Source organism: Dicentrarchus labrax, unplaced genomic scaffold, assembly GCF_905237075.1.
Source record: "Dicentrarchus labrax unplaced genomic scaffold, dlabrax2021, whole genome shotgun sequence".
Lineage (NCBI taxonomy): Eukaryota > Metazoa > Chordata > Actinopteri > Moronidae > Dicentrarchus > Dicentrarchus labrax.
Window position 1 is genome coordinate 2,213,317 of NW_026136702.1, and position 239,334 is coordinate 2,452,650.

The 239,334-nt window shown below is 41.3% G+C and overlaps 10 protein-coding genes and 2 long non-coding RNA genes across 16 annotated transcripts; 7 read left to right on the forward strand and 5 right to left on the reverse strand.

Moving 5' to 3' along the window:
* Window positions 1-6,271: 6,271 nt before the first annotated feature.
* socs5b (suppressor of cytokine signaling 5b) lies at window positions 6,272-20,289 on the reverse strand. Its single transcript, XM_051427891.1, has 2 exons — window positions 19,931-20,289; window positions 6,272-13,883 (listed from the first exon to the last, which is right to left on the reverse strand). Exon 2 carries the CDS (start codon window positions 13,861-13,863, stop codon window positions 12,169-12,171), a length of 1,695 nt encoding a protein of 564 aa, XP_051283851.1. The 5' UTR covers window positions 13,864-13,883; window positions 19,931-20,289; the 3' UTR covers window positions 6,272-12,168.
* Window positions 20,290-22,581: 2,292 nt separating this feature from the next.
* LOC127378803 (uncharacterized) lies at window positions 22,582-24,982 on the forward strand. The gene is made up of 3 exons (XR_007888172.1): window positions 22,582-22,914; window positions 23,387-23,455; window positions 24,078-24,982. It is a non-coding gene; the product is annotated as an uncharacterized LOC127378803 (long non-coding RNA).
* A 6,708-nt stretch (window positions 24,983-31,690) lies between these two features.
* On the forward strand, window positions 31,691-34,325 carry LOC127378720 (GTP cyclohydrolase 1-like). Its single transcript, XM_051427935.1, has 6 exons — window positions 31,691-32,240; window positions 32,450-32,559; window positions 32,657-32,712; window positions 32,794-32,825; window positions 32,908-32,992; window positions 33,758-34,325. Exons 1-6 carry the CDS (start codon window positions 31,805-31,807, stop codon window positions 33,885-33,887), a joined length of 849 nt encoding a protein of 282 aa, XP_051283895.1. The 5' UTR covers window positions 31,691-31,804; the 3' UTR covers window positions 33,888-34,325.
* Window positions 34,326-36,077: 1,752 nt separating this feature from the next.
* On the reverse strand, window positions 36,078-53,503 carry LOC127378769 (rho-related GTP-binding protein RhoQ). The gene is made up of 5 exons (XM_051428032.1): window positions 52,945-53,503; window positions 52,565-52,623; window positions 43,749-43,913; window positions 41,653-41,748; window positions 36,078-39,196 (listed from the first exon to the last, which is right to left on the reverse strand). Exons 1-5 carry the CDS (start codon window positions 53,084-53,086, stop codon window positions 39,035-39,037), a joined length of 624 nt encoding a protein of 207 aa, XP_051283992.1. The 5' UTR covers window positions 53,087-53,503; the 3' UTR covers window positions 36,078-39,034.
* Window positions 53,504-53,605: 102 nt separating this feature from the next.
* Window positions 53,606-56,805, forward strand: LOC127378809 (uncharacterized). Its single transcript, XR_007888176.1, has 2 exons — window positions 53,606-54,528; window positions 55,423-56,805. It is a non-coding gene; the product is annotated as an uncharacterized LOC127378809 (long non-coding RNA).
* Window positions 56,806-63,147: 6,342 nt separating this feature from the next.
* On the reverse strand, window positions 63,148-65,590 carry mxtx1 (mix-type homeobox gene 1). The gene is made up of 3 exons (XM_051427945.1): window positions 65,451-65,590; window positions 64,655-64,839; window positions 63,148-64,157 (listed from the first exon to the last, which is right to left on the reverse strand). The coding sequence occupies exons 1-3, from the start codon at window positions 65,470-65,472 to the stop codon at window positions 63,405-63,407; spliced, it is 960 nt and encodes a 319-aa protein (XP_051283905.1). The 5' UTR covers window positions 65,473-65,590; the 3' UTR covers window positions 63,148-63,404.
* Window positions 65,591-69,472: 3,882 nt separating this feature from the next.
* Window positions 69,473-73,555, forward strand: tmem254 (transmembrane protein 254). The gene is made up of 4 exons (XM_051428054.1): window positions 69,473-69,627; window positions 71,362-71,465; window positions 72,516-72,575; window positions 72,857-73,555. Exons 1-4 carry the CDS (start codon window positions 69,541-69,543, stop codon window positions 72,975-72,977), a joined length of 372 nt encoding a protein of 123 aa, XP_051284014.1. The 5' UTR covers window positions 69,473-69,540; the 3' UTR covers window positions 72,978-73,555.
* Window positions 73,556-74,113: 558 nt separating this feature from the next.
* On the reverse strand, window positions 74,114-87,447 carry LOC127378712 (L-threonine ammonia-lyase). The gene is made up of 11 exons (XM_051427907.1): window positions 87,215-87,447; window positions 83,298-83,619; window positions 81,507-81,623; window positions 80,403-80,644; window positions 79,334-79,499; window positions 77,885-77,984; window positions 77,659-77,734; window positions 77,313-77,438; window positions 76,729-76,896; window positions 76,547-76,604; window positions 74,114-74,698 (listed from the first exon to the last, which is right to left on the reverse strand). The coding sequence occupies exons 1-11, from the start codon at window positions 87,328-87,330 to the stop codon at window positions 74,600-74,602; spliced, it is 1,590 nt and encodes a 529-aa protein (XP_051283867.1). The 5' UTR covers window positions 87,331-87,447; the 3' UTR covers window positions 74,114-74,599.
* A 5,654-nt stretch (window positions 87,448-93,101) lies between these two features.
* On the forward strand, window positions 93,102-99,396 carry LOC127378795 (placenta-specific protein 9-like). The gene is made up of 3 exons (XM_051428060.1): window positions 93,102-93,428; window positions 98,569-98,648; window positions 99,091-99,396. The coding sequence occupies exons 1-3, from the start codon at window positions 93,365-93,367 to the stop codon at window positions 99,238-99,240; spliced, it is 294 nt and encodes a 97-aa protein (XP_051284020.1). The 5' UTR covers window positions 93,102-93,364; the 3' UTR covers window positions 99,241-99,396.
* A 246-nt stretch (window positions 99,397-99,642) lies between these two features.
* Window positions 99,643-179,429, reverse strand: LOC127378714 (serine/threonine-protein kinase 32C-like). Its single transcript, XM_051427922.1, has 12 exons — window positions 178,929-179,429; window positions 153,157-153,212; window positions 132,327-132,478; window positions 121,884-122,057; window positions 116,734-116,771; window positions 115,281-115,370; window positions 114,206-114,309; window positions 113,974-114,090; window positions 110,698-110,823; window positions 110,167-110,295; window positions 106,435-106,502; window positions 99,643-103,816 (listed from the first exon to the last, which is right to left on the reverse strand). The coding sequence occupies exons 1-12, from the start codon at window positions 179,008-179,010 to the stop codon at window positions 103,621-103,623; spliced, it is 1,332 nt and encodes a 443-aa protein (XP_051283882.1). The 5' UTR covers window positions 179,011-179,429; the 3' UTR covers window positions 99,643-103,620.
* A 1,133-nt stretch (window positions 179,430-180,562) lies between these two features.
* Window positions 180,563-188,625, forward strand: LOC127351251 (leucine-rich repeat-containing protein 27-like). Of its 4 annotated transcripts, none has more exons than XM_051378607.1 (11): window positions 180,563-180,885; window positions 182,298-182,597; window positions 182,797-182,927; window positions 183,196-183,254; window positions 183,692-183,844; window positions 184,674-184,875; window positions 185,918-186,058; window positions 186,398-186,503; window positions 187,113-187,210; window positions 188,163-188,283; window positions 188,384-188,625. In XM_051378607.1, the coding sequence occupies exons 2-11, from the start codon at window positions 182,370-182,372 to the stop codon at window positions 188,489-188,491; spliced, it is 1,347 nt and encodes a 448-aa protein (XP_051234567.1). In that variant the 5' UTR covers window positions 180,563-180,885; window positions 182,298-182,369; the 3' UTR covers window positions 188,492-188,625. The 4 variants fall into 4 exon arrangements, with proteins under 4 accessions (XP_051234567.1, XP_051234573.1, XP_051234560.1 ...); XM_051378600.1 differs by having other exon boundaries at window positions 180,564-181,004; window positions 182,289-182,597; XM_051378591.1 differs by having other exon boundaries at window positions 180,564-181,004.
* A 1,341-nt stretch (window positions 188,626-189,966) lies between these two features.
* On the forward strand, window positions 189,967-198,895 carry pwwp2b (PWWP domain containing 2B). Of its 2 annotated transcripts, none has more exons than XM_051416444.1 (3): window positions 189,967-190,481; window positions 192,797-194,521; window positions 196,906-198,895. In XM_051416444.1, exons 1-3 carry the CDS (start codon window positions 190,342-190,344, stop codon window positions 196,922-196,924), a joined length of 1,884 nt encoding a protein of 627 aa, XP_051272404.1. In that variant the 5' UTR covers window positions 189,967-190,341; the 3' UTR covers window positions 196,925-198,895. The 2 variants fall into 2 exon arrangements, with proteins under 2 accessions (XP_051272404.1, XP_051272413.1); XM_051416453.1 differs by having other exon boundaries at window positions 189,970-190,481; window positions 192,797-194,525.
* Window positions 198,896-239,334: the final 40,439 nt, after the last annotated feature.

A 239,334-nucleotide genomic window follows, 5' to 3' on the forward strand; every position in this document is an offset into this window, starting at 1 on the left:
ACAGCAAGTCTGAGTCTCTGCTGCAGCTGCATTTCCTTTTCTTTGTGGTAGTTTCCAGCATATTTGTCAAACTCTGCATAGTTGGTGACTGTGGTGACTCACAATTTTCCCTGTTGGGCGTGACGTAGCAATGACGGTGACCGGTTAACCTGCACTTGACTCGTGTGTACACAGCTTTCACTGCCATTAAATAAAAGCCAGATTTCTGAAGTGTCTGCATTGAGAATGTGGGACATTGTCTCAATATGTGGGACGAGGGATAAAAATGCTGTGCAGTCCCACACAGTGGTCTACAGAGCTCTTAGCGTCTCAGCTCATTGTTTTAGTTTTACTAGTTTTGTTCACTCTCACCGCTCTCATCAGCACCCTAAACAAGAGGCAGGAGACAAAGTTAGCAACTAGCTAGAGGACATAGTGGAGCATTTAGCAGCTAAAGATTCAGCTAACTTGAATGGAGAAAATGACTCGTGTGCCTCTCTCTTCTAGACTTTCCAAATGTTATCGGACCGAATGGATCAAATTCCGCCATTTCGCTGGGGTAGTGATCAAAAAATGGATCGACTGTTTTACAGCTGCAGTCACAGTTTGGTCACTACGTCAAATTGGCTTTAAAGCCTGGCAGTCTATTTGCTGCTAGCATTCATATACTTAAAGCAAATTAGGTTGCACAGCGTTATTGCACCATGTCGAAAGGCTAAAGTATGTTCACTATCAGACAGTCTCTCCTTAGCGATGTTGGTCTTACACATGTAAAGTGATGGAAGTGAGGAATTAAAAAAGGGGAAGTGCAAACCTCTCCACACCTGGTCAATCGTTCCTTAAGTGAGCAAGCTTGTTGGAAAGTTACACTTCCGACGCGGCTCCGCCGATTCAGCCATCGGAAGTGGGGTTTCAGACGCTGTTATATGATCCAGCAAGCACTTTGTTTGAAGCATACCGAGGCCCATAGTCTTCTTTCAAACTCTGTGGTGCACCAGATAAGTGGGGTGTAGCTGATGTCCAGAGAGGTTTAATTGACATTTAAAAGTCAATTGAATTTATTTTGTTGCATCTCTGAATAAACCCAACGGGGTAAACTACCGATGTAGTGTATCTTTGCAACTGCAATTTGACCCCAGGCTGGAGGCAAAGCTGTCTACTAACAGGGTTGTTATGGGACTGATTTATACTTATAGAAGCATATGTGGTATACCATTATGTGTGGTAACTTTACTATGCATTTTTATGTTTTACTTTAGCCGTAATGTGGCTTTGGTGAAACTGGGTCTAGTTAACACAAAAGCAGGCAGAGCCCCAGTTGTTTTTTCAATATCCACCAGAGAACCTTATACTCAGTGGATTGGAGCAGCTTATTCATAATTCAATTAATTAAAGAGTGACCAGCATTCCCAGTGCCAATGACCCAGGCAGTACCCTGCCATAAGAAAATACAGCTCCACCACATATCCCATAGCTCTACCACAAGGCCTATCTGAGCCCATCGCTCGCCTGTCCTACTGCCTCCATAATGGTGCACCAGCCACCGCAGAGGCCATAGCTCCAGCTCCAGGCCCCATAGCTCCTCCACCACACTGCCTCTGCCTGCACGGGGAATGAGGGATTAAATATAATGCTTGCATGTCAAGTCTGCAACGCAACAGAGAGAGCGAGGAGGAAGGAATTTGTCAGAACTCCATAAACACATACATGGATTCGGCTCCCGATGCCAGCGCTCCGAGCAAGGAGAACTTTCCGGAGGCTCGCTGAGCGACGGGGAGGCCGACGGTGAGAGTAAGCAGGGCTGCTGAACGAGCCCAGGGTTTACGCAGAGGCCAGCCAAGCAGCAATGATACACTGCGCTGGAGGAGAAGGACACCGGGGGAATGGGAGAGAAGAAAAGTGGTAGAAATGAGAGCAGAACAAAGGAGAAAGAAGAGGATAGATAGGACATACTAAACCCCTGCAACCCCTATATGCCCCCAAACCCCTATATGTACATATAGAAAGAGACTGAGATAGGATCAGGGAGGGAGAGAGTAATAGAGAACGAGAAGGAGTGAAAGAGGGGGGAAAGACAGAGGAATTAACAGGACATGCCCACTGAAATTTTCCAGCGTCTCTGCCAGAGAACAACAAAAAAAGAGGTCAGTCCAGATGCCGTTCACTGACTGTTCACATGTGGTCCAACTTCCCTGCAGCGGAGGGGTGGAGAGATTGCCGAAGAAAAGGGGTGTCGAAGAAGGAGTTTAATCGTGGTTTGGAGGGGAGGAGGGAGGTGTGGGGGATATAAATGGCTTTAATCATATTATGTGAAGAAGAACCTGGACTTCATTTTACCAGCAGATGTTGAACAGGTGGGGAATCAACCTTCCAGGAGGTCTGTCAGGGGGCAGAGGTCATGAGATGAAGCCACCACTAACTGTAATCTGTGCAGACGCTTTTCATGAATCCGATCCAGGAAGAGTTATAGATCAATAAATTTGACATGCAGCAAGGGCAAGACAAAGTTTAAAAATGGACTGATGGATCTTCCTCTTTGAGCCCCAGTATAGCTGCCTCCACTCGACGATCGGCCCTGTTGCTCTTGGCTCGGTTGGTGGAAGAGGAGCAGCCTCCAGGGCCCGGCCCTCCTCGGCCCTCTCAGCCACTGGGAGGTGAGCTCCGCAGTGGGTGTAAAATACTGTCGGGCGGATATATTTCTGCAATGAAATATGGATGTAAGCCTTGTGTGAGCGCGCGCCTGTCTGTTTCCGTGCGCCCGCGCAAGGTTAACTGGAGGTCAATGCTCACTTTGCCGCCACAGACTTGGCGGCGCTCCAACGTTGGAAAAGCAGCAGCAGTGTCTCTTACTCCCTCTCTGTCCTCTCTCTGTGCTCTTCCTCCTCGTCCTCTTCTTCCTGCCAGCGTTGCTGTAGTTTGCGTGCAGATAACACGCAGGGAGCCATGTGGTGTGTATCTGTGTTGAGCTCTGGGCTTAGCACTGTGGGAGTGGGGAGAAATGTGGGCTCAGAGCACGAGAAGTGAAGGAAATGAAAAGCCTAACTAGTTCACAAGTGAGACAGGAGTCAGATGAGCCCAAGGAAATATGACAGGAGCAAACTTTTCCCCACACACGCTGCTGATGATTTCAGAAGACGGGGCTGTAAAACTGTCCGTGCAGATAGTAAATACTAAAAATATCAAATAATAACTGACCTCAGTGCCAAATATGTTGCAATCTTTTGGGATTATTTGCTTTCTTGCTGAGGATGAAATGAGAAAAAAATCAAGGACCACCATCGTGTATGTACACTGAGCCAGCAGCCGATTAGCTTAGCTTAGCATTAAGGCTGGAAACAGATAGCCTGGCTCTGCCCAAAAGATAAGAAAATGAGCCTACAAGCACTTTTAAACTCCAACTTACTTATCAACTTAATCTGTTCAAAACAAACAAGATTAAACATGTTAATCAGTGAGCTTCAGAGATGCTGGTAGGTGGTCTGACAGAGCAGACTAGCTGTTGCCCTTGTTTTTTTTACAGTCTTTGTGCTAAGCTAAGCTAACCAGCTACTGGTTCCAGCGCTGATGCTTTACCCATGATGGTCTAGGACTTATTGGTGTTCATTAAAGGCAGCTAAACAACAATATTAGATTGTTTTTTAAAGGTTACCATCCTTTTTCTATACTTCTGCAGTGAGCCACACAACAGAAGGTTTTGTTCCAAGGTTGGATTCCTGGTTATTTACTGTTTTTGTGGGGTTTGAATGAGGTTTTCTTACTTCTGGAACACAACCTGGAAGTTCCCGTTTAACTTTGGCTCTCTGTAAAGTTCTAGTGAGCTGCAGAGGTGCTGCTGGGCAGATTATGTTACCTTTGTACACTGCCAAGCTATGTAGAACTGGGCTATTTAAGTGTGTTGAATAAGTGCTTCTTACCCAAAAAGCACTGCGTTTCTGTGTGAACCCTCATTATCAAATGACATAAAAACACAAAATAAGGTTCTTGGCAAGAAGAAAAGTTTTATCTTGAAAACAGTGCAATAGTTCTCACCCTTGACATCGTCTTTTGATGCTGCTGCCAGCAACAACTGCTTATTGCAGCTCAATGTGCCAACCAGAGATAGACAGAGTGTACAGCGGAGGCCAGCACGCCGGGCCGATAAGGAGGCGTCTCAGACAGCTGACTGGGCCACACTCAAGATGAAATCTGGAGGGTTTGGCTTGCTGATGTACTGACAAGACCTTCATCATCTGCACTCCTCCTCCTCTCGCCAGTGACCCACATCCAACTCCAGATTCCACAACTTATTGCTGGAGAGTTATTGCTTTGGTTTCTATTCTGGTTGTGCCAGAGGGTTTAACAGGAGACGGTGTTTTGAGAGCGCGGGTACGAGCACACTGTAGTAAATTTCTGAGTTTGTTACTCAGTTTTGATGGTTTTCTCGTCCTCTCTTTGAGCCCACAGAAAGTTTGCTGCCCTGCATGGTAGCTTACCCTCACCCTCACCCTCCTCCTGGGTGAGCGTCAATTATTCATAAGCCTTGGGTAGCTAACTTGAAACCGATAACCCACATGCTATTTATACTTCATTTCAAATGAACAAATACTTAACTGTGAAGTTCCAGGCAGCTTGGTCGTGTCTGTCTGCATAGCTGCTGCTGGGCTCGCTGAGGGGGTTAGGCTGAAGGTATGGCAGGAAGGAGGAGGAGGAGGAGTGTGGGGGATCTGAACCAGCAGCTGCACACTATAGGTGAGACTACAAGGCAGTAACCTGTAACTGGAGACATTCTCATTCTCCTCAGTGCCCATTTTTGTATGAATTAGTTGCTCTTAATGAAAGCTGTATTTACTTTACACCGCTCCATTTGCTTTATTCCCATATTTGTTTTCTGTATCCTGTTAGTTGCTGATGCAAAGACTCAGTTTGTCGATCAGATTCATCCAGATCGATTCAAATGTGGAACTAAAATAAACCTCATTTGTAGACGGAAATAAATCAAAGAACAGGGAAGAATAAATCAGTTTTTAAATATGATTTATTTTAGTATTTACTCATTTCTCTATAAATTGAAGTGGTGTAACGTTTTCTTTGGGCAGGCGGGAGGCACAGTGTTATCCCATCATCCTCTGCGTCTTACAGGCTGGTTGTGAGGGCTTTATGCAATTTACAGCTAGAAGAAACCCACTGGTGAAGCTGTTTTTGCCCTCTCGGGGTCCACAGGTCGAGTCCAGGGGAATCTCCATCAACGTATAACACCAGGGTTCCCACTTTCCAGGACATTTTCAAGGAGTTTTCTTGCCCACAAACAGTCATTTAATTTACCTGGAGGCCTGTTACTGACACATTTAACCCCAGTTTTTATCCTCCTTCATGAAGGTTGATCACAGGTAGGTGTTCGCGTTCGTGGCGCTCTTGGCTGTTCTCACCGCAGCAGATTTTTCCACTGCGGTCTCCAACAAACTGACTATAGTTTACGACAGCTTTCCTCTAACTTACATTGATGACTCGACGTCAAAATAGATCACCACAAGTGAAGTATCATCCTGAGAGTCGAGTTTCAAACTAAATAAGCACCCAGGTTTACAGGTGATCTGAGCGAGGGATTCTCCAGGATGTTTGGTCATTTTAATACATTTTCCAGGTTTTCCAGGTGTGTGGGAACCCTGAACAATCACTGAACATGGATATTTCTGTAGCTTGCATTAGTTAAGCAGCTTCATTGCCTGTAAGCCACAACTCAGAGCTGCAGCAGTGTTTTTATTTTAGCTGTTGAATGAGTGCGTGTGTGTGTGTGTGCACTCATTGTTAAATGCCTGGAATTTGCTCGTTAAGGTCTTAATGGACTGTGTATGAAATTGAGGTTATTTTTATATCCATATGGCATTTAAATTGACAATATGTGGGAATATATGCGGTGATATTGAGATTCTCATGTCAAATTTAGATTTTAAAAAGTGGTGAAAGTAAATTATATGACTTTTAGGTTTCACTACATTCAAAGTATGTTGTCACATTTGATTTTATAAAGTTATATCGCTCTTTATATAAACAGTCACAGGGATTAAAAGTGTGTTATTATTCAATCAGTGCTGCCACGAGAGAATGAAATGATTCGAGTGTGATGTTATCAACATGTTAGTGGGAAACTTGACTACACTGCTGAAGTACAGTTTATTTGGAATATGTACTGGAAGTGGAGCCTTTGCCTTCAGTGATTCACCACCACACGTCCCCAAATCACAGCCTGACTCACTGCTAGATCACAAGGAGTGTACTGCGGCATGATAAAGAAAAAACCATACACAACAGTATATCATGGGCCAGTGTGGATTACACTTAACAGTTTTATTTGGAATATTAAGACAATGAAGCATAAGCCAAGCACCAAGAGTGACAGCTACAAGTGTCGCATCATACGGCTCTTAAAAATGAAACAGGTTATACTGGAAAACGACTGGGTTTTTTCTCTCTCTTTGAATGGTGAAGCAGATACACAGAACAGACAGTGAAATGTGAACATGATTATGCCATTTACACGCTCCAAATCCTACCTGACAGCAAGAAGGGAAGGGGGGAAAGCAAAAGGAAAGAAAAAAGCAGAAGAAAATGGAAACAGCGATATTCGCCTGACGACAGCTCGGTCAGCCTGTGGCGGTGGCTGCGGCCCCCCGGGATTTAAAGGGCTCTTTGTGATTGGTCAGAACGAATAAGGCGGTCCGGGAACACGGCGGCGGCGCTGCAGAGTGACAACCATTAGTTCCCATCATTGTCAAGTCCTGTTGCCTCGGCACCCACATCCACACAGCAACCGATGTGCACATACAGCATTAAAGTGACAGAGGATTGCAACCATTGTTACACTACACTCCATTGCATATTAGGGAGAAGTAATAATGAAAAATAATAATTCTTTCATACATCTTTTTTTCTGTTTGCATATAGCACTTAACCCAGCTTTCTAAAATATATATGGGAACATGAAACAATGTTTAAAATATCTTTTTTTTTTTTTGTTTGTTTGTCCTCTAAGAGCTAAAACCATGAGTCGTACCGAGGTGGGGCGGGGTAGGAGTCCTTTATCCGGGGGCTGTTGCTGTAGTTTAATGGGGACAGCTAGCGACGCGACCAGCCTGTCTCTCATCCAGACCAGACCCAGTGGTTTCTTGTCACAAACGAGGCTCTCATAGTGCAGCTAAATAGTGTCATAGTAATGACAATATAAGGTCAAAATAGTTCAATTCACGGCATTTTGTTAATTTTTTTTATTTTTATTAAGAACATAGAATATACACATAAACACCCATCTTTGCTTTCCCTTTCATGGGTAACACAGAAAGGGTGGTGCTGGCTAAATGTGGTCCATGTTTACACATCCCTGGCATAGGGGGCGGGGGCGGGGGCGGTGGGAGGGTGCGGATGTGTGTCAATACCTCGGGGTAGTGCAGGTGTCCGAAGAAATGTGATAGCAAGTGTGTGCAAGTGTGACAGTTAATGCACCACAGAAGAATAAAACTTCTTTTTCATCAGGCTCCTATTATAGAACTCCATCATCCATCATACATACAATGTTTTTTTGTTTCTTTTCCTCTCTCTCTCTCTCTCTCTCTCTCCTAAATCTACGGGTTATATGGCAAACATGTGCTACGGTTAATGTCAGATATTTCCCATGGGGAAAACTGGGTTGAGAGGGTCCTGGGACTCTCCTTGCAATGGGGCCTGCCTGAGAATAAGGAGGGGGTGGGACAGAGGGTGTGTGTGGGGGGTGGGTGGGGGGTTTAAAGAGGCATTGTTCATAGGAGTCACTGTCATCACCCCTCACGGTCGACTCTAGCTTCCCCTCCACTGGAACCCTCCGTGTGGCTCTGTCCATACACTAATATAGTCCCACACGACGCACACGCGATGCACCGGGTCTGCAGCGCGGTGGAGGACGCGACTCCATCGACACGGCTTACGACGCCTGAACAGAAGTGAAATATTTCAGGACCACCGGCTTTTTTTTTTTTTTTTTTTCCCCTCCTTTTCTTCCTTCTCGTAACACTCACACAAGTCTCGCCATCTTGAGTTAAAACACAAACAGTGCTGTCTGGAAATATTTGGACGGTAGAAGGTTCTTCAGTTGTTTCGGCTCCGTAGTCGGCAGCGTATTGGTGACAAAACAGTGGCTATAAACAGGTTAAAGTGCCAACTCTCTGCTTTTAGTACGTTTAAGAGTGTTGATACTGGATGTACAGAGCGGGAAATGTAGCTGTTTTCATATGCAATGCCCCAATTTTAGGTCAAAGCAGCGGGATGTTTGACATGTTTTTTATACCAGACTGAAGGCATAAAAATGACCAAAACAAGCAAGAATAAAGATGACTGCAGTTTCAGCCTTTGCAAGACATCACCATAGACAGTGTCTGCTCACATACATGAGCATGTTATAGAATTCAGCAGTGGCTGATTGCAAAAGATCTTTAACTAAATGCTTAATATGATGACTTAAGTTTGTACAAGAAGCAGCACAATTCCTACCATGTTCACCCAATATTTATGCATTCTTTAAAGTTAAAGCTTTGAGTTGTCACTAAGCCCACCTGTCGTTTCAAATCCAATATACTGCAGAGCAAACACAACAGGAAAAAAAAAGCCCACTTTCCTAATACTTGCAGACTGTACTGTATAACACAAATACACAATTAAAGTGCTATTTACTTCAACAAATCCCTAGCCCACTCTGTGAGCACGCTGTTGCCACAACAGGGCTCTCAGTGAGCCTGCTCCATCTCTCCTCCTCCTCCTCCTCCTGCTCCTTAACTTCAGCCTAACATCGCCCTGACAGGGTTGGATAGAGAGTAGAGGGCAGGACAAACAGGCCTTAGTTCGCTCTGCACCACCCACAGTCACCTCCACATCAGCACAGGGATGTTAGGGATGTGGCCAGATGGGAGAGAGAGCGCAGTTGGATATAATAACAAAAAAAAAGGCCTCCTTCAGCCACACAGCAGCCATAAGGCAACACAGAGTGGCCCTTTTAGTACCCAGTAAATTTATATCCCAACATGGTAAAATTAGCCTGTGATTAGTGCCTGCAAGGGGGGGGCACTGTAAGGGAGTTGTATGCTATTGCTAGGAAGTAGCATGATAAGACAGGTGACAGTGAGCGAGATAGTACGATGTGCGCTTTCATATAGATATACATTTCTTCTCTTTGACAGTGTGGATGCTAAAAAAAAAAAAAAAATCCTGAAAAGTGCACGGACGAGCAACTCAAAATGTCGACCTTATTCCCCTTCGGCTTAACACTCACTCACTCACTCCTGCCACTCGGACACATACGGGTATTCAAGCTTTCTGAGAACAAAGTGCGGGGCAGTGGAACATTTCTGGGACTTTTATGAGGAAATGTTCTGATCACAATACAGTGAATGAAAGGTTAAAACTGGCTAGAGACCGTCACCAATTAGCTTTTACCACCTGCATAAAAAAGGTCTACTGTCGTATGGAGCCGACTTCCACTCCGTTTGTAAATCTGAAAAATAATTTTCGCTTTATTTCAACACCACTGAGCACATTAATAAGCTTCAGCCTACTAGTTATTACAGATAGCTGTGTTCGAGAGCTTTGGTCACAGACTCAGATATTCATGGGTAAAGAAACGACATTTGTTCATGATTCATCCTCACAGACGAGAACTACACTAACCTTTTTAACACGTGTGCGGGCTGATAGAAACACGACTGAGCGAACACATAAAACTAAAATATGAACTAGTTTGAAAACGTAGATTAACCTTTCTAGTGATCAGGATCTCATGCTTTAATATTTTAGTTTTACACATTACCTGCAGGGTTTTTTATCTACATAGTGTCCAATTAATGATATTTATGTTGCCTTAAAGGAACCACGTCTTCTTGTAGTTTGAAAAAGCCAGGTAATGTGTATCTCCTATTAATCAAGAGTAAAGACAAACAGTGTTGCTGATGGCGAACTTGGGCATCAGAAGCTGGATAATTCAGATAAAAATGCTCACAGTGAAGAGTTAACCTTCATGCCCACTCGTTCAGATCTATATGTCAAGTTGCGGACAAGAACCACATGTGAGGGATATCTTGCACTGAAATATGCTACAATAGGGCTGGCATTGGACCCACTAACAAACCTAATACTACCATACAGGCCATAATGTGGCAAGAGACTAATGCATGCATTAGTGAGTGACAACAGATGTTAACTAATGTACAACTTATCATTTCAGTAATCTGTCATAGCTTAATCAACGTAGCACCACTACAATTGGATCCGTTAGAAAAACTTACTAAGCACCATTTAGTAAGTGAGCTTAGAGCATCGTTATTATTCTCTTCAGTCTCATTTGATGGCATCCGAAGCACCTCCTGCTCCAAGTCGGGACTAAAGAGCAAATTATTATGGAACAAGATCAATGGTTCTCTAAAAAAAAAAAGGCACATAGGTTACACTTAATTTCTCTTCACAATGAGAACACAACGGAAATGACCGGCTAGCCAGCAGTGTCTTTATCCCAAAGTCACACAACTGAAATCATTCAGATTCCTTAACTAAAGCTCTCAACAGATACCTCTCGAGAGTTGAGCGTTGTCTGCACTCGATGCTATAACTGGGACTATAAACGCAACGGGGCTACGGGGGGATTTATCGGAGTTGAGAGCTTTGATAGTCGTAAGTTGCAACTCCCAAGAAAAGGAGTAGATCAGCTCTTTCCTGCTGGTGACACAGTGTGCTTCATAAGAATAGCTCAAAAGAAATATTAATTAGTAAGGAAAAAGGGAATATGGGAGTTGTAGTTCACAATTTTAACAAGCAGATTCTTGTTGAGTGTCACGTGATGTTAAATGTCCTCCCCCATGATCTGTGACCATATGGGGGCCTATCGTGTTTTAGAAGGGACATTTTGAACTTTCATAGTTTTCACCGACTACACATGTTCCCTCAATTCATCTGCAAAGACTTATTAGCATTCCTTACTGTAACCAAAGTGCAAAGCCATCTGCACCAATGTTTCAAGTGTCTTGTGAAGAAAGAAATACAAAATGGGATATGGGGGGGGGTTGAAGCTGTCCGTATGCCAGATGCCACCAAAAGATACAAACTGAAGTGAGCAGGTGAGTAAAACTAAAATTATAAAACACAATTCAATAAAGACTGCTCAAACGTTAGCATGGGAGCTAACTTTCATTCAGGAAGAAGTACATGCACAGTAAAATGTGCACAGACCTGAAGTGCCTGTGGCCAGTGACTGCTTTGACAACTGTAACAATGGCAAGAGTTGTCAAATTATTTCCTTAGAATATGTTCTGAAAAGCAATGCCGCTCCGTGGGAATAAAGTTTAAGCTTGCTCACAAAATAGGACACAGCAGACTGATTTATTATTCATCACTCACTGTTACTGCTTAAAGAAGAGCTAGTGTTTTTTAAGGACTAATCTATAGTCCTCAGAAAGCACGTCGTTTCCCTGATGTGCTTGTCCTGAACTCTATGGACCCTCCCAGAATCTGTCCCTGTCTCTGGCTGATTCTCATGCGTGCAAAAGGGATGGCAAAGAATGTGCCTTATGTAGCTCTATCCATGGGACGAGCTCTGACTGCAATATACCAATAGCACCTCCAGTTGCCCTCTCAACCCACCCACACACACACACACACACACACACACACACACACACACACACACCCTTAAAACCCTTTTGGGAAGGTGCTCCACTAGGTGCTTTGACAAGCTAAGGAAGCAAAAAATAAAAATAAAAATAGAGAAAGCACAAAGTGAACTGTACAATGTCGCCATGTGGGCCTAAATAGCAATTTGGGATGAACAAGGGAGGCATGCAGGCAGGTCTACAGGCAGGGTGATGTTGTGGGATCAGGCAGACATTTAGCACAAAGCAGGAGAGAAAAGACACAAAGCACTGATATTTGTGCCTTCCCTCCCTGTCGAAAACAACCTGTCCAACACAAAAAACGTGTGCTCGCCAGGCAGCGTTATACTGAATATAATCATATGTATTTTCTGTGATGTAAATAATAACTAAAACAAAGATTAGAATGAATCTTGTATAGCTTGTTACATTTAAATTCCATCCTTCACCAGAAAGAGAGCCATGTCAGTATAGCCTCTAATTGGCTAACAAGGAATTTCTCAAGTTCTGTAATCCTCCTGCAGTGTGTGTACAGGCGTTGGAGAAAGCCACCCTATTTGACCTTGAGTGGCGGTTCCCTCTCCAGCCAGCGAACTCGTACTTTCTGTTTATAGTGATACTCCTTGAGGAAGTCCTGCAGGGCAGGGGGCAACGGCAGAGAGCCTATACCATCGTAAGTGGTCCAGCGGCAGATGGCGGCTCGTGCCAGGTGCTGCAGGCCGAAGGGAAAGGTCCGATGGAGAGGCGCCGTGAGCAGCGGTTCGAAAAACATGCAGGCGCTGGGGTCCTTGTAGTGCTCCAGCAGCCCCGTGACGGTGGAAGAGTGGAAAACACAAGGGTCGTGGGCGTCAAAGCTGAAGTTGTGGTTCCACTGCTCGATGCGGGCGTGCAGAGAGCGGTTGTAACGGCGGAAGCTAACGGAGAAGAGGTAGTCCTCCTGGGCTGAGTCACGCAGCAGGAAGGTGCCCTCTGGCCGTCCGTCCAGCAGCGCCTCAGCCTCGTAGCGGTCCATCACGCCCCAGTAGCAGGGCAGAGCTGTGATCTGCAATAGGTCCGGCACCAGGCAGTGGATGTAGTCTATCTGGGTGTGAACCTTCCAGGGCCCTGGCTGCTGCCGGCTAAGGTGACCGTCCCCTGAAGCGTGCCTCTGCTTGGGCCTCCTGGCCTGCAGACAGAGGGTGGTCGAATCCTCCTCAGAGTCACAGTCCTGGGCTGACGCTGCAGCCGCCAGCACCTGCCCACAGGCCCCTGATGATCCAGCACCCACAGAGCTGCCAGCCCCCGAGGCCCGGCCTTCCCCAGAGGCCTCTCCCATGCCAGGAGCCATCTTTGGTCCCAGTTTGTAGAGAGAGGAGCCCGGCACTGAGGCCTCCAGGGTGTGGATCTGTGCATTAGGTGGTGGGTCCACACCTTCTTCGATGCTAAGTCTGCGGCGCTCGCGCAGACGTTCCTCCTCGTCCTCAGGAGAGGGGTGAGCTGGGTCAAAGGCATCCAGCAGGGCAGTGGAGGAATGCGGGCTGACCGGTGCTGTGTGTTGCTTGATCAAGTGCCACTTGTGTGCAAGGTCTGAGCCTGGTGGGAAGGGGCAGGTCTCCAGCATGAGCTCTGTCAGGTGAATCTTCCGTTTGGAGGTGACAGGGTTCTTAGAAGAGCGGGAGCATCTGCGAGCGGGAAGGGGTAAGCACAGCCCTACTGTATCACTCAGCCTCTGTCGCAAAGACCGAGCATTCAGACTGCGTCCTCCAGATACGGAGTCGCTCATCTCCTGGATGGAGCCGACTCCATAACGCCTGTCCCTACGGTTACCACTCCCCCGTATGCGCCCAGACCGCCTGTCAGCCTCCAGGGAGCTCTGGGTTTTGGTGGAACATGAGTGTTTTTTCTTGCCCCCCCATGGAGCGTGACGGGAGTAGGAGTCTCTCCGGGCCAGGGGAACACCCCCTGATCCCCCCCGCACATCCTCAGTGTCCTTGTCGATGGTGATCTCTACTATCTGAGGGATGTCGGACACACAGTTATGATGATGGCGGCGTCCTGTTGTCACCATTGGCACCGGCAGGAGGCTGCGTGATGGGCTGGAGGCTCCTGATGCCTGAGCCTCACCTGAGCTGCCTCCTTGGCCAAGATCCAACACACAGTGGACGGCATCGGCCTCAACCCTGCTTTCACTGGGTCCTGAACTGTTGTTGTGAAACAGTGTCTGGCATTTGCTCTTCAGGTTGCTCCACATGTTGCCCACTTTCTTCATCAATAGGAGCCCCCTGGGACCTGGAGAGATAACGGGAGACAAAACTGATTAAATCACAGGTGGAGAAATCTCGCAACAGCGACGGCGCCCACATTTAACACTGAGGTACCAGCTACATAAAGAATGTCCTACATTTAAATTCCCCAGACTACTGTGTATCTAGTAATTAGACATGGTGAGAGTATAACGGGGCCAAAGTGTCTGAGAGGTGGGTGAGCTTGAGTAGTTGGAACAGCAGAGTTAGGAGTTGCCAGGCAGACGTGCAGGGACACAAGGCCACAGCTATAAATGAACCCAGGATCTGCTCACAGCTGATCTGCTGGTATGTACTGTATTACAGAGCCAGTCTAGACCTGACCAAAAACTTTCCCTGTAACAGCAGCAGACAGGGGCACATGTACATGCACATACACACACACTCACATATGGCGTTGATTTATCACTCTACTAGAAATCTGACAGGGATTTGGAAGTCGTAGCACCAAACTGCGTTCAGATGATGCAAACTTTACACAGAGCAAAGTCACCACAGGTAGGTGGCCTGCCAAACACAAAAACCTCGAAGGACTCCATAATGCAGTATTTCCTTCCCTGTTTCAGACACTGTTTCTGGACTTCACGGTTGCATTAGGGTACATATTTTAGTGTTGCCGGTAAATCCAAATTACTGCAGCAAACAGCCAAAATATAAAATGTCCAGAACCAAAAAGGCTTTTGCAACTCCTTGTTCCTAAAAGTGAATTACAACACCGTGTGTGCACATTTATTACTTCTTGTTTCTTTCTGAAGGAAACTGAAGTGTACTGTGACTGCTAACATTACCCAACACTGACTTTATCCACGAGGAAGCTGCAAGCAGCACGTCATACAGTGCTTGTAGGAGCTATTATTGAAAATGTAAATCTCTAACCCTGTCAGCATTAATTGCATGTGCCATTTAAAAAGCTACAGGGACACAACAAAGTCTCCATCACTCCCTCCCTCCCTCTTCTTTTCTTTTCTAAAAGCTGCTCTCCAGGCATCATGTCGACCTGCGTGCAGAGTGAAGTTTGCCTCTTAACACTGATAAAGACGTCAGCTGTGATAGACAAGGCCTCTGTTATGCAGAGGAAACCGGACTGGTCTGCAGCACATGACTGATTAAGTTGATTTGCTGAGGGCAGATCCAAGGCCATCACTAACAAACTCATGACGTCAGCGTCCCCCACCCCACATTGACTTGCTTTGTACTCACAAAAGATGACAATGTCTCTCCACTTTACAGTCATTAGATGTGATACAAAAACAGCCTTTGTTAAAGTTGTTGCTATGAAAGAATATTTTTATTCACACAGCTAAGCTACATCAGCCAATGTGCCGTGGATGGTCCAAAAAAGCCCGAGTTAGTGTTGTGACGTCTTCCTTTCCTTCTCTCGGGGGGGGTCCTACCAGTGCAAAAAAAAAAAAAATCCATCCTCCCGATGTGATCGCCGCTGGCTTGAGACGGAGCTCCACTGATAAACTAGATATTTCTTACAAACAATATGCAAAGCCAAAGCACCCACATGCTTTTCACCAAATGCCAACTCAGCCGAGTGTTAATAATTTCCCTGGTGGATTTCAATGTAGTAACACCTCTCTGCTGCGATTCAGAGTTAATTACAATCACTGAAGTTATTGCTTCAAAGCTGTGTTTAAAACTCCTCCTGTTATAAACAATGAAGCCTATGTTAACACACACAGACACACTAATCCTCAGCAAGTCGTGCAGTGCTGCCAGCTGTGGCCAGGACTTATTTTGCAACTAGATTTGATTACAAAATTATCATTTTTTTTCTCCATGCATCTGAATTTAATTTTCAAACTTTTTCCTACAATATGGCCATGTTCATGAGAGCATGATCACTAATGTCAAGCATGAAAAATGACATTTAGAATATAAGTAAATGTATCTGACATTTTTAGCATTTTTTACTGCGTTGCGATGACAGTATGTTGAATCTAATCTCCGAGGTCTGCAGCACTTGGCATAAAAAGTGTTGGCAATGAAGGCGTGCTGTTGCAGAACTTAGTAGGGCTGCACAATTAATCTAAATATTATCAAAAATCACAATACGGCCAAGTGTAATATGCACTTTTTGTGCAAAAGGTAGAATGTGTGAGAAGAGATGCATAATAAAAAGTACCATTGCCTACAAATCTCGTTCAAATTCAAATCGTGCTATTTTTGTGACATGCAATCACATCATTTAATTTACAACTTTAATCCCAAAACACAACGTAAAAACTTGAAGGACATAATGCTGTCACTCAAGATTGATTTTCCTATTCTGCACATGTGATCATTATCAACTCATCAGTGCTGCACTGAAAAACGACGTTCGCCTTAAAAACCAACGGCGTTCCTCAATCTCCTGACAACAGCACTTCTTCCAATTATTTTACATGTAAGTATGTGAGTATATTTACGCTGTCAAATGTAAATAGTTGGACACTGTGACCTCTAGGTGACAAAAAAATTGTGCGATACTGAGCGATAGTAAAAGCAGCAGCCACTGTGAACTGGTTAGATACAGTGCTGCAGGTAAGAGGAGCCGACACCAATTTAGGTGAACTCAAACCGACAACACGTCATCAAGGTAAGCAACACCTTTTATTGTGCCATTCCTGTTGTATGGAAAACCAGTGGCACTGTGCCCAGAGCACGGGCTCTGATCACAGTTTCTCATGTTATGGCAGGTATCCACACTGTATGGAACCGCCGCTGTCCCAGGGACGCACAAATAATGCCGTGCCACATTAACTAGAGCTGCAACCATTAGCCCATTATTAATCGATTAGTCAGTCAAAAGAAATTGAATCGCCAACTGTTCTGATAATGGAAAAAAAAATTAAAATGTGAAATTTACTGTTTTCATTATGGTGAGCTGAATGTTTTGTGGTTTTGGACTGTGGTCACACACACACACACACACACACACACACACACACACACACACACCAAGACACTGAGCTATAAAACTAACACAGCCCCGTTCACACCCTTGCTGTCCTCCCTCCAAGATGAACTGGAATTGTGAGGCTAACGTTATATCAGCTTCATCTCGAGAGGCTGGACTTTCCATCCGGGTTGGTGTGTTGTATCCCTCACCTCGCTAATCGCTTCAAAAACTACAAAACAAACACAAAAAGTTCCAGTGACCACGGCACCTTAAAGGGAGCAGGATCTGCAAAACGGTGTTAATTGTGCCCAAAGCATGATTAAAACACACCTATACTCTTGTAAGTGCTGCCACAGTTTAAACAACAACCCCATTACACATAACTAACATACCCATATCCACCACATGCTGGATCAGACTAGAATAACACACAAATAATAAAAAATGCAATTGTTAGTCTGTTTATTTTTAACCAAGTCCACTTTGATACATTGGATGTCAACTGATAATAATTAGCAAAAGACTAACCTGACAGGCAAAGAGACAAAATGCTGCAAGTTGTACCATGAAAAAAAGCCTAAATAAAATTACTTAAAATGTAATAGACTAACCTCTGACAACCTCATTAGCTCCATTCTTAATAGACAACCAAAAAAAACCAGACAATTATAACAGTACTGATCTGATACTTTGCGGCAAACAACTTAAAAAGAAACCATATAGTGTAATAGAGTATACATTATAACTTTACATCCACCGCTGCAGATGTCTGCCTCGAATTAACTCTGCTCAGCTGATTCAAGATTGATTATCTTAACTGCAGCCTAATAGTCTGATACAATCATCTGTGACTGTGGCCATTGATAACAACGGCCACAACCAATGGTGCAATCCAGTCCACAAACCCTGCAACAGAACTAGGCTACTCCTGCTCTCCGGCAGCCCAACACACCCATTCTCCTGGGATCATACTGATCTAAGAGAGGGCTGGAGAGAGAAGACAAGATTAAGGGAGGACGCCTTCTCTGCTCAGACCAGACCAGAGTTAATGCGATATCTGCAGCGTCTTTCATTCTGAAAGATATGTGGGATGGCAGAGAGCCACACAGGGTCTGTAAATGACTGATAAATCACCACCGTTTCTTCATATCTTTTAAAATCTCAACAAACGCTGAACTTTTAACAGAAATGTTGATATGGCGGATTATTAAATCGTATATATCTGGGCCCACAAAAAGAGTGCAGGTTGCGGTTTTTGGCTGAGAATAAACATTTAAAATAGAAGCAGAATATGTACGTTAAAACATATTCCTGCAACTCACTGTTTGCATTGAGATAAAAAAACTAACTGTAGTGAGCAGTAATAGTTGGTGTTCATTGAAGGCCAGAATAATGTGTCACATGCTCTATATTTTAATGTTAGACATCTGTAAGCTATGTATAACTCGGTTATACACTTTATATGTCCCAGGTCGGATAAATATCCTTTCTCTTCCTTTTATTTAACACAAATTGTACCCTGGGATTTGATAAAATACAAGCCTCATAAATACAATAATCAAACGATTAGCAATGTAATAATCAAGTCTGCCCTTGAGTAGCTTTGTTAGGAGTTTGCCCTCATTAATTAATCAATAAACATTCAAGTCAGACAGAAAAATAAGTAACTTCTGTCCAAGTTGACTGAAAGAAAATATATTAACTCTCATTTTAAGACAAACGCTCTTTAGAGTTAATGTTAACTATCCTAACTTACGCTTACAATACCAAAAAACGGTCATCGTTTAGAGTACGTGGTCACTGTTCGCCTGGTGAAGTTGAATTAAAGTCTGTAATCCCAGATTTACACAATCTGAATGACCACTCGAAATGAATCCAAATAATCCCAGGAGACGGAGAATATCTCGCTGCTTAATATGTGTTAACGTGCTACAACCTGAGGGGACAGTGAGTGACCTACACACACACACTTTAAAAAAAAACTACAAGACGACTTCTCTTTTTTTATATAATCAAACGATGAGCAACTCAGTATTTCCCAGCAGTGCAGAAACAAAGATTGTGTAATAACGATTCTGTCCTTGTGTAGCTTTGTTAGTAGTTTCTCCTCATTAATTAATCAATAAACATTCAAATCAGACAGAAAAATATACCACTAATATCAAAATATACCTTTACTTGCATTTTAAGCCTCTTTAAATAGTGTAAATGTTAACTACATTAACTTATACCTATGTTATTTAAACCTTTTAAAATGTGTTTCCACTTTAAGTTATCATTTGTTTCTTGTTAACCTGTATAAACATACATTTTACACTTGCTTTGGTTTCCCACTGTACAGTAACAAAGCCCCAGTCTTACTGTTTGTCGTGTTTACTTTCTACTAAACTTAATATTAGTATTTATTATTATATATTTAGGAGTATGCACCATTAAAGCAAAATAACAACTGACATGATAAAAGTCTTTACATGGGCCCTGTCAATGTGTCAAAACCCAGTTTCGTGCTTCAGCGTATCATATACCTAAATGAATCATTTTAATCCACTTTATATAAAATAAACACGCACATACTTTAATTAAACAAACCCACGTTTCCCCACACCAAATAAAAACCCCCTTTTTTTTAAAAAACACAAATAAATAACATGAACTTCTTTAAAAACAGAGATTACAAGCACACCTTCAGCTTTAACGTTATCACAGCTGGTGTATAGAAATGGTTGGAGGGCCTTTAGATTTATGGAGGCCAAGTTAGAGCACTTGCTAACACGTTAACCACACAGCGCGCAACACCTAACAGCCGTAAGACAACGCCAGCTAACACTCACATTTAACCAAGTTGTCCTGGCCTCAGTTTACACACACACGGGTAATATTGTTATTAACATATGTTGGCACACGTATAGCTATCTAACATGCAGGGTTAGGGTTAACTAGCTGCTCCGGAGGCTTTACGAGCTGTCAAACTTAGCTTCTAGCTAACTAGCACTGCTAGCGCGGGTTAGCTTCGGGGGAAAAAAATCGACACTTCAAAAAAAAAAAAAACGACAGAAATAAAGAAAGTGGCGCCGCGTTGCTTCAAGAAGCCGATCACACACACATGTTGGGCAGTAATGTGTTGTTCTGTCGGGTTGGTTTCTTACCGTGTGCCCTGTTTCTGTGTTTATTCAAAAGCTCTCTTTGTCTGAGGAAAATGGCTCTTAAGAGAAGTCAGGCTTACATCCCCGTCAGGGAGCGATCCTCGGTTACTGGACGGTAACATCCCGATTATTCACAGGACTAACTGAACCACCGGGGAAATAAACAACCAGTTAAATAGTTAAAATGATTTTCCTTTTTTTTTTTTTTAAATAAAAAATAAAAATAAAAATAAAAGAAGACGCTAAATCATTCTTTTGAGCGCCGCGTTGTTCATCGTGGTGGGGGTCTTTCGGTTTCCGTGCTGCCGTGGTCGCCGCCGCTGCTAGCAGCCAGTGTGACGGCGGGGTCCGCACGCAGAGAGCCGGAGAGGCGGACGGGTGAGTGACAGCGGATCCGGCCAATCAGAGAGCGGGCAGGAGGGGGGGAAGGGGGCGGGGCCGGGGAGAGCGGGGCATTTCCGACGTAGCACGCGGATAGGGAATGCGCCCGGCGCGTGATGGGCGTCTCGTGTCGCCAATGGATGAGGAGGAGGAGGAGGAGGAGGAAGGAGGAGGAGGAAGGAGCTGGAAACGTGGAGCGGTGAGGTGATGCTGGTTGGGGTTGTAAGTGGCAGCAGGTAGTGATGGAGGTTCCGATCACTTTTTATTGATTGTTATGATCCGGATTAATGTCTGGATTAGACTAAAAGGTGGCAATGCATAAGAATTAGCCTACAGTATGAATATCAGTCAATTACTGTGTCTTAATTTAAAGATAATCTGTAATTCACTTAATTAAAACTAAAAGCAATGAGCCTGTTTTTGGAAACTGTAAGGAGCAGAAAGTAGAAAAAAATGTGTGTAAAAAGGTGGTAAAAGTAAACAAATGTTAGAAAAATAAGTTTACTTTCTACTAATTTATTAGAAACATGTTTTTGGGAGGATGTCTATGCCCTTCAGATGGGGGCAACTACCTTAATATTAAAGTAACTTGATCACTTTCTGTTACTTTTGGACCGAATAGGGAAATAAAGAGAAACTGAATATCAATAAGAAGCAGGCTCAGGGAGTAACAGATTACATGTAATTGAGTTAAGTAATAAAGACCCGGTAATCCATTACAGTTACAGAAAATAAAATGTAATCAGATTACTGTAATATTTAGTAAAAATGAGGATTATTTAGCAGGATTACAATTTTTAAAATACTTGTTTTTCTTCATTTCTATTTTCTTCTTAAAGGTCACATTATGTTGTCTTATAGAATACACCTGGGTCAATACTTCGGATTGTGGAGGTAATCCAAAAGTAATCAGTAATAACAATAATCACATTACTTTCACTAAACGCCCACCACGCAGTCTATATAATGACATCATGCTAAATACTAAATGCATGTTGCATAGTTTTTGCATTGATATGAATGGGCAAAATAATGAATTGTCTATTTAATAGTTATTTATAACATGTTACACAAGTTTTTAGTGAATAAAATGAATTAAAAAACTATGTAAAACCACATTCCTGCCATAAATATCAGTGTACACACCCAGTAAAACAGGAGAAAGTCGTTTAGTTTGGTTTTCATTATGCCAGATTTTAGTGGGTTCTGCAGCCCCCTCAGCACTGCTGCTTCCAGCACTCGTACATCCTCCAAAACCCATTTTATCTCCAAGGCTGGATTACCAATTGTTCAAGACAGGAAACTGTTCTGAGGCTCTGAAACTCTCGGGGCCCCTGAGAGCATGAGGTGGCAACAAAAGTACACACATTCTTCATTCTGAGCAGTACAGACTGAACTTCTTTACTCAAGTAAAACGGAGAAGGCTCTGAAATGGACTGAAATAGAAATGTAAAGATATATTGGGAGAAAAATGTGAGATGAATAATAAGAAAAAAAGTTGGTGGTTAAAAGTTAAAGGTTGTCAAAAAACTAAATACTCAAGCACAGATACCTGAAAAAGCTACGTAAGTACAGTAAGTATCTGTAGTTTGTTAGTTCCCACCTCTGCTGAAAGCCCCATCTTACTGTTTACTTTCTACTAATTTAATCAACATGTATTTGGGAGTGTATGAACCACTAAAGCACCATGTTTGTGCCCTTCAGATGGGCCTTTGATGTGTCAAAATCTAGTGTTAAAATCCTCATTATCTCAGTTTTATACTCCAGTGTTTCATATTCCTAAATTAGTTTGTAATCAATCAAATTACCACACAGCAAACCTGAGCCCAGGAGATATTCCTGCACACATACTGGGACCCAGTAGCAAGTCTTTGCCCCTATAACAGGTTAATCTGATCGTGATCGTACCTGTAAACTTTCCCAGCACAGAACAAAATGTGCACAAAGTAAAAAAAATGCATTTATTTGTGGAAATGGATGGTTTAAAAGCCCCTAAATGAAATAAAGTCAACAACTCTTAAGGCAGCCACCCTCTTAAGGCCTCAAGTGCTGGAGAATGAGATGTGGCATCATGCAGCACAGACCAGTGAATATGTGTCATAGCTTGTACCAAAGTAAATCTTAGAACAATCAGAACGTCTCAAAGGAGCATTCATAGTCGCTCGCACCCACACATGAGGTCATCTCCTGGAGTCAGATCATTCACGAGCACGTGACACGAGGCGTAATGGGAAGTGGAAGTGGTGTGAGTAATGTAGTAGTTAGCTGGAGCTGGAGGTTGAGTTCAGGGGGAAATCACCAGCAGTCCGAACACATTAGCTTTTACATCTCCGAGACGCTGATCTAATTTGCGCTTACGAAAGGAAATGAAGGAGAATTGCATTAGCACCGATTCTTCTGCCAGGAGTGATTCACGCTGTTTTAGTCAACGTGGACGTCTTCTGGCGGGTCTATGCTGTGTCATCCGCGAGCAGTCCACAGTGAGGATGTGATAAGTTACTAATGAGCAGCGTGAACGAGTGGGATTGACAATGGTATTGATAATGAAATAGTAGATAACAGTAATGAAGAGCAAAATAAAAAAAAACACATTCCAGGATAAACAGGTGAGTTTTTAACGGTTTCTTAAAGCAGGGGTTCCCAACCTGAGGGTCGGGACCCCCACTAGGGGTCGCCAAAGCTTCACAGAGGGTCGCAGGGCCTTGTTGATTTTAAGAAAACTTAGATCTCAGTATTTGGTTCAAGTAAATTGTCTTAAATAACAACCACTAGAGACAAGAAGATGCTGAATTTGTAAAATAAAGAATCCTATTAAGTCTGTTTGATAGTTTAAAATGATAAAAAAATCCATAAAACCGACAGATGATTGTGTAAAAAGTTCCTCAAACAGGAAATAATCTGCTCAAAATTCATCCAAATCACTCATTTTAGTTCACTGTTTGAGTTCATTGTGCAGTTTTTTAATATAATATGAAATATGTCAGTTTTCTAAATGATAGAAAAGAGGTCCCTTGAGGAAACAGGCTGGGAACCGCTGTCTTAAAACTATCAACTGACTCTGTGTTTGTTTATAATTAGAGGAAGGCGTTTCCAGCGGGTGGGAAGCCACAACTGCAAAGACTCGGTCACCTTTGGTGCCAGAAGGAGGTCAGTAGATCTCACTGAGGTCAGAGGACACAGTGAAATATAAGGTGGAGCCAGACCATGAAAGAACTTCTACATTTGAGGGGTAACCAGTGTAGATCGACCGGTACCGGAGTGCATTATGTAATATAGTCTCACATCAGTTCTATTATAAATGAGAAACACCTGCCTGTTTATAATAAGGCTTTGTGCACAGTGAGATTACTTACACTCACTATTTGTGCGCGAGTGGAGCAGCAGGTGCAGTTTATACAACCGGGATCATTCTGAAAGTTTCAGCTGAGGCGTCAATCTCAAGAATATGATTAAGTTGTATAGTAAACTCTAATTTATTGCAGCGAGCTGCTCGTGTGACATCCAGATAAACTCAAACAAATCATAAGTGCTGACAGATAATGCTTGGGCATGGGCAGTCGCTCAGTACAGAAATAGATTTGGATACAGATCAGTTGTGATAGACGCAGACGCTTGATAGGATGTTAGTGTCTAAGAAAGGTGCATGAGGATGATTTTGTGCTCTGTGCAGGTCGTATTGCATCTTATTTTTCCTTTTTGAGTTGAATCTTCACATATTTTTATTGCCATTTAACTGTCTCACCATGTATATCTTTTTATATTCCTACAGTAAATGTTTTGGTGGTCTGGTGTCAAAAGAAATGATGAGACATAAACAGTTAATCACATTATGTTGGACTACAGTTGGATGAAGATATCGTTTGGTCTCTCTTTACAGTCCGCTGAAACTGAGGGTATAAAATAACTAAATAACTGACGGCTTATTTAACCATTTTAACTTTTCTTTTTCATTCCAATGACTGTAGGACTGGCTCATATTAAGTTTTATCCTGCACTCAACAAAAAAGAAATGAACACAACAGTCTGCATCAATCTTTTGAGGTTAGGGGAATTAGCTTTTCCTCTACAATCAAAGGTATTTTTAATTACCCCTTACTTAATAATTGGTAGCACAATCAAACAGTTTTGAGTTAAGCTTCTATAAAACTTACCACATTTCCACATTGTGTCAACATAACTTCTTGACCTGAATCAGTAAATTACAAGTTTTATCTTACAACCATGCATTAATTTAAGTGACAATAGGTTTTATAGCTTTTATCTTGTGTTGTAACTCATTTTATTGCTCTGTTTGGATATTAAATTACTACTAAATTAAGGATAAATCTTATGGCAATAATATTGGTGATATTATTCAAGTTACAGTAAAAAAAACAATATCTTACAGACTATAAAGAAAGACTGTTTAAAATAGAAAATGCACACAGACTGTTAAAAAATCTGAGTTTCAAAATGAGTTCTGTTTTGAATATATTGTATGAATCTGGATGTACAGTATCTAGAAGTTGTTCATGTTGTGACAATGCAAGGGCGCCATCTTGTGGCAGCAAGGCAGAGATGTTAAAATGTTTACTGATTGCTGGTTGTGCAGAACTTCAAGGTGATGTTTAGGACTCAGTTTAAGGCTTTATCCAAAATTATTGTTTGTGAAATAAAGAATACCATAATACAATCCACAGGTGATTTCATTATTTGTTAATAAGTTAATTAACTGTATTTCCCTGGTTGGATCTATTTGTATTTTTGTTTGCTGCAACACAATCAACCTTTATCTCTACATAGTGTAATGTAAAATAAATAAAAAACACTATTACTATAAGGTACATAGGCTCTTATTATATTTCTATTTCCATTTTTATTTATTTATTTACTTTTACTTGTATGTATATACCTACATATACAGGTCTATTCTATATATTGTGTTAGATATTGTAATATAAGTACTATTTCTATTATTTAACATTCTGCAAGCACCTTGAACAGGTGTAGCAAACAAAATTCCCTCCAGGGATCAGTAAAGTCTTTCTGATTCTGATACGTGGGGTGAAATTGTGGAATGAGCAAAGCACAAATATGACTCAGTTCAAGAAGTTATATAAAATAAATTATTTTCCAGAGGTATAAGATAGAGGAAGGGCTGTGATCATGGTTCATTTGTAATTGACACACATAATTTAATTGACAAGAAGCAGAGAAGTTGTAGGAATAAATGAGTGTGTATATTTCCTCTAAGTCCTTTTTGAACATGTAATATTTAATTGTGTTGTTTATGAGGATTTATTCATTGTTAATTTCATTTTAATGTTATTTTGTCCTTTTTTGTTTAAAATAAATGAACAAACAAGATCTAAACATTGGTTGATTGCACCAGTAATATATGTTGCCACCTATAGAAATATGTTATATGTTGTATGTTTATAACAGTCATGAAAACATAATAGGTTTTTACTTTAATTTCATTTTTACATTATTTAAACTTTTCTTTTTGGTTGATTCTGTTGTTTTTTAGTCATACTGGTGCTTATACAGAGTATTGTTGTTCAATATATAATTGAGTTGGTTGTTGTTGTTGTGTGTGTTGCTATCTGGAAAAAAATGAGGGCCTTTTGCAAGTATATCTGTGCTTTTAAAAGTGTGTGAAAAACTAGTCATGAAGTCCAAGGAAGTGTTTGTAGAATTGGCAAACACAATTCCATGATGGAAGCAGACCGAGGAAGAGGGGAAATTTAGTAAGTATAAGAACGTGTTAGCTTCCAACATTAACAAAAGAGAAACAAAATGTGGAATTAACTCTCTTCCAACTGAAGTGATCAGCTGGATATATCAGTAGACCGAAAAACCGCAGAGCTCCGTGACTGCGGTGGGAAATCACAGCCCGTACAGCAACTCGTGAGTTTGTGTAGCGGGCCAGAGGGAAGTCACTGGAGGAAAGGTGCATGTAAACAACCTGGAGCTCGGAAAAAAATAATTTAATTTGTCTTGAGGGCAGTCACAGTTAATAACATGCAAACAATATGCCATAATGACAGCATCAATGCATTGAACACTCTCTCCCACTAGAAGTTCCTTTCAATAAGCAAGTACATGCATGGAGACTTTATTGAGTTTACTGCATCATTAGTCATGGCAGCATTGTGACAGTCAGCACATCAGTCCATAATGCTGTCCACACAGTCTCAGTGCAGCATCCCTGGATTTGAGGAAGTGCTTTTAAAACAGCGAACTCATTGAGATTGGTTTACTTTTTACAGTCAAGTACGTGTTGAGAAGTTCTCTGTGATGAAAGTACTGTAAGTGAACCCCCGACGTGATGTGGGTAGATACCAGCTTCTCTTTGAAGCACAAGACCGTCAGCAGGGTGAGGTTTGATCTCGTGTTGAATGGGATGCATAATTTAAATTTGATGCACTGACTTTAACTACCTGAGGGTGAAGAATGAAAAAACAAGTAGCATCCAGTGACATTAAAGGTTCAGTGTGCAGGATTTAGTGGCGTCTAGCTGTGTGGTTGCAGATCAGTTCCTTTATTCAGGTGATTATAATGTTCACAGAGGGGGTTGGAGTCTGCTTGGAGGTCGCCAGGTGGTACAAGGAGAAGATAAAAGGGAAAATACAAGAAAAAAAGAATTATAACCCAATTATATATTGTGTATAATTATGTATTATAATAAAATATATGCAAATATATTGCGATTATTTTGATTTACGTTTTCATTTGTTGTGGTCTGTGGCTCAGGAGGTAGAGCGGGTCGTCCACTAATCGGTTGGTGGTTCGATTATTTAAAAAACACATGTACACATATTAAAAATCAACACACATTTTAATGACCTCTTATGGCCAAGTGATTTAAGTTCAGTGAGTAAATGAAAAAAAAGTCTAACAATTTGGAAATAAAACAATTTTTTGATTTCTGATGCCACTTTTAGATATTTATATTGACAATTCACATTCATATAATATTCTTTTAGTGAAAATATCTTTAAATCAGTATATATTTCTGCCACCCATTAAAGTCTGCATGCCACCCTCTGGCCACCCCAATGCTAAAAGCTCTGACATTTGACATTTATCAAACAATTGCAGCTTCTGCAATTTGGTTATTGCATTTAGCTTTACTGCAATTTTGGTAATACTTTGATTAATTGTGCAACCCTAATTGATATTAAAAAAATCGAATTCATGACATTCTGACATGAAGTCACAGACTTATAGGGTTATAGTGTGTGCTTGAATGGTAGAGGTAAGCATCGAATACTTTTTGCAGCCTTAATCAGTTAAAAGGGTGATAAATGAGGATTATACAATTCTTGGAGGCCTCATTAAAGTGTCTGTGGACACACTTAATTCACTCATAGTTGCTGAGAAGTCAGAGGCATCAACTTTCAAAGAAAAAAATACGTAACTGATGCACAAATAAGAAACTTCTTTGAAAATGAGTAAATTAATCTTATCCTCAACACGCGAATAAAGTGTAACAAAGAGTGTGACCTGGTGTGTGGACAATGGAGTAATGGATTACAGTTGACTGACAGGAAGGTCTTTGTTCAGCTCCGCATCATAGAAACTGCGTGTGAGTGTTTCACCACATTTTCCAGTGTGGTGCGTGTTACTTACGTGCTTCATTCTAATTGCTAACACATAAAATGTTGAGCTGACATATTAAAATATTCTCTGCCACGACTTAGAGAAAACTCAGGTGACAGAAAAGAGAGAAAACTCATGAACTCAGTGGTGAACTCGGTTAGCATTCCTATGAAAAGCCCTTTGAAAGCACTGTCATGTATATAATATCCCCAATGCATCTAGTGAGGATTCCCTTTCACTTTAAAGCAGCTATAATCCTTATTCTTATATCAACACTGTATCAAACACCAATGTGAAAACAATATGAAAGGGCTCACCGGTTACAGTGATGAACTTACAGAGAATTATCACCAGAATCTGCAGCTCCCCTCTTCTTTACGGAGCTTTATAGTGAGATTTAGATTCAGCTGTCTGGCCCCCAAATTTACTGTACTGCACTCTCACTGCTCTCAGAGTCCTTCTCAGTCCCAGCTGGCAGCTGCTTAGCACCAAACAGCAGACAGACACCGTTAGAGACTAGCTGTGGAGCATTTGGCAGCTACGGAGACAGATATTTCCCTCAAGTTATCCACACATGATCAGAGCTGGCTGTGCCATTGTTTTCCTATGTTGAGAGCAGTGGTGCCCAACTAGTTCAAATTATTACTATTATAAGTGACACATGCAAGCAGGGTGCCAACACAGAAAAGCCAGGGGGAAGCTCCCCTATAGTTGGTACAACTTAATAAGAGATGAGCTCCCCTGAACATATGATTTGTGAAATGTTGGGGGGTTCTCTAATATATTGACAACATGCTATTTTTGCCAGGCATTTCTATTTTTCTGTATCTAAATCATCATGGATCAGGTGTAAAACCAGGCTATTAAACAGTGACTGATCACTAATTCACTTTAATAAAGATACCAGCATGCATGCTAACCTTGCTATCACCGAGCATGGTGGCAAAAATGTCATAAACTCACTTTAACTCCAGAAAAAAAACTAACTTTGTTAGTCCCACTCAACCTGTGCTCTGTTATTTATTTCTCTAGGTTTATTTTAAATTTGATTTAATCTTACCTTTATTTTTTACCAAGAATTCCCACTGAAATCAAACATCTCTTTTACAAGAAAGATAGAAGCCGTAAAAAATCATATTAACGTAAAATACAACATACACAATATAAAAGAAAATTGATCGTACATCAATCATCAGTCTGCCTGCAACTGTTGTTACCTGGAAACATGGTAAACCGCTCCCTTGCTCACTTTCTGATGGCGAATAAATGCACTGCAACTGTCTGCACTACGCTCTGTGCCCCACCTCACGATGAGAGGAGAGCACATTTATTATCACCAGTTGGCGGCTTCAGGAGCTGGTGGAGAGCACAGAGCATACAGAGAGTAAATATTGAGCTTACACTCACCGGTGGAGCTGCTCAGTGACAACAGATTAGACTGAGGTCACACTGGGCGGCTTCCAGGTATGAATGTGTGTGTAACTGTGTGAGTGGAAACATTTCTTGCACAGCTAAAAGACAATCCTATAGAGTTTATTTTCTGAAGAACAAGCTGTATGTCACCCAGAAATGTTCTCTTAAATCAGCAGTTCCCAACCTTTTTCCTTAGGGGCCCCCTTTTCTATCATTTAGTAAACTAAGTGACATATTCTGTGGATATTTCATTTTATTTTAAATGCATAACAATAACAGCACAGAACAACTGATAAACTGTAAACAGTGATCACAATAACTGCAGGAAGTTTGTGTAAAAGAAGCAATTTGGATGAATTTTGAGCAGAGTTTTCCTGAGTTTAAATAACTTTTTACACAATTCTTTGTCTGTATTTGTTTTCTCCACAGAAAAGCTAAGATATAGGCCTCCTATGTATATTTTTAAGAAGCCCTTTAGCGAGGGGGGGGTCTAAAACATTAAAACTCTGAGATGGGGTGTGTGTGTGTGTGTGTGTGTGTGTGTGTGTGTGTGTGTGTGTGTCTGTGTGTGTCTGTGTGTGCTTTTATATCAAATGATTTAGGACCATGTCTCACAACACAACACCAGCTCATCTAAGAAGCAATGAAGGATACAGAGCACAATAAAGAACCCAACAGACACATATTATTGAGACAAGGCGAGAGATGCTATCACCACATATGGAAATAAGAAACCAGAAGAAGAAGATGAAGCTGGGGCTGCAGAGGAGTCTGAAACTTGACTGTCTTTATTGGATGTTATTGATAATGATTGGTCACACAAAGGCTTTGAATGTGTGTGTGTGTGTGTGTGTGTGTGTGTGTGTGTGTGTGTGTGTGTGTGTGTGTGTGTGTGTGTGTGTGTGTCATCTTGTCAAAATGTGACACTTGTGAAAAAGGTCAGGTCAGCGTATTTCCAGTGCCTACGGTCTGGTCATATGGGATGTTAGCAGATTCTTCTCGAGTCACATGTGTCGTCATCTGGTTCAGTGTGACGCGCTGACAGACAATGCTGTAACGAGGCGATGACGTTAACGGTTTAATTGAGACTAATGTAAATTATGTTATATATATATATATATATATGTATATATATATATATATATACACCTCTCAATATAATGTGATACAGAAGCATAAATTACATGCTTTATAAAGTCAATAATAGCAATTATAACCTTGATTATTAAGTTTAAAATAGTGTTCATGGGCCTATTCCTGGGCTACTGCAGTAGAGTTTTTGTACCATGGTTGGCAGTGGGTGGATCTAGAGAAATATTCATGAGGTGGCATGTAAATATTTGCTTGGAAAAGCTCCTAAATGAAGATATTTTAACTAAAAAACATTCAATTATTGCTGCACATCAGTAAAGCATTGAATATAAATATCTAAAGGACATTAGAAATCGATAAATTGTTTTATATCCAAATCTTTTCTCCAGACATTTTCTCCACGTACATGTGTTTCTTCATTGAACTTAAGCCTCACTTAGTCTAAAATGCCATAACAGGTATATTGTACATTACTGACAGGATTCATGTTCTTCAGCTTGTGTGCAAAAACTGTGAAACAGTTCTGAGTAAATGAGCAATTAGCAGCTGAACAGTCAGTGAGATCACGCGGAATTAGAAGTGTGTTTTCAAGGTGACACATGCTCCAAGCTGACATGTGATTTGACGAAGATGAACTTTTATTCACTTCTACCAATCCCTAATGGGGAAATTAATATCACACACACATATTTACACACACACACACACACACACACACACACACACACACACACACACACACACACACACACACACACACAGGGCTTTTAGACATGTAAATGTGGAGAGATGGCGGAGTAGCGGCTCCTCAGGAGCAGTTAGGGGTTCATTGCTCAAGGGCACCTCGGCAGTGACCAGGAGCAGGAGTGGATGGCAGAGTTTGAGTTTTTGCTCTAAGGTTGTGGAAGGCTGCAGAGGGAAGAGAGAGTTTTTCCACCCTCAAATTTGAATCTCCAGTCATGGTCCTTCCTTGGCGACCTTAGCTCGGATCATAGGACCCTTGATTATTCACCCTGATGTCACAGGGCCAGTTGGTGCTTGGCATCAGTTGTGAGATCATTCGAAATTGATTTGCATGTTGATCAGATGCCTCTGTTGGGAAATTGTAGGGTTACTGTAATCATCCCAGATCTGTGTCTGAGGTTAACTACAGTGTTATAAAACAAATATAACTTACAACAAGCTGAATTCATGCAACCGTCACAAGTGAGCACAAGATGAATGAGGGATGCTTTTGTAATCTTCACACATGACCTTAAGAGAAAAGTGCGCAATGAGGCTGGGCAGGGCTGGGTACGAGCACCGGTTCGGCCCTCACTCACTCTCTCCATATTACCCGGAATCCTGCTTTCGGCAACTGGAAATCGAGGAATTATCCACAGGTCATTTAATCATGTAAACTCGTGCATGCTTGACGAGGCACGGCATCGCCCGAGGGCCTCTCATCGGCTTTTAAAAACCAACAGGATTCCCCCTGCAGAGACCACTGACCGAACTGCTCACCACGGGGGCCAAACTCAAGTGTATCCTGCAGCTTCTTTCATCCAAAGCAAACCAAGAGCCAGAATGGAGTTTCACTACGCCAAAGAGATGAACGGAACCGTGCCCACGGTCACTAAGCTGAGCAAGTGCATTGAGTCTAAACACAGCGATTCGTGCAAAGAGGAGAAAGACTTAAAGGAAGCCGCAGATTCGACCAAGTTGTTTTGCATAGAGAAAGCTTATAGTACCATCCTGAGCGAGCTTGGAGAGAACACCGAACGAGAGGGGCTTTTACGCACACCGTTACGCGCAGCCAAAGCCATGCAGTTCTTCACAAAAGGCTACAAGGAGACGACCCAAGGTGAGTACGCACCCAGGATGAACATTTTACACGAAAAATGCAGTAGTGGCAAACAGTTTTACCAGTGTTAATTCTGTAAATCTTTACATTTATTGAGGGCTTAGTGTCCTTGTTTATTGCTTTCCAAGAGGACTCATTTGTCACTTTTGATTCTGATCATCATTTCCGACAGTAAGAAGGAATGTGTAACTGGTATTTCATCTCCACAGCGATCTTGAACGATGCAATCTTTAATGAAAACCACGATGAGATGGTGATTGTCAAGGACATCGATTTGTTCTCTCTTTGTGAACATCATCTGGTGCCATTCTTTGGAAAGGTAACTTACATACAGAGATATTCAGAGTCCTGAAAGAGTAATTATTCTTTATGCTATTCTCTTTTTTCTTACTGTATGCTTTGTTTCATTGTGTCAGGCTCACATTGCATACCTTCCAAACAAGAAAGTGGTTGGTCTGAGCAAGCTTGCCAGGTAACTAATTGGAAATAGACACACACACATACACACCAGAAAAAACAAAACCCTTCACTTTATTGTTTTCTGCTCTTCCAGAATTGTTGAGATCTTCAGCAGGAGGCTCCAAGGTAAAATATGTCTGATTGGAATCTTTAATTTCCTCAGTATTTTCCTGTGTTACACTCAGTGTGTTTATTTTTCCCTCCACAGTTCAGGAGCGTCTAACCAAACAGATAGCGACAGCCATCAGCGAGGCGTTGGAGCCCGCAGGAGTGGCAGTGGTGATTGAAGCTGTGTGAGTGTTTGCTCTGTTTGTAATGTATTTGCAACATATTTATAAAATGCACAGTTAAAAAATGCCTCACAAACAAACATATATATGCATAGACATGCACAAAAACACATAAATACTAACTTATGGATGAATAAAACAAGAGGAAAAGGATTTAAGAAAGGGAAGGAGAACTAGCTGCAGAAAACAGTCCAAAGATTCAGCAAATCTGGTTGCTTGGGGAAGATGTTTCCAGAGGACACTTTAGTTTTACAGTTGGAGCATGGGATGGATAAAAGGCCAAGATTTGAGGAGAGGAGCAGTCGAGGAATAGAATGAGGAACAAGGAGATCTGAGAAACTGAAGTCATGAAGTGTTTTATATGTAATCAGCAGGGTGTTGTAGTTGATTCGGAATTTTACAGGAAGCCAATGGAGGGATGTGAGAACAGGGGCTAATGTGGGACTAACTGTAAATGATTTAAGGAAGCTTGACTGAGGCACGTGTAGAGGGAGAAGACAGTATTCTAGACGGGAGAAAATGAACGTGTGAATTAGTTGTTTGAGTTCTGTCTCATCTCACAGTTGGAGATGTGTGTGGTGGGTTTCTATAACTTTGGTTTTATGATACTGTATATGACAATTGAGATATAAACCTCCTGAATACGAGAGGAACTCTACAGTCTCTGATACACAGTTTTGCATAAATGCTGCAGCACAAAGTTCTTCCGTGGAAATCATGTGCTTTGGACCTTTTCACTCTAAGTTAAACTGTCTCTTTGAATTTCAGTCACATGTGCATGGTGATGAGAGGTGTGCAGAAGATGAACGCCAAGACTGTAACAAGTGTCATGCTGGGAACGTTCCAAAACGATCACAGGACCCGGGAGGAGTTTCTTTCTCTGACACTGGGGGAATGAGAAGTTTTGATCTCGGCAGGCAGTTCTACAGAGGGAAATGTCCACCAACACCTTTGGATCTTCCTGTGTGTATCAGTTAGTTTTTTTTTGCTGTTTCATCTGTTTTCATTTGGAGATGGTTCAGCTGATATCTATCTATCTATCTATCTATCTATCTATCTATCTATCTATCTATCTATCTATCTATCTATATATATATATATATATATATATATATATATACAAGGAATTAATCTAAAGAAGCCGTGGAGTAGTAATGCTCCAGGTACATTTCACAATGTAAATGTAAAGATTTTAAATCTTATTGATTGAAAGACATATTTATTTCAGAATGTCTTATTGGGTGCTAAAATACACTTTACAAACAACATAATCCTGTACTGTGTGCTATATGGTGCTATATGGTGCTATATGATGTTATATGGTGCTATATGATGATATATGTTATATGATGTTATATGATGTTATATGGTGCTATATGATGATATATGTTATATGATGCTATATGATGCTATATGATGTTATATGATGTTATATGGTGTTATATGATGCTATATGATGCTATTTGATGCTATATGTTATATGGTGCTATATGATGCTATATGTTATATGATGCTATATGATGCTTTATGATGCTATATGTTATATGATGTTATATGATGCTTTATGATGCTATCTGATGCTATATGTTATATGATGCTATATGATGCTATATGTTATATGATGCTATATGTTATATGATGCTATATGATGCTTTATGATGCTTTATGATGCTATATGTTATATGATGCTATATGATGCTTTATGATGCTTTATGATGCTATATGTTATATGGTACTATATGATGCTATGTCTTTTGATACAGCACTGTGAGATATTTATTTACCTGTACAGTCAAAATGTACAAATCAATAAAACTGATACTTTTGCTGCCTTTAACTTTGTTTTCTGGTAAGTCTTTTAGGGTTGGTGGGTTTAAATTACTCCACCAGAACAGTCCTACGTATTTAAGAACATAGTGCACCAAAAGGGAGTTTTTGACTCATCTGACATAATAATAATAATAATAATAATAATAATAATAATAATAATAATAATAAGCAACATGATAGACAAAAAGTAATTAAATATAAAAATAATGAATACCAAAATAAAATAATAAAAGCAGAATAGAAGCCATAAAATAAAAATTTGAGAATAAAAATAAACTAAATAAATACTCACATTCACCTGCAGTCACCAGTTAACCTATCAGTGTTTCCCAACCTGGGGGTAGGGACCCCAACTACTGGGCGCCAACGCTTCACAGGAGGTCATGATTGGTTTTAAAGGGTGTAATAAAACATAAATATTATACACTGTAGGCCTATATCTCAGCATTTCAATCATTTCTGAAAACTAAATGAAATATTAATTTGTACTCTGATAAACAGCCTCGTCCAAGTTCAAACAACCAAAGAACTAACAGCACAATGACTAATCAGGGAGAAAAAACACTGAAATTGTCAAAAAAAACAACAACTATTAAATAATTAAAAATACAAAACGAGAGAAGATTGTAAAAAAAGTTCTAAATATCCATAAAAGTCACGTAGTCAGGGGTTGTCAGTTTACACAAAGATAGAAAAAGGGTACCTGCATTGGATAACACATGAATACTAATAGTATAAGAGTGAAAATGTACTTAGAAGTGGCCTTTTAATGATGCATTGACCTTATGAATGGGCCTAAATATACATTTTTGAGATGCTTCACTGACTAAATCCCTAATAGCAACAGCGAGTGTCCAATGGCTGAAGTACCTCTCAGATGGGAAACTATACAAATGTGAAGTAGAGTAAAAGGCCATGTTAAAGTGCCCTCTAACAACCCAGTAAAAAGCAGAAAGGTGAGGGATAGTCTGTGTAAAAAAGGTGGTCAGCGAGTGGCGCTCACGCTCCAGAGATCAACACAACTCATCCGTGTACAGGCAGAAAGTGGAAATGACTCCAATGTCACCAACTTCAAGAGAAAAAGCAAACTTTCTAAACAAAGAATATCAAAGCAACCACAAACGAACATGAAGGAACTGTGCCTCAGAGTTGGATTCTGTTGTTTTTCACATCGACCCAGTGACCTATAATGAACGCCCTTCGTTCTGGGAATAAACACTTTTCCGACGCTCTCCAAGTAGAAACCCTCCAAGCCGGCTTATTAACACAGTAAACACATTTATTGAGAAGAGAGAAGCATCAATGGGAGAATGCATCGGTGGCTGCAGCACTTATAGGTCCTGGATCCTGAGGGTGGACCTTCACACACACACAAACGCAAGCAAGCAAAACTGTCCGAGAGAGAAGGCGGTTCACCCTGCAGTCCACTCAGAAAGAAAGTTTATACAATGCAGGCTGGGACAGAGAGGAGCACCGTTTACATTAAAGCTTTAATCAATCATCATATCTGATTCTGAACAGAAAAGTTAACTTAAAGTCATTTAGCAAGAGTTGGCACCTTTGATTAAAAATGGTAGAAAAAGCTGCGTAAAAACAAGAAGAGCTGATATTTTTGGATGTTTGGTTGCAAGAAAAAGCCTCAAGTTATCACCCACAGTATTAAAGACATGTAGGCCTGAAACATTTTTGCATATTGTTGTCTCGGGTGGGGCTCATAAATATTTGAACTATTCTCTAAATCCTCGTAAACTTCACATATTATCTCAATTTCTATCTTATGGGATAACCTGTTACTACAGGATTGGTACGTGGTTGTAATGTTGTTTCCATATATTATATAAAACCCTTCACAGCTGTCATGTGAGGACATCTTAACTCATATATAATATGGTGTTTATTTTAAACTACTGAAGGATTGACTTCTACAGGTTGCAGCAGCTATCCGTAAATCCATCTCTAAGTTTGTGTGTAAAGTTCTTAGTAACTGCTCGCTAGTTTAAAGCTGCAGTAGGTCATTTTTATGAAAAAACTTTCACAATATCCTGACAGTAGAACATGAGACAGATAATCTGTGAAAACATCTGGTTCCTCTGACTCTAATGGCATTTACAAGGGCTGTAACAAAACTGCCAAAAATATTTTTAGGGGGGCAAGTGATATATTAAACTTAAGTGCTGATACTTTCTAAAGGCAGGTTTTACTTTGATTTATTCATATATGCAAAAAGGGACAGAAACAGTAGTATTCATACGATTTAGAATGACTGGCAAATATATATAGGTTTATTGTTTTATTTCTGTTTAAATCTTCCCAGTTTACATAATTATTAAACATAATACTGAAGTGTCAGGTCAGATAGATACCCGTTTTACTTTAAATGAGACACATCTTTGTAAGCTAACTTTATCTTTGTGTAGTTTCTCTGGCTCAACCCATTTTAATTTAGCGATGTGTAAATTTCCACTTTACAAACAATAAACTAGGCCAAGTTTGAATTTATGAACAGCTGGTGCCAACCATCCCCAAATATAAAGATGGAAGATGACAGCTCCCCAAAAGTGAAGCCAAAACATCTGGATCGCCTCCTGGTGGCTGACTGCAGGATAGGTCATAAAACCTGCTGCCTCTATGTGAGCTAAATATACTTAAATACATTCTTCCCAAAGATGGTTTCTGTCATTTTAGGTAGTTCTTATCACGCTGATGTTTGTTCAAGTGGTTCTTTTTCTGACAAGTTTGGTTTAAATTTGTTTTTTTAAGCTACAAAAAGCGGGTTTCACATCATGATTGACAGTTGAGCCCAACCCCGATCACTACTGCACAGACTCTGGCTCCGAATAACGTCACCAGGATATTTTGGCTTCATTTTTTGTACAGAGGGAGGAAGTCTTTTATACGTCGATGGTGCCAACGGCTGCAACCCTTTCTTGTACCATTTCAATCGATCATGAAAGCTGATATTTGCAAGTATTTTTAAAGACTTAACGGACTGTGATTGTGCAGCTAAAATGATGTGCTTTGCTCATACGTGTGCCTGATGGAACAGTGTGCTTCAATCAGCCTTTTCTGGGAGAGAGACAGCGTTTAAAAGCGGAGGAATGTGCTTTGTTGTGCCGGGAAATGAAGCGGCGCTGACTGTGCTTCATGTTGTGCATTAGATGTACAGTTGTGGGTCACCTTAGCCAGCTGATTCTGATGAAAGTGTGCATTCGATTCTTTGGACGTTGGATATATGAAATTCATTTCTAAAATGAGATCCCTCCTCTTCTCTCTCAAAAACCTTCTTAAGGTGATAAAAGGATTACACGTTATTGCAGGATAACAAAATTAAAACGAAAAAAGAAAGCTATCGGTTGATAAAATGTTTGCACAGACTAGATCATCTCTATTTTAGAGATATAGAATCATAAACTCTGGATAATATATATTTTAAAAATGGATAATAGACCTCTTCAGTTCCTGATGAAGACCTCAGCCTCAGTCCTAACTTACAGTATGTTTTGGCATGCCACACTATAAAATAATGGGGTTTTCATAAGGCAAAAAACATGACCTTCAAACTTTAAAATAATACAGTTCCAGGTCCAAAATGTGTCCACTGAACAGCATTTCACTCATTTGTGTTCACCCCACACAACGCACAGCACCTTGTGTGGTTGGATTTGCAGGTCAAACAATTGGAGACAGACTTTGTGGGCCAACAGAGTCTTGAAATAAAAAACAAAACCTGTGTATCGTGGCCACTGTCACAGTGTCACTTAAGTCAGCCTCTCATTCTTAAACATCTCTCCTGATCTGCTCTTCTATCGAGAACATCACAAATCAATAATGTAGCTTCCAAAACCACAGAAATAATATGAACTTCCTAAAATGTAGCATTTCTCTTAAAACTGCAATGTCGTATTTTTTTGTATGACAGCGTACAACAATTTTGTACAGGAACAATGATTAAAAATGGTTATAAAAGAAGGTACTTTTGAGGCAAAAAGTCTTTTTGACGAAGAGACTGACTTGGGTTTTGTGCTCCTTTGGTAGTAAACTGCATCCTCAACTCGAGTTGGACAGCAGGAGAGAGTTATGGCCTGTCAAGAGCCCTGCAGCTTAAAAGTAGCTCTTATTTTGTCCTTTTCAGTCCTCTCTTTTGTGCAATTTTCTTTTGCCTTCAGTCCAGGTTTGGTTTATGGTTTGCTGCTGAATGATCCGCGGGTTTATGTATCACGTGATCAGACAGCAGTTGATGCAGCGAGGTCTCAGTCTTCTCTTCAGAGCTCCCTTTTTCTTCTTGGGAGCCAGGATTGCAATGATGGCCTCGTCGAACACCGTCTTCAGGCCCTTCTGGGTCAAAGCTGAACACTCCACATAGCAACATGCACCAATCTGACGAGAGAAAAGGAAACACACGGACCATCAGTAAAGAACTTCCAGTACAATATGATGGTGTAGTAGCAGTTACTATAGTGAGATTGTAGACATGCTCTCTTAATATCACTTTCAGAACGTCATCGAATTGGCACCGTAGTATCGGTTCTCGTGATATCCCTACTCTCAATCCATTATTTTCGGGGGTGGGAGGGACATATGCTTCTGTTTTAATAATAAAATGATTTAATAGAGCTGTAAGTCAGGAAGTCAGAACTCCCACGTCTTCTCAACTTCAGCTGTCCAGCCTGACGGCTGCAGGGCTTTCTTTGACTCGGATGCTGTAGGTTTTTCCATGTTTTATGTTGTTTTTAGTGTTAATTGTGTTGTTTAGCCTGCTGAACTTAGCTATTACTTGTCCAACCAACAGAGTCCAGAACATAAAACCCCCTGTAAAATGTGACTGAATAGTGTTTTCTTCTCTGATTTCTTCAGGATGGCATATATAACAGTCAAAATGACTTTACATTATGTATAGTTTGTTCAGATGACATTACTGGGTGACATTTTTTAAAGATCCCCTCCAGTCAAACAGTCTTCTGATGCATTTCTTTGCGCAAAAAAGTTATAATTTCCACATTAAATTACTTAAAAAGGCTTCAAGTTTTTACATCACACTTGTTATAAGTTGCATCCTGGACCAGGATTGACTCCCATTACTGCAAATCATGCTCACTGAAATCATATTTTCACGAGTGCCATGAGCACAGAGAAACGTTTCACTTTCAGCAGACTGACTGAGTCTTAATGCTATGATTGTATGTGACCAGCAGTGTAATTATATATCATTTGCTTTGGCTTTGGTTGATATTATGGGGTAACTTTAGCTGCTAATGGTGAGTAGTGAGCAGAGCTAATATGGGGAGGATCATTGTTTTTATGGAGTCGACTCAACCGCAGAAAAACAATCCGCTGTGTAACATGTTGTACAAGAAATACCTCAACACAAAAAGACCTTTCAGACATGCACCTCGTTATAGAAGTGTGATGGTAATTTTACATGTTAATCTTGTGTCTAAATTGTAAATCGTCATGTCTCTGTAAAGACATTTACAGACACCTCTGACTGACTGACATGGTCTTTGACTAACTGGCAGCTAAATATACCTTTAATGTCTGAGTAGGAGTTGGCTTTCCGAGCAGGAACGCTCTGCTGTCGGTTGTAGTTTTAACTGATTAGACTGACCAACATAGATTTTATCTGTCCTCTCTCATGTCACAGAGCTAACCACTTTAAATACCCAGCCCAGCTATCTATGAAAAATCTTTCTTGTCACTGTGTGCTACCACCACCAGCCGGATAGCTTAGCTTAGCATAGGACTGAAAACAGGGGAACGTTTTCTTGGCCTTGACTTTCTGGGTGAGAAATTGTCCAGCAGTCATTCTTACACTTCGGTTTTGGTACGGATTAAACAGATGTTCATTAGTGAGCTTTAGAGGAGCTGGTAGGCAGATTGTGTTACCTTTGGAGTCAGACCAGCTGTTTCCAGCCTTTTGCTAAGCTAAGCTAACTGGCTGCTGGCTATATAGTAGCTCATATTTAGCATCCAGATATGACAGTGGTAACGATCTTTTCATCGAAATCTCAGCAAGAAAGCGAGAAAACTGATTTCCTAAATGTTTCTATCATGCAGATGTGTTTATTGAGTTCTGTAAATACCGTCAGAACAGCGGTAACACTGGTTAAACAACCTCCTGGGGGTTTTCAATGATTGCCGGGTATGGATGCTCAGATCTGTGACTCCAGTGTAATGTAATACAAACAGAGGAGGCACATTTCATGATTCAAATCTAGCAGATTTATATTAAAAAAAACAACCTACTCTATCCAACTGAAGCAGTTTTTAAGGATTTCGAAGGTTGACAGGTCATCCACAACAACAGACTTGTAGGTAATAATGTAAATACTGCTCACATTGAAGGAAATCGCTGCAACTTGAGTGATTTATCATATACGGAACCCTGTGGCCTCAGATAGACTCCATGACTCCCACAATACATGAATACCACCTAGGATCCTATCCTTCGTTGCCAAAACTGCACAGATATCAACTTTTAAATGAGTCAAGATTGTAAATTTTGAACTGGTTGACTTTTATTCGTGGTTTCTGCCTGACACGAGCGATTAATCACAGACCACATTTGGTATCTACGTCAGACGTCCTTGAGCTCCTCTGGACATCCTTGTTGACCCAGAATGTATTCCTGGATTCATTTGGAGGCAAAGAATGTACAGAGGTCTGATTCCAGGCGTTTCTCTGAAGAAATTAAATTCCTACAGAGACATTCCTGGGTCGAATCAACACGCAGGAATCTAACTGGACCTGACAGCTACTGTCAACGCTGAAAGTGAAAATGTGAGCTTCTACTCTTTCACCGGCTACGTATTAGTTTACTTCTGCAGCATACAAACCTCCTTCGCTAGTTTCTGTCCCTGCTCAGTGGCGATGGGCTTCTCCTTCATGTCATTCAGTTTGGCAATGGTCTTGGGGTCGTCGCGAAGGTCAATCTGAAAGAGAAAAGCGACACTTCCTCTCAGCTAAATCAACAGGACTATTACCGTTATAACATGGATATTAATTAAAAATGTCCTTATTGACTTCTCTCATTTGTCAACATCAATTCAGGCATTGCTGCACTTGTCTCCAGGCCTCTAAACATAGCCATAAGAGCTGAACTGTTAAAACCGTTTTCTCATTTTGAAACACAGCCATGTTGGCCCACACTTCCTGCTCTTGTGCAAAGCGATTTCACAGCCAACCACAAGGTTCCTCACTCTTTTTTTATTCATTGCAATGCTCAGCACACACAAAACTCAGCCCCCAACCCACTCCCCATTCTCTGTAATAACCAATTATGATAAATGCATCCACCTGCACAATCTCACTGGGAGCAACCTTCATTAACCCTTTTCTTGATTGGTGTAATTTTGCGTCAGCGTGGCTCACTGTTATGAAGCTTGTGTGCACATATCAGCATCCAGCCGAGGAGCAGCGAGTGAGTTATGACAGGAACTGATAAAAGGGCAGTAAACATCAGCTGACACAAGATAAATCAGACACCCACTCCATCCTCCTCATCACTGCTGGGCCTTGGCTGCGCTGGCATTTGGTTGCCAGGGAACACGGACCAAAAATCACCCACAAGTCAGCGCTCGTTTTTTAAAAGGACATATGGCAGTGGGTTTTAAGGCTTAAGAAATACGCTAATACTTAGGATTAGTGTCATCTCTTAACATCTACGTTAGTTAAGTGATGCCTCTATTGAAGATCACAAGACATTAGCCCAGCTTTAGCATCTTTGCACAAGGTAATTGCTGGTTTAAAATCTTCTGATTTAATGATTAACTTCAAGGCAGGGAGGGCTGCAGCACAACCACAGACCCTTTATCCCCACATGAGTCAGAGCAGCCAGGTTTGTGGTCGATGTTTCAAATCTTCTGTGCCAAGACTCAAAGTTCTGCGGTATCTAAGTAATTTTTTTATCACGTCTTCTAACGAAGGATGCACTAATTTACATTTTTAAATTAACAATGGAAAACATGGCTGTGTGTAATTTGAAAAGGTAGTAAGATAGTCAGAAAATTATCACCTGATTCTGCACTTCCCATCAGCTCTGTGAAACATTTTAGCATATTTCAGAGCAGAACATGACTTTTTTGGTTCACTCTCTCTGCTCTCATCAAGCTCGTTTCCAGCTGCAGCAGGCAGCTGTTTGCAATGAAGATGTATGAAAAACCCACTGTAACCCACAACAGACCAGGAATGTCATGAGAACCTTGGTAAGTTGGTACCAAGTTGATGCCAAAGTTTCGAAACCTTAACGGTACTCAGTAGGCATTTGTGCCTACAAATATTCTAGTCTGCCGGAGGAAGAAGTGCAGCTGTACAGGTGATTTCACTCAGGTCCTATGTTAGATTTAGATTAGAGAAGTTTTGAAAAGTTTGTAAATGTTTTTCTGGCAGAATAAAACCAAACCAAATCCCAGATTGTGTGTCAGCTGTTAGGCCATTTCATCGCTGTTTCCTGTCCACTGGGTCAGTTTTAGATTTCTATTGCCACCTAAAATCAGTGGTGGTACACGGTGCTCATATTGTAGTTCTCTAGCTTGAATTTTTGCACAAATATACACTCCAGAAATGTTTGCGCTCTCCGATGTACGTCGTATTACAGAGGAGATGTGGGAACTTACAAAGTATGCAAGTGTCTTCCTCAGTGTCAGTTTTGTAGAGCACTTTATGCCATATCTCTGATTCAAACCAAAGCCAGCACAATATATTATGTGCTTTGTTAAATTCACATTACTGCTGAAAGCTTTTTCAACATTAACAAGTAGCAAAAATAGCCATCTTGTTGCAAAGGACAAACAAATTGCAGAAGTGACACATTTTCTTACTGTAACCTAGAATATCCAAGCACATATATGAATACAAATATATACATATAAGCAGCCATTAGGCGCTGAGCGTGAAGGCCTGTGGTGTGAGCACAGCATTAGAACCCACTAACCTGGGTGCCAATGAGCAGGTAGGGGACACTGGGCGCGTACTCCTGCAACTCCGGCACCCATTCTTCGCGCACATTCTGGAAACTGGCAGGGTTAACCACCGAGAAGCAGATGAGGAAGACATCGGTCATTGGGTAGGACAACGGCCTGAGGCGGTCGTAGTCCTCCTGGAAGAAGATACAGACAGTGTTGGTTAACATATGAGGATGAGAGGTCAGGAATGGCGGGGGATGAAGGAACCAATGAGTGGACGTGATTCATTTCCTTTTCTTAACATATGAGAAATTATAGTGATTAATTATTAAGGTGTGTAAAAAAGAAATGCAGGCTCCTCAGTGGAGCCAGGAGAGATAACTTTACACTGTGCTTGGCCGTTTCATACGATTGATGTTGATGATACACTTGGAAATGAGTTATTAAGAGGAAGGAACGAGAAGATGAAGATATAAGAGTTGCTTCCTTTCTGACAGAGCCAATTAAGGATTATTTTACATTTGCAGTCCTTTAATGCGAGCTGAGCACAAGGCATTGGCACAAGACGCTGAAAACCAGACACACTGCCATCTCAGATATTTGTGTGGTGTAAATGGCTAATTCACAGAGGCAAGACTGTGCTTTGTACGCCAGATCAAGTGCTCTCTTGTCCTCGCCCCAAGATAAACCCTTTTGACAGAGTGTCTGACTCACACACAAATGAATATTCATGACCCATCTCACTTCTTCTTCTGATGGCCCACATAAGGATGGGTCGAAGACACAGGCGATCAATGTATCACCAGTAATTAGATATGACTCAACCAGACCAATTCGAACCAAGAGAATCAATCTCACTCTCTTGTCTGGGGAATTTATTGTCCTCATCCCTGAAATCAACGCATATCGGATGCAACGTCCTGCTGTGCCGGAGATAGTTGCAATGGGACAACCGAGCCTGACAGTTTTTCATTCTGAAGCCTTCAGCGAGTCCCTTCCTCTGCCAAACACACACAGCACAGTCTGGTACAATCACACTGCTACGACTCCACAGACAGAGTCCTTCTCACACAAATGCATTAAGGGAAATGGTTATGCAAATGACTGTCAGAGGATTCTCCAAACAGCAGTACATCAGCCAGGCAAGTGTGTCATCTTCTGTTGCCTGTGTAATGAATTTAAGATATACTGACTTTATATCAGATTGGAGTAGATGATGAAAACTGCATACAAATCTTCACGCCTGCGCTCGTGTTGTAAATGTCTCAACTACGCTTCACTGGAGTGGGTCAAGTGGGTATAATTCAAAAAATGTAGGAGTTGTTCATCCTTGTATTTCCAAATGAGTGTGGTATTTCACAGGTTTTCACAGACCTGGATAATGCAGGAACTTTTAAATCATTCTTTGCAGATGCTTGGAACTTCTTGGAGCACCAGACGGTCGGAGATTATCACAGGAGATGATTGAGCATCATTTAAGCAACTTAACAGCTTACCTGACACTATCTCAATTTCCTGATGTGATAAATCAGTTATGAATGGAAACCATCTGGTGGTCCATCAAGTCGAGACAAACGGTAAGGATGATTCACAGACACTATGAGACAAAAGCATCTGATACACTGGATGTACATGGGATGGACAATATCACAACATATACAGTGAGACACACACAGATTTGGGTGTTCTGTTTATACCGTAGTGTGGCTTTATGGAAATATTGGACTTTTACCAGGTTTACCATAACTTATTAAGCCTTTAATTCACAGGATTAGGTCCAAACAGACAATCTTATCCAGCTATTCTATCCTTAAACTAGAAAAGGTATCACATTGTGATATACACTCTATGTTAGCACTGTGATAAAATACATGTACATATACCCTGATAGAGGGTTTTATCTATACCACCCACCCCTCAACAAAATGTTCTACCAATGGTATGTTTTCTATCATTAATATATTCTGAAATATAGCAGAACAGAGGATGTTTCCTAATGACTTTGTTGATCTTTTGACTTTTTAACATCACCATGAGGTCGACATTTTCCGTCTTAAGTCTCGGTAACTATTGGAGGGATTCCCATTCAATTTGGTACAGACATTCATGTTATCACCAACTTTGGTTATCCCTTCACTTTTCTTTTAGGTCAATAAATAAATGTGTCCAGTACTTTGGTTTATGACCAAATGCCTGAAGAGTTAAAGACGCTTTTGCTGCTTAGCAAATATTAGCATGCCAATAAGACGGTGAACATGGTAAACATTATAGGCTTCTTGTTATCAGAATGTTAGCATTGTTATTGGGAGCATGTTAGCATGCTGACATTAGGATTTAGCTTAAGTGCTGCCTCACGGAGATGCTGGAAAGCTGATTTTCTGGTTTGGTCAGACTACAGTTCCAAGAATTAAACTTTAACACTCAATTGATTAAGTTTTTATAGATAGGAATGTCTGTTTTGGGCTAAATAAACAAAGTCAACACCTGAAACATATCGAGATGTATCACATTGATGCAACAATGAATGCAATATTGCTATGAAGCAGTGTTGCTCATTGATTTGCAATACAACCAGAAATATTTAAAGTTATAATATGTAACATTTCTGAATTAAAATGTCTATAAACTCCAGAACTATGTTATATCTGCTGTTGAGTTGTGTATCTCGAATCAACAATGTTTAAACCCAGAGAAATCTGTCATTTTATTCAGGTAACTCTGCGACGCTGCGATGCTGTAGTGTGGTGTAGTGATAACTACATCAGTATAAACAGAATAGTAAAATCTATAACAGCCAAACTCCAGCTCATTTTACCCTCTTTGGAAGAACATGTAACAGCACGCACTGCTTTTGCATTCTCATACATTCTGTCCTTCCCTCTGCCCCCACAGACACACTATATCTGGCACATGGGATCAAGTACACTGTGTGTGTGTTTGTGTGTGTCTCTGTGTGCTCGTGACCTTTGCTTGCACAAGTGAATCCTCCGATCCCCCGGTGAGCCACAGACATAAAGGAACACAGTGTAAGCCACTCAGCAGTTTACTGTAAACAGGCTCCGAGCTTCTCCGAGGCCCATCTATGCCTCTCTCACACTGTTTCCTCAGTGCACCCCTGACACATTACCAAAGACAGTATGCCCACTAGCCTCTCAGAGCGCATACAGCGAGACACAGACAGTGTGTTTACTCCTACGTAGCTCCAGTGCTCAGCGCGGGTCCAGAAGTGTTTACACTCACGCTGCTGTTAAGGCGATAAAAGTTTCCAGCAGAAGTATGTCGCACAGTTTTACTGGTTCAGTTCAACAGTTCAGGAGTACATCACTGAGACGTTGCATAACTGTCTTTCCAAGGTAGCCAGGAGTGTACAGTAAATATTATGATGAGTGGAAAGGGAGGAAAGGAATGAGAGGGGGAAAAAGGGAAGCAAGAGTGTGATCTATTAACAGCAGCTTCTCTCCATACATGTCCATACATTTCTATCAGGGTGAGACTTGGCGTCTTCATTTGGTGTGAGCTTCATCGTGTGACTGTGCTCTGTTGACTCAGTGACATATGAGTGCTATGATATCGGTGAGTCACCTCCCCCCTCCTCCTTCTACCGCTCTCTCTTTTCTATCTTTCTCCTTTTCTACTCCTATCGCCTCCTCGGGGGCCGTATAAACTGACTGTGTCAACAGAGTCAGAGATGCCTGCTCTAACATGGCCGCCGGGTGGGAACGCATGCCCAGACATAGACGCTTCTGTTCTCTGAATTCTGTCTCAAATCTGCACATTTTGCAGAACTGGATTTAACCTCAGGAATTATAAAAAAGCTATTTATGCTCACTTCTGTTTTTACTGGTCCTTCAATGGTGATTAACGATCATTAATCATAAGCTCGAGCGCTGATGCACTCTGTCTATTCATGCCTGCACGGTGCTGGGAACATCCTGCCATACTCCATTCAGAAATCTGACGGTTTAATGTTGCCTTTAATGGAAGTTAATGGCAGTGGTAAAACATAAATAAAGACCTCCTATGAATCATTTGAAGGATCTCTTTATACACTGGCTAATTCTAAAATCAAGATATGCTAATTCAAAAGTGCTGAAATTATTATTTGACTAATCAGTTAAATTACAGAATCACCAGAAAGGAATTCCACTGATTTTACCTATAAAGTTTACTAACCATGGTAAGTGCTACAGTATAAAACAGCTGTATAATGTATTCTGTGACTCTGGAGGAGTCTCGGCTCTCGGCTTCAGCTTAGAGACTACAACATTTTAAAAGGATCAGGTTTAGGGCTGCCCCCTGACAGTCGGCTTAACTGTTAGTTGAGGAGAAAAGTCTTAGTCGACGCACTTTTCATTAGTCGGATAGTCGTAGAAAAACAAAAACCTTTTCTCAAATTCACTCGGGGCTGAGGGATACAAATATGTGAAGTTTCTTTAGTCTCTTTAAACAGCATAGGGTGCAATCTACCTTTGACTTTGTTTGTTCAGCATCCTACGTCACTTAGTAGCAGTTTAAACTTATAAATAAAACAGATTCTCTAATTTGTTAAAGAAAATAAAGGAGAAAATCAATTTTGTACATTTCTGTCTCAGAAATAAAGGAATCTTTTTCGGTCATAATTTGTTATAAAGACAAATAAAATAAGATAAAATCATATTGTTAACTGTATCGAACCGGGAGTATCATTACATCCCTAATAGGTACAGCTTGTGTTACAAACCGGGACATGGAGTTTGAAAAATGAATATTTACCTAGCAGGAAATATGCCATTGGTTGCATCATCAAGTGTAGGATCCGGTATCTTTACAGTCTGACCCATATTAGGGACTGAAAATCAGGACGTCTTTCTTTTGCTGCATCGATTTTAACCATTCTTTTTAAAATCTGTCTCTCATGAGTCTGCCAACTTTATGGAAGTGCAATACTAAATCAATGGAGTGATTTCTTTAGCTCCTATTGACAGTCTGGTTCCTCCCACTTCCTGTGCATTACGTATTCACCCTGTTGCCTTTATGTGCCTGCCAGGTACAGAGCACGGATCAGACAACACACAAGGCAGCTTGTTTATATTTTGTAATTAAATCTGGAAGAATACCACTTGGATCCAGGTTTGTTGTGTGTCACTTTTTGATTAAGCTCATTTTATTTGCATAATAGCAGCATAATACCATCAGAGAAATGTGCAGAAGCCAACCGAAGAACAGGTTGTACTGTGTTTTTGGTATAAATTACCAAACAAGTTTGAAATAACCTCAAAGTAACTGTGGAACATGGAGCCTTCGGGCCCCACTGAAGGTGTGGAGCCCTGGAGCATTTGCCTTCTTTGAATTACTGTTTGGTTTTTCACCTTGTGACGACATTCTTTGCTATTTTTTAGTCAGAAAAATGAATCTATTCATTGAAAAAACTCACTCCTGAATGAAAATAGTTGTAGGTAGTTCCCTCCCTACAGGGGAAAAGCGAGCAGCAGGTTTTCCTCTAACGTGTAAAATCTCGAGTTGAAAGTGTGAGCTGAGGCGAAGTATTCCTGTTGGTCTGTGTGAAGGCAGCTGAGTGGTGACAGGCTCCCAGCTGGGTACAACCATTTCCAGTTTCACCCTCCCTAACAACCCTCACCCCCATCCCCACCTGCCACCCTCCCATCCCCTCTGGGACGTCTGAGGGTCACTGGGCCAGTTTGGGTTGCTGAGTCAAAAAGGACTCATCAGACTGTACCAAAGAGTAAGCAGAGAGAGGGGGGGTCATAATGGGTGAAGTGAAGTGGTAAAAGTGATTACAGGATGTGCAGTTGAGTGTGGGAGTATTTGAAGGGCTGCAAAATGAGAACAATCCCAACAACAAAGCGTGGGTTAATAGGGCAGCAGGACACGGATCCCACAGGGTCGCAAACTCCTGAGTTCCTCTCCCTAAAGCGTTTCCATGGGTACCACAGCACTTAGTATCCACTTCCTGTTTCCTCCTGCTTCTCCTCGGGCAGCGATGCTAGACTTTCTTGAGTGCAGAACGAGCAGCATGAGAATTAATGAATAAGTAAAGACTTTCTCCTCTGTTCCCCCGTCGCATTCAGCAAAACAGACTTCACAGGCCTTCCATATGGAATAATTCAATAGGCAGCGGCTGGAGGGGGCAGCAACGTGGCAGCAGCGTGCAGACAATAGCGAGGAGGGAGTATCAACAGCAGACAGAGCACAGAGGCGCTCAGCTCAATGCCGAGCCGTGATTATGAGGCCTTGACATGTCACACCGATGTGGCAGCGTGGAATCTCATCGGATGAGGGCACGGCGGCGGCGTTTATCTGTAATGCTGCCGATGCCCTTCTGCTACAGCGAAGCATTGTGGGAGCCCCAGCCATGCCGGGAATATAAATATAACAGGGAGCCTTGAAGCCAGTTGAACATGTGTAGCGCAGGCCAGAGGTGGAGAGGATGAGGGGAGAGTTTTGAATTAAAGAGAGAAGAGAAAGGAAAATGAAACTGAGAGGAGTGAATTTATCCCCCCCTCATCTGTCTCTCTCTCTTCCTCTTTCTGTCTTCCTTTCACTCTCTTCTCTCCCTCGCTCTTTGGGGCGCCGGGTCTTTGATCAGATGCTGAAGCTATAAACATTACCAGCTGGCCTTGTGCTCCACATAAAGAGGTCAGCAGAGTCGGGGGGCGGGGGTTTTGGCAGGGTTTTCTTTTTTTTGAAGAGCGGTAACTCTACTCTCGGTGGCCGGCAGCAACAACCCACGGCAGACATCTGGGAGAACTTCTCCATTTCAGAGACACTCTGAATCAGCTAAAAACAAACCCTCCTCTGACACACACACACACACACACACACACACACACACAACCTATCAAACACACCAGAATAGACAATAAGGTTGTGTTCCTCCTTTCTACAACAGAGTAGTAACACTTCTACCATCTGTTTTCTCAGGAAGAAAGACAGCCACAGGTAGTTGTTTGGGTGGGAAGAAGGAGGGAGGGTGGCTGTGATTTGCTATTCCTGGACTCGTGCATTTAGCATTCATGAATGAGCAGAACAGGGAAATGGCCGAATTTCCCCGGGCTGACCTTTCAGTCTTGAGTTTTTGTCTTTCCGATAAACGGATCAGATTTCAGATTGTGACTCAGTCTGACTTCACGCAGTTAAATCTGGCCCAGAGGAAAGCGTTAACTATTCAACATTTGACGTGTACAGTTTTAGGTCGCTGGAGGTCAAAGGTCTCGGGGAAAAGAATGGGTTCACTACTGCTGACAAATCTCACAGTGCGGAGTCCAAACCCTTAAAGGCACCCTGTGGAGTTTCTTGTAAACAAACAAAAGTTTTGTTTATGGTCACAGTTTCTCACTTAAATGCACTGTGTGTCATCAGTGTTAAAACCGAGGCGAGCAAACGCACAATGCAAACAAAGCAGGGGCCCGCTCTTAAAAACATTGCTTCTAGTGGTCAAAAACTCCACAGGGGAGCTTTAATATTTCTATTTTTAACATTAAAATATCGGGATTAATGGGCCCTTTAAAATGTGTATAATATTGAGTATGTAATTTAGAGTATGTAATTTTCCAGGATCTTTCCAGGTGTTTTTCTTTAAAAAAACAAGACAACACTTGTTTAAAAATTGTCATAGAAGTTGCAGTTTCAGACAAATTGACTCTAGTTTACTACAATTTTCCTCTAATTGTAACATTAGTGTGGCCATAGTCTAAAAGTATCAGTACAAATCAAGTAGAATAGATTTTATTTTACAGAAAATCCATCTTCTGGAAAGTTAAAGTGAAAATAACTGTGCATGTATTTATCAACCACAGCAACAAATGTGCATTTGATCATTATTAGGCTGTATGCACGGAGATGTGAGAATTTTTCCTCGCTGCTCTGGAAAAAATAGACATGATGCCAAAAAGATCACTGCAAGTCAGTTCCACTTTGCATCTGGTAAACCTGCTTTGAAGTGTTGTACAGTTCAAAGAGTTTCAAACTAAGCACGTACACAGGTTTATGTAGGCGACCTGGGTGAGGGGCTAAAATATAATTAATAATATCCAGGACAACATAGATTATTTGCAGGATAGTTGCTAATTTCTATCAATTTCCAGGTGAAAAGTTGCCTCTAAATTTCCAGGAAAGTCTGAATTATTTGTCAGCAACAGTTAATCCATTCTTCAGATCGACTAATCGGTTACTTGAACTAATAATTTCAGCTCTAGTCTAATCGCACAGAACAAATTATGATCATTTCTGCCCTCAGACTGCAGCGCTGGTGGCTTCACATGGCGTGCTGATGCTCTCGATGAGCCTGTCTGTGTCTGTGTGTTCACGCGGTTTCCTCTGCCTTTGTGTGTTTACACCGGCTCTTCTGCTGAGTGGAAACATTATTGTGTGTGTCTGTGTGTGTGTGTGTGTGTGTGTGTGTGTGTGTGTGTGTGTGTGTGTGTGTGTGTAGGCCACTGTGTTTTGCCTGTTCAGTACAGTTTTAACTCTTGCCCACTGAATGGCACATTGTAAAGAAAAAGCCCAGGCATTAGGCAGCCCTATTAACAAACCTGTGACATCACTACTGGACATTGGAGCCCTGTTCTCCACATAATAGAACTATTGAAGCCCCTCCACTACCACCACTGTCCGTGGCACACCAGACTCTGGCAGTAAACCCATGTGCGAAAGCCGTCACCTGTTGCAGCTTAGTGTCTGGCCTGAATGTGAAGCCTGTGGGCGTGTTAGAGGCATCAGTTATTGGTCCCGGGAGGCCGAGATAGAGACAGAGTGAGAGACAGAGAGAGAGTATGTGTGTGAGAGAGAGAGAGAGTGTGTCCTTGACATGCTTGGCACCTGGCCAGAGGGAAAAAATAAACTGTACCTGACCAGCTGTGTCATATAGTCCCAGCAAGTACTGCTTTCCACCGACGTTGACACTCACTGCAAGAAGATGACAAAGAGCAGTTGAGAGGAGGAAGGAGAGAGAGTGAGGGGTGGGGGAGCTGCCAGGGAGGGAGGAAGGGAGGGGAGTCAGGGTCCCCAACCCCTCTCTGCTATGAAGAAGGCAAACAAGTGGTTTTGATTATAGCAACAGATGCAAGCCAATGCAGTTGGAGCCAGAGAGGCAGAGGGAAACAGCTCAGGAAACGTTACAATCACACTCTAATCTGAGAACTGATTACCAAACAGCAGCAGTTCAACATGTCAGGCTGTTATTAATAGCTGCTGGTGATAGACAGAAGAGAGAGATTGTGCTCCTACCTGCATAATGATCAAAGACTGTGGGCACATACTCCTCTGGAAAGGCGTCATTGGCATAGCTCATCAGAAGACACGTTTTGCCCACTGCACCGTCTCCGACCACGACGCATTTTAACATGATAGTACCGGTTCCGTTAGCCATGATCCCGACCTTACCATCATCATCACCGGCCCCCCGACGCCCTGTTGTCCTGACCTCCTCCTCCTCCTCCTGCTGCTGCCGCTGCTGATGCTGCTGGGCGGTGATCCCCGCGCGGCGGGCATCACCAGCGTCGGAGGCGGACTGCGCGGCGCTCCGAGTCGGACTGGAACTGCATCTTTCTCCCCTCCTCCCCACCACCACCGGCGACAGTACTCCCAAATTTGGCCGTGAAGGAGTTTCCTTTCAACGGCTGACAAAAATTAACTGCACCCCGCCTCCCACTCAAAAGTCCTAACAGGTCTTAAACGGGTACTCTCCGATCAGGAAACCGTGTTTTCTACGAGAAGTACCGCCGCTGCCACTCCGCTGCCGCTGCCCGCTCCGTCGCGCCCGTTCCCCGGTGAGCCCCACGCCTGTGCTCCCGCTGCCTGGCGCACTGTGCTGCTGCTGCTGCTGCTGCTGCTGGTGGACAAGGTGGGTGCGCTTGCTGGAGAGGCGGAGCTTGCGTTTGAAACCAAGGGGCTCTCGATAAAGTGCACTCCGCCTGGTGGGGGTGTGTGGACCGAGGAGTGTAAGAAATTACATCATAAATATTAGGAAGAGTTTACACAAACAGGGGTCCTTAACAGGGATATTAGAGGGGCATTATGGGTAACCACACATGAAATTACAAAACATACTGAAGTATAAAGTTGCCAATAAGTACACACACCATTCACACTTTATTTATGATGATAATTAATTATTATTATTATAATTTCTTATTGAAACACATCAATATCATCACTTAAAGCACATATATATGTGCTGTTTATACACACTGACCTCATGCACATAAAAATACCTGCACAAAGACATTTATCCCAGCATCCTTTGCACTGTTGTTTTACTGTCTACAAATGTTATTGTTGTTGTTTATGTCTATATATACATACATTTGTATATAGTAGTTTAAGTCTGTTTTGTTGAGCTTGTTGTCCTGTTTATTTATGCTTATTCTGTATATGAGAGTCAAATTCATTGTATGTTCATACCTGGCCATACAGGAAAAGTCTAGGAACGTCATATTAAAACAGGGTGTAACATCTTAAGCCCACTATCACTCAGTCCTGAAATAAAGACAATATTATATTGATTTCACTTTGTCTAGACATGCATCTGTCCTACAGTCTGTAACCTGTAAGGACACACTCAGCTGTTTGTTGACACTGAAGTGCTATAACTGACTGTAAGTCATACACATTTAGGAAAGTTAGTGTGTGTGTTGTTCACATGACTTTATGGTTAATGAGATAAAGAGATGATCCACTGATACTGTGCTACTGTGTGTGTGTGTGTGTGTGTGTGTAGGATGGGATGTGTGAGGGAGCTGCAGATGGAGACGCCACAGGAAAGAAGGAGGGGAGATACAGAGATTTGACCTCTGCGGTGCCATTGGCCAGGTGTGGGCTGTCTCCTTGAATCAGTGCACACATAACCATCTTAATAAAGCACTACGAATGGAGAGGAAGGAGCATGCACACACACACACACACACACACACACACACACACACACACACACATTGTTATTTTCCTGTTTCACTTTCTCTCTCTGCTCTCCGTGGGAGAAATGGTCTTGAAGACAGCGCCCGGAGCACCAGGGGGTCCCGAAGTCAGTTCACAAATCCTTACATTTTACAGGGATTGTAAGGAAACAGCGCCTTCACCAGTACTTTACATAAAACTACTTCATGTAAATCTCTGAGTAAATGATTCAAATTCTGTGGCAAGAAAAAGCTATGAGTCTTTATAGTGTCACTGAGACTTATTCACCAACCACCTCTTTTAGTCATAGTAAGAAAAAATTTAATGAGAAGAATCTTTCTTTAAAAAATGGTTCAGCGAGTGACGTCACATGAGAGTTTGGTTTGTCTAGATGATAAATTCGGTGTCTCAGTCACAGAATATCTCGGTAGCTTCGTCTAAGTTTGATGTTATTTGTTAGCAATGTTCGGCCCTGAATCAGTCAGCGTTTAAACATCATGTTACATATTTCACTGATGATAATCAACTGAGTCACAGCTGACAGGAAACTGGGCTTCCTCTCATTACTGACAGCTGATTCTGTGAAAATAAAGACACCAGTAACAGCAGGCAAAGGGCCAAATGACAAAGTAAAATAACAGCAACTGAACTTACACACAATAAATAAATGGAGGAATAAAAAATAAATGATTGTGAAACTAATTAATCTAATTTCACCCACTTGCTGAATGCTGTCGTATAATTAATTCTATGTTTTAACACCAATTTCAGCACAGTCACACTGTTAACACTCTGCTTCTCTTTTCTCAGCCTTTCTCTCTGTTTCCTGGTTGAAACTGAACTCTATAGGCTGATCTCTTGGTTGATGGTCCCTAGACGGCTGTGAGCCGTCCAATCAGCTGCAGGGGGTGGGACCGCGGATTCTCCTGCTATCATCACATTTGACAGCTGCTGCAGCAGCTCACATGACCAAACAACAATTACCTCATACATGTAGTACTCCTGCTGAAGGTGTTGCATTGGAGACATTGCTCCCTGCTGGCTGGGCAGCAACAAGGGGGGGTGGGGGCTGTCAGCTGAAATGACAAAACTCAGCCTGCTGGGATGATGTCTGATGGATGCACCTTGCACTGATAGATACTATAAGAACATTATTCACTGTGATATTACTCCCACAGTGGTGTGTGGATGGATCAAAAAGGTGCAGTCAGTGAGGGTCAGAAGGCAAACAGCTACCAATCTGCTGAATATCCTCACAAAAACTTTATATCTACAGTAATATTTTACTGCCCTTTATAACATCAGTACATCAGTTTAATACTAGACCATGATTGTGTTTCAGTATCAACTTCATCACTGTACTCAGGCTGGACTCAAGTTCTATAAGTTATTTAATAATTCCATACAGTGAGATTGATGTATGTATTTATATTGATAGAGGAAATCCAGATTCTGTATTCTGATGTGAGGATGCATCCATAAAAAATGTATTCAGGATTTGAATATTTCCCTCACTGTGATATATGAATGTATGAAAAAATGTCTCTGCAGCGAGGATTTAAAGATCCAGTGTGCAGGAATATAGTAGCATATAGTGGGGTCAATTTGCAGATTGCAACTAACTGAACACCACTCGCATCTGTATTTGACGATCTGTGACTGAGAACAGGCTGTGAAGTGAACTATCTACAGACAGTGTTTGGTTTGTCCATTCTGGGCTACTGTAGAAACATGGCGGTTCAAGATGGACTCCATGTAGATAAAAACAGCTCATTCTGAGGTTAAAAAAACACAACGATTCTTATCTACAGGTGATTATACACTTATGAATATTTTCCTGTACTGACACATTATGTTTTATTGCTACAAGGATTTATTGTGTATCTATGTTAGTTAGTATTATTTATTGTGTCATGCACAAACAAGACACCAAAAATACAGTTGCAGTTATCAATAACTGCAATACCAGTTTGGTGCAGACATTCATGGTCTTTGTGGACTTTAGTGATCCCCTGATTTGTCATCCTAGAGCCATTATTGGCTCAAAATTAAAGAAAGAAGCAAAGTTTTTAAAAGACAGTGGTTGAAGTGGAGGTAGAGGAGAGGAGGAAGTGCAGTTATGAAACCATGAATTGATCTATAGAATTAAAAGTTGCATTTATTAAAGTTTTTCTTTTGAATTCCTTCGTTAAATGTGCTCAGTCTTTTCCCTGTCTTTCAAAAATGTCCTACAAAGAGTGTGTCATTTTTTTATACAAACAAAAATACTTTTTTCTGCAATAAAAAGTATTAAAGAAATAAATAAAATGTGGTCCAATGCTTTGGTTTATCCATCAAACAGCTTGGTTTTATTTGTATGAGCTTTACAGATTCACAGACCAGCTCTGTACACTCTTTATGATGTTTATGATCATCCAACTAAAGGAACTCATCAAAAAATGATGCTACAAAGTGTATCCATTAAACCATTAAATAATGAGCAATAAACCATGAAATGGACTTCATCTAAATCACACAACAAACAGAGCCCTTTGTCTTATTTCTAAATCTAACTTTAATTTTGAATACTGTGGTCCTTAAAAATGTCACCTTGCCCATCCACGTGTTTTATCTCCCAGAACATTCCTATTATAATCCTGTGGGGAGTTATCCATGTAAAACTCCCATTATTTTTAAGGACTCTTTTTTTGAAGGGCACGTATTGTGTTCACGCAGTGTATCAGGTTTATTAGGTTGCTATATAGCGCAGCTTTGGCGTATACCAGAAGACGTTGCAGCCCGGGAGTTCATTAGCGAGCTGCTGACCTTATTTCCCATGTGGATGACATTTAATATCAACTGTCTATTTCTGTGTGGAGCTAAGTTTAAAGGTGGAGGCTTCAATAAAATATATTGGTCTGCGGCATTCTGCATCGGCATATTCACCTGTAAACAATAATGTAAACACAATGAATGACTGCACGCTTTGTATATTCTCAACAGAGATGCTTGAATGGAAATGAAACTGTGTTTATGTGTATTTTATTCACGTTGAATGAACATGAATGAAAATAAACATATTCAACAGTATAGTGTTACATCAGTCTATTTGCAGAGGACTGCAGTCTGGCCAGAAATTGGTTTGCTGTTCTATTTTAGGAAAGGCAAACAAATGCAAGAGCTCTTCACTCCCATGTCTCCTATCCAGTTTCCAGATACTATCTTCCAGATCGTGGAGTACGCGCCTATGAGCACGCACACACACTTCCTCCCTGTCACTGACATCAATCACAGTCTGGACGTGTGAAGCGAGAGGGTGAGGCAGTGGACGGGAGAGAGTGGCGCAGAGCAATCACAAAGCGCTCAGATGAGCTCCTAAATTAGAGCGTGTGGCCAGCGTGGACTCCCTGGGAGGGTTTGGTTAAATTACAGGCCATATTTTTAGTGAAGGCTAGGCTTCATCCCTGGAAGTGCCAGCAGCTGAGGACCATCACTCACACTCCTGTCTGCCTCCAGTTTGTTGAACACCAGAGCTGTTAACACTTGTGTATGTATGTGTGTGTATCTGGTGAGCAGAGACCATTTCTTACACACAGTTTATGGCTCTGTGTGTGTTTGTTATGTAATTACAAACAATAATTCACCTCCAGTGTCAAAGAGTATGATAATCATTCTTGTGTATGTGTGTGAGACAGACACAGGTATGTAGACCAGTGGTTCCCAACCTGTGGGTCAGGATCCCCACTAGGGGTTGCCAAAGCTTCAGCGGGGGTCGCAAGGACTTCTTCATTTAAAGGCAGTGGTTCCCAACCTTATTGCTTATATAAAATTTAATTCATAACAATAAGAATAGAGAACAACCGTTAAACAGTAAAAAGTGAACAGAATCATTGAAGGAAGTTAGTGTAACTTTGGTTGTTTTAACTGTGTACTGTGTTACTGCAGGACGATGAGATATAGGCCTACTGCGTAATTGTTTTTATGTGTTTCTACATGCCTTAAAATCAAGAAGGCCTCGCAACCCCTTAATTATATGAGAAGTAAAAAATATCAGTAAAACTCATCTCTGATGCGATATTCACAGGAAATAATCTGCTCAAAATTCATCCAAATCGATAATTTTACACAAACTTTCCTCAGTTGTTGTGTTTACTTTTTTTTTTTTTTTTTTTTTTTACAGTTCATCAGTTGTTTTCTACTGTTTGTTGTTAATTGAATATAATATGAAATATACATAGAATATGTCTTTTGGTCAGAAGTCGTCGGTTTAGTCAAGGATAGGAAAGGGGTCCCTTAAGGAAAAAGATTAAGAATCAGTGGTGTAGACGTTGTCAGACATGTTGGTCATGCCAAAATGTCACTAGACACCTCCAGCCACAGACACACACACACACACACACACACACACACACACACACAACACACACACAAGACACACACAGGCACACACACACAAACCTCATCACATGAACTACTCAGCTGATTACAAGTGGACGATGTCTGGACGTGGGCTGGTTGAAGGGGATGGACCTTTGTATTATCTAGTAACCCTGAAACACATGATAGACCGCATGATGTTACACACTAAACGTCGAATGCTGGATTTGCCGAAACTGAGCGAGGTTTTAGAGGAAATGTTTCTCTTGTGCAATCGCTGCTGACCGCAACGAGGTCAAGATGAGGAGACACAGGTTAAACCATTTACTGCAAACAGAGACGGCTGGTTAGCACCAGTCGGTTTTTATTCAAGCATGTATAATGGACTAGGTCCCATTTACACCAACGTGATAGATAATAATGTTTTTTTATGGTTGACTCATGCATTTATCAGCTGTGAAAGGATCACTTCATATTTGGCTTCGTTTTCTCGTAAAGGTAAACAAACAACGATATTTCCCACTTAGTAGGAAGCCATTACTTATCATTTCCTGTTTCACAGACAATATTATTCCAGGAGTTGTTGACAGTTTGAAGAGGAATTATGAAACAGATCATCTTCCCCTGTTGACTTTCGAGTCATCTGCTTCAGTTATAATCGTGTGTGTGTGTGTGCGTGTGTGTGTGTGTGTGTGTGTGTGTGTGTGTGTGTGTGTGTGTGTGTGTGTGTGTGTGTGTTTGTGTGTGTGTGTGTGTCCAAAGTGCCTGAAAGTGAAACCCTACCAATGTTAGAAATGATCACCTGTAGTCTGCGATGAGAAAGCTCAACAGTGACCGCCCACTTTTTTTCCCATTCCTTTACTCCACTGATGTTTCAGATAGTCTTCATATAAAGACATTTAAAGGACCAGTGTGTTGGATTTAGTGGCATCTAGTGATGAAGTTGCGGATTGCAACTAACTGACCACAGCTCGCGTCTGTATCTGACGAATGAAAACGTGCTGTAAAGTGTGTAGGGTAACTACGGTGGCTGCAAAACACGCAAAATGCCCTCTACAGCTTGGTTCTTGGTCTGGACTGCCGTACAAACATGGCAGACCTGCGGCATCTGTACTGACACATTAGGTTTAATTGCTACAATGAGTTATAGTGTATCTGTGTTAGTTGGTGTTATTTATTGTGCACAGCCAAAAAGGGGCTTATGGGACCCCAAAAATACAGTTACAGTTCAACCAAAGAACACTGCCTCCTGTCCCAAATCCTACAACTAAAATCTGCCACAACTCTCAAGTAGAAATACAACTACTGTAGAAAGCAAAGTGTTATATAACATTCTTACTTCTGCTGCTAGTAAAACTGGATTATCACAGTGGACTAAGGACTAATATTCAGTTTCTGCCAATAAATCCTGGAACCAAGCCGACCAACTACAAGATGAATCGTGACCATAAAACATTTGATTCGGGGGAAGAAAAAGACTGTGTAGCTGTTGTTACAAGGGTTTATGCTACAGCAATATAGGATATGGATAATTAACATTACGAGCACTAGCTGGTGTAGGTTGTTTATGGCAAAAGTTAGCTTCAGCAACACACACACACACACTCACACACACACACACACACACACACACACACACACACACACACAAAACACTCTGTGCTAATCACTGCACCAGCAGGCATTATCATAATAAGCATAAAGGGAAATTGGAAAAAGTGAGGCATAGATAGAAATGTGTGTTAAGAGCAAAAATAAAAGGAAAATGAAGGAGCTGATAAAAGAAATGAGCTTGGGAAAGTAAAATCAATTAAGTTTTAATTGATTTTTATCAACAATAGGAAACATTTTAAACATTAAAATGTTGCTTTTTTTACTAACTGATTAAAGGTTAAAGGAGAAGAATAAAACCATACATTTCTTTTACACTCTTGAACACTTTACTGATTATTATTAACAGTATTATGATGTAATCAGTCACATCTTTTGTGTGTGGCACTGACTTATGGAGACAGACATTCCCAATTTATGCAATTTCAACACTGTTTATGGAGAAATATTCAAATACACTAGGAGAAAACATTCATACCACATGCAAAAAACTGCATGCTTTTTGCCCAAAATTGCATGGGATTAGCATAAAGTGGGCAGAAAGGGGAGACTCGTGGGTACCCATGTTACCCATTTTATATGCACATATCTTGAGGTCAGGGTAAAGGGGATCTCTTTAGCCTGCATTTTGAGCATTATTTAGCTGCCTTCCCAACACGGTAGCATGACATGGTTACCAATGGCTGCACTAGCTCATGCAGTTTCATATGGTAGCAGTATCTTCACTCTAGCTTTAATACGAAGCCAGCTACAGCCTCTGAAAGACAGTGTGGAGTGGAGGAGGTAAGGATAATGGGGTTATAATTTATGGACAGGACCACCCTCGTTTTACTTTCCCTTTACTGAACCTCAGCCAGCCCCACATCAGGCACGAAGGGTTCAACTATCAGGTCAAGTTGAAGGAAAACTCATCTTTTTACCATCTGCCCGAAGCCCCCTGCGTGTATCAGCCCGGACCTGACGACCATGACGCACATTTCTTTATCAAATGTGAAATAGACAAAGCCTAAGACAGTACACAGGATGTTCGGCTTGAGGCTTGACAACGTTTCCCTCAACAGTGAAACATACGTAGGTTGTTTATACTGTTTTGGCCTCCTGCCTTCATCCTCAAGACGCGAGGAAGGGTGTTGTCCTTTTGTTAGTGTCAGGCGTTGGGTTCCTGTTCCCAGAAAAAACGCACAACGGGCCGCGACGCAGGAGGGACTGTTCCTGCTTCGGCCCCCTGTACTCACTAAACATAGATCAGCAGAGGAAATGTCGCAGACACGCTGACATTGGTCGGGCAGCAGCACACGATGCTCAATAAACAAGACGCAAACAGCTGAGTGAAAAGAATACTGGCAATAAAACAAAGTCATTTCTGTCTTTTCTCCCACCAAGGAGTATAGGAGTGGGACATTGGGATAGATGGGCAGCGTATTTAAAGACTGTGTACTTTAATGAGAGCTCATTATATCGTTGGATTCCAAAAAAGAAAAGAAGACGTCGCCAACAATATATGAACGTATGAATACTCAGTTAGTGATGGAATTTATTGATGTCAGAATGATGAAGTTAAGAGTTGGACTCGCACTCATCGGGTGGACACAAACACGACCCTCAATGAAAGCTACGTTATAATAGCATATTATATTATATAATTGAAGCAATAACATATCACTGTTTAATAGATGCTATGTTATAGCTATGTTATTATATGTTATATGAGCTTTTATTTGCTTCAATTATTAGACTTTATTTGGAACAGGTGACTTGTTTTAGAAAGGTAATACGTGATTGTATCAGATTACATTTTTAAAGTAATCCTCCCAACCCTGGTGATTAGTAACAAGCTAAAATGCGATGGTAACAGTAAGCGGAGGTTAAATGAATGATTAAAAACACTGCAATCGTGGCTCCAAAGGGGAATTATTGGGAGGAGAAGTGTGGACCAGAAGGACCCCGTTCCCACCAAATTAGCTCTGGTTCTTGAACCAGTTCCATTCAACAAGAATCAACAATAAATAATCTTCTTATAGACAATAAACCTGTCTCCTGCATTAATGCTAGTCGTACTGGTGGTGTTGGAGAGCCTGATATTTTCTGAGGCGGTACAGACTTTGAGAAACACTGCCCGAAAATACTTTTGTTCTGAGGGAAAAATACATTGAGATGGTTAATGCTTCATATTCTAAATATTAATTTAAGCTGTTCTCTTTATATGAAAATAGATTAAAGTAATAACTTTAATTTATGTGAGAAGGTTTTTATGGTATGCCAGAGTGTGACATAAGAGACACATCCTTTCATCGAGTGAATTTTGGGCCTTGTATTCCCACAGAGGAGGTTTAGGTCAGAAATAAATCGGTGTCCTTTTTAACCTTCTCACGGGCACCATCTGCTGGTTGCAGTGCATGGCCTACTTTCTCTCCCAGTTATATTGCTGCAAATCATCTGTCACATCTGGATACCAGAGGAATTCATGGTTCTGACATTAACAGACCAAAGTCTGATTGGTTGTAAATGAACCCCAAGTGAATTATTGGATAAAAAAAGACTCAATCATGTTTTATTACTACTGATTTATTTGTATAAAAGTGCAGAATAAATACATGTTATAAATAGTGAATAAATACATGAACCAAAAGAAGCTGTAGTCATTGTGGAATAAATATAAATCGTGCATTACAAGATTTTGAAAATATGGATCCCGTTTCCAAAGGTTCAGCAGAGTTTGTTGACTTTTTGTATGTACACACCTCAAAAGCAAAACTCAAATGACTAAAATCTAAATAATACATGTGATTTCTAATTGTCCACTGTAAATCTTTATCACAGAGTCATTAGCAGAAAGCCATTTTATCTCCAGTAGCTTGGCTGTCCAGTCCATCTCCTCCCAACCAGTCCTCATCCAGCTCCCCCAGAATCTCATGCAGGGACAGCACCGGCAGCGGGGCGTGCTGGACCAACGCTGGAAGACCGGACTCCCCGCAGCTTTCCGGAGCAGCTCCGCTCCACGAATCCTCCAGCTGCGTGTACTGACCCTCTGGTGGTGGGCTGTTCTCCAGACCGGCATCCCAGTACCCGGAGTCAGGGGTGTCTGGAGTTGAGGAGTGGGAGGTGGAGTGGGGCATGTACATCTGCTGCTCTGCTGATCCCGGATACATGAAGGCTGCCTGGTTAGAGCTGTAGTTTCTCATCTCCAGGGGAGAGTGGCTCCACAGAGGGGGGGCAGGGGAGGTTTGGCAGCCAGGCTGGGACCAGAAGCCCCTCAAGGGTGGGCTGGAGGTGCTTCCCAGTGGCCTGCCCTGCTGGAACCCATAGATAGAGCCATGGTGTTCATGCTCCTCGATGGTGGAGTAGGCTGGAGGGCGCTGTTCATAGTAGCAGGCTTCCTCCATCTCTACCTTCACCTGGGCCGGGTAGGCTGGTGGAGGGCCCTGAGGTAGCAGATGGACTGAGCCAACCTGGGGGCCCCTGCCGGCTACAGCATGATGTGGAGGTAGAGCATCGTGGACTGGGCTATCGGACTGCCACAGAGCTTTCTTGGCTCCTTTGCACTTCAGGGTGCGAGCTCTTCTGTTCTGAAACCACACCTGGACAGGAAAGGAAGAAGAAAGGAGCTTAGATTCACATCAGGACGGATAAACAACACATTCTGTTCTGTTAATCATTTTCTGGGCAAACAGGCACCAGTGGATTCGGGGGGGAGAGCAGATTTAAAAGCTGTCAGCTGTCAGAGCCTGTTGTACAGTGTATCTGTCAGCTCAAACAAGATCCTGATAAAAACAGCTTGTGTCATCTTTAAAGATAAAGAAATAAAGTGATAGAGTGATAGCGGTATCTACAGTTCTATGCAGGATGCATTTGAAAACAGAGCCTTTTTATGATAAGAAACCGGAGTGCGAAATGCCTTACAACACAGCTGTACATCTCTCTGTGTGTTTCTATCTACTGTATGTGGAAAGCATGTATGTATTTAACCTTAAACCAGTTTCTCCAGATAAAGATGATTCGTAACTCTCAACAACTCAGTTTAATTAATTTTCTAACAAGTATTCTGCTATGTGAGGTATCCTGGGCGATTATGTACCTGGATGCGTGACTCGGGCAGGCCTGTTGTCTGGGACAGGTTCTCTCTGAGGCTGATGCCAGGGTACGGGTCGGTCTCGAAGGTGGTGCGGAGGAGCTCCACGTGTTCTTTGGAGAAGCTGGTCCTCTTCCTGCGGCTGGCGCTGCGAGAGGAGCCCCCGCTGGAGGCCACGGGTCTGGCATCATCTGAGGGAAGAGGAGAGAGGACAGGTTCCATCAGTCAAGATCCATAAAGACTTTTATTATGAAGGATACAGAAGGTTGAATATGGACAATGGTACATATAAATAACTGCCTGGTCTTTTCTGTTTGCATCTAAACATTTCTACATACAGTAAAATTAAAGTTTGTGAATCAAGAAAAACAAGGATAGTGTTGTTATCCAGCCAGTTATTTGTAAAAAATAAAGTGCTCATTGGTGCAGAAGGTGCTGCATTTGACTTTACACAAAAAGTTATCACTTCTGGATATTTACTTTGTCTACAGCCACTCTTTCTTTCACTGCCAACCCTGGTTCTAATATTTGTAAATTCTTGATAAGTTGCTTTATATTTCGTGCAAGGAATGCCAAATTGTTTGCACAACCTAACAGAGGAATCTGATACTACCTGTCTGAGTCCACATGCACATGGCATCATGCAAACACTCAACCATTTCATCCAGGGCTAGATCATGTAAACAGTTTACTTCTCACTAAGACACGGCTACAGATCATTAATAAATGAGGCAAAACTGACTACACAGAGGTTGTTCTTGATGTTTTTCTTAAATTGTACAGATTATAAAGAATTTCTTACCATTGCTGGAGTCCTTCCACATAGCAGCAGTTCAGTGAATGAAGCTCTGGAAAAACAAATGGATTTCTAATGGACTTCTGTTGTGACAGAGTTCAGTACGACAGTGTGTTCCTTCGCTGAGAGACTCTGGCTGTGTCTCCTGCTTGTGTCAGGGTACCTTTTATATTGATCACCTCAGACCCCCGGAAGGCCATGGTGAAGCCAGAACAGTGTGTTGGGTGGGGGGGTCGTTTTCCTTTGAGGTTGGGTGGTTAACAGAAGCCCCCCCCCACCCCCCCAATCATTATCACCTAATCCCTATCAGAGTGGTGGCAAGGTCAATGGCAAATATGGCACATTGCAGAATGATTTGGGGAGAGACAAAAGAAAGTCTCAATATGATCGTTAGGCTCATCGATACCACTTAACTCAGAGACGACTTACATGTGATTGCTTGTGTTTTTGTGCTGTTGAATATGTGAAATATCAAATAATATACACACAGAGCAAGAAAGTCTTACTCTGTTTCTTTCTCATCCATTCTTTGTCTTTTTTACTACTATTTTAATGATGGTATGAAACATTTTAAAATGTGTTTATATGCTTTGTTATTAATGTTTATTATTACAGTGCATATAAATATATATTATTCCAGTATTCATGGTACAGATGATTTAAAATGTGAAATACTGGATAAGAAGTAAGCAAAAACTTTAATTTAAAGAAAGATTACAACCTTTATCTTTCTTAATATCTCAAGGCTGCCCTTTTATTCAAATGTGGCTCCTGGGAGTCATGTGATTAGTGTCGGGCACAAACATCGGCAGCTTTGCAAACTGTTGAACTCCTGATCAACCAACAATAGCCTTAAAGAAATATTTAACTTAGCAAAAAGCAAAAGGGCATTCTGAGTCGAAGCCTATCAGCGGCTCCTGTTCATATGCAGAGCAGCTCCGTGCTATCAGAGGAGGAAACACAAAGCTGGGTAATTATTCAGTGATGAAGTGGACGCAGCAGCCTCGCTACACTGAATCAAAGTGAGTGGCAAGCTTGTCAAATTGTTTAACATGTCCAGGCCTTTGCCCGAGCTGTATGCAGATGCTGCAACCTTTAACCTCCATATGTCAACTCTGGTCTTCAGCCGTGTGATTGCTTAAATTAAATATCATGCGTTCTATTTATTTACATTTGTTAGTTTAGTTTAGTTTTTTATGTATTTAGGCTATGGATGCTGTGGTGTGTGGCTTATGCTACATACTTCTCCCTATACAAATAAACAATAAAATAAAAGTAATAAAATGTTTCAGGCATCGTGCGTATTAATAAACATTGCTGTATATATAAAGAATTAGTCAAAAGACTCGTTATCTGTAGTCCCAGGTTTAAAGTTGGCCGCCTGAAATCAAACAATGATGTTAAAACACAATTATAATATAAAATATGTTAATTACAGTAAAAGCAGAACACAATATACACGATATATGTATATTGGCATGGCTTAGTGTTGACCTAATGCTTTTCTGAGCATCAGCTAAACGTCAAATGCACTGTAAATGTAAATGCTAGTGCTAACGCTGTAATGCTAAAGTCAAATAGTACAAAAGGGCAAAGTGCAGAGACAGATTTACAGTATTTGTTGGTGTATTAGAAAACAATGCAGCTTGAAGTCTACTAGAATTATCTAAATGCAACAAAACAAGCTAAGAGCATTTCTTTTTATCTTTATCTGGATAACTTGCAGAATCAATGTCTCCATGTGTGGAGACGGCTCCTGAAAGTCCCACCAACTCTCTCTGTGCTTTATCCAAATCCTATCAGAGGTTAATGCACAGCACTCTGCCAGCATGTGGAAGCCTCCAAACTCACTAATGTGAAACAATCATGAAGCGAATTCTGGATGTTCGTATTAAAAAAGAAACGCGTGCAACGTGTTTCATTATCTAAAATTAGTCTGATAAAATAATAAAATGGGAAAGAGTCTTATCAATAAGCCATTGCAGCAGATTAAACACTTGCTACGCTCAAGTTTACATACAATGAGTGATTAAAGATAACTGAACACTGAGCAGCATGTACTGTAGGCGATTCAGCTAATGCAAAATCACTATGGAGAGTTGTGTTTAGTTGCATCCTGCCACTGTAGAAATCTGCTTATTAGAAATCTAATTTGATCTCTTCATGTGAACTGCAGTACAGTATAGTAGTAGTGCAGTAAAGTATAATCAGGAACACTGCGCTGCTGCATTTGGTTGGGTTGTAATTTTCAAGTTAGTTTGGGATTAAGTTGGACAAACATTTAAAATAAAAAAAAGAATTTGTTTGAATTTGAAAAAAATCCTGTAAAATGACAATGTGACAGACATGTACGTCATTTTCTGACTCATTTTAGGAAGCAAAGAATTATTCTGCCATTGTGTGTGTCATATTTTAGTAATAGTTAATAATGTTTTTGGTTCTGTGTAGCAAGAGACATCACTGAAACATTATCAAATAGTAGAAAATAAATCCATATATATACTAAAGAACTCAAGTAACAGTAAAAGACACACAGATTCATTACGTTGATTAAAAGCATCCTCTCCAATTTCTGCTACCTTCTTATCCAAAATTATATTATTGTCATAATTTATCTAAAACACTAAAGGGGCTGAAAGTCTGATGTCTCATTAATCATTTTCTAATAAATAAATGAGGCATTGGACACCGGTCCAATCACAAACAGGACTTTACAGAGAGGGTCAGAGGCTAAATGCAGACACATATTAAATCTTGCAAGATAAAAATATACTCAGATGTTAGAATTTATACAAAACTTATATTTTTGAGGGGTGATGATGGACACAATTGTTCTATGTCAGAAATAGAGTTACTGCTAACAGCTGGAGGTGAGAAAGCTAAATATAAAGTAGTAACCAGCATTAGTGGGGAAACAGGAGAAAAAGTACAAAAACATTCACTCAAAACCTTTAATTTTTGAAAATAAGTAGCAGTTAAAGAATATAAAATATTTGGTAACTGAAAATATTATAATATTCTCCTCGAAACAGTATAACTAACTCTCTTTTAATATCTTAAAATCTCTTCCAAACATGTATTTTTAATCTTTTCCCCCTGTCACTGAAGGACCGGTTGCACAAACACAGCTCCACAAAGCAGCCACAAGGGGGCAGCATTACAGTGAACTCTTATTATAGTGTATGTATGCTTATTATACATTTATTAATTTATAGGAAGAACTAAACTCTACAGTGAGAATACATATTTATAAAAAAGGGTGATTTGTTGTGTATTTTTCATTCATTCAATTACATCCTAAATATTTTTTAATTAATAACATTTTCCGCTTCTTGTTTTCATTTATTTATTTTTGTTCCTCGTGGTTTTATTTTGCTTGTTGTTTATACCTGGAGCAGGGGTCAACAACCTGTGGCTCCTCTCCAGTGGCTCCCTGCGGCTTTGACCAAAACATATATATGGAAATTAATAAAATTAGTATTATAAGTATATAGTATTATATTTTCCAGGCAGATTTGTTTATTTGATAGGTAAAAGGTTGCTGACGTCTGGCCTGCAGATTAAGATTTACCTGTTTCTATATACAGATGTATGTTTCTATGTGTTTTTATTTCTACAAATCCCCCTTTTCTCCTCATGTTGATTTCATATACTCTCCACGAGTTCCTGTGTGTTTGTTTTTGTGTGTTTAACATCATTTTTAAAAAGGTACTCGAAGGTTGTTCCTCTCTTTCGCTTTAAAGACAAAATAATGGAGAGATTTCCCCCCAGTGAAAGCATTTTTTACCAGAATCATTATAATGAACAGTGAGAATAACTATGATTTCTCTCAGATTGAAGTGTTGTGTAATGTGTACGCACTGCGCATGTGCACGTCATTTGGCACTTTATCTTAAAACTGCTAATAATCCCCAACTTTAATATGATTACAGCTTTTTTGTGCAGTAACTGATTACAGCTACCTTTTTAATGTAACCTAGAGTCACGTTACATGTAATCCGTTACTCCCCCGGGCGGTGCTCGTCAGCTCGCCCTCTCGCCGTTGTTCTCACACGGTCACATTTGACAGCGGGACCCGCGCAGAGCAGCAGCAGCTATGGCTAAAAGTGATGGAGGCGATTACTTTAAAAGAACCAGCCTGTTCTGGGTCGTCAGCGTGACACTGGCGATGGGATTCTTCACTGTAAGTTCAATACATCACCAATAATCGAAGTTAAATCAATAAAAGTATTTTTTTTTTAATAATTTAACTGACTGGAACTGCCACCGTGTTGTGTTGCGTTTAATGTCCTCCGGGTCGTGTGTTATTAGTTTTATTCTAATAGAGGTTATTTTAAAACCTTTATAACACGACTGTTTCCTGTTATTTCTCTCTAAAATGACTTTTAACATTTGATTTTATGTGGAAATGTTTTTATTGGAGCAGCCTTTGAGGCCATTACCAAATCACCGTGTGTTGATATCTAATCTTATCAGGATGAACTGAGTCAAATAAACACAAACAACCTTTGTGCAAAGTCCACTGGACGAGTTTGCCCCGAATAACTGCCCCGATACCTTCTGTTGTCTCATACAAGCAAACAGGTTGATAGATTTTGGGGTTTTGTTGTAGTTAATGTACGAGGCTTTAGTCAATAAAATATTATATGTAACTTTTTAAATGGGGTTTGGTGTAATGCTCCATAGAAGTGGTCACATATCGTTGGACAGGCTCGTATATACATGTGCCACGTATACACAGTTAATGTAGACCTGTTTCTCACTGCAGTAAGGCGATAACAAATACACCAACGTGTTTTAAATTGAATTCATAATCACTAATAGTTAAAGAAATATGGTTTCAGCCTTCAGGTGAGTCTGAAATCCAGAACCGTAAATGGACTGCAGCCTCCGGGCCAGAGGGGCCCTGCCAACAATAACCCTTTGTGTTGTCGCTCCTGTGACATGTCAGGTGGTGTGTGTACCTGACACAGGTGGACAGCAGAGGACAATAACACAACGGCACAATGCTAAATATTTTAGGGCTGTAAGGCTTGAAAATGCAGGTATTTATTGTCACGCTGTTCTTTGTGTAGCCACAGAATCATTTATAATGAGACAACGAGACAATTAATGAATGTTAACACTGTGTTTTGTATTCAGAATGAATTCACTGATATAATTAGGTCAATTAGTATTGTTATTGATATTTAGGTATGGGCGGTAATCATTTTAAAATGGATATAAATGTGACAACAAGACCAAAAACACACCTATAAATGACATTTGTAATATAAAACTGTACAATCATTAAGTAAACGATGTGCAGCAGAGGTTTGAAGCCAGAAAATGCTTCTGAAGATACCTCTCGTCATAAATATAATATTTAAACTTTAAAAAGAGATAAACGGATTTAAAAAAAAGATTGTGATTTGTGGAAAATAAATAACTGTTTGAATGTTCCCTGTTCAGAGTGTAACTTCTATCTGTAGAGATGTTATCAGGTTAACTGGCTGTAAGATGGAGTCAGATTCACATGACAAAACTTAAAAACACAAACCCAAAAACTGATTCTCCTCGTGAACTGCATCAAATTGAAGTTCAGTGGCGTGAGTGGTCCATGCAGCGGTTACTGTCCTGATCCAAAGAGCCATTCATAAGCAGGAAAACCTGATATAATACAGTTATTATTGTCAGTGTAATTTATCTGTAATCTAATTGAACCAGCGGCTCGCTGCCTGAGAGCAGACTGAAGACCGTTCATGCCAACCAGCCGGAGTTTCCACTATTGAGCCGTGAACTGTACGTCGGATTCTTACAGCACAAACAGTCCTTTGACTTAAAGGTCATTTTAGGGTTGAAGAAGTTTACAGAAGGCTTTTTACTTTCTCTCAGCACATGTGTATGTGTATATGTTGACCTCCTGTGTGTTTTGCAGTGCACTGTGTTTGCACCAGAGGTGATCCCGTTTCAGCACCTTGGTCCGTTCGGCACCTTCTGCAGATACCTTGTGGACAACTATGCCGACATTATGTACAAAGGGTAAGTGTCTGTGTCTCCTGTTGCCAAAGGAAATGTTCTTCTTGATCACGTCCTGAATCTGGAGGACGCCAATTCTCTCAAACTCTGATAAACGTGTTGAGATTTTCTTTATTCGGTCGGCAAACGATGCGCGAAGCACCCTGAAATACGCTGTTTAATCAACCACAGCCTTAATGTTTTTTTTTACCGTTTACAGATCGTTACCGCCACCTCCAACCGGCAGAGCACTTTGCTAATGAGTCGTCTGCGTCACATGACCGCTGTAGCACCATTAGGATATTAAGACAGCAATCAAAAGAGGATGTTCTGTTGGTGTTTAGGTCATGTGACATAGAGGACAGTGTTTTCTAAGAAGAGGGCTAAGCTGGAGGGCGTCATTCAGTCTTTGGTGGTTAATCATCTGTTTAGGTTGTCATGTGACTGGAACTTCCCAGACTGCTCTTATGGGTAAATTATCGGTATGTGGGGTTTAAACCTGCAGTATGTAGTTTCTGCCACTAGGGGCTCTCTCACATCAAAACAATAACAAAATCTAAAGTGTGATGAGGAGGTGAAGCAGCGTGGGATCATGGGAGTTGTTGTCTTCACCACCATTGGCGTCATTGCAGTCAGCTTCTCCCGGTTAGGATTCCTTCAGTGTTCATGGTTCAGGAGGTTTCTACCGGGAGCCCAATGATCCACAGAGGTCTCCTCCTCTCCAACACAAACAGACCCGCTGATTAAAACCACTAAACACACTGAATAAAGCAGTTCCACCTTAAACACACTGAATAAAGCAGTTCCACCTTAACAATCACTGCTTCTCCCACACTGTTCAAATCTAGAGTTAAAAAGCACCAAGATCTGAACAGTGGATGGTAACAATGTGGCTTCAGACTGGATCAACAGTGTGTGACAACCACAACGCTGACGCCACTGGTTTTGACTGAGTTTGAACATTGTTGGAAACATTTGGGATAATGTAAGAACACAACTGAACTAGGTCAGATGTGTTTATAGGTATTTGAATGCAGAACTGTTTCACATTATAGCTTTCTCTCTCTGTTTCAGGTGGTGGGCGGCCTGGATCATCCATGCTTTTGAGGCCTTTGTTGCATTGAGGATGTGCACGTAAGAATGACAACAACCCGGTTGTCCACTAGATGGGGCTGCAACCAAAGTTTTTACAAATCTGTTTACCTCAACATCTAATATGAAAGTGGGCCTCCTCAAAAGTTTATTTAAGTCATTATATTTCAGTTAGAATGGTCTGTAGGAACTCAGGTTTTAGGGCTTTAGTGGGAAATGGTGCTAAGTTAAAGACAGTGAGGATGAGCGACCACTGTTTGGACACAATAAAGCAGCTGCTGACTTTGACTTGTGCTCATTGTTGCTTCTCTGTGGCCCCGCAGGGACAAAGGTATCAGCAGCGCCTCCACTCGCTGCATGTGGTTCGGCCAGACCTTTCTGTTTGGCTTCGCTTCCCTCGGCCTGCTCCTCAAGTACGACCCCGAGCGCCCCAAACAGCACTGACACCGGCAGGAGCAAGAAGCCTAACGAACAACACGGCGCGGGCCGAACCCAGGAGCTTCACTTCACACTAGTGCCTCTTCTTCTTCTTCTTCTTCCACTGTCACCTGAGCCTTTTCTGTGAACGATACACTACATATTGTCTTACATCCATTTCATTCCATAGATTTTCTATTAAGAAACCACAGTTTACCTTTTATAAATAATATTATAGAGTTTTTATTGATAATAGTATTAACAGAAAGGATTTGAGCACCAGAGTTCCCTTGTTGAATCCGCTCTGGGCCGAGTATTAACTACAATAGAGGGTGAATCTTTTCGAGTTGTGTAGGACTCTCGTGATGTTTACATCAGCCTGTGTGATGGCAGTGGGGATATTCTCTCAGCTGCTGTGAGGAACATACCGTCAGACAGGTTGGCTGCAGATGGTCCGCCGCCACCAGCCTCCAACGTCCGCCAGGATAAAAATAAAGAGCGCTGCTGTGTGCATTTTAAATTTACATTTGCCTTTCTTATACTGAAGTGCTTTAAACTACAGACTGGAAGTTCTTAATAAAGAGCGACTTACAAACTGCATGAAATGTGTCTTGCTGATTCTTCCTCTGAAGATGCTCTTTATATATAGAAGACTTTATCTTATATATTATTGAATTTTACTGAAGAATTCACTCAAAACCTGTTCAAACTCAATGCTAACGTCAACATGCAAACAATTCCAATGTTAACACTGATATATTCACCCTTTTAGTTTAGCATGTTAGCTTGTTCACATTTGCTCATTAACATTTAAAGGACCAGCGTGTAGGATTGTTGGAAATGTTTCATATTATATCTTTAAAGGACATAACGTCATCCAACTTATAAATCACATACCTGAACGTGGTTTAATCACAGACTTCCCACAGGTAAACAGTGTGAGGTGGCCCGAACGAGGCTGAACCACGGGGTCACCGTGTCCTCTGCTTATGAACTTAAGAGCATTAGCCCGTCTTAAACAGCTCCACTAGAGCCGTCTCCAGCCATTAAGCAGGGATGGATGGCACAGAAACAACTTACTTTCACATCCTGCCTCACCTTTACTCTTGAGAAATTACACCAACCATCAAAAGAGACAAGTAGAGGAACACATTTGAACCAGAAACGGTCACAGAATTTGTATTTTATTTGGAGAACACTGAAGTTGGATTGAATCTACCATCTCAGACAGTATAAATACAGAAATATATACAACAGTTTAAAAACAACATGGATGGAAAAATACATCTTTGTGCTGTTAGGGGAGCCGTGTAGTGTGTATGATTCATACTCTGGTAAACTATATAGTCTTCTTCTTAATGCAGCCTAACCACTTTACTGTAATTACAGGGTGCAATGATTAAAGAACAATAGCAGCATAAGCGGTAGAAGTAATATGAGTAGTATTTGCTCTATAATCTCAAGGCTTTTTCTGTATACACTTAGGTTTGCTTGTCTTAATGAGATTCCTATAACATATAGAGTTCATATATCATAGTATTGTATGTTACAGGATGTGTTTGCACGTCAGCTCACATTTTTATGAATATGTCATTTCCTCTTCTTCATTAGTTTTTCTATTGTAAATGTAGTTTGTGTTCAGGTAGTGATCACCGGTCCAGCCAGCATATAGAGGGGTAGCGCTCGCTCAGTGTCTTGCGTAGCTGAGCGCTCTGTGTCTTATCCCTGGTTTCCACCACACACTCCACCTGTCGACACACAGACACTCAGTTAGCCTATCTCTGACATCACACACACACACACACAAGAATTAGGGCAGCGAGCGGGTTGCAGGTTAATTGTGCAACACCTTTAACCCTTTGACATCGTTAATTCACCAGCAAGTACGGTGGCGGTTTGTCAGTGTAGAACCAGCAGATAATGAGACAATAAGACTTCTTTCTAAAAGCAATAGCAAGACACTAATCCAAACATACCTGTGAATATTATATTCAGTTTCTGCCATTAGAGCCTCCTAAATGTTACACTCTGGACCTTTAATGGGAAACAATAAGCTGAAGAAGCTTCATGACGTTTCTTTGAACTGGAATTCATCTCTCTGCATTTGATTCTTTTGTTTCAAGGAAAATAAGATTTTAAAAACAGAGACTATGTGAACGCTAACATTTAGCTGTATAGTGGCACAAGTGGAGAAAAATAGAAATGCACGATAATTATCAGGCTGAAAATGGGAAATTTAAATGATTATATATTTACTCTGAATTCTTTTGCAACAAGTTCCATAAATTTGTGTTTTATGAAAATAAAAATATGTTTGTGAAGTTTTTTGATGAACTTTACTAGAAATAAATGAACCCTTGAAGAGCTGTTAGACTTCAGTTAGATGTGGTTAGAAAATTCAACTTTTTATCTGCAACAGAAATAATGATTTATTTCTTCTTTCTAGTTACAATGAATATCATAATATGGAGCACTAACTAATGTCTTTATTAATATAATATATACTATTTTACTAATGGCATTTATATTCTCTATTTGGTAATAATGCAGTTATGAATACTGGTAATCAATTTTATCACTTTTAAATAGGCCATAAGTCTGTTGGTGTTAAAAATCCATTAATAAGAGTCGGCTCCATGAGGGGGCAACAGGGGTCACTGTGCCCGCTCATTTGTTTAAAAGCACTTCAGAGTCTTCTCAGGTGGTAAATTGGAAATCCACTGTAAAGCTAAAAATGCTGTTACGTGATGTTTCACAAGTTGAGCTGGAATTCAAGTTTTGTCTGTAAAATGAACTCATACTAAATACCAAATGCATGACATTGGCCAGGATCATTTATAGCCAATTTATCAACAAGAAAGTCACTATATGTTTAAACATTTGTTTTATTATTATTTTTCATTCTTTCAGATTTTAGGGGGTCCTCAGCACCCATAGGTGCAGGCTAGTTGAAGTTAGCTAAGCTAGCTGAATATTATCACCCTGGTTGACCGGCTGAGCCGCACTAAGTTCACAGTCGAGGGTTGATGTTGATGGAGCTTCTTTTGGAGTCAGTCACTGTCACTATTAGCCCATATTAGTTGCCACTTGCTAGTAATTTGGTGCCCCCCCTAAGCTTCGTGCCCCCTTTGAATATTTGTTCTTGCACTCATTATAGTCGTTAATATAAAGTTTTGGACCATCAAACTTCCAGTTGTAAGTAACTTCTTTACAAATGGATTTGGGTCCATATTATCTACAGCCTTTTCCACAAGCAGGCGATCCAAAAAGCTGCTCTCTTCAATGGATGATCTATGATTTGTAATGAATAATGAACCCATTATAGTTACAACTTTACGAAGGGCTCTTTATTAGAAAAGTGGTACCATTATTTCTGGCAGAGCGAGTGCAGGTTCTTCCTGCATACACAGCCTCCAAATACTGCGTAAATATCTCTATATATCGTACTTAATTTGTATTTTTGGCCCTCTTAGTCACACAGTTGTGTCCTGCCAACTTAAAGCCAGAAGTTCCATGGCAATGATGGAAAAGTAGATGAGCGGATTGAAGAGGATGAGGAAGAAGAACGAGGTGAGGAGGAGAGATTAGCCGCCTACCTTTGCCTTGAAGAGGTCCGACTTTCCACTTTGTCTCCGATGGCAGACGTCCAACAACCTGGGAGGGAAAAGACAGAGAGAATTAAAGGCAGCATCAAGGGACATTAAACATAACACAGATTGGACCTCGGCGTGAAACAACAGAGTAAAAGACCCTTGAGTGGACGGGTGTGGACCATTACCTGACGTCCTCTCTGGACAGGACGTCCAGCAGCTTGGCCATGTCTCCTGGCCATTCTCCCAGCTGCACAGAGAACTTACTGACCCGATCGTCCAGCACCAGGGCTCGGTCCACGCACTGCCTCACCAGCTCCAGCTCCATGTTAGCGCTGCTCACCACCACAGCGACCCTACAGCACACACACACACACACACACACACACACACACACACACACACACACACACACACAAACACACACACACACACACACACACAGGCATAGAGGGAGTCTTGTTTCATCTGCAGCCAAACGGATTAGCTCTGCTGACGTCGCTTTATTGCCAAAATGTCAGCTTTTCAGGCATGAAGAAAAACGTCTCAGCCCTCACAGCTAGGACTACATTTAAAATGACTATGACTTATACAGAAGTAAACTTTCTATAAACATAAAGAGCAGCCCTTTAATTATAAGATATTCACCTATTGGAAGCGATAAATGAACGCTGCTGTCTGTTTCTGACTTCTAAACCTTCATATAAGTAAGATAAGAGAATTTCCCTATAGGGCTCGGTAGGGTTCAATAATATTAACATATCTGACCCACTTTTTGCCTCTCAGTTCTGGTAGTTGTCCAGCCAAGATGGCAGCCAGTCCCATGGCTCCCTCTGTGTCCACAGTGGAGCGTTCAAACTCCTGAAACCGCAGCATCGCCACCAGAGAGTCCTCCTCACTGCGAGGCAGAGGTGAAGAAAAGCTTTGTCAATTCAATTTCTCAATTAGTAAACCCAGAGAGCATTTCCACAGAGACGATTCAGTCCAAATTAATCGATTTCAGCCGCCAGTACTTGGCCAAATGTAAAAAGGGCTCATAATAGTGAGCCTTAATCTGAATGTTAACACATAGACCACATTTCTTCACACAAAGGATTTCAGAGTAAAAGCATTCATACCTGACAGAGATGACTTTATCTACTAGTTTCTTAGCCAGCTGGAAGGTGTTAATGCCCAGCGAACGCTCCATAAGATCTGGGAACAGACAGAGGAGCGACATATGTTCAGTTACCGCAGGAGAGAAACTAAAAGGCCACATGAGCTTCTAACTGAAGAATGTGCTGACAGTGATGAAGGTTTATTCAACGCTCATGTGGCGGTTCTGTACTGGAGTAATAACTTTACCTCCATAGAGCTTCTTGTTGGGGTTGCCGTGCATGTCTTTGATTGGACCGTCAGTTTTCAGAGATTGTAGCAGCAGAGGGAAACCTTCTGGTTCAATTCCCTGTGGAAGAAAGTCCATTTGTGAAAATTGTTTAGTTTAAAGATCCCATACAGACTTGTGTTACGACATATACTGAATTTATAGTCTGTATGGAACAATAATGTCTGCCTGTTGTATTTTTTCTGCCAAAAAAATGGGTAATTCCCATATTAAAATCCTTAAAAAAAACATTTTATTAGTTTCCTGTTGGACACAAGATGTCTCCTCCTTCACTGTAAAGTCCTTTCTCAGTGTTTGTGCACTGATGGATCTCACTGTAGAAGTTGCATACTGGACCAGGATTATAGTATTTGTATATTTTCACCATGTTACCACATGTATAAACAAGAGTTAAGGGTCTACAGCCATGCAGCAGCTCTGCTAAATGCTACTCGTATTTAGCAGGTATAATGTTTTAAATGCTCGCCATTTCAGTGTCATTACTTTTCTATATTCACTCTACTCTACGACTGTTTTTCAAAATAAAACTGTTCATGCAGCATCCTGTACTGTTGTTTCATATTCTACATCTTCAATACGAACATTAATAATTATTCTGTGGAAAGCAGGACCATCTTATGGTAGTGAGGAGTTTGTTAGCAGGAAAGCAGTGAAACATGGTTTAATGAAATGTTAAGACTATTTATTCACACAAGATATTGAGTGATAAAGATGTGATATTGATGGAGAGAGCTATCCATCCTGATTTGTTTGTAATTAGTGGATGTATGTTGTTTTATTGATTACTTGTTTTGTGTTTGTCGTTAGTCTTACTGTGTGTACGGATGTCATTTGTTATGTGTCATGTGTCTTTTTCATTGAAGCATATAAATACATTATGTGGACCCCAGAGAGTGACTTCTGTTGTTGTTACAGGAGCTAATGCGACTCTAAATAAACATAGAAATACAATCTATGGGAAGATTGGAAGCATTAATCAGCCTCTTGTGTTTTATAATGATCACTACTGGGTCAAACTTGGCAGTAAATTTGATTGATTGCTTCATCATACGCAGGAATATTTATTTCTTATTGAAATCAGAAGCACGGAGCTGTCTGTTCCTCCAGTGTAAACAGCCCGAGCTGTCAGAGTTTCTGCTGTGGGCAGATACTGGAACAAGGGAAAAGACTTCAAATACATTTATCTTGTTAAGGGAATCCAAGCAGAATGAAAACACTTGGATCAGCACTAGGGAGATGTAGGAGGCAATCTCATCTATGCAGGGTTCATGGGAAATGTGGCTTCATTTTAAGAAGCAGCACTAACAAGAGAAGAGGTGAAACAGAGGCTACAAATCGACTCATCCTCCACATTACAGCTACTGTAGTTGACAGTGATACACAGATGAAGGTGAATTAACATGACTTACTATGACGAGAACCCGTGAGTTGAGGTGTTTGATGGCTGCAGCTGTACCAGCCAGGAGACCATACTGTCCAGCTGCAGGAACAACCACCGCATCCAGTTTGGGCACTTGCTCATAGATCTCCATGCCCACAGTGCCCAGTCCGGCCAGGTACGCTGCACTTTCATCTCTGGACATCAGAGAAATAGAAAGACAGAACACATAGGTGAAGGGCTCCAGAGCAGGAGCGTTTCCAGACAAGTGGGGCACCGACGTATGCAAAGGTGGCATGAAGTATGTGTCTCAGATTTACAGTCATTCCCAATTTATACAATTCCAACACTGTCTGCAGATATATATTCAAATACACACAAGAAATACCCATACCACCCGCAAAAAACTGCATTGGATTAGCATAAAGTGAGCATGTCTGCAAAAGGGAGACTTGTGGGAACCCATAGAACCCATTTTCATTCAGATATCTTGAGGTCAGAGGTCAATCCCTTTAAAAATGGCCATGCCAGTTTTTCAATTACCCACATTTAACCTAATTTTGAAACGTTATTTAACCCTCTTTCCTAACTAGCTACAGCTTCTGAAAGACAGTGTGGACTGGAGGAGTTAAGGATAATGAGGGTTGGCCAGTGCCCAGATGATCAGCAGACCTCGTAAGTTTCAGAGGGTTTCCTTCGTTACACACATTCTTATTTGCCATGCTTTCTTCCTTCCTTCTCAAAACCTGGCGCCTACATTACCCACAAAGCAACTCGACCACAGATTGTTGGGTCGAAGATTTGGGGGTGTTACGCTAGTAGTGGCTAGACTCAAGATGCTAGCTTCAAGCAGGGATGATGAGCAATGTTGTTGGACTTTTGACCCTTTAAAACTTCACTTTATCCATATAAGGAGCTGAATTGAGGCCAGAAACCCAACTCTACATTTTGTTATGTCATGACAGGAAACCACAGGGCTTTGAGCAAGTTGTAAATAAGTCACTATCCCTTTCTACACAATAGTTGTATTAAATAACTGGTTGTATTACAGACAGACGTATTGTGACCTCCGTGTTACAGTGAGTATTAGTGGGACTGACTCTTCCAGGTAGAGGTATCCGTTCTCTTTGGCCAGATGGCGGGCGTGGTTCTGGGAGTCGTGGCTGGTGCTGCCGTAGGAGATGACCATGGCGCCGTAGTCCCTGTAGATCCTGAGGCGAGGCGAGGAGCAGCACGACGGCATGATGACAAACACCGGGATCTTCAGCTCGACTGCGTGGTGAGCCACGGCCATGGAGAAGTTACAGTCAGTGGCCACGATCACACCCTTCCTCTGCTGCTCCTGGGGGGACATAAACAGTTTTTTGACAAATATTCATAAATCATAAATGTGTCAACACAACAAACATTAGTGGACGTCAATGGAAAATTTGCAATTTGCATTTTCTAATGTAAAGAAATGTGTGTGGGACTATTTCTTGCCAAATTCTCATTTATGGACGGATTATAAAAACAAGATATAAGATGTTAATTACCGAGCTCCTGTTAGGTGGATTAACGTACCTTTGAACAGGCTGTTTCCAGGCTTTACGCTAAGCTAACCATACCATATATTTAACACATATGAGCCAGTGTTTCTCAAAATTTAGACCACAGTTCCTATAATCCTTGATGCTTCCTGTCACATCAAAGTAAGATGTGTCCAGCAGCTCGCCGGGAACTTAAACTAGCTTAAACCTAAGAATTCATAAGAAACTCAAAAAGAAAAGTTAGCTTTTTTGAATGAGACTCACTTACTGACAAGCATACAGTATACACATGCAAAGGGACGTATTTCCAAGCCACTGTCCATTAACGCTGCACTCAGACTATTTTTGTCTCTACAGGTCAGTAATGGTCACTTAACACATGTGTGTCTGCACGGACACACAGATCATGTTAGCTGTGACCTGACAGACAGGAAGGGATCATCCTCTCCTTGTCTTACCCCGGCGGTAACCTCCGTGGCTGGAAAATGAAGTAAGTAACAAAAACTGCAGTTCCTCTAACAACCACTTGAGGCTGGCTCCAGAAGTGAGTCAATCTCCATAAGGCTTCATATTAAAATGCCCAACTTTACAGCAGAAATAAACATGTTTCTGCGTTGATGACAACTGTACAGGGGGTGAATTTTACTTTGATTCATATAGTCTATTTGGTTTTACCTGTGTGAGGGAGGTGAGCAGGTACAGGGCTCCTCTCTCCTTCACAGAGCCTGTGTAGTGCAGTTGCTCCTTCTTCAGGTAGATCTCCATCCCGTACTGTTTGGACAGTCTGGAGTACTGCACACAGAGAGGAAGCAGCATTTTAAGAGCAGCTCTATGTGTGAGTGACCTGAACTGTACACTACATTCATCAATCATCCTTTTCTGTAGAGATTAAAAACTTCATTCATGCTTCTCGATGTTTAAACTGATGTAATCGAGGAAACTTGAATGATCACAGCCTCGTGTTCTTATAGCAACAAATGTTAACTGCAAACTGACATAATATTTAATGAAAATAACAACTCAAGACACAGAAGATGTGACAATATATATAGAGGGGAATTAATAAAGAATAGAAAAGTGAGCTGGTGAAGTTATATTGCATTTACAGATTGTGTTTCTGGTGCTAATCTAGATAATCTGTTACTTATAGGAAGGAATCACAATGGATAAAAGAAGTCTTTCTTTATATTAATACTTTATCATCATCTGTATTTAGATAGGTGTACTTAATTGCTTCTAAATATATGTATTAAGGTAGGCTTATTTACTTAATATTATTAATTCTTAATAATTTTTTATGAGAATTATGTCTGTATTTTAATTTATGTCTCTATATTTAATCCAGTTTTCTGTGAGGGTGCCTGAATAAAACACTCTGTGGCTACTTTTTTAGGTACATCTGTAAAATGTAATGCAATCCAATACAACAGCTCAGTCGTACAATTTACCTTAATAAAGATAATAAGTTAGTTTACTATGTTTTTACTGAGGTTGTAGTTTGCAGTGACGTTTACTGGATTGTTTTATATTGAGGGTGTTTCTAATGTTTTGCCCCAGCATGTAATAACATGTAGGAAGAATATTAGAAGCACATTTCAGTATAATGCAGTCCACTAAGTACAACCTACAAGTTAAATTAACACGAATGAACATTAAGAGCTATGTAGAGGTAGAATATGTGTCAGAGCTGCTGTACTGGATTACATTAGAATTCATTTGGGCCCATTTGTCCGGTTCCTTGAAGCCCTTTTAGATCGTTTTCTATGAATTGGATTACTGAGACATTCATTTTTAGAGGTGCAGTTTCCATTTTATGTCTCTGGCTTTTTATGGAAATGAGTTTCTTCTGAGGTTCAGTAATTATTTGTGATGAATTCAGGCAGAGATCTCAAACTGCCGGCCCGCGGACCATTTTAGGTCCTCCATCCCTCTCCCTCCGACCCCGCGACACAACTTAAAAAATAAAGTACAATCCATGTTTCCATATCGTATTGCCAGATTTATGCCAATACACAGCCTTACTGTTAAAGACTGTCTGTCCAGTGACAGAGATGATGTTTGCTCTCCTAGCAGAGGTCAGAGGTTCCCGCCACATGACTTTATACAATGTAAGGTCATGCTATATCCCAGTGGTCCCCTACCCTACTAATAGGGGTTGTGAGGAGTTTAGATGATTACTCTCTGATAAACATGTAAGCAGGCAGTTAAAACAACCAAACAGTGGCCAAGTGTCAGGGAGAAGAAAACACTACATTTGTCAAAGAAGAAGTCTATTAATTGAAGTCTGTTTGATTGTATAAAAAAGAAAAATCATCCCTCAATATTCACAGAAGATAATTTGCTCAAAATTCATCCAAATCACTTGTTTTACACAAACTCCATAAAGTATGTCACTCATCAGTTTACGCAGTGAGAGAAAAGAGGTCCCTTCAGTAAAAAGGATGGGGCTGCTATATGCTAGAGTACCGTGCAGGGTGTCTTCTGTATCCCTGACTGGATCCTGAAGGCCGCGGCGCTGATGTCCTCAAAGCGGAGGTACTGGGGTCTGGCGACGATCCTGAACTCGCTGACGCGTCTGATTTTAGGGGGGTCCATGAGCATGATCTCAGGAGCCCCCACCACCTTGGTGTCATAGACCTTCACATCCCCATTGAGAAGATCCTCCTCACCAAAGTCCTTCAGCCGCTCCGGCTCAATGAGGGTGGGTCTGCGGCCCACAGTGCCATTACTGACGGGGCCGCATTTGTAAGAGCAGCCAGGCTGACTGGGGCCCAGACGCAACTCCTCCCTGGGAAAGACAGACAGATGATAATGTAAAATGACATTATTGACTGAATCCTGTGAAGCTTTTATTTTCACAGTGAGATCTGGGAACCACAAGGGATCCGTAAAGGATCGAAATGCAATTGTTGCACGTTTTAATTCGTTACTTATAGTTACAAACAGTAAAGATTGTATTACTGGTAAATACTGGTAAGAAGGTTGTATTTTTATTGTGTTTTCTAGAGTTCCTTTAATGTCATTGGTAAACTTAGATATTTGAGAGTTATCTAAGGTAGATAAAACATAATAAAGTGCCCGATAATCCTGACTGAACTGTTTCACCATGAATGCACACAACAGCGCTCTGGTGCCCTTTTTATGGTTTGTGCCACCACTGCTTGAAACTCTGAACCATTACAATAAACATTATGTGCAGTTTTATTGTGTCAGACTTGTTAGATATTGTTGTTAAGATAAGATATAGCCACCTTTAAAAAGGTTAATCTGTGTCCTTGAAGCTGAGTTTCTGGATTCATTTTGCACTAGAAATTAATCTAAGATGATAAACAATTTACAAACATGGATGGTGTGAAAAATATGGAACTTCTTCCATTTATGCAAAAATAACTACATAGACTCGATTCAGAAGAAATCACTAAAGTTTGATGATGCAGAACCTTTCTTATCATCTTTCAATCAATCTTTCTATCATTCATTTCATCATTTGTAACTTTGGTGATGAACTGAACAACTGAACTGTTGAGAATGTAAATGATATAATGATGTGAAGCATATTGACAAAAGTTTAAAGATTTATATTTGTGTAGGCAATCGAAGCAGCTTAGAACTCGCTCAAGCGGGCAACTCGGTGGGTTTTAAGAGGTTTTATACATCCAAAGATCTTCTATAAAACTAAACCAGGCCTCTAATTGAGACCTGCTTTTATTTGTCTAAACATGTAGCCACACCAGGCTAGTAAAGGAGACCTGCCTCTAATTGGGACCCTGCTTTTAATTGAAGGTTTATGGTATAAAATAACTTATTTCCTATGACTTAGTAGAGGGTCTTTTGGAACAAATCAGAACCGATAATTGAGAGACATTAAACTTCCTGTCATTTAATTCTCACTCATTCTTTTACTGTTTGATAAAACATTAGGACAAAGCTAAAGCAGACCTCAGGTGGGGCAGAGAGACAGACAAAGAGCAAAATCAAGTCTGTCAATTTACAAATGAGAGTCTGGGACGGATGTCTATGTGTGTCCTCCAGCAAATATCAGTGAAACTCTTTGCTGAGAAAAATGATACCGTCGAGTGTCATCAGTACGCAGAGTCCTGAGAAAACCATCTGTTAACGTCCCACAAACATCCCACACACACAACCTTGATTACACACCAGTCCTGTTAACATTTGAGACGTGTGTGTGGGTGACTGTATTACAATTTTTTCAGTTTGGAAGAAAATTCCTGAACTGATTAAATTAAAATTGGACCCACCTCAACCCTGGCATGAAGGCACTGTACGTGAATGCACCCTCGCCCCACACACACACACACACACACACACACACACACACACACACACACACACACACACACACACAGAATCCTTCAGTCCAAGATGAATTGATTCACCTTTCACGTCAGCCCAACTTCCACTCACTGTGACAGATTACATCTATAAGTCAACCTATGATTCATTGGGTCATTCAGCTCTTCTTTTTAGGAGACACACAAACGATTAAAGTGGTAATTTAGAGCCAAAGGAAGGTAAGTTTGATTGATAGCAGCTCAGTAAATGGGCATTGAATATAATAAAACAATACAATTCATTTAAATAGTTCAATTTCTTCCTGAATCTACGGAATCTGCTTTCATTTCGCAAATGACATCGCACAAAACTGGATTAAACATCAGACTCGATTGTGGATTTTTTTCAGTAAGCAAGTGGTTAATGAGGAGGCCCTTTACACAGTATAAACACAATAATAGGATTACACCCTTTGGAGATTAACCCTGTCACATAGCCACCAAAGCAGGTCACAAAGGGTTAATGGCAAGTTTTGCGTTTGTTTTTTTCTAACCTGACAGATCGATGGGTTTTTGCTGAGTCCAGGTAGAGCTGAGTAACTCAAGAAGAGGAAAATAAGAAAAAGAATCCAGTGATTAAGCTGCTTTAGTGAGCTTTTAGTGTGTTAAAACACCAAGAGGCCACCAGGTGGAGCAGTTCTCCCAAACAAGTGCCAGCACTCTGCAGAGAACATCCTTCTATTTTTATCGCAATGATTTGACATAAACAATGCCGTGACCTTTCACCTGGTCCCCGCGTTCCATTACTACCCTCTGCCCCACTTGTCAGTCACATCCAGTCCATTATTCAGGCACACAGTGTGCTCTCAACGCGGCTGTGAATAGAGTCCAGGGCTGCACCTGTGATTAGGGTGCTTTGGTTCAAAAGCAGAGTTCAAAAGCAACATCAAAGACGGGGAAAGAGCAACACGGCAGCCAGTATCAAGCCTCAGAAAGCCTCTTCAAAAGAGGAGATGAAGAGCTGAGATGGTAGAAATAGGCTCTTTTAATTCAAAATGGTAGGGAAAAAATGGAAAAAGAGAGGACAAAGCAAAAAGTAAAGGAGACATTTCAGCCCACAAGGCTTTGATCATCGCATCTCAGCTTCTTAATGTCCTTTTAAAGACTAAATGCCCTAACTGGCTGCTGTACCACTTCCTCTTCCTACTTTTCATTTGGGAAGAGAAACTGTCTCCGAGCGCTATATGACCCTGATTGTTGACGTTGCATCATCGTAAGTGCAATTCTGCATCTTTGTGTCATCCAGGCCCAGTTTAAAAACTTTCTTGCATTCTTTGTCTGGTTTGTTTTAGATACCGCGAGTAGCACCAAACACTCCCAAAATACTTGCATCCCCTTTTTGACCCTGGGTATAATGTAATTCATTTTGCACAAAGCAGAGGTAAAGTATTACACTAAAATAATTCATGAACAGCCTACCTCTTTGATCGTATTGCACTCTGATTTCTCTCTGTCTTTCTCTAAACCTGTGAGCATTACCTGGGGACGAAGAGGAGAATAACGTAGAGGACCATGCGAAGGAGCAAGTCTACCAGGGTTTGGAAGGTTGGGTGTCGCTCTCCTCTACAGGGAGCACGAGAGGAGGAAGAGGAGGAAGAGGAGGACGGGGAGGTGGAAGAGGAGGAGGCAGTTTCTGCTGGGGACCTGGATGGAGCAGGGGAAGGTTTGGGGAGAGCCATCTGAAGAGGAAGATTGCTGGAAGGGAGTTCATGAAACCTTGATTTGGGGGTTGCAGGAGCCAAACATGGATCTGGAAGACAAGTGGGTGGTTGTGTTGATTTCCTTTGGAGGTGAGGAGGAGGTGGCAGAGGAAGGGATTGGAGGTTTGCGGGTGTGTTTGTCAGGGGAAGCTGCAAAGAAAGTGGATGAGGAGGAGGAGGAGGAGGAGGAATGGAAGTAACCGAAGAAAGAGGCATCAAGGCTGTGGAGGTAGGAGCTACCTCAGAGGGTAAATCTGTCACTATGGGGCTGAGCTGGTTGGGGGAGACTAGGTCTGGAGGCTCCAAGGGGCTACATGTTGTAATATCCCACCTCTGCCAGAAGGGGTCATTCTCCTCGCTGTCTTTAAGTGCAAGCCTGGGTGAGTACAAACGCTCAAGTCGCTCGCTCAGGTAGCTCGAGTAGAATAACTGGGCAGCAAAGTTCATCCTGGTCGAAGCACAGTCCTCCTACAGTCCAACAAGTCTCTGCATCCGAATCCCTCTTGTCCTCCGGCTGCTGTGGTGTGTCCGAGGGATAAGAGGACACTGACTGGAGCTGCCCCCGCGGCGTAACGTCCCCTGCCCCCAGCTCCCTCCCTCTTTCCCTTCCCAGGGGCTATTTAAGAACGGATTACCCAGGGACACATGCACAGTGGCTCTGCAATGCCTCTATTCCTGGGCCCAGACCGGGATTACTTCCCCTTTATATGACGTAGTGCTAATCAGACGGTCTAAGGAGATAGATGCAGACTTAGAGTTTATCTAGGGAGCAGTGATCTGGAGGCTCAACCACATAGAGGAGGCGACTATGGATGGAGGATCAGAAATGAAAGAAAGTGGGGTGGCGGGTGCCTAAAAAAGGTAGAGATGCAGGTTTGAGAATTGCTGATAATTGTACCTGAAAAATCTGAGAAAATGAGCCACAAGTAACTCTCACATCTTAATGTTACATATTGAGAATTCAAGTGTATTGCACTTCACATCAAACTGCTCTCTGTGAGGAACACAGAGGGCAACAGTAGACAATTTTCTGTTCAGCTGTCAGATGTCAGTGCTCACATCTGTAAGAAACTGAGGCAGGATGTTGCTGCAGAGGAGCAAGGCTTCCCTGGATACATTTGAACACAACAATCGAGCAGTACATGTAGTACAACTGTAGAGACAGACAGACTGCCAGGCAGACAGATCACAGAGACTTTAGGGAGAGTTGAGGGGAGGTAAATTGGCTGCTGCCAGCGCTCAGCAGCCAGACCAGATCCTATTCAGCTCTGATCGGATGTCCAACGTGTCCCTCATAATGATAATGAGTGTGTTCCAACTCCGATCACTACGGTAATGTGTATAATCACAGATAGTCCCTTTACCGTGGCTCCAACTGTATTTGGAAGTAAATCTGAGCGTAATCTGAGTGTGAGATGGGTGCAGATAACTGCCTCTGTGTCAAGTAAAGTGTCAGTCACAGCGAAGGAAACTAAGAGGTTAGAAGAGGAGTGTTTGTGTTATATCTTTAACAGTACAAATTACACACAGATCTGAAAATATGATCTTACATCGGAATTTTAGTCAATAAATTAAATAAAAATTCCCAAATTCCCTTTGCATAGCTCTGACCTGTTCTTTTATGGTAAGCAGAAAAGCACATGCTAAGTAATTAATCAACAACACCATTAATAACAAGCACATCATGTTTAATTAGGAAAGTAGTTTAAAAACCCTCACCAAGGGCAACCATTTACAGCACACTGCCATTAGAAACAGCTAAAATAAGCTGATAATTAGCCTGATCAGCCAGCGTCAGTAATCAATACACACGTTATTAAACCATTAATCAAACTAATAACAAACAGCAGTTAATGTCGGACGACATTATCATATAAACTGCTGAACAGTGACCTAGTGTTTCTGTAGTGGTGATAAACGTTTAAAAGTATACATATTAGTACTCAACTAAAAGCTCCCTGCACCAAACTCCCTTTAAGAAATTTCACAATTTAACAATTCCTAGCGTGTTTATAACAACAAGTAACTCTGGCCAGATAAAATATGTCATTTGTCAGCAGTCTTCTGGTCAATTCGGCATCAATATAATCCATAAATATAAAGTATATCCTGTTCATAACTTCCATCACTTTCTGTGTGTACTGCTAAGTGCAACATGACAAATGCCTTCGTGAAGAGACTGTAAGTGGGGGTTGTTTCCCTTTTGTACGATTCCCCCACAATGACAGCATGCAGTTTGCCCGTCCTTTGAGTGTAGCCATTCACAACAGGTATAAACATTTTACCCTTAGACGATATACAGTGCAGTCTACTTCATTTGAAGCATACTGCACCCTTTTCAATTACTAAATGCCACTGCATGCTGGGATTTGTCAGTGGTGTGGTGGTGACAGAGGAACCAGGGTTTGAACTTCTCTCAGCTCTCTTTTTCATTCTTCACACAACTATTTCTGTCACTTTTCATAGGAACAACCAAGTGCAACACTATGAATGTCTTCCAGGGGAGCGTGTGAAAATGTGCTTCTCCATCCGCCTTCCGGGAAACAACTATAATGGTCGGACGACACATCTTACAAACTAGTTCTCACATCCCGCACCAAATGATGAAAAGTTAACGTAAGCAACTGCTCCAAACAATAATCTCATATACATGTATAGCAAGTTATATATGTACTATATTACTAAATTGCTTTTCTTTTTGCTGGAAAACACATGAAATACCTGGCAAGATACTGTATCTTGCCAGGTTTGTTATTTAACAACATTTCCCTATTGTGTGAACAGAAAACGTAATTCGGTCTGCATTGTGTTTCCCTATGAATGTATAACAGCCATGAAATAGGGTAAAGATAAGTGTTATCAATGAAACTAGTTAAAGTTCTGTAATTATAGCCAACATGCACAATAGCAGCAACCTCACTCTGTTTGACCTGAATGTTACCTGGTAACCTAAATTAGTATCGTAGGTAATGTCTTTGTTTACCCAACTAAATAGTAGTAAATATAGCTGCTGTGAAAAAGGTCTATTGTGTAATAGGAACTTTATGTGGCAGAAGAGAGCTTCATGATTTCGAACATTACTTTTTTTGGACATAAAGTAAGTGAAGTAAGTCAGACAGCTGAAGTTATTAAAGCATGGGAAATGTCCCCAGTTGGTCCATTAAACCGACTGATGAGGATTATAGTTTTGTCTACAGAAGTTATAAATGTGCAGACTGTGGAAAGAGAAGCGATACCAACTCTGAATAGCTGAAAGATTTATCTTTCACAGTTGCTGTATCTACCAGTAAGCTGACCATATGACAGACCTTACAGTACAGCTGCTGATGGCAGGGGCGTGTCCACACTTTTTGAACTCTGTTGGGACAAGTGGGGCACCGCGGGGGTGGCATGAAGAATGTGTCTCAGCTTTCCAGTCATTCCCAATTGATGCAATTCCAACTCTATGGACCGCAGTATGCAGAAATATTCAAATACAATACGCTAAATACACCACAGGCAAAGAACTGCATGGGATTAGCATAAGGTTGGCGTGTCTGCAAAGTTGAGACGTCTGGGTACCCAAAGAACCTATTTTCATTCAGATATCTTGAGGTCAGAGGTCAAAGGGATCAATTTTTTGGAGCAGCCACCTTCCCGACATGCTAGCATGACATGACATTCAGTTTCATATGATACCAAGATCTTAAGACATGATAAGATGGTGACGGTGTAGAAATAAACATAACTGCACACTATAATAAAAGTATATACAGCAGTGTAATTTAAAGGTAATATAGGCTATAAATATACAGTACAGGTATAATATAATCTTAAAAATGTGCATATATATATATATATATATATATATATATATATATATATATATGTAGGAATGGACAGTCCAGGTATAAAATAGTACAAAGCAGTGATAAGTGTCTGATGTGGCGGTGCTACATTATGTCACTGCTGTTGTCTGGCTGCTGTTGGAACGAAGGGCCTGTGATAGCGCTCCTTCTTCCACTGTGGGTGCAGCAGTCTGATGCTGAACTCTGAAGTCACTTTATCCTCTGAAAAGAGTGGACGATGTCAGGATAATGGGGGTGGCCAGCGACACCCCACCCCAGACACACCCCTGGCTGATAGTTTGTTTAAGTACAGCGACTCTACAATAGGATTAGGACACAGTCAAAGGAAACCGAAGGTCAGCTACTGAGTAGTTTTAAACGCAGAAGGTGGAGATCTGGTTCCTTTGATGGACTCCACACACACACACACACACACACACACACACACACACACACACACACACACACACACCCTCGCCCAATTAAGATTTAGCTCCTTAAAAAGTGTCAGGAAGACGGCGTGTACCAGGGGTCAGACAGGAACAGAGAGCTGAGCTCACTTCTTGGCAACAACAAGTGTTCAGTGAGCTCCGTGTTCAGCTGTTTGTTTGAAAATGATGAAGGCTGTAGCATTGAGGGTCTCTATCTTCCTATGCTTGTGAGGACATGTGGTCATCATTAACGACCTCCAGGCATTACATTGAACAAAACAGACGTATAGACAGCGCTGGACAGGAATAGACGGTGAGAAGGTGACCCCGCCTCCAGCTGGTTTGTCACACCACTGATCAGCGTGACGTCGGCTGACTGGTTGCCATGATCCTCTGGCTCTGTGCTCATGTAGACGCTCTGTGCTTCACCGTGTGTCTGCTGGCGGGACTTAGACTGACATTCACTCCCTGAACGAAGGGTCACAAGATGAACTTTGGCATACATTTAATAACACGCCGTTAGAATACTCTTTTATGGGAGACTCGTGGTTTGATACCTTCTCATCAGAAACAAATACATTTGAAATATTATTGTTTCTATTATCTATTCTGAGCTCTGAGCTAGTTCACATTACATAATTAGGACCCTAATAATATGGGGCTTACTGTAAAAGGAGCAATATGCTGTTAGACAAATTGTCTTAATAAAAACAGGTTGTAGGCTTAATTGATGTCTGTAATGTAATTTATATTTTATGAAATACATTTTAGGACAAATGCATGTAAATCATAATAATTGTTTAACATTAATACCACCTATTAAATGTAAATCTTTGTATTATATTATGGTTCTTTGTTGTGTGATGTTTAAGGTGTCAGATTCATTCAGACAGTATGAAACGAGTCTTCTTTTACTTGCTTTGTGTGATTAATGTGATTTTTTAATCTTTTTTTCTCTTCTCCTAAGAGGATGTACAAGTTTCCAATGACTTTGGTAAAACTATAAATCAGTAACTCTTGGAATATAACCGTTTCTTCTCTCGTGTCCTTGGCCTATATCTCCTTTTTTTAATCTACAGACAGACAGAAATGTCTCCTGACTCTCCTCCCTCCTTTGATCCCTTCACTCACTTTTCCTCCAGTTTTGCTTTAACCTGTAGATCTGCTTAACGGGGCCAGACAAGAGAGCAGAGCACGAGGCTGAAGACAGTCTGGCTTAATGAAGATAACCATGTTTGCTACGTAACAGTCTTGGCTGTGTGTTTGTGTGTGTGGGAAGGTGTGTGAGTCACAAACAGTGCGGGAGACAGAGAGAGAGAGAGAGAGAAGTCAATTCAGTGAGAATAACAGGAACCAATCAATGCGATTATAAAGGGCATTCTCTGTTGCTGAATTGATTTTGATTTCTCTGACTTCCCACTGAACGGAAACACTGACTGATTTTCCCAGAAAGAGCTCGGCAGCCTTGAGTCCTTTTGCTTTTTTTAATCGATTTTATCTGGGGAAAATAGGGAACAGCTTGAATAATGCAACAAAAACAAATAAGAGGTTGTTTACTTCAATCTTACCTTGAGTAGAGTTAGAAGTAAGTAACCTCTGATGCATCACAGCATTAATCAAAAGTGTGTGTGTGTGTGTGTGTGTGTGTGTGTGTGTGTGTGTGTGTGTGTGTGTGTGTGTGTGTGTGTGTGTGTGTGTGTGTGTGTGTGTGTGTGTGAGTCCTGGAATAGGGTCTGAAATGTTATTTATAGAAAGTTTTCTTCATAAAGGATACAAAAAAACCTTTTTTTATTTTCTTTAATGTGAATTAGAAAATGCCAGTGACCACAAATAACACAACACTTAAACCACACGTAAAACTGTAAAAGCCAGTCAGTCTGTGGCTGAACTGAGATCTGAGTCCCCTCCCCAGTACATCCCTCCCGCCCCTTCCCAGAGACTGAGCTTTTTGTTCTGCATATAATGTTTTCATTAGGAAACTGGGCGCAACCAAGTCAACCAGGAAAGGATTAGAAAGCAGGAGAGCGAACGCAAGGGGCAAAGAGAGAGAGAGGGGAAGAGTTGTGGAGGAGTAAAAGTCTTTTTGTTTCCAGTCTGATTCTGAATTAGAGGAGATTTGTTGTGTGTGTGTGTGTCTCTCTCTCTCTCTCTCTCATTCTCCCACCCTGTCTTTTCCCCGTACACTCTTCACTCTTCGTCACCAGCTGCTCGCCAGGTTTCACCATGACCTGCCCCTCCGCCTCCTCCGTTGGACTCATCTTCCTTCTGATTGGTTGCACTGCAGCAGGTAAGGGATGTAGCTGAGTGTGGCGGGTGGAGGAGGGAGGTCAGAGGGGTCACAGGTCGGACAGGAAAGGCCAGAGGAGACACAGCTGAGTGGAGTGTGTTGATGGTTTATGGATCAGTGCAGTGGAAATAACTTATATCTTATAAAGCCGATTTTACGCACTGCAAAAAGCAGCCAAATATTCTGAGATATAATCAAATTTTCTTGTGTTGAGCAAAAAAATCTGCCAGTGGGACAAGCCAGCTTTGCTTGGCTTGAATTTTTAAAACTAGCATAACAATTAGCCACTGAAAGACTGTAATGGACCTTAAAACTAGAAGCAAATGTCAAATATTTAAGCAAGTTGTGCTTATTGCAAGCAAAGAAAACTTACAGATAGACTTTCTTCAAACAGCATAATGAAAATAAATGACTTTATCTTGAATAAAGGCACCAGAAGCTTCTTATTTTTGAGCATTTTTTATTAAAACAATGAAAAACTAAACTGTTTCATTTCCAACACTGGGACGAGATGACTTTCTCTCAAACTGAGAAGCTGGTCTTACTCTTAAAATAAGGACAACAATCTTGTTTCTCTGCTGGGATATTATGGAAGCCGTTGATGTAACTGGTTAAATCGAGCTCAATATTAGCTGCACTTTCTTATTAAGACAAACTTAGATAGATTTTCTTAAAACCAGATTACTTTTCGAATGCACAACACGCTTAACAAGATTATTTTTCCTTAAATAAGACTCTTTTCCCAGAAACAAGGCTTTTTTTACTTTGTTGAGATCCCTTTTTTGCAGTCTACATTATGTCTTTGTTGCATGGTACGATACATTTTCTATACTTCCCAGATGTGTGTAAGTGTGTGTAGCTGATGGCTGGATGAACACACATTAAGCTGAACTGACATCATGCTCGTACATACATGCGAGTCTGTGTGTGCGCTCAGGGATCGCCTGCACATCTGTTACTAATTTCTCCGCAGCTCTGGCTATACTTAATCTAATATTCTGTCAGCAGCAAAGTTTCAGACAATCACTCTTTCCTTCATTCATTATGATCATCTGCCGGCTCCTAACCCGTGTTTAGCTTTGTTTACCAGTGTTACTGAAATCCAATGGAAACTCACAAAAATGTGGGCCAATCCTCCAGAGCCAAATCTGTGAGTGATGGTCTAAAGTGTGAATTACACTGACTTCATACTGCAAGAATGGCCAACTGCAGGAAGCAAACAACAAAATGAACATTCCCTTTATGCAACCAGAAAGCACACACAGTCACTTACAAACACACAAAGCTTTAAATTTAGAATATAAAAAGAGGTTAATGTGCGTGGAATATAGTTGTTTAATGGGTTTTTCATGGTTTAAGGGTCACTATCTCAGTAAAGGGCAGGATTTAGCACTGTATTGGGAAAAGTGTCCTCTCTGGAAAACAGGTTAAAATCTATATATCTAAATCTACGCTCTGAGAGCAGTTGAAATGAAAGTATTTTAATATCAGTTAACATGAAATGGGTGAAAGCATTTGAAGTGTCCGGGGCGGATTCGCTATTGTACGTCATCAAGTGCAGTTTTGTAGCACACACACCTTCATTGAAGGCGCTTGTAAACCACATTCATGTTTCCTATGGGGGTGTCTCTCAGGCCAGAGCTTGGTTTGTATGAACACTGTTGTTGTAAACTCAAGAACTCAACTCAATTTTGCACTCGACTGAACTCCCTCTCTCCTGTAGAGAGCCATGTCAGTGCACAAACACACAGACCTGGAAAGAAAAACTGCACACACGCACGCGTGGGCACTCACCTTTGTCCTCGGGTGGAGTCAGCGAGTTAGATCATCATATCTGTGTTTGCTTTTCCTGTGTTTCCTTGGAGTGTGGGGGGTTACTGCGTGATTTCTCAACCTCCTGGAACAGTTCTGACAGGGGGGGAAAAGTCTGGACAACAGCAAACGCCAAAACAAACAGGGACAAAATGCTTTCTTGCTGTTATAATATTACATCTCAGCCAGACAGTTTTGCATCAGCCACATTAATCGCATCCCGGCTTTATTGCGCACAGCAATATTCTTTCTTATAACAGCATTCATCATGAGCACCAGCGTGCAGCTCTCGGTTGCAAGTTTTCCCCTCCTGAAGAGCAGTCTGTGCTGTGTACACATTGATCACACAAACACACACTGACACTTAGATGGAAGCACAGCTGTGGTTTGGGGGGATTTTTTTTTCATTTTTTTGCTGATTGTGAAACTAGCAGCACATTCTGTTACAGCTGAAGATTGTGGTTGCTTTTGAAACGCAACAACAAAAACCACCACTTTAATGACTTCTTGCTCCAGATCCTGTGTAGGAAATCTTCATGTCTTTAGCAGACTGCTGATAATTCATCTGTCAGGTGAGGTTTGCCAAGTCGTCATGCCCGAGTCAGCTCAACATAACCACCATCACGGATAGAAGGCGCACCAGGGCAAACATCTGCTTTGTCTGCTCAGTGAGAAAATCTAATGAACTTCTTGTGCCTCCCATCCATCCATCGCTCTTTCTTGGCCCGTTTCCTGCATGTACTCAACTTGGCACCCCTCCGGTCGGCGTAATGGAGCTTGTAAAATGTTTCCATGGGATATCTCTGTAAAATCGAGGCAGCCTGATGCTGAAGCACGGCTGTGCATGGGAGAACAATGTGCAGAATAAGATATGGGAATCATTTCTGGCAGACTTTATTGCGTAAGGAAGGTTTTAAGGTAACTTGTTAGGATGGATGCTGTTTGCAGCGAGAGATCAGCAGAAAAACAATTCCTGTACAATCAGCAAAAGATGAAAAACAAATGATTTAATTCATTCCAGATGCAGAAATTGCTGCATAGTTAAGATCAGGCTCAGAAAGTAACAGATTACCTTAACAGAGTTCATAATCAGGATGCAAAAAAAGGGTAACTGTAATCCGTCACAGTTACAGAATGAAAGACGTAATCAGATTACAGTTACATTTAGTAAACATGGGGATTATTAGCTGGATTACAGTTACAATTCATTATTATGGCCTCCAGTGAAAAAACAAAATGCTTGCACTGGGTGGAAATGTTACATTATTTTGTCTTTAAAGCAGAAAAGGGGAACAACATCACAGAACAGTTCTGCCCTCCAGCCGTCTATAGGCGACTGCCTGAATTTGATTAATGAAAAGCAAGTTTTTCTTTAGAAATACACTGAGGAGAGGCAAAAAATCTTGGTTTCTAATGTCACAATGTGCTGTTGTCTTGTAGAACAGGGGTTCCCAAACTTTGTCTAACAACATGTCTTTAAAAACTCATTGACAGCATTGTATACAATTAGATTTAATTATATTTTTATCAATTTCCCTCATCTTCCTTCAAATTTCTGAGGCCATTGAGGTATTATAAATAAATATATAAAGTTACATTACTTTAATACTGCGATACTCAGATTAGGTTACGTACTACATATTTGAACAGGTACTTGTATCGAATGGCATTTTTAAAGTAACCCTCCCAACCCTGGCTGAGAAGACGGAAACCTGAACAAAGCCACAGTCTGTGTTTATTTGAGACTAGGAGACTGAATGCCTGGCGTTTTAAGTCAATATTTCCAAAAGGGTGCACATGTTTTCCAATAAGGACACTGAACCCAGGAGAAGAAGACACAATGAGTAACAGAAAGGGTATAAAAAGGTTGGAAATGACCCTGAAATGATCTGAAGAGCTGATTTTAACCTTAAGAAAACAGTCTGGGGTTAGTTTGTAGAGTTCAAGGTATTCTGGCTCACTGGAAGTTCCCAGCTCATTACCTTCAAATACCTGAAGTATTTTTTCAAAGAATGGGATCCAAACTATATTATTCCAGGAGAAAAGGTGAAAGCACATCCTTGTTTGGTCATTGGCAAGCAGCCACGGTATGAGAGGAATGATACTGACAAAACCCGCTCTGCAGAGGCAACCTAACACTGCCTTAGTATCATTAATGTTCGACACACACTCTCAGACATAAGCTGTCCACACACACTCCGAATCTTTCATCTAAATAACAGCGACAGCGCCGCTGCTAGCCGTCAGTAAATGAATAAGAAGTTCTCTCATTTATAAAAGGCTATCAATGGGAGCCTGGCCTGCAGCCACTAAGAAGGTGTTAGAAAATGGAAGCAGAGGGTTGCGAGAGAATGCAGGCTTCCCCTCAAATATGTCGGCTTCAAAGAGAAGGAGATAATTGGAAACATAACTGTGAGGAGAAAACAGCAGGAACAATGTGGCCCTCCCCATCCGGCTGAAGTGACTTCACACCACGAGCATTATGGTCTTCCTCAATGTGTTGAGTGCTTTTATTCCCATTTTAGACTTCAGATGAGAAAAGCAGACCACTCTCCTGCTATTGAGTTAACACAAAATCATTATTTGAATGGGAAACAAGCAAAATTATTCAAAAATAAAAAAATTTCTCATGTTAGATTTTAAGTCTTAACACTACATCACTTTGACAACTGACAGATGTTTCTTAGTTGTTTATTTCTCACATTTTCTTCGTATTATAACTCTGAAGTCTTCACTAAAAGGAATAGTTTGATATTTTGGGAAATGTTTCTTTTCTTTCTGTCTTGCTGAGCGTTAGATGAGAAGATTGATACCAAACTCAACTATGCTGAGCATGAAAGCCACAACCAGCAGCTAGTTAGCTTAGCATTAAGAGTGGAAACAGGGGTAAACATTTTTTTGCTGAACCTTTTATGCTGTCCCACAAATAACACATTATTGTAACGGATTAAACAAATGTGTTACTGCCCTTTAAAAGTGCTGCAGAGCCTGACTAGTTGTTTCCTCCTATGCCCTTTCAGGTTGTGTTATGCTAAGCTAACCAGCTGCTGTTTAAAATACAGTCATCTATCAATCTTCTCATCCAAGAATCTAACTTGGAGTTTATATCCTTAGATTGCTTCTAACTAGGTTTGTTTGGTGTGTGAATCTGTGTTTGCTGTCAGTTCCTTACACCTCTTTAAATGTGGAGATACAATGAAATCAGTAAGTGTTAAAGCACCGTGATCAATTGCTTTTAGGCTTTTTATGGTTTTAAGTGAGTTGTTTGCTTAGAAGCTTACATCATACTCTGTAAATCCACTCACATATGCATCTTTTCTGTTTTCAGGACCTGAGCCCCGAGCGGTGCGTTCGAGTGCCTGTCAAGAGCACACAAACCTCCACAACCGCCTGGATGTAGTGGAGAAGGTGCTGTTTCCAAACCCTAACTCGCATTCAGAGCCCTGAATGGTTGGAAACCATCAGGATTTGGGATGTGTTATCAGCTTTATTATTAAATGTCAGCTTTCTCTCCATCTGAGGCAGCCAAAAAATCCTCAGCATTTCCTTTGAGGGATAAGATGTCGACAAAGCTGTGGCTCAGTGCCACATCCACAGTCAGTCACTGTGCAAAAACCCCATGATTTCTCCACTTCTTCCAAAACGCTGATGAGTTACTCCACATTCAACTCATCTGACAAACCCCACACTTACTCTGACCTTACTTTACTAGCAAGTTTTGGGCGACTGTATTATTCATATGAATAAGTGACTGATTTATTCATGAGTGATGATTCTATTATTCATACTACAACTTATTAATGTATTATTCATATGTCAACCACACAACTGTGTCTCCTGTCCCCTGCAGAAAGTGGAGGACACAGTGCAGAATTTGGAGGTAGAGTTGGCTGCTCTTCTGGATGCCATTGAGGCCCCGAAGTGGCGCCCCCTGTTGGACAACACAGGAAAGCCAACCGTGGATATCCTGGAAGACCCGGAGCAGAGGGGCCAGTCTTAAACTCACCAGAAATCCACGGAGGAGGGACTCAAGAAGACTCTTGGACTTTGAAGGCTTAAATCTGTTCCTTTTTACTTTTTTAATGTGTGTATGCATACATTGTTTCCTTTATATCAAAATGAAGTTTTTGTCTTAAAGAGGAGGCACAAGGCCAAAGCCAGTCTGCATTATTTACTCTTACTAATCCTGTGACAGCCTCATCTCTTTCCCACTCACTTATTCTTCCCCCTCGCAGTCAACAGAGGCACAGCTCATGTTTACAATGCTATTCACAGAGAAGAATTCACTTTAGATATCTCTGCTCAGGCAGTTCATACCCCTGCTCTCCGTCGCCCTCTACTGTCTGCAGACAAAAGATGCCTTAGATGCTGTATTTTTAGTAGAAATGACAAAAGACGCAGATTACTGGAAGGAGATTTATTTCTTTATCAAAGCAGTTAAAGCAGCATTTTTTTAAACACACGGAGCAGTTTCAGTTGGTACAGTAACAAGGCTTTTCACTGACTCCCCGTAAAAATCCTGCAGCACAAGAACATTATGCAAAATAGGATCACAAGGAGGAAAAAGAGTGGCATTAAATCACATGTTTCTTCTTCTTGAGTTTGTTTTCTCAACAGGGCACTGAGTTTCAAACTGTATCCACAGAGTTAAGACATCTACAGTATGGTACGCCGCGAGGGCATCCATCGGAAAACGTTTGAATAGGAGACATGCTGTTGCTGGTCAAACACTAGCACAATGCCTTTTTTTTTTAAACACCTAAAGGCATCCAAGAACATTAACACATAAAGAAACATGTCGGGAGGGTTTGCAAGCACGGTCCAATTAGGAATGATCACCGATATTGAAGAACAAGTGCCGAAAACTGTAGATTAGTATTGTAACTCTGAGAGAAGCTACACTTAAATTAACTGTCCAAAAAAAAAACTGTCATTATCCATTTACAGATGATTAACATAAATTACACATCCACTTCAGGCCTGTGTTGATTCTGATGGTGTGGTTTTAATGAGAAATAACCAAGCTTTCTTATCCACAAATGGAGACATTCAGTGTTTTAATAATGCAGCAAATTCTGTGCTGGGGTGAAGTGAAAACCTGCCCCAGTTCTGAATATTCTTCCTTTGCTGCACAGACAATAACGCAACACTTAACCCACAACAGAGCGTCACACACAACGGCTGACCTCATTCCACTCATCCAGCAAGGGTACGAGCCTGTATACTTGACCAAAGCGTTAAGACAATCTACGGGATGCCAAAAGGTACTGCATATCATCTAAAAATATCATGCCATCAACACTGGAATTATATGATTTTGTACAGTTTTAAAGTTCACAAAACTCACTGTCCAGAAACATTTACGCAGGCCAGTTATACTCTGGTTTGGACTTGTGTCTATAATCAGGTGAGCACTGAGGTATGCTATTACCAAAAGCTTGTACATGCACAAATCAGCCAGTAAGGCTCAAGCTCCAGGCTTTGGCAAAAAACAAGCTTATACTGTAAAGGTACATGCAAAAGAAGCACAGGGCTTGAGACTATTAAATTCATCATATATTTCAGCGAACTTGGAAGATGCCACTTTATATCCCTTTAAAGAAGCTTCTTAATCTAATCATAATGTATAGTGTTTAAAGACGTAGTTCAACATTTTGGGAAATACTCTAATTTGCTTTCTTTGTGAGAGTGAGATGAGAAAATTTACACCGTTCTCGAGAGCTGAGAGACTCTCCAGGGACCGCTACAACATACAAGATAACTCGTCTGTAGAGTACAGTAATAATATTACTCTCCCTAGTAACTAGTTGTGTAAGTAATTATTAAAACATTTCAGTAATACCATAACAGTTAACAACCAATGATTGATGATTTTTTGAGTAATCTCTTAGTGTGTTTAATGCCAGCCAACCACCATTGGTTGTAGGAATTTTTATTAAGTTAATCAATTACTCATTGACAAAGTAGTTCCCTAATTACTCAACAGAAAGTAATTATTACATTACTCATTACTGGCTTCAAGCTCCAGTAAGTCTGTTTAAGTTTTGGAGCTGTTAATGGTTTACTGATCATGAACAGCTAGCTTAACGTTAGACGTAGTGACTGCCTGCAGGACAGATTCCTGACTGACACTTTGCTCTGAAATGACTCTTATACAGAAGTTTGTTGTCATCTTACTTAAATAACGATGTATTGGATCTTTCTCTTTTTTCATGATCAGATCTTTGACCAGTCTTTTACAGGGCACCCCTCATATTTAAGACTGAAGAACAAACTAGAACAGTAATACAGGAATCATAGAGTAATTTATGTGGTACGGTTTAATAATACGTGTAGCCCAGCGACGCCTCTGGCTGTCTGCTATGTGACCAGCGCCTTGCAGTCCCTCGAGAGTCTCCTGGAACAGTTCAGTATCCACCCACCACACCTCGAACACAAAAAAACAACAACTATAATTTGTGGTTTTATAGCAAATAACCAGGTGTGAGCATGTCTCAACAAACCATATTTTCTCCATCCATGACGGACATCTGTGCAGCAATTCACACAGTGTCTGGCTGTTGTTTGGCAAATAGAGCATGAAGTACTGTTTGTTTTAAACTAGATACAACATAATAATTAGTGACCTTTAGGGGGGTCGTGGTAATATTTGAATTACTTAACGCACACATAAGGGAGATATCGACCTTCTCATTTAATTCTAGTAAAGACCGCAAATTGACGTATTTCCCAAAATGTCCAACAATTACTTTAAGGTCCCCTCCCTTACCTGAAATAGATACTTTATACATAATCACAATATGATTGTATAAATGATAGTATTTTCACTTGCAGAAGGAACACTGACTTTATGTTATACTGGGAAAAAAGAGACATACATTCACACACTCAAAGTTCCTTAGAAATGGTTATGCAAATGGTAGAAAAGCTTTGGCATATCTTGCCTACAAGTTGTGCCTGCACACTTGGAAAGAAGAGCGGAACGAAGCAGTATGAAGCTTCACACAGCTCTTCCTTTAGTTTATATGTCGAGTTCGCAGTCCCACATAAAACTGTGGTGAGTTTAATTACCTACACTGTATGCTATTTACATGGTTTTTCATTTAATTAGGCCTTAGGGTTTTAAGGTGGACCATTGCTACATGTTCTCAGGTGTTCAGACTGAGATTACTGGTGCCACCCTAAAATGTACCACTATCCCTATGACAATAATAGACTAGCTCATCTATACGATTTGAAGTACCAACAGGGCACAGCTACACGTTTAAGTACAGCCCAAAAACAAGCTCTACAGGGGGATGAGATTTATACTAACCGAGCACTTAAAGAGATGATGGTGTCTAGTGAAGTAAACAGAGCTTTCTAAAAGATGTGATTGGTGTTTATTCCCCAGAGCGGAGTTTCTGAACGCTCTCTGAGAGTCAGACCATGGTGCAGGGCTAAAATACTAAATCTTGTTAATCATTACAGACACAGTGACAAGCAAACATCTTTCATTCTGATTGCTGTACTGACTCCCCATAAATTACAGTACCTTATCATCCTAAGGAAAAAAAAAAAAGAATAGTTGGCTACACTTTAAGATAGCAGTTTGACTTATAATGGCTACGATGTGATTAACAAATACTGATTATCATCAACAGGCACCACTTTTAAACAGGTTCACAACACGAGAACGGCCACACTTTTCTCGGCCGACTGCAAGAAGCAGCCATGAACACGCACTGTACACGTGTCTCGGAAAGGTGTTGCAACAGGAGGAAGGTGCTCCGGGAGAAAATTGCTCCAAATTTAGGGGCACATACGTAAGATGAAAGAGACTGAGGGGAAGAGGGAACTGAAGACACAGGCAATAACATAAACGGAGAGCCCGCGTGTGCTGAATAATTCAGTCGCCCCCGTCAGATTTTGGAACAGGAAGGCTGAGAATGCGTCTCCACCAAAAAAAAAACCCCACCAACCCTCCAGAAACCGTGGACTGCTATTGCTCCGGATGTCGTCATGCTTTCTGCTCGTGAACACATCCTAGTAAGTGATACCTTATTTTGTCATGCTATACTGTAACATTGCATAGAAGTTAGAGCTTACTCTAGGGCAGATGGGTACAGTAGGCGGGGACTCTCTGGGGGGGGGGTCTGCTTCATTCATGCCTTACCGGAAGGATGCTACAGAGGAAAAAAATAAAAAATAGGAGGAAGAGGAGGAAAAAATAGAGGGAGCCATTTTGGGTCTTGCTGTGCGTCAAGTCGAACCTGCTGTGCGTGACCTCCGCTCCTGGCTACAACAGAGGAGAGAGGTGAGAACGTATCTATTGGCATGGCACAAACACTGCAGCGGCCAGAGAGAGACCTTGCGACCATCACTGTGAGGCGATGTGGCGCTAGCAGCTGCCGGGGGAGGAGCAGACCGAGCCGCACATGCTCAGTTTGGAGGAGGACTCGGGCTCCGGCTCGGGTTCTGGCTCTGGTTCGGGTGCATCGTCGTCAGTGCCCCCGGCTTCGGCCTCTCCGTCCCCGTCCCCGCTGGCATCATCGCCCCCGGCCTCTGACTGACCCTCCTCCTGACGCCTTTTCAACCTGACACAGAGAAACACATTTATTGATCATACTAATTATCGAATAATATTTTCACACCTCTAACCCCTTCTGGAAAACAAGTATCTTCAGCACTTTTCCATCCTTGTGAGGACATTTGCAGTGAAATGAAACACAAACGCTGAAAGGAACAGCTACTAGTTCAACGTAATGAGTCTATTATATAGTACTCATCTCTGCTCTGCATAATTCTAGATATTATGTCCTCCATTATAAATAGAAGTAGATTGCCATTAACTAGAGCAATAGGGTATAATAAGACACTTGCCAAACAGAAGGATTTCAGTAACGCTGCAGTGGCAGGACCTGGTCAATAATAAATGAGGCAATAATTTAGAGCAGCACTGAACCAATATTCCTCCCCCTACGCTGCAGAGAGGACACATATTCAAAGATATATGAACCTCATAGTCTTTATTTATGATGTACTGTATATATTTTCCAGACACATACAACAGATGCTTTAATATTTAGCCACAGCAGGGCCGGCTCTTAAGAAGCCTTCAGTCATTAAAGAGGCTTGGCTGTCGTGCAGGTTTGGAAAAATATGAAATCCTCTCCTGTAAGCTGAATATAGCAGAGACTTTATCAAGATACACTGCGTGCTCTATGGTTTTATAGTGGACATAAATGAGCATTAGCCTCACATACTGTAGCTGAACTGAAGTTTTTAAACTTTCCTTATCTCCCTCAGTGATTCTGCACAGCACTGATGCTTCAGTTCTTCACAATAAAAGCATGAATTTGAACATTTGGAGTGTGTATACTTATTTACAGCAGTTATGATAACACTGTCTTTCCCAAAGTAATGGCTGAGATCTGGGAACAAATCAACAAAGTTAAGTTTACGTAGGCGATTTGAGTGAGGGGCTAAAAAACATTTTGTGTTTCCACGACTGGAAAATCTAGCCTTTAAATTTCCAGATTTTCTAGGTTTTCCAGGATGCGTGGGAACAGACCAGGTGACCCAAACTGTGTCCAAAATCCACACAGCACACTCTTTCTAAGCAGGTTTGGAGTTTGTACAATAGTGTGTTCATACTGGAAAACTAAAAAAATCCTTGATTGATGTACACTTTTCATCCATAATGCAACTTTCTCCTTTCCTGTATTTACATATGCTATGTGCTAGGCTAATCTACATTGAAGAGACAACCGTGTTTTGAAGGTGGTTGAAAGATAAAAGAGACATATATACAGTTTATAGTCACATCTTACTTTAACTAGCCAGAGTATTCTTTGTAGCAAAACACTTTCTAACTACCTAGCTAATCTACATCAATCATCAAAAGTTTTGCTGACTTAAGATGTGACGATATATGTCACCTTTATTTCAACCATCTTTAAAATGTCTTTTAAAAACAGAAGTTCTTCTGGGAACTGCACATTAAATGCAACAAGGAGAAATCTCCATAAACCTTCACAACCTGACTGCTCCAGTGTATTATTTTGAGGTATTAATGATTATTAAGGCAAAAGAACAACATTTATGTTCATCAATGAATATAACTCTGTATAAAGCTTTAACTGCACTACAGCTGAGACTATTGGGAAATGCCAAGTTCACTGCCTGTGATCTGCCTTGTAGATATCTGACAGCTCTTCTCTGTTTAAGTCAGTATTTTAGTAATTTGGCATTAAAATCATTTTAATAAGCTTCCGTCTCATCTGAAGTGCGTCTCTCATCTCGCGGCTCGTGGAGTCTCGTGCTTATTCAGCTCATCCATCATAAACATGAAATCCCACCGGCTTTGATGAGAGTGTCCCGCTGACAAAGGGACTCAACGCTCGTCTTCACACGGTCTCAGGACGGGAGGTGAGCTGTCTATATCTAATGTCGCCTCTGAACGCCAACAGAATGCGGAATCCGTCTCAGCTTCACAGAAACGCTTTGAAAAACGCCAAATTACTCGCTTCAATGAATTTTCGTGTTGTTTATATGATGAAGAATTGTCAGATATCACTTCCACGAGGCTGAGCAGACCGATCACAGGCAGAAAACCGCCTGTTGAACCTCCGTCACCCTTCATCACTCGTTCACAGAGAACACACTAAAAATAATAAATCCCATTTTCCAGTTATTATATTTCTTTGGAAGTGGTTTGGATGGACATTCCCGTTTACCTGGATTAGTGTGGACACTTTTGGTTTGTTTAAAACGTTAACGATTAATAGAACAGTTGCGTTTCCTGCCCGGTTTCACCTATCAGATTATAAGATCTCAGCATTTACTTTGGTGAGGACAGCGTTATTATAACTGATGACTTTCTAGCAGCCAGAATTTTCCTTTAAGAGCAAATCCAAAGAGTCACTATGTTGCCTTGACTTACAGTCACGGAAAGCAAAGAGGAACAAATTCCAATAAAAACGCAATGAGACAGTTAATATTACAGCCTTCACACATCTGTGATGACCTTGTTTTTTTGCACTCACAAAGACACTTTGTTGCATTTGTTGGTCTCAAATAAAGCCACATTAGAGCTAGGTAATATGTTTTGTTCCAGCAGGATGATAGCTTTCTCTCGCTGTGGAACGACTGAACAGAAAACTCTGCTTTTAGCCCACGTTATGGATGGTCTGCTGCTCTTGTGTTCTCTTACTTCTCACGGTTGAAGATCATGAACTCTTGCTGCACCACTTCAAGGCACTCCTGTAGGTAGTCATTCTCCTGCGGGCAGTCGAAAGACAAAACGTCACCATCGCCTCCCAACATCAACATCAACCTCAACCTCGTTATCATCATTAAGAGCTACAGATCAACATTTACGTCCACTCCAATCAAGTCAACTGCGTGACGTCTGACGAGGAAAATGTCTCCTTTTTTTATCCTCCGTTGCTCTTTTTAAACAAGTCATGAATTGTTTGTGAGCCCTCCTCAAATTGGATGTTTGGCCCGAGACGAAAATAGAAGCTCATATTTCCGAAAGCACTTGAGGCCATGACAACAGCAGTGAAGGCTTCATAATTTAATAATCTCGGTAATAACGCAGTATGAGCACACACAAGCACGCACACACATACGGGCAACCAAGTCTCATAACCCTCTGCTATTGTTCAAGGTATACACACTCCTTGCACACGCTGATCAGCACTGATAACACGTGACATACACACACACACACATTAATAACACTGATGTCATGATGACTGTCGGATGGGAACAGGCTGTTTCTCATAAACACAGAGAGAATATCTCCTGTCTGTGGTAAAGAATCTCTCAATCAAACGTAACCATGCAGAAGAGACTGTATATACAGCACAGGTCCAAGTTCTCTCATGTATTAATGATGTTATTAACTTCTACCAAAAAAATATCAATTTTTAATGTGTAGTCTGTTATGTAATTCTTTTGTTGTTGTAGATTTCTGACTGGTATATCCTCCTGAAGTGTACTTTTCCCATTGATTGATTGTTCTGTTAGGGCTGAAACTAATCATTACTTCCATCATTGATTAATCTTGTAGACTAGACTGACATGTTGTGCTGGAGGTTTGTGTGAAACGAGCGATTTGTATGAATTTTGAGGAGATTATTTTCTGTGAATATTGCATCAGAGATGAGGTGTTTGTTTACATTCTCAGTATTATGTATTTTTTAATTTTTTTTTAACAATCATACAGACTTAAAAGGCTTCTTTTTTGACAAATTCTGTGTTTTCGCCTCATTGTTCTGTCAGCTCTTTGGTTGTTTAAACTGCACAGTTTTCTGATCCAGGACGAGGATGTTTATCAGAGAGTGAAGACCTACAGAGTTAATCTAAATGTTAAAAATAACAATTTCATTTAGTTTTCTTCACAGAAATGAACACAATACTGAGATAAAGGTCTACTGTTTACATTTTACACCCCTTAATATCAAGTGAAGCTTTTGGGACCCCCGGGTTGTTTTAAACTATAAAATGTCAGAGGTTAAAACCAGCATTTATTTTGTGCTAACTTAAAGGAATAGTTTGACATTTTTGTAAATACATTAATTCGCTTTCTTTCTGAGAGTTGGATGAGAAGATGGAAGTCTTTATGTAAATATGTGGCTGGAGCCAACATCCAGTTAGCTTAGCTTAGCATAAAGACTGAAAACAGAGGGGAAAAGGGTAATAAAAAATCAGCACACCAGAACTTCTTAAGCTTATAAATTTTAACATGATATCTCGCTGTCTTTTTACTTTAATGTGTAAAAAGTCACATGATTTCTGATACGACCTGATTTTCTGATTTTAACCACATATGAAAGCGGCGCCAATCAGAACTGAAAAGATCAAATTCAGTGTGTGATGATCTGATCTGAGTCACATATGAGCAAAGACTTGAGTCACTTTCGCCTGCGGTGTGATAGTGAACTGCGTGAACTTTGGTGTCTGTAATTTGTTTCTCAGGAAAAGTTAAAATTAAAAAGTAAATATGCCAGAATTATGCCACTGATATCAGCCAAAAGATCAAGAAACAAGGATAAAACAATAATAAGGATGTACAACATGTTAATTACAGCAAAAACACAGACAGACATAAACTTCTATTTACAATCCACACTGGTACATAAAAGCAATCTTATTTTTAATTTACTTTCAACACAACATCATAAAATAAAGTAGAGTGTGGTGGATTAAATACACAACAAGGGGCTCAGTGTTTCTGTTGAGTTTAATTTATTTGCCAAATAAAAGTTAAATATGTGTACTGTTTGACAAATAGTATATTTTTTATATATATATTGTGATAATAAATCAAACAAAATATGATATGGTGACAGCAGTATGTCAAACTATTCCTAATTTCAAAGTCCTTTTGCATTGGTATAATAATTTTTCACTGCTATAATATCCTGCTGTATAATCTTATTTCCCTCTGTTCAGTATAGACTGAAATATATAGTATGAGAGCGAAGGAGAGATTATTTGTTATATGATCTGAACAGATACAGCTAATCAGCATGCTTACAGGGTGCCTGCTGCTAACACGCTTGTACAGTAAGTCTCTCTTTATGTTCACTAGCACAGTGTTATTCATTTTGTGTGTTGAGCTGAGAACAGATCATTCACAGCAGGAGAAAAAAAAGAAAAAGATGCTGGGATTTGCCTCACCTCCAATCTAAAAATATACAGTTTTGACGGGAACTGACAGAGCGGAGACCGGGGTAAACCTGAGCTGCATTGTTATCCAAGACGGGCCCTGCCTCTCTGTGTATGCAGTAGTACTAGTACCATATATGCGGCAGGTTATAATTTGCTCAGAAGTGTGTGTGTGTGTGTGTGTGTGTGTGTGTTTGGTGTAAAATAACACTAATCTGATCTGCACAAGGCTACAAAGATCAGATTAACTGGGAAACACTGCACACACAGCACTGCACAATTGAAAATAACCCTTTTAAATGTGGAAAAAAGCTAAAAATAGCCGTCTACCATCAAAGGCAATAAAGGCCTTTTAACAGATGCAGTGACATCTTGAGTTCCACCTTCATCCACGCAGCTCCTAAATCCTCCTCCTCAACAGATCATACTGCTTTTAATGCTGGGGTTATGCAGCGTTTCAGTGTTTTAGCTCTTGTATCTCGAGATAAAATATGAAAGATGGTGTGGATTATTAGATAATCTGAGGAATGTGGCCCTGTCTTTTTCAATATTCCTTTAAGAGACAAACAAACATGTACGCACAGAGGAGGAGGAGACGAGCTCCAGAGACAGACGAGCAATAAATCGATTGATTGGAATTTAGGTTTTAAAGGTCCAGTGTGTAACATTTAGGAGGAGCTATTAGCAGAAATTGAATAAAATATTTATAGGTATGTTTTTCATTAGCATATAATAATCTGGATATAGGAATCATTATGTTTTTGTTACATCAGAATAAGTCATTTATATCACTGGTTCACAACCACCAGGGGTCACCAGAGCTTCACAGGGGGTTGTGAGGCCTTCTTGATTTTAAAGCATGAAGGAAAACTTAAAAAATATACACAGTTGGCCTATATCTCATCGCCCTACATTAAAAAACTTGCAGATAGAGCTAATAGAACAAGCACCAGAGAGAAGAAAACACTGAATTTGTCAAAAAGAAGCATATTAAGAGATAATTGTATATAAACCTCTTTAAAATATCAGTAAAACACAAACTTTCTACAGTTATTGTGCTCACTTTTTACAGTTTATCAGTTGTTCTCTACTGTTATTGTTATGCATTGAATAGGCCGCAGTTATAAGACTTTACAGATGTGATACAGATGGTTTTGTAGGTTGTTTTTAAGGAGAATATTATGGTATTTTCAGGCCCTATCACCCAGCCCTCGTTACAGGTAGGCACTGTTATTATGTGCTCGTGCAGATGACGTGGGCCACTCACAGACTGCGAATCCTTGCTGTTGTCTCGAGAGCGGTTCTTGGCCAGCCTCTTCTTCTTCTTGTGAAGGGGGCGCGACTCCAGGATCATCTCCTCCAGCTCAAAGGTGGGGTCGCAGTGGAGGCGACCTTTCTGCAGGAGGGAGACGCACCACGAGATAATTAGAAACACAAACACTCACACGCGGGATCGTAAATCAGCTGCGGTGAGCACACAGAGCCACAGAGTGCACACTGACTGAACTTACTGAATAACACACGTGAATGCACTCACACGCACATGGTAATGCACTGTGAGTCCACGTGTACGCACTCCATAGTGAAATACCAAGAAGAAGCTGCATTCAGTTTCCTTTGCATTATTTAGCTGCTACACATGCTCATTACGATCAGCAAACACGAAGGAGTGCCTGTGTGTGCTTTTAAGGCTTTATTGTATGCATGTGTGTTTGTGTGTGTTTGTGTATGTGTGTGTGTGTGTGTGTGTGTGTGTGTGTGTGTGTGTGTGTTAATATCTGACATTAGGGACACTAACATTAGGAACAAATCCGGCCTCCATCTTCTTCTCGTACACAGCGTCCCAGTTGACGTCAGCGAGGTAGGGCGATGTCTGCATCTCAGACAGGCCGGAGAAACGATGCTCTGGGTTCACTGTCAGTAGCTGGAAGGAAGGGACACACACACACACACACACACACACACACACACACACACACACACACACACAGTAATGTCACCTACATCATGTCACCTTCTGAGTCGCAATATCACCTTCACAACTTCCCTCCTCGTTCACAGCGCGGCTCTTCTCTCCGGGAGGTGAAATAAACTCGACAAATCATGGGTGAAAAATAGAAATGAATTTGAAGGTTTCTTTCCTTTTTACTGTGCAGTTTTAAACAAAAACCATGTGTAGCAAGTGTGTGTGTGTGTGTGTGTGTGTGTGTGTGTGTGTGTGTGGCTGGTCTAGGTGAGATGAACATAACAAGGAGCCAAAAATATTCTGTAAAATCTGCAGTCTTTCCTGGCTTCCCTGAAACTATCCATAAAAACTTCCACTTCTCAACTATAAGCGCTCCATAAACTCAGATGTCTTCATGGTAATACTGCCATATTGTTTCTTTTCATAATCAATCCATCAAGACTTCATCTGGACAGTCCAACTACAGATAGTTTTGTAGTATTTGTAACATTCGGTAGGGATGTAACAATACACTCAACTCACAATTAGATACAATTCACGATATGATTTTCTCTCGATTAAATGAGATCAAAGATAAATTATGACTGAAAAGGATTTCATTATTTCTCAGACTGAAATCTATGTTTGGGTGAGGCCATGTTCATGAACTGTCACATACATAATCTATAGATAATCTGTTTACCGTCTACAAACAAAGCAGTACAGTTTTACATGTTATAAATATAAAAACGATATAAACCGTATAATCTGTAGGACCGGCAATCCGTTTCATTGTTCTTCATTTGAGGTTGAAGGTTTTATCGTTTCTGAGCATGCACAATTTAAATATGGAGCCCCAAAGTGTTCAATATTAAAAAATAAATCAAAAGACATTATAAAATAATCACATCAACAAATTGTATAAATATTATATCCCTACTGCCTCACATAAGATAGCAGGCTCAACAACTGCCGCCAACTTTCTGTTAGTTAGCGCTGTTGAACACTGTAAGTTAAACACAATAAGTAGTCTTAACTAATATAACTTTTATTCATTCCACACTTCTTATCTAGTTGGCTAACTACGTAGCTGGGCTGTGAGCTTGGATTATTAGCATCAAAGCTAGCTCCTGTTGCAACCACAGTTATATAACCAGTTACCTGCTGGTCTCCATAGCTAATGTCCACGTTCAGCTGTACAGGGGTGAATCTTTATACAACTCATCCATTTAAATTATATTAAGGATTAAAGTTATGTATAATTAAGGACATGTCCACTTTGAGTGACAGGTGGGGGCCGTCATAGGCGGCTGTTTTCAGTACTCAGGCTTCATTAACCCCGCCTCAGCTCCACCCACGTCCCACATATATGCTCATTTTTGTTTTATCTGGGAACCAGCGGAGTCAGGACTTCCAAGATACCATTTTTAATTACACAGTCTAAGACAGAGAGCACAAAAAGTGACATTATGAAATAAAAAGTGTGACTGGGTAAAATGTAATTATGTCATAAAAAACTGACTTTTGGGACATTACTTTCTGATTCTATAATTAAATATAAATAAGGTAAAACCCTGTTCAGAATGATGGGAAGCAGTGTTTTTAATTTATTGGTTATTACTGGTAATGGTATGATATTATTGTATTCATTTATTTATCTTACAGAATATATTCATCTCATTATTTATTCTACAATTACATTATCTATTTAATATTTTAGTAATCATGTTGCCACCAATCTCTTCAACAGGAATACCAGATACACCCAAGCCCTTACTGAGGTAGCAACCAACAGGGGGCACTGTTCATCAAATCAGTCACCCATCAGGTTTGTATCAAAATTGTTGCACCGATCAAGACAGATGAACGCCACACATGAGCAGAATCACTTAGTCCAGAGAGGAAATAAAACCTGGTTGCTGGTACAGTTGTGCTTTTAATGGAGCAGCATCTGTTTCATGTTTCTCCTCAGGGTAAACATTGGTAATTATAAAGGGATGTGGCTTTTTGTTGTCATGTTAACTCTCTCTCCCTGCGCTTCGGTTTCTTTCTTTTGGTCACAGGTTGATTCAGTTTCCCCCTGCAGGGCCTGTTAGGTCTGTCTCTGTGGAGTCCAGACATAGTAATCGATCAGCAGCAGAGCGGAAGAGACCATCGCTGCGTCCAGAACACTCAGTCAGACCCACAGCACATGCATGCACTCATGCTCACACTTACACTCTGCCAAAAAAAAAAAAGAGAAAAACCTGCTTAACAAGTCACGGTTTTTCATACTCACTCTAAAAAGCTTAAAATGACTACAAAAATACTGCCACAGGGGGTGAGATCATTTGTTTCCAGCACAGCTTCACTTGATTCTGATGACAACATGTTGACACAAAGCAGAATAAGGTAGATTATTACTACAGGGAAAAAAATGATTCAAGGAAAGTGTTTTTCTCTATTTGATGCAAATGATCTCATCAAACTGGCAGATTTTCTCTTATGAGACAAGAGTATTTTGAGCCTCAATGTGAGGTTCAATTACTTGTTATGATGAATATCAGTAGGAAAACGTCGGCTGACACACACACACACACACATACACACTGTCTCTTCTCTCACCCACTTGCTGTGTTTCTGTGCTGCCATCCTTCAGATTCCCATCTGTCGCTTTTCTTCTCCTTTGCCCTGAGGGTCTCGGCTTATCCTACCCCCCCTCCGGCTCCAGTCCCCCTTACAGTACCTGCATCCTCTGTTCCTGTGGCTTCAGCGCTTTTTTACCTCAATATGTACCCCAATATCACCTCTATCTCCCCTCATCTCCTTCCCCTCTGCTCCTCTTTCCAGGGACGATAATCTGTGTCCAGGCAGACGGGTCAGGGTTCAATTTACTTAGATTTGACTTTGAAAAATGTAACCAGACACTAATTAAATTAGGATATACTGCAATTTGCATCTACATTCCTTCATTCATTTATTATTTAGTTATTTAGTTTATTTATTAGAAGTAAAAAATGTGGTTCTCAATAATCTAACAGACCTCTACATGTATTTGCAATGATTCATTTCATGATAGTTTTTTCTCTCAGTGGGGAAAGAATCCAACTATTTAAATGAAAGATCTGGTAGCAAATGTGTCCACCTCACCTTCCTCAAGAGGGAAACCAGGTCCTTGGGCCAGGCTGGGCTGTACTGGACACTGACTGTACTGAAGAGCTGAATCAGGGACTCCACTGAGTTACTGGCATGGATGTCATAGGGCCTCTGGTTTGGAAACAGGATGACAAAAATAAGGAAGCAAATGAGGAGTGGATGAATGGATTCAAGCTCAGTTTTGCAGCCTAATAACATAAAAACCAGAATTCCCATCATGCCTTACCCATCCACGCAGCACTTCGAAAGCTGTCACCCCTAGTGACCACCAGTCCACTTCAAAGGCGTAACCCGTCCCTCCACTTACAAAAGACTGGAAGATCTCTGGGGCTGAAAGCACAAACGGAGAGTTATTCTCTGCCCAAACCACTGCCTGTGCATGTGGTGAAAGAGCAAGTGTTCCTGTGCAAAATGTCAACCGGAAAGGTTTTTTCCCTCAACCAAGCGATGTAATCACAAGACGAGATGGAACATTTTAGCATTTTTTGCCTCAGCTTTTCACAAATACACACAAGCTTTCACACTAGTGCCTATCAAAGTATCTAATTTGAACAGTGTATCTACTACAAGCTTGTCACATACCTAATATTAATAAGTCACACCTTACCTAGGTTGTTACCTGCCTAAAAATGTCAGGAAACTGTTTGTGAAAATTAACTCTTCTGAAGGCACATTTAGAGAACCTTCTTTCTTATTATTCATTTTTAAATGTTTTCACCGGTCTTGATGTTGGGAATAATATCAATTTATTTATCTACCAGCTTTTAAAACAGAGTTTAAAAAGTGCTTTGACAGACAAAGCATAGTTGTGATACACAAAATGTAATTAAATATAAAAATGATGAATACCACCAACACAATAATAGGAGCAGAATAGAAGCAATAAAAATAAAATTAAAATAACAAATAAAATTAAATAGTTGGAGTATGAAGACGACATTATAGAAAGGTCTATAAAAATTTGTTTTAAGAAATGAGTTAAAAGAAGTCACCAGGAAGGTACGCAATAATGCAAAAAATAATAATAATAATAATAATCAATAATTCCCTTAAGATGCATTAAAACTTAAGTAATGAGTCTGTTTTTAAAATTTAAGCAGTAGAAGGTAAAGATATTTGTGTAAAAATGTAAAAAGGTAAGAAGTTAAAATCTTTTTAGGTACAATAACGTAATAAAGTATTTGTACTTTGTTACTTCTCATACAATAACCTTTTTCCTATAATCTTCTTTTCGTCCCGTAAGGATACATATTATATTTACACAAAGCAATCAGACATGGTTACAAGATGGCAGTGATTACCCATGTAGGGCTTGGTTCCAGCTAAGGCCGTGGCTCTTTCTCCATTCTTTATTATCGTGGCTATGTTGAAGTCCGTCAGGTGAGCGTGACCTAAGGAGAAGCAGCCACAAAATCCATCAAAACATTTTTAAAATAAATGCCTCTGATCACATAAAAAGCAAAGATTTTAATGTGTAAAAAGAAAATGAAATGAGTGACAACAAAGTCTGATATTTCAGTAAACTGAATCAGTGTTTCCTCCTGGCTTTGTGTGTCAGTCACACATCCCTGACTCCTCTGACCCTGTTACTGCTGTGACTCATTAGTTGCTTGCAAGGTCGTGTTTGTGTCCAACTTATCACTGCTGTCTGGGTACACTGTGCACTTAAAAGGTTTTTTCTGATAAACATAACTATACACTTAGAGGTAGATGTCAGAGCTTAAACTGAAAGGATGTTTTATGGGCATTTTTATATGTAACCTTTATTTAATCAGGTAATCACATTGAGATCAAGATCTGTTTTGCAAGTAAACCTGATTACAGCAGAAGAAATACAGACAGATAAGTCACACAACCAGCACATACAAACAGCATAAGAAATAAAAAACATCCCCAAAAAGGGCCAAGATTTTGAAAAGTAATTTATAAATATAAAAGCTGGAAGTCTTCCCAACTTCAGTGTTTCCTGGTTGGGTATCAAGAATTAGTCAGTTAGAGAAAAGTATTTATAAATTTGAGAGGAGGTGTAATACACTGCGGAAGCTTTAGTAGGAGACACAAATGATAGTGATGATGATTGGTTATTGGAACTGACAAAAGTGGTAAACAGCATCGAGTTGTTTTAAGGTGGAATGTGTATGGATCATTTACAATATAGTGGACAGAGATTATGGCCTAAATCTCTAGTTTCAGTCTTCTTCCATACAGCATGATGTTCATTTAGTAGATTTTGGTCTCATTTAGAGTAAAAAAGATACGTACTGTGAGTACTCCACAAACCTGTGGGTTGAGTAACGGTAGGTCCACATTTGATATGGATAGAAGGAAGATGTAAGGTTATGAGTATGTATTATGTGAGTATGTATGCCCTATCAGCATTCAGTAAAAGTTTGAGGTTCTGCAGAAATGTCTGAAGAAGCAATGTGCGTACAAGCTTGTGTCATCTGCATAAAAATGTATGTTATAAGTCTGTGTTGGAGTAATAATATTGTTTATGTATATTGAAAATAAAAATGGACTGAGTACAGAACCTTGGGGTACTCTCTTATGTTTTGAAAAGAGAGATTAATGTGACACCATCAGTACTCTACAGATGGCCTCTGTTCTATCAGATAAATATGAATGAGACCAGTTCCAAGAAAGATGTTTGAAGGTTTAATTTCCCTTCTTATCCAAGTAGGCTAAAATAAATGCTGAGCATTATTTATCTCATCTCTGCATGCAGTAATACCCAAAGCAAACACACACGCTTACCTTGCTCATCCAACAGGATATTGTCTGGCTTGACATCTCTAAAGGAGACAAAACAGACACATATCAAAAAATGTGTCATGTAATACAGAAAAGCAACCTCATTTTAGTCATAAACATTGCAAACATTAGTCAGGTTTCCTTTCAAACGTAGTGCACATTAAAAGCAAATTAGTGTTTACATCCACTGTTAAAACATTGTAGAACAAGAGCATGTAACAGATGATGTAACTGAAAGAGCTCTAGTTAAACCAGTTAAACAAATGGTTGAAAACAATGTTGAAAATGTGTTGCATGTTGAATGTTGTTTTTAATAGTACCTGAAGTTCAATGATGCATCTATTTCTGTTTTATTTAAATTGTATTATTGTTTTGCATGCTTATAAATAATTTGACTTTGGAATTTCAATCTTACATTCTGACTTTATAACATCTGTCCAGGGTCTACAGATCAAAAATAGCCTCATGGCTAACTCTGGCACATTTCTAGCAATGTTTTATTAACGTGCACTGTCCCTGCTAAATTGAATCAAGAGACAAATAAAATAAAATAAATAAAACGTGATGGAAATATGGCCCTTCTGTTTATTTCATATATTCTCATGATTTATTTGCAACGTCTGTTTCCAGTGTACTGTGACATTTTGTTTTTGTCAATACACAAACTTTTCCACCTCAATCAAGCGTAAAAACTTTGTTGTGATATTTATTACAAAGTTCCATTTTTTTAATGTAGAGTTTTTATGCTCCGGTTGTTTTATTTCTAATGAAAATATGCATAAAAACATGGATGAAAACACACTTATTGAATTGTTTCTGTTAGTAAAAGTGTTTCAGTTTCAGGGCATTTGCAAAATGCTTAATTGTTCCTATAATTAAATCACAAAGAGATACTCTCACAGTGCCTCGGGTCCTTTAGTTTGTAGTCAGGTGGGATTAAATGTGTGCAGTATGTGTGGATGTGAAAATCTGTAGGAGGTGGTTGGAGTGCTGATGCATGTGTGAATTACATGTTGGTGCAACATGTTAAGTGTGTGTGTGTTCAGTGAGAGAACGAGAGGGAGAAAATTCTCATTCCCTACATCTCAAACGTTGAGAACAAGACCATCAGCGGTTCCCCCTGGAGGCTCTCGCAGGTTTGTCTGCACTTGCTTATTACACTGGGCGCCCATGCAGCGGAGACACATTCAGGCACACACTCACACCCGTACACGTCTCGACATTTCCTCCACATTGCCCTCCACAGGCAATTAACAGAGCGCGCACAGCTTATTTAATTATGCTGCACGTCACGCTGGTGTGGAGAATACCAGGGCCCACAGAGAGCATCTACACTTCCCATAGGACTGTGGCTATGCAACTCTAAGCTGATGCTAATATCGTCTGCCAAAACTCTTTGAGGGGAGTGGTGTTGGGGGGTCGGAGTGATCCAGCAGTACAAAGCTGGAGGGAAATACATGCATGTTCACAGGAGGAGTGCCAGCTGAAGCGCCGTGCCATTTTGTTTGAAGTACAAAATTCACTTAACGTTTAATTCATTTTGCAGAAAGCTCAGAAACACCAATCCAACATGAAACAGCATGTAAAGGGAAGTCTTATTTCACAGGAACAAACCGCCTGCGTGAGGTGATCTAACAGCTAGCAGTTTTAAGATGTTGAGTCTATATGATGAAGATAAATGAAGCTACCTGGTGGTCTGCTGAGAGAGGAAGCGGACAAAAGAAGACAAAAGAGAAAAGACTCTCCACTTTTACTTCCCTTCTTCTCATAGGACCAATTTTACCTCCTTGGGCATGGTGGCAGCTGACTGTTGCTAGGAGACCAGAGACCCTTCTTCCTTCAGTTGGTGCAACAAAATAATTGTATAGTATTCTCCTGTCAAAAACTTACAGGGTGGAACAAAATTGTAGAGCTGGGGACGGCCATGGATACTCAGGGATTGGATTACGGCTCTGAGAGCAGACACAATTGTGTCAAAGGCAGAACTGTTGAGGTTGTTGTCAAGGAGAGGGTGAAAAAACAAAGATAAGCAGCGTCTGTCACCTATTTCTAATGGTGGCTCTATAAACGTCTTTGTCAACGACGAGGAAAGGAGGACACTTCCTACCTCATATGTCATGTAGTGAAAACGTGGGAGAGTTATTGACTCGATGAAATTACATAGATATCACACACGCTTGTAATGTTATATAATGCATGAAAATGATGACATGATAGTGAATCTACACTATAGTGTAGATAGATAGTGCACACATACACACAGACAGCTTACTGTAAATACATCCACTGTATGTGCATTTGTATATTTCTCTTCACAGTATATCCTGTATGTGATGCCTAATGTATATATTATTTATGCTTGAGCCTTGCTTTTAATTAAGAACATACACACACTCTTACGCTTTCTTGTTAGTTGAAAAGATCAATACCACCAAACTATCAGTGAGTCTAGATGGAGTTGTCACAGTGAGGTTGCCAGGCAACCAGTGGACATCCTAGGTAGTTACTGCTCCTCGCCAAGAAAATGGTTCAGCACATAACCCCCCAGTAAAAACACGCAACTCGACGCTTATTCCCATTTTCCCATTTTTAGACGGTTTAGGTAAAGAAGATATAATGTCCCGATGGTAAACCTGTAAGTTGCTCTTAAACACTTTGAATTTCTTTACTGTTTGTTTAATTCTGTAAAATACTTCAAATGTAATCACTTGCAGGCAAGATGCTTCATTCAAGTTATTTTTTTAGTGCCTAAACGTCAGAAAACACTAGAAACACACACACACAGTCACACACACACACAGACACACAGACAGTATACTGTTGTTTGAAGGAAGAAATGTAGCTCCAATGAGGTTTTGAACAAGGTTCAAACAGTTTTTTAGCCATCTGTGGCACTAAATCTGCAGTCTGCAGGGATCCGGCTCCTCCACTTACTGGACTGCACGGACACAAACTGCTGCGCTCAGCATATTCAGACAAAAAGCTGCGGACGGCAGCGAGTCCACCCTGGTTGAAGATGATGGATGGTTACAATTATGGGAAAACACATGAGGGCTATCTTTATATATGTAAAGTAACGTAAATAAAAACAGGGATGCCCAAATGCCTGTAAGGTAACACCTTCAGCCCACACCAAGACTGAATATATGAACAGCCTGAAGACAGTGTGCTTACATAAGGCTCCTTTTACTTGTGTAGTATATTTTCTATAATAATACTATCTCTACTTTTATGTTCCATTATATTGCATCTTAATTACTCTTAAAAACGCTTTTGGACTTCTAAACAGAGGATAACAAACACATTTCTCCTTATACAGGGTTCCCACTTTTCCAGGACTTTGCAACGACATTTTTCAGGAGATTTTCTTGACACAACAGGACAGCACTCGCTCACTACCAGCGTTTATGGGATGTTAACATCTCACCACAGCCAATTGAGTGAAGCTATGGCCTCTGGTAAATTGACTACAATCTTCATCTAACTGTAACATTAATTTGGCCCATAAATAACAATTCAAATCAAAATTTTGAGAATCAAGAAAAATTTAGTGAAAATCAGCCTATTAAAAGAAGAGGTAAGTGTTGCATGTACGATTAACATCACTGTGCATGTATTTATCAGCTACGACAACAGATGTAAATTTGATCATTAATAGGCTGTGTGCATGTAGATATCACCATATAACATTTCCAAAATAGGCTTGATGCCAAAAGTGGTTTGAACAGCTGTTGACTGACATGTGAGCAGAAATGAAAAGGGAGCGTTTTTCTGTACCGCTTGGCGTCTTTGAAGTGTCATACAGCGCAGCTCATCCTACCAACCGTTGAGTTTAAAACTAAATACAAACATAAGTTTAGCCGATCTGAGTGAGGGGCTGAAATACAATCACAAATTTCCAGGAAAACATAGATTGTTTCCAGAGCTTTTGGTCATTTTTATCAAATTCGTGGGGTTTCCATGACTTAAACTAGTCTCTAAAGTTCCAGCTATTCCAGGACACCCTGCTGTACTGTGAAAGTGAGTGCATGGATACAACAGTAGGTTAAAAATGGTGAAAAAAAATAAATAAATAACGACATAGAGGGCACACTTCCCAAAATAAAAACATGACCAACCCTTTATACCATCTTTTCTAGAGAGTCTCCTCTGGAAGAATAATGTAGTGTCATCTGACAGGATGTAGTCCTGACCAGTGAGGTCAAAGTGCAAGCAGGTGAGATCAACAGGAAGGATGAAGGTGGATGTAAATAATAAAATATCTATACTGAGACACTTGAGTCATGTTTACATCCCAAAGAACTGCATATAAAGCTAGTTAGAAAGGCACTGTGACTTTGTGGTTCTGCTTACACAAAGGAAAAAGATGATTGCTGTAGTAGCAGAGAGGAGATAATGCATGACTCCCGATGTAAAGAAAACTTTTACTTAAATTCATTTTGGTGTTCCAGTCTGAAGAGTAGACAATTACATTCATAAATCACCAATAACAATGCTGCGAGCTGGAGAAGCAGAACACAATGAACAAAGCCTCATGAATACTAAAAGTCACAGCCACAACCTTGAGTTTCAGTGCAGCAGAGATTCTAGGCTTTATTTGATGAAACAGTATGTATGATGATGTAATTGCCAAACTGGTGCTTCGGGTGTATTTGAAGAGCATTGTGTAAGCATTGTGGATATAAACACTTCAATGTGCATATTTGGGACTTTAATGCGTCTGTCTTTCTCTCTCTGATTCGATGTTTTGAAGATTGAATCAAAACCCAGAGAGTAAGGCGTCTGGTCGCACAGTGGGAGTGGCATTGTATTCAATGTTTAAGTCATTTTATTCAGTGTAAAACTAATACACCAAGGACCTTAAAAAAAACATGCAACCATGACTTTTATCTACAAAACAGATCAAGAATTTTTTTAGATAAAAGTTAAAGCTGCATTAATCCTTATTTTAATTCACATGAACATAATGTGACAGCAGGTAAAGGTATGGCCAAAACAGCCTAAAGCAAATAAACTTCTAAGTTAGTTTTTTATGAATCATTTTAGTTATTTTTTTCTTTTTGAGCTTTCGACAGTGAAGCCAGGAAAGACATGTTTCTTTACAGGTATCCTCAAAAGGTAAAGATAAAAAGAAAAAAGATAAAAAAGTGTACCTATGGATGATGTGCTGGCTCTGCAGGTAGTCGAGTGCCAGCGTCATCTCACAGAGGTAGAGTTTGACAGCGTCCTCGCTGAACTGGACACTCTGCTGCAGGTGGTAGCGCAGATCTCCTCCCAGCAGGAGGTCCACCACCATAAACATGTCCTCTTCATCCTGGAATGAGTACCTGGGACCGGAGGGGGGAGGGAGGACACAGTGCTCACTCACTGCACAGAGTGGAAAGAAAAAACACATGCTACACAAACAAAAGACTGAGCACACAAACAGCAAACACATCGGGGCCTTGTATGCTCATGCGTGCAGCACACAAAGTACATCACATGTGCAAAGCGTACAAGGTAAACAACCGCACAAACAACACACACACACACACACACACACACACACACACGTTAACAGAAACCCACATATGGACAAGCAGGCAGAGGACCATATCTGTGTGCAACCACAGGAAAACATGCCATATTCATCAAATACCTTTGAATGAGCTACCTTTTACTGCATATTTATGATGTCAATGTATGCTTGAGGCAGGCTCTGAACACGCACATTGGACAGTAATAGATTAACACCCATCATTATCCTAATAACATGCCACTTAGTTGAAGGAATTCAAAAAAGACAGGAAGTGACTGCCAAATGAAAGCCTGAAAACAGCCCATCTTTGCTCCGATGTGACTTAATTGAATGCCGCTTGTGGTCCGCTAAACATTTTTGTCAATCAGGCTTACTAATCATGCACATCAAATTAAAACACAGCCTCTCAGTGATCTGGGTGGGGATTTGTAACACTCCACTCCACAATTTCTGCCCCAGACACCGAACAAAACAATAAGCCACACGGGTGAACAAACAGTTTTTGTACAACAGAATATAATTTCTCATCTTAAAAAAAAAGCAGGAATAATATCTTAATAGGCCCCCCATGTCAGTTTGCAGCAGAGGAGAGAAAACAAACGCAGCCTTGGTGATTCCTTCTATCAAACTCGGTTTAATGTGGTTGCTACCGAGCCAATTCTTTTATTTTCCCATTAAAGCTCTGATGCTGTGGCGTGTATTACTTCTTTTTATAGCTGCAGGTTCCCTGTGTATCTTCAGGCTTGGCCCTGAACACCCAGGGGGACATTCTGATTGGTCCTCTTCAGGTGCAATTTCCTGACTCTCTATAAGTGAGAAATGGGCCCTGTGTTAGCTGCAGAGTGAAAATCATTCAATCTCATCCACAGATTGGTGGTTCTGCCACAGCAGGAGAAAAAAAACCCATTTGCTGTACTGTTGGGTCTTTCTCTTCTCCTAAAACACAGCGCAGATTAATTGATGAAATAGCCTCAACTTTCATGTGATAGGAGAGATAATGGACGGAAAGAACGCCCTACTGGCACAGTGAACACAAAAACACATGCAGCTTTCCCCCCTGATGCATTAGAGCAGTCATTCTCAGAGACCGTCTCTGGGAATGAATGGAGGGAGATATTATTTTGGTCGTTAAAATGTGTTTTGCTTTACTAATGATGAATTATCTGATGTTTATCTCTTCAAAATGGCTGCTTTACCTGTTCAAGAAAATATGATGCAGAAATAGCAGTACAAATGGTCGGGAACGTTTATTTATGCTCAAGTTTGCTCTTCTCGTTGTGAACTGGGTCGCCATGGTTGGGGTTAGAAAAAGTTTGGGAAACTGTTATATTTGCTGAATCTTTCACTATAACCTGACAGTGGGACATGAGACAGATAATCTGTGATTGCCTCTGATTGGTTGTTTTTGTTCAGGCCTGGTGGATTCTTGCAAATGCAATTAGGAGCACTAGGAGGAGCCAGAGGAACCTGATATTTTCACAGATTATCTGTTTCATGTTGTACTGTCAGGATATTGTGAAACTTTCAGCAAACATCACAAAAACTTATTTGTATAAAAATTACCTTCTGCAGCTTTAAATACTTGCTCCTAAAAAGGTTCAGATTTACCATCAGAGAAGTGTTTTGAAAAAGTCCCATGATTCCTCTTAGACATAGCCACCACTGCCAAGTCCTTTAACATTCACTCAATAGGAAATTATAATACCTACATGCGACACAACCTGCCCTGACCCTTCAAAGATCAGCCTCACTATTAAAACTCAGAGCAGTCTCAGCAGATGGCCGGCCCCGGGATGTTGTTTGCTGTTGGCAGGGATTCCTCACTGTCACCTTTTTATCACCTCATTGTCACAGTCTGATTCCCCGTATCCAGTTGACAGATGAGCTTCCTCCGAGACGGCACTCGCTATCTCAGTGTTCCACAAAACAGTCTCCCCAATCCAGCGCCAAAATATCCGGGCTCCTAAGAGAGAGACTGCAGAGGCTCGGCCTGGTTGTCACTTCCTTCCCCGCTTTCACTGAGGTGACAGGGAGATGTCAGATATGGCCCGACAACTGCAGCATATGAAAGCTCAGGAGCTGACAAGCCTTGTCACCTTTAAGACTCTCACCAAGGATGGGACAGAGAGGAAACACAAACAATTTTATTCCCCATTTTTTGGGAACACTTCACTCCAAATAAACACAACGTGAAGTCCATGAATTTGACAGTCCTAAAAATCTAGTAAAGGACTCTTCTGCTGTCTGGGAGTGGAAAGGAATACTGGTTAAACAATAGGAAAGTGACAAGTATAGTATTAGTTGAACGGCACTTGTTTTGAAAGATTATTCAAAGACATCCATCCATCCCTTCCTCCATCAATTTTCTGGCGCTTATTCAAGTCTTCGTCACAGTGGTAGCAGCTTGAAGGAGTCAGAATGCTTCAGCCGGAGTGCTTCACAGATCGATATCTGACTTTCCAAAAGTGAAAATCTAACAAACACTTCTCGTAGCACTTGATGATGATGTGTGGAAGTCAAAGGGGTTGAACATCTCTCTCTAGCTCCCTTTTATGCTTCTTCACACAGCTACTCCCATCACAAGTGTACAACCAAGTGCAACACCATAAAGGGAGCAAGTGTGTGCACTCATCCCCATTTGAAGAGGTCAGTGCGTCTTATCACTTCCTACAGTATCAACCTCTCACCCTATCATTCAGAACAGCTATTAACCCTTGACAACATGACAACTTCGTTTCTTGCATACTCCAGCATTAATCAAAGTATTCCAGGCACCCCCCGGGGGGTCCCAAGTTGTTAGTAGGCCAGATGAGATATACAGTCTATCCAGCATGTTCCACTGGGTCTTTCTTCCAGGCCCAGAATACTTTTAGAAGGAGGTGTAAAAGAGGAATCCTTATCAGATGCCAGCACCTCTTTAAAATGAAGAAACAACAGTTCCACTCCGAGCTCTATCTAGATGTCCAGGCTCGTCATATGGTGTTTTTCTACATATATGTGCTGGCTTGGCTCGACTAGGTTTAACTCGGTGCTCCAGCCCAGCACGGCAGGGATTTGCTTTCTGATAAATTCTTCACAATAAAAGTCTCTGGTTATTTTGTTATCTAAACTGTTTTATTATGAAGCAGCAAAACCAGGTTGTTGGGTTTTCATCAGCAGTAACAACTCCTATACAGCTAAAAGCCAACATGAAACCGTAAAATGACGCAGATATCTGAATGCACAGCATAGAGTGTAGCTCTCTGCTCTCCTGTACAGGAGTTGAGTCTTGCATGTATTTTGAGGGAGAGAAGAACGGGAATTGCAAAGCAGCATGACATGATTTGACTTGGCGTGGCCAAAAGTGCTTGTGACATGCTACTTTCAGGGGAAAGAATATATCCGGGATAGACAGAGAGAAAGCAAAATGAAATGTGACCAGTTGGTGTTCATCATGAAAAAGAAATTATCAAATGTTTTGTTTACTTCCGTAACATGTTTGAATCTCCTGAAGGGTCATTGAGTGTAGAGATCTTGAACTTGCTAAACTTAGCTAGTGCAAAGTGGCATACAGTGGCTTCAGAAAGTATCCAGACCCTATTCAGACTTTATTGTGTCTATTTATAGTCTATTTTTAGTCCATAATGACAAAGTGCAAACATGTTTTTATGAAGTTTTTAAGAAGCCCCTTTGGCAGCAATTACAGCCCAAGAGTCTTCTTGAGTTTAGTCCCTACAAGCTTTGCACACCTGGATTTAGGATGTTTATCCTATTCTTCCTGGCAGATCCTCTCAAGCTCAATCAGATTGGAAGTGTGAAATGCCAACTTCGGGTCTCTGCACAGATGTCCTACGGGATTTAAGTTTGGACTTTTGGCTGGGCCACTCAAGGACAGTCAGAGACTTGTCCCAAAGCCACTCCAGCATTGTCTTGGCTGCATGCTTCGGGTCATTATCGTGCTGAAAGATGAACTGTCGCCCCAGTCTGTGGCTGTGTGCACTCAAGTTTCCTTCAAGGACTTCGCTGTTTTTGGCTGCATTAATCCTTCCCTCAATTCTGACCAGTCTCTCTGTCCCTGCTGCTGAGAAGCATCAGAATGGTCTCATGTTGCCACCAGCATGCTTCACCGTAGGGATGGCATTAGCCAGGTGATGAACAGTGCCTGGTGTCTAACTGACATAGTGTTTGGAATTCTGCCCAAAGAGTTTTTCTCTCATCAGACCAGAGAATCATTTCCCTCATGCTCTCAGGGTCCTTTAAATGCCGTTTGGCAAACTCCAAGCCAGTGTCCATCTCTGTGGCCAATCAATTTACCACAGGTGGGATAATCAAATTCTGGACACATCTCAAGGATAATTAAAGCAAATAAGGATGCACCTGACCACAATTTGGAGTACCACAGCAAAGCGTATGAATACTTTTTAGATGACTTTAGATTTATGGGCAGAAATTGTATTTTTTATCAATTTAAAATTAAATCTACTTTTTGAATTTAGTACTTTCTGAAGCCACTGTACATCATTCTAACAGCGTGCTTGTTAGTTTCAAGGCTGCAACTCAACATGCAACCTTGAGTTGAGGTAACATAAGTATGAAACTAACTGGAATAAGATGTTGTATATTGACTGGTATCCATGGATGAAAACCGAGTTCATCCTTTTACCGTTAACCTGCATTAATGGATTAATGGACACTATGAGGAAGTGCAAAAAGCCATAAATACAACACTAACATCCAGTATTAACGCCTTATAAAGTTGATACAGCAAACAGTTGGCTATTTACACATCCGGCAGACTTGTAGCACCATTAGCATTCATTTGGAGTCGTGCTTCTGCCCACCTGAATGTAACATTAACTCTCCTTTAACTTCAATGTTCATTTCCGCCTACTCTTCAGGGAAATGTCTGGCTATCAAGCTGCTAAATGCTCGACTATATTCACCAGCCAGTCGCTAACTTTGCCTGTCTATTGTTTGGTGCCAGGCAGGTAGTGTACAGTGGGTTCATCAGAGCTGTTTTGCAGAAACACGGTTGTTAAGAGCAATTGCGATTGACGCAAACAGTAAAGAGGTGGGTTGTAAAAGCAAAACAATGAAAGAAGCTTTAACAGCTCCGTACAGCTGTAGAAAACTGCAGAGTTTGTCACCTTTCACATTACACACAGTCATTTAATCTATTGCCATTTTAAAAATATTGATAAGTGCAGCATTGACTATTTTATATCTATATATGCTGAGTAGATTCACACACTGGGGCACTGTAATGGGTCAAACTAATGTTTTACCACTAATCTCATTTTATGTGCCCTCTGCTGCTCTTCATACTGAAAAATGAGCACAATTTATTGAGTGGAGTTTTACAATGAGCACAGCGGAGTTGCGGGTCAAACCCTTGAGCATGAGTGAATGCCTGGCAGTAATCTGGGGTCTGGGGAGAGCTGTTACTGTCCAAAACCAGGAGGAGGCCACGTGGAAAGGCCAGGACAGGACTAGGCTGCGACAGTCACAGCGACTAAGAGAGGAAGGTTAGCCGGCTGGAAGGAGTACAAGGAACAGGCTGAAATAATCAGGCCACAATGACAAATGAGCCCAGGGAGGCAGGGAGGAGGGAGGGAAATAGAGGGACGGCGGAAGAGGAGAACAGTTTTGGGGAAAAAAGCGAGAGAGAAACAAGAGCTTGTGATTCTGTTGGCTCGAGTTGGTCTGCAAAGTTTCAATGGCCTACATAAAGTTGGTGATAGAGATGTGCTGGCTGGCTGACTTGGCTGCATGACTCAATCACAAGACTCTCGCATGCTCCTCTGAGGGTTCCTGCAACAATGGTGCGAGTGAACGTTGCCTCTCCTCCCAGCTGCCTTCATCCAGTCGCCTTAAGATACAACACCTCCACTGGCCTGCTTTCACAAGGTGCACTTTCCATGACCTACAAAAAGTTTTTCTTTAAAAGTAGTGTGTGTGTGTGTGTGTGTGTGTGTGTGTGTGTGTGTGTGTGTGTGTGTGTGTGTGTGTGTGTGTGTGTGTGTGTGTGTGATGTGTAGGGCAGTTTCAGTAAAACACCAAGTCCTTTAAGGCTGCAATTCCAGGGCAAAATAATCTGTGGATTCAGAATGCTGTATTAGAGTGTTTGGAAATCATCCCATATTTTGCATTTTATGAGGATCATTTAAGCCCCCTCACAGGGCTTGTTATAACTGCTGACTGGGGGCAGAGAGGCTAATTTGTTCCACAGTCTCCCAAGGCCTTGTGCCATCCAGGCCTTAAATCAATATTTCTAATGGAGGCTGAACAAGGTCCATCCATCCTCACCACTCCTCTTGCTCACTTTCTGAATCTGATGAAGGCATGGACAGTAAGAGGAAAGCACCACATACCGCTCTACCAGATGACTCACCCATTTTGGTTTTGAAACCTTTAAAATCCGATCCCAAGGGACTGTTTTTAAAACTCTTTGACGACAGTAGCTACGACAACCCTAGCTACCCTCGCTGCTCTGTCTTCAACAGCACTGTGGCAGCGTCCATTTGGTCATGATTCACTGCTGCGTCTCCGGGCCCCCCAGGGAGAACGGTTGATGTTTTTTGAGAGTGATCTGTTGTGATGTAACGCTTGAGGCGAAACCTTGCTTTCATAATGAAGTACTATACTCCACAGACCAGGGGATCAAATTCATTGCTATGCCCTAATGCTGGTTCCTCTGTGCTTCTGGGTGGGAAAAGCTGACCCCTGCACTTTTGAGGTTTCAAACATATGCGAGGGAAAGACGAAGTTAGCGTCTTCTCATGTGTCACAAATCCTTACAAGGATTTGTGTGGATTTGGTGTGTGCAGCAGATGATAGTTAATTTTTCCTCCTCCAAGGTAATCCATTCAGTGTACCCTCGACTCCTACACATCATATCTGTGCAGCGAGGGAATGGTCGCAGCAATTACTGTGGGCTGCAAACTTGACATCCGCCCAGCTTAAGGCAGCCTTTACCGAGCTGATGGGATTCAGTGTGGGCTTTCACAAGGTTGCTTCCTAATGAATTTCCTCTGAAGCTACGGACGGAGCTGTTCACAGCAGAGCTCGGGATGTCTCAATGAGAGCAAAACCCCGCTTCGAGACAGAAAGTGCGTCTGTGTGTAGGTACGAGCTACAGGAAAACCTTACAAATCCTCTTAGTCTGCACATCTCTTTTTACAAAACAAATCAATGCCAAATACTTTCTTAACACTGTCTCGTGCACCCCTCCTCTATTCTTCTCTTCTGATTTCAAGAATCATTACGTCCTCTGACAGCTGTTTGGTGTGTTTTCCCGCATTCTCTCTTACTCACTAGTTGTCTCTTTGACTTCCTCCTGGCACTGTATCAATAAAAACACTCCTATAAAGCTTTATCAAAGCTGCCGTTTCTCGTGACTTGCATCTTTTTTTTTTTGTCTTTTTTTCATTTATTTTGAGAATAGGCAGTTCCCAAAAAACCCAAGCTGGTCTATCGCACATCCATTATTAATGTACTGAAGTGCCCAAATGTCACGCAGAAGATATCGTAATGCTCTATTTGAAAATCCTGTGGATACTGGCAACTGTCTGATCTACAGGGAATTGGTTAAACAGCATACCCACGCAGTGAACCAATAAGGTTCCTAGTATTTATACAGTAAAGGAAGACAATGGGAAGATGAAGTAGAGTTCTCATCAGTCCTGTCTCATTACTTCGCTGGTTGAGATGCCGTTTCAAGCAGCGGCAAAATGAAGGACACAGTTCATGAGCTGCATTCAGGTGCAACACATAACAATGCTGTCGCGCACAGACACTCACAAAGTGCCTTTGTAAACTGGGGCAGAAATAACAAACGTACCATAGACACAAGCTATAAATTGATTTCCTTTATGTCTCACTGTGTTCTCCTCTCTCCAGCTTGAAGAGAGAAAGCAAAACTTTCCTTGAATTATACATTTTTCTGCACATAGACAGCTCAGCACAGGAAGGCTTTAGTCTCTGCAGATGATCTTTTGAGCAGTCCTGTATGATTCCATTTACTGGATGAGGATGGAAGCAATCCAAACTGTATTTTCAGTCAGATTCTGACTGTAATTTTACACAAAGAGAGTACCAAAAATGGTACCCTCATTGTGCAAACTGTCACTCTCTCTGGTGGATTTGCATGGGACCAGTCTGGTGGTAGTTACATTACAAAACACAGACACAGCTGTCCAAGTTCGGGGGCCGGACATGCTAAACCAATGGACTCGTATACTAACAGCAGACACTATCACACAGCTGTTTTAACGTTGCATTTCTCTTGTCACACAATCTGATGACAATGGCGACAGCCTGTTGAGGATGTGCCTTTGCTTTCTGAAACCTGTCACTATGATGCTTTATTTGTTATGCAGATTTGACAGCTTCCCTATGCCTTTCAAGAGGGCCAGCCAAATACAAGCAGGCAGAGCATGATGAGGGAAGGGGACACTTACATCTTAAGGCCCTTAACTTCTACAGCGATAACTTCAGCAAAAAATATAAACCATTGAGGCACACTGAGAATTTCTATCATACAACGCTGATGATCATCTTTCCTTCTTTAAAGGACCAGTGTGTAGGATTCTAGCAGTGAAGTTGCAGATTGCAACTATCTGAACACCACTTGATTTTGTATTTGATGACCTGGGAATGAGAGCAGGCTGTGACGTGTAAGAGAAAATACTATGGTTGTGAAACTTGAACATCTTGGTCTCTGCACACACAGGGAATCTATGGAAAGTGTATGGTCTCAGACAGCATGAAAAAAAGCATGAGTAAAGGCTTGAGTGTTTCACATTCAGGTTTTTTCCTTAAAGTTAAAGTTGGATATTGCAAAGTCAATACTTTTGGAGAAGCTGAGAGCTGCACAGGTTTTTCCCGATTTCCTGGACATCATTGTAAAAGTAGCGTTACATAGAAAGTAAAGAGAAAAGTAGAACATTTTACATTTCTCCGGACTGGTTGCATTCAAACACACGCATACTGTAGTGAGACGCCACCGTACTTCCAGTACTTCCCCGGATTCGTGTATATGCTCCCAGTGAGACGGACAGTGAAGCCGGCTTAGAATAGCAGAGATCGGAGGTGTTGTGTAGTGAAGTGTGAAAACTTCTCATTCCCACGTAGAACGCAATGATGCAGTTTAGCATTTTTGCCACTAATGGGCATTTGAAATAGCGCTGGATGCAGAGTATGAGAGAGAGAGCAGAGCAGCACATGGAAAACTAGAACACAGAAGGCTCTGGCAGCCATTCACTCCTGCAGGGAATTATACTATAAAAAATACACAGGCCTACTACAGTACGCTCATTAAAAGGCCCTCAGTTTGTTCTAGCAGAGTGGCTTCTCTAGCAGGCAAAAATATCCTGTAGATTAAACTTAAATCATTCACAACCTGGTGAGGGAATGAGCCCAGGACACGACTTTGTCCTGGTTCATCTACTCACTATCTACACATAATCAATCCTTCATGGACCGTGTGAATAACAAAGTATTCTGGCGGCGATTGCTCAGCAGATAGGCACGTGCAATATCATTCTACCAATTACAGAGGAGTAAAGTGCTTTGTGTAATATGCCGTGAATGCCGTGCCAGGTCCCCAATTACATTTAGAAATGTGTCCCACTCGGAGATGAGCGTTGAATAATGAAAGCAGCCTCCATTCACCCACATATCAGACTCAGGGGAAGAGTAAGGTCATTTCAAACCGCAGTAATTATCAAATGTGTGCTTCATGGGCTCAGAGTCAAAATTAATATCCCAAAATATCTCCGCTCTGTTAATTGTTTCTTAAGTTAACAGTGTTTGTTAGTGGAGGATCATTTGTTTCGAGCCTTAATAAAACTAACAAAACTTTTTTCTTTTTTTTCCCCACTAAGTGCCAAATGCAGAAAGTAAAGTGCATGCAACACTAGAAACACAATATTCACAAAGAGTACATCTATTTTAGGGCTGCAACAGATTTCAGAGTGAGCATGCACTTGTCTATTGAGAATCTCTTAGGGAAATATACAAAATGCACAGACAGACAGAGCAGGCGACCAACACAGGCAGCGCAGACCACATTGAAAGTGTAAAAACATAGGATAGTCACCAGAGATTTACTAAAAAAACATGTTCAATTTCCTGTAGGATCTCAAGCTCTCTAAAGACGTTTCGGACCTCATCTCTCTCTATGCACTGCTGTTTGTTCATGTACTTCATGGCGTACATCTTCTCGGTGTCCCTCTTTTGCACAATGCATACCTGCAGCAAGCAAAGGGAGAGAAGGAGAGGGGGAGAGGAAAAAAGACAAAAGGAAGGATATTAGTATGAGATAAACATATATTTACAGTTTATGTACAAAATCTGTGTGTGCATTTACAAAACAACAAACATGGATAAATGAACACTCAGATCTCATTGCAAAATAGTTTTGGCAGGGAGAGACAATTACATCACTCCGAAGGTGTCGCAGCCAAGTTTCAGCTCCACAAATGCGGCCACGCTGCTCTGCAAATTGAATATGTTTTCAAAATAGCCCACAGCATCTTTCAGCTGTTGATTAATGCGACAGTTGAGATGGATACCGTACACCACGGTGCATAAAATGCTGACACGCTGAGTATCCTCTAATGAACTTCGTTTCCGAACGCAGAAGTTTGTGGCGGAAACCACTTCCAAACAAATCACCTCATTATTTATTCATCACGAGTTCTGCGGTTTTGTCAGGAAGTGGCTGTGAAAGGTCAGGGGCGGCAGGACGGGACTCCAGGGAGGTCAGAGTCATTACAGTAACATTACTGTCCAACCGCAGTCATTACACGGATCATGTGTCCTGCCTTGCAGACAAATAAGGAATTCAATTCTTAGAGATTTTTTGTCTATCTGTGACTCATTCTGATACTCCTGTGTGCTACCTTAAAGGACCAGTGAGTAGTTGCAGATTTCACTGGCTTTACCCTCCCTTTCCAAGAATGAAGGAGAAACTACGGTGGCCACGAAAAACATGAAAGGCCTTCTTTAGAGCTTTTGGTTTGTCTGTTCTGGGCTACTGTAGAAACATGGCGGTTCTATGTGGACTTCATGGCATCTGTGGATAAAAAGAGCTCATTCTAAGGTAACAGAAACGCAACAATTCTTAATGAAAACATATGAACATTATATTTCTGACAATAGATCCTCCTAAATGTTACTCACTGCAACTTTAAAACCAGATCATTTTGTGTTTTAATCACTGGAGGATGAACATAAAATGTATGGTTGCCCGATATGGGATTTAATATTTAGAGAGCAGAGATATAATGCTGATAGTAAAACAAAGACAGATCATGTATAATTCCATTAATCCAAACACATTATAATCTAATATACATGTTTATCTCAGCCAGTAACACATTGTTTTAGACTGAATTTCTATTCATTATGAAATAGAAGCTGGTATTTAAGGGAGAGTGGATGGTTAATACAGCAGAAGCAACATCATTGAACTGCATTAATCTCTACATTATAACATAATATATATTCCGCACTACCCAGTAATGGTTTTAGATTGGATTTGCTGTAATTTAGGATGGGAGATACTCGTTAACATAATATAATACTATAATTATAATATCAAGAGTCTGGCGATACAGGGGTTAGGATTCAATATACTGCGATACTGTAAGCATGGCGACATACTGGGATTTATTTTAACTTAATTTTAGGAAAAATGTCCACAATGTGCAGAAAATGTAAGCAAACGCTGTAACATCCAACATCAGCAGCTAAAGTCGATATAGTGTTTTTGAGAATTGATACAGTATCACAAAACGAAATGATAATGAGATTGGGCTCTTCATATAAAACTCCTATACATTGGGAGAGTTACTGGAGCTACAAAGGGATTTCTTTATACCCAGTATGGAGAGGAGGAATGAGTGCAGCAACCAATAACTCTCTCTCAACATTCAGTGAATATGGCATGTGTGCATTGTATTAAAATAGACTATCCTTTAATGTGGCTTTACAGCAGTCTCCAAAGGGTGGTAAGATCTAATTTGCATGACTGTTTAGCAGGGATGCCACCAACGCTCAACACTGTCAGTAAAATGCTTAAGTGGGCCAGAGGGAAAACACACATTTACTGTAGCTTCAAATGCAAAATGACAAACAAGATGCAGAAACGTGCTGTTAATCCTTCCATTTTTTTCAACTTGGTTTCCTCAATATCATGTAAACAAGAAGCCTGGTTTTCCTAACTGGGGAAAGGGATTAAGATAAAGTTGGTTAACTCAACTATGTTTATATTTATCTGGATTTTGAAGACTGCGTGTCCATGACAAAGACCTGAGACAGAAAGAGTGTGGTGGCAGTGCTGCAGGAAACATCCTTACTCAGCCTTGTAATACACTTAAAATATTCCAGCCTCGCCTCAGAGCTACGGCAGGGGGTCGAGGTGGAATCTGATTACCAGCCACCTGCATGTTAACGCATTCTCTGATTTTCCGCCTTAACTTTATTTCTCCCAATAACCTGGCTCCTTGTGTGCATGTAAACACAGCGGATGTGAAACCCTCAATAAAGACAGAGAATTCACATCATCGTTCACTGTCAGAGTACTTCAGGGACAAATCGTAAGCAGCTGCTTTGGCCCCATAAAGTGCCACCACCCCTCCACCAATACCCTGGGTGTAGCACCAGACCATCCTGTGAAGCATTAAAAGCTAAACGGCCCCCTGCTCTTTCTGTTATAGACAGAAGGCCTTAGCTGGACTGAATTGTCCACCAAGGCACAGGTCTCCTTCATTACAGTCTGAACCACACAGATGGCCGTTTTCCACAGCACTCTGGCCCTGATGCACTGCAAAAAAAACACCCATCTCGGCTACTCATTTTCTCATTTGTTCGGTCTTTAGGTCACAGAAAAAGGAGAAAGTTGTCGGCTATATTCAAATGCATCACAAATTAATGGGAAAACGCTCTGGGAACATAGATTATTACACACGAGTGGATTTTTTCACTGGGGGAACAAAGATTGTTAAGACTGAACACCAAAGTAAATGAGGTGTTAAAATAGACATTTTCCATGTGGTGACAGGAGGAAATCTATTACTGTGTAAAACATCATCTATTTAATTGTGCTCATGGATCCCCCTCTAGCACAGAGCTCGAGCGAGTGCCAGGTCTGAGTCGGCTCTCTCCTCTCTCCTCCGTCTGGATCTCCTCCAAGCCCAGATTCCCCCTACTTCTGTCACTTTCATTAACTCATTGCAGTTGAAATTCATCAAACGGGTTCCTCCTCCTTTGTAAAGTGTGGGATTATACTGAAGAAGAGAGCTTCTATGCAGTTTACGGTGATGTCTGCAGATTTACCGCTCTAAATTAGTGATAATTAGTCATTTTCAAAAACAATGATTAGACAAACCAAACTAAAAAGAAGCCTCTCATTTCTTGCCAGCGGCCGTCGATTTTACCAGATGAAGCAGCAACAGTGCTTAGAAGATTTTATCAGCTGTATCTAACTAGCTAATTAATCTAACGTTAGCTCTGTGAGTTGGTTGAAAATGTTTCCAGTTGGTTCGGAAACTAGGTGTCTTATATTCCAGATAAACACTAAAATATGTTCCTAAAAGGATTTGAGGAGAGAAATAGTCGACGCAGTAACAGAATCTGGATCCACATCTGATCAGCACTGCATAGTTTGACAGTTTGATCTGAGTTTGGTGCGTCAATCACAAGGTAGCCCCGCCCTAAAGCATACCCTGCTTTATGGTCGGTTTTACTCTAAATGAGACCATCAGTTACTAAATGAACATCATGCTGTATGGAAGAAGACTGAAACTAGAGACTGAGACCAGTAACTCATCAGGAAACTGTTTACTGAGCTCATAAAAGTTAAAAGTCGACTCATTTTTCCATAAGACTGCATGGTATCGTTTTTTTATTGCAACCAATTGAGCTGCCCCCTGCTGGCCGTTAGAAATAATGCAGTTTTAAGACACTTCCACGTTGGCTTTGATTGCTTTGATCAGTGGTTAAAAAAGTAAAGAGACAGCAGCGTTTTTATAAAAAAAACTAAATCCAATCAAGCTAGCTGTAAACTTACAAATGAATGTAATTAATGACTTTGGTTACTGTAGTTGGTAAGCTAGTTACAAGGACATGCTATTGATTGCAGCTTATACTAGCAGATAAAAACTGTTTAATCCATTCCTTACTGCACTCGCTACATTTATGAACAGTCATTATATTCTCGTGTAATATTTTAATCAGATTTCACCTAAATATCAATAAATCTGTTGAGGTATTGTTACACATATTCCAGCCATTATCAGTCAGTGCAGACGTTTAATGTCTGATGGTTTAAATACTGATCCAGAGGCCTTCTTTTATCCTTATAAATAAAAGATACGATCCTGAGGGGGAAAGACAAATGTTTTTCAATTTAAAAATGCCGAATATCAGCAGAAAATATTGCTCATTGCCAGTTTAAATCTTAAAATCCTGCTATTGGATTTCAAGTCTCCCTATCAGTTCAGCCAAACCCCATACCTCCTTTTTAGACTTTTTTTTTTTAGCCCTCAGCATGATAACATGCGGCTCCGGGCCCTCCCTTTTTCCATCTCCCTCGCTGAGCTTAACACAGACCCAGTTTCTCTTTGCTCTTAGCCAGGCCAGTCTGTACCATCTGCACTGTGCTGGAAGGTAGACTAAAAGAACTCCGTCAAACAAGAATCCGAGAGGTCAGCCAGATATTTTCATCCTCCTTTCACTGCTGAGACAAATAAGCGTCTTTCCCACATGCACTTTAACCCATTTATGTTCAAGCAATTTTCCATGTCTGCATCATCTGGGAACAAGAAACTGAGTCACATTTTAGAGACACTCTGGCATTTCACTGGCTCGGGACCTATTTAGGAAATCTCCTTTGTGGCTCTGTTGGGAGCAAAAGTTAAAAGTATTATCTAACAGAGCATGCCAAAGTCTCTAACAGACGACCAGCGAGCCAATCATAAGAGGCCTTGAACAAGTGTGAAACTGTCACGATGTGTGGGAACTAACTTTCCTATATGAGACCTACCAGTGACAGATGAAAACCAGAAACTTATCTGGAGAACTCAGTGGACATTTATTTTCTATTATAGGTCTAGAAACACAATTTTCTAAGAGATGTGATCTGTTAACTTGAAAGCACCACGGAGAAGAGCGTTTTAAAAAATGTTCCCTGCTCACAACTCCATTACTGAGTGAGCTGGCAAGAGAAATGTTCACTGCGGTGAATTATCTATTTAAAACAAGCATCTAGTCGTGAATGGTAGAAAATAAATCTAAAATCTTTCTAATTAAGAAAAAGTTAATAATAATGCAAAGTATATGCATGTATGCGTGTTCTCAGCAGCAGTATTCATTAGGCATCTTCCTTCAGCTTCCTTCTTTCTTATCCTTTGAATTTTTCATTTGGCTTCATTCAAATGCAAGATGTGCACTGTATGGTGGCTCCTGAGGCTCAAGCTGCTGGCCCCTTTGCCCTTTCTTTGGTTGATGTGCCCCTCTGGACCAAATAAAAAATAATTAATGATAATAATTAAACCCTTATCTCTGCTACGGTAATAAAAACTGTTGTGAGAAAGGCTGCCACAAGAATTTACACCTTTCTTTTTCCTTGTTTGTGAATGAAAATTATGTAAATTACATAGTGTACAGAGTTTTTAAGTGATTTCTATGCTTGAACTATTGTAAAGCAGGTTAATATCTGAGGAATTTGGGTTTTTTTTAAGTATTCCTGTAACCTTGCAAGGCAGCTGGAGTCACAAGATCACAAAGTCACAACATCATGCAAGAATGCATTGTGCCAGGCTTCTAGCTATACATTTGTGTCCAAACTCTAAGGTTACAGACCGATCAGCGTCGTTTGAGGAACTACTGGCCCTCTTTTCCCGACTGGCTTTGGTAAGAGTTTGATTACGTTCATACTTCATTTTGTAAAGAAAATAAAAAAATATTAAGGAAGAGCTTTGATTCAGGCTGTTTTTTTCTTGATGCAATGCAGAGCTATTAAATTGTCAAGCATATACATCGGATTGATTAATAAATAACTTTAATGTACTTGTAATGTGCACCTGTATCATAAAGAAAAATACAAGGATCGGATCAGGATACTGTGAAAACTTTCTTATTCTCTAATAGCCACCACAATATGTATTAATGTATAATACAAAACCTGGGGAATAGTGTACATAATAACATATTGCATTCATGCTGTTTATTGTGAGGGTATTATTGCATAATAAAGGGATTATTTCAAGGTATTACATAATGTTTTGTTTCAGTTTTTAACTTTATCATGTAGAATTAGAGATTTGGAGCTGTATCACTGTAAAAGGCAAATTATTGACTGTTACCTAACATGAAAATAGCTTTATATATGAACCAGTGACCAGAGAGCAGAGGCAGAGAGAGAAAGAGATGAAGGAGGCAGCTAAAAAATGCCAACAGGTGAATGTTTAAACCAAAATATGTTATTGACTTACAGCCACAGGCCCTCAAACGCCCCTTAGCTCAAGTTCAGTTCAGTAAGTTAAGGTCAACTGTACATTGTCGGACTTTATAGATAAAAACTTTTGAATGGATCCATGTTTTCCTGATTATCTGTGTCGACGATATTCTCTGTTGTTATTCTTTACAAGTACAGAAAAACTGCATTACACACAACTATTTTAAGATATCTGTTACTAAGGAGACCATAATGTTTGTGTGTAGACTTTCTTCACCCAATCACACATCACAGTGTCAGTCATCCCCGCACCATCTTATCTGGAATCCTCAGGAGGCGATCAGCCGAGTGAAATGATGACTTTTAAAAAGGATTTATTCATATATTCATTGAGCACATTAGCAATTCAATGCATTAGACCAGTTTAGTATAGAGCAGAAGAAAGTAACAGTTTTCAGGCGAGAGGTGTGAGGCAGAATGTTTTGCAAGCTATTTGCATATGAATGGAGACATTTTCACCTAGATTGAAATCAGTTGAGATGGAAGGTTCCGGCTATCGCTGCGGCGGCCCAGCTGAGGCGCCGGCTTCTGAGACCGATTCTCTCCGAGCAGTAATGGATACTAAAGTGTCCCTAATTAATTCTGTAACATTATCTCCGAAATGCTAATGGTCAGCATGAGCCAACCTACCGCTACACTGCTGGCGAGGTTTTCATTGTTAAATTCTAATCTAGGAACACCTGCTATTCGGATTGCCTTTGAATATTTGTCAGAGATAAAGGTCATTTTGTTTTTCGAACAGGCAGGGTGGAAGCTACGGGGCGAGTTAGAGGATGGTGCCAAATTTTTCCACTGGCTCGCTGGCCGTGCATCTGGGGAAAGAGCTGGCTAATAAATTGGCACAATCACCAGACCAGGCTCAGGATTGTCCAGCCTGGAGCCAACAGGAGTCATCCAACAAAAGGAAAATCACGATTCTGTCCACGAGACAAATTACCCTGAACTATGTAACTACAGGCTACATAAGCAGCAACCAAATCACCTTCAGGTAAGTCTATAAATACCAGATACAGATATTTCTAATGTGAAATAACCAAAACTTTTCCCAAATTTCAGTCAAACCTCAAAAGGTGGAAAACAATGTTAAAAAATGTGATGGATTTATGGCATTTCTCTTTGTTTCATGTGTTAATTTTAGGAATGTTACAGTCTCCTAATTGGTCCACAGGGATCTAATGTTTTCATCTCTTCACTGGAAGCTCCAGGCCTCCCTAAGAACTCTGTATTTCACCCGGATAGGCGTGGCTTTATAGGACACAACAGTGCAAAATTTAGAAATATTTTAATTTCAGTTATTTTTAATGACTAGAAGTTAGTCCAATGAGAGAATATAGAAGAATGACTATTCTGTTCATAGACTCCACATTCACTGTTATCTATAGTATAGACAGCTATGGAATAACTTATGTGTGTCAATCTGTGGCTCCCTGATACCAAAAAGGTAGAGAATTATGGGGGTTTGAGGTTTTTTTATATGTATATTTAAAGCAACATAAAAACAGGTGGATGGAAACGCACTTAATGTATTAATATCTCAGTATTCTACAACGTCCTTACCCTGTCTGTGTGCTCACTGTTTTAAAAAAAGGCTCAGTAACCTTTTTAAACAGCTGGGTGTCACAAACGTTACTTACATAGGAGTAAATAATGTAATTGCTCGGAACTATTTTCAGCTGTAAATTTACAGCAGCAAGACTGTTCCTGTGTTCGTGGTAAGGAAGGAACATGTCACCCAGTGCCACAGTGTGGCTCACGGATGTGTTTTTAATAGTTCTTAGACAACAATGGAGCTCTGCGGCACAGAGGAGGAAGATATATCAGGCCCTGGATACACAAATACATGTTAGTGGGACCAATTTGTTGCTGGTTTTGGTCTTTTCCTGGAATTTGTTGACAAAAAGAAAACATTACCAGACTCATCCTTTACTGTGCTGCTTTCACTTGTATTCACTTGTTTACCATGACCGTTTGAATTCAAATGGGGCCTTGTTTGATGAGGCACACTGAATGTACACTTGTTTTGACAAGCTGTATTTACATGCAGCGCGTGAGTAAAACTCGGTCCAGGTGACAATGAATTCAGCACTGCAGCTGTCACACTGCTCTAGTCCCATGCAACGGGGTGCTTGAATGGTGTTGCGGTTAATGAGCAAATACAATTGAAGGGAGTGGGGGAAAAAAGGGCCATTCATATGGGCTGCGTCCAGGGTTCACACTTGGCTCCAGATTCCATGTCTGCAAGCAGCGGGAAGGAGGACAGCGCTGGCCCTGGGTGAGATGCTGTCACAACGTTGGCTGTAATCTCTGACCACCAGCTGCACACAGCACCTGTTTATCTCTCCAAAAGAGAGCTTCTCAGACATGGTCAGACGAGCGCACACACACGGAGTAAACGTACAGGCTGGACCTATCGATTCCTTCCGTGGACTGTGTTAGAAGTGCCGAGTCATTTGATGTGGAGGAATTCAAAGCAAAGGACGGCACACGTGAAGGAAGCACCTGCCTGTCTCATCCTCAAAGACAGGCGCCCACAGAAACCCTCCTTTGCGTCACATCGTCTGCATCCGATGCTCACTTTTAATAGTTTTGAGCGCTGAAGCATGAACCTAACTTTGTTTTTCTGCAACACAATCATTATTTAATCAGTGCTAAGAAAGGAGAACGGCACTAATAACGAGGAGCTCGGCGGACTGTTTCCTGGAGTTAATCTCCGTAGGGTCAGTCAGGGGCGCCTGGCAGGCAGAGAAACACGTTCCTGCCATTGAACAACACATTAAAACATCCGCTCTTCTAAAAAAAGCCACCAGTTATTTACCCATATGTTCTAAAAAACTTCTGAGGATCCCTAATGAGGCAATACGAGCAGCAATTACAGAATAACAATGGCGGGTCTTCCAAGGTTTAGTGATGGGAGCAGCTACTTGTAAACTCAGGTTTGAAAGCAACAGTAATCCATTAAAAAAGCAACAGTAATTCATTAATAATTCAGCGTTCAATATTCAACACCCCATCAGAGACTGCATGCAGACTGCAGCCTGTGAAAGAGGGAAGATTATTCAAAGATGCTGTGGTTGATATTTCTGCAAGAAACAAGGAGCATTGAGTGTCAAAAAGTTTTGAAATGTATATAAAACCAAAACGTAACGTCGCAAAGAACACCTGATTCCTTAATTCTTCATTGTAAAGCAGGAATCTTCCTAAATCTGCTGGAAAAATTCAACTGCGACTCAATGTGACCTATCTGCTAGTATGACCCATCTACTGCAGATCATGAGACTAATTATATATTCCACTGAGACGCTTGGTCCAGCTCTAACTTCAGCCTTTTTACCCGGTTGCTGGATTGGTGGATGATGTTAATTTGGGAGGTCACTGGATAATGATTCCACGGGGCATATGAGAATTCAGAATAAAAGAAAATATTCATGTTGTGACACAAAAGAATTCCTTTTAGTTGGCGAGGGGGGGTTGGGGTGCAGGAATTGTTTCTGAAAGTTGCTGGTACGACAGAAGCATAGCAATTTTTAAAAAAACATCAAGCCGTTAGGTCACGCAGGTAATTCTTTAGCTTAGCTTAATTAAACCCAAGAGGTGCTTTCCTTCAATTTCATTAAAACTTCATTTGCACTTGAGGCACCAATAGTCCTAATATAAAATAAGTTCTGTGGCATTAAAACGCCGAGTTCAGGATGAGCAGCTCCTTCAATACCCTTTTATTAACTGTGGGATACAGTTGAGTCTTATGCTGCCAGACTTATGAAAGAAGAGGTGAGGAAAATATTGGAGCAGGGTAGGAGTGACAGGTCTATGGGCAAGCGCCTCAAACTATGCTCAAAATAGGAAACCAGGAAGATGATTACTATCCTTTAATAATGTGTTTCATCCATCACGAGGAGATATTAAATCCTACCTACCACTACCATTGCACACATGGCTTTAACGATATATATTGTATTTATATATTTATCTCAGAGGACAGAAGATATTATGGGAACGAGTCAGCGTGTAGCGTCTTGTTCAAGGTTGTGACGTGACACAGAATAGCAACTGAATGTAAGATGTGGCAGCGGTTTGCAGCAACAGCACCCCCAGGGGCTCACGGTGATTTTAGAGGCTTTACAAGATGATTTATGGTATTTATGGCCTCTCTAAACAGCTGGGTGACATACCAATACATTATTGTTCTGTGAGACTAGAGGTGTCTGGGTTTCGGTTGTCGTATTTTCAAGATTTTGTTGTTTTGTTTTTCTTTTTGTTTCATATTCTTCTTTCTATAAGGTTGCATTCAAGATATCTGACTCTCACCTGTTTGGTAATCATATTGCTATTTTCTATCTTAAAGTTTTATTGTGTTTAAATATTCTGTGAAACTACAGCATGTCATACCCTAAAATGATGAATTAAATATACCAATATCAACTCACGGATCAATACAATACCGGATACACTGTTGCTTTTGGAAATGTGTTCTTTTTTTCCCTGTTTGTTCCAGATGACAGTGCGAAATGCAAATAAGTGACTGTATCTCCTAAATGAATAAATTAATTACCTTGTTTTATAAAAAGATCCTTATCAGCGTAAGACTAAACTGAAAATCTGGAGGCGAATGTCATTAAGATAAAGAGCGAATGTGTGAGGCGAACTGAGGCGAGGTGAAGGCGTGTCCGCTTTGGGTGTGTGAGGCGTTGACAAGCTGCAATCTAAATGAGCAATTAAAGCCACATAATGCACAAATTAATATCTGGAAAAAGAATAATTTGGGGTTTTAAAAAAGGCATTAAGCATATTTTAGTCCCATTCATTGCATTAAATCAAACAACACTGTAAGTAGCTGTCAACTGATAAACAGTAAGTTGTAAGAGCACTCCGGTCATTTAGCGTTGCACTTCCATAAAGTGGTGTGACGTCACCCATTGGTTTGTTCATCATTCCCGTCACCATGTTGGTATTTTGCAGCCAGCGGAGGTCACGTACTGCGAGTTGAGCTGCAAGTTCTCGTATTCCAGATAAACAGTAAAATATGTTTGTGAAACGATTTTAGGAGAGAAATAGTCAACGCAGTAACAGAATCTGGATCCATATTGGATCAGCACTGCCTACATACTCACTGAGAATGACCTGTCAATCACAAGGTAGCCCCACCCTAAAGAGTAACCTGCTTTATGGTCTAGAAGAAGACTTCAAACTAGTGATTGGGACCATAAAAAAGGTCGACACAAGGTCTTGGGACAGACTCTCTTACCACTCACCCGCCTTCATGGAGTATCAGGCAGTATGTCGATATCATATCTCTGGGAATCCTACCTTTAAGGTTTCAGAGCAGGCTGCCCTGTAGCCACTCTCTCTGTCCTTGTGTGCCAGGCCTCTGGGCAGATGAATCTCAAAAAATAAAAATAAAAGCCCAAATTCCCTTTCTGCTGCTCTAAATCTTTCATATATTAAGAAACAGATCTGCACCACAGACCTCTGCCTCAGTCTCCGGCTCTCCTCCCAGGCCTCCCTCTGTTTAATCTCTATGTAACGCACTCCTTGAACACATGCACTTATTAAATGCTTATTAGCCGAACATATCACTCAGTCACAAAAAAAGCTCTTTCATGTCGCGCTTCAAAGCGAAGCGTCACTGTTAAATCCCAGGGATGGCTGCATGTTGTTTACCTTTACAATCCGCCTCCTCATCCCTCTGCACTGTTCTGCTATAGTTAGCAGTCCTATCAATTGTTGTCAGAAGGTTTAAAGCTCCTGGGACAACAAGGCTTGCAGAGAAGAGAAAAAAGGTTGGGTGTTAAATTTAGTGGACTCAGTCAGGAAGCTGCGGATTTTCTGTTTTCTAGGTCAGGTAAGTGCCAAGTCGGCCAGAAGCCTCTGACTGAGACACATGGGGAAACACGCACAGATAGAAGACCACTGCCTGAGGGGAGGGAGCACGGGGAGGAGAGAGCAGCTTGTGTCTCTGCTCTTAAGTTCAGCGGATGTGCAGCATATACTGTACATTAAGAGCTGCCATCCATCATTCCCTCAGATTAACTTTCAGCTTGTGTTTGTTGTCGGTACGCTGGTTCGATGCTCAACGCCAGCGAGCCGAGCAGTGAGTGAAAAAGAGTCATAGAAGTACAGGGATAACCTGAAAACATGCAAACACGCACGCTCACCCGTGCACACACACACACACACACACACACTGTTGCCAATGCTGAATTTGGGCAAGAGTGCTTTGAAAGAGGCAAGCGAGGCAAACACACTTTCAGGGTCTGATGAACATGTCATCCAGGGAGAAGAAGGAATAATTTGCTCTTTCATTTGGTTCATTCCACTGGATGTCTTCTGCTCCACGGCGGCTGCTGTCAGCCTGCAGGAAATGAAAGTGTTTACTGCGCTTGGCCATCCATTTGCACAGCTCCAGGATGTACTATTACAGCAGGCATGACCATTAATAAGCACAGTCAGGGATCAGACTTCTCCGAGGCTGAGAAAAGTGAAGCTTTGTAGTGCACAAGAAAAAAAGGGGAAGAGTGAGAATCATCTCAAGTGCAGATAAATACCAATAACATTATGTTACATTATATGCCAACACACAATGCAAGCACATCAGAACTTCACATAGACGCAAACACATATTCCTCTGACAGCATGAGAGTGCTTCAGTCTTTGAAGCAGACTCCACTTAAAATCACTGAACATTATGTCGAGATTTGGTGTCACTGAGGGAAAAGCCAAAGCAGTCTGAGCAGTGGCTCCATGTTTACACTCCTCTGATTAAAAAAACTAATAGTAGGAATGCACCACTCTGACTTTTTCTCTCTAAATACCCATTTTGAAACTGTAACTAAGGGTATCTGCCAATACAGAGTACGAATCTGACAACAATAATCTCTTCTCACAGAATTTAGAATCTGTACACCTCACTGTTTAGTAGGGCTAGGTATTGGCAATAATCTGGTGATATGATATGTATACAGGGGTTGAGATTCACTACATTGCAACATACTGCGAAAGTTTGAAAATAATTTTAGAAAAACTGTCAATAGTATAAAGAACACTCCACCTAATGCATAAAATGAGTAAAAAGACCCTGTAACATCCAACATAATAGTCCTTTTTGTGAAATCTGAGCAAAGGAAAGACATGCTTACCTCTTCCTGTCTCAGTTTACGTTGTTACGTTAGAGTAGAAGATAGATTACAACACTGCCACAAATCTTTGCATTTAAAATATCAATAAAAGTATTACAAAATATCGCAATCATTGACAGTATATATAATGGACAGAGCTTCCAGGTCTGTTAAGTGAAGCCAACGCATCTTAAATCTGCATTCTATGTAAAGGCCAGCAAGGGGCAGCTCCATTGGTGGCAATAAACTGATACCATTCAGTCTTATGGCGAAATGAGTTGACTTCTCAGCTGATTTATGAGCTAAGAGTTTATGGTCAATCTCTAGTTTCAAGCTCCGACAAACTGTCATGGCGAGAACCATAACGCCGAACTCGAGACACACAAACCAATAACACATTTATCATTTTGTCTATAAAACATACAAAGTGATGTCTTCAAATGTCTGATTTTGTTTGACCAGCAGTCAAGAAACTTAAAGATGTTCAGTTCACTGTTATAATTGACAAAGAACAGCAGGAAATCTGTTAGAACCGGTGAATTTTAGGATTTTGTGTTTGAAAAATGAATTAAAGGATTACCCAATAATTACTGACTTTCAGTTTCAACTATTGGTTGTTCTGGTTGCAAAACTTCTGTCCGAAATGAGAGGAAGCGAGGCGTAAAGCAGACTTCTAAACAACAAGACAAAAATGGCAAAAAAAAGCAAGCTTCCCTCGAGTATATGCTCACCTCCAATTTATATAAAACACAAAAGACTTGTGTATGAAGGTGGGAAAGTATAAGGGCAGCATAATGAGGATCACATGCCTCGCAGAATGTAAAGGAGACTAAAGATGCACCAACTGTGCCTGAAGGCTTATCTCAAGTATATTCCCTTTAGGTTTACGGAAGGTGTCAGAGGTCTAACTGCATTAAAGGTGGAATATCTCACATATTCATCAACGTGATGTTATTTGATATCTTGTTCCATAAAATCATGATAGAAATACTTAACTCAAGGTACCCATGATGAACATATAGCGCCTCTTCTTTTAGAATTAAAGCATGATGTAAACCCCAGATGGATAAAACTGACCATTATAATGATTGACACCCCACCTGTTACCTTGATCCATGTCTTGTTAACTACAGGGATGGTGCACGTGTCTGACAGCTCGTTCCTTTTTCTGTTTGACCGTTTCATTTTCTGAGCTCTCTGTCACTCAGTTCAACATTCACATCCCTGTGGGACCAACACTGACACACTGCAGTATATTTGCTCGGTTGAATGTACGAGCACATTAGCTTTCACGACTGATTGATTGATTCACTGAGCCCTAATTACTGTCAAGCTTCCAGTTCACACACGTGCAGGTTACAGTGATAGCGGTGGAAGATTTACCACTTAAAATTCTTAGTGATTTTTTAAAATCTGAGTGCTTGATTTCATACACAGGTACAAGCTCATTTGAGTCTCATTTGTAGTGGCTATAATTAACATCAGCTGACTTTTTAATGTTTCATGCTGACTCGTATTGAAAAGAGAACCCTAGAAAGATCTTAAATATGAATCTAATAGCTACGTGATATCGTGCTCAAAAACTGAGGCTAAAGCTACATTCTGGCATCCTCACCAGTTAAAGATGTAGGAGACATGGAAATACTTGTTCTTGTATTATAGTGTAGGTATCTAAGAAGTCTTACTATTACAGTAGGGTATGGTAAAATGTGATGTGTTATTTAGCTTTTACATATCAATGTTTGGCTGCTTACATACTGTTGTTTGTATTTTCAAACAGAGTTTCACTTTTAAAGAGAAAAGGCTTTAAGGATGAGGACTACCTTCTAAATGTTACACACTGGACCTTTAAATGCAGAGTTTTGTTGTTACTACAACCCCAAGCACACTGCTTCAGGCTATTAGGGTAAGCTATGGTTGGACAGTTTTGGGAATTCCTCCTGTGTCTATTGGACAGTTGTTATGTTGATTAATGTAATTAATGCAAAATCCAGCCGGCAATACCTAAAAAAAATGAAATTTATACTATCTTCAAAGGCTTTAAATCAAATATCTTAAAGCGTCTGATCTTTCCTGATGTCTAGCCCAGGGCTGCTGCTGCATTGATGATGAAAGGTCATTGAGTTTGCAGGTTGATGGAATTCTTATCTGAACTTTTAAAGCTAAATGAGAGTCATTTTTATCATGGCTCTATCAGATTTTAATCAGAAAATGTAACCTTATCCTAAGAAAAATGCTGGATACTGTCACACTTTTGCAATTCATTCTCCATGGAGCTGCAAAGATATCAGAAATGTGGAGGTGGAACAAAACTCTCTCTTTTGTTTCTGGCTAACACAGGCAGCAAAGTTAAATAATGATACAGTACATGTGAATACTGAAAGTCTGTGGAATTCTCTGGGGAAGTATGGTCGGAACGATAATGAAGACAAGCAAGAATTTAACAGCGTTATTAGTGGAAAAGCTAGGACTCAGGATACATAGCTCGTTAATGTGAGCAGTTACATCTATGTACAAAGATTTGCTTTGGCATACTTGGACGTTGATGAAATATGCAGACTGCGGTGGAAATTTTTAGAGGTCATGACAGCTTTCTGGCTCAGAGCATTGCTGCCATTCTCCATTTTCTACCACAGACATTATATTTTCTTGGCAGGAATGTTATTATTAACGCCTCCAGTTGCCCTATTTTTTTCTAGATGCTGAATTGGCCCCGACAAAAAAGGAAATGGGTAAAATTATACACTTAAAACTAATTTAAATGGGGCATTTCAACTGAATTCTGTGCTCTCTGGAGGTTGTGCTCAAGCATCTTTCTGAGTCCTGAAGCTATTTTATCCATATGGCCCTTGCTTTCTGCAGTGAGGCTTTGTACTGTGAATCCTATAGAGGTGTAGTGTAATGGAAGAGCATACATTTCTAGGCTAATAGGTTGCCGAGGGCTACGCTGCGGCTGGGCTGTGCTACAAAGCTGCACTCTGCAAAACCAACTCTCATCTGAGCTCTTCACACCTGCAGCTTGGAGGTAAAGAGGAGGGAGAAGTCCTTACGAGGCTCGGCTTTCGGCAGGAGGACTCTCAGCGTGCTGCCTGGGAGCCCTACACAGCTAACAGAGAGAGAGAAATGCTAGCAAAGGCTTCATCATCTCCTGACCTTTCCACAGACGCTGGTACCTTCCCCCGATATGATGAGGGTGTCACAGCCTATCTCGCTGTCCTTTTCCCCTCCCTGTATCATCTCCTTCTCTCTTCTACTCCCACTTATTTCCAGCGCCTGTCTCTGTTCGTCTGTCTTTCTACTTCCATCGCGCTGCCCTAATGAGGAGGACTTATTCCCACTAAGGTGTGTGCGTGGTACAGAGTATGAGGATGTAGAAACCACCAGCTGAGCTCCTGCACTACCTCTGACCTTCCTTGTCTCCTTCCATCCGCCTCCCTTCGCGCTCCCCTCTCTCTGTTTAGATGTTTACCTGTCCATCTGACTGTCGGCATTAAGGAGCTGTCACTAAACTGCTGTCAGTGCCAATGACTGTCATGTCTCCCTCGGGTGCCAACTCCCCCCTCGAGCTCTCAGTACAGGGCAGGCTTTAATGAGCCCTGCGGCGGAAACGACAGTCTCCTATGCAGCTGGAGCTGAGAAGATGGAGTGACAATGGGGGGTAAAAGTGTGATGCTCATGGGGAACAGGTAGAGGAGGAGAGAGAGAGCAACAGGGGAGCAGGCAATTATCCCCACTCTGGTGCTGTATATGGCCATACAGCCCTCTAGCAGGCATGTTACAAATGAGCTATATCCTCCACTGCTGTCGAAATAATCCCACCTCGCTACCATTACTCTTCACCCCCACCTGGTAGAGGACAGATGCTCCAAAACATCAGAGGGAGAAGTAAAGAGAGACTGCGCCTGGAGTGGGAATTCAAATAATATTAATGCTACATTTATTCTTAATAATGCTATATTGCTTTGCCAACACAGGTTTCTTTACTGTCGAGCCCATAAAACACCCTTGAATTGGATTGAGAGAGGAACAGAAGGGGAGAGAGAGAGAGAGAGAGAGAGAGAGAGAGAGAGAGAGAGAGAGAGAGAGAGAGAAACTAGGACTGAGATATTAAAAGGAGGGGGAGGCAGAGAGAAAGAGGTACCTTTGCTATCAAAAGACCGAACAGGAGGAGTGATTTGCCTCAAGACAAGGGAAAAATAGAGTGAGACTGTAGAAAAAAACAGAGTCAGATTTGAGTAAAACCTTGAGCAAACTACACAACAATCGCAGTGTTTTGGCTTTTCCGGACAGAGGTTTGATTTCTAAGACATAAACCACTGAGCTGGAAAGAGCACCGTGCTTGTGGCTGTTATTTACAGGTCAGCTTGAGCGATTTGGAGACATGTCGGTCGTGTTTGAGGCCCTTGGAAGTGAGTTTTATACGGGGGATGAGATGAGGAAACTGGGGGCAACTCTCCAACTGGAGATCTAGGACTGTGTGAAAACAGTTATCTCATAAGCAGGGCTGCACACATAATAGTCGACTAAACTGTTAGTCACTGAGAAGAGTCTTAGTCGACCCATTTCTCATTAGTCGGATAGAAAAATTTGCATTTAACAATAGGGCAATAAATATGTATTTAAATTAATACATTAATATCATAAATGTGAATTGACTAGTCAACTAGGAAAATCTTTAATGGGGGGCAATCCTACTCACAAGTTCATTCATTGAATGTCACACAATGAGATGGGTCTAAAAAGCACAGCACTAACTGATCAGTTGCCTGCAATTGTTTCTATATCTATTATCACCCGATGTCTAAATAAAAATCCTAGATATGTTCACTGGTCTATAAATGAGGGTGTTCAACTATGCAGAGGAAGAGCAGAAGCGTCAAGTGCAACCTATTCATTAGCCTACATCTATAGTTTGCATGACAGGCAGTGCAGGTATGCCTGCAGCTCTGGCACCAATATACAGTGCACTAACAGGCAAGTGTATTCTGTGTCACTTCATGTCGTATAATGATTGGTTGGTTTGTAAATTGGCTGTCAGTGTATCTAGGACCACCGTTTTTAAATTGACAACTTCAGGGTTCGGCCATGTATCCTACACAACTGTCAACTTTTGTCTGGGACAGCCCAAAATTGCACAGCGTAATAAGGGACAGACCCCCATATTAATGTGCTAACAGAAAATGTAGTCTGTTAAAATGTAGAAAACTGACATGGGGTCTTGTATTGAAAGAGTGGTAGAGAAAGATACCAACACTAATACTGTACAAATATCAAAAAGTAGAGACAGAGAGAGAAAGAAACAGAGAGAGAGAGAGAATGGAGTAAAATCAGTCAGCCATATCTGCAGACGTTTCCTCTGCTTCCCCTTTCTCAGCTCCAACCTACCTCACGACTGCCCGCTGTGCAAGAGAACGAGCCCCGCAACACACATCGTCTCACTTTCACAACAGCAAGCCGACACACACACACACACACACACACATCTACTGCACACACCACAGAACCCATTTTCTTGGAGCACCTACACAGGCTGGAATATACAGATCATGTTTCACAGTGTGAGGTAAATACCTCTCTCTTTTTGTGCCTGGTTCTGTCCTTCACTCTCTGTATTTCTCTCCACCACACACACACACACACACACACACACACACACACACCCAAGTCTTTATGTAGCATTTTGTTTTTTTATAATGGATTACACACCATTCTGTACTATTATGAGTCATTATATAAAGTAAATAACAGTATGATAGCAAGTTGATTCTAGAAATCGATGCAAATCTTAAAATATTATGTATTGTTTTTTTAAATTATAGTTTGTTTTGTCTTGTAATGAATGAGGCCATGGTTTATTTGTGCATACACAGACCAGCACAGGCCTCGGTGTGTGCAGTGGGATGCTAGAGACTCGTGCTGTTAAGTATTCAGAAACAGCAGGAACACAGAGTGAGGCCACAGTGGGCCAAAGAAACACAGACAGGATGACCTCCAACAAGGACAAACTTTATCTGGATGTCTCTGTGAGCATCTGTCTGACTGACTGTGCGAGTGTGGTTTTGTCTCTGTGTGTGCGCACACGTGTCTCATAGAAGTCTGTGCAAACATGACTGTGTTGAAGATGTTGCGTAACTGGAAGCCGGCTCTCAGTCAAGAGCCGGGTCTATTCCCCCAGCCTCCTGGATGAAGCAGTTGGTTCTCTGATGCAGAAGAAAGGGAAAGTGTCCGGAAAGAAAACCAAAAACATGAATGAAGATTTATTTACATGTGGCTCTTATTCCAAAAAACTGGAGTGCGTGTAAATAATTATTCAAAACATTTGGGTCGCCCTGCTTCAGTCTCTAAAGCTAGACCGGCATGCAGTGTGTTTCCCGGCTTACTGCAGATTCCCTTCAGTATCATAAGGGAAGTGACAGCAGCTTGAGGGAACAAAGCAATAAGTAAAAAATTAACATAAATTCACATGGTAATGTATTCAGCATTGGGCAATGACTTTCCATATAACAGAGGGACATGTTTTTGAAAAAAAATTGTGTTTTTGAGAAGAGCAAAGCAGAAAGAATTTGCAAAGTCGTGCACAGACACGAGTATAATGAACAAATATTAGCCGTGATATTTGGGATTTAAAATGAAGATAAACTATTCCAATCTCTGGAGCCCAATTGTGTGTCGACACACAAACACCCAGAACGCCCTGAATTCATTACTGAAGTCTCATACAGGCATTCAGTACGAACACAAAGGGATTCTTCAGCTAACAAATGGCCCACAAGTTAATCCAGAATGACTGTTTTATCAACAATGGCCACCGATGATGATATTGGCACCTGAGACAAGGTTGAAAAGAGCTGCTGTAATTTGGTTTCACAATACGCAGCACACACACACACACACACACACAGACAAGCCAAGTTGTCCTCACTGCTGTACTCGGCCCGAACATTGAGCGCGATGACAAATGCAGCCACAGTATTGTGCCGCTCTGTAATTAAATGGAGACGTGGGGTCAAAACTCCCAACAGGTTCGCTGACATGACATGAAAAGTAAATTGGCTCTCCTCTAAGTCACTTTATACAGCGCTTATTGCATAAGCTGTATTTATAACTATTATTAAAATAGAAAAATTATTTATCTTTCAAGCACTGTAATATCATGAGGACTACAGTGTAATCTCTCACAGCACGCTCTGCCTGGCCTTGTCTGATTCTGTAGCGGAGATAATGACTGCGCAGGGTAATTGAAGGTACAGAACACACACGCACACCCACTGCATGAAAAATGGAGGTTACGTTACCTTTCCAAAGCTCCCTTTCCCAATGGCTCGCAATATCTGGAAGTGGTCGAAGTTCACTGTGAAGAAAAAAAGAGGAGGAGGAATCCATCAGCATGAGTTCAGGACAGGCAACAGGACATGTAGTCTAATCATAATGTATCTGCACAGTGACACCTTTGCTGTTGTTTGGTCTCTGCAGTCATTTAATTCAAAATGAAATAATGAATGACGTTCAAGTGCTGACTTTAAGGATTCATTTAAGGGTGTTGACATCTGTATCAGATGCAATCCTTTTCATTCAGACTGCCCCATTAATCAAAATAAATTCATCACTTTTAGTTGCAATTCGTTTGCAGACTATAACTGGCTATAAAGTCTACGACACACACACACACATCAGCAGACAATTCCCCGTTGATGCTCTGTCAGGCCTGAACTGCAACCATCCTCACTGCTTGCTTTGAGCGCTTTTTGTTTTTAGTCTGATCTTTGGCAACAGAGCAGAGAACATTCTGCTTGGCCTCAGAAAAGTCCTTGGTTGTCTTGTCTGTAAGTAAAAGATCACTTTCCTCCTGCGTAAGTGGGCGGCTGAGGCTCGGAAGGTAGAACGGGTCGTCCACTAATCAGAAGCTTGGTGGTTTGATCCCTGGCTCCTGAATGTCCTTGAGCAAGATACTGAACCCAGAATTCATCGCTGTATTAATGAGTTAGTTTCTGCAGACTTCATAAAGTACTATAAACACAATACAGCCATTCTCAGTGGGACTGTACTTTGACACAAATGCTAACATTAGCATGCTAAGATGCTCATGAAACCTTAACTAGTATCACTGATGACGCCTGTGTTTACCCAACACATTCATCCGACTCACACGGCCATCCCTGGAGCCACGCCGCTAGCGTGGCTTAAAAGTGCTACGAGTCCTACACTGCTCACCCAATACGCATTTGAACACTCTCAAACACTTGACAAGCTGAAAGTCAACACTTCAAGCTAATAGTCACCGTTTCATATCAGATCCAGTGGGCTGGAGCACAGAGCCAAAACAATAAAAAACACATTACTGTCCTAATACTGTCTGGCTGTACTGCACATTGGATGGTGCTGTGGAGTCGTGGCTTTTGGAATCGATAGAACAAAAAGTATATTTTCCATTAGAATGAAAACCAGCTTATCTGAACAAAAACGTATTTTGGACAATGAAAATTCACAAAAACTGAAAAGCAATGAAATTCTGAATCAGAGCATAATAACACCATAGGAAGCATTCTTGCAGGATCTGAACAGTGTAGCTTCAACATTATAAACACCACATATCAGCAAGGGAATTACAATCTACTATGGTCTTCTCATAACTTTATAACAATAAATGATTACATTTATTCAGTTATTTTTTGACATTCGGTCTTATCAGAAAATCAGACAAGACATATATATAACTAAATGATTAAAATAAGAAAATTCTCTTCGAACAAAAGCCACTAAAATCATTACTGTGTCTCTAAGAGTTGAAGAATGATTGACGGGTGTCTGTCATTATATTATTGGTTAAAATCGTGTCACATTTAGTTTAACAAGATGACAAAATGATTGGATTTTGATATAAAAATAAAAAATCAATTGTGTTTTTGTACATTTCTTGGCATACCTTGTTAAATAGGGGAACAATATAACTGAGGATGTAATCGGGTTACAAAGGTTAAATGATTTTTCACTTCACCTGGACTTTAAATGAACAGTTGGAATACAGATATGAATACAGGTAATAACATACTCGCTCATCCCAGGTAATTAGCTACAGCTGAGTACATTTACCATTGACAGTTGATAGTCGATGAAATCAACAGTTGTTGTCTTTAACCTTCACTTGCTGCAGCTTGATGAGACACACTTAGTTACGTAAGTTACAATTAAAATTGCAGTTGTGTTCAGGTGTTTCTAATATTTGCTTTCCTTATGAATGTAAAAGGTTCAGACATGTAAAGGTTTTTTTCAGTACTGATTTCAGACAAGAAATCAGCCACTGTGTTACTATGTGCTGCATGCACTATAAAGTGGGCTGATGAGCTATTGCTGACCTCCTCCTGGTCATCTGTGTTACTGATTGAGACTTGCCTCTGTTCTTTGTGTGTGTGTGTGTGTGTGTGTGTGTGTGTGTGTGTGTGTGTGCAGTGCCGCTGGCAGATGTGAGCACAGCAGGCACGCCGCTAACTCACGCAGCTCCTCCTTAAAAGTCAGTCAGCTTCTGAAGCTCACATCCTGATCTGCTCAGCCCCCTGTCCGCGCAGACAAGGAGTGATCATGAGCAAAGAAAGCACATGCTGGGCTCCTCCAGGCAGACCCACTGCCAGCTGACCTATGCACCCCGGGCTGGATGCAGAGGTAAACCTCACAATGCTTTTTTGCTTCCAGACAAAAGACACAAGGTGTGGTTTGCATGTTTTGTCTGGAAGATAGACTAATCCAGTGTGGATTCTCCCTGCTCAGTCTTTTGTACATGGCTAATCCTCTCATATGGCATGGCTCTGACTGCACCCTGGTGCCGACACACACAGACACTGTACCATGAACATAGCTATCTGTGAAGTATTAAAAGGGATAATGTGAAGAAAACTGTATATACAGCCCAGCGGGTTCATAGATTCAGTGGTGTGATGCATTTCCCTCTGGCTCCCATGCCAACATTAACCACACTGGTTATGTCAAGTGCCGGTATACTCCAACAGAAGTGCTTGTCGGATGGTTGAACAGCCCCCTCCTCTCCCCCACAACGGTGATGTTAGAATTTGGAGGGCTCTGTCCACCAATTTTAGTCATTTTCCAAATCCCTCAATCCAACATTCACTCACTTTGGTTAGGTGTGAGAAAGAAAGCTGGGTTTGAACTTGTCTCTCAACCTCTCTTTTTCATTCTTCACACAGCAATTTCTGTCACTTTTCATGTGACAACGCTATGGATGCCCAGCAGGAGAGACTGAATATGTGTGCTGTTATCTCCGTATTTAAGTGATTATTGTGTATCAGAACTTTCTTTGATGACTGTACTTCCAGTCCACTGTGGCTGTTTGAGAAACATTTTGATGTGGTGGGACAACTTGTTGTACTGACTTGTTCTTTTCCAGCATAACCCGGACCTGAAACTCCAGTCAGATCTATTGTGACCATATCGGTATCGTAATATAATGCAAAAAAAGGTTTATAGTTTTTTCAGTTTTGCTATTCATCATTTTTATTTATCCTTTATTTTCTCAGTGTTAATTTCTAGAATATGTGTCACATTATTTAACATGTTAAAGAATATTTAACTTAAATATTCTTTAATAAAGTTATTTGTTCAAGAAAGCAGCCTTCTGAGTACCTTCAGAAAGTCATATCGGTGTAAAATTGGTCTATTTTCATTCCCTATCAGCCGCCATACGAGTAACCGATTAATCTTTCTACTGATGTCATGAGTCTGATCACATTTCAGTTTTAGCCCTGAAATCCATCAACCTCGAGACTAACTAGTATTATCTGCAACTCCAGAGAGAAACACTGAATCCATCATCTATGGTGTCTCACATGAACGATCTTATTTAATTAACTCTACTTTGGCAACATATCTGATAGAGCTTGGTACAAGCTTGACATACATTGATACCTCAATATAATATTTGAACATATTCTTATGATATGACTTGATTGAAATTCTATTGTAAATCAGCCAAAAAATAAGTGTATTATATTGGACTGCAAACTTTCTCCACAGGTGAGTTAATACTTTTCACAAAGACCTGTGTAAACCTAGTGTGACTCAGAAGTAGGCGGTGGTCAACATACATCTTTTACTGTTTGATGTGGTGTTTTCTTTTGTGAGGATTTAGCCATTTTAATGCCAGGAACCCCCTCGGGCACCCTCAGCTTAGTGCTGCCCAATGTGATTGTGAACAGAGTGTTTTTTCCCCTATACCAGAATTATAATGGGTTCACTTAGACCTTTCTCCAGCGCTGGCACAGCACTAAAACAAAGTGTGGAGATAGGTCTGACTATGCAAGACTACCCTGAGCCTGACTTCAATATGAGGAGTCACACTGTAGATTAGGGATGTCACAAGAACAGATACTCGGGGACAAAGTCAAAGCCAAAGTTCTTCAGGACCTGACGGCGCAGCACGTACACCTACAAGCAGCCTTTCTCATTATTTATAGATCTGTGGCAGCCCCCCACATTCTGTGGCGCAGATACGGTGGATATTGTTCAAGCACGGACCAGGTAAAGCAAGAGTGTACAGCAGTGAACACACCAGTCCACCACGCCAATGTCATTCGGCAATTGGTTTCAGTCGTTTTCATAAGCAACGTCATTAACTCCTCCACACACGGCTCACTTGCTGGTCTAAAAACTGAATTGCGGCTGACAAAATCCCAAAAACGAGTTGTGTTTTTTAGGCAACTTGATAGAACATACTGCTGAAGAAAGTCAACAGAGACACATACAGGGAGCTAGAGAAACAGAAAGAGGCGAGCGATTGTATAAGTAAATAAGAGTACTAAAAAGAAAACCAAGGTGAGACAATGAAAGAAGTTCAGTAAACAACCTATGAGCAAAGGACCCCTGTTGTTTATATTTTGTAACGGTCAAATGTTTTTAATAAAAAGAGTATATTTTGAAGTACATGGGATTTATATTTTTTTACCATGGCATCGAATTGGGTATGGAGAATCGTGGAATTTCACTGGTATTGGCATCGACTACTATAGCCCTACTGTAGATATGACTCAGATGGAATAAATGTATGCCTTTATGTCGATATATTAAAAAAGGAAACCTAAGGAATGTAAATTATCTATGAAAGTCTTAGAATATAATTCTACATGACAGATAACACAATTAACCATCCAATTTAACTTTCTTTTCAACGCGTAGATCGATGTCCCCAGTATCACAGCACTTCCTCTAAGTATGAGTCATCGGGTAATGGGAAGAAAAACAAAAGTACCCCCCCACCTCCCCTCCCTTTTAACTGGCCTGTGAAAGGAGCTGCTCTTCAGACAGGGGCAAAAGAAATTCGGGCCTTTTCCATTCTAAGGGGATAATTAGAGCAGACTCGGCGTTTCCTGTAACCATCACTTTAGCATCAGAGACTCCCCTCGACCCCCCCATGTGCCAGGCTGGCTCCCACATGCTGAGAGGAAGAATTATGTGGGAGGCAGTATAGGTCTTTCATTTCGTACAAGCTCTACTCTGACTTAAATCACAACATAAACCGTCTGTGGATTGGCCGGCCGGTGAAATCAAACAGCGGAGGTGAAGTGCTTGCAGTTCAGTCGATAAATGGGTTCAACAGCAGCACAAATGGTTTATTGTTCAACACCGGCCTTGACAGTCATCATCTGAGAGCCCAAGTTTCCCTCTTTACCTTTACCAAATCCTGTGTGAATAACCATTCACCAGCATTTCAATTAATCTTTTTCTAGCCCTGTCGGTGAGTGTCTTTAGATACGCAGTGCTTTTCTTTACCAGCTTCAAATGGTTTATTTCTGCGGCGGCTGTTGGGTCAAACGATTAAACGACAGAGGGCATCCATTCGATAAAACTAGTCAACAAATGCTGCTGACGGCATTTGTAATTTGTGTCATTTCACGGTCAAGTGGCACTCGAGAGAAACCAGCAAGTTGATTGTGAGTGCGGTGGGAAAGCGTCTGCAGTCACCGTGTTAGCTCCCATCAGCCGGTCTCAGGTTTCAGTGGATGCTGCACAAAAGACAATATGGGCAGACCCCGCAGACAGCTGCAGCACGTGGTGTGAGTGAATTTGATCTACCACAGAGACAGTGGGAGAACGACAACATCTTTTCCTCTGTAGGGGCTGGAAGCTGCTGACACACCAGGATGATATGCTGAGTGGGCTCCACAGGGGTCCTCAATGGGTGATTGGCTCCTGTGGAGGAGCTGATATTGGCATGCAGCCCACGTCAAGGGGCAAGGAAAGTGTGAGTCTGAGCGGGTCTGAGAGTGTGTATGTGTGTTCATGTACTTAAAACCTGTAATTGAGCCAAAGAAGAAATCTTATCTAATCATAAAGTAGAGCTGCAAATGAGATGAGGTTAAAAGCAGGTGGGGGAACAGGGGCAAACGGTCTACACACAGTCTTCCACCCACCGTTAGTGCTGCACGTACCTGAAGTTTAAGCTCTGTTAAAGGGTGTTTCCTGCCGTGGGAGTCCTTCTAACTTAAGAAACAAATGTTTTCTAAAGCAGTTTCTCATCTTTCATGTCCATCCAAGCCATGGAAGCACTCCAACAACCTCACATGACAGGACATAAATGGGATTTTTGCTTCCAGAACCAGGGAAACCCCAAATAGCGTCTACCATTTTGCAATTCAATCAAGATATGTCTTCTGATCATTTGTCGTCTACTACTACTACTGACAGCTCATTATGACAAACTGCATTATAACAGCAATATCTGAGGGCTGCTTAGGGTGGCATGAGAATGAGAGACAGCTCTGCAGCACAATACTCTGAACAGATAAGGCTGCAATTAATTAAAGAAAATCCGTAAATATCTTTTATGATCAAACTATAAACTGCACACCACAATTTCCCAGAGTCTGAGCTGACTGTCCGAACAGAGCCTAAAGATATTCAATTTACGATGTACAGAGAAAAATAAGAAACCAGCCAGTGTTTGGCATTTGGCCTGATACATTTCCTAATTTATTGATTATACAAATTGTCCAAAAAAAGTACTGTACTTTACAAATCGACTAATTGTTTCAGCACTACTTGGGGCTAGGGGTGTGGCGATACTAATCTTTCTAGCTCAGGAGCGGCTTAACAACAAGCCCATAACCTTGGTAGTGGTACAGCGGAAGGGGGGGGGGGGCTTCATACAAACTGATCAAAAGCTTGGCTTATTTCTATAATGATTGCAGTTAATATAATCAGTTGTAATACAGTGGATGATGAAAGAGAGAAGAGGGGAGGGAAGACAAGGTGAACCATGTGGAGGACACCTTCAAGACCATGAGAAATACATTATGCAACGAGATCATTAACCGTGCTAATTATACCCTGGGAAATACTGAATTGCAGAGAGGTCTGGAGAGACAAAGCAATTTTCGGGATAATTATTAGAAAGTAAGACAAAACAAATCTGCAGCTCACGTAAATACAGTCAAAGGACAGGGCTGGTATCAAGCTCGCAAATTATCGACATTATTGGAACTAAGTAAAAAGAACAAAAGACTGCAATTACCAGCTGGGACCACATGAAGAGGCAGGACATGTTGACACATACAAAAAAGAAAATCAAATCAGTAAATGTATGAAGAATAATATGAAGTTTCTATAGTCATATTTGGCATTAATTATAAATCCGAAGTTAATGTAATTTTCATGAGACGTTCTTTATTAATCACCATCACAGTCGCTGCTCCCGGCACAATGAGGGTTGTGTGAGGGGAGGAGGGGTGGCAATCTATCAAGAGCGCAGATGCTGATGAATTATGAGTTCAACTCATAGACACAAGTACCTGCAGTTTAGATGGCTGTGGTGTGATTCACTACAAACAGATGCTTACCGCTTCAAGGTTGCGAGTTGCTGTTATGCAATGTTGCTTGCTTGAGAAAAGTTGGATGGATTAACTATTTTATGGTAATTGCAAGGTGTGATAAAACAGTGGCAGTATGTAGAGTTTTTAAATAAAAATGTTTCCAGTGTCAACGGAAATTGGAGACAAAGAGATAAGTAAACATCTGATGCCTTTTTTCTGTAGTTTTTTTGCAGTGCTGAGATACATCACTCTCCCCTTTTCACCCCCCAAACCCAACAAGTTGTTCTTCGAGAAAACATCACGGTTATCCAGTGGATAAAATGAAATTAAACTCGGCTTAATGTAAAATCATTCAGAGAGCAGAAGATGCATCTCCCAAGAAATCAAAACACCACCCACAACATCTCATTTTCCACTATGTAGCCTCCAATTTCACCCCAGCTCCCCCAAAGAGGCTTTATCTAACTGAAAGAGAAACCCCCATATGATCAATAAACTGGACCAATGATAGTGTTCCACTGTCATCTGAAATAGATGCTTCAAGCTGAGCTGGGATGCAACCTAGGAATGATAAGAAGGCAAAGCACTATCCTAATGTGGGGCAACCTAATACCTTTGATGTCAGAGCTTGAGCACATTGATCCACGCAATACCACTTAATAGGATGGAGCCATGGTTCACCGTGCTCATTCAATTCACGACTCCAAGTGTTGTGCTGAGACGGCTGAATTAGCAAAAGGCAGAGATTGATATTCTGTCACTGTTACATGTAAAAATACTTCAATCCACCTGCCTGTGATAGGTTGATCGGTTTTATAAGTGAAAGTAAATAAAATTTTGTGCACTGGTAAACACTTAAAAATGCATATTTGAAGCATTTAAAATTCTCTTTATGTAATGTGCAGCACATCTAATTATTTTGAGTGTCGATTTAAGCAGCTCACTTTCTATGATGAAGATGTTAAAATATAGATAGATTTAGTGACATTTAGCAGTGAAGTTGCAGATTGTAATCATTTGAATACAGCTCAGCCTTCCAAGCTTGTAGGAGAAACTACAATGGCCGTAAATATCGCAACAAAACGCGAAAGGCCCTAACTACAGCCAGTGTTTGGTTTGTCTGTTCTGGGCTACTGTAGAAACATGGCGGTTCAACATGGCGGTTTACCTTTCTAAGGTAACAAAAACACTGTTGTTATTTCCAGGTGACTGTAGACTACTGAAAATATACCATATAAATATTATTTTCAATTTTTACCAATAGAGCCTCCTAAATATTACACACTGGACCTTTAACAGTGTTATAAATTAGCTGTTGTAATGTAACAGAGTTGGTAGTAGTGCAGATTAAACTGAGAATCAACTTCTGCAGTTTGCAGTCTTGTATAACTTTCAGTCGCTTTCACCTCCATGATTTTGTTCAAAGGTCCATATTAGAGCCTGATTAATGCTGCATTATTGAGACCCATATTAGAGTTATAAAATCTGGTAAACATATATCAGCTTCTATTTGTTTCATAACAAAAACAAACTGTTTTTTTAAAGAATTGTGACCAACAAATGTTCACACAGTGTTTTCAACTGTTGGTGATGAAATAAAATCTCAAATTTAACAGTTCTACTAAAATCAACTAAATAGGATATTTCCTTCAGTCTGCTTCAGGTAGTGGTTTAGGTTGTTTTAATGTGTTGTGTTTGTTTATATCTGCTCAAAAACTATCTTTGTGATCTTAAATGAATGTCATCTATCTTATAACAATAAAGTAAAAAAAAATTCTGCTTGGATCTGCTTATCAGGCAACATATATACCAATAGATATATCTGTCAGAGACTAGTATTGGTCCACTGATTTATTGATCTGGCTCAAGTCAAGATGCATGAGTCTCAATGGTTTTCACCATCCCTCATTATAAACATGCCCCGGGTGCAACTGTTCACACAATCTTCCTGTCCAATGGGAAAAGGTAGGGAGCCAAAGTGGTTGGTGAAGAAACTACAATTCACAAAACACAGAGAACCAGTTTTGCATGCATGCATGAAGTAAGAATAGATGCTCTGTTACTACTAAATGCATAAGTAACAAATGAGGTTAAGTTGATATTTAATATAATTACACACAGATGTTGGGTATCACTTTGTTCAGCAATTTCTGCTTTCATTTACTTCATCACGATCAATGTTCAACCACCTGAAAGTTTGTGACAAAGCCAGAAGAGTTCAGAGACGAGCTCCATGTTCTGATTACTGACTGCTTGCTTTGATGATTTCAGTGTCGTCACAGCAGCTCTTTTGTAATATATATTGTTTCTAAGATAATGTGGTGGATGGATACACAGTTTGCACAAAGCCCAGCATAACTGGCACCCAATGAATCATTGTTTCAATAATGGTCGGATGAATCTGAATATTGAAATATTGGTGTAATTATTAATACATATCAAAGTAAGGCTCAATCCTTGTAAATGTAAAGCAGTTTGACACAGAACACAGAAAGTGTACTCTGAAATGTTAATGCAGAGTACATTTAGAGTACGACCCAGCCATCAAATCACACTGAGTGAATGCACCCTGTGTGGATAAAGCCTATTGGACTTGGATCAAAAAACCTCCTAGCATCGATCCTTTCCTGTACTGTCTTTGGAGAATACGCCTCTGCTTCTAATCCGATCCTATACCATCTGCCTTTGTACTATGTTATCAGCCTGTGTACAAGCTATTTCTCAGATTTTGCTGACAGGTTTCCATTTGCATACACAGTGCACATAACCACTATGCCGTATGTTTGGCAGCTTTATAGCATCAGCAGCAGGCAGCGCCGGAAATGAAGAGAGGGCTACGTACCTTTTAGTTTAGTATTTCTACACAGACGCTGGCAGGAGGATCAGAGTCTGAGTGCGCGTGACATTACAGTGCGCATGTGACACTACACAGTGCCACAAGGATCATAGCAAGAATTTAATAAAAAATAAAAGAACTGCTTGCCTTACAGCAGCTTCTCCTCCCGCGTGATTACTGAATATTTTATCGCAGTAGTAAGCCATATTTCACGGCCTGTAGTAGTTGAGCTACTACTGGGACACACTTTGAGTCTTTGATATTGAGCATCCAATCGAATGCATTGAGAGGCAGATGGAGGAAGACTTACTGTACTCATTCAACTCACTGTAAATCCAAGACCATTCTGCTATTGGTGTTCTCCATTCCTCAAGCCATCTCAGAGGCTGAGTGGTTATAGGCCATCTTGATCTTGACCTTGCACTGATCTCCTTTGATCTTCATTGATGGGACTCTCATAACAAGATGGAGAGGAGGTGGAGAGGGGGCTCACATCTTCTTTTGATCAGCACAGGAAATGGTGCATGTGCCTTGGATGGCGATAAAGAGACTATGGTGGCTTGAATCATCGTCGTTGGCAGCCGGGTAGTTCAAGTTTTAAGAGCAGGCTCTTGGAGGTGCACAAATAAAGAAGCGTATTTGCAGAAGACTGGAAGGAATAAGCATCGGATGAAAAAGTCGCACTCTAGTTTCCACAGATACATTGTTTGTTTATCACAAAGATAGAAGTGCTGCCTCTGTAAGCAGTTCATTAAAGCATGCTGTTTCCCTGTTTACCTAAGAGATTTGTATGTAGCTAAAGTTTACCCAATCACTGGTGACAAAAGTCTTAAATTTCACACCGACACAACAGGAAAGTGCCTCTGAAGCACGCTGAAGGCCACATTTGATGAATCTGTTTACTTAAATCACTATCATCACTGAACAGCCTTCATCATCATTTTCTCCTTGTACACTAGAGCACTAATACTGCCTAATTGCGGGCTCTCTAAACAGAGCATCTCATGAATAATCACAAGCACTACAGAGCTCATTGTCTTTACAGGCGTGACAATTTCAGCTATGGATCTCGACCGATAATTGGACAAGGATAGGGCGATACATACAGAGGGTGTGCTGGTGCAACTCTATATTTAATTCCAGTAGTGAGTCGACAATCCCTGCGGGCGGACTGTCATGTGGTTATACCGCCTTTGAGTCTCCTTGCATGTGCATTAATTACCCCGAGAGTGGTTTTTTGATCTTCATCTGCTGGACAGCTTTTATGGTGACACAAAGGAGTCATACTGCTGGAAAATTAAAGCAGCCATTAAGGCTTGAGCTAGCTGTGTTTGTGTACCTCACTAATGTGATGAACCGCTATTCAAAAACAACTAGTGAGGCATGGGATTCATACGCTGTACCTTGTTGCTAAGGTTACTCACCAAATTAGAGTGGACTTGAACTGCTGGTGCCTTAAGGAAGATCAATAGAGGACATAGATCAGGGATGTGCACATCAACTGCCAAAGTTTTATTGGGTGTTTCATTGCCAACTGATAGAAAGTAAAAATTTTCTCCCTGAGCAGTTTATTTCTACATCCATCATTCACCGAGCCCGTCTCCTCAGACTTGTGTGGATGGGGACAGTAATCTTGTTTGTCATGTATACCTCTCTTTTCCTTGTTGTTCCCAGTTTTAATTTGTCTCCCGTTGTTTATGTTTCAACCTTTTTTAAATGATCTTGCTCATTAGGCCTGTGGATAACCTATTTCTTCAAACATCAGTGCATATTCAGCAGTGTCACTTTTAACTCTTGGCAAACTTAAAGTATAATCCTCAAGATTTTTCTGCCATTGAGGTTATCTCATTGTTTTGGCAAGCATACGTCTGGTGAACTTCCCCCACTTCAGTTAAAGAGCAGCATACAGCCATGTTTACACTCAGTAATATATATAGTACAGTGACCTCTTAATATAGTAGTTTTCATTGTTAGTGGTGGAGTCCGATATTTCTATTCTGGATGAACTGCCTTCACATGCATGAGGGATTCACAGGAACTGCTGCAGCATGTAATCCAGCATTACTGCTTTAATTGTATCTCATTTATTTCCACCTCATTGTTTACTGCTCACTCTCTTCACAGGAAACACAATGTATTAGTCACTGCGGTTCATTCACAGTATATAGAACAGACAGAGCTTCCGGGTCTGTGAAGTGAAGCCAAAACCTGCATTCTATGTAAAGGCCAGCAGGGGGCAGCTCCATTGGCTGCAATAACCCACAGATATCATTCAGTCTAATGGAGAAATGATCCGACGTCTCCGTTTATTTATGAGCTCAGTAAACGGTTTCCTAATGAGTTTATGGTTTCAGTCTCTAGTTTCAGTCTTCTTCCATACAGCATGATGTTCACTTAGTAAATGATGGTCCCATTTAGAGTAAAATAGACCATAAAGCAGGGTATGCTTTAGGGCGGGGCTACCTTGTGATTGACAGCTCATTCTCAGTGAGTCAAACTAGGCAGTGCTGATCAGATATGGATCCAGATTCTGTTGACTATTTCTCTCAAAAAAAATATTTTGCTGTTAATCTGGAATACGAGATTGTGTGTGACCAGGTGAGCCGCCATTGTTTCCTGCTACGGACAAGTTGAAACTGTGTAGCCAATGAGAGCACCTAAACTCGCAGTCTGCACCTCCACTGGCTCCGACAGACTGCCATAATGACAACTATAACGCCAAACCCTAGTCTTCAAACCACAAACCAATGGGGGACGTCACAATAGGTTCACACTTACTGCGGTTACACATTTACAGGGTAAGACGTGTAAAGGAATAAGAAGGAGCAGCCACAGTGAACCGTTAGATGAAGAGGTGACAGGCTGCACACCTCCAACACCTCAGCAAGGAAGGTCACCAACTTCAGTTGGTGTCCTGCTGTAGTGTGGAAAACTGCTTGAGCTGTGTCAGCATGGACTCAGATCACTAGTGTAAGAAGTGTTGCTTTCTGAATTTTGTGTTATTAAACAGCACTGGCTGTTACCACAGTAACCACGGGGGTCACCTTTAAACTTGCATGTTTCCTGCAATGGATGGAAGAGTAGCAGCCACTGTTTGGCCTACAGTTTCACACAAGATGCACAGCCGCAACTGCACAGGCATAAATACAGTGGCAATACAATTTGAAGTCGGTCATAAACTTTGTGTACAGTATGTGCGAGTATGCACACTGTAAAGTTCAATGAGGGGTGAAAAAGCTGCACAGATGTCAAGTAAATCCTCACAAACAGGGAGTCATGTCGCTGAGAATGAAAGAGGAGAAGTGAAATTGGACCTCTACACGCAGAGAAATCACTACGGGAGGCTGTATCGTACATCTAAAGGCTGTCAAGACGAAGAGGGAGCAAGACGAGAACACTTCAGAGGATAATTCTGTACTGCAGCATGGGGACTCTCGCATGCACAGCACTGTCACAAAGAAACATCATCTGGACCGTGTGAAAACTTCTGAGGTTACCATAGCAATGTGTCCCTTTGTGTGTGTGTGTGTGCGTTTCCCTCAGTCTATGTTACGTTACAGTGCTGCCACATCATCTCCTTGTCCCTGCATTGGCATAATTAATTCACTGTGATTCACAACTCCTGGGCCAGCATCGGCACATTGTGTATTCATCATGTTTTGGCTCATTAATGAAACACAGGGGAGGCATCGTGCTGGACTTGCGGTGAAATACCTATGGCTTACTGCTAAATCTGAGGTCAGTCGATCCATATAGATGGTCTACGCTGAAAGCCAATGTTAGTGTAAGTTACTCCTGCAGCACGGTGTTCAGTTTCTCCAGTGAAAAAGCAATGGATTTATTGGACAGCTCAGCCTGACTTCTCAAAGGTCATCATCCCAAACCAGCTCCCTGAAACCAGGTCAGCCACTGCATCATCATCACTGAAGCTGAAGGTACAGCCAAAGCTTCATCACCATCGCTCCTGCTACTACGGTTGGGTGTCTTATAAAGCTGCAATAAATAGTCGAAACTGAATCTGCAAATATTCCGACCATTTGCTAGCACTATATTCTTCTGCTTTTCACTGCTTTATATAATTGTAAATTAAATATCTTTGGGGTTTGGACTATTCGACGTTCAAAACAAGCTCCCTCTTTGCTCTGGGAAAGAGACTTCGAACGTGCTTATAATGTTAGGACGTTAAACAAACAATAGATTAATCAAGAAAATGATCTGCAAATGAATCAATCATGAAAATGCTCATTAGTTAGTTAGTTCATCAACGTCAATTCTGAATCTGATCCTGCAAATCTAGTTCCATTTCGTTTGATTAACAAAGAATTTAGCAGATTTAATGTGCAATAAACTGTCACTTTTCATTAATGATATGATATTTTGGTATTTTTTGGTGAGGTATGAAGAGAATATACAAATATCAATATCCTCTATCTTACTGTGCACTAGTTGAATGTTCCCTGTTTAATGCATATTTTTAATTGAGTCACTACCTAGAATCCAGTCTGTGGAGAGAGCTGTTGACACTGTAAACATGCATTGACTCATGCATAACGACTACTGCCCAACCAATAATAATAAACATATCAGTAGTATATTGAGCATGTGTGTATGCACCATTATGGTAAATGGACTACACTTATATAGTGCCTTTCTAGTCTTCCGACCACTCAAAGCGCTCTACACTACATGCCCAATTCACCCATTCACACACAGTCATACACTGATGGTGAAGGCTCATCACAAACTAATTCAATTAAATATTTAAGTTTTATCAGAATCCAAATGGGTTTTATTGGCAGGTAGGTTTACACAGTGTCTGTCTCACAAATCCTATGTCATGCGGGCTTTAATAACCACATATGTAGGCAAACTCCCTGCTTCCGATACATTTCAAACCTGCTCCTCCAATTAAGAACTGTATCTCAACACCCAACCGTACCCGCTTCCACCATCCTTCTGCATCGTCACAAATCACGGGGCTGTCACAGATTGCGGTGAAGAAATTGACCAAACTGCCATAGTAACCTTTCGACGGTTCACAGAGGATGCATGAGGGAATCTATTTAGGGCCTGGTGGTAGGTGGTGGGAGGGAATGTGGTACAGGGATAAGGAAGAGCAGTCACAAAGAGTCTCAGAGAGAAGAGAAAAATTGCACTGGTATACTGTAAATTGAGTTCTATGCTGTCCAGCTCTATACCGCTCAGGTATTGAGTATTTTCTTAAAAACGACTCTCTTTATTTTCAGCCCCTCAAAGGTGAAAAGTGCACTGAGGGCTGAATAATGCATCTTCACTTCCGACACCAGCTGTCTTTATATGAACACATGCACAAAACACAAAAGTGCAGTATGTGCTGGTGTACCACAAATTATTCACGATAACATCTCTGATCCCAATTCAGGATCATTTTTCAGGAAATGTTCAATATGCAAACAAATGCTGTATGCATGTATTATTCACCAGAAGAAAGAAGACTTTTATTATCAGCACATCACTGTACACAAAAGAGGGAAATTACACCTCAAGACAAAGAAAACTGCTTAATTTAGTCAACACTGCAGCTTAGTTCTCCCACCATCGGAAGAGATGAGCTGGAGCTGAAGCATGTATGACACTGCCTTTAAGTGTGTGTATAAGGTGAGAGGAAATGGACACTGTGGCCTACTTCTTTCCCCTCAGCAGCTCCGAAGCACAGGCAGGACACACCGTGTTCTGGCCCAGATACACCTGACTTCTATTAGTCCTCACAGGTATTTAGGACGAGCACCAGAGCTGCATATAGTCAGGTGTGCGCTCATCTGATGCCCAAACCCAATTTTCAAACCCCCCTACATTGTTACACCTTTTTTTCTAAGTCTTTGAAATCGACTGAAACACATCTCTTTCGACACCTGTAAGTGGCGGACTGTTTTTATAGATCTCTCATCTGCGTAGTGAGGGAGGTTTGTTTGCATACACACTCCCCCGGGGTATAACGGGCAGCTGGAAAGGAGGAGCCTCTGTCAGATGCGATAGTGTCACAATTCAGGGGCCATTCTCCGTAGAGTATCTCAAGAATGAAAATATGGATGTGTGTGTGCCACCAGTGAGTCAGTGTGATCGCTTGCGCAAAAGCAGTGTGGTTACTGCTGGCTGGCTGTAATAATCTGAAGTGTCATGTAAATGAAAAAACTGAGCGTACTTAATTGGGGTAAGAGATTAAGAGAAATCTGGTTACCATGGTTAGATTTCTGCTCTCAGGTTTCGTACTGCGTTGACCGAGACTTCAGACAGGGGAAGTATTGCTTTGTGCAGCTGGATGCAGAAGGGAAGATTATTACTTGTATTGGTGCGACCTTGTGTCCAAAATAATTAAATCCTAAAAATAAAATATGGTTGGGGGTTGGGGGGAAATCGGATTACTGACCAACCGCATGTAAACACAGGTTTAAGATGTAAACACTAAACGATTCCCTGCCTTAACCTGATTTCTCTCTGTAACCTTGTTTCTTGTGCGCATGTAAACGTGTGACCAACCCCTCTGGCATAAAGAAATACAGTGGTGGTGGGCGGTGTGGTTTTTCTGACTTCAAACAGCGGTCATTTTGCAGTCATGTGACGAGCAGAGTCACCTTCCTCTGACCTCATTCTCTCAGTTACAAATAGCCTCCTGAAAAAAAAAATCAAATCTCAAGACAGATGGCCATAAAAGAAAAATGCTATCATTTCATTAGCAGGTTAAAAGTTTGGCCACTTTTGCAATCAGGGAGACAGAAATGCTGCAATTTAAGATCTTACAATAGTAAATTACATTTTATTGCTTTTCTGACATTAAGAAACTATCTCTACTACTATGAATTTTATTACTTTGAAAAAAAAACAAAGCGTATCATCATGAAGATCAATAAATCAATGCAATTTGACCGTCCACTAAATGTCTCCTCCAATCATAGCTTATTCACTGTAACAAGGCACTGCAGGTCTGTCAACATTATCTTTCTTTTTATATAAAGAGTTTGGAGGGTTGTGTGTGTTTTTAGACTTTTCTAAAACCTAAAAATCCACAATAACAATGTAAGAAATGGATTAACCTGTTTACCTCTTCTCACATACGATGCAATCTGCCAACTGTTTTGATTATTTGAAAAATTTTTAAAGAACAAAATGTCCAAATTCTCTGATTTCGGCTTCTCAAATGGGAATATTTTCTTTAGTCCTCTATGACAGCAAACTTAACAAGACATTTGAGGACATCGCCTTCAGCTTTGGGAAATCAATCAATCGAGAAAACAATTGTTAGTAGCAGACTTAGATAGATCAGTGCTGTTTCTTTATTTCAGTGTATTCTTCACCAAAAAGGTAAAGCCTATATAACGCACATCCAACCTGTGAGAATACTATTCTTAAAAGTACAAAACCATTCAAACACAGAAACAATGCAGGGATGCTGAGATTATGTGGAAACAGGCTTTAATTGGTTTCCATGGGCAACAATGTCTGGGCTGGCTGCTGAATTAAACGTAGGAGCCCGGGGTTCGTCTCACTACACTGCACAGAGGCCTCCCAACACACAGTCAGATACCACACACACACACACACACACACACACACACACACACACACACACACAAACACACCCTGCGTAATGAATGGGATTACAAACAGAAAGTTTACATCATACATCAGTCTGTCAAGAAAGTTGTGTTGACTTTGTGATTTGCGATCCGAGTCTTTATCCTCTCCGATCCTCCTCATTTGCTGCGAGGTTGCCTGAGCACGGGCGCAGTGAAAATGTACTTACAGTTTCATTCAGGTTTCCCGCAGGAATTGGCTAGGCGAGAGCGCTGCGTCTTGTCCCTCAGCCATGAATCTAGTTCAGTAATTGAGACAGTGGGAATGAAGTGAACGCGGGTGGGGGGGGAGCAGTAATATATTTCTCTATAAAAGAACTGTGAGGCCAGAGGGCCAAATATTGAACTAACCCCGCTACGGCTGCCTACAGGTAACAGTTGTGTTTGCTTTAATAGATGCGCCTCTTATCAATTCCATCTTTCATTTCCCATGACAAAGATGAGCGGATTTATGGTCAACAATAAATCTCTCCAAACTAAGACTCTTTGGGGAGGGCAGGAAAGTGGAATTGCGGTGACAAAAAACAGCCGAAAATAAAAGACAAAACAATCAGCAGGTGTAAGAGAATCCGCACAAACACTCCTCCAACCATACCCAGCCCACTTCAACTGCATCCCCCTTGTCCTAATCCCTTCCTCCCCGCACAGAAACAGGCACAGGCACAGACACCTCATCGAGCAAGAGCGACCTTTCTTCCCTCTGTTGTCACCTCAGCATCAAGCTGAGCTCATCTCTTTGAAGACTCCTTCGCTCTGGCACTAAGAGCTGCTGCAACTGTCATCACCTGCACATCACCTGAAGCAAACAAGCTTACGTAAGACTGGAGAGATGGACAAAAAGTACACGAGAGGCATTGTCAACTGCTTTTATGAGGTGTTGTGTCTCATGAAGAGATTTGTTCCAAAGCTGGGGAAAAAAACAACCATTTGGGAAAAAGTGACATCTTCACAGTATTGCAACAAATTTGTGGGGCTAACCCAAAGTTGTAAATTGAAGCCTGAAATTGATATGGGTTGATCAGAAGCTGCTATGTTTATGAGAAAAATATTTACAGAATTTAGAGCAATGTGTCTGATCAGAAGAGAATGATGAAAAGAACACGTTTTCTTCATAAAAGTTGCTATAAAAGTACGGATATTGGCACATTTTACACATACTACTCATACTCATAACATTCAGCTGCTGAGGTTTCACTGTCCTGGTATTGTAAATGGTAGCTCTAAGGCCTCTGCACACCAAGTCCGTATTATATCATTTATTAATCTGTCATACAATTAAAATCAATACGCATAGAAACTTTAACACTGAGTCCGATGCATTTTATTATTCCATCGGTTGCGAAATTCAGTCTTCGCGCAATGAGGAAGATTTTGTGGTCCACTAACTGGAAGGCAGAAAAAAAAAGGGAAATAATGGGTCCAATGTGTCAAGAACAAGGAGAGTTTCACCGGCTGATAAGAGCGAAGGTCACTCTGTGTCTCGCTATGTATCTCGTTCCTTCTCTTTTTATTTCCTCACTTGTTTCTCTCCACTGGAGGTTCCTCCGCAGGCTGTTGCCACTCTCTGACTGCATCTTGCATTCATGGCTGCTGTGTGCTGTCCTCATCCTGTTTCTTTTGACGGGTGCGAAAAAATTTGACCTGTTCCAAAAACTTTAACGATGGACGGTCGGTGCACATGATTGACACACCTCGAGGTCCTATTTATTTTTAATTGGGGGACAATTTCGGACGAAAATTTGGGCTTGGTGCGCAAAGGCCTTTAGTGGGACACCTGATTAGAATGGAGCCATCATGAATGTTAGTATTAGTGACACCTGTGCTGAAAAAAGCCTGTGCAAAGCTGTCAGCAGTGGCAGAAGGAGCAGTCAGTCAGATGTAAAAACACTGTCAGACCTGATTTACCAGCAGTTTGTCATTACGGCCACAAGCGGCCAACTATGCAGCTGTTAAATATCACACCACTTATAAATTTAGTGATTGTAGTGGAATATTATCGAGAAATGTCAAGTATACCTCTGATATCTTAATACATGTGAGCTAAATTGGTCTAAGCAAGAGGAAAGCCCTGTAAGTAACACCTCAACTGCTTTCATCTCTTTCTCTATGACAGTTTCATTGCTTTCAGTGCTTACACTTCAAATGACACTTCAAACCCTTTCAAGTCTCGGATCTTCATCTCTGAATAAAAGAATTCAGCTGCTAATTGTGCAGCCCTGGTGGATACACTATTTACTCTGATTGCTTTCAGTCCTTACTACACTTTAACTGCCAGTTCCAGCTCAATTTATCAACTACACTTTGACATTTCAACTCCTTTCAGTGCTTGAACTTCAACTAAATGACAAGCTGTGAGTGTACTTCAGTGCCTTTCGGTTTTAAGAGATGAAAATAATCGGACAGCACTCACAGCTTCAACTGATACAAGGACTTCACTCAGGGCATACATTTAAATTGATGCTTCAGCTTCATACACTCAAAGTGAATGTTTAATGTCTTTCAGGACCATTCCTACGTCTTTGAGTAATTAGTATTTCAAATGTCACTTAGATTTCAGCTCTTTTGGGATTTCAGTAATTTTAACTGCAAAGTTTCATTAAAGTTTCTGTATGTTATCTGATTTTATACATGCAAAAACTAGATGAGTATCTGATTATGCTATGTAGACCACATATAATAGGCCTGTAGTTTAATTTATAGAACATAATTGCAATATAAACCCCTAACTCAATTTCATATTTCCCTAAAATCATTGATTCCTACACTACATTTTGTTTTTAAGAGAATGATGACAGTTTGGTACTTTGGAAATAAGCTGTTACTATACATTTGATCATTACAAGTGTTACATTTCTACACAGGATATATTCAACAACCTGAAGTGTGGCTCCGCTCTGCGATCAGATGTTGCTGCAATCTGACCACGACAGTATTCCCTGCCGACTGCGTTACTGCTGAGGCCTATTATGGCGGCCCTCAGCTGTGGCAAGAGGCCAGTAGCTGTAGGCAGCCGTGGAGTTGAATAAAGAGAGTGAGAGAAATTGAGAGTATGTAACAAAGATGAAAGAAAGTGAGAGCCTCAGTATTCAGTGCAAGTAATCAGCCATCTCTCTCTGCATCTATCTTTATCCTCAACCAAATCTGCTTTCATACACTTATCCGTGACAGGAAGAGCAGTCACACACACACACACACACACACACACACACACACACACACACACACACACACACACACGTCGCCTACACAAAGAATAGAAGTTTATCGTCCATAGAAGTGTAAATCTGCCTTTGGCTTACCAAGGATGATCACATGCACAGAACAATGTAACAACACAATTAACAGCATCTTCTGCGTGCACAATCACACGCACACTCTGAATACTTTGTAAATCCTTTGGAGCAAAAATAACAAGTACACCGAGTCCGTTCCCATGCTCAATTAAAAAAGGCATTTGTCAATTCTGCACTCTCTCCTGAAATACTGTAGCACATTCACAACAAGTGCCCTCTTTCAGAAAAGCGACAAGCTAGTGCTGTTCCAAGTTCAGACGAGGACTTGGAGAGAGTGAAGTGCTCCTTTGTCTAGAGCCTGGCTAATGGTTAAACCGAGCAGTCGATACACAGCTCCTACTGTGTTAACAACATGTGGAGTAAAACTCATTAGGGCAGCAATTAATGATTTTCTTTATTGGTTATTGTGTTGATCATTCGCCCAACTGATTAATGAATCATTACGGCCATAAAATTGTAAGAAACAGGCACAATACCAACCAGGAGTAGTCAAAGTGACATCTTATGTGCTCTGACCAGCAGCCACGAATGGGCTGTTTTTATTCCGCCATACTGAACCGCTATGTCTGGCTTTAGATAGGCCATTTTTTGCAGGGTTTGCAGCCACCATAGTTTCTCCTGCACACTTCATGGCCCGTTCTCATTCCCAGGTTGTCAAATACACCAACAGTGGTGTTCAGTTAGTTGCAATCTGCAACATCACCACTAGATGCCACTAAATCCCACAATTACGTTTTTCTGTGTGTTTGTGCCGCACAAAGGAAAGGAAAACTTTCATTTGTTTAGCGAAAAATATAAATAACAGCCGGTGAAGAAGGCACTCAACTAGCCATTGCTTAATTTAAAAAAGGACTAATTCAACATTTTGGGTATTTGCTTTCTTTTTATTCACAGAGTTAGAGGAGAAGGTCGAGCTAGTTAGGAGAAACAGCTAGCCTGTAAAAACGACACAACGGTTATGTTCTGAACTATCTCTTAGCCGGGCGCAGTGACTTACAATGGTTGCCTCGCAACCTCGCAGTGACGACTACCCATCCTAGAAATAGTCCGGCACATCTTAGATTTAACGAGCTATGTTCACTGATTAAACAGCCAAAGAGAATAAGAAGAGACTTCTCTGATGAATGACGATAAAAGACACGCTCGAGAGTCTAACAGACCAGACCTGCTTAACCATCATTTATCTACCACTGACTTATATTCATTCCTCACCCTGGATGCTGTTGTCAAAGAGTTTCAGTGAGAAAAGCAATGCAGAAACATGCAGGATGTGCACCTCAATCAATTCCACAGCCTTCCTTTGCTAATCAAACTATCTGCCAAAAAAGCCCTTTTGGCAGCTACGCTTGGACATCAACCTGACCGCCTGATTATGTTTGCAGCCTTTTGAGCCAAACGCTGCTCTAATATTACTGCCTAATGTAGGCCATATGCTGTTTTCCAAGAAGCCAAGAGATACTGTTTCTAAGAGACCTGACAGGCAGCAAGAGACATCTCGAGTCAGTCAGCATCCACAATGCAGTGCACCGTGGTTTTCCCAGACTGTTATCAGCGCTAAGGCAGCCCTTTGAAAGATGAACTGGGCAAAAGAGAAGCAGCTGCTTTACAAAGACTGTACACTGTGCAGAATCAGCTCTTCACAAGTGTTCAAGGTGATCAGACTGATGTTAACAGTTGTCTCTTTTCAATGCGTATGCGCCCTCCTCCCACTTTACTCCATACTTACTATTCACTGTGTGCGCAGCAGAACAGTGTTTCATAAAGGGACACCCTGCCAGCTACATTGTATAATTACATCAAACGAATCTTTACTACAAAGATCAGTGTGGACCTCAGTCTGTGCATCATGACAATGGTTGTGAAAAAGGCAGGTATGCGCACTGACTCTTGACACAGTGGACAGAAACTGAAACACAGCAGCAGTTGTTAGTGTTTTGTAGGTCAGACAAGTGACAGCTGCCTCATACTGATGATGGGAGGATATAGAAACGCACTTCTGTCTGATAATAAAGATAAGCTTGCTCTCTCTTTTCACATATGTTTCAGCCTTGAAGGGTTCAGCCCTGATCCTCAAGGTTTCTCCACAGAGCAGCTATAGGAACAGAAATGAGCCAAGAAAATCAACAACCTTTTGCACCGTGTTCCACCTCAGAAAATATGAGGCTGTCCAAGTAACAACATTATGACCACTGACAGTATATATAACGGACAGAGCTTCCAGGTCTGGTCCACACTTCTCTTCCCAATAGTTTCCGTTCGGAGCCACGATTGCAGTGTTTTTGAACTATTAATTTTACCTCCGCTGACTGTCTTACCATCACATTTCAGCTCACAGCTAATCATGGATGTATGCCTGCGCTACGTGCATGGCTAATATTTGATCGAAATATTACAGGAAATTAAGAATATCTGCAGCAGTTTGACAGCATTATATGTTTTTGAATTAATTCAGTTTTGTTTTAATTCCTCAGACTACTGCTAGAGGCAGCCAGTTTGAGAATCAGTGCATTAACCAGTGTGTGTGTGTGTGTCGTGGTTTTGACCAACTGCTGCGAGAGAGTGAGAAAACATACCACTTAATGCTGTAGGGCCACTCCTATTCTACTCAACAACCCCTCCCCTGGACAGCAGGCTGAATTAGAGCTGCACACGTTTCTTGAAGGCTATTGACAAAAAGCTGTAAGCTTAATTAGGTTATCCTTTTATGTAGGAACATGTACACACACCAAACACACACACACACACACACACACACACACACACAGAGGCCATATGACCACATTCCTGCAGTGAACTGACCTCATTTACTCAAGTTCTGCCTGTAACTTGGCCAGCAGGTTGGCGATGTTGCAACACTGGATTTCTGCAGTCTATCACGGAGATTCAGTGCCGAGCTTATTGGGTGCACTTCCGAGAGGCTTATTTCCGATACAGTAGCAGCAAGAGATCATGAATTAACATTACTTCCATGCATGACACTAATCTTGTCCTAATTATGCAATTAACTATCTGTCTTCAAATGGTGCGTACTTCAAAGAGTGCATACAGGCGTTGATATTTCCTCACAGTACGAGCAGCAGATATTCCACTCTGACACTTTTTATCTGGACGTAATTTGAAGAGGAAACGCTGTCAGTGTGTTACGTAGGCGTTATTGGGTGTGATGAGAATACAAATCTAAGGTTACTCTACTTCTTTTATTAACGCCTCTGCTCCACGGATAATAAAAGTGACAGATAGATTAGCTGCTAGCTGGAAGTTTTACACGACACCTCCCTCATTTCAGACAGCCGGGACTGCAGAGAGGATCACTGCCCCTCGGTTCAGGACTTTTAACGGGACAGGAAACATCAGTGCACACCACGGACACAACCTCCTCCGACCTCTGCCCTCCGCTAGCGCCACAGAGCCTCTAACTGTCTGTACACATAAATATCATCACTAAAAACACATCTGTGCATGCTGTACATATTGTATATACCAGTTGGTTCACAACCGTTTGCCAATCTTCTATAATTCAGTGACTTATTTTATGGATATTTCATATTATATTCAAAACTGTACATTGGACCCAAACAATAACTGCAAGAGGTTTGTGCAAAAGAGAGATTTAGATTCATTCTGAGCAGATTATTTCCTGTTTAGGAAACTTTTTACACAATTCTCTGCCTGTATTATGTATTTTTTTTAATCATTATTAACAATCATACAGACACATGAAGCTTTAGCGTCCCCGACTGGGGGTCCTGTCCCCCAGGTTGGGAACCACTGGTATGAACATATTCCCCATAACCTCATCTGCACGGAAATATTTATTACAGCATCCATTGCACTGTGGTTTCACTGTCCACACACGTTACTGTTGTTCTCTACATTAGGGCTGCACGATGTGGTAAACACATCATACTGTGATTATTTTGTACAGATATTGATACATATGAGCATCACAAATTTAATTTTCACTGAAATAACGAGTCAGAATCATCATTTTTGGGGGTCTGTATCAAACAAACATGCCTCCTTAAAATCTGTAGATCGAGAATCTTCCATTAAAATGTTTATTTTTACCCTTTATCAAATAAATTACAGCTTCTGCTATTTGCATATGACCACATTTGGTTAATATTTCCACTAACTGTGCAGCCCTACTGATTTTGCTCTCCTGTTTATTGATGTTTATTCTGTGTATGTACATTCAGAGCAAATGTAAATCCCCTTGTATGTGAGCACAAAGCAGGCCAACAAAAAAAATGATTCACAAAAACATCCTTTGTTAAAAGTAGGAAACATCTTGTAGGGGAAACCCCCCCCAGCCACCAGCACCTCCCAAACAGCCTGAACAGCAACAGTGTTCAACATTTCAATCCCTATCTGGGAGAAACTTCCTCAACTTCCCAGCTCAACTCCATCCAACATCCCATAAAGAAACACACAGGTGAATCACACACAGCTGGAACTCTCGGCTATAGTAAAGGTTTATGTAGAGAACATGCGCTTCACTTTTCCATCACTTACCATCTTCCTTCTCATCGAAAACTGGTCTCTTTGAAGAACTATTGGCTCCCATCCTCTTCTTCCACTTGCCCCAGTGAAACATTGATGCTCAGATTGCATTCCTCGCCTCTTGAAGAGAAACTACAGCTCTGTGTTGGATCCCCCCCCACCCCCCCCACCCCCTCCTTCAAAAGACAGCAATCATATAAGCATGCATATTCACCCCAAACCGTGTCCGCTATTTCGCTTTTTTATTTATTTATCCGTTGTTGTTGTTGTTTTATTATTATTACTCTGCCGACAATCTGAGCACCGCGACTTAAAGTCTGTCTAAAAACCTTGGGGAGAACAACAGTGGCAGGCACCGACGGACAGCTGGACGCCGGGGAAGAGAGAGCCTGCTCGGGTTGGTACAGTTGGAGGTAAATATAATCTCTCCGTACTGCTGGTGTTCAGTTGTCTTCCGTTGCCTGCCAGCCAAAACCGAGAGACTTATGTTTTGTCGGGGCTGAGAGTAAAAAAGAGATGCGTCGAGCTGGACGTGGTTAGCCGACAGAAAACAGGAAGTCCTGCAAGTTGGCCTTAAAAATAAAAGCATGCAAATATCGTAGAGGATGGCTGCAATCCCATGGATCAGTTAGAGAACTTTACTGCATTCAGATAGCTTATTTACATTATTTGAACAATTTACAGTGTAGAAGTGTAAATTTACATCTGATAGCCTAATACAAAATGAATTAATCAATCGTTAAATGCAGTAAATCGTACACAAACTTACCATATTCCACTTTATGGTATATATTTTAATTTATTTTAATTATATTTTATTATTGTTCTTTACTCTCTGCACTACATTGCCCTGTACGGCTTTGCCATTTTGAATTTTCCCTATGGGAGATCAGTAAAGGAACATCTTATGTTATCTAATCAATCTTGGGGAAAAGTAGATGCAAGAAAATTAGTATAATTTATATTAAAATACCTGTTTTCCACTATGAACTATAGAGCACTTAAGTAAAAATCTATAGTGGAACAGTAAAGAAAGAAAAAATTGATTTATATCTTTTTTAAAAAATGCTTTACTTTACTTTGCCACGGGGACTTTTTAAACTTTAATTAAATTTAATTAAAAACATGTTTCGGACAATACAAATGATGTTGTCTCTTAGAAGTCCAGGTTTTCAGTTTAAAATAGTGGTGACAAAACTATGCATAAACACAAAAAGATAATTAATTAAACACAAAACAAACATAAGAAAAACGTTTTATTGTATCAGTTACTAATATGTTTTGTTTTTTTTTTTTTTTTTTTAATGTGACACCTCTGTTTCTTTAAATGTAAGCTTCAAAAAGACTTTTATACTGAAAGTGATAACCGGAAGCTTCCCCCTGCTAGTCAGAGTAACTTGACAGTTGTGAGAGTAGTGTGACAGTTTCTGGCCAGTGACTGTAGTCGACGTAGCTCTGTATCACAGACTGTCATGCATATCAACACATAAGGACCATCCTCTGTAGGTGAAGCCAGGGTATCTGAGTGCAGGCTGGGGCTGGGGGGGGGAGAGGGGGTGAGGAGGGGGGGTGAGGAGGGAGGCTCCTATCGCTTGTTACCAGCAGAAAACTGGTGCTCTCTCCTCCTCCAGCCCAAATGAACCCCTCAGTGAATTATTCCACAATCTCATTAGAAGATGGATGGGTGGTGCCGGCGGATCACTGAGGGGGAAAAAGGATTTAACACTTTGTCTTCAGTGCGCGCACACACACACACACACACACACACACACACACACACACACACACACGCTGTTGTTGCATCACTGCACATATAACATATGATATAATGAAACAAACAAACAAACAAACAAACATCTCAGGGTTTCTGCTTTGCATTCGCCACGTTTGACACGTGGGCTCTCGCCGTAGTTTGTGTTGACCTCGTTGCCGTGGTTACGTCGTCAAACCCGTGAGGCGGTGGCTAAAAGTTAGCCCCGATTCATTTTTTAATCTCTCTCTTTCTTTTCCTCACATAACAACAGTTTGTTTTTAAGGAGGCGCGGAGAGGCGTTCACGGGTTACGCGCACGTTTATTGAATATTCCAGGTACGGTAATACAGGTGATACTGTTGGTTAATGTAGTGATGGGAACACGTTAACATACATTAACCCTCTTTGTGTTTTGTTGTTTGTTCCCAATCGGCTCTCCCTACTCAGCTCCACTTCTGGCTTTTATAATTTTGCTGTATTTTGCTGTGTTGTGACATTTATCACCTGGAATGGGCCAATACTCACCGACCTACCTCTTACTGAGCAGAGCTGGAGGGGGACAAGTCATTTATTACTCATTACTCTTTTCAAAAGTAATGTTATTAACGTTACTTTACTTTTTTACTCAATGGCAACAGTAATTAATTACACTGCCAGTTACACTACTCCCCACAAAATTGGTAATCGTGTCTCTTTCTCCTCCAAACTCAGACTTTTAAAGTTAAAGACGATTAAAATCCAGTTTTGTTTGTTAAAATCAAAGTAATGTGAATATTTCCAGCCACTGAATGTTTCCATCGTCCAAACTAGTTTCCTCCACAGTAACAAATGAATCCAATGGATGTGATTGGATTGTTGGATGGGTAGGAAGGTTGTAACTTGTAATTATTTCTTGGGGGGTTTGACTGTAATATTAATTAGTAACCAGGGGCCCCAGACCTTTTTCAGAGAGTTTCTCCAGCTTAAGAACGTGAAACCTGAATCCAATGTGCATGTGATGGAGGTGCAGGAGATTCAACGAGTACCTTTACTTCTTATTGTGTACTGCCACCTCTGTTGAGCATGGCCCCGTACCCACCACGGAGGTCACCAAGGTCCAGACAGTATTTTGTCCGAGGGTTAGACCATAAAAGTCGTGAAATAATTGCCTAAAAATAACTACTGTGATGCTTTGATGGTCTCAAACCCTGCTAGGAAGCTGAGTTCCTCTGTAACTGCGTCTCCTTGTGAACACAGATAGCTCAACATAAAAAAAAAACACGATGAAAATGGCCTTTTTAAAAAGAGGATAAAAACAACCAACAGAATTAGGGTCAGGGTTTTTTTAATTTTACATTATTCTTGGTAAAAAAATCTTAAATAATGTAAAAACTACAACTGTTACACGTGTGTACATCTTGTTTATATTTTGTCTCACCGTGCTTCAGTCCTAATGTTATTAACAAAGTGAGAGGTCTCTGGATTGTATTACTATTGTATGTACATTATAGGACCATCTTATTATTCTGTATTGTATTCATTTATTTTAAATAGCTAACACCTGTTTGTCTGCAAGTTAAAATCACACGAGGAAGAATTCGGCTCTTTACAATAAACCCATCCATGTGATACTTACTTTAGTTTTTTCAGACACAGGGAGAAAAATGCCACTGCAAAAAGACACTTGAACGCCTGTGTGAACATCTCGGCATCTCTTCTACAATGTCTTCACCGGAGAAGAAGAAGGAGGAGGAGGAGGAGGAGGAGGAGGTTCCTGGCCTGCAGCTTGTCTTTGGGAACAGTGTTGTCAAACCACAGACCCCCCACACTCCCCCTGAGGATGCTGAGCCGCAGGAGCTCTCTGAATATTACTCAACAGAGACATTGTGTCTGAGCAGAACTGAACTGAAACATGTTGCACAAAGTATTTTGAAAAACAGCAAACTAAAGGTCAGTCTGGATTTCAGTGTGCATTCGTCATCGTCTCTCTCTCTCTCCCCACCTGGCGACATCTGCTGCAGTGGTTTTCAAGCAAGAACCCAGCAATGCATCCAGTAGAATATTAGGCCGACAGCGATTTATATATATCTGTGTAATTTGTTCTCCTGCATTATGTGTTGATTCTAACTGTTCATTGTACCATCTTCAGTATTTATATCTCGAAGGCAACCAGCTCTCCAGTATTCCAGATTCACTGTTCATCAGCTTGCCCAACCTGCTGTGGCTGGACCTCAGAAATAACCAAATTACATCACTCCCTGCCGAAATTGGCTCGCACAGGTAGTTATTATGCAACTGCTCTTTGAAATATATGCTGAATGATTCCAGACCCCTCGGTGTTTCTTTGCCATATTTCAGAACATTTATAGATAAGATTTGTAGAGTTCTGGTTAGTAGCATCTGCTCTGAAAAACACATTTTATGGTTCTAAAATGTGGCAAAATTAGATTCTTTATGACTAAGGTCCAAGTTCCTCATGTTCCTTGTGAATAAACATGTGTCTCAGTCAATAAATGTCATCTAATAATCTAGGATTTTGTTCCTGTAGATCTCTGAAAACATTACTTCTGGAGGGAAATCCTATCTCAGAACTCCCACCAGAGTTGGGTGAGTTCAGTCACCTTTACCATCGAGCAACGTCTCTCTCTCTCTCCTTTTTGAAATATCAAGCTTGCTTTCTGTTTCATCAGTTTCAATAAGCCTCACTGGCACCAAATTTAGATCTAGATTACGTGTAATGAATAACTAGTACTCATTAAAGGTCCAGCCAGGGTGTAACATTTAGGAGGATCTATTGGCAGGAATGGAATATCATTTTTATAGGTATGTTTTGTTTTTTATAGCGCATAATCACCTGAACTTCACTGCTCCACTAAATCTTACACACTGGTCCTTTAATAGAAAGAAAACACAATACTGATACTGAAACTGTTACTAATACACTGTCGTTTGCATGTGCAGTACATTAACGTTGGTAGGCATATACAGAATGTAAGATAGTTGGAAGGTTGAAACTGATTCTTTATCTGTGTCATTTTTCCCAGGAAACGTGATCACCCTCAAAGGCCTGAACCTGAGGGACTGCCCCATCAGTTTCCCTCCGCAACACATTGTGAACCAGGGGCTCCGGAGCATCCTCCAGTTCCTCAGGAGTGCTATGGCTAAGCGGCCCGTTAGCATGAGGAAGACCCCCCCAGGTAAATCAAAATGCACCTTCACAATGCAGCAGCGCGTTCAGTATGCACGTGCGTTCTAGCCATCTGCTCATTTTGTCAAAGATAGGACGGCTGGCCACAAAAATAGCTCCTTGCCCTGGTACCACTTCACTGGTGTGACTTCTGTTGCCTTGGAGACGGCGCGTGCTACTCGGCTGACTCTCCCCCCCCCCCCCCCCGTTCCAGCTCTGTAATATTTTTAGCCAGATGAAAATGATCGATAACCTCTGGGCTCTAAACAGGAGCTCTCTGTCACTAAGCACTGTCTGGAGGTAATCACTGTGAGAAGCCCAAGACGGCCCTCCACAGGAGAGGCTGCTGCTGCACAATGAGCGGAGCCAAACCCCTCAATCAAACGATTTATCTCCTTGCCTACAAGGTTATTAACAAAGGCAGGGCTCCAGTCTCCTGGGGGAAATCTCCTTTCAATTAATTGGCTCAAGTTTAGCAGATTTGAATAAACACCGTTCATTTGCATACTGCATTGTCATCAACCTTTTTTAAGCTGCGATAACATGAAGCATTTAGCCCGTTTGAGTCATATTATGTTATGTACACGCAGCCGGTAGCCACTAAAAACTTGCGGGCCACATATTCTGCCCTGCAATAAGAAAGGGATGTTTTATCTGGTTGTATAAATCTTTTGGTAAAACACTGGCATATCTTTGCTGCAGTTGGACAATAATATCAGATAGTCAACCAGTTACTGTCATGTGCTTCTACCAGCCACTATAGCTGCAGACAACAATGATTGTTGCCAGTATTGGCTGACCCCCACGTTATACAGCTGCCGTGCTTGTTTCACTGGTAGAGTTGCCAGTGGTGGAGAAGCTCCAGCTGTCAGAGCTGATGGGGTCCAGTATGGAGGAGCAGGATGAGTCAGTGGATGAGGACGAGCTGCAGAGATTCAAGGAACTTAAACAGAAGATGATCCTGCTGGACAAAGCTGAGCTGGGCTCAGTAGCACGGGGGGATGGAAACCCAAAGTCATGTCGTCTTGCTATTACCAAAAGGTAAGCAAAGTGAAAGTGTTTGTGTGGAAGGAATAAGAGGGTTTTGCAGTGAAAAGACATTTTAGGACATACACTTATTTCTAAGAGATTGATACCACTTTCATATTTGTACATTAACTATGAAGCTACAGCCTGGAGATGGTTAGCTTAGCCTAGCGTAAAGACTGGAAACGAGGGGAAACCGCTAGCCTGGCTCTGTCCAAAGGTGACAAAATGTGCTGCCTACGAGCTCCTCTAAAGCTCACAAATGATTAAATTAAACTAATTATACCTCGACAGGGACCAGTAACTTCCTGGAGTTGCCTGACAACTGGTCCTGGCCAAGAAACAGTCACACACACACACACACACACACACACACACACACACACACACACACAACCCCTGGTAAAACAACAGATTGTCGTTTTTACACTTCACTTCTTAAGAATTGAACAAGCGAGATATAATTACGAGCTTCACAGGTGCCGGTAGGTGGATTTTGTTACTGTTGGACATCTGAAGGCCAACTGTTTCCGGTCTTTATGCTAAGCTAAGCAAACCGGTTGCTGGCTTTAGCTTCATGTTTGACGGACAGACCTGAGAGTGGTATTGATCTTCTCATCTCTCAGCCAGAGAGTGAAAGCGTATATATTTACCTGCACATGCTCAGAGAGAACACAATGACTAGTTATTTAATGGCTCCTGCCATTGTTTTTGTACAATGCATCCAGGCAGCAAATATCTGTTGGGCATACCTCGTTTTTCACCTGCTCAAACACACTGTGCAATGAAGTTTGAAAGTGTTAATGCTATCCGATAGTAGGACAGAGGAGGTGAATTGGTTTTTGTTTCAGTAGATAACTTTTGTGCTGAGGTTTGGACTTGTGGTGAAGGGCCAAATACATGGCATTGTGCCTTGGAAAAGGATAGCAAAACACTTTTTAATGACATTCTCTGCAGCAGAGACAAAGTGATAAAAATCGTCCAGGCTGTCTCCGCTGGGACTCAGAGCTCAGGAGAGCAATAAAAATAAAGCATTTTGTTTCAATTAATTTGTCAGAAAAAAGGCAACTACCAAGGCCGGCATAATTCCCGAGCTCCCTCTGTTTGACACTCAGCATTGGAAGCGGCCAGAGGAAAAGAAACAGGCTGCGATGAAAGAGCTGAAAGAGAAACAAGCTCTTCTCGAGCAGAGAAGAACGTAAGTTGATTTCTGCTATAAGATAAAATTCAACATGATAATAATACCCTATTCACCCTCCTGCTGCACTACAGGTTGCACAGTAAATTACATTGCATGAATTGTGCAGAATATTCATGCCAGGTAATACCAAAGATAAGACAACATGTTGTTTCAGGGCTAATTGGCATTTACCCAGGTGACCCACAGTAAGGAATCCATATTATGTTCACTCTGTAAAGATAGAAAGAATAATCAATGTTTACAGACCCCTTTGCAACCATTTAGACACAATAGCCCAAGAACCATTTTCCTTGACTTAGATCTGTTACAGTGCATTGTTATCTGGCTCTCCCGCAGAAGCCAAGAGGCTCTTCGGAAGTGGCACACACAAGCCCAAACCACACAGGAGAAGAAAATGCCTGAGCGCAAGCAGAAGGCGCATGAAAGACAAAGAAAACGAGAGGTATGTGTGGAATAAATCACCTACACTTCCACCTGTCAACCTACAAACCACCAGGGGGCAGTAGAGCACCACCTCTGTCACACTGCAGCCAGAGCTCTAACAATAGATATGAAATTACCACAAGATAAAACATTTTGATGCCAGTAAGTGACTTCTCAGGCAGTAGCTGTCGAGGGGCAGCAACAGATGCCGGTGCTTGTGACGGAGTGCGCTGCATGAGTGATCACGCAGCAGCAGCATAAAGCTATCACGGCTGATGTATACATGCAGGCACGCACAAACTGTAGACAATGCAGATGGATGGTTGGGAGTGATTTGACTGTCAGATACATTACCATGCATACAGCTGAAGAGCGGCTGGTAATGTTTGCACTGGAGCAGCAACATGAGTGTAAATCTTCACTGAAAAACATCACAAAAACCAACCCCCCTTTGGGTGATGTGACACAATGTGGTTGTTATGTTGCAGCTTTGCCACTGCAGCTGTAGGCTGTGTTGTTTTTAGGATGTGTCGCAACAGCTGTATCATCCCATATGTACACAAACACAGCTCTCTAGAATAAAATGTGGTCGTACATGATAATAAACATTTCCCCTTCTGTGTTACAGGAAGCAGAAACCGATTCCGAGCCCGATGATGAGGACAGGAGTGATGCTCCTCGGATTCAGATGCCTGGCTTTTCTGTCACTGAGTGGGAGGAGGACAGGTAAATGGGAACTCTGGGTGACCAAAATAATGTCTACTACAGACCAAAAAACTATTACATAACCTGAAACCTGAGCCAGTATAAGAATGAGACCTGCTGCATTAGCCAGGAATGTTCTTTTAGTTTGTTATGTCAGTGTTATGGATGTAACAATATACAACATGTCTTTATGAAATCAAAGAATCCTTTTTATTTCTGCAGAGTATAAACTGCAAAACAATGAATATTTACTTTTCTTTGTAAAAGTGATTGAATTTGAATCTTCACATACAGTATTTGCATCGTGATATATCTTTACATTCCTAGTCTGTGTGACTGGTAGCTTTAACACTGAATGTTACTGGGGACATTTACCTAATATTCACTCAACATCTAACGTATCTCAGAGTTTAAATATCCCTCCCTAAAACTTGAATGCTTCTGTTCTATCTCCATTACCTCCTCTGTGATGGGTACAGATTTAATAAGGGAAAATCAATAATTCATAATGGGTTTTTCATCTCATCGGTATGCCTGATGAAAAGACTGCTGTACATACTGAGTCTGTTATATCTTGGGCATTCGGTGATACAGAATATTGTGATCCATATAGGTACAGAGACAACAGGTCTTTTTGGCATGTTGCATTATCTAGAATTGCCATGCAGATGCAGGTGGAAAGCTAGAGACACCTAGTGGACAAAGAGAGACTATACACCCAGCATACATCAGCAGTTTCTTTTGTTCTTCTTGAGGCAACATTGTGCCTAAAACAGACCACCCAGATAAGATTGTACACCTTAGATTCTTCCGTTTTCACTGATTAACTAAGAAAAAAAAGCTTAACTAAGGAGAAAACAGCCAGTCACAGGCTTGCATTTTTAAGCAGTTGTCCATCAGACATAAAGTCTCTTATACCAATGGCTAGATGTTCAGTCTTTGGGTATGAAATTTTTGACCTTTGGCCCTCCAGATCGGCCCGTAGGCTGGAGCGGCAGATCTCTGCCCACGTTGAGAAGATGCAGCAGAGACGCAGGAATCGCAGGGGCACGACCACCGAGCAGATGGCAGCGGCAGAGCAAGACGTGGAAGAGGTCATACTTCCATTATTCAGCCCATCTATACTGAACTCACCGGTTATCGATCCATTGATGAATGTGTGTTTTGTTTTTTGTTTTCTTCCTGCTCTGACAGATGAGGAAGTTACAGGCTCGGCTTCTGGAGAAGAAAAGAAATCGGGGAAGAAATTCTTTCACTATCTTTACTGGAGACACCTGGCAGAGTTTCCTTGAGAAACAGTGACAGAGGTTATAATGGCAGTCACTCCAACTGAGTTTTGTGGTATTGAATTCACACTCATAATTGACTGTAAAGACTAATCCCTTCACCACTGTAATGCGCTTCAAAATAAAGATTGCAAGGCTGTTGCTGGGAAAGAGAGTTGTGAAATGTTCCATGATTTGTTTCCGTCTTTCTTTCTTTTTTACTTCCCTGTAAGACAACCATTATACAAAGTAGTCATGTTCACATTTACCTGACCGTGTTTACATTTAGTACCTCAAATATGTACAAAGTAAATATGGTGCTGCTACTTATGTGTCAGAAGGAAGCTATTCAGTTAAATGTTACTGGCTCACCATAAAGGTAAACCTTGGCTCAATCCACCTTTTGTTTATTATCAGGTTATAGAATCGACACAATCTTTAGTTATACAATAATAGTTTTTGAGGGTGGAGGAATTTCAGGTGGTTTTTTTTAGCAAAAATCACACTTGGTGCTCTTGTGAAAGTCTTCACAATTCATTGAAAGTGTTCTTGTAATGGAGCTGAATGTGTTTCACAGACAAATGCTGATTTATTGCTGATAAAAATATTATTTAAATGTGCCAGAAAACTTACATACAGTGTAATTCGGATTATTAATGTTCTGTTTTTTATAGCGGTTTGACAGTTAAACTTAGGAACAAACTGCAGGTGATGCAAAATAATATTATTTGGTCCCCTCGGACACTAATAGGTAGAGATGAACTCAGAAAGGTGGGACTGCTGCCAGTACAGCTCAGAGCAGGACAACAGAAGCTGCTGCATATGTACAATACTCTCAATGGGTCTGCTCCTCAGATAACAATGTGCTCGGCAGTAAGTGTAACACCCGGGCCTGTGTGCGATCGTGTAAAGGGCCTCCAGTGAATAATGTAGCCAGAAGTTCCTGGTTTTACACTGGTGCCATGTTGTGGAACAGCCCTCCTTACATATGAGAGGGACTTATAGAAGTCAGGTTAGGACTTTTTTATGCAGCATATATAGCTGTTGTTATATATATATATATATATATATATATATATATATACTTTGTTTTCTGATGGAGGCATTTTATATTTTGTGGAATTAGGTTGTTGAATATCTTGTGTTTCTTTTGTCTTCCACTTTAACATGTTATCCTTTTGATTTTTGTTTCCTTTTATGTGTCTAATAAATTCAATTTACATTATTATTATTATAGTTTTTATAGATATTTGTGTAAATGTGCTTGTTAATCTCAAAACTATATTGTTTTTAGTTGTTTTTATGTTGAATGTCTTTTCTTTTGTCTCCTATCATTTAAGGAACAAGTGTGTTCACTTTTCATCCTTTGGATTATTGTTTCTTCTCCTATGTCAGATAATCCAACATAAATAAATAAACTCAAATAACTAAATACCACTTTATATGTGTGTATATATATATCTCATGATGAATGCTCCACACAAAGCACACATTTAGTCAAATCCCAACAACAACAACATGGTAGAAAACGCATCCACAGTCTCTTCCATCCATGCTCCGGGTTGTAATGGCAGTGCATAAAGAAAACGAGCCTCTCTTCCTCGCTGTGAAAAACGGAGGCATCCCCGAGGTGAGAGCCAAAGTGAGGCAGGGGAAGGGTAGGCCTTGTCTTGGGAGATTTTCTGCTCCTCCAGCAGCACAGAGAGCGTGATGTCAGCGGTGGCAGTACTGTTGTAATTGACTTGGTGGGGGTGATGGCGTCATTTTATGCCCTGGTGTAGCCTCCTGCTCCAATAGCGAAGGGGAGACGGATCTTTAGCCGACGCGACCGTGGCTCCCTTGGCCGGGATCGAGCACCGCCGAGCCGGACACTTGACGCCGGGAAACATGGAGGCTGTGGCCGAGGAGCTGCGGGCCGGCTCTCGGGTACCTGTCACTATCGATCAAATAGTTAACGATACACTGGTGGTGACGCTGACCTATCGAGAAATGAGCTACACGGGGATATTACTCGACTGCAACAAGAAGTGAGTGTTTTTATCTTCCGTTTACTTTGCTTTTATGTGTTTTTTTTTTATCTCTGGGAATTAATTTAGCTCAACTCGGCTAACGGCTAATCTGCCTTTGATGCTAAGCAGTCGGGAGCTAGCCGTTAGCTCACCGGGCCTCCATACAAAAGAGGTTTATTGTAGCTAAATGCTAACAAGTCGGCTAATGGCAAACTGGGTTTTATTTCAGCCCACATGGAGATGGTGAAATGCGTTTTTATACTGTGGTGAAATGCTTTTTATGTGGAGGTAGTTAGCCCTGTCTACAGATATTGTCAGTGACTTATTTTGAACAATAACTAAAGTCAATGGGTTCATCTATATAGCTTATTGTTAGCCTAATCAAAATACACAGCAGCTCAAACGTACTCACTGCCTTTACACACTATTCTGTACATCAGGTGTGTTTGGATGTATTCACACATGCAGATGGTGTTTGAATGGGTGTAGTAGCTTTCAGGAGTGATGTTTCAATTCAGATAACCTGGAAATACAGCAGCTGTTTGGAGGAATAGTCCCACTTTTGATCTGTAGACACAATGGAAAATGGCTATAAAGGTGCATGTGGGATTGTGATGGATGACAACTGATGATGCTTTTTCTTTAAACCTGCTCCTGATGAGATGCAGTGACCATGTTAGGCTGTGTGTTTGACAAGAAAAGGCCCCTCTCTTGCCAGCTAGAAAACACAATCATGTGCATATAATACAACCAAACAACCCCCATATATGTATAATTTGACATGTATCTGTGTCTTGTCTTATGTGCCCCTCTTGGTGTGTGTGTGTGTGTGTGTGTGTCACATGTATAAGCCTTGTGTTGCTCCTGTGCACCTTTTAAAAGCCACTGGCTTTAGACTATTAATAGACTAACCAGAATCAGAATCTGACCAGCTTTGCCCCTTAGTATGCTTAGATAGTTTTTCATGTGAGAGCTCAAGCTGTCCTGAAAATAACCCACCCAAATGGGAAAAGGCAGGGCCTTGGAATAACTTAGAATAGGGCCTATATTTCAGGGCCTTGTCACTGACAAAATTTGACTTCTTCTTCTTCCTTTTCAGCACATGGAAATACATTTCCTGTCATTGTCTCCCACAGGCGTTTTTTCTTTTTTTTTTTTTAATGTCATCGTCTAGGCCTATCATTCAGGCAGATCTCTGCATCTAGTTACACTGTACACAACGTGAAATGGCAACAGTGCAGGGGTGGGGGGTGGATCGCGGCTGGTCATATGCTGCGTCCTTGTACTGTGCTTAACTAGCACTGCATGTTCCCTGTCACAGGCCGCCCTGTTTGTGCCGTGTCAATCACTGTGAAGGCTAATATTCGGGCTGCTTTAGGTGCGCGTATTTAAAAAAAAAAAAAAAAAAAAAAAGGTGAGAGGAACAAGCCCCACCAGGAGACTATTATTCGGAGATGCCTGCCAGTTACCTCTCCTGGGGAAGAAAACAGGCTCCCCAAATGTGCACTAATTAATAATCCCACCACACATAAGCCCTGAGTAGACACACGGATGCAAAAACAAACTGAAATCTCCTGGCTCCTTCCCCTACATCTCTGAATCCCGAGTGATTCATGGGATTGTTTTTGTTCAGTCAGATGTTGGGGAAGGGGGGTTCCTGGGCATCCTGTAGTCTCTTTGTCTGCTGTCTCCTGACTAAAGCAACACAGCCATGTTACTGTTGCCTGCCAGCCACCTTTCTCAAAGACTCCTTGGCAGTTGGGGCCTACTTTTGGACATGTTTTCTGGTCCCAGAGTATGAAAAAGAGCACATAAAATAACTCAGAGAGTCAGTGATACTATTGCTCTGTTTGCGTGCCCCAAGGCAGCAGCAGAATAGATAACCGCCTGGGTGCTCGCGGACCCCAACCCCCACACCTAAAGAATTTCAGCACACAGGTGACAGGGAGACTAGTGTCAATGAGTCCCAGTCAAACAACAAAATAGTAAAATAGCTATTTCTGGTCGGTCACTTAAAGATCAGAGTACTTAAAAGCAGTTCAGGCTTTTGAGTGCTCTTTTCTTTTTTTGGCCTAATTGAAAGCGTAAGGTTTTTTGATTTGTTCTGTCCCACTGGCCTTGAATTATCAGACATGGTGAAATACAAACACGGCATTCCAATATCGTTCTTGTGAGGAAATTGCTTAACTAAAAAAGAAATTCAAGAAATGCTTGTCATTTGTAACAAGAATGTTTGTGTTGGCTTGGCTGAAGTGCACTGTAGCTCTCTAATGAGACACACAGTTGTTCATTTGTTGTTCCTTTTTTTTTTCTCTCCCCCTTGTTTATCTAAGGTCCGGGCTATTCTGCCTACCAGATTTCACAGCAAAACCAGAGGAGTGCCCGATACCTAAACCAGCTTGTGAAATCACAGAAGTTCTGAGTGAGGAACCGGTTTCCAAATCTCCCAGCCAGGCTTCACACAGACCAAAGGACGAAAACACTCTCCCTGAAAGCAGCATACCTACTGCACCTCTTCCCTGCCCTGTACCCACACCAGTGCCAGCTGGACAGACTCCTTACCCTCCTTATTTTGAAGGAGCCCCCTTCCCTCAGCCCTTATGGGTGCGCCACAGCTACAGCCAATGGGTACCTCAGCCCCCTCCGCGACCAATCAAGAGAAAGAAGAGGCGAACGCGAGAGCCCGGGCGCATGACTATGAGTACTATCCGTCTGCGGCCGCGGCAGGTACTATGTGAAAAGTGCAAGAACACACTGAATAGCGACGAGGACAGCAAAGACGGCATGAGCAACTCTAAGACTTCTAGAAAAGAGAATGCACTACAGAGCGACGATGAGGGCGATGACAAGGATACCCCCTCTAAGCTGTCGAGAAAAGAGGATGTAGTTGCAACCAAGGACACTAAGAGACGTGAAAACGGCACCAGCCTTGACAGCAAGCGCCTCAGGAAGGACAAAAGGGGAGAGGCTGAGGGGGAGAAGTTCCCTGGAGGTGACGTTATCCCTCACAGTCCTGTCATAAAGATCTCATACAGTACTCCACAGGGCAAGGGGGAGGTCATAAAGATCCCCTCGAGAGTCCACGGCTCGGTCAAGCCATTCTGCCCCAAACAACTGGTGCAGAATGGTGTCGGAGAAAATGGCAAGACGCCTTCAGATCCCTCCAAGGAGCAGCGTCACATTCTAGATGCCACGAGGTCTGGCCTCACCGTGTCCATTCCCAAACTCAAACTAACCAGGCCTTTTACAACCGTGGGTCAGGACTTGCCTTCTCCAAAGATGCACTTGAGACCCCCTCAGAGGGAGGGTGAGGAGAGCGTGGTCGAGTATGAGGCAGAACTTGTAGGAGGCACCAGGAGACGAAGCCCCAGGGTGCCCGGCCCCTGCCTCCCCCACTCTGAAGACTCGGGGGAAGGCAAGAACTCTCTGGAGTTGTGGTCGGGGAGTTCAGGCGAGGAGGCGGAGCGCGGCCACAGCGACCTCACCCTTCTCATCAATTTCCGTAAACGTAAAGCAGATTCTTCTAGCCTGTCGGTCTGCAGCAGCGACAGTCTAGACGAGTCCAAGTCCTTCAGCTCTGACGGCACCTCACCTGAACTGTGCGATCTGGCTCCAGGCGAAGACCTGTCCGTAACCTCATCCTCTGTACCCTCACGGGAAGACTGCAAGACAGTGCCGCCGCTTACGGTGCGACTTCACACCCGCAGCATGACAAAGTGCGTAACGGAAGAGGGTCACGCCGTGGCGGTGGGCGACATCGTGTGGGGGAAGATTCACGGCTTCCCCTGGTGGCCGGCGCGCGTCCTCAGCATCAGCGGCACCCGCAAGCAGGAGACGGCCAGTTGCGAGGCCCAGTGGCCCCAGGCGAAGGTGGCGTGGTTCGGTTCGCCCACCACCTCCCAGCTCTCCGTTGCCAAACTGTCGCCCTTCAGAGAGCTCTTCAGGTCCCGCTTCAACCGCAAGAAGAAAGGGATGTACCGGAGAGCCATCCTGGAGGCAGCCAAGGCCGTGGGTCACATGAGCCCAGAGATTACATCGCTGCTTTCCCACTGCGACACGTAGGTCAGTTCATAACAGTTGGATGTTCCTGTAGATAAATGTGTCCTTCTTAAGACTTAAAATAGGGCTGGGCAATAAATTATAACTAGTACTATTAATCTCTCACCTGCCTAATTTACGTCATGTCCGTATGTTCGCTTCATTAACTCTTTCTGACCCCTTCACTGCCCCTGAAAGTACAACAACAGACCCCGTTTCCCTACATACAAGCAACCACTCACTGTCACTCAGCAGGTGCTTGTGTCCTTTGTGTGGGTTCGTACAAACAGAGGAAGTCCAACTCGTAGTTTTACTTTATGTGTAACAAACAAAGAAAAAAACGACCCAAATGTTGTAACAGGGCTCTGGTGCATTAATCATATAAAGACAGTACAATAGTGTGTGTGTGTGTGTGTGTGTGTGTGTGTGTGTGTGTGTGTGTGTGTGTGTGTGTGTGTGTGTGTGGAGAGAAAAAGCTGGAGCAGTCTACTACACAGGCGTTTGCAGGGATGTATACTACTCCATGTAGGAGCACAGTTTTCTTAAAGTAGTTGCATTAATATCTCTTCTTAATCTTTAAACATACATTATGTATAAGATGCAGCGGCAAACTGACTGACTGAACTAGGAGATTAATAAAGAGTTGTGAAACACAGGGTCTGCTAGGAAGCTAATAAAGGACACAGCAGTTTGAAAAGGGATGCATTAGTGAAGCATAATGCAGCATTGAGGCTTTGCAGATTGGGGTGGAGATTAGATAGCACGTTAACCAGTCCGAGCACTGTATCAGATCTGCTTTTTGAATCTTTCTGGTTTAGCGGTCAAACTTTGAAAGTAACCTACGTGTGTACTCAAGAGATTCAGTTGAAGTCTCGAGGCTGAAAAGAAACGGTTGTGAGCCACGGTCTAATTGGTGATAACAAGAATGAAACTGGAAAATACAACAGAACTTAATAAACTAAAAGAAAGACACAGAAGCAGAGGATGTGAAATGTTCTCTGACACATTGAAATATCAGCAGGAGCCTCCTGTTCTCCCCCAGCTGCTAATAGGAAAGTACTGGTTCAATTACTGATATGGTGTTGTGGAAGTTTAACTGGAAGATTGTGACTCCTGAAGCAGTATTACTGGAGAGGATGCGTCAGTGCTGCTAAAACAACAGAAAGCACATTAACCAGGCAACAGACTAGCCCGATTCTGGCCTGTTATCAAGTTACTCACAGAATTAACGGTAATTAGCGTCAGCTGATATGAACTTGCCGGCGGCGACGTGAGAGTGACAGTCAGCGCCGGCTAAAAATGAGAAGCTGCTACCTGAATGTTTTGTACACTGCGACTCTTTGCTAATGAGAGGGAGCAGAAAGAGGGAACAAAATGATTAAATGTCTGAGTTTAGCAACTCCGAAGTCAGAGTTGCATATGCTCGACTGGTTTGCTAATAACATTCAATACCCTAAAATATCCTGCAGACTGAATGAGACACCATTATCTGTAGTATTTGTAAATGTGGCTACTAATAGTGATGCATTCAGGTCTTATGTTGTCCAGCCCTGCCCTTTAGATTTCTTTAAAAATATCTCATTCGATGACGTTTCCTGTTAAACTTTAATTGAATGTGAGCTGAGTGAAACTGATTGTGCACCAACCTGCGTATATTTACGCAATAATTCTGCCGTGTCGAAGGCCCAGCTACATTCATGTCATGAAGGAGTCGCTGTGTTCAAAAGCAGCAAAACAAACATTAATATGAGCTTTAATGCAGGCACAGGCTGTACTGCCGACTGTCAACAGGAACAGCTTGTTAAAACGGCTCATTTCAGGGAAGAGTCCCAGCGAATAGACGGCACCGCTTCAGCACAATGAAAGCAAAGGTATTACTGCAAGTGCATAAAAAAAATAAGTTCTGTGCCATGTCTTAAAAGCACACTGCGGCTATGCCAGGCTGGTTCCCCTGGTTTCCTAATGCATTCTCCTGTGTGTAGCCGAGCGGCAGGTCCTCGACTCGCACTCAGAGGTTAAATATTGCCTTTGAGTGATAGGAGAGACGGACGGGCAGCTCCCAGCCCTTCTGTTTACCCTGTTATGGGCTCGGTAGCCAAGAGGAGGTTGGTTGTAGTTGAGAAGTTACACAGCAAGGAGTTAAGACGGGCCCTATATGCGGTACTTTTTCCAGAGCTCATAAAGGAAGCGTTTTTCTTGCTCTGTCAGCCACACAGAGGTTTCAGCAGGCTGGAAAGTAGCTGACGTTCACTTCGCAGTGCATCCCGAGTCTTCGGATGAATAACATGACACGTTGAGAACCACAGCTCTGCCAGTGCCGAGGCTTGTACACCGCATATATGACCTGTCTTGTTTGCTCATTGTCTTTACTTTGTGCTCTTTTCTTTCTTTCTCTCTTGTGTAGAAGCCTGAGGACTGACTAGAGGACTGGTTTTTCTGAATTCTCAGACTCTGTCATCAAGACCCGGGAGGGGAGTACGTGAGGTTGCCACGGCTACTATTTATATGCCGTTTTTTTTTTTTTCTTTTCTTTTTTTCTTCTTCACAAGGCTGGTTAAAAAATGGCCGCCAAGGTGGAGTGTGGTTGAGACTGGATAAGGGAGCAAAAGAAGAAAAAAAAGACCAGGCATCTCATGGTCTACTATGAACTAAACAATTCCTCCTTTTTTTTTTTTTTTTTTGTTTTATTTTATTTTCTAGATTTAATCATATTTCAATAGAGCCGAATAACGACACTACAAGGACCCAAATGTATTTATTATCTGTAATGGTTTATCATGATCCACCCTTCTACTACAGTCTCGCAAAAAACAAACAAACAAACAAACAAACAACCTCCCAGTCTGCTGCTGTCATTATCACGGCCCCCCCGCCGCTGATGTGTTCGCTGCGAGGTCTAAACTCCGGCCAGAGGAAAGCCGGTGGCATCTTCAAAGGAATAATAATCTCTCCCCCCCTTGGATACGAGACGTTTGACCACGGTTTGAAAAAAGTCTTACCCAGAATCCTCTTCTGAAAATGTGAACGGCTCCATCCAGAGACAGTAGTGACTGTTCCAGCTCTTCTAGAGTCAGTGTTTCCCTCCTCGTAGCCTTCTGCGACATTAGTTGGATCTGTGGATGTATTTATACCGAACTCTATTCCTCTCCAGAATCATGTTTGTGTGTCTCTTCCATTTCATTTTTAACTTTAGGAGTGTCAGCGAACACCCCAAACCCCCCCACCACCACCACCCCCCCCAACTCTTTCCTGATTTCTTTTTTTTTTTACATCACTTTCATTATTTAAAGCGTCACATTTAAGAAAAAAAAAGCACTTTATCTGTACCTTGGTGGCCTGCTGTAAGCTCACTGTCTGAAACACTACTGCGAGATACAGCCCTGATAGGCAGCAGGGGAGTTCAGAAGTCTTTGTGGTTGACTATCCTTGGCCTTGGAGATACACACACAAAAAAAATCTTTTTTTATTTTATTTTATTGTACGACTTTTGGGGACACCAGACACGGATGGTTGTGTACACTGTATTCTCGCATTTGACTTGTTTCTCTCTCAGCTTGTCTGACTCTCTCTCACACACACACACACACACACACACACACACACACACACACACACTATACTACTACAAAAATCCACGTTAAACATTTCCACTGGAGAAACATGGGTGAACAAACGTGTCAAAGCCCCCTATGCATTATCAGTTAAAGCTTTATGAGTGACTTTGGGAGAAAAAAAAACTAAACCAACATGCTGTAAGAATACTGTGAATTCAACTGCTGAGTGTGCTGAAGAAAAGCTCGCTACTAGTCGGAGCCTGCAGTTATTGAGTCAACCGGCAAAAGCAGACTGCAACGCTGACCTTTAGTGACCTTTGTGTTGAAAGCGGCACTGTTGGAATCGGGGGAGGGAGGGTTGGGGAGGGGGGGGTTGCAGTGAAGGCGAGAGACCACGGCTGTCGAGCACAGCCCCCGGTCTGTATTAAAAAACTTAACCGAAAAAGATTGCACACACACAGTTGCGCTCAGCCAACCAGCCTGTCTCCTTTCCGCCTCTCTGGGAACACTTTGTTCAGCTCGAGGCTGAAAACTAGCTGGCTGTCAGTGGGAGAAGTGTGTTTATTAGGGGGAGCAGGTAACGCACTCCTCCCAGTTTGATAATCCGCGGTTTGACTGTTTGCTGTCAAGCCCGGCTAGTTTCCAGGCAGCCTTGCACAACGAGGAGTGGGGAGAGTCTAAATGTATGTATGCCTGAGAGGGGAAACGGTCGTCAGGATTTTTTCCCGTGTATGAGCAACATGGCTATCTACTGTTGCGCACGTTGGTCAATGTTATTGGCTACTTTTTTTTGTTTTCTTTTTTACATGTACTGTACATAAAATAAAATATAAAGCAATACCTGCGCTGTTGTGGATGGATCACTTTGTCATCGATGAGCAGAAGACAGTGATTGAATTGCTGAAAGGGGGTAAAAAAGCATTAACTATTGAGATTAAGTCCTGTTAAAGGGGAATGTCACCAATTTTACACATTAATCTAAAGCCTCAGTTTACTCTTTGTGAGGAGAACTACTCCAGAGCGTCCACAGGGTCTTAAAAAGAAATCCAATAATCTTAATTTTAGGCCTTAAAACTGTTCCCAAACTCAAGCCACTGCTCATATTGTAATCTCACAGGAGGGTAAATTCAACATTAGTAACTACTACAAGAAAGTGCAATGTTCTAGAAGTATTTCCACTGCAAACAAAAGGTTTTTATTTTAATTATATATGAGTCAACTAGAGGGTCATTTGAAGAGTTTGAGAGGCACAGAACCAATACCGATTTTCCTTCATATCCTTCCTACTTTTCTTTTCCGGTATGGGTCAATGAACACCGTCTTAATTTGCTTTCATATTGGATTTTAAAAGTCTAAAATTGAACCTGTTGAGACCTGCAGAAACCAGGATACTCAACCTGTTCAGTGACTCTAGTTCCCAGAATGAGGTTAAAAAAACAACCCTGATGATGTAGAGTTTTAAAAGAAGTTAACCGTTACCAGGAAGGGCTGTGATGGAAGCTGCTGGGAATCCAGTGCGATCCAGGGACCTTCCCTCTTCTGCTTCAGTTTAGTTTTCATCCGTCTCTCACAAGTCCCCCAACTTTCTTGAAGTATGATACTAAATTGCTTGAGTGGTCCTCTAATGCATCATTTCATGTATTTGAAAGGGGGAATGGTGAATTTATGAATACCCTCTGAGCCTCATTAACGACTCCTGTTGGCTGCTGCTTATTAGCGCTGAGTATTTATTGATCAGGAACACCCGGGGGGCCATTACTCTATTCACCATTCTGTCTTCTTTCATCATTTTCACCTCTTGAACTCGCTGTTTTCTTGAGCCTGTCAGGGTGTGCATATTTAAAGGCTTGACATTTTGATGAATATGTATATTTGCTTTCTTGTGTTGGACTAGAAAGTCGATACCACTAATTATACTGCTGCAAGCACGTGTAAGCTTAGCAAAAAGACTGGAAACATAGGGGGGGGAAACGCTAGCCTGGCGGAACTATTGCTTTACTCTTTCCAAGCGGTGTGTAGACATGGTCTTAAGATCAGTTTCAGGTTCTGATTTCTCTGTGGTCACGTGTGTGCTGTCATCCTGTTCAGTATGCTTCAGTTTGGAGTTTCCTTTCTGATAAACTGGCGCTGCTGCCTTTGGTCCTTCCTGTTTTTATTGGATGTAGGAACCATTTAAGTTAGAGTTCACTGTAGGATATAGGCTCTCCTTGTGTCTTCCCCTCTGCCATCCTCACCCATCACCCGGACCCTCCCTCAGCTGTGGCTCTGCCACGCGTGTTGATTTGTAGCCTCCGTTTCATAAATAGGAGTGGTTAACTATGTCTGTTGCATAACTAGTGTGTGGAGCTCAGCTGATAGGCCAGTGAAGGTGAGGTGACCTTCGCCGGGCTATCTCCTGATCAGATCATTTTACTATAGAGGCTCAGCTGTAGATCCCCCCCCGCCCCCAGGCCTGCTCTTCTTTCATAACTCTCCACTCAGCTTCCCTTGGCCCGAACTGCCCCAAAGCATATTGACTGATTCAACAGGGGTATGCCAAAAAAAGGCTGTGAGGTAATAAAGAGATACTCTAGGAATAGACCAGTTTCATAGCTACTGGTATGAAGAGTTCAATAAGAGCACTAGCTCACCAGTAGCTGTAAAGCCCCCCTCCACTCAAAAATCTGTTTGTTCTTGTTCCCACAGTGTGATGTTTGGATGATGTGTGTGCAGAGTTTGACTCTAGAAGAAGGTTTTCACATTCATCTGCTGAAAGTGGAAAGTTTCTCTGAGCTCACTGAACATCTGATTTTAAAGGGGCGGGGCCTACGAGCATGATTTGTGGCATCACAAATAGTTTAGAAGTCAGTCCTGGTCCAGTTTGCCCCCAGTGCACAGGGTGGATACCACTCGTCTGTCTGTCCATTAAATGCAATGCTCATGCCAGGAAATGATTAGCTAAGCTTAGCAGAAAGACTGGAAGCTGGGAGACGTAGCGAGCACGGCTCTGTCTGTAAAGAAAACTGCCCACCAGCACCTCTGAAGAAGTTCTATCTGCAGATTGAACAAACAGTAGATAATGTGTTAAAGGTGGAGAAAGATAGTGGATTGTTGAGTCTCATTCCCAGGTTGTAAAACACGCTTTGGGTTGCCAACTGAGACTCAACAGTCCACTATCTTTCTCCAGAATGACTGACCCCACCTTTCATTAGTGAGCTTTAAACATGCTGATAGGCAGGTTTTCTTTCCTTTTGTTTCCAGTCTTCAGGCAGAGCTAAATTAACTGCCTCCAGGCTGTGGCTAAGTGGCATCAATCTTCCCATCGTACTCTCTCTATAATGCCAAACGTTCTGTCAGTAAAGTCTGATAAAAAACTTCCAAAATGTAAAAATACAACTGTATATGCTTTAAAAATGACATTTCCCAGAGTTTGTGGAGGCCTGAATGAATGCTGTGTTGGACTGGAGGTTGAATAATGATAGGAGACAACATTTTAGTACAGCCTGCTTTGAGTAAAGCTGATTCACAGAATGATCATCATCCTGTATGTCTGCAAAGGGTTGGTGGGATTGTTGATCATTGCTAAAGAATCCTACGGTGTGTATTTCCCTCTTCTCAGGGTGGTAGTCAGTGAGTTTGCCCCTCAGAGGATCACAGTTGTGTTGTTTCCTTCACTGAAGGCCTGATGCCACAGTTAGAAACGGCTCCACTGCTGGTCTGCGCTGCTTCCTGTGTGTCAGAAGTTCATTGTTTTACAAAAACTGATTTAAAAACCACTAATTTCTGCATTCAGCTACACGAAGAAAAGGCAGGGCTTCCAACAAGTGCGTCGACACTGTACTACATGAGACCTGAAGCCCAGCTGAGACCCAACTTGTCTGTGGCTTTAGAAAGCCTTTAGATTATCACATGCAGCACTCACTCGCTGTGAAAGCAGCTCCTTTATCAGAGCTGATTGTGCGGTATTCACATATAAAGGTCAGTGACAGCGCAGTGGACATAGAACCCTGATTTACAGTTCAGATACACCCATCTGGTTCTGTTTATTACAGCTGAAGCGTCTGTGTGGGTTTTTCTAGTTTCTGTTAAGTCTGCTCTTCCCGGAGGCGAGTCCTCGCCATCTGAGTCTGTGTTTGGCTCAGTGGCTGTTGCTTAGTGTCACACTGTGCAGGTGAGGCTCCGGGGGAGGAATGCAGGCAGGCGGGCACGCCACATTTTCCAAAAGTAGCAGTGAAAGCACACACAAACACATACACGTATGCACAAGATAGGCCAAACAAAGACACAGTGTTTGCTGGGAGACCTGCAGGCAGGACAGCAGAGACTGCTGTGGGGAGATTCGTCATGCTGGGGGCAGTTTTTATTGAAGTGGAGCCAATATCGCCTTCCACTGTGGAGGGGGAAATGTCTGATCCAGTTTATTCACAATGGACACTTTGGCATGCATAGTCCAATATTATCTGTGATGCTGAGATATGATAGGATTTGGACATTCACTGATAGATACATGCAAACAAACACTTAATCCAACACATGATCTAACCTGTTTTTCTGCCAAAGTTATCAAATGTGTGTGAAATAATAATTAAATAGGCTATAAATAATCCTGACCATTCAAATGAATGCAAAACCAAGAATGTGAAGAATGTAGCGTTTAGTGTTTCATCAATTACACAGACCGACTTTCTCTCAGCAACCCCAACTCTGACTGACTTCCACCATCCCTGGCTCGTAGCTACGGTGGCCCTGAGAGCTTAATGCAACTAAAGGCAACACACAAGTAAACCCAAATCCGATCAAGGAAACATACAACACATAAGGAGCATAATAAAACCCATACAATACAACCAAATAGTAGAGTACACCTAAAACTACTGAACATGCAGACATACAAACTGTGACTGCTGTAGTTACTCCATGATGATATAGGCTACATAAGCCTGTACGTTATGTAGCTTATATTTTATCTACAAATCTGTGTAGCAGATATCTGCAATAATATCTGAATCAAGCAATCGGATCATAAAACAGGCAGTCACCATCTGCTGCTCGTTTTATTTCTTTGCATTTTCTTTAAAGACAGCCTTAAATTTTGCTGTGTGTTTTTTCTTAAAGTGCAGTGCATGGAGCTCTCAGGGCCACCGTAGAGTACCCTGTGTAACTCTGTAACTGAGGACCACTCAGCGTTATGTAATCCCAGAGCTTCATCTCCATACAGGTGGAGTGTGGTGTACTGCAGTAGCCTACTTTACAAGTGGATCTCTCTAAACTGGGCCTCGGCCATCTGCCTGCCCTGACTGTAGAGACGAAGCGGGCTAATTGCTTTTAGATGTAGAAATCCACAATTCACAGTTCAACGTGTTCCAACCAGTTCCACAACGAAGCAGGAGTGAACAACCGCTCCACTGTTGATATGAAAACACATACACCTATACACATGCTTACACAACAAACACTCTGCTTCTCAGTAATCCCTGTATTTCCTGGGGTTGATGTGAAACTGCATCATCCATCCACATTTTTACCCCCAGCCTCTTTGAAACCCACTCTTGGATCTGACAGATAGATGTTCCCACATGCTCCCACACAGAGGGCCTGGAGTTGCATCACTCCTTCGCCTCCATCCACCATGTTCCCATTCGCAGCATGTGGAGGGGTGCGCTGCTCTTTCATGGATCAGTGCAGCGTAAATCTGGGACAAAAAAAAAAAGGGAGGCACATGGCAGTGGGATGCCGTGTGCAATTACTGCTAATGATATGCCTCCATGCAAGCTGTGGCCGTAATTAACTTTGGAGGAAGCCTGGCCCATCTGAGCTCTGTGTGAGGGGATGCTCGCAGGAACAGGCGCAGCACTCAGAGCCAAGGCTAAGAAAGCAAACCTGCCTTGACGTTATTCAGACGACATGTCTGCTACCCCAGATTAGGCACGTTGGGTGGTCCCGTGTAGGGAGTAACATGATGCGGATGTTAATGGAATTGTCCTCCGGAACTTAGCTAAAACTCGGGCTTACTCAAGACGGTGCGGTGAGGCAGACTGGTTGAACCGGAGGTCAGCAAGTTACTGTATAACTGGATATTGACAAGTATGGAAGCCAAATTCTGCCAAAAAAAGATTTTTTTTGGGGGGGGGGTTAGTATAAGTTAGTCTTAAACATACAAAATACTCATGGTGAGACAATATTTCTACTTAGTTGAAATTACAAAATAATAAGTCAAAACCTTTTACTTAATTTTGACTTTTTATCTCATATTTTGACTTTTAAGTACATGTTCACTTTTGCATGATGGACGCCACACACCCAAGAATTCATACTTTACATACGTGTGTGTACGTGTCGGGGTAATCGCCCGGCTAATGTAAGGCTTCAAACAAGCACTTTTATTCTGCAGCCTATGAATCCATAAAAGTTGCATGCTTGATGAAAAGACACCAGGCTCAAACTGATGATGAGACACAATGTTTTAAACCACTTCTGTTATTCAGAGTCGATCTTGCAAATTAGTTTTTACCTGTTGCCTGTGATCGGTACTTTCCCAAGGATCTGTCTAAAAGACGGATGACCACCTCATATACATCCACATTATTCATTAATTCTTTGTCACTTGAAGCCTGTTGTTCAGGCTGTAACTGTTTATAACTGTAATATTATTACTACTAATGCTTTACTGCCCAACACTGCTTAGTAGGTCAAAAAGTCTCATGTTTGACCCACCGTGAGCATTTTATCATAACTAATGACTCAGTAAGAGAGCATTCATGACTAACTAACTAAACTCATATTTTTGACTTAACATGAGCAAGAATTTTGAAACTTTTTTACGCTCATGGCAGAAATAGGCTTCCATAGAAAGAAACCTACAGTACAGACATAATGATTTTTCACAATATAGTGTATATAATATCTTCAGTTGGACTTGTTAGACATAGAAAAACTCTTAAACACACACACACAGACACACACACACACACACACACACACACGTCCTCATGAGGATGTAGTTTCCACTTCATTCACCACAGAGGATACTTTTGCTCTTAGTGTGTGACAATGTGCTCCTCTCAGCTTTACGGTCATAAAGAAAATGAAAACCACCCAGCCGGACGTGTCTGTGTTTATTTGACGTGTTCCACCTGTCCCCGGAGTTGCTAGGCAAATGGCACGATGGCTTCAAAAACAGGCCTTGGCAAGTCTCCAGAGCCGTGCATGGGAGAGCTGTCTCTTCCTTTGTCCTTGATGCCTCAGAGTCATTTCTCACTCCTGTCATCTGTATCGACAGACTAAGTTTGCTGGCCAGGCTTTTTAAATCGAGTCGTTTTATTGATCCAAGTTAATCATTTGGGGTTTGATTACTTCAGCCCTCTCATTTACATTCACTACAGCAGCTGGCCTCCCACCTCTTTGTCTTTGCCTTTATAGTGTAATAAGGATAATAAACACTTTATATATAGGTCATTTTCTGTCATTTATAAAATATTGAAGCTTAAAGGTGAAAAGAAGAAGCCGCAGATGTACATATGTGTCTGTGTTGGACATCAAAGTCTGAATAAGAACATCACAGCATTAAGATGGTCCTCAACAATAGACGCGTTATGCAATTGTTGAATTTCTTCTCTCTTGCGGTTGCCAAATGTGCAGACTTTCCTAAACTTTCCCCACACTATTCCCGGAAGAGATTAGATATATTTCTCAAGGATCCGGGTGCGGTTCAATTTGACAATCGACATGACAGCCGGTGGGTCAAGCCTTGTGACCTGAGTAATCACAGTTTGGGCCCCCGACAGGAAGCAGCCGTCACTTATGATGGACTTTAAACCGTTAAAACGGCGTGCGTTTGTATGTCATGTCTCTCTCCCACCCCACGCAGCCACACAGGGATTCCTCAAATATTAACACAAGTGGACAGATTGAGTAAACACTGGGACTTCTTTGTCAAGGCCGTCTTTATTTCGGGCTGCTCCAGATCGTGGTTGTTTGCGGCCGTGAGCATGCATGAGGTCCTGGCTGACTCTTCCAGGATGTGGCTGTGGTTCTGCCCAGCAGTAAAGCAGCAGCCCCGGGCCTCCCCGAGCAGCTGTCAGCAGGCTCCAGAGACTGAAAGAAAGAGAGTCGCCCTGCCCCCAACTTTACCAGCCTGCCTGCTCTCACTGCAGGGACTAAAGGGGGATGGGCTCTAATGCAGAGATGTAGAACATGGAGAAATCATGAGCAATTCCTCAGCATCTCTTCATGAAATTAGTTTTAAAGATGTGGGCTATAATCGGACTCATCGTGTTGATTTATTGTCTGTTAGCCCAAATGTTTTTAACAGTAGATGGTCTATTAAAGCCTTTGTCTCAGTCTTATGTGTCTTCCCATCTGTCCCTCTCTTTCTTCTCTTTCTCAACCTCCTGTTTACCACCTCCTTCATTGTCCTCCGACTGCAGTGGTGTTCTCTTCTGAAGCCACAGCCAGGCGAAACATCCTTTAAGGGGTTTAAACCACTGGTGTCACCAAAGGAAGGAAGAGAATCTGTGGCGTCTGTGTGAAAGACAAAATGACAATAATGTAGTCTACTGTGACTAATGATTGCGTAACAGTCCATTGTGGCAGCTGCACTGTACTGAGAATTCGTATGTATTTTGTAGAGGAAACGTGGCCTGAGAAAGTAGCGTGGTTCAGAGGTCGTGTGGGATTTAGGGACAGCTCGCTGCGTCATAAATGTTAAAATGCTAGAGGATCAAGCATGCGTGATGGTTGATCTTGGATGGGAAAATAGCAGCAATGACATTTGAGGCCTTTTTGAAGCTCAAACCTCCAGTAAAATCTTTTTTGTTGTGTAAAACTATTTTGTTTTCCATCCAGGATTGTCCTTGGTACATCTATCTGCGTATACTTTCTCTCTTGAAGGCTGCTTTACATCATCGCTGCTGTGTTAGATACGGTTGACGCCGATGGTAGAAAGGCTGGGGAAGGTGCAAAAAGCCGAGATAATGAGATGAGTCATATTCAAAGTGAAGACACAGTAGCACTTCAGATTGCAGCCCACATATTACAGTGCATTGGTGCATACGGAGCATGTATCGGGACAAATACTGTATTTAAGGATAGAAGCCAAGAGGTCTGTGAAGACGCAATAACAGCTTTGTTTATTAATGAGGGGATTAGAAATAAATTACACAGTATTATTTAAAAGACCCATTTATTGTACACAGGGTGCAGTAATATTACTGTAAAAATAAAAGAGTCATATGGGATAATAATGCCAATATTGCACTGAAATTAGTTAGAGTACAATTTATTACAAGATATGCTGAGAAATACTTTTTGAAATTTCATTATGAGAAGCTTTGATATACTGAGTGCTTGTGATACATAATATGGGATACATTTAAACATTATATTATGCTCCGGAAGGATTCAAAGGCTTTATTGTCATATGCAGAAAATCCTTTGTTGGCTATGTCTCTGCTGTCAGTTGTTAAATTAAAATACACTAGAAACTAAGTGTAGTAAATCAAAAGAAAAGATAAGAAATATACTACATGAGTTAGAAAAGTATTCAAAGTCAAATATATACAGACACATTCATATTCACCCACCATTCACATGCACTCATACATACTGTAGTGAGGTAGACAACGTGTTAACAGCTGAGCTAAAACTCTACAGACGTATGTGTGAACTGACAAACGAGGTGTGAAGAAAGTGTGTGAAACGTTGAATTCAGTCCTTTGTTTGGTGATGTGGGAAGGTGTACCTGTACAGCTGTGTCTGTGGAATAATTATGCTTACATACAGTGAAGAGAGTACTCATACCACATTGTAAAAATACTCCATTACAAGTAAGAGCCCTGCATTGGAAATGTAACGTCAGCAGAGGTACATATATGTAAAATCTGGAAGAACTGCCTTTAAAAATACACAATTACCCAAAGTGACACCTTCACAGTGCTTATTCTATCCAACTGATGGTACAGAAGTCAGAATTATTAAGAATAAATCTAAATTATAAAGATAATTAAAAGTAAAAGCTCACATTCTGCAGTTTATATTTGAGAAGGTGGAACCGTGAATTGTTTGGCATTTTTAAATTGAAATATGTAAATGATCAAAATAGATGCCATTTCATTTCTGTTAATAGACTAATTCTGAATTAACAGAATTATTTTCAGCTGTATTAATCAAGTAATTTAAGATAAGATGTTCCTTCGTTGATCCCTCGTAGGGGAAATTCAAATTAGTAAAATCTCTTCACATGTTTTGCGTGTAAAATCTCAACGTGTGAAGTAAATGCTGTCAAATAATTTGCAGTGAAGTAGAAGCAGAAAGTGGTGTGAAAAGAAAACACGAGTACTGGTACCTCAGATTTCCACTGTCAGTACAGCACTCGCATAAATGTACTTTGTTACATTCCACCTCAAATGATTTACACTGTAATAAATCCCGGCCGTTCTCTAAAGCCTTCAAAGATACTGCAAATAAAAAACACAGCCAGATTCCCATCCTAACTATATCACCATTTGTCTTCTCACCCAGTCAGTTCAACACACAAGTGTGGTTACGCCATCATTTGCATGAGAACACACACTTGAACGTTACATGAGTGTTTTCTTGGAACAGGAAATTCAAGGAGACATTGCCTCTGCCACACCTCTGTGTTTGCTAAGCTCCGTGTCGCCATGAGCAGATCCGACGCACAGAGAGAGAGAGTGATAAAGAGTCATATCGCTGATTGTTACACAACGTACCCACAGTTGGGTTGGGTCAGTTTATGGCTCAGTGACAAAACAATGCTGGGTGAGCTTGTCCAAACTAGCTGTACATTTCCAGTTAAAACATGAAGACTTTTGGGTTTTAGCCACACTAGTGGCGCGGCACTATATCATTGATCATCTACATTAGAGGATGGATCCTTCTGACTGTTGTTAGCATGTTAATGTGCTAAACCAAACATTATACCTGTTAAACATCAGTATATTAGCATTGCCATTGCAATGTTTTTATCTATTTTATTTATTTCCCCCGCCCACCGTTGCAGGTTGGGGGGGATCTGCCTATAGTGAAACGGGCATGCTCATACTGGGAGTTCAGAACATGCTTTTATTATGCAGCAGTGGCTTTGTGTTTATTTCCATGCATTGCACTTTATTGTTGGGCTGGGTGTAGATTACACCTGGCCCCGGTGTTCCCAGCGAGGTCCTGTTACTCAGACCCTCTCTCTCGACCTGCAGGCACGCTGCCGGTTGTCTGAGGACGGCAGCGTTACCTCGGTTTCTCCTTTTGTTCTGTCGTGCACGTCGCAGCACTCGAACCCTATCTCATCCCTCATGCACACCTTACACCACTGATTCCGCTGATACTGAGTTCAGGTATGTGTTTAATTATTTTTGCTCTAGATAAATAAATAGCTTTGGTTAAACCGTCGAAACGGTGCGTCACCCACACTTCTCTTGGTGCCAGGTTGGAACAATATAAACAGCAGGAGGTTGGTGTGATTCAAAGCAGCGGAGGTTCCACTTCACTAATTTCACCTGAGTGAACAAAATAGACCAAAAAAACACAGGCGGTCCTAGATCGGTTTGATACCTTTGATGAAATGGAAGTGTACTTCCTCTGTGAGATGGGTGAGTGACATGAAAATATTTTTTCGATGTGGGACGGCCTTTAGTCTTCATCTGTCACTTAAAGCGCTTGCCAAGAATATTATGTGAGCTGCCAATCACAGAAATATGAGCAAAGTTCCCTTTTAAATCAGTGTTTCTCCAACTTTTACACCACATACCACCTCAGAAAACATTAGGCTCTCCAAGTACCAACAATATGACCGAAGTTAAAATAGGCCAACCCTACTCAGATATCAACAGTGCACAGAAGAGGCCAGTTTATTCAGGACAAGAAGTTTTATTGTTGACTGTTGCTACAGATTACAGGTTAATTTGATGTAAAAGGCAGTTTAACACTCGAGGCAGCTACAGAAGTACACGTAAAATAGTTGTGAGAGCCAGTGATATAATCTCTGTGGTATTTTGCAATGAGCTCAACCTTACCCAGCCCGTAATGTGAGCAGATAAAACCCCTAAGGCTTATTTGTGAATACTTTATTACCCAGACCCACATTTGATTACATTTTAACCGGGTGACATTTAATTGTCCCCCAAACCTCTCCTGAAGCGTATGGGCTAATCAAATGATCCTCCAGAGGGACGTATCAGTATTGTACCAGTTTGACACACATTAACCAGAAATGCGTGGGAGTTATGTACATTGGGGGGGGGGGTCGGTTCTTGGCACACGCTCTGTTCAGTGTGTGTTATTACCTAAATATGTTACCTATCACACCATCTGTCATCTGTACATTCACACACACACACACACATGCATTTCTTCCATGTTCCGATATTTAGTGCTATCTGCTGCTATCTCTCTCTCCTCCAGTCCATGCATGCCCTCTGGTTGCTCTGGTCCTTCTTTATCTGTCAATTCTTTTGAAACACAGTATGTTGCCAACATCAAAAGCATCACGCACAATAGAAAAGGACATCCCAAGATCATCCACTCACACGCAGACAGTCAAATCCACGCACACACACACACACACACACACATCCTGTTCTCTGTGAACTGCACATTCAGATCAGGGATTGGAAGCTGCTTTAAGGATCCTGTAACGTGTCTCTTAGTGAGCAACGTGGTAATGTGATACGTTATAGTGGAGATGATGTCTGTGAAAGACGCATTAGGTTATTTATGTGTTCAGATTTGAGGCTGGAAGGTGTTCATCTGTGACTCTGCTAATGCGATCCTTAACGGTGGAGTGAATGCGACAATCAGCAGTGTGTGCATGTAATAAGTGTTTACGTGTGTGTTTGTGTATCTGGACACGTATGTAGATTTTTGCACATTTGCATTGACTCCCTTGTCCTGTGTGTGTGTGTGTGTGTGTGTGTGCACAGCCCGGCCCTGCAGCTATGCTGATCCCATCTGTGAACCCTGCCTCCTCACAGCTTGATCCCAACACCACCTCCATTGTCTCACTAATCCAGGACTATTAACATTGCAGCACCACAACAGGCGCTCACTGGAGCCCCGGATGGCTCCCAAAACTCTCTCCTCTGAACAGACTGCAATCTAATTAACTGGGATGAGGGGAGGAGGGGGTCTAATGTGTGTGTGTGTGTGTGTGAGGTTAACAGGATCCAGTGGATTAGCGCCTTTTCATAATGGGGTGAGACTGGACTGCTACAAGTGCCAAAATGAAAATGGCCTAATTCAGGATCACCATGTTATGTTCACACTAGATCAGAGCGTCCGTGAGCAGTTTTTGTTCTCACCCATCACACACTTTACTCGAAGCTTTGAAGCTTCATTCATAACGCCGACTTTCTAGTTTTAAAGTAACATTCGAATGCTGAGCACGATGACCTCCCATGTTGTCCAGCGCCCCTGCAGCCCCCCCCCGTGCCACCGCCTTCACCCTGTACTCTTCCTGCTCCATCCTTGTGACTTTGGAGATAACAAGGTCCCTCCCTCTCCTTCTGGCTGGTTCTGGACCTCACTTGAGCTAAAATAACCTAGTTAATTCATTTAGGGTATTTCTTGAATTGAATTAGCGTGCATGAAGGCACACACACAGAATGAACACAAACAAAACCTTCAGAGTTTCATTTCCAATTCTGATACGGGTGTGGTGTTTGAATGTCAAAGCTGCAGTAAGAAGTACGTCTTTAGATCTTCTCATGGGACTACTTTTTACGATTTTTGGTTCCCAGAGCAGGTTGCTTAATCCAGCTGTAGCCCTTAGGACAATGGAGCAAAACCAGATCTGACATCTTGTTATTGTTGGCTTCCAGTCACACCAGCATTGTGACATACTGACATTCTGACAAGCTAACACACTTAAAGGGTAAATTCACATATTTTCAGCATATCTGAAAACAACACCCACATACCCGCTGAAGCTTTTGGTTGCTGTAATCCCTCCTCTCCATACTGGCTATCAAAAGACAGAATGTAAGAGCTGGGGGACACTCACAGTCCTCCTCCGGGGTGGAAATGTGTCCAAAGTAGGTGATGGAGGCTAACTAACTACATTTACACACATGCACAGTAGGTGATTTGTTCATTTTTAGGGGGTGGCCCAATGGGAGCACCCTAGTGATGAGAAGTAACCCGCCATATTAGCTATAGAATAATATAGCTTTTCTATTATACTATCTATTCTATTATCTTCTTCCAATACTGTCCAGAGTTTCAAGCAAAGCCAGTATGAGGCTTCAGCAGTCTGATTTAGTCAAATCCAGCGGATATCTTCCACTACTTTGTTTCCAACTGAAAATATCCCTCTTTGTGCTACTATCCCTCCGCCGCAGCTCAGCAAATAAACAGTGTCCGGAAACACACAAAGAGAGAATTTGACTCTTAACACTTTGGATGATACCGACTTAATCTGGCTAATTCATACAGCTGAAGCTACATATGACCACAAAACGAAGATTTTGGCTCTTACATTGAAGAGCCAGAGCGGACAGAATGAATACATAGTTGTACCATCCATTCTCCTCTCACAGTTACAAACTATGACCCAGCATCCGTTGGTGGAGCAGCTTGTACTCGAGCAGAGCAGGGCTTTCTAAAAATGGATTGTATGACAAAGCTAATATGATCGCTTCCTCAATTTCTCTCGAGGTCTCTCAGTTCCCTCTAAGGTCAGTGCAACACAAAGGGGTTTCCAACTTGTCAGTGCCTCAAACGAGTATGTCAGAGTTCACCAAAGGGCTAAGGCAAATGTATGTAAAGACATCTGCAAGGGATCCACTCATCAGCTCTTTTTAAATTGACTTTTTGTTTCAGATTTAGCTGTTTTCAACGCTGGCGTGACCAAGAGCTTATTACGCACTCTTCTCCTCACCTTCTCTGTCAGTTCATACTGGTGTTGATATGAATAGCTCTCCCTGAAGGCCCGGAGGCCCGTGGTATGACTGCAACCTTGGTGCAGACACAAATAGTTCATGTAGATAGTAATCACATAATAAGACACGGTACAAGCACAAGTTTTCCTCCAGTGCTTGGGGGTCTGTCCAAATGCTCTTAGCTCAGCTCCCTGGAAGAAAGGAAAACAGATCTGTACTCAGGTTGTGGTTAAGCCAAGGAGCTTACTTGCTTACTGTAAGTCAGAGCAGCTGAGTTTGCATAGCTTCCACCTCCTGAGGCCTGGGAACTGTTGATTCTTCAATATTTCTGTGTGAGTGTGCACATGTGGATGTCTGCGTTTGCCTCCAATGCGAGCTCACAACCGTGCACGTAAAGTAAACGCGTCAGCCCTGAGATGTGAAAGAGAGAGAAGCTTGCTTCATGCACTCCCTGCCCTCCCTCATATTTGTCATTCTTTGGCCTTGTACGGCAGATCAGCATCAGCATGTTGCTCCAGAGGAGAATAATAACCACAGCTTGCCTAAGTCTTCTGCACGCCACCGCCCTCTCCGCAGTGGGTAAAAGAAGCTGCTCATGTCCTTCCACAACTCTCACTTCATATTCGGTCCCACAGCTGGAAAAGCACGCTGACATCTGCACCAGGGACCACGTTAAACCCTTTGAAATGGTCTATACGCTCCCATTAAGGTAACATCTGACAGTGAAAAAATGATACATGAGCAGAACAAATTACAAGTTCTGGATTTCTGGTTCTCTCCTCCTCTACCATCCTCTCTCTCCCTCCAGCATGTGCCTTGATGAGTCAGTGTTTTAGGCCTTGATTGCGGGCTGTGTTCCCGGAGGGAGGAAATGCCAATGTGTGCATTCATACCCATTGCTGCACAGTCATTATCTCTGTCTCTCCATGTGAAACGCACAGGCATTTTAAAGAGGGCTCACTATCACTGCCTCATCAAGGACTCTCTCACTTGGGTGAAACATCAACAGGAATTCAGGCAAAGGAGAGGCGAAGTGTACTTTTGCGATAACAAGTGTAATTTTTGTCTGTAATTGCTGCTTTGTGTCTCAGGGCGTTAGTTTGAGATCCTATTGGGGTTTCAGTTCCCTCTGGTGCGTTCTAGGAAATATTTACAGTCACTTTGAAGGTCAGATATGATATTACAGCAAAGAAAAAAAGAACAGTGAAACATTCTTGAAATTCTTTTCCAAGCCACTGACTTTTTAGGTCTTTAGCACTTGGGAAAGCTAATAGACACCGGGGTGAGTGATATGTGCTGATTAAAGGTCCAGTGTGTAACATTTAGGAGGATCCATTGGCACAAATGTAATGTTATATTCATAGGTTTGTTTTCATTCGTGTATAATCACCTGAAAATAAGAATGGTTGTTATATTTGTTGAAATTCTGTTTCCATCCTGACAGAAATCTCAGTCAACCTACCTGTCCACCTCCGGACACAAATCTCCTGCTAGTTTCTCCACCGTTACCTACCCCAGCTGTAAAGCCTGGTTCACCCTGCCTGCCTCTACAGCAGGCGGGCTCTACAGAATGTCGTTTTTAATGTTAACAGATTAGAGCAGCCACACTGCCTGCCTGATTTGGCTCTCAGTGACGCTTCACTAGAGAGTCGAGGCCTCGCCTGTTTTTCCCAGCAAAGGCAGACAGTGAAAATGGTTTGTTCAAAGTAATATCGACATTATACCAGCAACATAAACACCTTTCACTACAGTTTAAATGTCCATATCTGTAGCTATGTTACAGATATGGAAAAACACCTCCAGTATCTGTTTGAGATTAAAAGCTCTCTCGAGTTTCTGTGGACAGGATCTATTCATATGTTAACAAGGCTTTTATTGTGCTGTATGTATCAAAGGCAAACTGAGTACAGAAAGATAGCGCTGGCAGCAGCAGAAGCATCGCTCTGTGTGGACGCCACAGGCGTGCAAGCTGCAGCTGCTCGGCGAGGCAGGCGTCAGGCACTGCTCAGGTAGTTAGTTTTATCCGGGTGCGAGGGTGATAATGATATTGAAACTGAAACAGCCACCTGTACAGTATCTTTAAATATATCCATTTGTTTTCCAAAAGTACCATGTGTACGGTAAAACCTGTTGAAATCTTTAAATATGCTTCTTTTCATTCCTTCTGGAATTACACTGCTGCGTGCAATGATATCGACATATACTTGAGGTAAAATGGGATATCTTTGATGGTTATTTTTGTTAGCATTCAACAGCTAACAGCACTGTTGAGGTTTTGATCACACCAATAGCTGAGAAGCTGGAGGCTAATAGTCCAATGCTAACAATGAAAGCATTGTTTTATCTCATTCACAATGGTGAAAGGCTCCAATCTTAATATTGAACATGGAGGTAGAGAAGAACTCCCTGTCGTGTCTCTGCTTCTCAGAGAAAGGAATCCGACCTCTATGGTAAAATGCATTAATGGAACAGAAGCTAGCTCACACGTTTCTGAACAGGTCCTTTATACACCGTCTCCCTTCATCCTGGGGGGAGGAGGATGGGGAAATCCAGCAGAGAGGCAACACATTTCTCACCCGCATTTCCCTCGGGCCACGGTGCTGTCTAACTGCCACCTCACTCTCTGACAGGTTTTCCACTCATCTCATCGACAGTTCCCAGTTCCAGCTCAGAGATGAGTGACTCTCACACACACACGCCCACACACACACTCACACGCCCACATACACCACAGAGTTATCGGCAGGGAAGAAATCAATGGCTTTCTCTGACAGAAAAGAGCACTTTGTCTCCTTGAAAGCCATCCAGCAGGGCCTTTACACATTATGCTTCATGTGTTTGAATGGATCAGCCAGAATGAATGTATCTGTGATTCATCCTTAATCAGAGCAGCAATTAATTACCCCCTAATTAATTCTAGCACAATCTGTGTTTAATTTAATATCAGATCTGAAATAACTATCGTCCATGTTTCCCTCCACAGCCGAGAAACAGAATGTCTCAATGTAATGACCCCCCCCTCGGTGCTCAGGCTGCTGCTAACACACATACACAGAGGACGTGTAAGTGAACACTCAATCCCCAACGCGCACACACACACACACACACACACATGCACAGACATCCCAAGCTCGTAATGGTGAAGTTATTCAGGGGTCTGAATCACAATGCTGTAACCTTTTGAGCAGAATCAGTGCCAGGCTACCTTGATGCCAGCTCAGTGAGTCATGCAGAGTGGAATTATACCAGACAAAAACACGCTGAACCCAGGTGAAAAACATCAACCCAGTCACAAACTCAAGCCTCAACTCTGTGACATTTTGTCTGCGAATGCTCCACACGAGCCGCTCTATTTAAAAAGGGGAAAAAAAACGGCTATTTGATAAAGAACTTCACTCTCTTTTAACGCCATGATTCATTCTTATTTTGTGCCACTACTCGTTAATGTGGCCATCGAATGGTGGGGGACTTTTTCCGGAAACAACTCACATGGCGAGCAGGACGTAAGAGGCAGTGAACCGAGTCGCAGATCCATAACCTCCATTATGGTGCTGCCATTAGCTTTCAGGTTTGGCACGGTTCAGAATGGGTCAGTTGGAAGTAAAAGATAGAGGTGTTCAGTAATTGTATGAATGAATCTTCTTTAAACTGAACAGACTATACATTGTCACTGACAGGATCAGAGGCTTTGAGCAGTGGAGCTCCTCACTGTTGTCAACTAAGATACACAGTATTTACTTCCTCATTATAAGTGTATTTAAAGACAACAAAAGCAGCAGAAATATTAAGAATCAGATAACTTTGTTGTTACATATAGGCTGCTGAGCTTGTAGCCTATAGGCGAGGGTAGTGGACTGGCTGACAATCACCTTTGTTAATTTACGTCTTCTTCATGCCTGCCTTCCTAGAGGAGTTGAGTGGTTGAAACTGAGCTGACTATTGATGTTTGAGTGATTTTTTTTTCTCTTGAGAGGGTCTGGTTTTAAATGAACCCTCATAAAACTGTTTGTGTTCTGTTGAGTTTGGTCTTAGCTAATGTTCACACAACAGTGTATGACCTTTAAAGGACCACTGTGTTGGATCTGGTGGCAAGTTGCAGATCGCAACCGACTGAATACCACTCGCCTTCCAAACCTCTAGGAGTAGCTACAGTGGTCCTATCTAGAGCCAGTGTTTGACCATTCTGGGCTACTGTAGGAATGTTGCTCATTCACAAGAAACTCTATGTAAGCTAAACAGTGGTGACTAATAAAGACAACCAAATATTCCCCATGTGACGTTTTTTAATTTGAGTGGAAGAAAAGTTCTCTTGAAATAAATGTTTCTAATGCTTTGATGTCCTTTTGTAATTAACTTAACCTTGACAAATGTACGCTGGCAGACTTTGATAAATGACTAATGTTAGTTAGGCTACACTTGTTTATGCAATTAGATACATTTAAATACTGTACATTTTTGGGGATATAGTCACCGGTGATACCATGTACATTTTTGTGCTTCTTATGTGTGTGTGTGTGTGTGTGTGTGTGTGTGGCATGTGTGTGTGTGTGTGTGTGTGTGTGTGTGTGTGTGTGTGTGTGTGTGGTATAAGGTGCCAGGGGCTTTGTGGAAAGCAGGCCATGAATCAACAGGACGGTGGTGCACACAGGAAGAACTGTGTCATTACCGTCACTGGATTAACCTCCTCCCTGAATAAGCCTCGCAACCCCGTGACTCACCCGACTGACAGGCTCGATTCTTCTGTTCAGGATTGTTTTACACGATGACAAAACGCTGACCAACAACTTTTAAAATCTTCTTTTAAATTCTCCTCAATAAAGTCAATGATGTTCGGAAGAGAGGCACAAGAGTTTGTAGATTTAAGATCTGACCAAATGACCTTCTGTGCTGAATGCAGATCTGATCGTGTGATTTACAGTCTATTCTGTACTATAGTTTGTTCTGCATTTTACTGGACAATAGAGGCACAGTACAGGAGGAGTGTTGCTGGCAGTCAGAAAGTCATTGTACATTTACAGCAGAGGATCACACACAGCATTTACAGCCTTGGGTGGAGATGTTTATTCTCTTATAAAACCGTCTCACTGCCGACTCCTTTTAGATTAAAGATTAAACCATTTTCACTGCCAATGCAGGTTATTGAAAGCCGAATACTTTGCCAGTATTCAGTATGTTTTCTTTAGGTGGATCTGGACATTAAAGCCAGTCCAGATTAAGGGAGCTGTGTCATTGTGATCACATTGGGGATGTATGACTAACAGGAAGATATACGGCTTTAAAAAAAAAAAAAAAAAACCAAAAAAATATTGTCCAACCCTGAATAACAGTTATGAAATACAGCCATGCTGTATGTATACAGAAGAGCTGACGTGTCTATGGGATTGTGTGTGACTCATCCTATAATAAAAACCCATCTGCTTTCTTTAAGACTTCCTGCTCAGTCCCACGTCTGTGCTGTATCTGTGAGTCCTCAACGCCACGTCAGAGATCTTCTGCTCTCAAGGATGACCGTGCCTTAAGTTTAGTATTTAGCTGTCTAAAGTGGACAAGACAACTTGAACTTATAACTTTTCAGACGTTTGACCCCTTAAAATGAAGCTGTCTACATGTGACCATTAACCACAGAAGGATTCAAGGTTATTTTATTGTCATTTACAGCTTACTGATGAAATTCAGATATAGTTCCCTTCGTGCTACTTGTAAAACTAAATACAAATTGACTAATAAGTCAAAAAAGGACTAATTTGTATGGAGAAGTGCTGAGGAAGAATCTCACAGCCTGAGGGAGGAAGCTGTCTCTGAGTCTGGTGGTATGGCAGCAGAAGCTTCCTGCTCTACCCAGATGGCAGCAGGGTGAACAGGCTGTGGCTGGGGGGGTGGGTGCAGTCTTTGAGTGTCCTTTGGGCTCTGCGAAGGCACCTCACTTCACCAATATCACTGATTCTGTATACCGATGATCTTCTGGGCAGTTTTAATTACTCGCTGCAGAGGTCTCATGGCCTGGAAGTGAAGCCTGTAGAGTTCAGCAGCCAAAAATATCCAGTAACCTGTTTAACAAGAGAAAAACTCTACTGATGGCATTGTCAGTCAGTCAGTTGGGTTGGTCGGTCAACAACTTTGGCCCGGGACTGAAATATCTTTGCAGCTACTGGATGGATTGTACAGATTGTTTCATGGTGTCCAGAGGCAATGAGTCCCAGTGGTGGAGACCCTGACTTTCCATTTAGTGACACCAGCAGGTCAAAGTTGCGACTTAATCAGTGAAATATCTCAACATGTCAACATCTATTTGATGGGTTTGTACAGATGTAATGGCTCTTGAATGATGTCTGGTGATCCTCTGACCTGTGCTGTAGTGCTGCCTACCCTTAATTTATGCCCCAATGTTTTTTAATCCAACAAAGGATAAACACAGCAGGGACATGTAAGACTGCTCTCGCATATTAAGTTCACCCAGTGGGCACATTGTCACTTAATTTATCCTGACTTCAGAGAGGGGAGTCATTATGAAATGAACTTGCAATCAATACTGTCCCACATGCTAAAGGGTGAGACAACCACATAATTATGCATTTTGAGTGAAGTATTCATTATTTCTTACTCAATCCACTCATGAAAAACTATGTCCAGCCTTTAAAACAAATTCAGCTCGCAGAACACTGCTGAATGATTTGCATCAGAGGGGATTAAGTGGTGGGTATACCCAATGCTCAAAGTACTAATCCATATACCTGCGCTCACCCTGCAATGCACCACTGCCTCTGACCTTTCCTCTAGTGCCACCATGAGGTTGACATTTGTGTTTTTGAGTGAAATGTCTAAATGTCTAAATGTCTTGGCAACTATTGACTGGATTGGCACAAAAATGTGGCGCAGACATTCATGTTCCCCTCAGTATGAATTATTAATTTTTCCAATATTTTTGACCAAAAACCTTCAAATACGAATGCCAGTCTCATCAGCTTCTGTTGTACGGTCAGATGAGAACATAAGACGCTAAACTGAAGCCTTCATTTGGTTTAGGATTAACATTACAGGGGGAGCTGGGGAATTAAATATTCACTGTTCTCCTCAGTAATTGAACTCATTGTTCCAGACAGAATTTTAAACATTGGCAAATTACAGGATATGGTCTGTAATAGATATGGACTTTCTGAGGGACAAAGCCAAAAACAAGAGCGAGCCAAAAACCTCCTCAGAGGGAGAGGGAGAGGAAGAGATACTGCGTGAGGTGAATCTGGAGTCGTAACTCAAATCTTATCACGCAGATATAAAACACATGTTGATATAATTCAGTGCGACTAACACTTCCAGAGGATATCGTTATCTCGGATGTACATCATGAATAAACGTCCATAAGAAATTATTTTAAAAAAGGACACTTTAGAACTGAGAATCATCAGGTTTCTAATTTTTATTCAGTGTAGAAGTAATCCAGTGACCATCTGTAGTCTGCAAACAGGAACTGCTAATGGCTAAATAAATTATAGGGTAAAAACAGGGCTCAAAACAGAATACCGATAAATGTCATTACAATAGCACATTTGATCTATGGTTTTAACTTTTTCTTTTCCCATATTGGTGTTGGCAAACATATATTTAATGTTTATGATAAAGAAAAACCAAAGAGAAGGACAATCAGCTCTTCCTGAGGAAAGAACTCAGAGATCCACTTTAAAATATAAGTTTGAAACCCACAAATTGCTTTGGAGTACCAAATAATTTGTTCTTATCCCTGAATACTAAACAAAGTCTTCTGACATTGCCTCCACATTCTGGGTGGTTAAAAGATACGTCATATTTAACCTTGGAGGACATCAAATATACTTTGAGAGGATCCAAATGAATATTATGAGTATTACCTTCAGAGTGAATACCAGATGGTGGACAAACACCAGTGAATCTGCCTCCTTTCTATGTATTTTCATTGTTTAATGCTCTCACCAATGAGACTTATTGGATGTAAACTTGTAGACCTACTATAAACAGAGACTGAGACATGGTATTTTTATTTGAAGCTGCTCCTAAGGCCGGGGAAGGGGGTGGTTGTAATATATGAAACAAGGAGATATTTGTTATCTTTGGATGCTGTATTTGTACCTACAGCTCTGATAAAAAATATTACAGGATTAAAATTACAGGAGGACCAGTGAGTTGGCTGAGAAACAGATCGTAATTGCGGCTGTAATTATTATTGAGGTTGGGGTGGAAAATGACCAACATACACAGGAATATAATCACTGAGCAGTGTTAATATTATTGGTTAACACCCGTAGGGGCTTAAGATAATGAACTTAGTGAACATTATACCTGCTTAACATGCCTGTGTCAACATTTTGAGCATGTTAGCTTGCTTAAAGCACTGCAGCGCCTCACAGAGCTGCTAGCATTGTGTTACTGGGTGTCCTCCAGGTGTGGAAGCACTGACTTCATAAAGTGTTGATTTTTCCATCAGCTCGAACATTAAATGTGTGTTTTAATGAATTAAAAAACACGGTAGGAAAGTGTACTTTTTGGTAAAGAAGAACCATGTTAACTTTTTCTTTTTACTCCACACCTCCATGTTTTTTTCCCTTGTCACGTTTGCTGCTAAGTGCTCATTGTTGGGGTCTCTTTCTACTCCACTTCCCAAATGCCATCTGTCAGTCAGAGTAAGTGTGTGCAGTGACATCTTGTTTTTGGGGATTTTCTGTTGAGAAGGTTTGAACTTCTGTAGGTGTTGCTTTTTTTTCTTGGTTTCTTTTTGGCACCGATTACAGCTCATACGAATTCTTTTTGTTGTTGTTGTTTATTCCAAACTAAGTGCTTTTAATTTGAAGGCTTCGGTGTATCGCTGAGAATCACTGAATACTCAATAAACTGACTGACTCTACTGCACCAAATTCCTTCTTCATATGCAGAGATTTCTCCTTTTATTGACAGGTTTCAAGGGACAGCAGGTTGTGGGAGAGGTAATGATGTGGAAATGTGTGCTGGAGGAAGGGGTGAGGGTGAGAGGAGGCCGTGACAGCTGTCACACAGTAACAAACGCCTCCCTCTGTGAACGGACACTCAGAGACGAGGGGTGGGGTGGGGGAGGCCTCCCTCACCACACAGCTGCCACAGACCTGTCACTCAGGGTGTTATCGTGCCCCCTCATCTGGACTGGATAATGGGCTTCTGGTCGGTGTGGGCATTAGCCAGACACCTCCGCAGCGGCTCCTGGATACCACCCACAACTCTGAAGTGACGGTCTTCAAAAGCTGTTTAGGTTAAATTGAACGAAAATCCACTAAAGACTCTGAAGGTGCCTTGGGAATAATTATTGTTTAACTGACAAGTGAAGCGTTTTCAGCGCTCAGCCACATGATGGTGTGTCCTTCCTTGACTGTAGGATCACAAGGTCAGATGGTGCTGGACTGACTGAATTATACAAACAGTAGATTTAATGTGTGTCTTCACAATCACAACCACAGGTCCTTTATTAGCCAATGAATGAAGGCAACCTAGGTCCAACACTGCCACCCAGTGGTCCTTCAGAGGTAAGTGACAGTGTTTAAATATAGTAATAACTTCTAGGAGACACACAGCACTTTATTAAATCCTCATTAACGTGATCAGACAACTTCATAAGTGCAGCAGTCCCTCATTCTTTCATATTTGCTGTCATTCAATTTCCCTTTTTCCCAATTACTTGTAGCTCAGTGCCAACATTCCTCTGGGTTGATGGGAGGGTTATTAACCTGTGCACAGGACAATGATTGAGAGCGGCTTGGTGCATTCCCCTCTTGGCCAATCAGGGCGTGACGGCGTCCTTTCTGCAGGGCATAAGAGAGGTGGGGCGCAGCACATCAGGGGCTTTCTGATCCTGCCTCAGTTTAGGAGCTTAGTTTAGCAGATGCTCTGATCTTTGGGTCCTACTGAAAGTGTTTGTGAGTTTTCTGGAACTGAAACTTGAGTGAATATGCAACCCCTTCCACATGGTGATCTGCATCAGGGTAGATTTTACTGCCATTTGTGCAAGAGTTTTGTTGCCTAACGATTATCTGCAGGCTTTATTGTGTGTATTGGTTTATTTTCATTGAAACTCCCCTAATACCAATATTTTACTTTTTGAAGAGGCATTTTTTCATTATTAAAGGACCCATGTGAAGGATTTAGTGGCATCTAGTGATGAAATTCAAATCATATTTTAACTTATGTGAAGGGTCTTTAAGTATCATGAAAAGCACTCTATAAATAAAATGTATAATTATTATTATATTTATCTTATTATCTCTAATACATGATGCCACTTCATTAAACCAGTCTTTGATACCTGGCCTGTTTGTTTTCTTCCAATAAAGAGCAATTAGCTGTTTGTCTTGTCTGTCTACGTATATTAATTCTTCCTTAGTTTAAAGTTTTAAGTTCAAATTGTAAATCTTAAGATCAAGAAGGAACTCTGCAGAGGTGACCCTGTCCATCACGTGTTGTTTTACTTTGTTCCAAATATCCATTATTTCTTTTTTATTATTATTATTATCTTTTAAAACTTATATCTTACTTATGAAATCTGACGCTTTTCTCCAGGCTTGTACCACTGTCCCAATCTGTCTGTCTGTCTATATGGAACAGGTCTCTCCTGTTATCCAATATATCAATAATTAGGAACTGCATTAACAGCTGTTATTAACAGTTCAAGGATTGTTCCTTGCCATTGGAGCCGAACAAAACCTAAAATTAATGACAGACATCGCTTTTTTAATAATCTCTGATCGTCAGGGTTAATAATAAGGGGAATTTCTATGACGTTTGGTTTAATTTTTTTTATTTATTTAAAGAAGAAAATGCAATAAGAAGTAAATATTCCAACAAATATTGTGTGAAAATGTGCTGTCACCATAGATTATATTTTATTTATTTTTGCATCTGTTAGTCTGTTTTTATTTCATTTGTATTTGATACTTTTATGCACCCAAATTAGCTTCATGTTAGTTTGTTGTTTTTATTATTTACTGTACGGTGTTCTGTGTTTGAACCTTTAATTACAAAAAATAAACTTGAAACACTTTAGAGAGTGATTTCATTGAGGAGAAGTCAATATTGATGTATTAAATGAGTTGTCTCAACAAGAGGGGAGGGTGTCTCTGCTGAATTTCCTGCACCAAAACACATAAAAGTCCTATATTAAGCCATAAAAGACATGCAGACTAAACAAAATCCATGAAAACAAAACCATCTGTAAATATAATGACAATGATAATGTATTGTAGGAGGCAAACATCCTGTACAACACCATATGAAGTGTCCTCAAATACGGTTTACAGGTGTCATATCCCTCTGTTACTGCTGCACTGTGTCAGTGCCAATGACTGAAAGACTTTATATTTACCCACATCCTCTTTCACTCTGCAGGAGGCTGACTAACAGCATTAATCTCTACTGCCATCTCCTGGAAGAAAGCGAGAATGCAAGTGTCACATTTTTATTAGTATTCCATGTGCGGCTTTCTTCTATCCCACGACTCTGAATTTAAAAAGAGAGATTTAATAATTTCCTGTCTTGATGCTTGCGTGATAAGACGAGGCATACAGTCTAGTTCAGTTGTGTTGTTTAAACAGTTTGTATGTCTGCATGTCTCTCAGCAAAAAATGTTCATTTCTGGTAAACTGTTTACACCCTAACGTTACCCGACTGCCAAAAATCCCCTCTGTAAACAGGTCAGACAAGGAAGCTCAGTTATGATCTTGAAAGCAAATATATGTTGGTCACAATGTGGAACAATTTCATCATTTTCAGTCAGGCCGGGGCCACCAGTTGATGTCAATTAAGCCCCACTCTGCCGGGACATTTACATAAGGCTCTGGAGAGCAGCACAGAGCGCGGTTTGTTTCCCATTTTGGCAGCAGCCGTTTCCTAGATACACACAGGCCTGTTTTCAGCACCTTCAGGAGCTTTGTGTTTGACAAGCAGCAAAAAAAAAAAAAAAAAGGCCTAATCCCTTCGGTTTATATTTAGTACAGTCCTCTCATTACAAGAAGTCTGAATCACGGGGTCGTTGGCTTGACTTATTGCCAGTTATGGTTTGAATGAATGGAGGAATGAGTGGGAGAGGTGATGTTGGCCCGGAGCAGGGTAACCTCCCCTGTGTTTTGGATGGGCGGCTGTTAAAATGGCTGTTGTTTTTAGTTGGGTGAACGGCTTCAGACCTGTGACGCACATGTATTTCTGAGTAGACCCTATTTACTGAAGGGGGAAAAAAGCATGCCTTTAATACAAAGCTGCTTTGTAACTGAGGATATCGTCACTCACTAAGTTTCGCTATTTAGTAAAAGAAAGACATGATCAATCTGTGTGTATGCACAGAGTAACTAACCTCTAGATGGCGGTAACACAGACAGAGTCACACTGCTGGGGCAAATAATGGTTTCAAGATGGACAGATTTGGGATAATCTGTCCATATCTGTGACTATGTGTACATAGACAAAATATTCACTTTTATTCCACACGGACAATATTCCAAGTAAGCTGATTTTCCACTAATATTCCCATTTACATGCAGCTGTGTCCTTCCAACCAAAACTGTGGGCTTTTCTTTTGTGCCTCCATCTCTACAGAGCTCACTTTTTGCTCTGCGCTCCAATAACAGCGCATCACACCTCGGTCACCAAAACACCAAAAAGACGTTTTTGAAGATGGTTAAAAGATAAAAGTGAAATACATAAATACTTGTTAGCTAATGTTAGCAAAATGGAACCTAATGTGCTAGAGCCAGGAACTGATGTAGATTAGCTCGAAAGGTTTTAGTTTACTAGCGTTTTGTTAACATTACCTAACCTAATGTGACTATAAAATATCCTGTAAATGTTGCTTTTAACCTTCTTTGCAGGAAAGGAGAAAGATGAATGCTTCTAAAACCCGAATAATATCAGAATAGTTAGACATCTTAATAAGAAAAGGCTGTTTATGTGACCCCTATCAAATTCAGAATACTGTCATATGGTGTAAAAGTACGGAATAATGTCCGACGAGGTGTCCATTATCAGAATTACTTCTGTTAACAATTCATTCATTCATTATGGTCAAAATATTCAGCGTTCACCAACTTAATAAACAACCCCAGAAGGATAATAACGCAAGACAAGAGAGTAGAGTCAGGTTTGAATATTCAGTTTGTCACTGTGAGTGAACCCTTTCACATTGCACACAATGACTGTATCCATCTTAATGCAAAAATATTGATTAGTTCAGCTTCTATCATCAGTGTTTTTGTACCTTTACTGCAGTCATTCACTCGTTAACACTGATTCCAGCTGTTTTCAGGGATCCCACTGAAGGAGGATGAATATTGGACTTAATTCATCAGGTGAACACAAACACAATGTTAATGTGTCTCTGTGTAAATAACCAACTGTTTGCTAATAAATTTGTCGTATCAATTGTGCTTACAGTCTATTTCCACTGCCCCCCAGTAGCTAAAAAAGGGTTTATCTTCTTAAGTTTTCTTTATTTATTGTCTTTAGTTTGAAGTATTCCACTGAATGTCAAAGTTACATGATTAGAAATGATCTGAAAATAGTACGAGCAATGAGTTGAAGCAGGGACAGTCTTACCAGTCAGTCCCCTGTTGAACTAAAACTGATTTAGGCCATCAGCAGCCTCATTCAGAAAATAACTGACCTTTATCCCAGTAGAATAACGTGCTCCAAATTAATTGGTAAGGGAGGATAAATTAGTATGGTGCGATATTATAAAGCACCCAGTGGGAGCTCCAAAATAGGCTTCCTCGCAGTGGGATCCACTCTGGCCGAGAGAGAGAGGGAGAGAGAGAGAGAGAGAGAGGTGGAGAAATATGCCAGAGATTTAAGGATACAGTCCAGGCAGAAAAAGGCTAACTTTGTGAACTGACCTAACTGAAATAAAATGATGGGGTTAACTGAAGCCCCCAGCTTTTCATGGCCCTGCGTGTCCCCTTTTTGTGCTTGGGTTTTTGTGAAGGGGACAAAATCTTTTTCCCATATTACAGTGCATTTACATATATAGTATGACTGGGAAATCAAGCACAAGTGAAATTTTTGGGTAAAAACTTAAAATCTTTTTGCTGTGTCTGAAAGAGGACACATACACCTTGTGGCAAAATGTCCAGTTCAAGAAATAAATCCTGTAGATTTCTGAGCAAAGGAGTCATCCAGGTGCCCACAGAACCACTGTCAGCATCTTCTTTAAACACTTTTAACTTCATTAATTATCTACATGAGTCATATAATCATATATTGTTGTTTTCTTTATAGTGATAACTGAAAGTACTGCCCTGTACGGTCTGTACCAGAGAGTGCGATAAGAAAATGGGGTTGAAAACTGAAACTTTATTTAAATTGTTGTTGTTGTTGTTGTTGTTGTGTTGTTCATGTGATGCAAGTATTGTTGCCTGTATTAATAAAAGAGAGACAAAAGAAGAAAACATATATATATAAGTTGAACAGATGGACACCAGATGTCTCCTTCTTCAGTGTAAAGTCCATTCTCAGTGTATGTGCACTGGTGGGTCAGGCTTTTACACTACACATGGTAGTTTGATTAATTATGAATGTAAACATATTGATTAGGGCAACTTTAAAGCTGCTATAATCAGTTTTGGTTCTCTTTCACCACTTCCATCAGTGTTGTTTCCACTGATGCAGCATGCGGCTTCCGGCCCAGCTCCAAACAGCAAGCAGACAAAATTAGCAACTAGCTGGTGAACATAGTGGAGCATTTAGCAGCTAAAGAGCCGGATATTTCTGCAGTCTAAAACTATTATACATTATGGACGGAAGCATCATTTATGTTCTGTTACTCGACAACAGCAGCCTTCCTTCAATTAGCAATAATTCAATAATGGAATCAATAAAAACAAGGCAGTCGGAAATGTAACATATTAAAAAGAACATGTAAATTAAAAAGATGAGAACAAACAATGAGAAGGCCCTATTGAAACTGCTCTGGCTGTTATTATTATTATTATTATTATTATTCTAATACCTAATTAATCACATTTTTGGAAGCCTTAACATGCTCAAAAATGGCTTAGGCACGCCCCCCAGAATCAGCCCCCAAGACACGTACGGCCGACATGAATGAAAATTGGTACACACGTGGATCAGACAAGCAAAAAAGCCTCTTTGTTCAGTGCAACCTAAAGACCATCACAATTAAAAGTTGTGCTCTTTGTGTCTGTAAGTTGAAGGGCGTGTCCATAGCGTGGCGTAAAATTCCCATTCGCCATGAAACAGGAAGTTGTCATGACTTCCGTGTACAGGGTCCAATCTCCATCAATCCTTACATATTTGGTAACCCTAACCAAGTCAGCGGTGTTATGGGAACTTCACCTAACATTCGTGGGTAGATATTCAATGTCCACTCAGAAAGTTTCACCCTCCTCCTAGCTTGTGGAAAATCAAACAACCCATTACAAACTGAGAAATCTGTCGCTCAATACTGCAGCGGTGAACATTCATTGGCTCATTGGCTCACTGGTGTCCCTTGTGGAAACTCAGTGGGGACACAGTCTCAAACAATTGTATGTCAGCCATGACAGTTTTGGGGGAATCAACAGCAAATGATGGCTCAAAATATTTTTTCATGGGCAGGCAAACACGGCTAAAAGGTCCACAAAATCCCTTGAACTTATCATTTTCCCTCGACTCCTTGCTGACAGGCTGGAGGCTCTCTGGTTTTTCTGATGGTTCGTAGCCTGTGTCTTGCCTTGAGTTTCTCCGCAACTAGACTGAAAAGAGGCTGTGTTAATGTAGCCTGGGGAATGGGTGTGGCCTGGGATTCTGTTCAGCTGGGAAGCATCCATGAGAAGCAGAGCTGGGAAGCTCTATCTAAGAAATTCTGGGAAGGTCCAGTGAGGAGGAGAGCTGAGAAAAGAAAAAGAAGAAAGTTGACTACCTGGTTATTCTGGTTACCGGTTTTACTTTCATATGAACTAAGTTATCATATCCCCGATCAACCGAACTCTATAAAGAAAACAAGCATTTTAAAAGTTGTCGTCTCGTACCCAGACCCGACAAAGTATGAATTTAGCCTTTTTTCAAATGGCCATCATGATGTACTTATTTCGGTATCATTTTGACCCGTTTATTGACATTAAGTCCCAGCAAAATCAGTTTATTGTGGGTTCGTACCACTGCTGTAAGCCAGATTAAAGGGCGAATATTCGCCTCACGTTCCTCGTGCAAGGAACATGAGCAAACCACTCACTTCCCCCTATGTGAGAACGCAACATTACTCTGGTATTATGGGCGGGAAGCACCGTCAGCCAGGGGCATGTGTCTGGGAATGACTCCCCAGTCTCTTTGACACTTCCGTCTCATACTTACCTGGCAGGGGAGATACCTTGTTTAAGAAGCTTGTTCACCCAGAGCAAGGATTAGCCGTTGCTGTCCGGCTGTGCTGACCCCTCTGTATGGAACTGGGACTGTACAAAAAGCAAATTTGTCTACAGAGTCTACGACTCAACGTGGCAGTTTTGGGATTTGATCCCCTCTAGTGGTCAAGGTGGTGTAACAACACATTGCAATGCAAGAAGTGGCTCCTCCTGGTGATCAAACTGTGTTATGAGCACTAGATTGATGTTAGTTCAATTATCAATACCTAGATGGGGATCTGAGCACACAAACTCTCAATTTATTTGTACGCTGATGAGGTAAATCCAGAAGAAAGACATCTTTATATTGGTTTGTCTTATTATTTAATGTGTTTATATATCATGTACCAGTATTTACTACAAGCACAAATGTCATTTTGTGTATTTTAGTGACTTCTTTCATATATTTTGTGATATGTGGTGTCCTACTACTACTTAAACTGTAAGATGATAAAGTTGGGCGGTGCGACTGCAAAGGGTTTGAGCCTCTGTTTTAGTTGTCTGGTCCGTGCCAGATTGTGGAGGAATGGGTGTGGCCTTGGAACATTTTCAGCCCATGAGAAGGGGAGCTGGGGAGCTTTATTTAAGAAATTCAGGGAAGCGCTCTTGAGCAGGGGAGTGCAAAGCAAGCCTGTTCCAGGCGCTGACGACGCTCTGTCTTGTAGAGTCATTGGGAGCAAGTTTTCCCTCCTCCAAGGCAATCTCAAATCTCTGCTGAGCTCCTCCGTGTGCTGGTACCCGGGGAGATGATTTGGACCGCACACGTCCTCTACACAATGATCAAGCTCAGGAGCCACAACATGGTCAGTGAGATGTAGGTCAGTGTTTTGTTTGGGCTACTGTAGAAACAAACAAACAAAAACTCAATGATTCCTATATTCAGGTGATTATGCACTGATGACAATAAACCTATGAATATTATATTCCATTTCTGCCAATAGATCCTTCCAGATGTTGTTACACACTGCACCAAACATACGAAAATACAGTGAAACTCGTACTTCTTCATAACAGTTGTTTCCACTGTGAAAATGATGTTGCTGATTGTGAGACTTTTTTATCGTTTTTACCCTCAAGATGTGTTTGAAGACATTTAAAAATACTCTACTGGAATCATAATTTATGTCTGATATGGTTTTTCCACATAAAATTTGATTAGCTAGTAGAAAATTCCTTATGATTACATCTACTCATTCTCCCTTATTGAAAAATCCAGCCTCCTGCAAATATTTTTCATTCAACGGTTTACTTGCTGGACACAAGCTGTGTCCCCCGACTTCATCAGAAAGCAAAGTTCTCAGTATTAAATCTTTCAACTACAGATAAAACTCTGATAATGATGATGATAATACTTTATTTTCAGATTAAGTTTGTCCATTTGCATCATCACAGAAAAGAGATAAACAAGAAACAAAAATACACAGGCCTACATTTAACATTACAAACACAGAGGACAATATCCAAGGCCATAAAATGTACACTTGATCTGGGATTAAACTCCATATTTCATTTTAGGATTGACCGGTCAACAAAGGAGTGTTTCAGTCTAATGTTGTTAAATCGTGGAACCCTGCATCTCTGGTTCGATGGTAACAATATATATTCACTGTTTAGGACATGGCTGGGGTCAGAGACAATGCTGTTAGTCAGTCTTAATATATTATTATGGTAGGATGATTCATAGAGTTTAAAATACAAATTGGTTCACTAAAGGAAACATATAATAGGTTTGTTCAAACAATCTGAAAGTCCTGTAGACAAACATTTTATTCAAATGATATGGAAATATGTCAGAGAGACATAAATGTCCCTGGAATGACTCAGAGATAAACCTTAATCAGCACACACACACACACACACACACACACACACACACACACACACACACACACACACACACCTCCCTTCCTCTAATGAAATAGTTTTTCTCATGCTGAATTCCCATGCTAACAAAGCTGGCTCTCTTGGGATACATACATCAGGTCTACATGATTGTGAGACTGGAGATAAAACTTCATGTCGAGCGAGTCTTAATACATCATTACATGGCTGAATCCCTGCTCTTTGGGAGACATGAGAAAGCCTGATTATTTCCAGGTTCGGCTATTTTTAGATACGTGAATTTTAGCAGTAGAAAAATCGGGGTCAAAGTGCACATACTTGCTTGCAGTCTGGAATTCCAACATAATTTTTTCCATTACCCAGAGTGCTGAAGGAGGGGCTTCTAGTCAGTGCGTAGAACTTCTTTATCAGCAGCAGACACACACACACACACACACACAGATTTCATTACCCCCTCCTTACGTTCCCCCTGTGGGATATCCTGCCTAGAGTTAGCGGTGTAGTATTTACTGATACTCATGGAACGCATTACCTGAGTTGTTATCTGTATGCACACAGACCTCCACACATATTTGTCCTGTTATTTTTAGGGCCATTTCCACTTGTTCTCCCTTCAAGCTGTTTGATTAGCAGGAAGAAAAGTGTCAGAGGCATGCATGAACGAGCTCACAGTCCGAGATGTCAGGCAGGATTGATTTATCAGGAATATAGTTCGGAAGAAATTGTTTGACATTTTGGGAAATGCACTTATTCGCTTTGTTGCCGAGGGTTAGATGAAGAGATGGCTACTACTCTCATCTCTATGCAATTACTATGAAGTCAGGAGATGGTTATCTTAGCTTAGCATAAAGACATTACTTATAAGGTTGCTAAGCAGGCAGCAGAGCCTCACATAACCCCCTGTAAAATCTCAACTTGCCATTTAACATTTAGGCTTTTGTTCAGATTAAACCAACAAGATATAAGATGTCAATTCGGGTAGAAGTGCAGATAGGCAGGGGAATTACCTTTGGACAGAGCAAGGCTAGATGTTTCTCCCTGCTTCCAGACAGACATGAAAGTGGTACCAATACTCTCATCTAACTCTCAGCAAGAAACCAAACAAGCATATTCATCAAAAAGTTGAACTACTCCTGAGTTTCTAAAGGAAGTAGGAAATAGTTTGCAGACAGTTGTGAGACAGGAGATGAAGGTAGGCTACAACGTAGGGGTGGAATGGCTCACAAAATATACAGTTTGGTTCATATCACGGTTTTGGGGTTATTGTTTTCTAATTAGTGCAAACATAAAATGCTGCCATATTACAAATCATATGCTGAAAACCCCAACGCCCCATTTCTGCTATGGCTGCTTATTTTTAGCTATAACTAGTGCGTGCTTTTTTGACCTCACAGCCTCAAATTTCAAAGGAAGTGAACGATACACACACACCGCGACCCCTGACCAAACCAAATGGTTCAGATATTTTACATAAAGTGTTCCATCCCTATAGAAACAGCTGGCAAGCCGTTAGCAATCTTATTCCCCCCCACCGCCCTTTTCAATAAAGTTAATTATTGATAAAATGAAGTACAGTCCTTAGAAGAAAACATAAAGATGGAGTAGACAGCCCAGGACAGAGAGTCCTGTTGAGCATTATATCACCAAGCTTATGGCAAACGTTTGATCCTTTCTGGTAGCCCGTCTCCTGAAATGCACTTCATAGAGCACTATAGAGTACAGGAAGTAGAAGGAAGAAGTGTTAAACCTGTAAATGAGTTAGCATTTTTTTTTACTTCTGGTTCCCTCGTCTCGAAAGGTTTTCACATTGGTTTTTGGTTAGATGCCAGGAAGAAGGTGGTTAACACAAGTTTAAGAGAGTTACATTTTGTTCTACGACATAAAATATGTCCGTAAATACCCCACCTGTGCATTTTGAAGCTTTTACATGTCTTTAAAAAGGCAATTGCTAACAAATGGCTGAATGACAATCCTGTGACATTTAGTTGTGGAGATGTTGAAGTTATGTTGTAGTTTGTTTACAGCCTAATGTTAGCAGTGGCGTTCATTTGTGAAGATCGTTGAACAAAGAATGTAAGCATCATTAACCTTGGTTATTTTCTGTAATAATCCAAACTCTAATGGAAAAATCCCGTTGGTTTATTGTCGAAGGAACCAGGGTGATGCTAACTTCATTCCTCCAGCCCTCTTGTTATTTCATGCTCGGCTTGCTGAGCTCTACTTGTAACTTCATTTTCCCCTCCTCGCTCCTCTGTCTTCCTCATCCTTCATCCCTCCTTTCCTTCTGTCTTCTTCTGCCTATTAAGGACACCGCTAATGGGTTTTTTTTTAGCTTTGTCTTCTTTCGACCTCCTCCTGAGCAAAACTATTAACTCTCACTCATCCAAAGCCAGCATGACTTACTGTAAGCATATACGGCAACACAATGTTAACTTTATGATAAACATTAGTCAGTCAGACTGAGACTGTTCCAGTGGAGTCCACACAGTTTACACAGCTCTAATGGTGCTCACTTCACTGGGATATTGGCGAGTATAACATTCTGCAAATGAGATATCATCTCATTTGGATTGTTTTCAAGGGCGGCCTGATCTGTTTTTAATTAAAGCTCCGTACATGGACACACACACAACACTGTGTGGCACTGATTTCTTCCCACTGAGCGTTATCATTATCCTCTGTGTGTCTCTGAATGACTGATATTCTGTAGCATATCATGTTCACACATACAGAACATGGTGAAACTCCCACATAAATAAACATACACTCGTGCAAACACGACCACGACACGGTAGACACAAAGACGCACACTCCCTCTCTCCACACACACACACACACACACACACACACACACACACACACATGTCTCCCATGCCAGACACAGCTGTGAGCACTCTCGTTTTGGCGATAATCTCTCAGCTCTCTTCAAAGACTCTTAGTCAGCCATGACCGTGGCTCCTTCTCCCCAAACACACACTCACAGACACACACTACTCCAATGCTGTTAACATAATAGCTGCGAGAGCCATCCTTTAGCAATCTGAGGTTTGCCACCGTTCTCTCCTGTCGTCTCCGCACAGCTGGACGCTCACTGAATGTGGTGACATACATTACAATATGCACGAAATACAATAAAGCAGCACTGACGAGGCCCAAAGATTATTTTGAACATACTCAATAAAATGAGCTCTCACACTGATTCCGTTACCTCATCTGTCCTCTAAGGAACAGGAGCTCATTGCTCTGTTATCAAGCATGTCATATGCCTGCCCTGCACTGTTGACCTCAAACTACCTTTGACTGGAGTGGGCTATTTATGGTCCCAGGCTCCCTCACAATCATCGGGGGAGATCACATCATGCCGTGTGAAAAGCATGTCTGTAATTAACAGATGATGACCTGTGAATTATGCAGAAGAGTCACGCTGTGTTCCTGCCAGATGTTAGGTCTGAGAAGCTAAAAGGTGACAGGGAGCAACATCACTGATCATTTTTCTTCCCAAAAATGTGGGAGGGGGTAGCGGGGGTGGGTGGTATGAGAGACGGACAGACAGAGACAACAATAGCAACAACTATACTAGTAGAAATGATTAATAATGTTGATGAGGATGACTAGGAGGATGACGACAACAACGACAATAGCAACAACAATGAGGAATGAGGAATAATAATGATGATGATAATAATATGACTAATAATAATAATAATATCAGTAACATTGGCAGTGGGGGTCAAACAGGCACAACAGCTTTATATTAGTAATCAAGGAAACCAATAACTGATATTAACAGTAAAAAGGGTAAAAAGAGTCTCAAATTTATTTATTAATTACCAGGTGTAATGTAACTAAGTACATTTACTCAAGTACAAGTACAAATTTGAGGCACTTCCATTTTATGCTACTTCATACTTGTACTCCATTACATTTATTTGATAACTTTAGTTACAAATTATATATATAAGTATATTTTGATGATATTACAATATTCTATACCGTGGTTATAAATAAATACTTATAACTTGTAGCTTGTAACCAATCAGATGGTGTTGTGGGTTGGACATTGAGTGATGAAGACTACAGAGTGATGACTACAGACAGAGGCAGCTGTATCAGAGTCAAAAGTAACGTATTTTAAAATTTTATTGGCCATCAGATTAATACTGAATTAACTGATAATCAGAAAAATGCTGAATATCGGATCCGATAATCGACCAGGATGATAATCAGTCCATTACTAATTCAAACAGGGGCACATGATGCTATATAGTAGACATATATAAAATCAGTTTGACCTCTGCTTACTGTCATCAGGTGCACTCTTCATCCTAAAGCTAAAATTCAACAACATTCATTCAATGTTCAATTAAATGTTTTAAATGAGGCGAGGTTGTGTTTCCCCAGCTCAGTCCTAAGCCCTGTGTCAGTAAGCAGGTGAGCTAATGCTGAATGAGCAATTTGCTGTCAACAAACAGGTTTTGTGAAGCCAGGAAAAGCCTGATATAATCTATCCTCATTCACAATAATCCATTACTCATGGGCTTGGCAGTGTATCTGAGCACCACTGGCAAACTCCAGTCATGCACACAGATTTCCAGTCTATATATGAAAATTTCCAAGATTTTGTTGCCAAAACCTAAACAGGAAATCTTTAGATCAAAGAGTGCCTGTCCACATTTGGCAAAGGGCATCTAAGTCTGTCAAATGATCACACATGCAATGGAAAAGGCAATTACAGTCTAAATTCTGTAGCACAACATGTTAGGACATGTGTTTCAGGTCAGTCAGGACCATTTTAGGCGTCCACCACGGGCTGCTGATTGAGCCCGGTTACATAGATCAGTGTGATAACAATCTGCTGTTGGCATCCAGTAGGTTGCAGAGGTTCTAGTCATGCTTAATCATAGCTGTGATATGATGATGATGATGATGATGATGATGATGATGAGTTATTAAACTTTTATTTTGATTGCAATTGCATTGACGCAGACACATTAGCAGATATTTAAACAGTTCACTCCATGTTATTCACCCCGGTGAGCTAATGGTTTTGTTTTCAGCTTGTGGACAAGATGTTTTAACACTCAGCCATTTAACATGTATAGGGTAGTTCGGAGGTCTAAGGTACATATTAAAGTGGTTACACAGCATTTTGTTTATGTTAGCAATGAATCAAATTATTCTCTGTAGTTGTAGTACTGCCGAGCCCACAATAGATCAACACTTCAGGCCGCAGTTTTTCGCACCTCACAGTTTCCACAAACAAAAACAGTTACGGTTTATTTAAAGTGATGTGCTACAAAGGTGTGGTGGTGCCTGCAGAAGTGGGTATGCTCCAGAGTATGCACCAATTCTTGTAAGTGGCCCGTCAAGCAAAGGATAACCACCCTGTGTTCTGAACAGTGACATGTAAACCTACTCTCGCATATTTAGCTCACCCAAAAATGGGCCAGTATTTGCACATGTCACTTAACTTCTGCTGCTTGACTTCAGGCAGTAAGGATCGTTATGAAATTAACATTGGCCACAGACGAAGTGCAGGTTTTGCATCAATATTGACCCACAGATGGATGCGACAACAACATAATTATGCATTTGTGTCATGCATTCGTCAGCCTAGGAAAAGGACACACTGAATGATGCACATTAGAAGTGGGTATAACCAATTCCAACTGAAAAATAAGTAGGTATACTCCGTATACCTTCATATGCACTACACCACCCATTGTAGACTAAGCCCACAAGCTCAACATTAAATTACCTGCTTAGTGTGAAACAGCTGATGAAGACAGTGTAACATCTAGAAAGCTAAAGACAGACGACAAAGTGCTAAAATGCCAGTGAACGTTTCACAAGACACTGCAAAGGTGTGTCCACATCGCACTTTTATTTGTGTTAGATGGTGAAGTTGTGGGCAAGTCTGTGTTTATTTGGATCAATGTGTATAATGTGTAATACTTTCGAGCTTATTGACCCTTTTCACAGCAGATATTTTGACTCAGTCATTGTAGGAAAAGGTGACAGTGAGCCTGTAGAGGCTAAATGGAATACAGACTTCATTGGTGTTGTTAACAAGGACAGGTGCAACTTGACAAGTCGATCTTAGCTGAATAAATGGGGTATGGAGTATGTCTCCAGTTAATGTAAAAATGTTTAAATGATACACTTTAAATGAGAAATCTTGAGTTTTAATCTGATCCAGGACAGTTTTGTTGGCTCTCTCTCTCTCTCTCTCTCTCTCTCTCTCTCTCTCTCTCTCTCCCTCTCTCTCTCTCTCTCTCTCTCCTTGCCTCCACATTGACCCATCCAGGAAGGGAAACTGCACACCAAGGTTTATGACCAGACTTACATGCCTAAACTCATACAAATACCTCAGTAGTACTAAAGGAAACCTCTGCACACCCTAAAGAGAAAGAAAGGAATCCTTGATCGGTTCTACCATGGTACCCTCAGGTGGTCTGTGACCTGACTGCATGTGTTCTCGTTCTCTCACATGAGGGCCCTATATCAGTCAACCTTTTCTCTCCAGTCTGACACCGCTGAATGCCTGTGGCCTTCTCAAAGAGATGTGGCATCAGTAGCATTCGTGGACAAATATGCACTGACAAGGAAGATGCATTGTTGTAGGTGATAGCTTATCTCTGAACCTTGAAACTGTTCATTAAAGTTGCAGTGTGTAACATTTAGGAGGATCTATTGGCAGAAATGGATTGGATTGCTATGTTTTCATTAGTGTATTAATCACTTTCACCTTAGAACGAGCTGTTTTTATCTACAGAGGGAGCAGGTCCTCTTCTATGGACTCTGCCATGTTCAACCGTTATGTTTCTACAGTATCCCAGAACAGACAAACCAAATGACCGAGTAGATCTGGCCTTTTGCGTTTGTCGCGAGTTCCACAGCCAACGTACCCTCTCCTACATGTTTGAAAGGCTGAGGTGTATTCACATGGTTGCAATCTGAAACTTCATCACTAGATTGGTCCTTTTCAATATTTCCATGCAAAGCACTCCCTACTGATTGATTGATGGGTGAATGTCATGATACTATTGGTTGAAATCGATTAGTTTATGCTTACGTAAGCATGCTTCACATTTTGTTTTACAGGAACAAAAAAATGATTGGATTTTGATCTCTTTGAGCTCTCAGCCATGTCATAGTTCCCACATTAATTTGATCAAGATTTTCATGAGTGGCAGCAGTCGTGCAGCGAGCTGAATAGTGGGTGGGATGATCAGTGAGTTCAGAGCCGTGCTGTAGGGGCTTGTATGTTACAGTCTCCATCCTGTGGTGTTCAGAGGATGAGCCACTGAAGGACGACACTCAGTGTTGTGATATATTTATGAGATATACACATTTTGTTTTCATTCATTTAGAACGATGAACAGACAGTTTCACTAGAACTACGTAGGAGGTGTCGTACATCAAGAATAAATGGACACTCAGCAGCCAATCAGAATCACCCAGACCATGGTTAAAATTACTTTCAGCAGTTTGAGCTACAGTAGTTCATCTGTTGGATCGGTACCAGACAGAACAGCCTTCACTCCCCACGTACATCAGCTAACCTTGGCTGCCCATGACCCTGTCTCTGGTTCAGTGCTTTTCCTTCCTTGGAGCACTTTTGATAGGTACTGACCTCTGCAGACCAGGAACACCCAACAAGAGCTGCAGGTTTGGAGATGCTCTGACCCAGTCGTCCATTACAATGTGGCCCTTGTCAGAGTTGCTCAGATCCTCACACTGCCCATTTTTCCTGCTTCAACTTCATCAACATTGAGGACAAAATGTTCACTTGCTGCCTGATATATGCCCCCCCCCCCACTGACAGGAGCCCTGATAACCAGATAATAAGTTGTATTCACTTCCCCTGATTGATGTATAACAACAATAGAATTTAAAGAGAGGTTTGAAGCCAAATACCTCCCCCTCATAAACATAATTAATTATAAATATAAGAGAATCAGAATCACTTTTATTAGCCAGGTATGTACACACATACAAGGAATTTGACTGGTTTTACATGGCTCTCAATGTAGACACACACAGACTAACAGCATAAATAAACAGGACAACAAGCTTAACAAAACAGACATAAATTACTATGTACAGTTACACATATATACAAACAAACAATAAACAATGCATTGCACATTTGTAGACAGTATGGTGCAGAGTGCAAAGGATGCTGACATGT

Excerpts from the sequence above, each read along its gene's own strand:
- socs5b (XM_051427891.1), bottom strand. The coding sequence starts at position 13,863 with ATGAAGAAAGTGGGCAACATGTGGAGCAACCTGAAGAGCAAATGCCAG.
- LOC127378720 (XM_051427935.1), top strand. The coding sequence starts at position 31,805 with ATGCTTGACGAGGCACGGCATCGCCCGAGGGCCTCTCATCGGCTTTTA. Across the intron at positions 32,241-32,449 it reads CTACAAGGAGACGACCCAAG|CGATCTTGAACGATGCAATC; the intron begins GTGAGTACGCAC and ends TCATCTCCACAG. Across the intron at positions 32,993-33,757 it reads GCAGTGGTGATTGAAGCTGT|TCACATGTGCATGGTGATGA; the intron begins GTGAGTGTTTGC and ends TTTGAATTTCAG.
- LOC127378769 (XM_051428032.1), bottom strand. The coding sequence starts at position 53,086 with ATGGCTAACGGAACCGGTACTATCATGTTAAAATGCGTCGTGGTCGGA. Across the intron at positions 52,624-52,944 it reads AGTCTTTGATCATTATGCAG|TGAGTGTCAACGTCGGTGGA; the intron begins GTAGGAGCACAA and ends ATCTTCTTGCAG. Across the intron at positions 41,749-43,748 it reads ACCTGCTCATTGGCACCCAG|ATTGACCTTCGCGACGACCC; the intron begins GTTAGTGGGTTC and ends TTTCTCTTTCAG.
- mxtx1 (XM_051427945.1), bottom strand. The coding sequence starts at position 65,472 with ATGTGGAAGGACTCCAGCAATG. Across the intron at positions 64,840-65,450 it reads GTGGAAGGACTCCAGCAATG|ATGATGCCAGACCCGTGGCC; the intron begins GTAAGAAATTCT and ends CTCTTCCCTCAG. Across the intron at positions 64,158-64,654 it reads TGCCCGAGTCACGCATCCAG|GTGTGGTTTCAGAACAGAAG; the intron begins GTACATAATCGC and ends TTTCCTGTCCAG.
- tmem254 (XM_051428054.1), top strand. The coding sequence starts at position 69,541 with ATGGCTAAAAGTGATGGAGGCGATTACTTTAAAAGAACCAGCCTGTTC. Across the intron at positions 71,466-72,515 it reads GCCGACATTATGTACAAAGG|GTGGTGGGCGGCCTGGATCA; the intron begins GTAAGTGTCTGT and ends TCTCTGTTTCAG. Across the intron at positions 72,576-72,856 it reads GTTGCATTGAGGATGTGCAC|GGACAAAGGTATCAGCAGCG; the intron begins GTAAGAATGACA and ends GTGGCCCCGCAG.
- LOC127378712 (XM_051427907.1), bottom strand. The coding sequence starts at position 87,330 with ATGAACTTTGCTGCCCAGTTATTCTACTCGAGCTACCTGAGCGAGCGA. Across the intron at positions 77,439-77,658 it reads GATAAAGTCATCTCTGTCAG|TGAGGAGGACTCTCTGGTGG; the intron begins GTATGAATGCTT and ends TCTGCCTCGCAG. Across the intron at positions 76,897-77,312 it reads CCAGAACTGAGAGGCAAAAA|GGTCGCTGTGGTGGTGAGCA; the intron begins GTGGGTCAGATA and ends TGTGTGCTGTAG.
- LOC127378795 (XM_051428060.1), top strand. The coding sequence starts at position 93,365 with ATGACCTGCCCCTCCGCCTCCTCCGTTGGACTCATCTTCCTTCTGATT. Across the intron at positions 93,429-98,568 it reads GATTGGTTGCACTGCAGCAG|GACCTGAGCCCCGAGCGGTG; the intron begins GTAAGGGATGTA and ends TTCTGTTTTCAG. Across the intron at positions 98,649-99,090 it reads GCCTGGATGTAGTGGAGAAG|AAAGTGGAGGACACAGTGCA; the intron begins GTGCTGTTTCCA and ends TGTCCCCTGCAG.
- LOC127378714 (XM_051427922.1), bottom strand. The coding sequence starts at position 179,010 with ATGTTTCACTGGGGCAAGTGGAAGAAGAGGATGGGAGCCAATAGTTCT. Across the intron at positions 114,310-115,280 it reads TGGAACCAAGCCCTACATGG|CCCCAGAGATCTTCCAGTCT; the intron begins GTAATCACTGCC and ends TTGTGCTTTCAG. Across the intron at positions 103,817-106,434 it reads ATGATCTTCAACCGTGAGAA|GTTGAAAAGGCGTCAGGAGG; the intron begins GTAAGAGAACAC and ends TCTCTGTGTCAG.
- LOC127351251 (XM_051378607.1), top strand. The coding sequence starts at position 182,370 with ATGTCTTCACCGGAGAAGAAGAAGGAGGAGGAGGAGGAGGAGGAGGAG. Across the intron at positions 182,598-182,796 it reads TGAAAAACAGCAAACTAAAG|TATTTATATCTCGAAGGCAA; the intron begins GTCAGTCTGGAT and ends TACCATCTTCAG. Across the intron at positions 183,255-183,691 it reads AGAACTCCCACCAGAGTTGG|GAAACGTGATCACCCTCAAA; the intron begins GTGAGTTCAGTC and ends CATTTTTCCCAG.
- pwwp2b (XM_051416444.1), top strand. The coding sequence starts at position 190,342 with ATGGAGGCTGTGGCCGAGGAGCTGCGGGCCGGCTCTCGGGTACCTGTC. Across the intron at positions 190,482-192,796 it reads TTACTCGACTGCAACAAGAA|GTCCGGGCTATTCTGCCTAC; the intron begins GTGAGTGTTTTT and ends TGTTTATCTAAG.